Here is a 244,610-nt window from a genome sequence, read left to right as displayed (position 1 = left end):
CCTTTTTTGCGCCACAGACCGGTTTATGCCCGACAATATTTTTATGGACCGGCCTTTAAGGTGTCGTGGATAAATACAACAAAATAAAACTCGTACCGGTACCGAAAAAAATAAAATTTATTCATAACATACGTGAAAAGACCCAGGAAAACCGAGTAAACGATAAAAACAATAACAAAATAACGCTGAAAACCAATAAAAACCCTGAAAACTATACATTTCACACCTGAGCCTCAACTCTTGCGGCCCGGTACCAAACGACTCATGGACCGGTACTGGTCCGAGGCCTGGGGGTTGGGGACCGCTGCCTTATACAATGAAAGTAAGACAACCTGCTGAATACACATTTATTTTTCACCCCGTCAGCACTTTGCATTTTCACATTTTGTCTGAGCTTTGAAACACTGACATTATACGACTCTTTGGTTCTCAGTGAAAATGACCCACTTTGCAGGGGACAAACAGATCCGACAAAATTTATCAACATTAAATGACTCCTGAAAACCGACAAAGGAATGTGCTCCTAAATGATCAGATAACACCTACAACACTGTAACCATAACACTGGTTCCCAGTTGTAGGTCTCCCAGAAGTGGGTTTGCAATCTTCTGTTATTGCCTCTTGTCAATAACGTCATCCTTATTTAACAATCCTTGCAGAATTTTTAGAACTGGGACATAAACAGTTCTAAATATATTCAACTGGGTCTACAACACCAAATGTGTCTCTGAAATAAGACAACCTTTTCTGTTCTGATCCTGGACATCCACTCTCTAAAATGCAGCAAAGTTAGTGTTGTGGGTGATATCTGAAACCTGCAGCACACTGGCCCTTGAGGCCTGGAGTTGGACACCCCAGAGCTAAGGCAACTGTCTCATTAAAATTACCCAACAAGCATTTTAGTTTAAAGCCAGCAAGTCCGTTACCTACTCCTTCTGTGACCCTGTGATCCCCCAAATTGATCTGCAGAGCTTTTTTAGATCTGAAACACTGCTCAGAGTCTGTGTAAATGCAGGGTAGTGGACAGTTTCCTCCCTAATGTCTGTGACAGTTAATCTAATGTTCAACGACTTAACACCTCATTCAAAAAACAAAACAGATGTGATCATCTAGACATGTGAAGATAAATTAATGAAAAATATTTAGTTATGGATGCTATTACAACCACAATGTCATAAACAGTCTGCTCTGTTGCTTTTCTAAATGAACAATTTGTTGGTGGCATAATTGAATATTTAATTTATATCACCTGCCTGTGATCATCAATATATTACCTCTTAAGAAGTAGTTTGATGAGATAATCTTTACATCATTTGTTAAATTTAATTACAATATAATCTGTGTTGTTTCCACCAATATGAAAAATACAAAAAAAACCAAACAAACCCAAAAACAAACTTAGAATTTCACTCCATTGGAAAAAAATCCCCCACAACACCAAGTTTTCCAACATAAACTATAAAACCAGAAGGAAAATATATCAGCTATAATTATGTATTATTACACCATACAGGTGTGTGTGCACATAGTTTTCTGACCCACACAAACAATGTTATTTTTGTTACAGCACAGGGGATGCAGTAAGCCAAATAACACAACAAATCAGAGAAACACACCCTGATGCAGTTTAGCATGCCAAAAGTCATTGCTGTAGCACTGTAGCAATACTAATGCTTTATTGCTACAGGTCTTTTATTATGAAAGAATTTGTTTATACTGACCACAAGAGTTTAAAAAAAAAAAAAAAAAAAGTTAAAGTGGACCTGTTATTCATCAACTATTTCAGGCAGAGATATAATTCCCAAGTTTTATTATAGCAAGAAATCCAAACTGGAGGATTTCTTTCCCAGAGGATCCAATTTTAAAACCTGGCCTAAATAACACGTACGCATATTACCTGATTATTGCAACTTTGAAGAAAAACGCCCACTTGTGACTATTAAAAGGAAAGTTACACCAACATAACCCAAAGGGAGAACATACATCAATTATTTGGGCGAAAATGAAGGAAAATATTTATTAAAAACTTTTCCACATTATTTCTGAAACATAGGAGAGCCAGACACGAGGGAAATGAGTGGGTAACATGAGCTGGTTAGTGGCAGACCACACAGTTTATCTCATAAAAAGTAATTTAATGCTGGTCTGTAGACCACATAGGCTATGCCCACACATACACGAGTATTTTTGAAAACGGAGATTTTCCGTTTTCGTTTTAAAAAATAATCCCGTCCACACGTAAAGGCAGAAATGAAGGAAAACGCTGCTAGGAACATGCCAAAGCAGCAGGTGGCGCTATATTCCTAACCGTGCAGAAATGTTGGCCAATCAGAAGTCTAGAAGCCTCGGCGGGAAATAGTAAACAAAGCTGGGGCATAGAAGCAGAACCGAGTAGTATGTGTGGAGGGACAGTAACTGTGTGTGTATATGTAAGCATTTAAACACTGCAGAGACTACAGTTAACAGTAACAGTATTGTAGAAATTCATTTCACCGAAACAATAACGTGGCGCACAGTGTGACCTCAAAAAAGGCGCAAACCTTCGAAGCTGCGTTTTCTGCGTTTTTCTGTCCACACATAAATGCAAAAACGGAGTTTTAGAAAATATCCACCCTGGCCGGAGTTTTTAGAAATCTCCGTTTTCAGTGACCTAAACGCCGTTTATGTGTGGACGAAAGGTGCAAACGCATAGAAAAATCTGCGTTTTCAAAAACACCCGGGTACGTGTGGACATAGCCATAGTCTTACTCCTCAATGCACTCTGGTAGAGGCAGTAAATAACAGAAGTGATTGGATAAGGGTGAAAAAGGGGACAACAAGAATAGCAGTCCTACCAGGAAAGATATTTTAGGACCGAGTCAGTTATTAGATAAGTTGCTGAAATGAACGTCCACCAAATTATAACAGCCTGTGAACTTAAAAGACATTTTAAGAACACAGACGATATGAAAGTTATTATTAGTTAGTTAGTTAGCCGAGTTAGCCTGTTAATATCGTATTAATTTCTTTATAAAGGCAAAGAAAAAGGTTGCACGGATAATAGCCCTACCATAAGTACGAGAAAAGTTGCGCAGAGTAAAATAGAAGCTGTCCTTCGAAAATGTAGTTGTAGATCTGTGTCCTAATCCGGACTGCACTCCACCTGTTGGTGACCTGGGATCTGGGCTGAAAAGTGCTATCTGTAATTACAACCCTGCATCCCTGTTAGCACTGTCCTGTTGACTCACCAGCTAAAACAGTTATATTTTCCTCATCTTCATTTTTCAATTGCGAAGGGACTTCATCAAAAAAAGAGTGAAAGTTAGATGTGCCATTTTTGGTAGTTATATCCATCTCTAAAAGATTTTGAATATGAAGTTATCTGTTTTACAGTGAAGTTCAGTTGTAAAAATAATCACTAGGTGTTGATAAAAAGAGCCACAGTCTGGCTTGGAATAACAGGTGAGTATTTCAGACTTGGCACAAGGATTATCAGTGAAAATGAGCAAGAGAGAAATTGCGTACAGCCTCTGCAGTGAAGCAGGGAGGAGATGATGGAGTTGCATCAGCGAACTCATGAAAATACTGAAAATGCTGGCTGTCATGAATGAAGCTCAGTGTCAGAAGTTTATTCCAGTTTATTCCAATCCTGGGATTGACACTGTTTTCTAAAGAGAGGTGATCATTCACACCTGTGCTGTTATTAGAAACATGAGCTGACCCAATATGCACTCTGTCGCTCCTGTGTTATCCCTATTATATAAAATTTAATTTTTGATGTTCTGTAAAGTCTTGAGGTTTAATAAAAATGTTCTTATTTTGGAGGAAACGTCTCACACAGAATAACCATTGCGTGTGTCCCTCCTGTGTCCACTGGATGGCAGTAAACGTTGACGTGTCTTCACAAAAGAGCACAAAAAGAATTCTTTTTTATTCTTTTTATCGTAACTTTGGAGGTTTATTCTTTAAACGGGTAAGTATGACGAAAGCTATTAAAATACCTCTGCATGTATATATATAAATATATGTTCCGTTTTTATATTTTATTTCTGTTTTATGTCATTGATGGCTGATTTCCTTTTCGATGCTTCAGGTTCAGGGAGTTATTATCTCCTGTGTCTGCTGCTTGTATAAGGTGAAGCTTGAGAAAGTGTTTGTTTGTTTGTTGTTTTTTTTTTGGCAGATAAACAGTTTTGATCTTAACCATTACCCCGGGAATTCGGCTATAATACCTCACGTTGAGCCTGAAAAACTACAAACTTGGAGGTATTCTTTTTAATCCGATCATTTTAAGATTTTCAAATTAAAGACGAAAACAAATACCCGGAGATGGTCCGTGTGTGTGTTGAGGAGATGCTCTGAAGACTAAGGCCGAACGTATAAGGATCCTATGAAATATTCATCGGTGTTCGGACAAGTAGCTCGCTCCTGAGCTTATTCTGGTTTCCAGTTCCTACATCGGTTTAGTTTGGGCGCTTTACCACACGCAGTATTACGCAGGTTATTTTGTTATGAATTTATTTTCTATTGAAATGTGTTACATAAACAAATAAACAAACCAACAATAAACAAAAATGAATAGTTTGATGAACTATTCAATTCTGGTCTTCGATTCTGGGGGGTGGATTACGCAAAATTGACTAAACTGATTCTTCTGTTCGTAATCCCGGTTTGCAAATGTTGCTAAAAGGGGCGGGGGGGGGGGCAGGTAATTATAACAGTAAAGTGGTAAAGTTAGATTAGTTAGTTCAGGGTAATCTGAGCAGCAGGGGGAGAAGGAGAAGGAGGAGATGCTGCTGACCGGCTGGGCATCCTTCATAATGTATGGAGAGGACAAAGGGCGCACGGGTGGATTTCAGCCTCAACTTTGACAGAGCCGTAACCGAAACCTGTCTTATCCCACTCCAGTGGACTCACGTCAGCTGAAAGGATGATGACACTTTTTCCACTTGCAATCTGTCTAATAATCACCGACAGCAGGTAAATGAGCTCTGGAGGGACATCTGCGTGCTGGTATAAAACAAGGAGTAGGGGAGGCCTAGGTTAGGAGACACTTTCGGACCTGTGCAGGGATGAGAGCGCGGAACTTGAGGCCTGGCTGCGGCGGTGAGCCACACCCGCTGGATGCTGGTAGGTCTGATTGCAGATATTACGACGGTTGGAGTTTTATCGGACACTAGAAGGTAAATAAGAGCCAAAAAATACTCGTTTTTCTTGTTTGCTTTATATATTAATTACACAACGAAGCTTTTGTTCCTTTGTGGTGTGTTTTTTAACCACAACACATATTTTGTTAAAGTAAATATGGGCAGTGTTGGATTACTAGTCCTGCTTAACCTCATCATTCCCACTGCAGTGCGCGTCCAGTGCGTAAAAGGCGCAGGGGAAATTTTCCGTAGACCTGCGTGTGAAGGCGGCAGAAGGAAAGGGAGGAGGGCATAATGGATTACTATACTGCTACTGAGTTAAGATGCTTACCAACTAATTACCTGTCCACTAGAAAATCCTCTGCTGCCCCAAACCAGCGAGTATCCGCGAGGGAGGGAGACGTGGAGCCCAGCAGAATAATCTGATTCTGTTTGGACTCTGAAGGCTGAAGAAGTACAAAAAAAGTCCATCACATGCTGCCCAGTCGGGAAATTTTGTCACCTTCATTGCAGTTTAAAAATATTTTGAAAATATTTTATTCCTGGATTGCTTTGAAGGATGGGTTCAGCGAAGAAGCTTCTTCAGTTTTTCTAACTGATGGGGTTTTGAGCGCTATAAGGATACTACATGATCAAGGTAAGGAGCAATGTCCGGCGCCGGACTTTAATAGGCAGAGTGAAATTTAAAAACAAAACAAAACGGGGAACTACGGTCGTCTGTAGTCAAGTTGAAAATGACAACTTAATGATTTTTTCCCTCCAGATTACTGCAAATTTCATGATGTAAAGATGTGAGGATTTTGCATAAAGACAGTTATAACACAAGGCTCAGTGGACTTAGCTCAGGCTCAGTCTGATTATAAAAACATGAATGCATTTTATTCAATTTATGGAATTTTTGGAAATGTGTGACCTAATAATTATTATTGTTCAGTTGTGAGATCCAAACTAAAAACAACCAGCTAAACAGAGTAACTTCGGATGTTTTGATCTCTCTCTCTCTCTCTCTCTCTCTCTCTCTCTCACTCAAGCTTTTTACAGTATCGATCTCTCCCGGAAACGGGAATATGAGCCCTGCTTTGGGACCCATTGAAAGCATCTCAAAAATCACTTAGCACATCATTCCCTACAGCCAGAATCAATTCGAGCAGCAGACCTTCAGACCGTGTTCAGGAAGGCTCTCATAGAGGCCATAAATGCAGTGCCAACCCCCCCCCCCCCCCCTCCCCCTTCAGCTACCCAGTGCTAACATTTAGAGCTGAAAGACAGTGGGTGAACTGGGATAAACAGTCCGATCCAGTAGCCCAGCAGCAGATGGCATAGCTGGATTTACTCACTATCCTGTGAGCTATAAACAAAACAGAGATGAGGGAAGGACACTACTGATTCTGATACAGACTCTGCACGTGACTGCAAAACCACTGGCACCAAAACACAAAACTTCAAAAGGTTAGTGGTAGCTTCGCAGAAAAGACACGGAGGTCCAGTCAGGGTTTTACAATTGTGCTGTTGCTCTATTGCAGAATAGTCAGACTTCACTTCCTTCTCCTCCTGTTCTGTGTATGGCACTGGTAGAATTCACTGTCACAGCACACTATCAGTGAATTACCATAGGGCCATAAACAGAGTAGAGACAGAACCACACAGCCTACGTTGGTGTCCTCATTCTGATTCTGAAGTTTGTGATTGATGGATCTACTCTCGACCTCACGCCAAGTCTTCTTTGCCCATTTTGGCACTAGCACATTTTTGCTTTGTTTCTCCTCTTTTGAGCAATCATGTGTGGTGCCAATATAGGATGAGACAGACGTGCAGCTTTTCAGATTAAAGGAATCCAAACTTTTTTTTTAAATGCCTCCTGTGTACTATCTTTGTGCAACAGTGAGAACCACAGAGAGAGGAGAGGGAGGGATGGGGAGGTTGAACTGTGGATCTCATCGATTGGGTCGTCTATCTCAGATGTCGCTGGTTGCCATGGAGGTTTTATCTCTGAGATGCTGCTCCATGTAACAGATCTGGTGGTGGTTACCAGTGCACTCTCCCACAGTGTTTGGCAATGGTAGAACTCACTCTGGTGAGTTGGAAGGATCCGGTGGTTCTAGACTTGCCAACAACTGACTGAGAGCTTTTGCCCATTCACCCTCCACAAGGGGACTCACTGCAGGACAAGGTTCTTGGAAAAGGGCCATAACCTTTTTTTTAATCCTGGTGTCAAAAAAGGTCAGCAGGTTCAGGTGTCACTTGTGTGAGTGACTGCAGGCGGAGCAGCATGGGGTTAAAACTGATGATCCCCCCCTGAGCGTTCTTGCAGTCTCAGAACACTTTAGAAATCTGCAAGGATGGAGAAAATTTCCAATATTTGGAAGGAACAAGACACAAGGACAAACACTTCTGAAGTCCACCCAGTCTGTCTCTAAACCTCCTGGAGCTGCGATGCCTCTCAGAGTTTTCTTGAACACAGTTTGTCGATCACAATATCTAACTCTTCTGTAATCTCAGGCTTTAAACACTCAAAGTACGAACCAAAGGACACTTTGATTATCAGGCCATGACACAATAATCCATGTGCAGACCATTAAGCTTTGAACTGGCTATCATTTGCCCTGATTAAGAAATCAGTAGTGCTCGTTTGTCTGAAAGGAGCAGCTGTAAATAGCTGTAGCTGCAAATCTACTAACAGCAGCAGCAGATACAGAAGCTGTGCTGATGGTGCAACCTGATCTTTTTCAGTCAGGAAAGAACTGAAGTGAAGCGGTGCAAAATGATGTTAAACTGAGGTTAGATGCATTTGTTACATCCACAGGGTTGTAACTATCTTTGAGGGCTTGCAGTAAAATCCTCAGTTCTACCTTTGGGAAGCTAAAGAGACAAAAGGTGATGCAGTTTAACATACAGTGCACATAGTGATAGTGACGTTTGATATGTACACTTTTTGAGACCTCTACATGTTAAAATAAAGAGTTTATATTTCTGACATTATGATTTTTTTGGAGACTTTCAAGTAATAATCGAACCTTTATGTAGAGATAGTGTGTTTAAACAGTTAAATAAATGTGCAAAACATAAAACAGGTGTTTTACAGCTTGGAAAATTCCAATAAAATGTATCTAAAATCTGTTCCGAAATGAAATTTGTCTTTAAATGTTTCCATCATTAAATGTATTATGTAGATTTCAGTGTTTCTATAATGTAAGTATGCAGATGTACAAAAATGATTAAGCTAAACACCTGAATTTGAATAAAAATGAAGTCAAAACCAGGAAGCACACATGGTTTAAGAATGATGTGGAGAAAAGTGAAAAATCTGTGTTCTTAATTTAACACGTCCATAAAGTAGCTTAAGGTTACACTGAAGTACAGCGCATTCATAAAAGGACAAAACATATAGCTGGCAGGGCTTCATCTGTGCAGCACCGCCGGAGCAATGAGCGGCTGATGTATGTTCATCATGTTTCAGTCCGAATGCCGTGAGAGTCCATTATGGCCGACTGCAGAGGAGCTGAGGTTAAGTGGTGCCAGAAGAGAGAGGAAAGAGGAAGGCCGACACGCTGACAGCTGGTACGAGTGATTAGACCGTGCAGTGATGCAGGGAAGGCATCAAAGCTCTTTAGGGAGAATCCCTTAGTGGGAGGAGACAATGATACACACACACACACACACACACACACACACACACACACACACACACACACACACACACACACACACACACACACACACACACACACAGAGGAATGAAATCCTGATACACAACTTCCTGGTTGCTAAAACTGCTTACAAACTGAGCTTACCACATCCAACAGCATAGGCTGCACTGACCATCTGTCTTCTGCAGATGCATCACCAACCAATGGATTATCAGCAGCTCTGCCCTAGGACACACACCCCTCTTTCACACACATACTAACCCCCCTCTGATTTCGAGAGTCTGGTAATACAACAGAATGAGTGGTATCATTAGATTAGATTGGGTGTGGAAGTTATGGAAGGATCTCCTCATTAATCACACACCCTAATGGCAGTTTAATAGCTGTTGTCTCAACTGCTTCTTTCCGTTGTACATCACTGTGCAGCTCCTCTGTTACAATAAAAGCGTTTTAATCTCAACAGGATTGTAAGTGTTGATTCATTTGAGATTATCTCACAATGCAAACGACCAAAAAATGCTTGAGGAAGTCAAAGAAAAACTGGGATTTGGAAGCAAAACTTGTTTTCGGGTTAATTTTATTGTTACGTTATCAGAGTATTAGATGTTTGAGGTTAATGTGTAAAATGATTTGTTTTGATAATCAGAAATAAAGGAGCAAACGCAGCATTGTGAACTTTAGTCTGCTGCCATGAAGAATCGTATTATATAGTTAAAGAAGTATAGAGGCCATGCACTGCTATAAACACACACGCGTACAAAGAGGGAGACTGGATTACAATAATCCAGGGACTGGGGGGTATTTTTAGGACTCCATGACCAGAGGCAGACACTTGAGGAAAACAGATAATCACTGTCATATGACCAGCTGGATTTTCTTCATATACAGTTAATTACGTAGCGTCTGCGAGGAACACATGTAGAGCGAATGATGTCAGTACAAAATTATTTTGACTGCCTCAAATTATCTCAGGGAAAGAGGTTGTTAACCCATCTAACTCCCCAGAACTTTAAGAACAGAACCAAATAGTGTATTTATTGGTTTTCTGATTGAGCCGATTAATTTAAATTTAAATTCATGCGACCTCATATTGTATTAGTTTACGCCTAACACAGGGGTGTCAGATATTTTACCGGTGCTTTTATAAATTTTATTTTCACTCTGAAAAAGGCCTCCCCCGTGGCAATAATAATAAACAATAAACAATAAAATAACAGAAAAGGTTTTGTTTTTTCACAATCTGTTAAAGAAATTTGTATTTTTTACAATGAATCCACATTAAAAAAAAAATCTGCAAATCAACAAAATTTTTATGTGTTATAATTACAGGACAGACTGAGCAACAAACTACATATAGTTTATTTATAGTTAAATATGCTATTTAAGAACAAGTCCATTTACCATTGACCTTTCCAGCCATGCTTCTAATCTTGCTGGAAAGCAACATAACCCAACTTTAAGGCAGTCTACAGTAAATATTTGCATTTTATCTTCCAACAAAGGCTTTTGTAAATGGCAGTGCAAATGTTTACATCTCCCATTTGTTATTTCCTCTAGGTCTACACCTGTGGGAATGGGAGGCAGAGCCTTCAACTTTCAGGCCCCTCTTCTGTGAAAACCAGCTTCCAATTTGGATTTTGGAGAAATACACCCTCTCTACTTTTAAGATTAATCTTAAAACTTTCCTTTTTAATAAAGCATATAGTTAGGGTGACACTGAATCCTCCCTTAGTTATGTTGCAATAAGTAAGGGCTGCTGGGGGCTTTATATTAGCAAGCCAAAGTGCTCATATGGGGTCTAATTGTTTCTATGTTTCCCATGTTTCCCAAGTACTAAGTAAATTGTTACACTACTCACTACAGTACTTTCTCATTACTCCATAAAATGACCTCAAATGCATTGTCTCATAACTATCACGTAACAATATAAAACTTTAGGCTACAGTCCCACACACTGATACCAACATGAATCCCTATCCTAATGAAGACACACGTACAATCTTTCTTTTAGTATTTACATATGAACATGAAGGTGTGACAACAAAAGTAAAGATTAAAAAAATCTTTACTTTTGTTTGACCTTATTGTGATTGTTTCTGTCCTGGCAACAGTTTGCCCGTTACTATCACACTTTTGTCCTTTTTCTGGAATAAAAATAAAAGTGCTGTCTATATTTCTGCTCCTGAAAAGCTGTGTCTCTGTACTGCTCCACAATTTTCCTCCTCCAGCACACAAAATGAAAGCATCTGAGTGCAGTGCAACCGTGCAGGAAAAAAAAAAGCATGTTTGCTTTATGATTTTTTTTCTATCGACCTGGCATGCAGATATCTGAAGAATCTTTGTGGCACAAGTAACAAGATAAATACAACTTTAAGGTAATTACTGAATTTAGTATAGTAATACATTCCATCAAGTTACAGTACTGCACTCTTACCCTAACCTTTAGAAAAGCCTTCAACTTAAAATTTGGTGATATATGTTATGGGGACTTATTGACCTCACAATGGAGGTAGCCCACATACTGTGACTGTGTGGCTTCATGTCCCCAAAGCCCAGTATTAGCAAAACAAGTACATGCACGTGCGTGTGGACAATCACACACACACACACACACACACACACACACACACACACACACACACACACACACACACACACACACACACACACAGGTTTCAGATACTACTACAAGGATAGCAGCACTGAAGGCTTTGACAGTGACACGTGCAAGCAATAAGGACCATAGCTTACCAAACGATAATGTTACTATTCCTCCTCCTAGTGGGTGAAACTCACAGTGCACAGTCTTTGTCAAGCTCTGGCTAAATTGTTAAGCTGGTAGTGCAATCCCTGGCAACTAAAGTTTGAACCCCAAGTTGCTCTCAGATGCATTTTTTTGGTGTGTGAATGTTAACTGTGGTACCACGGTTGTGGAATTCTCTCCCACTGTCTCTTCGCTGCACGGACTCCATTGATTCTTTTAAGAAACAGCTGAAGACATTTTTATTTAGAAAAGCATTTGATTAATTTCTTCTTATGCTGTTTTTATAGTTTTATTGTTTTACATTGTTTTATTTACTGTTATATTGTTTTTATATTCCCATTTCCTGTGTTGTAAAGCACTTTGTGATTTTTATCTGTGAAAAGCGCTATATAAATAAATTTTACTTACTTTTACTTACTTACTTTTTACTTAAATAGAAAGCACTAGCGTGAAGGGGAAACATGGCTTTTGTGAATGAGGCAGAACCAGCCCATTTACTATATATTTTAATTCTTGGAAACCAGAAATAAACCTAATATACAAGGTTGTACACAACTGCAACCGTATCTATCAATACAAATAAGTCAAATAGTGTTCATTAAGTTGTTCTATGGTTTATAAGTTAGAAAGTTCATTGGTGGTTTTGGTGTTTTCAAGTTATAAAGCAGAAATGCAGAAAGAGTAAAATGTATTTTTTATTATAATAATTCTTTTATATTTATATGTACAAAAGTCTAACAACTTGCCTGTTAGTTAAAATTAATTTATCTAAATGTTAGAAAAGGATGATGTGGTGATGTGACAAGAGTACATTTTCAGGTACTCCATTCAGCTGATAGAAAAGTAACTCCGCCCCATTCAGAACAGTTTTTCGTTTCCTCCCTTTCAAATTAAGACATCATACTGATTAAATTCTGGTTACTGTGGACAATGTGAAAATCTGGAACAGTGTACAATACATAGGAATACAGAAAAGTCAGTCTTAATATGCTGTTGCTTCAGATACACTCTGTAAAGCTTCAGACTGTAGAGGGCGTCAGCGCTCCTGTTTTCACAGCAGCTTTTCTGAAGAGCGTCTGTCCGTCAATTTTGTGAGCAAAACATCAATACCTGTTACAACAAAAAACAAAAAAAGATCAGAAACATTAAACGTTAAAATGTGTGGTAGTATTTGTCTACGTGAGAGAGAAAAGTTTGCTTGCCTGTAATAGTTTGGTTTGAAGGGTCCGTGTTTGCTGATGCCCATGTACTTGGCCTGATCATCTGACAACTCTGTGAGGTGTGCGTCAAATATCGGCAGGTGAAGGCTGGCCACGTATTCATCTGAAAATATGGAGACACGAAGATTATCACACCTTAATTTCCTTCTTGGCGATACTGATAAAACAGGAAAAAGAATAATTAATGACAAATAAAATTATAATGTTCTATAAAACATTTGATATGATTTTCAGGCTTACGTGCAGCCCTGAGACCCATTACAAATGTATTATGTGAATGTTTTCAAGCTTGAATTTCAGCTTGATTTTGTGTTGGATAGTTGTTTTGCAAAGTGCAAAAAAGTATTTAGACTTTTTTTTTTAACTTAAATTAAATTAAATCCCATTTAAGTAGCTTAATAGTGCTCATGCTATATAATATAAAAAACATATTTAAAGTATCTAGTAACACTAAAGTAAATGTAGTCATTATGTAGAATGGCACTTTTCCACAATCAATACTTTATATTATTAGATCATAATTATTAATTCATTGATATGCATTTTAATTTAGTAACTTTTTAATGACTGTATTACAGGTATTGTCATGTTTCGGCTGTGTCCAGGCAGGAGAAGGACCCAAACGCAAAACTCACCACACCGGAATTAAACTCAAAAAGCTGCTTTATTGCAGAATGGCACAAAAAATATAACTAAACTAAACTAGGACATGGATAACTAACACACAGGGAAACACAGCCATGAGGGAGACTACGACACTGACAAAGAGAAACACAGGGCTTAAATACACAGAGGGAGAACGAGGGACTGAGACACAGAAGGAGAGCACAGCTGGGAGTAATCAGGCTGGACGAGACAAGGGAAGCAAAACTAGAAACATTCACATGAGACGTGGACCTTCGAAGTAAAACAGGAAACACACTGACTGAACTCAAAACATGTAAACTTAACAGCAACTGAGACAGAACATAGGGACCAGAAACATGGGACAGAAAGGCAAAGTAGACACAACATGAACATAACGACGCTCACAGGGAAAGAGCAAAACAGAGCACCGAAACACAGGACCTCTTTCAAAATAAAATAGGAAACAATGAAACACTGACATGACTACATGAACTTGACAACATAAGAAACAGACATGAAACACATGAAGGATAAAGGAGATTTAACACAAGGGTTGAAAACACAAGGGGAATATAATAAGCAAATGAACATAGAAATCTAATGAGCTTAAACATAAACTATATATCAAAATGAACTAAAACTCAAAATGCTGGGTCATAAGACCCAGGATCGTGACAGGTATATCACTTATATATTGTAGATTTTCAATACAAAATGGTAAGTAACTAAAGCTTAGTATCGAGTATAAGATACATTAACAGCTGTGGAATAGAAAGAGAAAGTAATTAAATTAAATTCAGTTTTAATTGTATAGCACCAAATACAACAACAGTCCTCAAGACACTTTATATTAAAAGGTAAAAACCCTACAACCAACATGTGCAAGCACTTGGCAACAGTGGGAGGGAAAAACTCCTTTTTAACATGAAGAATGCAGCAGCAGAACTCAGGGACTCTGCTGCAACCGGTTGGAAGTAATTGGCACAATGCAGATACGCTACACAGAAATACTAAAGTACAAGAAGATTAAACCTGTACTTGAGGAAAGCACTTGAGTTAATGTACTACACATTCCTGTTCATTCTATCTGTAGGGACATCATGCAGAAGCAAGAGTTGCCAAAACATCTTGAAACTGAGTATATAGAGCAGTCTAAACCTGAGCTTTTAAAAGTGAGCATCAAACTATTGTAACAGTGTATTGTAACTTGCCCATCTTCTTTGGCAGCAGGTAGACATCCTTGTTGTATCTTCCTTCTGGGGCATTGTACAGCTCTATGAGAGCCATGGCCTGAAACATAACAGCGAACGTTAACTAAAAGTGACTGCGAGCAGCCTAATGACCAACAGAGCTGCTGTGATGCATTTAGAAAAGAATAACCACTTTGTAAATCTGTTTTCTTACCTGGGTAGCAGCAGTGATGGAGAGGACAAATGAGGGCACGGTAGAGCAGCTCAGATTCAGCAAACGACCCTGAGAGGAAAGTCAATACTAAATGAAAACAAATCACGTAAGAGCGGCTATGATTACAACCATTTGAAATAATATTTCATCCCAATTGAGCTGTGGTTTGTATGTACTAAACAGGATAATGTTATGATTAGTGTAGTATGAGCCCCCAGTTTAAAGCACAGCGTACGTGAATGGTCTTCCTGTGCTGTCTGATGGTATTATTTAGTTTTGGAGGATACACACCTGGTCTTTATATCATAATTGCTGCTTTTCTTTTCCGAATTTTTCTCTATTTTAATCTCAAAATCTCTCACATTCATCCATCTGTTCCTTATAATACATTAAGAAAAGCGCATATTTCTCTTGCTAAATAAGCAGTGTACTTCAAGGTCACACAAGTCCTTACATGATTTGGGCCTCATTAGAAGAACAGAGTATCCTCACCTCTGCCAGCAAGACAATTCTCTTGCCATCAGGCCAGATGACGTGGTCCACCCGAGGTCTCACATGCACCCACTTCAGATCTAAAGACCGCAGACCAGCCTGAGACATAGGAATCTATAGTTTAACAGCAAATCATTCACATATAGAGGCCTATACACGCACACACAACATCTGTCTTTACCAAATCTATCTCACTGCTGGAGTGTCCCATGTTGCAGACTATGCAGCCATTCTTCATTTTGTCCAGATGTTCTCTCATCACAACATTTTTATTCCCTGCAGAGAAGCAGCAATAAAAAAAACAGATGAAAAAGAAATATTAATTAAAAATAATATTTCGATTGTTTTGTTTAAAAAAAAAAGTATTAATCATAGGATGACAGCAGTCACCTGTGCAGGTGATGACCATGTCTATATGTCTGACTATTTCACTCAGTTTAATTACTCTGAAGCCATCCATGCTGAGTGGAGTGGGGGATAAGAGGACAGGGTTAAAACAGTATTTCATCATGTTTTTTTTTCATGGTGTGGCGTAAGAGGAGGGAACACTTCACATCTTGGTTGATAAAAGCTTCTTCTATTCATACCAGGCCTGAAGGGCACAGATAGGATCCACTTCTGTGACATACACTATAGCACCCAGTGCTTTTAGGGCAGCGCAGCAGCCTTTTCCAACCTACGAGAAAAAGAAATTCAACACAGTCTGGCCGAGTGGCTTAAATGTGGGTTATTTCACGGGGCAAAACACTTTATATCCCACTAACCTCGCCATATCCACACACCACCACCTGCTTTCCTCCAAACATGATGTCAGTGGTCCGCTTCAGCCTGGAAGCAGAGTTGACCATGGTCAGTTTGCTGCTATGCTGGTGTTTTTATTTGTTTATTCACTAGCTGGGCCCATGACCTCATTTTAGGTTTGACAGACAGTTTGTCAACCTATATAGATGACAACCGGAAGGAGCGTGTTTGGAGGCGTGGTCCTGCTCCTGAAATTCCGATACATAATCTCCAATAGTCGCAACAGGATTAATTACCCTTCCAGTACAGACTCCTTGCAGAAGTACAGGTTGTCAAACTTCTGTTTGGTCACCGAATCGTTGACATTCATAGCAGGAACAGACAGTTTGCCTGCCTTTGACAGTTGGTACAACCTGAATCAGAGGCACGGAAACACCCACGTGAGCTGCAGATTGACTTTGTAACCTTAAAGTCATTCGAGCTTCGTGTTTACACTCACCGATAGATCCCTGTGATGCTTTCCTCCACAACACCTTTGAGATTCTTAAACAGTTCCGGATACTTCTTATAGATCCAGTCAGTCAAGTCACCACCGTCATCCAGGATCTGGGAATAATAAGAAAAACAAGCTTGAGGCACCTTCATGGAAGCATTTGTAGATAACACACTGAATTGTAGGTCAAATGGTTCTTGGCCCACATAAACATGAAGCAATAATTTTGATTAAAATGCATCCGAAATATATAAAATCAAAGGTTCATGTATTCAAATAATTATTTATTAAGATTCCAATAAAATCCAATAAATTACATTGAAAATTTGAGTGTAAAGGAACAGTTTACCAAGTATTAATTATATTTGAAATACTAACGGCGTTTAAGATCTGAGGCTGCAAAAAGTCTTCAAACACGAACAGTATCTTCTGAAATACCACAGAGGATGTGAGTACAAATACACTCCTCCTGAAATGTATGTTTAAATATTACATTAATCTCTCTTAAGAGAATCTGCACGTGAAGCTATCAGGTTAAAGCCAACATTTAGAAGAAAGTTAGCTCAAAGAAGTTTATTTTAAGACACCAGATGAGGCTGCAGGAAAACATAGCTAAGGATATAGAGCTGGAAATGTGCATAATAGACCTGCTTTGAAAAAACAGGACACATTATGCATACAGTGAGGGAAAATAATTATTCAACCTCTTGTTGAATTTGTAAGTTTGCTCACTTAGAAATAAACGAACAGTGTTTAATTTTCATGGTAATTTCATTTTACTGGAGAGAGACAGAATATCAATAAAAGATCAAGAAAAAATAACAAAAAACCCCACACTGAGTGAAATGATCCCCTAAACCCTGCCGTAATTCATGCTGGTTGTGAGTCCATATAGCACACAGATTATAATCAATCAATTCCAGATAATTCTGATCTTAAGAAGTATCTGCACAAGTCTGGAATGGCCTACAAGTCCATCAGCAAGAAGCGTGGTTCGAAGACAACAACTGCTGGCGTGATTATTCGAAAGTGGAAGAAATATAAAAGGATCACTAGTTGCTCTCGGTTTGGAGCTCCACGGGAGATCTTGCCTCATGAGGTGAGATAATCATGAAAAAGGTGGTGAATCATCCCAAAATTATATCGGAGGAACTTGTTAGTGATCTGAAGTTAGTAGGAACCACACTCACCAAAAACACCATTGGTAACACACTATGGGGTAATGGACTGAAATCTCGCAGTGCCTGCAAGGTCCTCGTGTTCAAGAAGCCACATGTGCAGGCCTGTCTTTATAAATGATACAGAAACGTGCTGTGGTGTGGTGGTGACCAGCTACAAGAAAAACTTTACCACTGTGTTTGCCAACAAAGGGTTCTCCACCATGTACCAAATCTCATCTTGGTTATGAAATACTTATTTCACTCAATGACATGCAAATCAGTTTATAACTTGTATGTATTGTGTTTTTTTCTGGTTTATTTTTGGTTGCTAGCCTGTCTCTCTCCATCAAAATGAGAACTGCCATAAGAACTGGAGACTGTGTACATCTAGGGGAAGCTATGTGACGTGTAAGCAGAGTCGATCATCATACCATGTTGGGCTGCCAGGTCTCAGTGCCGACACAATGGTCAATACACCACCAGAACTCATCCTCCGATTCTCCTCTCCACGCAAACACTGAGATGCCTGAGAAGGGAAGTGGCATGAAAAATGTGTGAAGGTCAAAAAAGTAAGAGGGAGGAAGAGTAAAACCAGGAGCTTGTGCAGAAGCTGTACCTGCTTTAACCAGAGCAGCCGCCACAGCATTCTGAGTCGAGAAAATGTTACAAGCCGCCCAGCGACACTGCGCCCCCAACGCAGCCAGAGTCTCAATCAGCACCTGCAGGACACCATAAACACACAGAGGCCGGTTCTAGACACTGAAGTGGTGTTAATGCAGAATTATATGATGCACTGTGGATAATATGCAATATAGAAATAAAATAAAATCTAAATAGTGATATTCTTCTCTTTATTTAAAGAAACAAACCAGATCTGTATTTGGCACTTAGTAAATTTCTGTCAGTGCTTGTTTCTTTATTTGACAGCAGTGTGTGTGTTGAACTGACCGCTGTCTGTGCAGTGATGTGTGTGCAGCCCACTACTTTGGCTCCAGTCAGCGGTTTCTCCCCACCTGCCCTTTTCCTCAGGTTCATCAGAGCTGGCATTTCTAAATATCACAGATGAGAATCAAGACACAAAAACCAGGACAGCCTTAGATCCTCCTCTTGTGCATTTCTCTACAGAGCCTCTTTAAATGGGCAGTAACATTCATTTTACCGTTATATTGTAACTTCTGCATAAACTGTGGTTTGAAGGCCGTTGGTATTGGCGTACCTTGCTCTGCCATTTCTATTTCTTTGCGTCCAAAATCAGCCTGACTGATGTTTTTGATGCAGAAGTCAGACGGGCCTTTGGTGGATTTCTGAAGCTTGTCTCGAGGAGAAGACTCATCATCAGAGGTGTCACTGTGCACTGCAACACACAATTTAGACTATGTGAGACAAATCATCTGGCTGACGCATGAAGGAGCATTACAGAAACACATGATTCTTTGGCTCAGGTTTTCCAGCCTTATCTTGTTGATAACTAGGTGATTCTTTTCTCTGATCTCTTTGAAGTCTGCACATACTCTGGCAGTGACTGACATGTTTGAGAAAGGCTCACGGAGCAGATTAGGACCAAATTAATGAGGCCTAATTCTGCAGAAGACTTTCCACTTTAATTAAGGTTTGGCCAACATGGTTAATCCTCGGTTTGCGATGCTGGGATCAAAAAAACAGCTCAGTTTATATATCAGAGACATGTGATTAGACTTAACAGCGTGTCTGTTTTCATGTTTCCATACCTGAAGCGAAGCTATCCGTAGATGACTGAGACATGGACCGAACAGTCCTTGTGGGAGGTCTGTTGAATTCTTGCTTCTGGCCAGTGAACGGTATTTGCTGAAGAATCATAAAAGGAAATCACAGACAGGCTCAAAAAGACAGATACCAAATATTTCAGTTTTACCTCTCAGCAGGTCACAAAAGTTTTTTCCTCTTTCTTTGAAGCAGATAGATGCGGCAGTGAAAGCAGATACATTTGCTCATAAAACACCAACTTTCTTTTAACTCTCTTCTCACAGCCTATCTGTGTCATTAATCTTTCTATTTCTCTCTGTATCTGTTGCAATCTCACCATCCAGTGTGGCTGTTTGAAGGCTGGGCTGCTGCCACAGGAATCCCACTTGGCCATGTCTGCTCCCTGGCTGCACGCGTAGACTTAAACCTACAGCTCAGCCTCACTGAAGGCTCACCACCTGTCTTCAGCTTTTCTGTGGATGGCAGATTTTCTTTCCTGCTTTTGTTCTTTCTCTTACATATGTGCACACCCACCAAGACCAACACGCCCACACGCTGACCTCAAGTGTTTGAAGCTTTGCATTTAAGATATCATTTGATTGCATTCTGGAAAATGTAACATATTTCTGTTTTTTGCAAACTTGATCCTTAATAAGCCTCAAATGGTAACATTAGCACCTTGTGAGATGCGTTACAGTAAAGGAGAGGGTGCTTATTTTTTCTAATGTAAAAAATACAGCAACATATAGCTCCTAAAGTAATTGCAGGGTTTGGCTAACTTGTTTCAATTCTGTTACTAGCTGTCATAACTTGTCAGCTGCTTTCAAACCCCACAGAAGGAGAAAACAACAACTGTGAGCAAAAAAGAAGAAAAAAGCAAGAAACTGCACTCATAGCTGAAACACAGCAGTCATGCAACTAAAAACAACAAGACAGAAGCGATTAACACATATGTTTGAGGCTTTTTTATGACACAAAGCAAAGCAATGAAAACGATATTATGCATGGAAAAGGTGTCTGCCTTCAGGAAAGCTTAGTGAAGCACGAGTTCAGGTTTCTAATCTCATCTCAGAACTCCTACAGTGTTATGCAGAATTGTTTTGGTTTGCCATGTATTTAATGATGGTAGCCTATGGTTTTTATATTGCACATTTAAAAAAGCATTGGTCTGGGTTTACGTTCTTGAAAAAAAATCTTTCTTTTCATTACATGTGATACAGTTTAATTCCAGGTATCTTTAAGTCCAGGCAGGGTAATATTTTTTAAATTCCCCAACGTAACCACACATTTAAACTAGACTGAGGGTGCAAGAAGAAATCTAGAATCCAAATAAATTTTATAATGGCAAAAATACTAAGTCAAGGCAGGCAGTCATGGAAAGAGACTGGACACCCTGAGGTCTATTAAACTAAAGTAAGTAAGACAGACAGACAGATTATCGATCTCACAAGGGAAATTACTGAGAAAACTACAGGAGCTGCTGTGACAGACTGTCCACTGTCACGATGCCACTCTTCTACACGTCAAATTCTTCAATGAATGAAATACAGTGCACATACATGAACATTTATTTCATAAACTTGCTGATTTAAAACAGCCCAGCATTGTCAAGTTCCTGGTCTGTTGACCCAGCGTTTTGAGTTTTAGTTTATTTGGATGTTATGTTTAAGTTCTTTAGGGTAGCTAAGTTCATTTGTTTATTAGATTCCCTTTGTGTTTTCTACCCCTGTATTTAAGTTTCCCTCTTGAACCCTTTATGAAACACATAAAGGGTTATGTGTTTCATGCTGCGTGTCTTATGTTGTCAAGTTTATATTGTCATGTCTGCGTCTCATGTCTCCGGTTTTATTTTGAAGGTCTGTGTCCTATGTCAGTGTAGTCAGCTTTGCTTCCTTTGTCTCGTTATGTCAGACTAGTGTCAGCTGTTTCCCCATGTGTGTATTTAGGCTACGTCCACACTACACGGTATTTTTGAAAACAGAGATTTTCCGTTTTTGTTTTAAAAAATAATCCCGCCCACATGTAAAGGCAGAAATGAAGGAAAACGCTGCTAGGAACATGCCAAAGCAACAGGTAGCGATATATTCCTAACTGTGTAGAAATGTTGGCCATTCAGAAGTCTAGAAGCCTCGGTGGGAAATAGTAAACAAAGCTGGGGCATAGAAGCAGAACCGAGTAGTATGTGTGGAGGGACAGTAACTGTGTGTGTATATGTAAGCATTTAAACACTGCAGAGAGTACAATTAACAGTAACAGTATTGTAGAAATTCATTTCACCGAAACAATAACGTGGCGCACAGTGTGACGTCAAAAAATGCGCACACCTTTGACGCTGCGTTTTCTCCGTTTTCTCCGTTTTTCTCGTACACACGTAAATGCAAAAACGGAGTTTTCAAAAATATCCACCCTGGCCGGAGTTTTTAAAAATCTCCGTTTTCAGTCCCCGAAAACGCTGTTTACGTGTGGAGAAAGGTGCAAACGCATAGAAAAATCTGCGTTTTCAAAAATACCCGGGTACGTGTGGACGTAGCCTTTCTGTTCATTCTTTGTCAGGTCGTCTGTTGTTCACGTCACGTTCTCCACACCATGTTTCCAAGTTTCATGTCCAGGTTTTTTGTTGTTGTTTGTTTTAGTTTGTTCACTCCATACAGTCTGCCTCCGCCAGACTGTGACAAGCATGCCTCATTTAAATACTTTGTTTGGCAAAGGTCTCTTGTCAACATTAGTAAACTTTGTTTATGATTATTTAAACCATAATCATAAACCACATGATTATGGTTTAAACCAGATCAGCAAAGTTTACTAATGTTGACAAGAGACCATAATCATGTGGTTTATGATTATGGTTTAAACCACAACCATAACACCATAATCACATGCAAATTTAAGTGTCCAGGTGCTCCTCCGGCATTGGTGCGTCCGGGTGGATGGCTGGCACCGATTGGCTGCGGACCGGGAGGCAGCAGATAAGAGGAGACCGCCGGCGACTGCTATTTGACTGCTATTTGATTCATCCTCGGCCCAACCCGACCGGCAGACCATTCACTATGTCACTGTAAATGGCCTGCATTTGTATAGCGCTTTTCTAGTCCTTAAGGACCCCAAAGCGCTTTACACTACATTCAGTCATTCACCCATTCACACACACATTCACACACTGGCGATGGCAAGCTACATTGTAGCCACAGCTGCCCTGGGGCGCACTGACAGAGGCGAGGCTGCCGGACACAGGCGCCACCGGGCCCTCTGACCACCACCAGTAGGCAAACATGGGGTTAGTATCTTGCCCAAGGATATTTGGCATGCAGCCAGGAGGCAGCCTGGGATCGAACCACCGACCTTCTGATTAGTGGCTGACCTGCTCTGCCACCTGAGCTACAGCCACCCCACTGTGTTATGTTACTCGATGTAAGAGCACTTAGGGGTGGACCGCCTTTTCGTTTAATCAGTTTTCTCCAGTTAGGCAGGGAGGGAAGTGAGTGTCGTTTGGTTTAGTTCTTTTTGGGTAGGTAAATTGGTTATTCTTGAGATAGGTTACCCTTTTGTTTGTTGTTTTGGCTTTGGGTTCACCCTGACGTTAAGATGTGCTCCCTTCCTTGGTTTAACGCACTTTGTAAATAAATCACTGTCACAAAAATATTAAGTGTGTGACGTGCTGCTTGGGGTTGGACGGGGATGGATCACCCTTTGTTTTGGTCTGGCCGCGCCTAGACGGGCCATAACATAATTGGGGGCTCGTTCCGTCTCTTTTCTCGCTTGTTGGTGTGTTGGGGTTGGCGTGTCTTGTTCTGGTTAGCAGTTTTGTTTTTTTGTGTGGGGGTGTGTGTGGGAATGGATTTTTCACTTGGGGATTTTGTGGAGGCACCTTCATGGGAAAAACTTGACAAATGTAAGAAAGCGGACCTGCTCAATGTGGCTAACTCTTATGATGTGGAAGTGTCTTACAGTGCTCGCAAGGCAGAGTTGAAGGAAACCCTGGCTGAAAAGCTAGTGGGAAAAGGTGTGCTACTACCGCGAGGGGATGCGGAAAGCAAGCCAGTGAAAGGGGCAGATGGCACTGCATCTGAAGCGGATGCTAACGCAGTTGATGCTTCTGCTGCTGGCACCGAGGCTGATCGGATTTCTGAATCCAGTGAAGGTACGTCCACTGAGGATCTGCGCCTCACGCTCCGCATAAGAGAGGTGGAGACCTGCAACAGGGAGCTGGAAGTGCAAGCTATGCATCTCCGTATCAGGGCCCTTGAGCTTGAAAAGGGCTCAGCTAATGTTTCCCCAACGTCATCAAGCACAAATGCTTCTTCTTCTGCTAGTTTTGATATAAGTAAGCACATCAAGTTGGTTCCCCCGTTTCGCGAGTCTGAGGTAGACTCCTATTTTAGTGCATTCGAGCGCATAGCCGCTGCTTTGAAGTGGCCGAAAGAGTTTTGGTCCCTCTTACTCCAATGTAAGCTTGTGGGAAAAGCCCAAGAAGTGTGTTCAAGCCTGTCTATTGAGCAGAGTCTAGAATATGAAATTCTTAAGAAAACTGTGCTGCAGGCGTATGAACTTGTCCCTGAAGCATATCGGCAGAAATTTAGGAATCTTAATAAAACTGCTAACCAGACTTTTGTTGAGTTTGCGCGAGAAAAGAATGTGTTGTTTGAGAAATGGTGTTGTTCATGTAAAGTTAAAACTGTGGAAGAGTTGAAAACTCTTATTTTGCTGGAGGAGTTTAAAAAGTGTTTGCCGGAACGCATCGTGACTTATTTAAACGAACAAAAGGTATCGTCTCTCACTAACGCGGCACTCCTGGCTGACGAGTTTGTTTTAACGCACAAAAGTGTGTTCTGTGCACAGAATTCGTTTCAGGAAAATTTCTCTGAACGAAAAAAGTCACCAAAAGCAGTGCGTAAAAATGTATCAGCAAACGGTCGAGAATGTTTTTATTGTCACGACTCAGGACATTTGATTGCTGCGTGTCCAGTATTAAGAAGAAAAGAAGCGAGGGGCACTAAATTCCCCGCAGGCGTGGGTTTGATTAAAACCGCTGAACAAAACCCGAAAACTGACATTGATCCGCAGTTCCTACCATTTGTGTCACGCGGCTTTGTTTCGTTGACGGGTGAAGAAAACGATAAAGTGCCAGTCACGATTCTTAGAGATACGGGTGCGTACCACTCATTCTTACTAGAGTCTGTGCTGCCTTTGTCTGAAAAAACAGCCTGTGGTTCCGACATACTAGTGTGGGGAATAAAAATGAGTGTCACCAAAGCCCCTCTGCATATGGTACACCTGCATTCGCCGTTAGTGTCGGGCTACGTTAAAGTCGCTGTGCGCCAGCGATTACCAATCGAAGGAGTTTCCTTCATTCTTGGTAATGATCTAGCTGGTGGGCATGTTTTTCCCCCGCCAGAAGTTGTTGTTCCTGCCCTTGCTGCTGACTCAGGCTCTCCTGCTTCAGAGGTGTTTCCTGCGTGCGCAATTACTCGTGCGCAGGCTCATAAAATGGGTGAGATTGTGGATTTGTCGGGTCGTTTATGGCTACGCTTGATGAAGACGACTCTTTTGTGTCACCCATTGATTCCATAAAAATCTCCACATGTGACGTTCCTGAAATGATACCTGAGGACATTCATCAGAGCTTGAATATGACCAGAGAAATGTTGATCACAGCACAGCAGGGTGATCCTTCACTGGTGCCTTGTTTTACCTCTGTTGTGGACAGAGAGGGATCTAAAGCTCCAGTAAAATATTTCCTTGAGAACGGTGTGCTGTTGCGATCTTGGTCTCCTGACTCAACTGATTTACATAGAGTAAGTCAGGTTCTGGTGCCAAAGGAATATAGACTCCAGATTCTCAGTCTGGCGCATGATGCCAGCTTAGCTGGACATCTTGGGGTCAAAAAGACGTATCACCGTGTACTCCGTAACTTCTTTTGGCCTGGACTAAAATCAGATGTGGTGAAATATTGTCGCTCATGTCATACATGCCAGGTAGTGGGAAAGCCAAATAAACAGATTCCGCCAGCGCCTCTTCACCCGATTCCAGCGCTGGGTGAGCCGTTTGAGAGAGTTCTGTTGGACTGTGTGGGCCCGTTGCCAAAAACAAAATCAGGCCACCAGTACATGTTAACAGTAATGTGCGCCGCCACTCGTTTTCCAGAGGCAATTCCATTACGTACATTAAAGGCAGAGACCGTTGTGAAAGCCCTCACAAAATTCTTTTCAACTTTTGGGTTACCCAGAGTTGTTCAAACTGATCAGGGAACAAACTTTATGTCAAAGGTGTTTGCCCAGGTTTTGAAGGAGTTAAAAATTAAACATCAAACGTCCAGCCCTTATCACCCAGAGAGTCAAGGTGCACTGGAACGATTTCATCAAACCCTAAAAACCATGTTGCGCAAATACTGCCTTGAGTCAGGTAAAGACTGGGATGAGGGACTTCCACTTTTGCTTTTTGCTGTTAGAGAAACCACTCAGGAATCCCTTGGATTTAGTCCGGCTGACTTAGTTTTTGGACACACTGTGCGCGGTCCCCTGCGACTACTTAAAGAAAAGTGGTTATCTGAGTCGCATCAAGCCGAACACAATGTGTTAGATTATGTTTGCAGTTTTAGAGAGCGTCTTTTCCGTGCATGTCAGCTGGCCCGTGAAAATTTGGAACAAACTCAAGGCAACATGAAAGCCCGGTATGACAAAAAGACGGTGGTCCGACATTTTGCTCCTGGTGAAAAGGTTCTGGTGTTGCTTCCTTTAGTTGGGTCTAGCCTCCATGCTCGGTTTTCCGGACCCTATGAGGTGGACAAACAGATAAGTGACACTAGCTATGTAGTAAAAACTCCTGATCGAAAGAGAAAACTGAGGGTTTGCCACGTTAACATGCTTAAACGCTATGTTTCCAGAGAGGACGCGGCAGCTGAAAAAACCTCTCCCATAGCGCCTGTCTCTGTGTGTTCGGCACCACCATTGTATGTTTTGCAAGATGATGACTTGATTGACAAGAGCAGTTGTATGCCTGTGGCCCGTTTGCGAAACTCAGAAGTGTTAGAGGATGTGGATTCCTTTCTGTCGCATTTGTCAGATTCCGCCCGCAAAGATATCCTTGATCTGATTGAAGCTAATTTGCTGCTTTTCTCTGACCATCCGCGGCAGACGTCTGTGCTGTTTCATGATATCGTTGTGGAAGTTGATAAGCTGATAAAACAACATGCTTAGACTAAATCCAACCAAGCGGATTTTAATGCAACAGGAAGTTGAATACCTGGTTAAACATGGGTTAGCTGAGCCCAGTAACAGTGCGTGGAGTTCACCCTGTATTTTGGTGCCTAAACCAGATAACACCCCACATTTCTGTACCGATTTCAGAAAGGTTAATGCAGTCACAAAACCGGATTCTTTTCCTCTCCCCAGAATGGAGGACTGCATTGATCGTGTCGGCTCAGCTACGTTTGTCACGAAATTAGACCTGTTAAAAGGGTATTGGCAAGTCCCGTTAACCCCGAGAGCTTCTGAAGTCTCTGCTTTTGTAACTCCAGATCATTTCCTCCAATACACTGTAATGCCCCTCGGGTTGCGAAACGCACCTGCAACGTTTCAACGTCTGATGCAGAAGGTATTGTTTGGAGTGAAAAACTGTGAGGCATACTTGGATGACATTGTCATTTATTCTCCAACGTGGTCAGAACATCTGGAAACGCTTTCTGAGGTGTTCAGACGTTTTTGTGAATCTTCTCTCACATTAAACCTCTCAAAGTGTGAGTTTGGTAAAGCCACCATTACTTATTTGGGGGAACAGGTCGGACAGGGGCAAGTGCGCCCTGTGGCTGCGAAAGTACAGGCCATTGTAGATTTTCCTGTCCCGCAGACAAAAGAGCTCTGCGTCGTTTTTTAGGAATGGCCGGTTTTTATCGAGGGTTTTGCAGAAATTTTTCTGATGTGGTTAGTCCCCTGACTGATCTTGTTAGCCCTTTAAAGCCTTTTATTTGGTCTCCAGTGTGTCAGGTGGCATTCGAGTCCGCCAAAGCATTGTTGTGCAGTGCACCAGTGCTAGCAGCGCCGAATTTTGAGCGCCCTTTTAAATTAGAAGTTGATGCCAGCTCGTGTGGCGCAGGCGCTGTTCTGTTACAGGAAGATGGTCACGGTGTAGATCATCCCGTCTGCTACTTTTCAAAAAGGTTTAACAGACACCAGACCCATTATAGCACCATTGAAAAAGAGGCTCTTGCCCTACTCCTTGCCTTACAGCATTTTGAGGTCTATGTCGGGTCAAGTGTGCTGCCTGTGCAGGTGTTTACCGATCACAACCCACTAGTGTTTCTTTCCCAAATGCGCAACTCCAATCAAAGACTTATGCGCTGGTCCTTGTTATTGCAAGATTTTAACTTGGAGATCCATTACAAGAAAGGGAAAGAGAATGTGTTGGCTGATACTCTGTCTAGAGCACTTTCTCCTTGAATTAAACATTCTGGGGGTAATGTTAATTCTTGGGAAAGGGGGTGTTACGACTGATCTTAATCACATGCAAATTTAAGTGTCCAGGTGCTCCTCCGGGATTGGTGCGTCCGGGTGGATGGCTGGCACCGATTGGCTGCGGACCGGGAGGCAGCAGATAAGAGGAGACCGCCGGCGACTGCTATTTGATTCATCCTCGGCCCAACCCGACCGGCAGACCATTCACTATGTCACTGTGTTATGTTACTCGATGTAAGAGCACGTAGGGGTGGACCGCCTTTTCGTTTAATCAGTTTTCTCCTGTTTTTGTTAGGCAGGGAGGGAAGTGAGTGTCGTTTGGTTTAGTTCTTTTTGGGTAGGTAAGTTGGTTATTCTTGAGATAGGTTACCCTTTTGTTTGTTGTTTTGGCTTTGGGTTCACCCTGACGTTAAGATGTGCTCCCTTCCTTGGTTTAACGCACTTTGTAAATAAATCACTGTCACAAAAATATTAAGTGTGTGACGTGCTGCTTGGGGTTGGACGGGGATGGATCACCCTTTGTTTTGGTCTGGCCGCGCCTAGACGGGCCATAACAATGGGCAACAGTACTGGGTCACACCTCATAATCTCTGAGATTAGGTATATAAAATCCAGGACCTAGCCGTGCGCTCTCCCTGTGCAAACATTTATAAAAGCATGAATTGTTCTTAAGAGCTTGCTAAATTAGGGTGTGGTACTGTAACAGGATGCCACCATTGCAACAAGTCAGTTTGTGAAATTTCCTCCCTCTGAGATATCCCACAAATGGTATTATTGCAAAGTGGAAGTGTTTAGAGACCACAGCAACTGAGCCATAAAGTGCCATGAAGTGCCAGACCAAGTAAAGACACTCTAATGAATGGTGTGAAAGAGAAACCAAACACAGGTCTCTGAAGCGGACAACAAAAGAAAAACAAAGGACGAGCTTTGTTACGTAAGGGGCAGCAAGCCCAACCAAGTGGCAACCAGAGATCCACCCAGGGAACACAAGTAGGACACAGGAAGAGTATGCAGATGCTAAAACACTGATTCAGAACTGTGGGTTTTGTGGTTTTTAACTTTGAATTAACCCTTTGAGGTCCACACCAAGAAAAAACAATGGAATTTTTTTTGTTTGCATTCCTTATTGATTTGGGTGAGTAATAACCACAATCAATATATATTTTTTCAATAGACCCTGTAGTTTTTAAAATATTGATCTCTACCAAATGGTCGAGATGTCACTTAATGGTAAAAGTATGAAATGTCATACAAATACAAGTACATTAGATAATACAATTTAAAAAAGGCCAAATTATAATTAAATTAATAACAAAAACTATCCAGGGCATTGGATACAGTTTATTTCTAGTAGCATGCCAGTGAACATTGCTGTTTTCATTCCATCAATGAAAAGTATTATATCAAACAACAAAATACATCGTTTTTTTTAGTCTGCAAATGTGAAAAAATGTGCTACAGCACAAAATACTCACACTCAGGCCACTTCTGATTGAAAGCTACTGTGCAAAATCAAAATCAAATAAAAACAGTGCAAATCAAGCACATCTGCTTGTGGTTTTGGTTGTCGGGGTCTTAGGGTGTAGCATTGATTCTCTGGTCTTGGAGAGCTGAATCATGGTCGTCCAACTCTAGATGCTGGCTTGTTAACGTGGTTCAGACACAGCCAGGTGGAAACCTTTTGAGAGCCAACGGTTTCTGGTCCAGTAGGGCACAGTCCGTCTTGTAGACCAGGTATTCAAGTCAAGGATGTATCCGAACAGTGGAATATGCCATCTCCTTAACTTGTAACTTATAACTTGTCTTATACAGGTGTAATAGCATATCAGAAAGCTGAATTCCTACCATATGCTAATTATATACAGGGATGAGTGATGGGCATTGGTCTTTGCATTGGGCTCTTTGCTCCACCGTTTGACCGATGAAAGAGGCATGAACCCACAGGCATTGTTTAGAAGGTTAACACATTTCTTGTCAAACCATTTTATTGCAATCATGGTAAAATGGTAAATGGCCTGCATTTATATAGCGCTTTACTAGTCCCTAAGGACCCCAAAGCGCTTTATACAACCAGTCATCCACCCGTTCACACACACATTCACACACTGGTGATGGCAAGCTACATTGTAGCCACAGCCACCCTGGGGCGCACTGACAGAGGCGAGGCTGCCGGACACTGGCGCCACCGGGCCCTCTGACCACCACCACCACAATCAGACCTTCATCAGACCTGTAATAACAGGCTCCATGGCCCTTCTTCAACGGGTCTTTGTCTGCCATCAGGGGAGCTCCACCGGTGCAGTTTGGTCATACATGACCAAAACTGAGTATACATGAGTATCATGCCACAGGACTATGTGATTTTTAGCCATATAATTGTTTAGCGTCCATATAGTACTTAAACATGAAATTATAATTTTGAGAACTTAGTAATATTAATTTACCAGCTACTGTAATTTGGTTAAAAGTTGTGATATTTGTGATTTCCACATGTTATTCTTGATTTTTACAATATTTAATAATATTAACTCAGAAAGTTACAAAAATGACTTACTGAGGAAATTATTTCAGCATATTCTTGCTGTGCTAACACTTAATGTGATTTATCAATAGCAATGGATAAAGAAAATGGGTCTAGTGGTCTGATTTTATGGCAAATAATAAGTTTTAATAACATTTAGGTTATGTTAGAAGTAGCACCATAAAGGGACAAATCAACCGTTTGGTTGACCACTTTTTAAAAAAATTATTAAAGATTTAATTTCACTTTTTTAATGCTGTCAAGTGAAATACATATGTTTAGTAAGTCCTCTACCACTGTCATATAAGAAAAAATTATATCTTCCTATCTTAGTTTCATCAAAAACACTCAAAATATGTTGGATGTTTTTTTGTTTCTGACTTCCTGGTTGGGAGGGGTATAAGAAGAGCCAACAATTTCCATTCACAGTGCCTTCTGGTGGACTTTTTTTGGCATTACAGATGTAAACCAATTGGTAGAAAAGACTCAACAAGGTAGGTCAATTTCAGCGAAAGCCTCAGTTAGATAGGGCCTTAAAATGTGCTCTACCAATTGGTTGAGCAGAACGCTAAAGGGTTTGATATTAAGTATCTTCTGTTTGGTTACAGTTTTAGTAACACTGTTAAAGTTAAATTTAGTTTAAGGTTGTTTTTGGTTTAGAATTTTTAGTGGGTGGTTCAAGTTTTCATTTCTGTGATGAATTTCTTGCGATGTTCATATTTTCTTTTGCCTTGGCCTCTTTTTAATTTTTTTTGTTTCTAGTCTTGTGTTTAGAGTGATATGTGTTACTTTGTGTTTTACTTTTTAATTCTCCTATAGTCTCTCGTATCTTGTTAAGCATTTGTAAAGTAAAAAAGTAAAGTAAAATCTTATTTATATAGCACTTTTCAACATAAAAATCACAAAGTGCTTCACAGAAGCTAAAACATAAACATAAAAATCAACCAAAAGCAAGTTTAAAAACATGAGAGTTAGGTGTTAGGAGTTTCTCTGTCATGTTACCTCCTGTTGTATTTTGATAGTCATTTGTCTCTTGTGGCCTGTTTTCAGTTTGGCTCCTGGTCTAGTTCAGCTGTGTTTTGCTACCCAGGTGTCTCCACTCTGCCGCACTTACCTACTATGTATATAACTGCAAGATAATAATTGCACTGCAAGCCACTACATGTCTTGGAGTATGGGAGAAGCTGGAGTACTCAGAGAGAGTCACACAAGGAGAACATGTTAATGCCACATGGAAAGCTCCTGACCCAGGACCTTGCTTTGAGGCAACAGTGCAAACCACCACACCATTGTGCTGTTGCAATAGCTCCCTCAGTATAAGTGAATGTGTATATGCACTGATACGTCATTAAATTCACAGTAAAAACTAACACAACTGTGCACTTGTGTCTTCAAGACAGCTGTGGTGGACGATGGGCAGTAAGGGCGGATTTGATGACAACATTATTGTATGTTGCTGTTTGCCAGGCACTGCAGGGTATAACAAGGCCTTCAGTCTGTTCAACTTGTCTTAAAATGTGCCTCTGGAGCTCAGGAAGATCTTGAACTTTGCTATGAATTCTTTGGATTTTTATCCTTCACCTAAATGAAGGTTTTGTTGTTTCTTGAAGTTTGCCTTGAGATTCCAGCATTTGGGTCCTTCTGCCTTAATCAAAACAGACACTTAACTAAAGAATGATAGCACTCTGTCTCTCTGTCTCTCTCTCTCTTTATATATATATATTTACTCACATATGTGACTGGGAGAAAACCAGACACAATCAACTCAATCGCAGGGGGCAAAGTAAAATTAAAGACAAGACATAGGAGACAATTAACTAGCAAAATAAAACAGGCAGTGAACATCGATAAGAAACTTGAACAAACTTTACAAGAAAAGACACATGAGGATGAGATGGAAGTAAACTCTATAACAGACTGGGATTAAAGCATAATCAGAGCTGAATTGTCTAAAACACGAGTAACTAAACTCTACAACTCCTAACCTTGACCTAAAATATGACATGCTGAAATAAACATGAAATTAAGAGGAATCAAAAAGCAGCCTAGCAGTAAAAGGCATAAAGGAAACTAGAATTTAAGACACAACACAGATAACGGAAATCCACAGCAAATCCCACAGACCGTGACAGTCACAGAGCAGGATCACTGCTCTGCTGAGGCGCATAGTGTGTCAACAACTGCAGAGTTCAAACCTCCCCAGGCATTAACATCACCATAAAAACTGACCAAGCACTTCCTGTAAGTGGCCCAGGGCTTTTGTACATGGGGTATAGTAATACCAGGTACAAACAAAAATAAATTATATTAAAAAGTCACCAATAAATATAAATAGAGCTGAATTTTAAAGTCTGGGGGCTTTTTTTTTAAACACATGGTTATAAGAAAACATTGTGTTTCGTAAAATCACTTAAATACCGCCTTCCAAAAATAGCTGCCACTTACACAAGCCACCAATCATTAACACAAAAGCTATTAACCTTTGACTTGGAGCAGTGTGAAAGTTAACTTAATGAGGGACAGGTGGACATTCAAATTCAAACCAGCTACTGCACAGATACTCTTCAAATAAATCTCAGAATTACATCTTAATGTGTAAAATATCTCTTTGTGTCCAACCACAAATTTCCTCTATGCCAGTGCAATCGACAAAGACCAACATAACCAATGTAATGTTGCTTAAACCCTCTAATCTTAAAAAAGCTTGAAGCTTGTAATTACACATCAAGTCCTCAACTCGCTGCCCTCTGTAAAAGAAAGAAAAGCTGTGATACCTTGATACAGATGGACTGCACCGCCTCCTCATTCTTGGCCTTAGATATATTCACTAGATTATACGCTTTCTTCATGCTGGCACAGTGACTCTCAGGAACCCTGCAGAGCTGCAAGCCGATGCTGTTCAAGTGACGCTTGATGCCACTCCCTCACCAAACAGGTGACAAAAGAAGGTGGAAGTGAGTAATGTGACCTCTGTGAGACTTTCTGTGTGTGATTCTGAGAAAATACAGACAGCAGGAACTACAAAGATGAAGAGCGAGATTTAAGGAAAGAAAATCTCAGTTGAGTGCTTTTTGAGGCCACAGATGAAAATAGTTTAAAATAAACGGACAGCAGGGAGGTGGCAGTTATTGCAACATAAAGAAAAACGACAGAAGAACTGGTCAAGAGGAAAGAACATTATTCTTAACAAAAGGGTTACAGAGGTAAGCATGAGAGGCCATGTGACAATAGAGCATGAATTCATTGTTTTCCGTCCACAGAATGACCAAGCAGCACTGCAGTGTTACTGAAGTCTCTTAGAGTGGCATTTGACTGATTTAAACCGTGATGGAAAAGACAAGAGCCTGCAGAAACAGTTAGTTATTGTTTTCTGTGGCTACAGGGCAGCTCTATAAAGTCACAGGACCTAAAACAAAACTGAGGCCATGATAGGAACTTTGGGCTTCAATATTTTTGGAGCTTGATTGGCAGCAAGAACAGGATATATTGCCCATTTCTGATTGTACATAGGTGTATCTCTGATACGCCCAGTTTTGTGGCGACGCAAGAATAAAATTTGTGTGTGTGTGTGTGTGTGTGTGTGTGTGTGTGTGTGTGTGTGTGTGTGTGTGTGTGTGTACATAAAAAAAAAAAATTAAAAAAAAAACACCCAGCACGCCCCTGCGGGCGGTTTATCCTTCAAGCTCGGGTCCTCTACCAGAGGCCTGGGAGCTTGAGGGTCCTGCGCAGTATCTTAGCTGTTCCCAGGACTGCGCTCTTCTGGACAGAGATCTCCGATGTTAGTCCCGGGATCTGCTGGAGCCACTCGCCTAGCTTGGGAGTCACCGCACCTAGTGCTCCGATTACCACGGGGACCACCGTTACCTTCACCCTCCACATCCTCTCGAGCTCTTCTCTGAGCCCTTGGTATTTCTCCAGCTTCTCGTGTTCCTTCTTCCTGATATTGCTGTCATTCGGAACCGCTACATCGATCACTACGGCCGTCTTCTTCTGTTTGTCTACCACCACTATGTCCGGTTGGTTAGCCACCACCATTTTGTCCGTCTGTATCTGGAAGTCCCACAGGATCTTAGCTCGGTCATTCTCCACCACCCTTGGGGGCATTTCCCATTTTGACCTCGGGACTTCCAGGTTATACTCGGCACAGATGTTCCTGTACACTATGCCAGCCACTTGGTTATGGCGTTCCATGTATGCCTTGCCTGCTAGCATCTTGCACCCTGCTGTTATGTGCTGGATTGTCTCTGGGGCATCTTTACACAGCCTGCACCTGGGGTCTTGCCTGGTGTGATAGACCCCAGCCTCTATGGATCTTGTACTCAGAGCTTGTTCTTGTGCTGCCATGATTAGTGCCTCTGTGCTATCTTTCAGTCCAGCTTTGTCCAGCCACTGGTAGGATTTCTGGATATCAGCCACCTCCTCTATCTGCCGGTGGTACATACCGTGCAGGGGCCTGTCCTTCCATGATGGTTCCTTGTCTCCCTCCTCTTTCTTGGGTTTCTGCTGCCTGAGGTATTCACTGAGCACGCTGTCAGTTGGGGCCATCTTCGTGATGTAATTCTTGGATGTTCGTTGTCTCATCCTGGACTGTGGTGCTGACACTCACCAGTCCCCGGCCTCCTTCCTTCTGCTTAGCGTACAGCCTCAGGGTGCTGGGCTTGGGGTGAAACCCTCCATGCATGGTAAGGAGCTTTCTTGTCTTTATGTTATGTGAAGGCTGTGTGCACGCCGGGGTGGTGACATGAAGGACCCAAAATGCAGACTCAGGAAACCAAAGGTGAACTTAAATACAGCTTTAATGTTAAACTAAAAAAAACAACAAAACTGAGTATCCAAAAATAAACTTACACGAACAGACTGAAAAAAACACACAGCTAAATAAACGGTAGATCGCGACAATGACAAAGTGAAACACAGGGCTTAAATACATAGAAGGAGCAATCAGGGAATGGACAACAGGAGGGAAACACAGCTGGGGCAAATCAGAACTGACGAGACAAGGAAGCGTAAACTGAACACACTGAGATAAGACAGAGACCTTCAAAGTAAAACAGGAAACGCATAACACAGACTGAACAAAAGACACAGACTCACATGCAGGCACTACAACAGAGGGAACAGAGATGTGGGACCAGGGCAGACACAGACACTGACTGGACACAGGGATATAGCAGACAGGGGAGACAGCAACTAAGGATTACACAGAGACAAACCGTAAGACATGACTCTAACGAAAACCCAAAGACTAGAAATTATAAATAATATAATAAACTCAAAAACCCTGGGTCAACGACCCAGGCATCCTAACAGTATCCCCCCCTAAAGGGCTGGCTCCCAGACAGCCCAACCCGAAACACCAAAACAAAAAACAACCCAACCAGGGTGGGCGGCGGGGGACCAGGACGGAGGGACCGAAATGAAACAAACACACGGAGCCAGTGACAAAAAATACAGGGAGCAAAAGCCCAAAACAACAGCACCGCGGCCCAGCAACAGTCCAAAAGAAAAACAGACAAAAAGCCCATGAAAGGCGCAGAGGCCCAGGCAACAGTCTCGAAAATTTCAGGAGGCCGGCCCGGAGGCTGACGGCACAACAGTCCAAACCCGGGTAGTTCAGGGGGGCGGCCAGGAGGCAGGCGGCCCAAGAGCCAAGAGGACAGTTCAGGGGGCCGGGCAAGCGGGAGGCACCGGCGGTGACGGAGCAGGTCAGGAGGCCGGCCAGGCGGGAGGCACCGGCGGCGACGCGGGTCAGGGGGCCGTCCGTGACGGCAATGATGTCCAGTCATCGGCCCGGAAAGTGGCCGAACAGGCCGGACAAGACGTGCAGGACGAGCAGGCCGGGCAGGCCGGACAGGACGTGCAGGACGTGCAGGACGAGCAGGCCGGGCAGGACGAGCAGGACGGGCAGGACGAGCAGGACGAGCAGGACGAGCAGGACGAGCAGGCCGGACAGGACGTGCAGGCCGGACAGGACGTGCAGGCCGGGCAGGACGAGCAGGACGGGCAGGACGGGCAGGCCGAGCAGGACGGGCAGGCCGAGCAGGACGGGCAGGACGAGCAGGACGAGCAGGACGAGCAGGACGTGCAGGCCGGACAGGCCGGACAGGCCCAGACGGCATGGGGACCTCAGGCGCAGACGAAGATAGATGGAGCGAGGCAGGACCAGGCGACGCCGAAGGCGAAGACACGGAGGCCGGACCAGGCGACGCCGAAGGCGAAGACACGGAGGCCGGACCAGGCGACGCAGAGGCTGAAGCTGAACCTGGACCAGACGAGGGCGAAGACACGAAGGCCGGACCAGGCGACGCAGAGGCTGAAGCTGAACCTGGACCAGGCGAGGGCGAAGACTCGGAGGCTGGACCAGGCGAGGGCGGCGCTGCAGGGAACGGCGTGGGAGCCGCAGGTGGTGGCGCTGCAGGCGACGCAGGTCGCTGGACGGGCCCCTCGGACCCTCCAGCGGAAACAGGCGGCTGAAGCGGCCCTTCGGACCCTCCAGCGGAAACAGGCGGCTGAAGCGGCCCTTCGGACCCTCCAGCGGAAACAGGCGGCTGAAGCGGTCCCTCGGACCCTCCAGCGGAAACAGGCGGCTGAAGCGGTCCCTCGGACCCTCCAGCGGAAACAGGCGGCTGAAGCGGTCCCTCGGACCCTCCAGCGGAAACAGGCGGCTGGACGGGCCCTTCGGACCCTCCAGCGGAAACAGGCGGCTGAAGCGGTCCCTCGGACCCTCCAGCGGAAACAGGCGGCTGGACGGGCCCCTCGGACCCTCCAGCGAGAACAGGCGGCTTAAGCGGTCCCTCCAGCGGGAACAGGCGGCTGGAGCGGTCCCTCGGACCCTCCAGCGGGAACAGGCGGCTGGAGCGGTCCCTCGGACCCTCCAGCGGAGGCAGGAGGCTGGACGGGCCCCTCGGACCCTCCAGCGAGAACAGGCGGCTGAAGCGGTCCCTCGGACCCTCCAGCCGGAACAGGCGGCTGAAGCGGTCCCTTGGACCCTCCAGCGGAGACAGAAAGCTGAACGGGCCACTCAGCCCCTCCAGTGGAGACTGAAGACGGCTGGAGCGGTTCTCCAGAACCCCCAGCGGGACCAACAGATGAAGTGGGTGTGATGTCAGAATGTCCAGAGTCAGAATGCTCAAATGGAGCATACAATAAACAGTCACCGTCTCCCCCGAGAGGAGTTTGCTCAACCGTCCTGGAGTGGCGGCGGCCTGAACGCCGTTTCCTTCGGGATGAGGAAACAGGAACCGGTGGAGAAAAGGAGACCTCCTCCTCATCCTCTGACCACATAGCCGCCAGGAAAAAGGCAGGCGAACGAGGACCCGGCTGGTGTGGGGAGGGAGAGGAAGTCCGTGGCAGTGTTGAGACAGGTGGAGAGTGTGTGTTGTCCTGGGGCAGCGGTTGGGAAAATGTAGTGAGTGAGAGAGCAAGCTCACCAGCCTTGACTTGCTCTCTCCAGGCAGTAATGGTGTCATCCAACTTAGTGTCCTTAGCAAACTGAGAGAGCTGAGGGTTATGATGAATGATGGCATCTACTGCACTTAGCCCGACTGCCATAGTCCGTAAATCCTGTGACTGGGCAATGCGGTCGAGCAGACTCACCATCCGCATCATCTCGCCGTTGAACTCCGAGGAAAAAGAGTCTGCGGGGTCCATGTTCTGGTCGCGATCTTCTGTTATGTGAAGGCTGTGTGCACGCCGGGGTGGTGACATGAAGGACCCAAAATGCAGACTCAGGAAACCAAAGGTGAACTTAAATACAGCTTTAATGTTAAACTAAAAAAACAACAAAACTGAGTATCCAAAAATAAACTTACACGAACAGACTGAAAAAACACACAGCTAAATAAACGGTAGATCGCGACAATGACAAAGTGAAACACAGGGCTTAAATACATAGAGGGAGCAATCAGGGAATGGACAACAGGAGGGAAACACAGCTGGGGCAAATCAGAACTGACGAGACAAGGAAGCGTAAACTGAACACACTGAGATAAGACAGAGACCTTCAAAGTAAAACAGGAAACGCATAACACAGACTGAACAAAAGACACAGACTCACATGCAGGCACTACAACAGAGGGAACAGAGATGTGGGACCAGGGCAGACACAGACACTGACTGGACACAGGGATATAGCAGACAGGGGAGACAGCAACTAAGGATTACACAGAGACAAACCGTAAGACATGACTCTAACGAAAACCCAAAGACTAGAAATTATAAATAATATAATAAACTCAAAAACCCTGGGCTAACACTTTATGTCAGTGGCTTCTATCTCCTCCTTTGGCCAGCCTATTACCCCAGCAGGGTACCTGATCACGGGCAGGGCGTACGTGTTGATGGCCCGGATCTTGTTCATATATATATATATATATATATATATATATATATATATATGCTTTTTAAAAGAGACATTTGGATATGTCAGAGCAGGGAAGGGCCAAATGTACTAAGTAATTGAAAAAGATCTGCCCTTTTTATTTGCCTACACTTCCCACGAGTAGTTCCCATAAACGTTAAGATGTTTTATCCTTCTTTCACAAACATTTATTCAGAGGTCCTGCTTTTGATGCTGCAATCATCAGACATGACACGAGTCAGTTCGTTAGCTCTCTCATTTTACATTTTCAGAAAGGGAAAGCAAGGGCAGTATTTGCGTGAGCGTACTGGTCAAACATTCATGGCGACTAAAAATCTTTAACATCTTGAGTGGATGCACATTCACGCTCCCCGTGGTGTAGTCACAGGTGCATGTGTGATGTTATGTGGGCCTGGCACTTTTATAGAGATAGTGAAAGCGCCGTCTCTGCTCACCATGGTAGTCTTCAGCGCTTCAGTAACCGGTTCTTTCGCCACAACCTTGGATACCTCTAACCTGTCTCTGTCCCGACTTTGCTGCGCCCTCCTCCTCTCTGACGCTTTTAGCATCTGCAGCAGGTTCGGACTGCCTTTGCTTTCCCTTGTTCCACCATTAGCACTCTCCATATCCTCCCCATTAGGTTCAGCTCTGTACTCCTCTTGTGGTTTCAGATACCCATCAGCTAATCCCAGGATCTGGTTCTTTTCCATGTTTCCTCTGATAGTAATGTGTTGAATTAGCTTCTTTCTTCTTCTTCTCTACCCACATATATCTGATATTTCCTCCTCCATAGAGTGTATTTACTCTAAACAGTAGCAGTTCTTGGTTACTTTGACTAAATGTAAAGCAGATAATTGATTTTGGATGCAGTGTGTACAGTGAAAACAGAGATATGAGCACTGCCGCTCGACACGAGGCAAACGTAACCTGGAAATGCAGGAATGTAACTCACTTCCATCAATAAGTAGATGTCAGTTTGTGCCGTCATACAGTCTTTCATGCTAAAAGGACACAAGGAAGCCCTTGCATTCAAGATCTGAGTCATCTGGACTTGCATTTCTTGTTTTTGTGTTGCCTTTGATAACACTGACTCAAATCCCATTAAGGCACATGTGTAACTCGAACAGAGGGTTACATTATAAACAACCAGGCATGATGTCATGTTTACATTAAATGCCACCAGCATCAACAGAGGCCCCGCGGTTCCTGATCACCTGCTCCAATGCCAGGCTGAAAGACACGAGGTGGGATTTTGTATGTAGGTATGGGCAGAAGTGCCTGGGTTTCTCAGATAGGCTGATGTTTGTGTATATAAGGGGTTTGAAACAGTTATCAATCACACTTGGTGTTCCCCTGATGAACTGCACTTACAGAAAGAAAAAACTTTGCAGCAAAGCAGCAGAAACTTTGGATGATAGCCAGTGTATGGCAAGGTAATACATAATGGCCACTGTGAACCAGACTAATAAATATAGCAAGAAAGACAAGTCTTAATGTTCATACAGGGGCACCTGACTGGTGTTTGAAGACAGATTTTACTAACCTTTGTTTTTTTAAAAAAAGGTCCTTTAAGTTTAGTCTGTACAATAGTTTTGTTATGTCTGGTTAAATAGATCGCAGTAGGAAGGTTCCTACAAACAGAATAAAAGGTTCTTCTGTGCAGTATCCAGTGAACTGGACAGAGTTGGTCTTTTCAGGTTTTGACCTTTTAGCCTCCAGGTACATGTTTTTTTTATCCACTAGAGGGTGTAACAGCTCTGCAGGCGTTGGGAGGTGTTTTCCCATCAGCTAAGACAGAAAAACCCTCTGAGAGAGAAGACTTTAAGATGATGTTCAGGACATGTTTGCAGTGCCATGATCGGAGACGAAGCGCCTGGATCTTTCTCTATTTTGAATGATAATGTTATCAGATTTGTAATCTTTTTTTTTTAATTGTACACTAAATACAGATGGAAATATTTAAATTCTCATCTATAAAATGGTGTACTGTTTAAACATTTTATTTATAATACTGAGTATTGTCAAATATAACTTAAATACTCATTTGGATATCAGCTTTCAAACAAAGTATTACCAAATAAAATATGTCTGTCCTGAAACCTGTGAAACTCAAATAGGTTTTAATCAGTTTTGGATCACTGAAAACTCTCTCACCACCTGCAACAGTCCCAGGCAGTGTACAAAATATAAACAGGATAGGTTATAATTATAATGTATTATTATAACAAAATAAATAAGTCTGTAGAATAAAAACATGTCTCCCAAACCTCTTACCGCTGCTGCTCGGCATCAGCTAGGAGCGCGTGCATCTGGACCAAACCAAATCAGGAAATTAGGAGGGGTGAGGCGGTCAGAGGCCACGTTGTTGCCAAAACCAAAATAAAAGCAACGCTAGGAAACAAACATTATTTTATGGAGACAGGTTAATAATGTTTTTTCTGCTGTTTTCTAGGGCCCCCGTCAGTCATGGGCTCTTAGCCAAAATGATCGTCATCATTTTGATTATACAATTTGAACAATATTAACCTACTAAGCTTCTACCTAAGTAGGATTATAGTCTTTGTTCAAGTAGAAAGTCTATTTACTTCTTATTTTTATGTCTAAACTCTTTTGTGGGAGCACTTTTTGAGTGATAAGTCTGTCACAGGACAGATGACTGCACACATGCTAATGCTTACAGCAAATAACTCTTCTCGTTAAAAATGTGAAGTAAATTGTTTTTGGCTGGTAAACTGGATTACAACCTTTCAAACACTTATCTGTATGTGACTTAAGCAACCTCAGCTTGCTGTCTAAGGCCGTGTTCGCACTAATATGTTTTTGTTTGAAAAAGCATCTTTTTCTCTCCGTTTTGGCCTTCCGTCCACACTGAGACGTTGTTTTTGGTCAAGGAAAACAGACCTTTTTGAAAACGCTCTCCAAAGTGGATAAATTTGAAGACACCGTTTTGGCGTTGCAGTGTGAAGGGACGCTTTTGAAAATTATGACGCATTTTAGTCATATGATGCAGTCATGTGATCAATTCAACTAAGATGGCGGACGGCATTGTACAGCAGTTGTTTTGTTTGCTCTCAATTTTGACAGCCTTTTTAAAGATTAATATCAGTTTGTACATGCTCCAGAAAGCTCCAGATAAAACTCAGCACTTTTCCTTGACTTTTCAAAGAACCAGAAAGTAAATAAATGGCAGACAGAAATGACCCAGCTCAATCGTCTTACTTTTCACGCATGCACAGTATCCGGTCGTTAAGTGATGACGTGACGAATCCTACTTCCGGGCCTAAAGTAGTCTGTGTTTAATATGGCTTTTGTGTTGTTAACATGTTTAATGTTATGTATTTTCTTCTATTTAATCTCAAAAAGTTCCTTAAACAGTCAGTGATCACTGGTGACCTCCCTCAACTTTTATTACCGCTAATCATTTATTTAAGCTCAGTTTTTAAAACCTTGGGATGTAACTACAGCCCAGCCCATGCAGCAGTATATGAATGACTAACCTCATATTGTGGATGGATTGTCTCATTTGTTCTCCTGGCTGAAGTTTGGTCCTTTTACAGCATCCTGCCATGCAATTACATTTGTTCCTGACCACCGAGAACACTCACGTTAACTTTTATCGAGTGGAAAAAAAAGTTAGCTTGTTTATATTATGCTAACATAGCTGTGTCGCTAGCGGTCACATAGCACATCATTATATACCAGCTAGCCAAACTTCAATAACCCTACAAACGTCACTGCTGTTTAGTTTTCTGTCTTCATTTATGTTGGAAGTGATAACAGAGCTGTATGTTTTAATTTGTTTCCAAAACCCCACAGTCAGGACATGCTATATTGTATTTAGATAGAAGCTAGCGAGCTAACTTCCTGCTAACTTCTAACTCCGTTAAATGTATAAATTCCGTTTTCATGGATGCCTGGATGTTAAACTCATTTATTACACCTGGTAGAGCAGAACGCTGATCATTTTATTAAAGATGAAAGACTTTAGACAGTTTTTCAACTCTCAGTAATGCCATAGTGATCGTTTGATATATGGACCTGCAGCGGAGTTTAGGCCCAGACACGGCTAGTGACGTCAGACTTAACGACCGGATAGGAACGTAGCGTTTTCAGTGTGGAAGAAAACAACTGAAAAAGATAGTGTGGACGCGGAGCGTTATTAGACCAAAATGCAGTTTTCCAATTTATCTGGATTAGTGTAGATGTAGCCTAGGACTCCTGCAACTGGAGTGTTGTTTTTGGTGGAAAAGCCTGGTATTCAGACCCAAAACCTACAGTTCTTCTAGTGAGTCTGGCTCTAAAAACAAATTAGTCCCTAAAGACTCCCAGCATAAAAAACATGACTATGTTATTTACAGCATCTAAAACAAAACAAACAAACAAAAACAAATGGGTGACATCATCATGGGTGATGGCTACCTCTTTCTTTCGTATACAGCCTGTAATCTTGTGGCAGTAATTTGGTTGGTTTTTTCATATCGGATGATAGCCAATGGGAAACAATTAATATTAGCAAAAATCAAGGAAAAAAAGAGGACACACAGGTTATGACAAATAACTCTGATTCCAAACTGTCATCCTTTTTATTTACACAAATCAGAGAAAAAGAGGGAAGACACAGGCACGTTTAATAATCGCACACGTCTCACATCACAGATTACAGGTTCCATTAATGTGAAATGTAAGTTTAGCACGACACACAGGACACGCATCACTTCACAGCTGCTAATTCTCTTTTCTCCCGTGGATTTAGTATAAAGACATGCTTCATTTTTAGAGCTCAGCTCTAATGCTCTCATTATAGTATAATTTTCAATCACATCTTTTTTAAACTACCTTCACAAAACCATCACAACAAGCACATTTTAAACAACAAACTGCACAAGTTTGTGTAGAAGTAGCAAAAAGAGGAAATAAACAAAGAAATAAAACTCCAAGTGACTGTTATGCAAAAGTATTTTTCAGAGAGTCAGTAAAGCTCATTGAAATTAGTTCCATTTAAGTCTTTGAAAGTTTGACTTTATAGTATGATTATGAGTTAAATCACAGTTTTATTTTCAGTGGAAGAAGGGGGCTGGGGGGATTCTACCACCGAAAAGCAACATGAAGTAATTGCACAACAAGACCACACTTTATCTATGTATCTATGTTTCGAACTTTCGAAATCATTCTTTAAAAGATTTGTCACATTATTCAGACTCCACCACAAACACAGTAAAGCATTTGCACCCCCCGCTCATCGTGCGGTGCGTATGTTCTTGTACTGGCACAGAAGCAGCTGCTTGAAGGTGTTCTTGAAGGTGGCATTGCAGAGGGCATAGCAGGCTGGGTTGATGGTGCTGTTGATGTAGCACAGCCAGTAGCCAATGGTCCACAGCGTGTTGGGGATGCAGGTGGAGCAGAATGTGTTGATAAGCACCATCACGTTGTACGGCGTCCACGTGACGACAAACGCAACCAGGATGGCCATGATGGTGCGTGTGACCTTTTTCTCCCTGGAAGAAATTCCCCTCTTTTTCCACTTTGCCACAGCGTTTTCACTCATAGCGCGCATTGTTACCTGAAAAATGACAGAAGAAGAAGAAAAGAGTTCTATTGCTTCTTTTTAGCGTGTTTGTGTGTGTGTGTGTGTGTGTGTGTGTGTGTCACTCCTGTGTAAGTCCAACATAACCTTCCACACCTGTGTTGGTACCAAATGAGCTGTTCTGAGTATTTCACAAACTGCTGGGATTTTCCAAAACAACAACATGGAAGTTTCAACCACACAAAAATGCTTCATAGAGCTGAATGAATGCAGTCATGCTAGCAACTCTGTGAGGCTGCCATCAGGCACAAAGATCACTTAAATTAAATCTAATATCATTTTATTCCCTTTTTTTTCTTCACCACAGTTACCATCTTCATTTTTATGGTTACCAGTTTACTTGAATAAGATGAGTGGTATTTGGTTAGCTGCTACCTATCTGCTAAGTTACATCAACGGACAGAACATATCGACTATGTTTGTGGTGTTTAGTAATTCAATTTTACTAAAGTTATCTGACTAATAATATGTCCTGTTGTGCTGTTAATTACACCACCTAACTACCCTGTGCTTATTTGAGTTAAATTCAGTTATTTTGTTAAATTTATGTTTGATGCACCCTCAGCACCTCTTTGTGTGTACATTAGCTAGCATTAGCTTACAACTCAGCACTGGACTCTCTTGTCCTAATACTTAATCCAAAAAAAAAACAAACTAAAAAGATTGTGAACTTCTAGATATTTTCTTTATGGTCCAGATTATAAACTGTTCCAGATGTATTCTTTAACCTACAGACACCAAACTTATGATGTCTCTAAAATAAAGACAACTTCTGCTGAGCTAATAAATACGGTGATAAAAAAACCTTTTAATTAACAACAAACTAATTGACATGACCAAACCCATGACTGCTTTAAATTGTAATAAATCTGGCCAATTAAGGATGAATATCTTTTGAGTACCTTAAACAGAGTTTTCGTGACTAGCATTTGAGCGTCAGCTGCTGAGTTTTTCCGAGAAGATGGTTGGGCTTCATTTTTCCCAATATTTGAGTTTTTCCGTGACGAAGGTGGAATGTCAGCATCCTTGGATGTCGAAGCCTGAATGCTATCTGATGTGGAGTCCACCTGGTTGGTTTGGTCTTCCTTGCACGGACCGATTCCGTTCTGTTGCTGTTTCTGCTGGAGCATTTCCTTCTCCTTGCCATCTGCAGCCTCCTCCTGAACCTTTTTTGTTGCAGTGGTGTTCTCACCTCCTTCCTCCTGGCTGTTAGAAGGAGCTTCTCCCAGACTAGTGCCTGAGGTCTTCCTGCTGTCTTTCCTCATGCGGCTGCGACTGGCCTTGGAGATGCGCCAGTAAAGGTAGATCATGATGGCCACAGGTAGGTAGAAAGCCGCGATAGCCGTCCCGAAGGTCACCGCTGGGTTGGAGAAGAACTGGATGTAGCACTCATTGGGTTTCACAGTCCTTCCCCCAACTATGAACTGCCAGAACAAAATTGCAGGAGCCCACAGGATGAAGGACAAGACCCATGCTGCTGCAATCATCAGCCCTGCTATTTTGGTGCTGCGCCGCACTGGGTAGCTAAGCGGTTTGGTGACACAAAAGTAACGGTCAAAACTGATGATGAGCAAGTTCATGACTGAGGCGTTGCTCACAACATAGTCGACAGCCAGCCATAGGTCACACACCACTGCTCCTAGGGGCCAGAACCCAATCACAATGTAGACGGTGTAGAGGTTCATGGAGCAGACACCAATAATCAGGTCTGCGCAAGCCAGGCTGAACAGGAAGTAGTTGTTGATGGTCTGCAGGTTCCTGTTTACCTTTAGAGGAACAACATAGAGGAGGCTGTCAGATGCTAATCTTTTTTGTGCAATGTGATGTGTGTTTTCTCGTTTCTATTAAATTACCACTCTGTGCTGGGTTGCACATGTTCAAGTCTTATCTGTAAGTCTGGCTGTGCTGTTCAAGGTGTCCAGAGATGGATGTTTGAATCACACTCATTAATCATGAAGGATCAAAACAGGAAAACCCCAAACCTTTATAGAGAGCATGACCAGGATGTTTCCGATGACAGTGATCAGACTCAGAGATCCTGCAACGAGAATGATGAGCGCTATCTCCAAAGTCGTGTACGGGCTTCGAGAGAAGAGGCCAGTGCCATTGCTGACACTGATGTTGCTAGTGTGGGATGAATTGAGAATCTCCATGCTGTCCAGCATCCCTTGCATGCTTCAAGCTTCGTTCACATATGTGCAAAACCTGAAAAGAAGAGAGATTATAAAACACAAGTTTTTAGCACTATAGGTTTGCTTTTGTTTTTTTTGTTTTTTGTTTTTTTTTTTGGGGGGGGGGGATTATTCAGCATCTTTCTATGTGTAGATGCAAAATCATGCAAAATTGTGCATAACTTGCAGCATGTAAATGAGTCGCAGGTGTTTTTGTGCTAACAGCTTGCTCCCGGTGAAAAGAACGGACAGGTGTGCAAATAAAGGTCACAGCAGCTTTGTTTACAAAGTCACAGCCACATCTCACAAACAGGAATAACATCTTTGATGCTAATGGAGATGCTGACATGTTGATTCTGAAAAGTGAACAGTTTCAGTAGAATTATTGTGTTAATTAATTTTTTTAAGAACTCTTTCAAATGGATATGCTGCAGTCTTTCCCAGCCCTCACTGGCTTGTCTTTGGGCTGTAGGAAAAATCTGGACCACACTGATAAAACACACACTGTCAGCAGGTTTGAAGCCAGAATCCAGATGACAGACCACTGTAACAGCTGTAAAGCACTGCAGCACCACGGAACAATATCAAATCTTTCATGTTGGTTAAACCTTGCTACATTTTATCCTTTGCTAATATTTATTTTATTTTTCTCTTGTATGTTTAAGCTATGTAAATCTCAAAGGATCTAAAAATAGTGTGTGTGCCCACAAAACAACTTTCAAATGCCACAAAAAGAATGCATATGCAACTGTGCGTGAATCTCCAGCTTTGAGCTTTGTGTGTCTGGCTCCCAGAAATCTTAACCAATCCACTCTTTCCTGGGAGGCTGAACAAGGACATCTACAGTTTACAATTTTCAAAAATGCCCTGAGAGAGTGTCTAATCTTGGCAGGAGAGTTATTTCACAAAGATCAAATTGGTCGCTTCATGCTGCAGGCATCATTTTCTGCTCCTGGATATGTAAAAGGGACTGCCTGGCATATTTGGGTAACATCAAACGTGTGTGTCCACATGAGCTTGTGTGTTTGGCTCTTTCAGACAGATGTCCAAGTAAGTTTTAATAGAAGCTGCGGTTTTTATGTTAAGACAGGACAGATTCTCTGAGGCTAAAGAAGTGTTATCCACAGACTTGTGTCTGCAGTGAGAAAAAAGGGAGGATGGGGGTCTTTTCTTTGGCACTGGAACTGCTTGTTCTGCGAGTTATGAAAGCCTGTTTGGGTGAGCGTACAAACAGTTTCCACTGGGGCCACCCACGCTCGAGATTCAGGCGCTCGTGGTGCTGTCAGGTGATTTAGATAAAAGCATTCAGTAAATAACAGATGATATGCATATGGGGATACCGCTTCTTTTAAATTACTACCGAGCCGTGTATTTAAAATTACCCCGGGCAGGCAAAACATACCAATTGTGTATCTCAATTGTTAAGCATCATTACTGTTACTATTATATTAAAAATGAAGAAACATCAGAAATAGTGGCAAAACAACGTGATTAACTAGTCTGTTCTGATCAGAGAATCAATAAAAAGATACTTAGTTGAGACCACGAGGGTTGGTGCATACTGCTAAAACCCTGTAAGTGACTCCATTAGGCCACATGATAACATCATACTGTACCTGAAAGATGTTTCCTTCCTGCTCTTACAGCCAGATTAAACTTTATTACAGCATCTTAAGCTCCATCGCTTACTCATTAAAGACCCATTCCGGGTCTTTTTGGTCACAGATACAAAAAGAGCGTGTGTGTGTGTGTGTGTGTGTGTGTGTGTTTGTGTGTCTGTGTGTGTGTGTGTTTGTGTGTCTGTGTGTTTGTGTGTTTGTGAGAGAGAGTTCAGAGCCTAACGGTGATGATTTGTAAAGTCAGAAAAATGTAAAATTGATGCACATCAAAGGGAGGACAACAAAAGGTAGGATGTTACATTTGAGTGTTAAGGACTGACTTTGGCTCAAGGTCAAATTTATGATCATATCATTCATCAATCACTTCTCATTAATGAATTGAGAGCAATGAACTGACAGTGGCACTTTTAAGTAAAAATACTTGTACTACGGTACATAAATATTATCATAAAAATACAGTTAGCTTTATGGACATGCTGATGGGAGCCTGTTCTTACTTTGTTGTTAAGTCAGTTATATTCATAACAGCACACTGCATTTTAAAAGCAGTTCACGTGTTTTTTTTCTTTAAAGAGTTTTTAAAGAAAAATATGAAGTCTCTTATATTTACAGAAAAAGTGCACGAAATGTGATATTTGAAAGTGAAAAAAGAAATGACTGCTTATCTTAAAAAGAAGCTGCAAGCAGCCTGCCCTGACTTAATACTCATTTCTTTATGGGCCTCCATGATAAAGGAGCCCATAAAATTTTTAATAGGTCAGCTGTATTCTATGAACAATAAAGATATCTCTATCTATAAAAAGGTATTTTTGGTTACTGCTTCATTTTCTAAGAATAATAAATTCACATGTTTGATTTGGCACATGCCCTTCCGGATGTGACCCTCTCCTTTGTCCGGGTTTGGGAGCAGCATTAGGACACACTAGCTTGTAACACCCCGAGGCTGATTTTGTGCCTCGTCCCTGTCAAACTGGGGATCTGTTGCTGTAAAGCAGTTGTGTCAACCACTACACCTCGTAGCCACAACAAATGTCTTGTATCTATAGAAGAGCAATAACACAATTCTTGGAGAAGAAACTCTCTCGACATGCCAAGCAACTGGTTGTACAAAGGTTCACAATAGTTAAAATAACTGGATGCATTATTTTAAGTAGGTAGGTTTTTACATTAGGTATTCTCTTGCAGTTGTACTTGAATGCAGCACTTATGTGTCAGTCAGATGTGTTTAACTTTATGTAGCTGTTCTAGTGACTTTACTGATTAGCCGAGTAAATTAGCTTAATTATCAAGTTGCTCAGTGGGCTTAGCCAGAGATTTTCCACCGTGATGTAGAGTTCGCTAAGGAGATTGTTGCCTCCTCTCAAGGCCATCCTCACTTCTTCTCTCTTCACACTAATAAGACCTACATTACTGGATCTCCCTAATTGGTATGCAGGGCTACTGGAAAGAGTCACAGAGGCAAACCATATTTCTTTGACAGGCACAGAAACATAGTAATTAGATCCAGCAGATGCTGCCTGCAACAGCTGCACCGGTAATATGGTTCTAGGATACAGTCCTCTGACTGGGCGAGCTCGGTTTAAAAAAGTCTTTGATACCATGAACGATACACCGGGCGGCTGCAGACTTACTGCCGGATGAGGAGTGGAAACAGCAGGTTTGTTTGCAGAGAAAAGAGCAGGTATGGAAACACGTCTGCAACTGCAGATGTTTCACAGCGCTTACGGGATTTAATGGCTACAGGGATCAAAGTGTGGTAGCTCCGTTTTATATTGATCTGTGCCATAAAATGCAACACCACACTGAATGTTTAAACAGGATTTTAAATGAAATAAATACGTATAGCACAAACAGTTTCAGTTAGTTTAATTTGTAAGGTCAACATTTCATGAATTTAAAAAGTGTTTTTTTTTTTGTCACCGTCACGTTTCGCAGCAAATGTTCCTTATGTTATGGCACTAATTCATACTTGTTTTTTTCATCTCAGAGAACTGTGTCTTGAATGTGAAAAGTGGGAAATTTCACATCAGCCTGAGTTTCGGCTTCACAGAGCAGTGCAACTGAGAGAAGAGAAAACCACTGAAAGCCCAGTGTAGCACTGAGAGTGAGCCTGGTAGCACTGGTGGGAGAAAACACAAAAATACCACAGCAACTAGAGAGTGAAGGTTTATAAAAATAAAACTGAGAAGTTTCAAGTTGGTGAGTTAGAGGAAATTTCCCATTTAAACAATTTGTTTTTTTGTTGTTTTTTTTGTAATAAGGGGATTCCTCGGGAGCGCGGAAACCGGGGAATCCAGAGTCTGAATCTGATGCTGAGTGAAGCCTTTTGTGTCAGGAGAGAAATTAAGATTAAACATCTCCTAAAAGGTCTCAGGGGAACAATAGACGCCAGGTTTACTTTGCTCTCAATCCAATCTTTATCAGGAAACTGAACTGAACAACAAGTCACGGATAAAATGTCAATCAATATATTGATGTATCATTATAATGCTTTAACATTTCATGTGAGACTGTTTCTTTAAAGAATATCCTCAGCTGACTTTGTTTCCTTTGAATCAAAGTGGTTATAAAAAATTTTTAACATCCCAGTAAAGTTCCCGTGGGAATAAAAATTTAGGAAAACATTTCCCATCTATTGACTCTACCGCTGCCTCAGCGAGCAGACATTAAATCTGTTCCATGGAAGTTTTTCCAAGTTTGCATAATTTTTCTAAAAGAGTGTTCTTACCTGCAGCAGTTTGGTAGAAATCTGCAGAAAAATCTTATCTTACCTCATCTGCAGAGAACGACACAGGTGAGCTGTTTTGAAGTCGTCCATGTTACTCTCTCTTCTCCCGACACACTGGAGCGGAGAGCAAAGAAGAAAGTAACCTGACATTCATGACGCTCCTCCTCTGACAAGAACCAGTGTGTGTGTGTCTGTGTGAGAGAGACAGAGACAGAGTTTGTTTGTGTGTTAGAAATATAGACGGATAGAGTAGGGAGGGGTTTGTGGGAGCTATTAGTGACTGTGGTGCTGAATCCCTCAAGCTAGGGTTGCAAGTTTCAGTAAGCAGGAGATGGAGACGGACGGAGAGAGAAAGAGAGATGTTTGTTTCAGGACCGTGGAGAGCACTTGCCTCTGTGGTACAAACACATCATATTCTCCAGAGCTGTAGGCAATCAAGTGGAGAGAAGTATGAATGGATCTGGGATGAGATAAAATGGTAAAGCACTATTAAAAAAAGAGGACAAAGAGAGAGGTTCGCTCTGTTACTCTGTTGCTGCAGGACGCTAACCTTTCAGACTGTTGTTTTGACCTTTTAACCAAACTGGTGACGCAGACTGCCCCAGTTGGTAGATGACCTTACTTTGATGGAATTACCACTGAGGATAATGGTCCCTGTCCACAAAACAATACAGTAAATGAAACAAGGACCGTGCTATCAAATAAACCAGAGTCCTGCATGTAACATAATTGCTATGAGAAAATATCAGATGATTTATTGTGGTTGTCCCATCCAGACTTCGAGCCCAACCACAGAACATTTGAAATTCTGAGTATCATCACAGATGTATTTTTGTTTGTTTGTTTGTTTGTTGTTATTTTTACAGTTATATCTTTGAAAACTGCATTGATAAGGACATAAGCGCCACCTCTACTATTTCTTCATTTGTCAAGAACACAAATCAATATCATTGTCTGTCTGTCTGTCTGTCTGCAGTTGGGTGTGTTTGTTTCCTGTCTCCTATAAGCCAATTTCTCCGGTTTCCAAGAAACTCTGGCATGTTTTATTATCTTGAGTAATTATAAATATTAAAAAATATATATATATATATGGTGGTAGGTATGGATCATTTCATCTTTCATCTTTTACAGCAATAACAAATTTCCACAAAAAGCTGATCTTAAAGAGGATGTGTAGGCTAATGCTAATTTTCAGCATCATAATTTTATCCTTGGCCTCAACTAGAGCAGCTATGCATGAGTTACAGATCAAAATAATCCTTCTTGCTTGTACAGTGGAGTTTAGTGCACCTGAAACAAGTCATTTGAGTTCCCATCTCATTCCCTTTAAGCTAGCTTGTTTCTAATTAGCTGCCACTGAGAAACAGAAGGTTTGAACAGCAGGTAGGTGAGACTTTGGTTGAGTGGAGTTGTGTGGCTGAGATGACCATACTAGGGATATCTTCACTCTGAATGAGTAAATTATAGTTAAGATAGAAAAAAATGGTGAAACAAAGCCTTTAGAGCTCTCTGATAAATGTTTGGCTCATATGGATAGAAAAAGACACAAGTAAAAGCATGAAATATAAACATTTATCCATTTTTATTATTTTTATTAATTTTTGACAATATTTAATCTTTATTTTAAAAAAATGTTATTTTTTCAGTATGACCTGAATACAAGCAGAGACATTATAATAATGATACTTACAGGAAATTATTATTTGTAACTATAGCTGCATATTTTTAAACAGTGCATTGATTTTTCTGATTTGAAAAAAACTGATGAAGACTCAAACATTCAATTCAATTTTATTTATATAGCATCACAAGAACAGTTGCCTCAAGGCACTTTAATTTTGTAAGTAAAAGCCCTGGAACAATACAGTGAAAACAGAGAATCATTTAGAAGGAAAAACTCCCTTTTAACAGGAAGAAATCTCCAGCAGAACCAGTCTTAGGGAGGACAGCCATCTGCTGCGACCGTTTGGGGTTAGGTGAGGTAGACAGGACAAAGACATGTTGTGGAAGAGAGACAGAAGTTAAAAATAACTAATAATCAAAAGCAGAGCAGTGTATAAACACAGTGAGTGAAAAAGGTGGCATTTAATGTCATTTACATTGAAAGGATTTTGAGCTATCATCAAATGCTAACTTGATAATATCAACTAATAATTAGAAACTACATGTAATTGAAAACAGCTGATAGACATTTATTGAAAAGCTGGACTTGGAGAACAATACATAAGAAGACAACACTTTCACACATGTGCAGTAAACACACTGCTCAAAAACGTAAACGAACACACCAGATCTCAACAGGGAAAAAAATAATGCTCTATACTGATATGGAGTGGTTGATGTGAATGTGTTTGTAAAGACTTGGCACATTCACATACGCTTGGAACATTGTTCTGTTGGGGCATCTTGGACTAAAACTGGGCTACCTTTAGCTACGTGTTCATGTGTTTTTAACTAAGAGGATCTAACGTTCAGTCCTGTGAAAAACTAAGCACACCCAAGTACATGGTAGAACTGCCTTAAGCACTAATGACTTGAATTAGTGGTTTTCTGGATGACTTTATTAGCCTCTCCAATCACAGTGGACGAATTTTGGTCCACTCTTCTTTGCACTTCAGTTCACTGAGGTTTATGCACAGCGCATCGTTCCAATGAGGTGAATTTATTGTGACGTCAACTCATGGAGCAGTTGTGTCACTTTATTAAAATACGCATGGAGACAATAGGGAGGTATTGATCTTTTCCCCTAACACTGGCCAAAACTATTCTAGTGTGTGGTTAATTTGGACCTGAAACACAGACTTGAAATTAACCTTAATAAACAGGAAATGAACCTTTATTTGGGTGCAGCAGAAAATCCAACAGGCAGCTTAAAACGTATTCCATATATTTTTTTAAAAAGTGGGAAGGGGGTTTAAACAGAGCACAAAGAAAACAGCAACAATATGACACAATAAGTAATTGATACAAACTGAAGCCTTAAATACATGCATGAGGTAATCAAGGGAAGCAGACACAGGTGGGAAAGAAGACACAGATGAAACTAATTAACACATCAATGAAGTAAAACCTTACATGGCTGTACATACACATTAAATAAAAATAAATTAATAAATAGAAATATTGGTGTATTTTTCTGTATATAGTAACCATTTGTACATAGTCCAGTATTCTTGCTTGTCTGTCTTCATTCAAAAGCCCAAAATTCTTTCATGAAGTATACATGTATGAAAGGAGGACAGAAAGAAACCATAGTGGATCTGCTGCTTTAGGGTATATGATATTACACACATCACACATGCTGTTATTATGTAACAGCATGTGTGATAAAAAGCTACATACATTGTCCTCTCGCTCTCCCCTCTCTTGCCAGTTCCCAAACTTCTAAAAATGTGAATCTTGCTATGAACCGCTCATGCATGCAGTGAAAGAACAGAAAACAATGAGGCTCCTCTCTCTCCTCGCCTCCTCACAATATGAAGAAAAGCTCTGAGACAGCAGGAAAACGAGGTCATCTACTTGGAGCCCCAGCAGCTATTTGAATGGAGAAGGGTCACACACAATACCATGCATTTTCTACTGCATTCTGCTCATAGCAAAGATGCAGAATGTATGTTTTAAAAGTCAAACGGACTCGTGATCTCTGGTTAATTGCATGCTGCCTCGTGTGCTAATAGCATAATGTTCATCATGATCGGCGGACATTTACTGTAAGTCTTCACCAAGCCCCGAGCAAATCGTGACTTTCTAATCTCCTCTGCTGATTCATTAAAGAAAGGCTATAATTCATCAGTGCGTTTGAGCACAGTTGAGATTTGGGCCACTTGGATTATTGTCAAGCGCTGGCACTGATATGACCTGTACATAAATTAGTGCTGGATTGCATATCTTGTTCTTTACCATTAGCGCCAATCACACAAGCTACATCTTGTGTAATTGGCGCTAATGGGACAGACAAACAGCTACACACAAGATGTTCTAAAACAAACAAATGCTTCATGAATTTAGGAGCTCTTCCCTGTCTCCTCAAAGTACGATCAGATCCCTCAAACACGTGCCCATGATCATTTTGTGTGAGACTAGAAAAGAAACAAAATAACAGCAATATGTAATATTTAGAATCACACGTGTCATTCGGTTTTACCGCAGAGATTTCTCTTCTGGCTATAGAATTTTTTGGGGGTCACGATGGAGGAGCGTGTGACTCTTATTGTACAAAAGCCTTTTATCGTTTCTTGTGTTTGAGAATTCTGGAAATATCTTCTGAAGGCTTTGCACTGTGACGCTGTTATTGTAGCAAGAGAAGCAGAAACTTCTCAGATAAATATCAGTTCAGAACTTCCAACGTGTCAGCAGCATGTAAACACAGAATATATCAAATGAAAGATGGGAATATTCTGGCTCCATGCTCACAGCTGCTGTTGACTTATTCCAACATTAAAGTCTGTCACTGTCCTGTTGTTGAGTTTTGGTTTCTGCTTTGATTTTATTCTTGTATTCTTGTGTTCCCTGTGGTTTGCTTCCCTCTATCTTGTCATCATGTGCTTTTGTCCTCCATTTTCCCGTGTCTTTGTCAACTTGTGTCAGTGTTGGTTAAGGTTTGCCTCATGTGTCTTGTTCTTGTTTTACTCCCGTCATCATATCCGCTGGCCTCCTTAAACCTTTGTTATTTCTCAAATTTCTCAAATTTGTGCCTCCCATGTCTACTTTGGCCTCCTGCCTGTGAACTGGAAAGGAAACTTTCATATTTGAGGATGTGTCAGTTCCTAAAATGCATCAGGAGGACAGAGGAGTGACGAGGCTTGCCAGAGGAGCTGTAATTGAGGATGCATAGGTGTATCCTTTGTAGAAGTGTTTTTACCTTCAACATGTAGAAGAGGTCCTGTACAAATCCCATATTTTATTCACATTAGAAAATACGAAACATACCAAATGTTTAAAAGGAGAAAATGAACAATTTTAAGAAAAATGTGAATTTGATGGTGTAAACACGACTCAAAGCTGTTGGGACAGGGCCACTGTGTATGTGCATCCCCTCTTCTTTTAGCCTGTAAACATCTGAGAACTGAGGAGACCAGCTGCTGGACTTCTGGGAGAGGAATGCGGTCCTATTTTTGTGTGATGTAGGATAATAACTGTCAACAGTCCTGGATCTTCTTTGTCGTGTTTTTTTATTTCAAGATGGCCCAAGTGTTATCAGTTGGTAAAAGGTCTTGACTCCAGGCAGGTCAGGTTCTAATAGCTCCAGTAGGAGGCAGTTTAGCATTTTCTTGCTGAAATATGCAAGGCCTGAAAAAGACACTGTCTGGATGAGACCGTAATTTGATCCAAAACCTGTATATACCTTTCAGGCACCAATGGTGCCTTTCCAGGTGTGTAAATTGCCAGTTCCATGGGCACTAATACACCCCCATGTCATCAGAGATGCAGGCTTTGAGCTGAGCACTGATAAAAGGTGGATGGTCTCTCTACTCTTTAGTTTAGAGGACACAGCATCCACATTTTCTAAAAAAGATTATTTAAAATTATGATTCATATGACCAAAGAACAATTTCCACATTGCCTCAGTCCATTATAAATGAACTTTGGCCCAAAGAAGACAGCAGTGTTTCTGGATCATGTTCACATATTGCTTCTTCATTATATGACAGAGGCTTAAACTGTATTTGTAGATGGCACGGTGAACTTTGTTCAAATACAGTGATTTCTGGAACAATCACAGGCATCCAATATTGATTTTGGGTTTTGACCTTTGCACACGCATTTTCTGAAATGTTTGACATTAGTATGTACTGCAGATAATGAGATAATTCATTATGGAGCATTATTCGGAAATTCTTTGAGGGTTGGTGAACATCTGCCCATCTTTTCTTCTGAAAAACTCTTTCTCTCTAACAGAAACTCTTTCTATAACCAGTCATGTTACTGACCTGTTGCCATTATAACATAATTAGCTGCAAAATCTTCCTCCAATTGTTTCTTTTTTGTATCACCTACTTGTCCAGTCTTTTGTTGCCACTCCTCAACTTTTGTTTTGTTGCTGTCATCAAATATCAAAATGAGCTGATATTTTTCATTGGGTCGTAAAGAAAATCTCAGTTTAAACATTTGATGTTTCCTTTGTTCTACTGTGAATAAAATGGATTTATGAGACTTGTAAATCATTGTATTATTTCCATTTTAAACAGTGTTCTAATGTTTTTGCAAGTGGTGTTGTGGATGCTCAACTTCATCATCAAACGTTCTCCCATTTGTTGTGTGTGTATGTGTGCCAAACAACTTTCTAAATGATCCTGAGTAATCTTCATAAAAACACAGATGAAAGTTTTTCTTTCTATTTAAACATCCCTATCTCCCTCACCAGTTCTGAGCTCCTGCTGATTAGTTGTTTCTTGACTCTGGTGCCACCTGGAGGGCTGATTGTGGAGGGCCAGCAACTCCTGGTCCTGCCCCCTCTGCCTTCTTGATCTGCAGATGACTATCATGTAGAAGTGGGTGAACCATGCTTCACCTTTTAATAATAATAATAATAATAATAATGGATTGCATTTATATAGTGCTTTTCGAGACCCTTAAAGCACTTTACAATTACACTATTCATTCACTCTCACACACTGGTGGAGGCAAGCTACAGTTGTAGCCACAGCTGCCCTGGGGCAGACTGACAGAAGCAAGGCTGCCATATTGCGCTATCGGCCCCTCTGTCCATGACCAGTAGGCGGTAGGTGAAGTGTCTTGCCCAAGGACACAACGACCGAGACTGTCCGAGCCGGGGCTCGAGCTGGCAACCTTCCAATTACAAGATAAACTGCCAACTCTTGAGCCACGATCACCCCAAATTGCCAGCAAAGTCATAACACACAAAGCAAAACCAGAAATATTTGAACATTTAAGTGTGTTATGGTGTCTTGGGTTTGTGAATTAAACTTTCACAAAACTAATTCATGACTTCCTCCTATTCTGTGGCACAAATAATGTGGTTAGCAAGAGGTGAGGGTCTTTCTTTGGTTGTGTGTGTGTGTGTGTGTGTGTGGGGGGGGGGGGGTTGTACCACCACATGCAGATTTATGACTGCCAATGAAAAGCTTGTGGTGTTTACATAATACCAATGCAATCCGATGTTGTCACCAGTACATTAGGTAGTTGCTGATTATTTTGCCATTTATTCTTGATATTTAAGGCTCTTTGTGCAAAAACACAGAAACCTGTTTAACACATATACGCATGCAAACACAATAATAGTCTCCCTCAGAGCCCCTGATCTCTGTGGAGCAAAGTGAACGTGCTGACACGCTCACTTTGCACTCAGTTTAAAAAGTTCAAAGACTTCCTGTTCCTCGCGAGTTACACTGACAGGAAGAAAAAAAACATGCCACACCCTCCTCTGAGAGCCTGACATATGTTTTCTGACAATTATTAAAACAGGGGGGTTTTCCTGTTGATTTTTGCACATTGTACATGCAAAAGGGGAATCTTTCCATGATTACTTAGTGTAGACTGGAAAAATGATGGTTCTAGTTTGCATGACATAGCCATCTCCCAAGGAAATCACATGTAAATTGAGGATATGAATTCTAACCACATCTGTACCCTGTCCCATCCTGTGTATAAACAAAATGATTACGCGTACAATGGTTCACGAAAGGTCGAGCTGACATTAGGAGAGCAGGATTTTGATTTCATCGCCCTCCGTATTCACAGGTCTATGCGTGTTTCAAATTATTAAATTCAAAATAATGGCCCATAAAATAAACTCCTAAACACGACTAAAATCCTGTTTTCATACTCTACTTTTTTCCTTTTTTTTTTTTTAGCTGCACAGATTTCAGGTGCTTTGGTCACAACACTCATTTGAATTCTTGGATGTGGTCATTGGGAGAGGTCAACCACAGGGTGTAGCCCTCATTTGTGGACCTAAGCTTATCCGTCCACCACCTGACAGCCGCACAAGAGGCCTGACGGTGTCCCAATGATTGTCCCATTGTCCCAATAATTTCTAACTTATTTATGGCAAAATCAAATCGCATTCACAATTCAAATGCTGGTTATTGAGAAATACTTCAGACTGTCATTGACTGTCTCCTCCTTTATCACCTGTAAGACCTATAGAAACTAGTAGGAGGAATTCATATATTGTGTTTTTAGGTTTTTGAAATGTTGTTTTTATGTTGGAAGAAAAGACTGTAGTCTTTATAAAAAGATTTGACATTTTTCACTGTAGACCTTTTACATTTTGACATGCAGAGTAGGGAAGGCTCAAGTGTGATAATTCAATTTGATTAAGCGTCCTAAAGAGCCATGACCATAAACCACGATGCACAAATCCAGGACCTACCCACGAGTAATATCCCTGTGGGTTCCCTATCATGACCAGTCAAAATATTCGTGGTGAAAATGATCTCTAAGGAATACAACTGATAATAGAAATTATATGGACAAAAGTTTATGAAAGGCAAAAATCTATATGTGAAATACTCAAAATGAGCAAACTTTTCTACATTAAAAGCATGTCACAGCTTTTTTTCCCCACAAGCTTCATATGCAAACATGTTACTGAATGTCCAGAACTCACGACAGAGGCTTGCAATGCAAAACAGCCCCGACATCACAGGCAAAGTGTGAATTATTCTGCGCTCTCTCACACACAAACACTTCTACGTTGCACAGTTCCACAAAACAAACAAGTGCCACCTAATTGCAGCTGATTTGCCTAAATTATCATGTGATTTTCAGACACTACAAATGTTTGCAACACACCAGAAAAACTCTCCAGCTTCTCTTTTTTAAGACCTGACATGAAATCAAGAGCTTTTCTGTCAGCAGTGTAAATGCATGAATTCATTTCTAAGAACATATTTCACTTCATAATACAACGTGAAGTTCTTTGTGTTAGTAAATTAGTATTTGCTAGTTTCATTTGATAGTAATTCAAATTAAGAAATGTTACTGTAAGCATGCTATCAAATTCGTGCAAAGATATTGTGGATGTCACAATCAGAGGACGTTTATTTATAAGTTGTTTATCCTTGCTCGTGAAAAATGCACAAGGTCATGGGAGAGTCTGTCATCAACAGTCAGGTCACAGATAAGTGTGACCTCACTAAGAGTGCATCCAAATGTCTGCAAACTCTACATTGCACCTACTCTGGACCGCAGCAAAATGACCAACATGCCTCAAGAAGACTGCATGAATGAAGAGCAGCTGCTTGAACATTACCGAGATGCTCTTCATACAGAGTCCTCGTGGCATACAATATGCAGAAATGTTAAGATTTATCTAATAAAACATGTTTCCTAACCAAATTGTAGTCGTTATTTTGACATTTTGTTAATTGAAATATTTGCACTCTATTTGCAATAAAAATGGTTGAGCTACAGCTGGTATAAAAAAGTTTACATACACTCATCATAGGCATGAATTTCATGGTAATTTGGAGCTATTTGTGATCTTTAAACAGTTCTTTTTCCAGCGTGGAATGATTGTACAGGAGACATCTTTAATGACTTCAAAAAAACAAGAAGTGAAATTTGAGTTTTCCCTAATCCACATGGTCAAAAATACACAAACAGGCTAATATAATTCCATACACTTTAGATCTGGATGAATGTTCCTTAGCGTTTGCATCTTGCACCAAACACTATCACCAAGCTTCTGCCATAATCCTGGATGGCTATTTGATCACTCCTCTGCTACCAGAATTGGTAGAATTCATTTAAACTGGTTTGTTTCTTTGCACATACCACACTTTTGAAATGTAGTCTACAAATTACCAATAAGATTGAGGTTGAGTTTTTCCGTCTATTTCGTCTTTGTGTGACAGATGCAAAGCAATGGATGGAACCCTTGGTCACCTTTTCTGGTCTTGCCCCACACTCAGGAGTTTCTGGGCAGAGATATTTAATATGTATAACCGGATTTATGACTTAAAATTAGAGCTGGATGGTGTACTTGCAGTGCTAGGCTGCTCCCTAACCTCATTGGCGCTCAGACGTCTTCTTCAGAAAGCCTTAATGTTTGGCATGATTGTAGCTAAAAGACTTATTCTTAGAGCCTGGAAATCACCATCTCCTCCACTGTTCAGGGCTTGGCTACGTGAGATGATTGCTTGTTTGTATATTGAAGAGGTTCGTTATCATTTGGCTGACACCCATTTTAAGTTTGTTGAAATCTGGGGCCCTTTTCTCAATTATATTAATGGGAATTTAACATAAACTTTAACCCATTTGACTGCACTTTGTGTTTGTGTGAAACTGCACCTCTGCCGGACCCTGATTCCTTCCTGGACATGTTTCCACATCTTCTGGTCTTGGTGAACTCTCTGTTGCCCTGTCTAAACTCACACAGGAGATCATCTTTTTTGGACAATGGTGTTTCTTTTGAACTTTTGATTCACGTGTGACGTTATGTAACTTTGAACTTAAAATCTTATAAATAAACATTTAAAGAAAAAAAGAGAGAGATTGAGGTTGAGGCTTTGAAGTAGTAGTAGTAGAAACTTAATGTTAGCCTACCAGTTTTTTGTGTGCGTTTGGGACAGGGGCGTAATTTCCAGGGGGGTTATGACCATTTAAGTGGAATGTACTAGTACCACTGGCAGCAAAACAACCCCAGAATACAATGCTACCACCATCATGCTTGAAAGATGCCACAGTGTTCTTAGGTTTGCAAAGCTCACCTTTACTTCTCTGAACATGCATCATTGTGGCCAAATAGCTCAATACTTGTCTAACTAACCATAGTACTTTTGCCCAGAAGGAATTTGGCTTGTCCGTGTGGGCAACTGCAAATGTTAGTTAAACTTTAAGGTTCTGATTTTGGAGCAGGAGTTTCTCTCAGTTCACAGTGATGTAAAACTTGCTTTGCTGTGACCAGTGACCCTGGTTTTTCAGCAGTCTCCAGTTCATGGCAGGCTTGAGACATGGTGGTTCCTAAGTTGTACTTGAACATCCTAACCCATTTCCTCTCATCTGAGGGTGACAGATTGTCTTTTTCCAGACTTTGGCAAAGTGGTAACACATCTGAACATCTTGTACTTATGTACAGTTGTTTGAACTGATGATGTTAGGATCTGCAGTTGTCTGGAAATGGCTCCTAGAGACTTTTGTGACTTGTTTAAATCTGCTATTGTGTCCAATTAGTGTTGTCAAGCAAATCCTTTTTATGCTGCAATAGAAAATAACAGCTGTAGTCAGTCATAAGCACAAATAAGACACCTTTGAACCTTTAGCCCCACTTATTGAAAGATTTAAGTGAGTGTATAAGCATTTATTTGAGCCTCTATGTATAATTTTGACCCTGTATGGATTAGAACATTTTTTTAAGTCTTTAAAAATGTCTGCTGTACAATCAATTTACCCTGGAAAAAGAACAATTCAAAGAAATCCCGAAATTGCCATGACATGCATAACCATGATAAGTGTAGACAGATCAGTGGTACATTGACCACAAATGTACCACTGTAATTTATATTTCTACTTTTCTAATTCTAAATAAACGTTTTTTGTTTTCTTTATCTAAATAAAAATTAAGTAAATTACCAATAAAATCTGTAAATTCACATTTTGCCTCAGTACATGTTGAATTAATTGTGTGTAATCTGAATTTAAACTCACTTAGGAAACGTTTAAAAATTGTTAAGCAATAAAGCGTGAATGCTTTCGAGTTTTGACTTTGTCTCGTGGTTTTCTTTCTTTTCCACAGTGGTCACTTCCCAAAAATAAGCTTTCTGCTTTTTAAAAGAAGAAGCTTGTTGCGTTTCGCGCATGCGTAGTTTGCAGGTATGTGAGCGGAACACAGGAAGCGAACGTTTTTCGGACTGCTCCGCAGATGGTGCCGTCTGTTTTGCTTTAATGTGACTGACTCCACCTGCTTGACCAGTCGACTAATTTAAACCCAAGACGAAGATATCAGAAACGCGACACTTTGCTTTTTAACTGATATCTGAGAAGCCTCGGCTGATAAATCCGGAGCTTGAGTGCGAGGTTAGGGCGTGTTTGACTCTTAACTGTTAGACAGACTGCCCCCTCCTCCTCCTTCTTCTTCTCCTCCTCCCCACTGGATGCTAACTCGGTAGCCTTTGCATGTCGTTGCAGTCGTAGTCAAAAGTTGTGTTTTCGTGTGCGTTTATTGTATTTATTCGGAGGTCCGTTGAGGAGCAGACAAAGATGGGGTGTACGCTGAGCACGGACGACAAGGCGGCGCAGGAGCGGAGCAAGATGATCGACAGGAATCTGCGAGACGACGGCGAAAAGGCTGCCCGGGAGGTCAAGCTGCTCCTGCTTGGTGAGAGAAAGATGGACGGACCGAGGGAGGGACGGGGACTGGGTCTGTGTGTTTCTGTGGGACTCTCGTTGCCCAGGCGTAAAAACAACCCGATGAAGGTTTAAACAAGTTTTTGTAGCTGCTAAAATTCAAGTTTTACCCAGCCCATGAAGCAACAGAGGCAAAGGTGGGGAAATGTCGGGGCTTTATTTGAATGGTACGGTGGTGTTAGCTAAAAAAAAGTTTGAGCCAGTGGAGTTCCTATCTTTTATCCCTTGTTGAATTAACTCTAATTGTAACTGTGCTGTTAACTAACACTAGATAAGAGCACACTGATTAGTTGCTTCCACAGAAGCAAACCGCTAATACCCAGCGGTAAGTCGGTAAGCTAATTTAACTAAGCAATTAGCTGCTTGGCTAGTGTAACGCCTCGGTGCTAGCTTGGATTTGTTAGCCGTCAGAAAGCATCAATAACTTTCTGTAAACAAGTGTCTGTGTTGCTATCTTTCGTGACTCCGACTAATAGCACATCTTTTAATATGGCTTAAAGTGCAATAGCTAGCTAGCTCCCTTCCTGTTTCTTCATGACGTAAATCAAAAAGAAAGTAGACGTGCCCTAGATCGGTTATCTCTACAATCCAGCAAATATTTGAAACTAACACTTGTGAGCAGTGTTAAAGTTGTTATCTGTTGGAACAGCATTAAAGTATGTGCGAGCTTCACTATTCAACAGGTCTCGAATAATACGCCCCCCCCCCCTCCTGCGAGACATGTTTGCTCTGCTGAAGCGTTGTACACACAATTTAAACCCTCTGTATCTATACTTGTTTGTTTATCTCTGTATGACTTGCTCTTATGTCATCCAAAACTGCATTACCCAAATGCTGTGTGTGTGTGGGGGGGGGGCATTAGTGCTGCCATTTGAATATGTTGGCCTACCATGCAAATATGTTCAGAAAATTGCATACTTAAACTACTAATGCTGCTTAAAAAAATGTTATGGCCCAGCTTTCAAATTATGGGATGTAAACCATAGATAAGCTTCCAGTTAACATAACCGCATGTCACATTTCTCCAGGATTATTTCACAGTTTTAAGGAAAGCTGCCACACCTCTCCATTCTTCCCATTACATGACCACTCTCGCCTATCTCAGCATGGATAGATGGGGTAGAGGTTGCATAGCAACCTATGTGCAGCCGGGCTGACAGTAATGCACGCACGACAGAAACGGTTAGTGCGTGCTAATGGGATGCCTGCCACAGCCATGCAGTCTGCAAGCTGTTTTTGAAAATGCAGTCTTATTCTGCGTCTCGCAGCTAATCTCTGCTCAAACAGGGCTGTGGCACCAGCTATTCTCCAGCATGGCTTCACAACCCCATACGTCCCATTGTCAAGCTTGTGCGTCATTTGAGATGAAACCTTATTTGAATTTTCATGGTGCTTTTACCTGTCACGATTCCCACAACCACCTGCATGAGATGCAAGTTTGGTTTGTGGATTCATCATCTAATGGTCTGGCTAATCTGTTTAAACACAAAGATGTTTTACATCCACATTTGTGACGTTGAATATCTGGTATAATGTTCATGTCTCTGAGGGAGACTGATATGTTCTCACTGCAGTTTGCTGCTCTGTAATGCTTCCCCGCTGGGGATGTATGTAATAATACAGTAATCAGCAAATGACAGGCTCTTGCAATCACTGCTTTGAGTGGGAGGACTGTCTTAATTGTAGAGTTTTTGCAAGCAGCTTAAATGCAAATGTGAGACAGATTTTTATTTTTGTCTAGCATTATTTTTGCAAACAAATGACAGAGAAAGCAACATAGGTGCAAAAACTGCAGAGATATCTGCATTTTATAAGTGTGTATTTTGTTTTCCCTGTCATCCCGTCTCTGTGGCAAAACATTAACCATTTTACTCCACCAGTTTTTGTCATAATTGGTTTCTATTATCCCTTCAATTTCAGCAGCTCAGTCAGGCGCACGCGTGTTTGCAAATTAAATTTAAGTGATGTTTTCAGTACTGGTAGCTCTATTGTGTGTTGCTGTTTTCATATGGGATGATGAAGTGGCAAATCGCTCCAGCCACTGGGGAACTAAAAGTCCCGGGAGGGGTAAGCTAATTAAAATGTTGTGTGCTCATCTTAAAACATGCCTTAATCTCAGATGGAGTTGTTGAGCTTTATGTGAAATGAAACAGCATTGTATTTTTCTTATATTTTGATATGTGTCACCTAAAAGGCAGCAGTGGTATCACACTGCCTTATATACCGTAGTGTTGTAGTCATACATAAATCATTGGAGATGCAGAGTTCTGCCAAGCTGGTATGGGATGAATTTCTAACACAAGGAAGTTTAAGCTGTCTATAATCTCATTGACGAGACGATCCAGTTAATTAATCCAATTGCGCTTTGTGACTCAACTAAATCTGACCTCAGACACCGCTGTGGGTGTTCATACACCACAGGCAGAACTCACTTAAAACTTGAAAAAAGTGCATTTAACAGAAGCTAGTCTGGCACCATTAACTTATCTTAGTGTTTTAAATGTAGGGCTGCACAGATACTTGAAATGAATCGTGCAGTTTGGTGTTTAAAGGTAAATTATGTGTGTTTATTTCACACTGGTTGGCATTTAATGTAATTTTGTAGGTTTGCACCGTACCTGCTTCTGTTTTGAAATAATTAACACGATTGCTGTAATTTTCTCAAACTTCTGTTCTGTGTTTCAGGTGCTGGGGAGTCTGGGAAGAGTACCATTGTTAAACAGATGAAGTAAGTACGAATGAATCAGTAATACAGTTTAGAATACATCAAGCACACTAAGATACTTGATGTATTTTTTTTTATTAAAAAGGGTAATCACAGTATACCAGTGCCAATCTCAGTGAATTCCCTTATGATGCATTAAGAGTATGGATTATCTAACGCAACTGTGATAATTAGAAATTATCACATGACACTCAGTTTAATGTTTGTGATGGAAATATTTGTTCTTTTTAATGTTAAACATACAGTATAAAATACACCATGTGGTGAATAGGCAATATGTGGAGCACAACCATTTCCTTCCTGCACAGGCAACAAAAAATGTTCAATTTTAATGGGCGTGTCATCCTCATTCTACAACAGGGGTGGGCAATCTCAGTCCACAAGGGCCGGTGTCCCTGCAGGTTTTAGATGTGTCCTCGAACCAACACAGCTGATTTAAATGGCTAAATTAGCTCCTCAACATGTCCTGAAGTTCTCCAGAGACCTGGTAACGAACTAATCATGTGATTCAGGTGTGTTGACCCAAGATGAGATCTAAAACCTGCAGGACATCGGCCCTCGTGGACTGAGATTGCCCACCCCTGTTTGACCATAAACTTAAACATAAAACCTTAAAAAAATACATAAAAAGCAGCAAGTCATTAACCAGACTGTCCCATAGTTAATTATTTTTAATTCCCCCAAAAACATCCAGTAAAAACTAATTGAGTAGAGGCTTATTCAAAAAACAATTTAAAGTTGTTCTGTTATTATTTTACCTAATATCTGTCATATATGCTGCCAGAAGCTCAGGCTTCAGACTGCTCCAGACACACAGTTTAAGATATTTTTTCTGCTCTTGGCTCTGTATGATGTCAGAGTGGGTATTCCTAATATTGTCATCTCAAGCACACCACTCTGGCTGTGAATACATAAGCCCCACATACCTGTCGTTTAGACCTTCAGTTTGTGAGGAGCAGCCAATCAGAGATAAATGTCCTCAAAGGGGGGGGAGCTACAATGCTTAAGATGATCTGAGAACCTGCATCATAGCTCATCGAAAAATAAATATGATTATTTTCAACTGGAAATGATGCGGTACTATAAAAATAGTCTAAGAATAAACACTAAAGAAAATAGAGGCATACGAGCTTGAATTAGAATGTGATTTTAATAAGTACAGTTAATCATTCAAATTATACAAGTGATCAGTAAAAGTATAACTCTCTCTATATTTTTAAGTCTCAGTTTGACAGAGCTTTGGTACCAACTTTCAGCCCATTGTTTAACTGAGAAGGCTGCTCCACTAGGTTAGTTCACACATTGTGTCATTTTTATTAAAATAAAAAAGCAGCCACCAGGCTCACTTAGCTGGTGAGTATTAGGCAACTAATGAGCCAGACATTTCCCTCGGGAGCTGAGGGAGACCTAAAACAGAGCTAGAACAAACGTGACTCCAGATGAGCAGCAGCATTTACTTTTATCTCCTGGTTTTCTAAAGCAGTTGATTGCTTGTTTGGCCTTGTTGCAGATTTTAATAGCAATCTCGAACATGAAATGGACCATTATTTATACCTTTTATAATCTATTTTGTTATGTTAACTATCAACCAGTTTACCAGCATTTAAAGAACAGATTGAATCCCATTGTTTGTACTTATTGTATGAAATTAGAATTAACTGTGGCACGCCTGCTAATGTTCTCTCTGTGTTTCAGGATTATCCACGAAGCAGGCTACTCAGAGGAGGAGTGTAAGCAGTACAAGGCTGTGGTCTACAGCAACACCATCCAGTCCATTATTGCCATCATCAGAGCCATGGGACGCCTCAAGATTGACTTTGCTGATCAAGCCAGAGCAGTAAGTGACAGAAAACACAGCATCCAGACAACCTCACAGGTTGTCTGTGGTAACAGCGACTTAGTCATTTGCCTTATGGGCAGGGTTCTTTGCATTGCAACCTTCTAGGGGGAAAAAGGATAAAAAACTGGTCTGTGCTTAATATCACATTTAAAAGTCTTCTTAAAGCTAAAGCTCACTGTGATGAGGACTGTCGTTGTGTTGTCCAGATAGCTCATTACCTCAGTCCTCATAATGAAGTGAAATGCTGCCTGTCAAAAGTTTCAAATGAGAAATCTGTCCTCATATGATGATGCACAAAAAAACCAAAACTGTGGTACAGAAATGGAATATATAATATTTACAGTATGTATAATGTATACATTCCTATATAAATTCACAAAATAAGAATATATCCCAACTATCTACAGAAATTAAGAAGTATTTAAAGATTATGACCAAGACAGTGGGGTGGGAGTTTAGGAAATTTAAGTAGAAGATGTGCAAAGTGTATGTAATAAATCCAGTGTGCAAAGTTATTATAGCCTCATTTATAATAAACAGGCAACATTTCTGTTTTTCTTTCTCACTGGAGACGTCGTGGCCATTGTTTTATTTCTGTTTTCACAAGTCTAGTTTATTAATATCCTGTTTGGCAGATTTTTTTTTAAACAGACTCCTGTTTCTTTTTGCAAATCTGTTTCTCCTTTTTCTTTTTCTTTTTTTCCCCTCTTGGCATAACAAAAGAGCTAGTCATTGTGTCTGCATGACTGGCCTGGCTCTCTCATCGTGACCAAGTTTAATCCTGAAGCCTTTCTTTTCTGATTTTATGCTCTCTCAAATATCAAGGTTTTTGCCTCTGGCGTTTAGACACTGTGCCCCTTTTGAAATCTAATTTTATGTAAAGTATAACAGGTGAAAGGACTGGGGAAAACACAGTTAATTAATTATTAATTTATCACTTTAGTTTGCACGGCCCATTCGGGTAAGGACTAACGACCATAGATGAATTGTGATCTTTCTAAATATAGAAAAAAATTAGCAAAACAAATCTAGTAAATCTTTGTTTCTATTTGATAATGAGTTAACCTTCTTTAGGCTGTTTTCAGTTAAGTGTCTTTGCCTTTAGGATGACGCGCGGCAGCTGTTCGTCCTGGCGGGCTCAGCAGAAGAGGGCTTCATGACCAGTGAACTGGCTGGGGTCATCCAGCGGCTGTGGAAAGATGGAGGAGTTCAAGCCTGCTTCAGCCGCTCCCGAGAGTACCAGCTCAACGACTCTGCAGCATAGTGAGTAGGATGCACGGACACGCATACTTCAAACAGCAGGGGACTGTCCTTGGAAGAATAACTCCCGCTCTTACGTCAGTGCTTTAGCTTGTTGCCAATCTTTCTTTCTCTTGTTGATTTTTCTCTTTCCAAAGTTACCTAAATGACCTGGACAGGATATCCAACAGTGCTTACGTTCCAACCCAGCAGGATGTGCTGAGGACCAGAGTCAAAACTACCGGTATTGTGGAAACACACTTCACTTTCAAGGACCTGCACTTCAAGTGAGTATAGCCACCATCATTGTTTTAGTTTTGTTTAAACACAGCAGTGTCTCGTGGTGCTCCATGTAAAGTCTACACTGACTCACATATGCCTGCCTTTATTTTTCATTTATGACTGTTAACCTTTAGAAGCCAAAACGGCTCATAGCTTTAAAAAAAGATAGAAAAAAACTTCAGATGCACTAATACTAAACAATTTAGACCAAACACTGTGACAGGAGTGCCTCCAAGAACCAAAATGTGACATGTAGTAGGTAATGGTTTATGGCTTTCTTATAGCCATCAATTCTTTCCTCATTTTCATAACTCATAAAATCATTTGGTGTCAAAGGTCTCTCATTTGCATTGTTATAGTTTCGGATAGTATAGGATCAGAATCAGCAAATTCAGGAGTTTGCATTTTGATAGACGATGCCCTGCTGTTCCTATGTGAGGCAACCACTAGTAGTTGACGCCTTGTTCATGAAAAATGAAAAGCTACGAGTGGTCGGCCAGCGTGTAGTCTCGTCACCTAATATCACACTGAATGCAAGAACACAGTAGCTTCATACTCTTGAAAACTAACTGAAAAAATGGCTTTTAAAAGCTCTGACAGCTGTCCACAGTATTTTACACATTCTGAAAGACTTGCGTGTGTTTGTGTGAAAATGTCATCACCCAGACCATGTGAGTGTGTGAGAGTTGCACTTATTTAACAATATCTTTCTGTGATCTCAGAATGTTTGATGTTGGTGGACAGAGATCAGAGAGGAAGAAGTGGATTCATTGTTTTGAGGGCGTCACTGCCATCATCTTCTGCGTCGCTTTGAGTGACTACGACTTAGTGCTGGCTGAGGACGAGGAAATGGTAAGAGCTGTCTGAGCCTGGCACACTCTGCCCACTAGTACGTCTCTGATCGGTAATCACTGTGCACTTCTCCTCCCGCTCAGAATCGAATGCACGAGAGCATGAAGCTGTTTGACTCGATCTGCAACAACAAGTGGTTTACAGAGACCTCCATCATCCTTTTCCTCAACAAAAAGGACTTGTTTGAGGAGAAGATCAAAAAGAGCCCCCTTACAATCTGCTTCCCTGAGTACGCAGGTGAGTCATATAAACAAACACTGACATGCAGAGCTGGTACTTTATACATGCAAATAATGTCCTTTGTGTGTTGGCGGGGTATATAAATCATTAAGCCCAACTATGTATGCAGGATTTGGGCTTTTAATCGTGGATTTGTAATGATGTGTAGAAAAATTTAACCTACTTATTTAAACTGTTGTTGTTTTTGTGTAACATGACTAAGTCATATTTGGATTCCTTTATACTGTCAGAATCCTGTGATTATTGCTTTTAGAGCCTAACTTGTTTTGTAGCTACACAAAGGTGTGGCAGGCCCTGTAGATGACACAGATGTTTTATCCCACTGCTGTGCTCTGGAGCTGTGTGGGCTGCTTCATGTTTAAACAATGCATTTTTGTCAGGTTCACAGATACAGATTAAATAGCCATGATTTTGATATGAATCTACACTAGAACACCACATCTGTAACATCATGTCATCATCTATTTATATCGATGTGATGTAAGGATCCAGAGATTCAGTAGAAGATAAGTTTTAACCTTTTCGTCCCTAGGAGGCTCGTCGGGTCACGTTGTATTTATTGTGAAAGGACATTTTATGGTTTCCAAATATGGTACACTCACTCAAGGGACCATTTCTGTGCCTAAAATAGATGTGGGGTTTGTCATGTTTTATTTCTGGTGGTAAAGGTTGAATTTTTAGAACCAGTTCAGTAATATTGGTGTCACACTTCTCATTACTTTGTGGTGGCCGTTTACTTCCTTATTTTACACACTGATAACTCACGTTAACTTGAAAAAAAACAAAAAAACCACACTCAGCTGTGATACTAAGCGAAGGTTTTTCAATTCATAAAGCCAGATGTTGTTCATTTTGACCTCAGTATTGACTTTTAAGTAAGACATTTTAAGTAATAACCATAAGCTTAAAGTAGAACTTCATTTTTTAAAAGGGGGCTGTGTAAAATATGAATGAAAACAGAATGCAGCGATTTTCAAATCTCTTGAACTTCTAAAACTGAGAATAGTTATTATTTGAGGAAATATGCTGGCTTATTTTGAATTTGAAGGCACATCTCAAAAAAGCTGGGACAAGGCCATGTTTACTACTGTGTGGCATCACCTCTTCTTCTAACAGTGTGTAAATGTCTGGGTACTGAGGAGACCAGATGTCTGTACTGTGAAGCGGGACTTTGGCTTATCCAGTTAAATTGAGTGTTAACGCTGAGTTTCCTGTATTTCAATCAGTTTCCTTATTGCATGTAGTGTATGACATTTCAAGCACACGATGCTCTTCATCAGACCACTGTACTGGGTGCATTGCCATGGTAACTGATGCTGTGAACCATATTAGAGATGGATATGTATGAAATCGCCACCTACTGACCAGTCAGTCCTCCGAATAATTGTGTTGTCATTTCTGGAAGATTCCTTAGATGCCTGTGTACTGAGACTATGAGGGACTAAAGTCTTTATAAATTCTGCAAATAATTTATTTAATGTTAATAATATTATTGTTCCGTAAACATAAATATTTGTAGGCTGCCTTTTGTACTTTAAATCAAATTGTTCACCTATTGTAGCTTTAAGCCCACGTTTGGATTCTGTTTTTAATATTTGCATGTTACACTCAGAATGTTAAACACCACAGAGGCTGCAGCTGAAAGAATAAAAACTAAAACAAACACCCAGTTAAACATTAATCTGATTGAGCACTCGATTATAATCCGTCAGGTTCTCCTGTGTTTTATTGATAGAGCGGTGTGTTAACTCACAGTTTGCCTTCCTCCCTTTCTTCAAATATGCAAGACTTTTATTAAAATATAACAGATTTCCCATTTTACCGACCAAAACAGCTAAAGCCCTCACACATACAGTGCTGTTAATACTAAACTAGTGTCCAGCGTCTTTCCTCTCACGCACGTAATCGCTGATTTGCCTGCAGCAACTGTGCCACTTTCACTTCCAGTTAAACACATCATACTTCCAGTATTGTCTTACCTGTTGGTATTTTACTTGCTGTATAGTTTTATCTGCCTTTGTGAAGTCAGCCACACTGTTGCCAGTCCACTTATCTGTAATTGTGACTTGTGAGACACTGCCAGTGCCAGGGAACTCCAGGGAACTCCCGGGATCCCCCGGATTAACTGCTTAAGCAGGACTTGCGGTCCAACAGAGGTAGCGCGTATGCTGTCCTCTCCAGGCTAAGGATGACCTGTCTGCCTGCAGGGAGCTCTGCTGTCAGATGGAGGCATTGTACAGCTTATCTGTGGGACACTCTTGCTTGTAAAGTTGTCAGGACTTTTAGAAGACCTCTAAGACTACCTTTTTTTTTAAAATATATATACCCAATCACCAAAGTGATTGACTTTTTAGCAAAATTGTAATACACATGTTTGGTTTTTGGGTTTGGTTTTTTTTTTTTTATTTGTTTGTTTGTTTGTTTGTTTTCCCCCGCATTTTGTTACCCTGTCCTAACTTATTCAAGACATGTTGCTGCAATCAAACTCAGAGTGATCCTAGTCTTATCTCATTTGTTTCTATGTTTTGAACAAAATTAAATGTGGGTTTGTGAGATCTGCACTTCCTTTTGGAATTAGTGCTATAGTAAAACATGCTGTTGCCCTTCTGTTATTCTCCTGTCAGGTGAAACCCTTGCTTGAATAAATGTCAAATTATAAACAAAGTCAGCCGAGAAGTAAATATTCTGCAGCCAGGTTAGAGAAAAACGAGGGCAACAATAAATCCGAATTGACACTGGAGCAGCATTTTTGGAAAGCATAATTAAATTGCAGCTTGACACCAGGCTGGAACTGCTATTTAAAGGCCTTCACGGCCGGGTAGTGCATCCTGTTTATTTGAGACTGAGCTCAGGACAGGTGCCTGTTGAACATTGAACCACACAACACTGACACTCAACCTGTACGTCACTGCAGAGTGAAACGACTGGAGGTCAGCAAAGGAACAACTTTCACAGGGCGTTAAGTTTTATAGTTTTAAGTAGAACTCTAACAGTGTGCACAGTCATATTCAGTTGATGAGAAACTGAAAAATAAGTGCATCTATGCATTTTTTTTTTTTTTTTAAACTTATATGATGGCAGTGAAAAAACGGAACAGCTTTAGATTTCATTTCTCCCTCTATTTCCATTTCCTCTTTATCCCCACCCACTTCACAGGCGCCAACACCTACGAGGAGGCCGCAGCATACGTCCAGTGTCAGTTTGAGGACCTAAACAAGAGAAAGGACACCAAGGAGATCTACACCCATTTCACCTGCGCCACCGACACCAAGAACGTGCAGTTTGTGTTTGATGCCGTCACTGACGTTATCATCAAGAACAACCTGAAGGACTGTGGTCTTTTCTAAAAGGTGACGTGTCATGTTTTGTCTGTGAACAGGCCTCCATATTTTCTGCCACATTTTCTCCTCTAACCAGGTTTTGGTTTGTTTGTTTTTCCCCCTGTTCAGGCAGCTTGGTGTCCGGTTTAATGAGTGACTTTATTCAAGAGGAGTGGAGGAAGCTTGGACTGATTTCACTTTTAACCCCTTATTAACTTATGTTCATCTCTAAAAGTTTAAAAATGGTATGTAGAGAAAACATTTTGTGTAAAATATTTGTACAACTGTCTATGGCCAGGGATTTTTTTCCTCTATTTTTAAAATGTGCTTCTTTTACCTTATTTTTATTTGTATGTAAAAAGTGGGGCCTTTGCTTTTTCCTTTTTTTTTTTTCTGTGCATCACATTTTCTTTTCTTTTTTGTAGTTGCTCGTGCCTTGCATGCCTTAGTTGCAGTGTTTTTTCTTTATTGTTCGCTTGTTTATTTAGATGCCACCATTTAACTCTTCTCGAGTCCCTTCAATTCATACTATATTTGTTTTTTAATAATTCTGGCCACTTCACTGTTATATATACATATTTTTGCCTCCTTGTATAAAACAAGCAAGACCAATTCACTCTGATGCTGACATACTGTGAGAGCTGTGTGGAAACTGATGTGTGGTTTGCATGGGTGATACGAGCGAGGGCAAATGCACATGTGAGCGATGGAGTTTGCGCGTGTGCGTTTGCGCGCGCGTGTGTGCGTGCGTGTGTGTGTGTGTGTGTGTGTGTGTGTGCGCGCACAATATAAAACAAAGGGACTTTATTCCTCTACTTGTCATCCTCTTTCAAAGTTTTATTTTTCTAAGAGACCAAAAAGGAGCTCCTCTCACGAATCAAAAAGTGCACCTTGTCGATGCGCTGCTACAAACATTCCCGATTGAACCATGAAGGAAAGGGAAGCTTTGAAAAGAGGATGCCAATGGTGGCCTTGTAGCAGACAGTAGGACCATATGTAGATCTGTGTTCAGTGCATAGACACAGTTGATTTGGTTACAAGTGCACTGTTACTCATTATGATCTGTGAAGGTTTAAAGTTACATGCCCCGCCCCCTCCTTCTCCTCAGCTCTGTTTCCATGAGATGGGGACTTTAGTGGACTAATCTCCATGATTTTGCTAATAAAAGGGTTGCTATGTTGAAACCATGGCAACTTATGCAAAAAAACATGTTTGCCTCCTGTTTTTGTTTTGGTGTGTGTGTGTGTGTGTGTATTATTATTTTATGAAAAGTAAGAAGCATTTTTAAATGCTTTTGAGAAATGTAGACCTTAAAAACCCATAACAGATGTTTTATCTCAAACTGTTTTGATCATTGTTTAAGGTTTTAAACCCAAGGGGGAACATACACAAAACACACTCTGGCTGTGTTTTTTTTTTTTTTTTTTTTTTTTTTTTTTCCCTCATTTACATTGTAAATTACATGTGTAAGAGTTTTAAACCGTTGACCGTAGTTTTCCAGAATGGGGGGGAGCACATGCAGTTAAATAAGGCATGAGTGTATTATGAAGCTTCAGCTTATCTGAAATCAATTTGAAAACTGAAGAAAAGGACTCCGGAGCAGAGCTGATTTTCTTAGAGGGAACAAGCTGTGTGGTTTTACACAGGGCAACACTCAGCCCAGGCGTTCACAATCTCTGAGAACATGACCACACCCACCGAGCACCTGCAACACAAAACAGAAGAACAACCTGTCAGCCCAGCAGCCAAAAGATGAGGTTGTCACACTTTCTCACCCTGCCAGTAGAGATGAGGACACTAACAAAAAGAAAAATTAGCCAGGATAAGATGAGCAGGGGTGTGTCCAGGATTTTTAAAATGGGGTGGACCAGGCAGGGAGGGTACATGAAATCAGAATATTTACCATAAGTATTTAATTGTACAATTTAAGTTTAAAGAGCTAGTGTACAAACCACAATTTTCAAGCTCATATGCATCCCTGCGTCCTATTGCACATTTATTATGTGAAAAGTTGGGAAAGAATTAAACAACAGCCTGTGATAGTTTTGTTTTTTGTTTTTTTTGTAAGTATTTAGACTTTTTACATAAGTCAAAGTTAGAATCCTGCTAAAGTAGCTTAATAGCACCCAGGTTGTATATTGAAATATATTTAGAAAACCTTGTTTGAAATTGCATATCAAATTTCAGGGGGGCTGGTGGCACCCCATGCCCCCCCCCCCCCCCTTTCTAGGCATGCCCCTGTATGGAGAGAAATTTGCCCCAAAAGGGTTGCAAATGCATTCAATATTATACACAAGCGTAAACTAAGATTTACAAGTGTCTACAATGATTTGTGTATAACTTCTGAGGGCTCACGAGGACCTGCTTCAATCCAGACACAAATACAAAGTAATTTGACCGCATAAAACTATTTTACAAATGCGCACATCCAAACCCGAACAGACACTACACAGTAGCCTATAAAAGGTTACTATATGGTTTAAATAATCTTATGGACTTCTGCTGGGAAACGTGAGCACTCTGCTGCAGATGGGGGGACACCATTACTGTACATTACTGCAGATCATCCTCTGGAGTGAGTATGCTTACTAATCTCTGTATATTTTGAAGATATATTTCAGGTCAAGTGGAATATCACTTTGATGTTAATCTTACCATCCTCTAATGAAAGCAGTCTAACATGTTAGCTTAATGAATAATCCTGAACATTTCAGGATGTTGCAGGCTACTGTGTAGTTTCTGTAATTGGTAAATCTGTGTTTTCTAGTAAAAGGGTTTATTTAGAAAGGGAAAAGAACGTATGTAGTGGAAACCCAGATTTCCAAGCTTTACACTGGGACATGAATGCATCTTACATTTGTGAGTCTGGGTGAAACTTGCAGCGATAAATTTACCCCACGTGATCTGTGCGTGTCAGGCGATTCGTGCACACGTATTTAAGGTTTTAAAGCGAGGGGGAGATGCTACGTGTAGTTTTAGACGTTTGTACGCACAGAAAGGTTTTCGAAAGTCAAAATGATCGGATTCGTGAGCTGAACGTAATAAATTATGCGTAAATAATCAGTATTTATTCAGGTTTGAATGTACGCATTTGTAAAATAGTTTTACGTGGAGAAACTGCTTTGCATAGCGTGTGGATTAACGCACACACAAATCATTGTACACATTTGTAAATTTTTGTTTACCCTTGTGGATCATATCCTATACATTTGCAACCCTTTCGAGGCCCATTTCTCTCCATATCCCTGAAGTAGAGAGAAATGAGTACCTCGTCATCTGCTGAGCCACTTCCTTTTTGAGGGTTGTCTTGTTTTTGCTTCTGCAATGTACCTGTCGGTGGTTTCTTCTCAACTGGATAGACTGAAGTTTAACTGACTTTGTGTTGCTGTCAGGGTGATTAGGATCCAAATGCAGACAGGATGTGGCTGATGGAAAAACCAAATTCTAAAACAACTGTGAACCGGGAACAAAGCTAAATATATCAAAGAATACACAATGTAAGTATAAACATTAAACAAACCAGGGATCACAAAGAATATTACAATAAACTGAACTAGAAAGTCCAAGACTCAGAACAGAAAGATAGATAGATGGATGGATTCCTCCGGGAAATTCAGTTTCCAGTAGCAATAAATAATAATAATAACAATTAAAATAAAAAAATAAAGGGGTAAAAATAAAATATGAATATATGTATAAATATAGCATATATAGAAATATATAAAAACAGCATATAAGCAAATTATACTGTGAATTTTTAAGCTGTGTATGTTCCCAAAATCACTAAGAATCCATAAAAAGGGGACAATTTAAATTTAAATGTATTTCTTTAAAAGGAACAATGCAGTTTAACATAGTTTCAACATGGAGCATGAAACTGATGTGCTGCGCATATAGTTTATAGATATTTCTAATTTCCAAATCTTGAACCTTGCCGGGCCTTTCACATTCACAATGCATAAACAAAACTACAATATTTAATTAAATTACTAATGGCTTTTATTGCCTTAAAAACATACAGAATATACTACAGAAAACAGCTTCCTTTACAAATATACTAGGCTATCTTTGGCACAGTGATCAGTGAGTCTGTGATAGTAGTTAATCTGTCAGAGATGTGTCTGTTTTATTAAAGAAACGACTACATAAATAATATATCCTAATATTAACAGCTCAGCATAGGAAAATAAAAGCAACAACTAGCCCCATCTAGTGTACACTGTTAGTAACAGCATGTAACTAATAGACTGATGGCTGCTTGATGGTTATAAAGGAGACAAGGGGGAAAATTTAATCAGCAGTTTGGATATAATTAACAAAGATTGCTTGTGACAAAGATGCATTGGGCCTTCATATAAAATCTCCACTGGAAAGCCCCCGTGATTAGGGCTAATTAATCTTGAACTAGAGCGAGAAAGTGATTTTCTATCAAGCTGTGGTAATTTAAAGCAAGAACTGAAGCCCAAAATTATTTCCAGCATTCACTAGCTGATCAAAGGAATTAGTTTAGAGATAGTGAACGGATTATCAGAACAACTGTCACATTCCAGTCTCTCTCCATATTTATATATTTAATAGACAGCTAGATGATGGCAAGGAACATCCCACAAATGGGTGGCAGCAGCAGCAGTGCCAAGGCTGTCTCCTATCTTGCAGACTTAGCTAAGCCATCGCCACTCAAGCACAATGATAGGACATTAGCTGAGAGGAAACTATTTTTGGGGAGGCATTGTGTGATTTAAAAGCTAATTGCAGGGTCATTTAGCTAATCCCTAAAGTCCTCCCGGGGAGATCAAACGGTGTGAATAACTTACTCAAAAACAAGGTATGTGTTTAAGGAAAAAGAGAAGGAAGGAACAGGGTGCCGGAGCAGACCACGAAGGGATCAAAAACCAGATGAGTGCAATAACCCGCACATTTTATATAAAGTTTGGGAGACTTGGACGTATCAGTATGAGATTCGTAAAGAAAAAACTTGCATTTAATGTAAAATATTAAGCCCACTAAAGCCAAGGAGAGGTTGTTTGCAGGACCACCTAATCTAAAATCTGTCTGTCTCTAAAACCTAATCTGGTGCAGTTTCAAATCTCTGCTTTTGAGTAACATTTCTGCACCGAGCCGACACTGACACCACCACAGATCCACAGAAGCTAATATGATCTTAATCCTGCTGAATTTCCAGCCTCCTTTGTCTGGTTTGGTTTGGATTCAGTCTGGATTTTTTATTTTTTTTTAACAGGTGTACTCTGGCGTCGCAAGTTTCCCTTCATAATTAAATCTCATTGTGAGCTCGAAGAAAAAGCAAATGTGATTCAGTTGCCAATTCCCTAAAGCCATTCAGTCTAATTAACTTATTCTGTGTGTGTGTGTCTTGCGTTTGACTGTGAGTATGTGTGAAACAGACTTTTAGCTCCACTACTGTTCCTCATAGATGCGATCGTGTCATGTTCATGTGTAATTTTTAAAGTGTAAAATGCATATCCCCAATATTGTTACAGTCTCATGTTTGCAGATGCATGCAGACACCCCTGGTCCCTTTTTTCCTTAATCTGTGGATTGAATAAAGGTGATAAATAGTGGAGGAGACTGTGTGCGAGTGCCTGTGTGAAGGTGACCCCTCTCCCCCTCTGTCCTCGCTGAGCAATAAAAAACAACTTAGTGTGCATTTTTTTTTCTTTCCCCCGAATAGCAAATGCACAAAGCAGAGTCAATGAGGGAGGCGGTGAACTAAATCCATATAAGCTCTATTGAAATTCCCCCTCTGAGTGCGCAGGCTGCCTCGTGTTATTGTATTTTTGCCTTCTGTTGTTGGCAGTCTGCTTTAGGATGCTCATTACTTTCTGTCTATAATGATGATATAAAGTAATATCCGCATCTTTCTTCTTCCTCCCCCGCCCAGCATGCACAAACACGGCCACAAACGTGTTTACAGGCCGCCTGAGATGGCCTGTGTGGATGCCTTCAGGGTGCAGATTCACTGCTAATTCGACTGTTTTCTTCTGTTATTTGGACAATTCGGAGCAAACATCAGCATCAAAGTGACACTCAAGAAAAAAAAAAGGAGTATGTGTTCCTCCTCTTCAACCTCCTCCTAACACTGAAGCTGTGTCATTGTTCTCGAGTGGCCATACAGACACAGAGAGCTCCTGCTCTACTTTAGCATCCTGTCAGTACAAAAAAAAAAATCTTGAAGTGCCAACGAGCTGCCGAAAGTGACTCCAAATTTAGCTGCTCGAGCTCAAAGCTTCGACAGCTGATGGCTTTTCTCTTTGTTCTTCTATCGCACTTCTGTTCACAAAGAGAAGGTCCAAAATAGTGAAAAACTCTGATCCAGATATAGATATATGAGCACAGGGGAAAAATTTAGTGTATGATTTATCCTGCCTGCACAAATATACAAGTTATGTAACAAAGAGAGCGCCAGAGCAAGAGACTGCTCCACATTTGTATTCTCTTTGAAGGCAGCGTGAGCTGGTTTCATAATTTAGTGCAACCAGACCCAATAAATGAGCTGGTGTTGGAGTGAAAATGAAGAGTTTCAGTCCAGGCCAGAGGCCTCATGATGCTGCAATTCTGACGTCCACCAGTAGAGCAGAGCAAAAGCAAAACTGGGATTCATTTCCCCCATGGGTGTCTAGTCTACTAATCCAGCCAGTTTTCTGGATTATTCAGTAATATTTCTCTACTGCGATGGAGAAAATGAATCTAGTCTCCATCATCTGCTTAGAATTAGTGTCAGAGGCCATTTGAACATCTGTGTGACCTAAATGCTAAAAGAAACCCAAGTATGTAAAGATAGAGTCCACTGCTTCTTGTGTTTTATTCACTGGCTGCTTTCTGTGTACAGTAATGTTGTTTTGTAGGGAGATTGCTCACATTACACACACACACACACACACACACACACACACACACACACACACACCACACGTCCAGAGTGGTAAGAGGGACCATCCTCCTCAGTAGATTCAGACCAGCAGCTCTTGACTCATGCATTAAATATTGAACGCAACTTTACTTCACCCACTTTCAGAAAGTCATGCAAGCCATGAAAAAGTAATGGCAACAAACGGATTTGTCGTTTTGTGTTGAACTTGGATTTATGTCATCATAGTAATGTAACTGTGACCAACACAGAGATGGCGAACTTTTAACAAAACACAAGTCAGGATGCGACGTTTTTTTCTTCGCATTATAACATTTAAACAAACAAAAAACAAAAAAACATAAAAAAACAAAAAAACAAAAAAACAAAAAAACAAAAAAACAAAAACAAAAACAAAATTTTGTTTCTGCTCAACCACCCATGCAATAAATCTTTTATGTGCTGTGTGGATGAATTACAAAATTCCAACAATGAATCCACGAGGGATGAAAAGCGCTTTTTGAAGCGCAATATTTAGGAATGTATATTCATGTAATGGACAATCCTGCATGTCAGAACCAGGTATTGATGCACGAAGGAGGGTGTCTGTATGGATGTGTGAGGGAGGCGGTTACTGACCAACTACAGCAGTTTTACTTTAAACTGCATATTAGTTTAACCATAGTTTGGCACACCTCTGTGCAGGTTTCCCCGCGTACTGTGTAGATATTATATTTATATTTATTTAGCAGAATAAAATCGGCATTAATAAAGCCTTTTGTTACCCCAAGTCTTATATAAATAAAGCCTTTTATTAATTCGCTCTATTTTTTTTTTTTACTTAGTGTTAATAAACAACCATTAATCTCGAAGTCACCACATCCCGGTGAACCTGCTGTCCCTGGTGTTGTCCCGCGTGGTAATGCAGCCTTTGGGTAGTCTTTACAAGCTTGTTGCATATGTTTTTAGAAAGGGAATATTCTGGCAAAGTCCACAGATATATAAATTTTGCAGCGCGAAACCTGCTGTTTCTCACACTCCCCAAACGCACTTGCGTGTAAATTGCGCGTGAGCAAGTTTATACAGGCTATCACGCAGCGTACCATATTTCGTCCTACATGTGTGCGATCACAGTGAGCCCGAGGAAGCGCCCCTGGCAGTGTAGTAAGAGTGAAGCGCCTCCTGTGCTATTTCCCCTCCTCTCCATCCCTTTACGCCGAACCAGAACCATTCATCTCTCCCCTCCTTCAGGCTTCACATCCGGGTCATCCGCCAGGATCTGTCTCTTGCGTCTGTGTGTCTGACAGAGTGATAATTATTTCAGTCCGCTGCCGTGCTGTACTGCAGCTCTCTGCCCGACTGCGCGGCTCGCAGAGCGGACACTGCGCCAGCGTGCACCGGTGATGATGGAGCCACGAGCGCCGTGAAGCTGCAGCCGCTCGCACAAAAGGCAGAGATGAGACGGTAGGAGGCTTTTGCAGGGGCTAGCCCGCGGTGATTAACTCGCCCTAACGATGTCGAAGAGCCTCAAGAAGAAAAACCACTGGACCAACAAAGTCCACGAAGCGGTGATAACCCGGGGGAAAGAAGGCGAGCTGGGGTTCGAGCTGAAGGGGGGCGCGGAGAACGGCCAGTTCCCCTACTTCGGCGAGGTGAAGCAGGGGAAAGGGCTGATCCAGAGCGGCAAACTGGCCCAGGATGAACTGCTGCTGGAGGTCAACGACATGCCAGTAGCCGGGCTCACTACCCGGGACGTGCTGGCCGTGATCAAACACTGCAAAGACCCGGTCCGCTTCAAATGTGTCAAGCAAGGTGAGATATGCGCGGGACGGGAGAGGGGCCAGGAGCGCGGATCCGCGGAGAGGCGTGCGTGTGTGGCGTGTGTGTGTAAATGAGTGTTGCTGGTTTGATTAAGATGTCATTCGTGCAGTCATCTGTCAGTCTGCATTAAAGCGAGAAGCCGGTGTAAACACGGACCTTTGCTAGGCTGCGGGCCTGTTTTGTTGCTGAAATACAATTACGAGCCGTAATGAAGGGCTCAGTCCACCAGGATCAGCAACTATAATGATTACATCGCAGCCAGGAGCAGCCGCGGTCTGTTTATCGCTGGTTCGATGCCTCCAGGCTGGAGGGGGTGTGTCCGTTTAGGCTTGATGCCACAGCCTGCGGTTTTCTCCTTATTTTGGTCGAGGACGCGAGGCCTTCGCTGTGGATCAAATGTTTTTTCTTCTTCTTCTTCTTCTTCTCTCTCTTCTCTTTGCTGGCTGCTGTACAGTCTGAGCAGACAGACACGCTTCACACAAACAACTGCTGCATGCCAGCCCAGATCAGTGCTGTTATTCCACGATACCTGCACTCCCATGAAGCTTTCATATTGATCACCCCCTTTAAAATTTCACTGGCATGTGCACATGTGGTGCTCATGAAATACTCAATAATTGTGCAGGTCATGCTTAGGGTAGCTTTGAGGGTGTTTTGATTAAAAAAACAAAATCAAAACCAAACTGTAGCCTCTGAAGATGGAGGGTTGTTGTGATGTTCCAGTGGATTTCTGGCAGCAGACTTGACTGAGTGACCTGCTTCTGTCAGCCAGTGTAAGAGCAGTCAGGGTGTCTGCGCAGAGAGAACATTGGATAGAAGTTAAAAGTGGAGGAGATGCTTATCATCGCACCCTCTGTTCAGTTAAGCCCCAGTAAGTGGCTAAAAAGGGCTGCGTTCCCAGCTGCGAAATAAGCCTCAGTGTAGCTTGAAATCCAGCAGTTTTTTAATTTTATTTTTGGACATTGCCGAGCATGTTTACAGAGGATTCGCCTGCTCTGTCTCAGTCCCTGTGTTTCCATGGGTTGCATCAATGTGATTGATTACTGAGTTAGAGCTGCTGACAGAGTGGGAGTGTGGTGTTGTGATGTGTGAGGGGTTAAAATGCTAATGTGCCTCTAACAGACAGGTCTATTCTCTTCCTCCCTCACTTATGCATTTAAACATGAGTCTATGCGTGTATTGAACTTCCCACCTCGCTGCTCTCCAGATGAACGTCGTCTTTGCCGAGAACGTCCTTGAGCCCTCTGCTGTTTGTGCACAGCTTGTTGTCCCCTTCACTACATATATTTTTTCGCTCCCTCTCCCTCTTTCTCCCACTGTCATATTAGTATTTGACTTCCGTCCAGTGGAGAGCGGAGTATATTTATGGCAGACAGTTGCTGACACACTCACGGCCCGCCGAGGAATCATCTAGAAGGAGTCCAGCCGCTCGACTCAGAGGCCACACACAGCCAAAAGAAAAGAAAAAAAAAAATCAGAGATATGGATGTCCCGTCTGAGTGCACAATCACGTCTGCCCGACCGTGCAGACATGCACGCACTTACACGTTTTAACAGGCTATTTCCAGTCAGGTACACTGTAGAAAGCCCCGCTACAGTCCCAGAGGGAGCACTGCACTGGCAGAGAGGCCTGATGGACCTCCACGTTGAGGTGACTCTGCCGTCATCTCCTTCATGTGCCTACATCACAGTTTTTTAGGAACTATGGCATTCAGACATGTTTTCACTGTGCTCTCATTTAAATCGATGGGACGGGGGAAGCCAGTCATGCAGATTTTACTGGAACAAACATGCATATTTGTTTCCCCCAAAAAATATCTGTGTTGGCAAGTTTTTTTGTGTGCATTGCACCACGCAGGTGTGAGTTGTCATTTAGGACGTATCACTTTCTAAAAGTGTCCATAAACAACATGTGCCAATCAGTCAAACTGCTTTCTTTTATACAGAAATTATTTAAGTGTGATAGCTGGATTGCCAACAAAGAAACAATTTCAAGTGCACATCTCAGGGGAGTTGTTATTTATTCCCCGTCTATGTTTGTGTGTGTGTGTTTAGCTGCTTCAAGATTCTCACCCCTCTGTCTTGTAAATGAATGTGCTGTAAATAAATCTCACCATCAAAGCAACAAACTGCACCACAAAATACCAACAAAGCATAACAATTTCTACATTTTTTTTAAGCAATACTCTGGAACTTCCTGGCTGAACGGATAGCCGAGTGGTTAGGTCAGTCACTGCGTGGGTTCAAATCCTTTGTGTCATCTTCCGCTCTCTCCTAATTCCACCCACCACCCCCCTAAAAAACCAAAAGCTTAAAACAAATGGCCTTTTCACTGATGACACTGTGTCGTGTCATAGCTGGAGAGTCACGGATGTTATAAGAAAACGAGTGAGTCCACGCTGGTTCACTGTTGGCGTGACACGAAACGAGGCCTGTTATGACCACTAGTGTGTTGTTGTTGAGCTTAAACTGCTCGTTTGTACATTAGATGTTGCTTGTGCCCGTTTGCACCTAATGATTTTGATGTAGAGCTCTCCTCCATGTTCATCACCTCATCCGGAGCGAGCGTGAGTGAGGTGCAAACGGCTGCTCGACTCAGTGAGGCAGATTTATAGAAGTGCCATGAAGATCACAACCACAGAGGTGTTAGAACAGTATGGAGTGGAGAGAAGTGTGAATAAGTGTGTGCGTGTGTGTGTGTGTTAGTGTTGTGTGTGTGTGTGTGTGTGTGTGACAAAGTGAGAAAGACAAAGGTGGAGTTTTAAGAGAAGAGTGCGGTGGAGATGTGAGAAAAGACACTTGGCAAAATGGACTCTGTTCCCTCTTGTTGTTATTATTCAACAAGAGGTTCTTCATTCTTAGGCTACGTACACGGGTATTTTTGAAAACGGAGATTTTCCGTTTTCGTTTTAAAAAATAATCCCGTCCACACGTAATTAACAGTACAATTAACAGTAACAGTATTATAGAAATTCATTTCACCGAAACAATAACGTGGCGCACAGTGTGACGTCAAAAAATGCGCACACCTTTGACGCTGCGTTTTCTGCGTTTTCTGCGTTTTCTGCGTTTTTCTCGTTTTCAAGTTTTCAAAAATATCCACCCTGGCCGGAGTCTTTAAAAATCTCCGTTTTCAGTGACCGAAAACGCCGTTTATGTGTGGACGAAAGGTGCAAACGCATAGAAAAATCGTGTTTTCAAAAATACCCGGGTAATGCGTTTTCATTTGAAAACGCATCGTTTTCTCTCCGTTTTGGCCTCCCGTCCACACTCAGGCGGCGTTTTCCTCAAGGTAAAACGCAGCGTTTTGAAAACGCTCTCGAAAACGCATACATTTCAAAACGGAGCTGTCCCGTGGCAGTGTGGACACTCCAAAACGCAGACTTTCTAAAACGTTGATGCATGTTATTCATGTGATGCAGTCATGTGACAAATTAAACAAAGATAGCGGAGTGCATTATACAGCAGTTGTGTTGATTGCTCTCAATTTTGACAGCCCTAAAAAAAGATGAATATCACTTTGTACATGCTCCAGATAGCTTTTCTTCAAATTCTTTAATTCTCACTCGCTTTTGCGCATGCGCAGGACTGGAACGTAAGGCGTTTTGGGCCGTTTCAATGTGGACACTGAAAACGCTAGTGTGGACACCGAGCGTTTTCAGAAGAAAACGCAGTTTTCAAATCTATCCGGGCTAGTGTGGACGTAGCCTTAAAAGCAAAATAATGTGTTTAAGTCTATACCTGTGATGTTATCTTTCTCCCCTCACCCCAAATCAGTCGCAACAGATGGCTGCCCCTCCCTGAGCTTGTTTCCTGTTAAAAGGGAGTTTTTCCTCCCCACTGTCACAAGTGCATTGCTCAAAGGGGTCATTTGATTGTTGGGGTTTTCTGTATTACTGCAGAGCCTTTACCTTACATCTTGAGGCGACTGCTGTTCTGATTTAGTAGAAATAAAAATTGACAGCATGCTGAAAATGTTCAGTAATGTTTGGAATCTCATTAATTTTCACTGCTGTTATCAGTTTTTGGGGAAAAAAAGCCCCTGAAAAGTTATATGACTAAAACTTAATATGATAAACTTAGAAACAAACAGGACAAGTGGTAATATCAGCTGTTTTGGGTGCCTTTATTCTCTTATTCAGATTCAGGCTGAATCTACAACAAGTCCTGATATAATTTACATACCAATAAGCAGAATATCAGAAATGCCCTTTTCCCTACCTGAAGATTCCTCCATATAAGAAAAGAAGCCAACGCTGTCACTGCTTGTCTCTCTGAAATGTAATTTTCTCCCCTCCAAATGCAGTATATGTTTTTGGCTCGCGGAGAAAAGTGTGGAGGTGGAAGACCCCGGGATGTTTTATGCAGTTGGGTTTGTGAGCACAATATGTGTTCCTTCTGAGGGAAAACAACATGAATTCAAAATGTTAACATGGCCTTTAACATCTAAGTGGAGCACAGTCAGCCTCCGTCACACTGTGCAGCACTCGCCCACAGCTTATACGGGGCAGGCCAGCAAGCTCGCGGTTCCTTAATGAAACTGTTAACTGGGATTCTGCAGACAGCAGTAAAAACATATGTTCGTCCTACTGATTGCATAAATTTGATGATCTGCTTTGTGAAGTTGACTGTTTCAAATCTGTAGTTTACAACAAGAACGCGGGCTCATTTGATCCCGATTTTGCTTCGAATTCGTTAAACATCACATCTTCAGTTTGACACAAAGGTTTTCTTTTAGATGTTTGGTTGAGATGAGCGAACATTCAAGAAGTCTTAAATGTGCACCTGTTAACTGCGTATGCATAGGTGGAGTGATTATATGGTGCCTAAACGACCTATCAGCAAATAAAAATGATACTTATTGAAGTTTCTGTGTTGTGTTAACATGAATTTTGCACTGCTCAAGTTCAGACATGGTGTGATGAAGACCAAACAATTGACCCATTTCTTAGAATGAAGACTTCTTTGTTTCATAAGAATAACAGGGGAATAAATAACACCAAAATAAAGTAAAATATAGTAGTGTTAGCCTTAAAAATCTTTGTATTAGTAAAAATGATTTTTTAAAAACGATGAACCTTAATTTCTTTTAATCCTTGAAAAAGAAAAACATGCAAAAAGCTGAGACTGTGAGGAAATATCTTTGTTTATCAAAAAAGCGATATTTTCAGGTTTTACAGCTGTGTGCAGACAGGGAGCTAGGCAAACCTTCGATTTGGTGGGTGTACTGGAATTTAGACTTTCCTTGAATAAATGAAGTGCGTAACAAATATTTTATTTTACCCCTAAAATCTTTTATAATAGTATGTTTGTTTTTGTGTAGCGCTATCCATTTCTCCACAAACAAATGCAACAGGCTGTTGAGCTATTAAGGATATTGTTGTATGCGCTAAGCTTTTTAAGCATGTTTTCCAGTTTATTTCAGAGCAGAAAAAAACACACATTTGAATATTTTCATGAGTCTTTTCTGATGTCTTATTGCAATTTTTTTAAGACTCTAAAAAAGATATATTGATCCCAACACAGCACGTGGGAGAAATTGGAAAGCTTGACAGGCTTTCCAGGCATGGTTATGGTTGCTAAGCTCAGACTGAATAATCACTCTTTGGAGGCGTCGATGGTCACAAAGCACAAATCTCAAAGCAACTGTCCAAGCAAGGCCATTTAAAACTGCTTATATAAAAAAAAACTAAACAAAATAGAAAATACAGCCACAGCAGTGTTGCAGCACAAAAAAGCTTAATGGTTGTTCAGTTAGCTTTTAATCTCTCTAAAATCTACACTTTGGGTCATTTTCTGATGTTGTCAAGTTTTCTGACTTGGCTGTCCAAGTGCTGCCAGTCCTCTTAATGATGTAAAGTACAGTATTGGGGGACAGATGGAGCAGAGGGAGAGAAGGCGACCTTCTTCTGCTCTCATGTCGCTTTGTTGATGAGAAGCTTGAAGAATCAGTGCATAACATCCTGTCTGCTCCGTTGGTATTAATAACTCACCAAGAGATGAGTTCTGTCAGAGGCGGAGGATGATTTTATTGAGGCTAGAAGCTGCTGGAGCTCAGCTCAGAGGATCAAACCCGAGCTCAGCCAGCCAATGACCAAATATCTAACTGGTCCAGTTAAGTGAATTAGGTCAATGTAATTCTCCTTAGCGTGGACACGCTGCATGGGACTGCACTGGGACTGTGCTGCAGCGTGTGTTTGTGAGGTGCAGATAGAAGCGGTGTCTTTGTGTGAAAGACGTGACTGAAAGAAGGTTTTTTGTCAAGTCATTTTCCCTAAATGTCATTCGAGTCATGATGTGATCTGAGTTTTTAAGAACCGTGACGCCAGTTCGCCCGCCGTTCGGTTATTCTAATGTCAGGATGTGACTGGTTATGATGCCAGTTTTAGCATTTTTGCAGAATCTGTGACAGCACAGAGATTTTAGTGATGGATCGGTGTGGCAATGCGACCATATGATGCTGTGTGAGGCTGCATTTCATACTGGCTGAGATAAACATCAAATTCTTATGATTATTCAGGATGAGTGCGTCTGAGTGCTGGGGGGGGGGGGGGGGGGGGGGTTGGGTGAAATATGCTGAGAAAGGAATTAAGTGCGAGTATGTAAAATGTATGCATGCACATATTCATTTTGGGAACAATAGAAAGTTATCTTTGTGTGCAAGATTTCAGCAATGAATCATCTCTTTTGATGAAATAACGTGGACACAAAATACAAAGACGAAGCTGATTTTGGGGCATATTTGCTCTGACGGTTGTTTTCCTTGTTTGTTTTGTTTATATGACATATTACTTGACATTATGTTCATTGTTTATTTTACACTAAACTCTGAAAATTGGTTTTAAAAGCATGGCTGTATAAATAAATCTTAATTTGTGGGTGTTTATGTTTTACACCTTACACCGCTGGCCACCTAGTGGAGCTTCTTTATCTTGTGACAACCGCAGTGAAAGTAATGTAATCAGGCTGAGGCGATTTTGCTTCGTAAGAGAAAAATGTTGTGCCTGTGTGAGATTTTTTTTGTTTCCTTTTTGGTCTTTTACTGAATCAGCAACACGCTGCAAAATCCTCAGTAAAAGTAAAAGTTATGAATTACAAATATTGCCTAAATGCAAGTATATTAGGATATAACACCTACAAAACCTAATAATACAAGAAAATATTCTGCTGATTGAATGAACATTATTGCGCAAAGCTTCTAAATAATCCCTCATTTCTTTATATTTTGCTTCCAAGGAGACAGACTTTCTTCTATATCTTCTAAAGAGGCCCTGAGCAATACTTCTCCAGGCTTTCTCAATATCTTTCAAAGTTTTTGAATATTTATTACTAGCAGTATGTGACAAAAATGAATTAAAAGATTATTCTATTCTATTCTAGCCTGTGACAAAAAATCATAATTTGTTCCCATTTCTTTAGTTGAATCTATGAAGAATGACAAAAAGAAAACTTGGCATATTTTGGCATGGTGTGCAGTGCGTTCTTAAAGAATTAAAGGAAATTGGACAAGTGGAGGACAAAAGAAGTGGAAAAGCTAAAATCTATCTACAGCAGAAAAAGAAAAGAAAAGAAATGATACCGGATCTGAGAGATGCATCTGAATCTTTGGTTGATCGATCTACTAGCAAAGCTTTATCAGAAAAGATGTAAAGATGCCATTCTTATGCCATTCACAAGGAACTGGGCTGAAAATCACTGGTAACAGATCTCTTTTGTTAAAGAATCGAAACAATTTTACATTTTGGCTTCACATTGTCATCAGTATGTACTGAGAAACTCAGGAGAGTAGATACAACAGTGAGTGTTTACAGCCATCTGTAAAACATCATCGAGCCTCTGCCATGTTTTGGGGCTGCATTTCAGGCAGTAGTGTTGGAGAGGTCAAAATTGATGGAATTATGAATGAAGAAAAGTGCAATCAGATCTGCAATTCTGGCGGGCGCTTGTGTATGTGTATCTGATCCATATTGGTAACCACTGGTTTAAGCTGTATGATCCGATCCATATGTTTTTCATATGAAGCTTTAGTTGGCTCTCAAATGTTTTGTGGTCTAAAAAGTACACAGAAATACAAAGTGGCATAAAATGGAAGTCCTCGAGTGTTTACATTTGTACTTAGACATGTGTATTCACTACACTCTCCTACTGACATTCACGTGCAACCCCTGTCACTTTACTCTTTTTCTCCCACTGTCTCAGTCAGCCGGGAGGTCTGAGGGTTTAATGAGGCGACTGTACAGCTGAGAGACACCACCACCTCTCACCTCCAGAGGTGGAGGCAGACAGCTCATCACAGCTGCCGCATGTATTTAGAGTCACTCGGTTTGTCTGGCTTTGCGCGTACAATACCCCTCTGTGTGTTTTATAAGTCAGCAGGTCTGCTTTGAAAATGATATCTACTGTATTTAGAAAACCTTCTCAGGGAGTCAGGTCTGTGGTGAAACAACAGCTTCCCTCCTACTTTCACTGAATCATATCTTATTCAGTCAGGCATGGCAGCACAGAAGGCAGCGCATGGTTTTCATTCATTGACATAGTGTGTATTAGCCAGCAGCGCTAATCTGATAGCTTCACTGTGGGCTTCAGATCTGAATGAGAAGGATTATAAAAGCTGGCGTCAGGAGCTGCTCCGGCTGCTGCACTGAAACTGGTGGATGGCTACCAACAATGGCGTGTGATTTTCTGACTTTCTAAAGAGGCTCACTTTCATTCCCGAGTTGAATAGCTTGAAGTGGAGCCAACTCATACGCAGAGTACTGTGACACGCTTCATGCACTATATATATAATATGTGTAAACGTGTTAAAGCCTGTTTTTCATAACCACACCTCAGCTGTTTTGAAAACCCTCAAATTTTTCTGCTCTGCATCGGTTTATGCACATGATCATGAGTTCGTTTCACTGTTGTACCTCCATACAATAAATTAATGGGGGAAAAATCCCTTTGTGTAAGGCTGCTCTGCTTAAATATGAATTTAAATTCCACCGCTGACTCAATCATGCTCATTGCAGCAGCAGGCAGCTTCCTGTTCTACTGGAAGAAATCTCGGCTGACATGTTAAAGTGCTTCATTTACATTCTGGATCGTTTCATAACTGTAGCTAATGCTTCCTACCAGTAGAGGACAGCAGCTGTCTAATCAGTTTTCAAAGGAGCAGCTCTCTATCTGCTCTGACACTCTCACAGGAAGTCTAGTTCACTTCATGGTAAAGTTTAATAGTAGCAGACTGAACTCCACTGAGTTCAAAAGTGTTTGAGATGTCAGCTGTTTGAGATGAATGTGCAAGTTTCTGTGTATAAAGGTGAGCCTGTCACTGACTAATTCAACATAAAGAGCATCAAAGATAGCTAGAACTGTAAGTTGTGTCCAGTGTTGGTCAAGTTACTTGAAAAAAGTAATCAGTAACTGATTACTGATTACTTCCCCCAAAAAGTAATCCCATGACTTTACTGATTACTTATTTTCAAAAGTAATTAGTTACTTAGTTACTTAGTTACTTTTTAAAAACACGATTTACAACCTGACTAGGTGATAAAGCGATAGATCTTTCAGCCCAATTCTACTTTTTCTGCATAATCCATCATACAAAATGTAATCAAATGGAAAAGTCTCTTTTTTTTAACTTGTTTTATCAGTTTTAATCTTTTAACTTTATGCATCAAGTAAAAATTTAATTATATGCACCATTCTCTGACTTGAAGAAATTAGTTTAACATTTAAACCTATTTTCTGCACATTCCAGCACATAAAATAAAATATTTTTTGTGTTTACACTCAGTCTTTCAAATAGATGCAAGTAAAACACAGCAGAAAATAAAGTCAAAGACAAGTGGTCCTTTTGCTCTATTTTCACCTGTAAAGCAGGAGTGGGGTAGGCGGAGGTTTACCCTGGTGCAGGTGTGCCGCAGCGGTCAGTGGAAGAATCCGCAAGTTTCTCTGTGCATTTCCCATTACGTTGTTGCACACTCTTGCTTGTTTAGGGGTTTTTTTTCGCTGTAAAAATTAGTTTTCTTCCCACGCACAATGGACACTAATGTTTTTGTCACTTTTTATGGAATCAAACTCAAAGTAAGGTCAGTACTTTCACGCTTTAAACGCTGCAAGCTCATACTCTCTCGTACTCGATATATTATCCATTGTTGATCTGCACACAGCTGTTGTCACGAACGTTGCACTGGTTTAGGTCACTGTCATGAGACATTCTTGCAAAAAAATCACGGTTTTAGTAACGCAGTAACGCAGCGTTCCTACAGGAAAGTAACGGTAATCTAATTACCGTTTTTCGATAGTAATCCCTTACTTTACTCGTTACTTTAAAAAGTAATCAGATTACTGCCCATCTCTGGTTGTGTCTATTAAATTGTAAAAAAGGACCAAAATCATGTTCTTATAGGGTTCAGAGACACAGGTTTCCCACCTGAACTTATTTAGTCTTCTAGTTATGAAAGTTAAATCCTTCTCTGAGCTCAGGGGCCAAGATCCGATCAAACTCATACAGTGCCTTCTGATATCTAGCCACTAGACACAAACCTTTTCCCAGAAGAGACATTCTTTTGGTTACCCTGAATGATCCACAACACCCAGCAGAGACAGACATCTGTCTCTTTGTGGGGGATTATTAAGGAAAATGGTTCACATTGAATTCACTGAAGCAGAAACCTAGCCTGCTAAAAAAAATTCTAATAATATCTATTGTGACAGGGCTGAAACCTTATTTGAGAAGATCTTTGAGAATAACTCAAACCTTTGCAAAAAAAAAAAAATTACCTTGGATGACTCAACCTGTCAGTCCTTTACTTTGTTATGTGCTTTGTCATTTTCTAATTTTGACTCTTAAAATTGTGCTTATGGGAGAGACTAACAAGGATGCTGTTTATACATGGTGTTTGTAAAGGTTTGATCAATCAGAAGGGAAGATGCACTTTATTGGCTAAAGTATTAGCTCGTCTGCCTTCTGATGCATATAATCTAAAATGACATCTCATTGTTAATCCATAGGGTTTAATACGATGCCAGCTCAACCTATGAGAGCTTCAACTCTTATGGGAAGGCTTTCCACAAGGTTTTGGTGTGTTTACGGGAATTTTTTGACAATTCTTCCAGAAGAGTGTTTGTGAGGTTTGGATGTGAAGGCCCGGCTCACAGTCTCTGCTCTAATTCATCCCAAAGGTGTTCTGTTGTGTTGAAGCCAGACTCACTCATCCATGTCTTTATGGACTTTGCTTTGTGCACCGGTGAGCAGTCATGTTGGAACGTGAAGGGGTCATCCCCGAAACCTTCCCACGAAGTTGGGAGCATGAAATTGTCCAAAATGTCTTGGTGTGCTAAGCATCAAGAGTTCCTTTCACTGGAACTAAGGGGCTGAGCCCATCTCTTAAAATATAACCCCACACCATGCTCCCCCTCCACCAAACTTTACACTTGGCACAATGCAGTCAGACAAGTACCGTTCTCCTGGCACCCACAAACCCAGACGATCAGATTGCCAGGCTGAAAAGTGTGACTTGTCACTCCAGAGAACACACCACCACTGCTCTAGATCCAGTGGTGGTGTGCTTTGCATCAGTGGATCCAATGCTTTGCATTGGTGCTTGGTGATGTAAGGCTTGGATGCAGCTGCTCGGTCACTGAAACCCATTTCATGAAGCTCTCCACACACTCATCTTGAGCTCAGCTGAAGGCCACATGAAGTTTGGAGGTTTGTAGCAACCGACTCTGCAGAAAGTTGTTGACCATTAGCATCTTCTGACCCTGCTCTGTGCTTTTAGGTGACTGAGTTGCTGTTGTTTCCGAAAGTGAGGAAACTTCACAACTGGACTTGTTGCAGAGGTGACATCCTATCACCGTACCACGCTGGAATTTACTGAGCTCCTGAGAGGGTCCAATTCTTTCAAAAATGTTTGTAGAAGCTGTTTTCATGCCTAGGTGATTGAGTTTATTCACCTGTTGACATGGAAGCGACTGGAACACCTGAATTCAATGATCTGGATGAGTGAGTGAGTACTTTTGTCAATATAGTGTATGTTGCTGTCATTTAACATTAGCATTGACAAATGTTCAGTGTAGCCTGGTCAGACCAAGATATTAAGTGTATTATACTTAGCTATTTACTGGTCCAATTGTGGAATTTATTAAACTTCTGGACTTTTACTGCCAATAATTTGGAGTTGATCCTAACAAAATGGTAATCACCTTGATGATGAGTCAGTGGAGCATGCCTGAGCTTAAAAGTATTTTCCACCTGACTTGTTAGGGTCAGAGTTATGCCCATTTCTCGAAGACTTTATGAGCATGGTGTCTATTACATTCTGGTTCGTATAGTTCATCCTTGCAAGCTGTAATGGAGAAAAGAAAGGAGCAATCAGGTCAGTACAGTGGAGTTGAATTCAATTCATTTTAGTTTGGATTTAGCAGCATGAAGGGCCCCTTAATCACTACAGACAGGGTTTATTAGACTATCAGACCATAGCAGCCAAGTGATGCGTTGGAGAGCAGAATCATTATGATGCTCAGAAGGTGGCCTTCTCTCAGCCACAGTCGCAATTATTAATTTTTTGTATTGACAGGGAACACACCCATGCTGGTTTTAACCCCTCAGGGAATCGACTGCTGCACCCCAAACTGATGAGTTTCTTATTACTCTCCACCGCCTCTGGGGTTTCTTCATATCTCACTCTCTCTGTTTTCTACCCATTATTGTTACTCAACTTTCCCACATCTGCGAACCAGCGGATGAACGCTTGAGCCGTGCACATTTTACCCTGTTTTTGTCTTTTAATTGGTCTTTCTTTACTTTCCATTAAGAGGCATGCTGCTTGTTTCCGACTGAGTCTTTGGAGCGCTGCTTGAATACAATGAGGAGTGACGGGAGAAAGAAAGCAGTACAAGTCTGACAGAGTTTTTTTTTTATAGTATACGAATCCAATTGCCATAATTACCACAAATATGATAGATGTGTATCTGTGGAGTTGTATTAGCTCAACGTCGGCAAGCAAAGAACTGTGAGAATATATTGCGTATTAATGTGTCCACCAAAGAGCTACAGGTGGGTTTGCTGCACCTTTTAAGTGTTGACCGCTATGCATTCTGTTCTTATGCAGATAATAAACCCCAGCACAAATAGATAAACAATCCTTCAGACATAATTTTCAACACAGCGCAGAGTGGAGGGCTGTTTGAGCTAACTGCTAACAGTGAGGTGTAACTGAGCATGGCTACATGAGGAATTAGGAATGGCAATTCCGTTAGCTCTACCTCTTTTAGTCCTGAAATTTCATTTGTAGTGTGAGCTTGTTTCCCTTTACAGTGACTCAGAGGTTGTGTCTGGCCTTGATTATGGCACCGTAGAGAAAGACATAGAGGAACATCATCATTAAGACTAGTCTGAGGATGGGGGGAATCAATATTAAGACCTTTAGGAGAGACGCTCTGTCATTTACTATTAATAATGGGCCCTGCAGCCTGCTGTAATAACGCCATTAGGAGTACTGGAAACTGATGCTTTATCCACAGCTAAATGGCCTTTTTACAATACACCCACATGTGGCGACTATAAATGCATACAGTATCCAGTATCATACTCACACACACGCACACACTGTATCGCCACCTTTTTCTCACACAGCCCTTCCTGTGCCTAATTGGGAGGGTTAGACAAGAAAAAGTGGGCCAAGTCCGATCTTAGTATTCTTTAACTGGACCACAGGAGATGTGGACGAAGACACCGTGAAAGTAAAATGTCAGATATGACAAGGAGATAAAAAGAGGTAGAAAAACAGAATGATAAAAATGAATGTAAAGAGGGAAAGAAAAAAAGGTACTGTATGTTCTTTAAAGAGACAGTAACACACATTTTGGCTGTTATAAAATTTAGTGTTCACAATGTAATGGACTTACGTTATATGTAGCAAATGAAAAATATACTATAAACAGCCCCAAAATAAAAGAGCAATTATTACTAGACCTTAATTGGTTCTTTCTTCTTTCTTTTTTTAATCTGAAGTGTGTAGAATTTGTCATACTAACCCCTTTTTCCGTATATTATTTGGGGGTCTTATTCTGAAAGGAAACGTAAAAACGGAAATTGACGGTATCAAAAGTAAAGACTGTAACTGAAGATCAAAGCTCAACCTTCAGGTCTCTAAAGGTTTGGAAACCATGTATTTGAGTTAATTTCAGTTCCTGCAGTCGAAAGTAAGAGAAAGGTAATAGCATGCTGTGCTAAGCGTGGCCTATGCAGTAGTTGATATTTTACAGGTCAAAGTTTAGGACATTTTGAATGTGATGCAAATAATTGTGGTGGCCTTTTTCAGAAATATACAAATGCACTGTAGCATTTTATGTTATCGCCTTTGTTGCTGTTACTGTCCTTAAAGTTCATCATCTGCTAAATAAAAGCCAGCATCTTCAGTTTAACTTCACATTTAATGCCGTTCAATTCAAGTTTATTTATATAGTAAAAACACTTTATATTGTAAGATAAAGACCCTACAATAATAGAGAGAAAACCTCAACAATCAGACGACCCTCTATAAGGAAGAACAAGACAAGATGTTTTGAGCATTCAGTTAGCAAACAAACATGAATAACTTAGGTTTGCTGTTAGCCAAACCTAACTTTATAATATATTTATTACATTGTATTAATTAATAAAGAAAACACTGGACATGTTGTTTGACATATGATCTTTATAAATGGACAACTACACAGGGCTGTTCGATATAACGATATATATCGGATGACGATCTATTGTTTCATTTTATGCTATCGTTTGTTTCGTGGTGTCGCAAAAGAAACTGTTTACGGCAATATTTTCTCATCGGTTTGATGGTCACTGTAGTGGCTATATTAATTTCTTAAAGTTCTCTCTTTTTCTTATATTTAATATAACCACACTACAGACGGACAAGCGCCTGTTTTTATGCGTTGTCGTTAGCAACAACGACGGTAAAACCATGTATGTCCGCTTGTTTATTTTCCACATAAACCTTTCACAATAAAGCTCAAGATCCTGTTGAGACTTTTCAAAATAAATGGAATCACGTGAAAAAGTATGCAGAGTGTTTAGGATGAGAAGCAAAAAGGAGCCATCAGGTGCTAAAAAAAACCAAAAACCTTAGACTCAAACGTTAGAACAGGCTTTCCCCCGCAGCACACTGTGTAATAAATACTCACAAAGGAAACAGCAGCGATATGTCTAAAAATGTGTAGTTTCATGCATCGGTTAATACTCGACTCCAGGTACAAGACGCCCAGCTGGAAACACTTCAGCAACCCGAGATTCACAGAATTTACAGAAAATGTTAAATTTTTGGGATTTATAACGTTATCGGATGATAGATGTTTTATATCGGGATATGAGATTTTGGTCATATCGCAGAGCCCTACCCACACATGAATATTTAGAATCTGTAGGCAAGCAACAAGACTTCTGATACTAGGAGTTTTCTAGTTTTCATATATAGTCTGTAGTATTGACTAGTCAAATTTAAGCAAGCTTTGGCTGCTTTCAGCATGTGTGCAGAGCAAAAGACAAAACGCACTGACCCAAAAGCAGTCTCAAATCTCAAGATTTTTCATCTCTTTTAAAAAAGTATAGTTAGGAAGTCTCGGACCAGATATCCCCTGGCCACACGGAAAGCTCCAAAACATTAGCTGTTAGAGTTTAGCTCATTAGATGATAGCTGATGGATTGTCTGGCTTTGATTTTCCTCTTCCATTTTTAAAAAATTTGGTTCCTGACTAGAGCTTCATCTGTGCTGTCCCCCCTAAAAAACATTATATGACTACCTTGACTTTACCCTTAATGACAGATTTTGACACCTTGGTATATATCAATGAAGATGTAAATTGATGACCATTAGAACACGTTCTGGGTTTTTCCAAGGGTATATGGGAAGCTGTATAGGCAGAGATGACCTTCACTAACCTTTATGCACATCTGGCCATTTTTGTTCTGTAAGCAGGCCTGAAATATGACAGAAATTGCTCAGGTCAGAAATAAGAAATAAAGGTTACCTAAAGCAGGCGTCCAAGGGGGAGTGAGTTAAAAGAAACACCTGCAGTGTTTAGTCCGTTTAAGTTGAACTCTGGTTTGTTTTCCACTTTGGTGCGGTTTAGATGTGAACACAGTAATCAAACTCAGGTCCAATTGGAGGAGGTTTCGGTCTAGTTTCAAATGAACTCCATAGCAGTATGTTTATGGGGTGAACATAATCTGACCCAGCTCCCAGGTGTACGTTGCAAGTTTAAGCTAAACTCAGGATACCATAGATACCATAGATCAAGAAGGTCAGTATGAGTTAGCTGTGGAAGATGTCCAGAGCACACCATATTTATTCTTCAACACAGCCTGAACTCTCTTAGCTTTCTTTGCATTTCTTTATGCAGTCTTCAGGAATAGTTCTCCAGGCTTCTTGAAGGACATTCAAAGCTCTTCTCTGGATGTTGGCTGCCTTTTTTTTTTTTTTTACTGTACTCCCTCAAGATGATCCCAAACTGCTTCAATAATGTTAAGGTGTTGGCTCTGGTTACTTGAAAGTCAGGGTCCAACTGAGGTCTCTGTTGACGAACCTTGCATGGTTTTTCTTATAATACTCCTGTCAAGGCGGTGCAAGCTGCAGCGCTCAGCTGTTTGGTCAAAGGTTGGATGTGGAAACAGATGTTCTTTTTTCTCTCTTTTTATTTATGCATGTTTATGAATGTTCATGTCTCAGAGGTGCAGCCGAATATGCGATTCCTCCTGCCTTACAGTTTTTTACTCCTCTGTAACCTGTATGACCTCTTGTGAGAATAAGGAAGCATTATCGATCAGCACGTCTCTTTTTGGGTTTCGTTCTCCATGACAACCTCTCTGGTGCAGCAGCACCACTTCACCTCAGCTCTCCTTACATTCCTCTGACCATCACAACAGATTTTACCCATTTTACTCAGTGTACTAGTGTGTGTGTCTGTGTGTGTGTGTGTGTCTTTGCCAGTAGGATTTAATCAGGTGTGGTTTGTCCTTAGCATGAAATATGAGAAATTTCTGTGTTTAAATGTAAACATGTCTCCTTGCATTTGTGTGTGTGTGTGTGTGTGTGTGTGTGTGTGTGTGTGTGGATATACAGTAAGAGTCCGAGTGTGCACGCAGGTGTGAGCTCCTGAAGCATAACTGTAGGGTTGTTTGCAGTTAAGAGTTTAGCAGTTAAACTTTGTGAGGAGAGAAACTCAGAGAATCAATGTGGCAGGACTGTGCCTGCCTCCTCTCTCAGCCTCCCAGGAAAGTGGGCATGTCGGGTCTAATTATGCCTTCCCAAATCAAACAAAATGGCTCCCATTGGTGTCTGCATCAATATGCTCCCTTCTCCAAGCTCATATTCATACAAACAGTGCAACACATTAGCTATGCCACGTAAACAAAAGTGGTGCTCAGCAATTTGTGTTGTGCATAACAAAGTCTGAATAAAAATCTTTTTATTATCTGGCCATTTCTTTTAGGCTTTAAAAAATATTTTAATTCCAGCATGCTGATGTTTAACTGATCCTGACTCACACTATAAGCTTAGACCCGAAACAGTTAGTTGATTAAGAAAATTGCTGCTTTTATAATCAGTTTACAATTCATTTTTCAAACAAAAATACCAATAAAAAATACATTTTTAAGCTTTATTCACAGAGGTCTTTGGACTCTAGATTGAACACATGTTGACATTATCAATAAGCAACCTTTGACTTTGGGAGGTGATGATAGATGTTTAAATTTAAAAAAAAAAAGAAGCTCAGAGATACTGAAATTATTTAAGTTATGCTGATTTTTTTTTTTTTACATCTGAGATACGTAACACAAACTATGGAAGAGGATTTTTTCTCAGAATTCTGAGAAAAAAGTCAGAAGTCTGAGATTAAAGTCAGAATTCTGACTTTTTTCTCAGAAAAAGACAGAACAGAGAGTATTGATAATACCATGTATGGTTTATTCACGTGTGCAGTGGTGCAAAGTCCAAAGACTTTCAACAAATAAAGAAATGATGGGTAACTGTTACCATTAGGGGTGCAACGATACACAAAATTCACGGTTCGGTTCGGTTCAATACTTTGGTGTCACGGTTCGATATTTTTTCGATACAAAAAAAAAATGTTCATGCTGTTTAATTTGTAATTTATTAAATTTTCACGGCACATTCTGCACCACATCTCTGTGCATTCATCATTTGTTTGAAGCCAGCTCACCTCCTGCAACTACTTTTCCGAGAATACGCTTCTTTTGTGGTTCAGACTCCTTCTGACATTTCTTTGGAGGTGGAGGAACACCAAAGTAATTGCTTAAAGGAGCTTCTTCGACATCTTTAAGAGTTCTAAACAAATGTCTGTCCTCCTCCAGAAAATCCTATGTTTGCAAACATGCATTGCAACTTCTTATCTTGTGCGCATTTTTTATTTTGACAGCGAATGCGCACCTGCGGACCACTTATGTCCAGCCCTGGTTATTTAGCTCGTCATATTGCAGCCACAGAAATTCTTTTGTCCATGAAACCATAAAGCTGCACTTTCTTTTTGCCTTATAGTCTAATTTGTCATAACTTTTCCGTTTTGTGGTAAGCTTTTCTTTGGCTGTCACTTCTTCACCCTGACCTGTCTTATTTGGCTCAGCAGAACTAAAATATATATCCTGCTGCTTTTACACACGCACTCACATAACGCTCAGCGATCAACCTCTCACATGTTTAAGCTGCGGGAGATTTCACTTGCCATGTTTGCATAGTAAGCTAACGATTGATAAGATGATGTCAGAGGAATTGGTGCGCAAATTATCATCACTCACCACTCAGTGCTGTCGCTCTCTATACACAGTTCGCGCGATTGCAAAGTGAAAGCAAAAAACAAGCGCAAATTCAAACGCGATTTCAATATGTCACATATTGACAGTGGCTCACCAATGCCAATGACATAATTACCCAGCTACATTTCCGAAAGAATGCAAAAGCATTGACATAAACTTTTCCTTCCTACGATAGGCCGACGGGCAGGCCAGAGATAGATTTGGCAAAATCGCTAGCTGGGCCCTGTATCTGATTGAGGAATCCCTCATCTTTGGAAAGAGAGTTTATTACAGAGAAATGTCTCTTTCCAAAATAAAAGCTATACTATACGCTTCTTCTGGGCTATATTCTCAGCAGCATATTAAACATATCAGGTCCCCATAAGGAGAATCATGTGCTAACGGCTGTCTAAATGACTCGGGTAAAGTTTGTAGCATGCTGCTTGTTGTTTTTGTCTTCTTCCACTTGTCTTTGCACTAGGATGATGTCGGCGTAAATGTGCAGTCATATTCGTTGTGTTCCCACTAGTGCTGTCAGCGTTAATCTGAAATGAGGTTAACGCCACAACACGGCAAATCTCTGTTAACGAGCTACCGCGGATCGCCCCGTGCGTGGGGCTGGACGGCCAACACGTTAACGAGCTAACTGCGCTAACACACTAGTTCCCACCCATGTAATTGAGCATTGCTGGCACATCCAACATACTGTTTTACTTTAGTCCATGACGCGCTTACCTTCAGGGTCATACGTCACATGAAAACCAAAATATTTCCAAACGCCAGATCTGAATGAGGGTGGGGGAGGTTCAATTTGCCATGTTGCAACGAGAGCTTAGCTTCTGTCTGCTAGCTTGCGCTGGGCTCAGTGAATCTGCTTTCGACTACTCCGCCTAGGCTGCATGTCGAGCACAGATCCACTGAGCGCTCAACACAGACAGCATCGTCAGAAGGAAAGTTGATAAAATAAATTAAAAATGTTGTATTGTTCGATACATATGCGTACCGAACCGAAAGCACTGTATCGAACGGTTCAATATCGATACGAGTATCGTTGCACCCCTAGTTAACATGTATGGGAAGCTAACAGTGGGTATAACTATATATATTACATGTATTACATAACTGTTTACTAATATATCAGTATATAGATATGTAATGTTAATATTAGTGGGTGTATACACATGGACCAGTCTTTTTTTCACAATTACATTAATACATTAATGTAGAAATGCATCTTCTGCAGCATTATAAGGGACACATACAATAATACATCATAGTAATGATTAAACTGTGTTTAATCTGAAATTCTGAGCAAACCTGAAGCTACCTGAATAGTTTAACTTGAACTTGAGGTTGCATTAATATATTAGCTTATGTCAAGTAAGTCCACATCTCTTTAAAAAGCATTTAGCAAAAAGAGGTATTGTTCATGCAAAATATCAAATTTACATCCAGCTATGAAAGAAAGTAATCTCTGTGACCTGTGGTACGCTCTACGTTACAGTATGAGGTAAATCTGAGTCTTTTTCTGGTTTGACTAAAGAATATCTGCCTTCTGATTTTTCTGTAAGCTTGTGGTTTGCATACTTCACTAAAAAGTAGCTGTTGCCTGGAGGAAGACTGCTTATAAAAATGAATAAATGTTGTTTAAGTGTGACCTTAAGGTGCTGAGGGAATCGTGGGCAGGGTTTGCAGTTCATCTATAAGCCTCCGTGACAGAAGTTGTAGTACTCTCAGTTCCACAAAGCCAGAAAGACGAACACACAGAAAGGTTTTTTTGCTTTGTTTTTTTAGTAACTAGAATAAGAGAGATTGGATGGACATTTTGACTAGTGTTGACAAACATCACTAAGTGTATATATGCAGCGACATGAATGTGTGGGTACAGAGCTAAGCTATATATAATTAGGAAAATCTTACTCATGAATAAATTGCACTTTTAAAGATTTTAGACTGTGAGAGAAAATGTTCCATCTCACAAGGTCTATCAGGAAAAATGTGACCTTCCTCAGAGAGAGACTAAAAACCTCAGCAGCTGTCCGTAGCACTGGTGAGGTGATGTCAGGCATCCTTGTGTCCGTGAACTGCCGGAATTGAAATCACAACGAGCCTGTGACCTCTGGAATTGGTTGTTCCAGTGTTTACGTCAGTAATTAGTGGAGGAACAGAGCCTTAGGTTTTGCTGTAGCCTGCTGAGCGTTTATTGATCCCCAATTAAATCTTTTTAAGCTTTCATCATATATAAACAACGGCATAAATCACTACAAATGAAATACTGTTACTACAGAGGTTGGTACAAGTTTAATAAATCATTAATGTCAGTGAACTTAGTTTAATTAACTGTTGTTCCAACTTGGAAATGAGATGAGCAGAGGATATACATTCTTCAATATAAAATATTAGTGAAATAACAATAACAATTTTTATTTTTTATTTTTAATTTTGAGGCTTGGGAAGAGCACATTCAACAGCATGCTAAGGTGCTGACTGATACACTTTTAGACCTTTATATGTGTGGGCACTCATAGAACAGTTAATATTTTAGCTGTGTACTAAGACATTCACCTTATAGTCACACGATGAATACACTAAAGAAAAATGATGCAACAACTATCGAGCCATTATAGTTATTTAGTTATTTATAGTCCCAATCCTCTGTACTCGGGGCCTCGCGTGTTATCACGCAGGCTATCACGACAGGTAAACGGTTAAGAGCTGTTTCCAAGTATGTTGTGTACATTTGGTATCACTGCGCTCAAAGGAGCTGTCAGTACAAATGAAAAAAGAGCATCCTGAGGCAGCAAAAACAAAGAAAATCTTCAAAGGGATAACAGAAATATTAGGAAGGGCAAAATCAACAGTTTTGATACAAGAACGCTTGTGAGCTTAGAAACATGGGGGAAAAAAAGCTTGGACTTAAAGTAAAGAGCATTGTGAGTGGTCATAATCATGACAGGAAACTTAGTGTTATCAGAACAGGCAGCCAATTTAGGAACACTCCATTAGGAAGGCTTATAATTATCCAAATCTATGATGAAGACATAGAAATACAGAGGGATCACCACAAGATGCAAACATGTTCAAAGAAGAAAAGGATAAGATTAGAAATTGCCAAAAACAAAAAAAACAGCCAGTAAGATAACTGTGGAGAAGAAAGTGTGGAGAAGGCTTTGACAGGTTCTGATCCTGAAGCGTACTACATTTAAAAAAGTACAGCAGAGGCAGTATGATGCAGTATGACGCATGGATCAACATCGCTTCTTTGGCACTGGGTCACGACTCACATTTACACAAGTACATTTTTTGAAGTGAACAGAGTGTCACTTTGTGCAAAGTTCGAGCAAATGCAGCAAACTTCACTGGAGGACACTTGAGAGTACAGAAAGGCAATGACCTGAAACATAATGTGAATGCAGCTCAGGAGTTTTTGAAGGTCTGAAAGTGGAATATCCTGCAGTGACCAGGTCAGTGACCTTATCTCAACCTGAGCTTGCTGCATTTCACTTGCTTAAAAAAAAGAAAAAAGATCCACAAACAACTAAAGACAGCTGCAGCAGTGACCTGGCAAACCCATTTTTTTGCTGCTGTCTGTGGATTACAGACATCAGATAGTCAAGTTTTAACATTTCTGCCTTTATTTATTACGATGTAAAACTTTCAAGTTACATTTTAGACCCTGAAAATAGTTTTTCCTTCCCACTTCCTTAATAGGGGGGTCATCTGATTGTTTAGACCCTCTTTACCTTACACTATTAAGCACCTTGAGGTGACTGCTGTTGTGATGTGGCACTATATAAATCAAATTGAATTGAATTAATGTTACAAACTGTCTTCCTGGTTCAGTATTTTGACAGTTGCATAGTCCTCTTGTTGTCAGATTTGATATTCATATCCTTAACGTATAGCTGTTGACAGATTTGTTTACTTTTTTAAAATGCATTTGCAGTGGCAGCCTTGCTTTGATCAGTAAAGACGTTGTATTGTAGGACAGAACATTTGATGGTCTTTCATTTGAACACAGATATGTGAAGGTGGTGTTTTTTTTTCATGTGAAGACACTTATTTAGGCATGTAGAATTAGAAATATTGACGTTTAAACACTGAACAAGCTCTCTAATTTGGGTGTGTGGCGTTAGGTAAATCAACAGCTGTGCGGACAGATCTGGTTCTTTTGTGTTGCTAAGCAACAAAGACATTAGATTATCTGATGTATGTGACCAACTATCTATACGTCTCTGTGTGTAAAACTGAATTCTGCTCGATTTTCAGGGTTTCTTTAGTAAAACGTGAAGCTGTCTGCATGGTTAAACATGCAGTTGATTCATAGCCATTTAGCTCACCCAGCAGTAGCAGAAGAGACATGTTTTAACGAGATATTGAGCACAGGAATTAAGCAGACAAGCCCATGTGGAATATTTAAGGGCACTAGTGATTATGAATAAAATGGACAGTAAATTTAGTGCTCTGTACGGTAAACTGGGAGTGATTTTGGACTCGTCTAATCACATAATGAGGCGAAGGCTGCTGTGGTGGAGGTAGTGCCAGCAGCTCCACCAGTAATGACAGATGTGGGCAGAAGGGAAGAATTTGTTTAAATGAACCTTTGTGTTTAAATGTTTGTGCATGATTTTGGGGATCATGTAAAAGAGAATCAATGGGCAGCGTGAGTCTGTGTAGTCCTGCGCTGATTTCTGTCTGCTTTGATTGATGGTGTTGATTGATTGTGCCGTCGTCCTTTCTACCCCGCTTTCATGCTGCAGTTTTTGGAAATCTATAAAAACTGCCTTTCCCAGAATTATTTTCTGCTTTGTTGAAGCAGTCAGGCACCAAACGAGTTCACTGGGATGTTTACAGCATCAAGTTTAACTCTGAGACTGGTAAATTTGTTCTGTTTGAACAGTCACACCAATAAAGCTTCTTCAAATACACCCCTCCTCCACAGTCAGCTGTGCCTCGAGCCAAGCGCTCATATCACGAGCGTGTGTTTCTGTGTTGGTGTTTGTTTACGTCTCGTGTTTTGACCAAACCTTGCTCAAGACGGCGCTCGAGGCATCTTCTGCAGCTGTGAGCTCATCAGCTCTCCGTGTGCGGATGAGTGAATGTAACCTCGCTGTGACATATGCTGCTGCTGCTGCGTGTCACAGTATTTCTCTCTAGTCTAGGCTACTTTGACACAAGGTCAAACAGAGAGAGCATCTGGTGGACGGGAGATGGAGAGTATTTGAGGAACGTCGGGGAGCATCTGGGTGTGCTCATACATGGAAAAAAATACCAACACACACTCTACAAATGCTTTCACATGCATAAACATTTATCTGATGCTACCACGTACTGTCTCTCTCAGTCTTTTGGAGACACACACACAACACACACACACACCAGTGCAGTAATAGCAGCAGCAGATAGGGGCTGCTGCAGGACTGTGGAAGTCATCCGGCCAATCCGCTGGTAGGTTTTTGTGGAGCCCGGCTTCACACTGGTACATCTTTTCCTCTTTTTTTCCTCCCGACGGTCGTCGTCTCTCGCCATCTATCCGTGTCATTTTACATCTCCCATCCCCCCCGTCCTTATCTTCTTCCCTGGGATTAAAATTGGCTGTAGCTGGTTACTGCTGTGTGCTGGAGCAGCAGTGGAGAAGCAGAGGCAGGAGGCGAGTGAGTGTGGTTTCACCAAGGCGGCAGAAGATGTGCGGTGGATGGTTGCAAGGCTAGAGGACGCCTGGGAGGACAGGCTGTCTTTGGATATATACCTGTAGAGAAAGGACCGCATCTGGGCCAGGTACTGATGAGGTGCCCGGCTTGCACAGCTCTTTCTCTCGGATGTCTTTCTCTCTCTGAGCATGTATCGGTGTGTATGTAAAGATATATGTATGCTGGTGTCTGTGCATGTCAGAGATATGGCCTATGCATGAATGCATAGCTGCGTGACATCATGGTAAACCCATCTAGAACAATCACTGTCTAGTAGTAATGCCAATCAAGATTTCATCCTGTCTTCCATCTATTCCTTTGTTTTCCTCTCCTCTCCTCATTTCCCTTCCTTTCCTATCCTCTCCTCCTCTCCTCTCTCCTCTCCTCTCCTCTCACCTCGCTCTTTTCTATTTGTGAAGCATTTCATGGTGCTTCGTGGCCTTGCTAAAATGGTGTCAGTTTACATAAGATGTTAGACTAAAAGGGTTGATCATTTGAGAATTACAGTGTCACCTGTGTCAGGACGGTGTATGCACAGTTCCAATGTAAAGAGTTTCCTATGAAAGGCAGACACTGCCTGAATCTTAACTGGTATCCTGAACGCTGTCAACTCCATTTGGCAGGAGGTCACTAGAGTATGCATGAGTGAGGAGGGATTTTTGTCATTTGTAAATGCATGGCATGTAACCTCATCCCTCCCGCTGTCGGATGTGATGGTTTTGCATATCGAATGCTGTGTGGAAAATAAGTTCCCCTCCTCTCATCCTCCTGGGCTTCTTTGGTTTCAGATGAAGGGAGGAGAAACTATTCATGGACATTATCACACACACACACACTATATGCCGCATAGATATGTTGGCCTGCTCCTTAGCCTTTTGCCCTTATTTTGTTTGTCATTTACTTTTCTTTGTTTCAGCTCAGTGACATAATGAAAAGGATGAAAGCTCAAACAGCACGTAATCATCAGAGACAGAGAAGGAGAAATGAGGATGTTTGAGCTTCTGTCCTCTGTAGCCTTTGTCACCCAACCTGCTGACACCGCACATTTAGACCCAAGGGGATCACTGGTTTACACAATTGCTCTAGTAGCCTTTGCTGTTTTGCTTTGTTGTGAAAATCATTGCAAGCCATTTTTTTCTCATGACACTACAAAATTGTGTTTTGTTCTTTTCCCCCCCCTTTAACATGCCGTTTTCTCTTTTATTGCTCCTCAAGGAAGTTTTATACTGTTAAAATATTCCTCAGTGTTTCTCTTTGTTAACAGCTTTGGCAGTCTGTGCATTCTGTATTGGTGCGCTTCGGCTTTTTGTTGGAAAATATTAAAGAAATTTACTCAAACTTGAAGATGAAGAGCTTCTGAAGTAGCTGATATTCATGCATTGATGCTTTGTGTCATTTTAAACTTTCAGTTTTCCATAACGGGTTTAAAGTTGTGTGTTCTTTTTTGTTTAATAACTGGTGCTTGTTCTTCCGCTGCAGTGGAAATCCTTTTGGTGGTTTTTGAAACAGTCTGACTTGGATCAAGAGAAAAATGTCCTTTGCCAGTTTGTGTGTGTTGTCATCAAGCTCTAACCTCTCTCTCTCTCTCTCTCTCTCTCTCTCTCTCTCTCTCTCTTGCTCGTTTTGTGTTTTAGGGGGGGTGGTTGACAAGGATTTGCGGCACTACCTCAACCTGCGCTTCTCCAAGGGCTCAGTGGACCACGACCACCAGCAAATCATCAGAGACAACCTCTACCTCCGCACTGTTCCCTGTGAGTCCACATCACCCTTTATCGCTCCTCTCTTCCACCCTCTGGCCTCCATCACTGCTGCACTCCTCTTCTTTTTCTTTTTTTACTCTTCTTTGATCTCATCCTCTCTGCTGCCTCACTGTATGTCTGTAATTGTCTCTTTCATTCTCTAGCACCATTTCTTGGATATCATTGTCAACCCTCCTCCACCAGCTAACACACCTTGTCTTTCTCTCCGCTTGCCCTCGAGATGTTACCCTCTTATTTTACACACACACACACTCATTCTCTCTGTCTCTCGCCGTCTATCGCTCCTTCTCTTCCCTCAGTCGTCCGGCTGCCGAGCTTTCAGCCTGAGGTTTCCACGGCAACCACCCTCTTGTCTTGAGGCTTGCGTTGTGGTGATGCCCTGCCCCCCCTTTAGCACATGCTAGACATGCACAACATACACAGATTTCTTTCTGTGTGTGATGAATTTTACACGGTGACCAAATGAGATGTTACATGTGAATGTTTTTGTTTTTTTTTTGTCTGGGTTTTTTTTTTGTTTCTTTTGTGGGTTGTTGTCTTTTTTGTTTCCCCGGCACGTATGCCTTTGGCCTGTTGGGCGGCGATGTCATTGTGTGATTAATATTGAGGGGATGCAGGGCCCAGCAGGATCTTCCCGTGTCAATACAGGCAGCAGCTCATGAATCAGGCCTGATGCTTGAGTCTGCAGACTGCATGCAGCGTGTGGATCAGCTCGCTTTGCATGCAAGTTTGGTGAAGGGTTTTGCTCTCATCTGACATGTTTCATTATCTTCTGTTAATAGGCCAATTCATATTGCAGATTCTGGTACAGACGCATGAGGAAACAGAGCTCGGCTTGACGTCAGCGATGGGTGTTTTTGTACTGGCTGCTTCTACTATACTAGATGTCCTCTCTGCCGGTGTGTTGAGCTGCTGACACAGAAGTGATTGTTTAATACGGTCCCACAGCTGCACAGTTCCTGAGCCCCTCTCTCTCACTATCACTCTATCGCTCTCTTTTTTTTCTCCTCTTTTTCCCGCCGTCTTCATCTTCTGCTTTCGCTCTCTCTCATGTTCCCCCTGCTCCCCTCCCACCCTCCTCTGCCTCTTTGATTTCTTTTGGTCACCACCTCACTTCATCACATTTTCTCTCCCTTTCAATTTTAACTCCAGGCGGCCTTCTCCTTCTCCTTCTCCTTCCTTCTGCCTCTCCGTTCCTCTTTCTTTCTCAGACTGTTGGCTGTGTAATAGTGCAGTGAAGGCAGACTGACAGGGTGACGACAGAGGTGGTGTGGACTGGCTAAGCTTCAACACTTCTGCCCTGTTGAGGCTGAAGGGCAGCACGTGTCTGTTTTGGTGGTTTTGTCGCCACATTGCAATTATAGTCCCCTTCCAGGGCTTTATGGGAACAGAAAGATGCTCATTCTGCGTGATGTGTTTGAGCAGTAATGACATCCCCATAATTAACTGCCTATCACTTAACAAAGCTGATACAGTGTAATGAAGATTATAGAAATTCCAACTCATAGACCTCCTGCACTGCGGCTTTGAATTATCATATGCTGATTATTTAAATGTCATTAAAATGCAGTTGTAATACTGCAGGAATCCCCCAAATTTATTTTAATGGTGAGCACTTTGTACTACTTACGCTGTCTCATATACACTAATCAGCCACAACGCTGAAACCAGTGACGGGTGAAGTGAATAACATTGGCTTTAATATCAGTGGCAGCTGTCAAAGAGCAGGCTGTGCTTCACTTTGTGAAGTTGGTGCGCTGGAAGCAGGAGAAATGGTCGGGCATTAGGATTGGAGTGACTTTGAAAGTTTCCAAAGTATGATGGTTAGAGGAGCAGGTCAGAGCACCTCAGTAGGGAAGTGTTGTGTGGTGTTCCCTGTATGCAGGTGTTAGTACCTGCAGAAGTGGTCCAACATAGGACAGGCAGTGAACCGGTGAGAGGGTCATGGGCTCACAAATTGCTGATTGAAGGGCATCAGAGGGGCACTTCTGTAGCCGGTGCAGCATGCATGCCATGTCCTGAAAGCTGAAATCCTTACTGCAGCAGCCTCGGTTCGCCTCAGGTCATTTGCTGCGTGACATTCACCCCCTCTCCCCCCTTACTTTTTACTGTCTTATCGAATTAAGGCATATTTTCTCCACTATATCTCTTTTTTTTGAAAATAGGGGAACACAAAATTTAGAGGGAGCTGTGTGCTTATTCCTATCTTTCCAAGTTGTGATCAGAACCGGACAGCAGAGCAGTTAAGGAAGGTGTTCTGATGGTCTGATGATGTGTTTGAGCACAAGCTGGCAGAGACAGTTTGATGCTCTAGGTAGCAATTTGCTGGGTAATCTTGGGTCCTGTCATTCATGTGGAATCTTTTGTACCTAGGTAAACATTTTTTGTTTTGTTTAGTTTTTTTTCCTGATGGCAGCGGCCATCTCTTTCAACAGGATAAAGCCACACTGCTGTGCTCCTCAAATCCCTGCTGTAATTTCTGGAATGCATTCAACCTTCTGTTGACCTGGCCTTGAGGCCCCTCTCTTCACCTGCGCAGGACTTAAATGACCTGCTGCTTATGTCATAAACCTCAGAGGGTTTTTTTGGAGTTCATGCCTCAGAGCTGTTCAAGGAGACCTACAAAATATTTGAAAGGTGGTATTAGTGTGGCTGATCAGTGTATAGTCAACGCACGATTTCCTGGCAGTCTGAGACTCGCATAAGCAGGCGTTGCTCAACCGTCAGTGACACACCATCAGAAGGGCCAAAAACAAGGTTGATGGTCCTGAGTGCTGCACTGCTCGTACCCTGTGGGCTGTTTGTTGTTGTGGTTTGGAGCGTTATAAAATCAGTGTTTTTTCTCCCTTGTCTGCAGCGCTCTGACCACGCTGTCAGTGCCGGTCTGTCAGCTTGACGAGCAGACGCCACTCTGCATCACAACACGCTGTCAAAGACGTGGGAGGAGGTGTGTCTGTCTGTGTGTGCGTGTGTGTTTGCGTGCGTGTGTTCATACAGCTAGAAGACTCACATGCTGACATCGACTACTGCATCCTGTTACATCATTCAGCTCAAGGATTGTCCATTCTTTCAGCAAAAATAATGAAATGAACATACTCGTTTACTCTCGGTCATTAATAACCGTATACAGATGCTGTATTGTGGCCTGCAGCCTATTGTGTGTGTGTCTGTGAGTCTTGCTCTGTTTGCTTGTGGATTTTTACTTATTTCAGGTTTATTTTGCACATGCGTTCACGCTTCAGCAGGCACACAAATGGTAGCAGGACGAGCACTTCAAGGACATGTGCATATTTGTTACTAGGACAGGCGATAACAGTCACTGAAGACTGAGAAAGATTAAAAAAATAAGAGTAAACAAATTTTTAAGTGACACAGGAACTGGTAAAAGTGTCAGGCAGTAGAAACAATATTGGCAGAAAAGGAGATTTTTGGACGTGAAGGTAGTAAAACTTGAGAGAGGTATCCCACATTTCAGGTTGAACCATTTGATGAGATTGCTGCTGTTTTACAGTCTAACTTCTCAAGCCTTTTGAGCTTTTGAAAATTTCCAGTGCTATTTTATTTGATTTTGCAGGGCTACGTTGACCTCTTCAGAGCCTGAGCTCTTGTCGGAGCGCCTGCTGTTAGGAATTTAGAGAAGAGTTTAAAATGGTTTTGCTCTCTGCATATTAGCAATGTGAGTGCCTCTTTGATACAACTGCAGGTGAGAGCGTAAGACGGGGAAAAATTTCTAAAGGAGTGAAAACATCTGGAAAATACAAGAGGAGAGGAAGGAGAGAGGTGTGGGTACAGTAAATTGAGGGAGCGAGGGGGGGTGAAGGTGATGGATGTGGACACGAGCAAAGAGGCTCTGCGAGAAGATGGAAAATGGGGAGAAGAGGAGGTAAAGAGGAGGAGATCAGCAGGGGAGAGAGGGGAGGGGAGAAGGCAGCGGCAAAAGATGGAAAGTGAGAAAGAAGAGTCGATGCAAGTGGATGTTAAGAGGATGGAGGGTAGAGATGTGGGGAGAAGGTCGGACGTGCAAGGAATGAGGGTAGAGGGAGATATGAGGGAGCCTCGTAAGTAATACCCGGGAGGACCATCTCCTTTCCTCCACTCTACTCAGAGGCATCAGTAAAAGGCTCTATAAATAGCTTGAACAGTGAGCAGCACATTCCTCTACTCAGATAGCCTATAAATACATGCAGCTTCTGTCACTTTACATCCACTGTTCTGGACACATGCTCCCCTGCAGCTTCCGACAGGGAATCCTCCTCAGACTGCAGAGGAGGAGCAGATAAAGATGTTGAGCTGAACGGGGCCAAGATGCTTCAGATGGTGATGGTGATAGGGGTGACGGATGTCTGATAATGATCACGGTGATGTGGGAAATTTGTGGAAGATGAAAGACACTTTCTCACCCTAATGCATGCAGCAGATCTTAATACACACTCGTGGTAATGCACACCATTCAGTGTTTGGTCATAGTACGCAGGAAGTGATATAGCACATGAAATAAAAATGCAGTAGTGTGCAAAAGAGCCATCGCTCATTTCTTTAGATTTTGCTGGGAGGATTGGAAATGGGTGCAGTGATTTAAACATTTTAAGAAACAACATGGAAATACAGCATTTAAAGCAAGCAGCTTAAAAGTCAGTATTTGATATGACCATCTTTATTCTCCCTCAAAGCCTCTTATAAACTCTCTTAGACAAGATTTTTGTAATTTCATTAAGTAGGAATATTTCTCCAGTTGTCTGTTAAGGATGCTGCTTTAATAATGTTAAGGTCCAGGTTCTGGGAATGTGTTTTCTATCCAGGTATGGGATCGTTGTCATGATATGGTGGACGCTCCCTCGTGACCTTCCTTTTCATTTTGGTGACAGTTTGACCCCAAATTTTTAAGTGTAAATTAATCACCCCATAAGACCTGTTGTAACAGATTTTTGGTCCAGTTCTTGTTTAATTTAGAATGTCTCAGCATTTTCTCCCTGTTTCTTTGGCCTCCGCTTTTCCAGTGAGAGCATTTCTAATGAGTCTTCAGTGAATGAACTGAAGGTGTCTTCATTTCTTAAAGACATGAAGACACTGCCCACCGGCTGTAGTTTCCTCAGATTTTAGGAGGACAAAGTGCACACCATGGTAAGATATGTTTTCATATATATGCTTTGTCCCTAGCACAAATGTGTGCTAGGGACAAAGCCAATGGCTAAAATGAGTTAAATAAGAACTCTAAATGAGCACTCAAAGCACTTTTTAACACAACCTCCATTTACCAAATAGCACACACATTCATAAAAGCACTTTTTCTATACCTGGTCTTCTCCACACATGCAGTGACACCACGATGGGGGCGAATCAGGGTTCAGTATCTTGCCCAAGATTTCTTCAACATGTTGACAGGAGGATCCGTGAAGCGAACCACTGACCTTTCGATCAGTAGACAGCCGCTCTACCTCCTGAGGCGCCCGAAAGAAAATCTTTGGAAAGACCTTCATAAAGCCTGGAAAGCTATTCCTCAAGACCATGTTAAAAAATAATTACAAACGCATCTGACCTCTTGGAAGCAAAATATATATATATAAGCAATTAGGGAGTGAATCAAGACTTTTGCACAGTGCTGTAGTTAAATACAGCTGTTTTAAGAAAAGCTGTTTAAAACTACTGCTCTCCTTTTGTGTTACGTAGCTCCAGCCCTGTCCTTCATTTTACTTTTTCCCCTTTTTAACTGTTTGCACACTACTGAGTGTATTTGCAGTGAAGGCACTGAAGAAAGCTAGAGTGCTTTAGTGCTAAGAAGAGCCTCAGAAAAGCTTGGCAACACTTACAAGGATGGTTAAAAATTAAAATCGGTCACCAGTGTGTGTACGACTGGACAGTGTGCGTCTACCAGCTGAAGCCTCATATTGTAGTTTTCTCTGCTTTCCTCACAGTCATTGGTACACTCACACTTCCGCAACCTTTTGGCTCAGACAGCATGCTTTCCAATGTGGCGATGTGTCGAAGTTGGATTTGAATTCATTATCCTGTTGATAATGTGCAGTCAGATGAACAGCACCTATAAATACACAGGAACAAATTCTGCACCTCTAAATGAACACTCAGTCCATTCATCTGAAACGATTTGCTCGGAAAGGGGAGCTGTCGCTGCCGTTATCTACCAAATTCTCCCACTTCCATCTGCGTTTGATTTTTGATTTTTTTTTTAATTTCCCTCATTTAATTTGAACGACTGAAGAGAAATCTGTGATTTCTGCATCCAGAAATTTGTTCTAAAATTTAATCACGAAGAGGTTTGCAGTTGGAACGCATTCGTTTTACTTACCAAGAGTTAAATCCTGCTTATAGATTGCTGATTAAATTACACTCATATTTACAAATATGAATGTGAATGGGCCTCAGTTCTAATTTAGCACTGCGGCTGATGATGAGGCAGAGGGGGAGGAAGAGGAGTGATGACAGTTATTTCAGGATGTTTGTCATGATGATAATGGCAAAGTTCAGCGAAGTGATAAAGATAAAATTAATTTCTCGTGTGTCGATCTGCGGGAGAATGATTTGCTCATATGTGCACAAAACGCACTGTACTTACGCATGAGTGTGCATTTGTGGGGTTTCTTTGTACACTGTTGCATTGATTATTCTGTTTGTGTCTTGAGATTTAATAGGCTGGTTTAATAAATGAATCATGGGAGTTTTACATGCCATTCTATGTTAAGGTTTTGTGTGTTTTTTGACTCTTTATATATATATGTGTGTGTGTGTGTGTGTGCGTATGTGAGAGAGAGAGAAAGGGGGGGAGAATACATCATCCCTCAGGGACTCGCTCCTTAAAGGGGTGATTTGCCTGCTGGCTTGCTCCTGTTAAAGAGCTGGCTGACATGCTTTGATGTGGTTCTGTGCTCCCTGCAGTGTGATTGGCACACTGGATTAATGTTGTTCCACAGATGAAAGAAACTGCGAGTGAACGATATGAATTTTATGAAATGAAAATGGTAAATATTGAAGATGATTAATGAATTGGTTATGTTTGCAAAGTGTTTTCCATGTTAAGCTCTGGACAGGTGTCGTCTTACCTCCTTTTTTTCCTCTCCTCAGTGTGATCTTCTCACTCAGCAGCTAATCACAAAATGAGTTTTCCTGTTTGTTGGTTTGTTTCTTTGTTTTTTTGGAAGCGTTTTATATTTACAGTGGGGCAAAAAAGTATTTAGTCAGCCACCGATTGTGCAAGTTCCCCCACTTAAAATGATGACAGAGGTCAGTAATTTGCACCAGAGGTACACTTCAACTGTGAGAGACAGAATGTGAAAAAAAAATCCATGAATTCACATGGTAGGATTTGTAAAGAATTTATTCGTAAATCAGGGTGGAAAATAAGTATTTGGTCACCTCAAACAAGGAAAATCCCTGGCTCTCACAGACCTGTAACGTCTTCTGTAAGAAGCTTTTCTGTCCCCCACTCGTTACCTGTATGAATGGCACCTGTTTGACCTCATCATCTGTATAAAAGACACCTGTCCACAGCCTCAACCAGTCAGACTCCAAACTCCGCCATGGCCAAGACCAAAGAGCTTTCGAAGGACACCAGGAAAAGAATTGTAGACCTGCACCAGACTGGGAAGAGTGAATCTACAATAGGCAAGCAGCTTGGTGTGAAAAAATCAACTGTGGGAGCAATCATCAGAAAATGGAAGACATACAAGACCACTGATAATCTCCCTCGATCTGGGGCTCCACGCAAGATCTCATCCCGTGGGGTCAAAATGATCATGAGAACGGTGAGCAAAGATCCCAGAACCACACGGGGGGACCTGGTGAATGACCTGCAGAGAGCTGGGACCAAAGTAACAAAGGTCACCATCAGTAACACACTACAACGGCAGGGAATCAAATCCCGCAGTGCCAGACGTGTTCCGCTGCTGAAGCCAGTGCATGTCCTGGCCTGTCTGAAGTTTTCCAGAGAGCACATGGATGATACAGCAGAGGATTGGGAGAATGTCATGTGGTCAGATGAAACCAAAGTAGAACTTTTTGGTATAAACTCAACTCGTCGTGTTTGGAGGAAGAAGAATACTGAGTTGCATCCCAAGAACACCATACCTACTGTGAAGCATGGGGGTGGAAACATCATGCTATGGGGCTGTTTTTCTGCCAAGGGGACAGGACGACTGATCCGTGTTAAGGACAGAATGAATGAGGCCAAGTATCGTGAGATTTTGAGCCAAAACCTCCTTCCATCAGTGAGAACTTTGAAGATGAAACGAGGCTGGGTCTTCCAACATGACAATGATCCAAAACACACCGCCCGGGCAACAAAGGAGTGGCTCCGTAAGAAGCATTTGAAAGTCCTGGAGTGGCCTAGCCAGTCTCCAGACCTCAACCCCATAGAAAATCTGTGGCGGGAGTTGAAAGTCCGTGTTGCTCGGCGACAGCCCCAAAACATCACTGCTCTTGAGAAGATCTGCATGGAGGAATGGGCCAAAATACCAGCTACTGTGTGTGCAAACCTGGTAAAGACCTATAGTAAACGTTTGACCTCTGTTATTGCCAACAAAGGTTATGTTACAAAGTATTGAGTTGTATTTTTGTTATTGACCAAATACTTATTTTCCACCCTGATTTACGAATAAATTCTTTACAAATCCTACCATGTGAATTCATGGATTTTTTTTTCACATTCTGTCTCTCACAGTTGAAGTGTACCTCTGGTACAAATTACTGACCTCTGTCATCATTTTAAGTGGGGGAACTTGCACAATCGGTGGCTGACTAAATACTTTTTTGCCCCACTGTACGTTCCCGTCTCCACTCCACCACTGTTGCTTTCTGTCTGTGGTAGTTTAAAGATGTGCGTGATAAGCTCGGCTCATTCTGTGATGGTCATCGCACACTTACACCTCAGTGATTTCACGTGTTTTACACTGGTTAACCTTTACTTTTTGCCATAAGCATACTCACTGGCCACTTTATTAGGTGCATCTTGCTGGTACATTTGCTTTGAGAGTTTAATTCTTTGAGGCACTGAATCAGCAAGGCGTTTGAAACTTTCCTCCTTTAGTCCATATTTACATGACAGGATCACACAGTTCCTGCAGATTTGTTGGCTGCTCATCCATCATTTGAATCTCTTGTCCTACCAAATCCCAAAGGTGCTCTAATGGATTGGAATCTGTTGACTGTGGAAGCCATTTGAGTACAATGAGCTCATTGTCATGCTAGAGAAATCAGATGGCCTGAAGTTTGTGACACGGTGCCTTTTCCTGCTGGGTGCAGGCATCAGAAGGGATGTGGTCAGCAACAGTTCAGTTAGGCGGTGGCATTAAAACGATGCTAAGTTAATACTAAGTGCACCAACAAGATATACTCCACACCATTGCACCACCAGTGTTGGGAAGGTTACTTTTAAAATGAATTCCATTACAGAATACAGAATACATGCCCCAAAATGTATTCTGTAAAGTATTCCGCTACGTTACTCAATGAGAGTAACGTATTCTGAATACTTTGGATTACTTAATATATTATCATGCTGTTTACAACTACATGAATGTACTATTGCTGTGATTTATTAGTGTTACTGAAGGTCCGCGGCTCCGAACTGTAGTAAAGGGACCTCTGACTAATACGGTGGGTTCTGTGTCGGGCTCGTAGCTGAAAACTAGCTTTACTTTGTTGTCTGGGTCAACTTTGCTAGCAGAGACAGAGAGAGGCGTTGAAAGGCTGCTCCCACGGAACTTATTGTTTTTGGAGGAAAACACGAACACGGTGTACAGTCGAGTCTTAATAGCTTACTTACAGCTGGGCTCGTCAGGCACTCTTCTTGGCTGCAGTGGTTATTATTATATTTACATGCTTCCAGCTCCCGTTTCTGCTCGATGACAGCTCGTACTTTTCCTTTTTCTCACTCCCTCACTCACAGACACATAACGTGTATGGCAGTCCATTCTCCCTGCAGCACGGACTACACTGCCTATGATGCTACATTCTTTAGAGCTATACCTGTAGCATTCTGCCTATTAGCTTAGCACAACACAACAAAAAGGCCTCTTTCACCCAGGAAACACGCAGAGAGAGAGCGTCACCCTGTAACCATGGCAACCGTAACGCTGCCACCTGGAACAACAGAACGTAGCTGTCAAACAAAACCCAAACAGTCCTGACCCGCGATAATATAAAACAGGAAAGTACCGCCGTGTAATCCATTTATTTCAACAAAGTAACTGTACTCTAAATACCACCTTTTTAAACGGTAACTGTAACGGAATACAGTTACTCATATTTTGTATTTTAAATACGTAACGGCGGTACATGTATTCCGTTACTCCCCAACACTGTGCACCACCAGCACCCTATATAGCTAATTGATAGCTAATTCTGACCCTAACATCAAAATGTCACAGCAGAAATTGAGAATAAACAATTTTCTTTTCTGTTGGTCAGTTTTGGTGAGATTGTGCAGTTTCCTTTGTCTTAGTTAACACGAGTGACACCCGGCGTGATCTCCTGCTGCTGTAGCCCATTTGCATGAGGTAGGATGTGTGTTCAGAGATGCTCTTCTGCATACCTTGGTTGTCATAAGTGTCATTCTGATGCTCAGTTTGAACTTCAGCAGATCATCTTGATCATGTCTGCCTGATTTGCTGCCATGTGATTAGCCGATTACATATTCCTATTAACACACAGTTGAACAGGTGTACCTAACAAAGTGGCCAGTGAGTATACCACACACCGCCTCTGTGTGAGGATTATGCTACCCCCCGCTTTCATCCTTCGTCATTCAGATCCGCAGACTAATAAAGGTGCTTTTCAGCCTGTCGCGGTTGATTTCCATCACCGCAGGAAATTCCTCGGTGCAAGGGTAATTTCTCAATGTCACGCAGACACCGACTCCGCCAGACGCTGATACATCTAGCAAGCAGTTGTCTTTGCAGCAGCCTCTGGATCTGACAGACAGACTTATGGAAGGAGCTCCACACCTGCTGCAGTGTTTAATCTGAATGCACACTACCAGGTATCATTTAAAGAAGGGATTGACTGCCTGCTTTAGTTTACAGAGGAATTTTGAATTCCCTAGAAAACCATATTTTGTCATCTGCTCTTTCTGATGGAGTAACTGACAGATGCATTGTGATAGTCTTGGGTTTTAATGACAAGCTAAAAACACACAGAATCTCATTTCATTTTTATGTCCAAACACAGAAAATATGTCAAGCTGAAGGAAAAAAAACACATAGAAAAATACTTTAAGGTGTGTTTTGGTGGTATGCAGAGAGTTGCTGAGATTAGAGCTGATTTGAGTTTAACTTATTTGTTTGGCGTCAATATAAGAGCATATTTGTGTTCAGTACATTACCAGATCCCTTTAATAGGAAAGTTTTGCCCCATGGCATAGTCTCCAGGATCTTATTTTAAAACCCCTTCTAAATGAACACACGCGAGCAATCCAAAGATACGGAGTTTGAACCTGCTGTGGCTTTTTTTCTGCGTGGAGTTTATCTTCTGCCTGTTTATCTGTTAAGGTTATTGGTGACTCTGAACTGGCCGTTAATGTGAGTGTGAATGGTTGGCTGTCTCTCTGTGCTAGCCCTGCAAGAGACTGGTGGCCTGTCTGGGGTGTATCCAACCTCTCGCCCTATCACAGCCTGGAAAGGCTCCAGCCACTCCCACCCAATGCTGAATAAGATAAGCGACGGTGACCACTGAGCAATAGCCACATTAAACAATCAAATATTGTTAAAAAAACAAGCTTTAATATCTTTGCAAGTATTACTATATACAATGAAAGGTCTCTGAAAATGTTCTTCTTATTGATGCTGATGTCTTTGCTGCACAACAGTGAGTAGAGTAAGTAGACATGTCTGCCAACAAGCAGTTAAAACTGCCATGGTCCTGCACCGCCGGCAGCTGTCAGTGCAGCATTTGCTTGTGGGACCAGGGACAAGACAATCGAATCGTTGGTGTTTCCCTCCTATAACGTCTCTGGCATTATTCTGATTGCAAAGACACTTTCCTCCAGTAGGAAAAAAAATTACATAGAAAATTATCTAATCTACTCAGAAATGACATGTCATTTAACCCGGACTGCTTTAAAAGGGAAAGAACACGCATAAAATATTATTTTGATAACTCTAAATGTGAATGATTATTGACAGCATGAACACACTGACATTTTTTCCAATACATTAGCAAATAACTACACCAATTATTCAGATGGTTGATAAGTCAAGGCTGCAAAAATGGCAGACATTAGCTGGTTTTAGAGCATTTGTTTTTATGTGCCGTTAACAATAAAAACAATCTTCATAAGAAAAAATGCAAAATAGTCAATCATATAAAAAATGAGCAACACAGTCTCCAAGTGACGCGGCGAGTTTATAATTTGTGCATCCAAATGTTAAAAAGTCAACACGTACAGATAAATAATCACATAAAAAAAAAACTGGAATAAGTCAGTTAACCAGCTAACGTCCCATCGTTTGATTAAAGATGCTGTTAAGGCTCTTTGACATTTTCAGTACTTGGTGCAAGAGACAGGATTAATTTTTTTATTGATAAACGATTTATTTAATACGCTGCTCGACATCAGTAATGATGCAGCCTTCCTGAAACTGCCAGGTAACGGAATAGTTCACCATTTTAAAGAATTACTGTTAATCACTTTCCAGCACCAAACGGGTCGACATGACTGATGCAGCTTCATGAGCAAGTCAGTGTAATTTAGAATACGTCAAGCCAATTTATCACTGTGTTTGGTCAACATCTGCCTTCTTCAATCTGCTGTACAGCTGAGAGAATCAGATAATAATAACATAAAAAAATATTAAAAGAATACAAGTAAGAAAACAAATGTCAGGTTTAAAAGCTCCAGAATAAATAGTTTTTCTGGGAGTTTTAAAAATATCTGGAGAAATCCAGACGTGAAAAGCAATTTTTTTCTGTTATTTAGGAGCAAATACAGTAAAGGTCTGATATCCAGATGTTGGTTCTGCACCTCAGAGCAACTCAGAGCATCTGCTTAGCAGACCTCGGAGATCTAGTGGAAAGAGATATGGGGCCACTATCCCGTGTAATGACTTAAAAAAACAATATCAAATCTTAAACTGATTGGGAGTTGATGTAGGAGACTGTGGACCCGAGCAGCTGCGGTCGACAAAGAAAGACAGACTGACACCTGAATGAAAAAAATCTTTTACAATAGTCAAGCTGAGACGAAATGAAAGCATCTCTAACCTTTTCAAAGTCTCTAAAGGAAGAGAAATGGCTTCAACTTCACAAGTACCAAAGCTGAACTAAGTTAGCTTTGACAGCAATATTTGTTCATAAAAAGTGAGCCTTGTCAAAAGATCACTCCCAGGTTCTTGGTATCCCAGAAGTCTGGAACAATATAACTTCAGTTTTCTCAGTCTATCTATTTCCCCTGTTTTCCTGGGCCTGTAACCTATCCTAGCTGTCACAGGGTGAGAAGCAGGGTACACCTCGCACAGGTCACCAGTCTGTTCGCGCTCATATTCACACCTACTGCACGGTCACTTTTATAACCAATTAACCTTTGGGAGGAAGTCAGAATTCACAAAGACAATGAAGGACCCCAGGTGGGGTTTCAACCCAGTACCTTCTTGCTGTAAGGCACCAGTGCTAACCACCACACCACTGTGCCATTCCTGTTTTGTGGTGGTTTGAAATGTCTTTTCGTTTCTCCCTATGTCTTCGGTAAGGAAATAAGGAAAAATCAAGGATAAACAGCCAGCCTAACAACAGATCCACCTACTGCACATCCAAAGCTCAATAATTCTGCTTGTTTTAACCTTTATACAGCCTTAAATGTGAAGTGAGATGTCCATATTATGGAGATCCTCTCTTTTTAAGAGCCAAGAATGGAGCAGAATCTGTTTGAAACTGAGCGTTTGGAGCTGTGTGAAGCCGGAGCTTCTGGATCACAGGGATCATGTATAAATGCACAGCCCTCATTATTTGAAGCTTTCTCCACTGCAACAGTATATATGTGACAGGAAATAAGGAAAAGCTTAGAAAGTCCACCTTAAATTTGGTTTGTCTGTAGCAGAATGAGCAGTGAGTCTCACACCTGTCTCTCTCGCTGTCTCACTGCTGATTGCAGCTAGACTGAAATGTGGAGCAGAGCCTTCTGCCCTGAGAGAGATTTACACTGAGACATGACATCCAAGTCTCCTAGTCCTCCCAGCCTGCAGTTCCCTTCAGAGTAAAACCTGTCTGCTCAAACAACAGGTAAATTACTCCGAGGTAACCAGGTGTGAGCTCTGGGTAGCCATGCTGCAAAAGTAATTGATTGATGAAGTAAGAGTTGGCAACGAGCACACACCTGCAGCAGTGCAGAGCAGAAAAGGATCAAACTGAAGACCTCTGACACTGTGACTAGTAAAACGGCTCCACATGCAAAGCGGTGTGTCATACCTGACATAAATATTATTTATGAACAGCTCGTGTAGATATTGCTGCTTGTTACCATGGTGAGTCTGTGTTGCCAAGTACTGATGTGTTGTCGTGAGAGCATACGCTCCTGTCAGAGTGTTGCCATGTTGTGTCGCTGCATCTGTAGCCCAGGCTTTGTAGTGTAAATAAGGATGCTTGTGTGTGTGTGTGTGTGCTCGATCATACTTCTTCTATAGCCCTGCTGTCACACTTCACATCTGTCAACTGGGAAGAAGAAGAAGGAAGGAGGAGAGTGAATGAAAGAGAAGACCAAAGTGTTAGACAGAGCCTGAAGAAGAGACGAGAGGAGTGGAGAATAATCAAGGGAAAGAGGAGCGGATTAAAAAAGACAGGGAGGGAGTAATGGGGACAGAGATCAGCTATAGTGGAACGAAGAGCGACGAGGTAAATTGGAACAAGAATCAGGAGAAAGGATGGACGGATGGATGGATGTGTAACTGAGACAGTCTGTTGTGGTGCTCTGCTTGCTCTCTGCTAGAACCGACTGTGGGTAAACGGGTTCAGGGTTTTGAGGACAGTGCATTGTCTCTCTATTTTTTCATTACACTGTAACAAGATTGTGTCTTCTGACCTCACCTTCTAATAGATGTCGTTTTTTTTAGCATACAGAATTTTGAATATTATATTAATATATACCCACCAAAGGATGTAGCAGGGTTAAACAGATAAGCAGAAAGCACCACGTGCTAATTCAGTTGAAAAGATGTGCAGCATAATAAGGTGAGAATGGACCTACATTTAGTGTGCTATCACTTCTGTACATGCACGTATAAACCTCCTTGTTTAGCCCACTAGAGGATTATCGTGAAAGAGTGTCACAGCTATTCACCTTTTCAGGGAGTATTTTTAGTTACAGTTAGATTTGGTGTTAATTCAGTCTATGTAACAAATTCACTCAGCTCAGAAACGAATATGAGGTCTGTGAGACAAACAGCTGCGCTTTAGTACAGCACAACTGTGGATTTTAAATTAAACAATCAAGACGTGGCTGAAGTACAGACGTTCAGCTCTTCAGCTTTTTTAAAATAAATATTAAATTAACTGTTTAGTATTTCTGTTTTTTTCCACATTTATATTGACGCACTCCTGTTTTCAGATGCTTCAAGTTATTTGGACAAAATAATTTTGTCATAATTTTACACATAAGGATTGTTTTTAATACTTGGATGAAAATCTTTTGCAGGCAAAGACAAATGTCTGAAGTCTAGAAACCACCGAATGCTGTTTCATTTCCTCTGAGATGCTCTGCTAGGCCTTTACTACAGCTTTGTCTTCGATAACGATAAAAGCACGCTCTGCTGTGTTAACATCAGGTGACTGACTAGGCCGGTTTCTTTGTCTTGGGATTCCGTTTTGCAGCGTTTGGCTGAATCTTAGCAGATGATACGGTGCCGTGCGCTTCACTTTCATCCTGTTACTTCTGTCAGCAGCCGCATCGTCGATAAACACAAGTGAAACGTTTGCACCTGCATCCATACGTGCCCATGCCATGACATTGCCTCCAACATGTTTGACCTTTAATGTGATAATGTGTTTCTTTCCTTCTCCATACTTTTCTCTTCTCCATCATTCTGCTAGAAGTTATGCCTGGTTTCATCTGTCCAAAGACTTTTTAAAATGGCACGCTGACCTCGTCTTGACTTGATTGGATGTTGTAAAGGGTTTTTCTTAGCTGGGGAAAACAGTCTGTCACCCTGTACTTTGTCTCTGTGGTCCCTCGGGCCGTTTGGTGTTGCTGAGCTCGTTGGTGTGTTCGCTCTTTTTAAGAATATACCAAATCGTTGATTCCAACACTCCTAAAGTTTTTGCTTTATCTCTGCTTTGTTTTCGTTTCCAGCCTAATGATGGCCTCCTTCAGTCACACCAACATCTCTTTGGACATCATACTGTGTAATACAGTCCAGATGTTCTCTGCTTAATTTTAATGAGGAAACTGGCCTCACCTGGCCATGAAACTGCTTGTCAGCCAATTGCCTAATTACTTTTTTTTTCCTCTGTAAAAGGGGGCCGTGTATAAAAATTATTTAAATTCCAAAACGGTTAATGCAGTGCTTTTGTAAAAACCCCTTGAATTAAAGCTGAAAGTCTGCACTTTAATCACATCTTGATAGCTTTATTTAAAATCCACTGTGCTGGTGTGTAGAGGCAAAATTTACAGTCCAAATACTTATGAGCCTGACTGTGTGCACACAGAGACTCAGAGATGATTCTGTGGAACTATGCACATCCAGCTTTACTAGTCTGGGTTTGCTGCTCAGTCCTATTATCATATAAATGTTCTTTGCATTATAACCACAAATTTATTAAAATTACAATGGAGGATAATGAGTATAAGAACTCTGGAGAAAATAATGACATCCCGTGCTGTGTGTCTATAGATTCCAGTATTAACTATTAATAAGAGAGACTCGCTTGACACCCCCACTCCACACACACCTTCTTGCTCCCACACATTCTCGCGCAGAGACCGTATCGTTTGCCTGCCTTTCCCCAACCTTTATTATGTTAATCAGTCCATCGATAGTCTATTTTTAGCCCTGAATCTCCACCACTCTGCTTCTCCCTCTTGGTGACTTCCTGTCTAATTATATAAATATGCGAATGAACACAGTTCACATTCTCAAACACACTTGCAAGCTGCTGTGGATGCACTGCGAGGTTAACCAATCAGCCTTTTACCCCCCTCTCTCAGTCTCCTTCTCTGTTGCTGCCTCTCTCTGTGTTTCTCTGCTTGCCACTCTTCCCTCCACTCTATAATTTAGCAAAGGTCTTTGTCCTCTTATCATCTCACACCCAGCTGAGTTATTTCAGTATATCATCTATTTTAGCTTTTGCTCTAAATGGACTTTCCTTGTTGTGTTTCTACATCGTCTCTCTCTGTTCTCTCCCCCCACACACATCCACAGAAAATATTCTGTAGTTCTTCGCTGTCAGGGTTTGAGGCAGACAGTGTTTTTCCCTCCCAGAGTGGCAGCTCCAAGGTTTTCTGTTTTATTGTGGATTTAAGTCATTTAAGCCATAAATCTCGGTGGTGCTTGTATTCCTGCAGCGTCACCTCTGAGAGGGTTGGATACACTGGCTGATTGTGATGCAAAGACCATTTTTGGCTCACAGCCGATTTTAACCTTTTATTAGCAAAAGCATGAAACCCAATCAATAGTCAACCGCAGCAGTGTATTTGGCTGTGTGAGAGCATCACTGCCTCCACTTTGTGGAGTCTGCTGCTATTTTTGGTTTTAATTTGAGCACCTGTGCAGTTGCGTCATTTATTAACTCTTTCCCCCATAAAGATGACATTTGATGACCCCTCTGCACTCTTAATGACAACGTTTGACACCCGTGTGTGGATATCAGTAAAGATGTAGTTTGATGATCATTAAAATAGTTTCCGGGTTTTTCCAAGGGTAGCTGCACAGGCGGAGACAGCCCTTACTAACTGGAAATATGATAGAAAAGATTTCAAGCGGTAAATATTTAAAGCATTGTTTAGGTCTTTGTGTCTTCACATGAAAAAATACGAAGAGAAAATTGCCAAAACCAAACTGAAGGAATTTCAGGGAAAGAAAAGAGACTGGTCGCTTTTCTTTACATGCTCCTTAGGTTACCATGTCCTGGATGAATGAGAACCTACACAGACAGTTACGGATTAAATTGTTTCTGCCTTCACTTTTAAAGTTTTCCCAGATACGAAAACTAAAGTTGGTAAGGTTAAGTGAAGATGAAGACAGGTGAAATATGGTAACAGAGGCAGAAGGAACAATGCTTTGATTTTTCTGGAAACAATGTTCTTTGTAATAAAAACTTCATAGGTATTTACTGGGAGGGAGGAGGAAGAGCACAGGAAAATGGGTAACGCACTCTGAGCAGAAATGTGTAAGGATAAAGGAGAAACGAGGAAAAGTCGGCCTATCTCAAACCCAGATATTCGATCAATATTTCCAGCTCAGATCCAACAAGACGTACTCCCTCCCTCTCTCCCACTCTGCCTCTCTCAGCTCAGTTGGTGTGTCCACTGAAGGAAGCTGTGGGAGAAGGCTATCAGCAGGTCATCAGTATGCCAGCAGGCTCTGCCTACTCTGGTGTGGGCAGAAGAATAATTTCAATCTGATCTTACAGATCAATAGCTGTACTCCGTGGAAGGCGACCAGCACCACCTGGCCAGCTGGGGATATTCAGCGTCGCACTGCACATGCCGTGGTGGTCCTCCTTTTTCTTCTTCTTCTTCTTCTTCTTCTTCTTCTTCTTTGCAATTGTTCTTTTAAAGCGTGTCTTTGCACCCAAGCGTGCTGCAGCTATTTGACTGTTTAAACTCGGCTCCACGAAAAAATATAAACACTCTGGTGTATGCATGGTTGCACATCATTTTGACATCAGTCCATGGCTACATGCCTCAACAGCTGAAGGTACCTGTAGTGAAAGAGGTTTATCTTCAGGGGACATGAGGTGGTAGAAAGAGTGTACGTGGAGAGGATTGCGGTAGATAAATACATCAGACACATGATTTTTGCTCAGGAGACTGGGATTTGTGTCCTCAGTCAAGCCAAGAATCACTATTGAGTCATTATTTTGTAGACCTCTTGCACGTCTTCTTTTCAGTTTGCTTTAGTATAGCAAAATATTTTTTTAAAGGAGTAACCACATTAACGCTAAAGACAGCCTCTCTGGTAATCTGCGTCTGTGTGCCTATGGCATTGTTGACATTGGTGTTAATATCATCTGCGCATGTGAGGCTGCGTTAGGGGGTGTTTGTGTTTTTGAAATTGTATCTAAAATGGTCACCTGACACTATGATGCAATCTTGTAAAATAACCCTCAAAAATACGTCATGTTTGTGGAGATTATGATGATAAATGTTTGTACAGACTGAGTCAGAGGAGTGATGAGTCAGCCAATGGAGGTGGGGAAGATTTTTATTATACCATATGAAATAATGCAATCCAGTATGAAAACATAAAAACTACAGCCTGAAATAAATTCCCATAAATTCCCATCAATACTTCTGAAGTTGGTGGAATATATAATATAATAGCCGAAGCAGATTTTCCCTTTCCCAAATGCAGAAATACAGAAGCAAATATGCACATTTGCCAAGAATGAGCATATTTGGACCTCTGCTTTTATTTCTTTTTTCTTCTATGTAAGTGTAGCTTAACTGTGGTTTTGGAAGCATCTCAGACGTTCACTGTTTTGAAGATAACAAGGATTATATATACATATATATTATTTACAGTTTTCCTCTTAAGTACAACCAAAAAATTGGACATGTGCTCAGTTTTATTGTTACTGCTAGCAGAATGGTGCTAGTTCATTAATATTTATGAGCAGACATGATCTATTTTTCAGGAAAAAAAAGCTTAAATTGTGTGTTGTTTAAAAGCAAAGCCTCTGCCAAAGTTTACATTTCTGTTCAAGCTTAATTATGCAGAAAAACTCAATTTTTGTAAGTTAAATAAACAAATTAACTGAATGTTTATTTTATGGATCTTAGAGCTCTTTATAAGTCTTAGTGCCCTTCACATCATTGTCAACTAATTCAATATTGATCTGAGTCCATCAAGTGATGGGAAGGGTGATACATACTCACAGCGACGCACACTGCACTCTCATTCCAGTGGGGTTGTGGACTCACGGTGTCCGACTGAGCTGTGATCAGCTTGGAGATGGGATTATTATGGGCACACTGGGCACTTTGCTAACATTCACAGTCAAAAACGCAAGTACACAGTATAATTCACACATTTAGACACACACAGAGAGAGAAAAGTACAAAAAAGACACCACAGTCTGTGCGCAGTGTGGCCATGTTTTAAAGTTTAATAGATGTCTGCCAGATATCTGATGTTCTTGGTGTTGCTTCCTCACTCATTAGGTGTTGCCAGGCTGCCATCTTTTGCTCCCAGTAGTGAAGTAAATACAGCTGAGAATGTTCAGTGGATGCAGTACAGGAATAAAGCAGTGACAGACGATCAATAGACATCTAATGATTAGTGGGAGAGTTAGAGGATGCTGCAGCCACCCCTCTCTCTCTGCATGCATGAGTGTGTCGTGTATGAGCCCACAGCACCTCATCTACCTGCTGTTTTAATCTCCCACAGCTCACACTTCTGCTGTGGTGCCTGTAAGCATTTTATACCCTCTGTTCATACCTGAGGACATGTACCCAATTTTAGCTTTCCAAAAACGTGCTTTTCAGACCTGTACACTTGTACGTGGCACAAATCGTACACTTTCTGGTAACCCACACAGCCAGATCAATCCGACTTAGCTGTTACACTGTGGACCCGAGTCCTGGGAACAGCTCAGAGCGGTCTCCCTGTCCGCTCCATACCAATGATTGTTTTCAGGCGTGATCGATAGAGAGCAGGCTTCAACGGCAGCATACTTTACTGAGCCCGAACTGTAAGTCCACTTGGCAGAGACACAAACACAGCACCTCATTAAACTCAAAACTCCCATTGCTGCCATCACAGAGCCGAGCCTCGACGCCGCCGCGCTGATGGAGATCTCCAGAGCACTGATGCAGGAAGGCTCTAATTGCTGCATGGTAATGTGGTGCGTCTGCATTCCTGCCGTTTCTACAATAATCCAATCGGCGCTGTATTGTGTGCTGTGTAAGGAGGTTTGAGTTATGCTTCCTAAAACTGCCATATTGATTCACTCATTACTAAAGAAGCATTGGATTGGCTCGTAGGAACTGAATAATGGTGGTTTGCTGTTGGTGTTTTGCTCTCCCTGCTCTTCTCTCGCTGTCTCTCACTGTCACTCACACACACAATTGTGTGAATGGATTTGGCTATCACAAGTGATGACTCCTCAGTCACCCACTTCTGTTCCATTTCCCTTCCCCTCCCACTTCCTCTCGTACACTTTGTAGCCTCAAATCTGCCGTCTTTTCCCATCCAGCCCTTTTTCTGAGCGCTTTCTCTGCCTTCCTGCCTTTTCTTCTCAAGTGCCCCATTTGGTTCTAATGACCTCTCCCTCCCTCCTCTCCCTTCCTCTTCCTCCTCGCCCTCTCTCTCTCTGTCTCTGCAGGTACCACCAGGCAACCTAAGGAGGGGGAGGTGCCAGGGGTGGACTACAACTTTGTGAGTGTGGAGCGTTTTATGGAATTGGAGCAAAGTGGAGCCCTGCTAGAGAGTGGAACCTATGAAGGTGAGCTCTGGGAATGCTGCTGTGCACAAAATAGGCTTCATCTGCAGGACAGGTACAGGTGCACGGGGAGGAAAAATGGGAACGTATGTTTCGGTAGTACCAGTTTTCTATTTTTAAAATGTTTATGTATATACATACACTGCTCAACAACATGCGTATATTTATTTGATTAATTCGATGCGTCAGGTGATGCTCAAATAAACAAAATGAGTCTTGTGCACTGATTTTATTCAGTATCATAGTTTCCTCCTGTGGTTGTTCAACAGTTTGTGTGTATGTGTGTGCGTGAGCTGGACGAAAGCCATTTCCAAGTCATGTCAAGTCTGTGCATCTCTGCTTTGCTACACTGTCAGGGATATGTCTACAGATGGGGGATTTGCTGGTTCAGTTGCCCAGAAGCAGTTTTATTTTTCTCCTCTGTGTGTGCAACTGAACACATGCACACAAATTGTGTGTGTGTGTGAATGTAGGGGATATGGGTGCATGTATGGTTATATGTGTGTTCCTGTCTTCATGTTCATGTCACAAGTGTGTGTCTGCAGTGTCCATTTCCCTTGACACCGAGCTTAGTTATACCCACTGGGGGGAACTGTCTCTTTCTGGGTGGCTGCACTAGAGGTGCTGCAACTCATTTTGTAATGCATAATAAAATAAGAGAGTGGAGATGGAAGAATCAGAGACTGGATGTATGCCGGGTAATATATCGGTGTAATTTGATTATGGAATAATTTATAATTTCATTAACTCAAATTACTGTTTTTTCACAATGTGAAAAAAAGCCTAAATTGCATAACTGAGAGATGGGCTTCATTTCTGTCTTATAAATTAAAGCAAGGATAGCAGTGAGTCTGGGTGTTTTGACAGCAGCATACGCTTTCACTGTTTCCTTGGAGACGCACTCACCTGTGACGTTTGTTAGCGTTACACACTGAAATGGTCTGGTTTTCCAAAGCACATCTCTGAACTGACCACCATGCAGTTTAAGGTTACTAAAGCATGATAAAGTCTTCTAACACCTGAGATAGAAGAATGCAGTAGACTGTGAGATTTAGATTCAGATAGCTCCTGTCCCAGTTTCTAACCACAGCTAAAAAGCAGCACTGGCTGCTTCACTTTCCAGGGTTACCGCGTATGACATGGTCCCCTTTTACAAAGCCAAATCTTGCTAAATTGCTAAATGTGGAGAACAATTCAAAAACCCCATTGCATATATTTTGTCAAATTATTTTGTTGTCGTTGTTGTTGTGTAGCTGCTCCGATTGTTTTTCCTTTCATTGTTTACACTATGTAAAAGGACAGCTTTCTTAATTCTGTGCTTTTCATGTGCAATTGTCTTCTCTTTGTGTAGAGAGAGAAACGAAGACTTTAAAAAAAGCAGACTACCAAAACAAACTCAGTGCCTTTAAGAGAAAAAAAATTAAATGCAGGCAGTGAGGGAGACTAAAATCAGACGCGGTCTGGACACTGTATTCCATGTGGGTGTACATGTGAATGCAAGAATTGGTGCACATAGGAGCTTACGTATGTGATCATGTGAGATGAGTCACAGCTGAAGGTGGATATTGAACTGTACAAAAACCACGATGCCTTCAGGCGTCTCAAGCATTCAAGATCAAGGGAAGAGTTTATTTTTAAAACTAACGTGGGGCATGAGGAGGGAATCTGGCCTAAACTTACCCCAGAATGCCTTAAGTTCTGTCAAGGATCTCTTCTTTAACCTTTCACAGGTGGGTGCTTGCTGCCTATGGGGCTTTATACTTGTGTCTTTGTCTACATGTGCCAGCGGGCGCAGATTTATATTTTTCACAGATTGTGGAGGAAGTGGTGGCTGTAATGCCTGTGCTCCTCCTGCTGCTCGTGTTGTCCTTTATTGCTGCCTCCTTCTCCCGTTCTTTGGTTTATGCTCGGTAGACTGGCGCTCATCTGTGATTAGTTTTTATGTAGTTAGCCATGTCAGTCCAAACAGTCAGCTGACTGTCTGGGCAGATGGAGGCAAACTAGATCCACAAAAGTCATAAAAAGCCATGCTGAATAAATTTGCTCAGCTTATAAATCAAAGTTTAGACAACCTGCATTCTTTCACGTTGCCTAATTCTGACTTTTTACCATAAAATATACTTGCAGTGTCGTATATTATTATAAAATAAAAAGCTCCAGTTCTTTAGAGCTGTTCTTTAGTTGCTTTTCCTTTATGTAATTTTAATTCAATTCAATTCAATTCAATTCAATTCAATTTTATTTATATAGCGCCAAATCACAACAAATGTCGCCTCAAGGCGCTTCATAGATACAGAGAAAAGCCCAACAATCATATGACCCCCTATGAGCAAGCACTTTGGCGACAGTGGGAAGGAAAAACTCCCTTTTAACAGGAAGAAACCTCCGGCAGAACCAGGCTCAGGGAGGGGCGGCCATCTGCTGCGACCGGTTGGGGTGAGAGAAGGAAGACAGGATAAAGACATGCTGTGGAAGAGAGACAGAGATTAATAACAGATATGATTCAATACAGAGAGGTCTGTTAATACATAGTGAGTGAGAAAGGTGACTGGAAAGGAAAAACTCAATGCATCATGGGAATCCCCCGGCAGCCTACATCTATTGCAGCATAACTAAGGGAGGATTCAGGGTCACCTGGTCCAGCCCTAACTATATGCTTTAGCAAAAAGGAAGGTTTTAAGCCTAATCTTAAAAGTAGAGATAGTGTCTGTCTCCTGAATCCAAACTGGAAGCTGGTTCCACAGAAGAGGGGCCTGAAAACTGAAGGCTCTCCCTCCCATTCTACTTTTAAATACTCTAGGAACAACAAGTAGGCCTGCAGAGCGGGAGCGAAGTGCTCTAATAGGGTGATATGGTACTACAAGGTCATTAAGATAAGATGGGGCCTGATTATTTAAGACCTTGTATGTGAGGAGCAGGATTTTGAATTCAATTCTGGATTTAACAGGAAGCCAATGAAGGGAAGCCAAAACAGGAGAAATATGCTCTCTCTTTCTAGTCCCTGTCAGTACTCTTGCTGCAGCATTTTGGATTAAATTTTAATCATTTAGAGGTTTAATTAGAGAAAGTACAAGATTTCTTTTATCATATAAAAGGACATGATCTATCCCAGAGGACTTACTTATATCTACATTTGAGGAGAAACTAAAATCTCCCCCCAATTCATTAAGTGCCGGCCTGCTGCTGCAGATGCCGATGACTATTATTGAAACCCAGCCCAACTTTAACTAATCTGTTATTCCTCCCACTTACACTCTGATAATGATTCTCCAAACATACTTCCACATTTCTGTCCAACATTACAGTTGTAGCTCAGGAAGAATCAGCTTAATTAGTGAGAACAAACAGCTGGTTTGGGCTTTAGGAGCCAGCAAACTAGTGAGTCAAGTAATCTAGTACAGAAGCAATGCAGACGTGTAATTTAACCCTAGGATGCTGTGCCTGAAAATGGATCTATCTTTTGAAACCAAATCCAGGTTTCTCCTTGCAGAAGAATATCTGTGTCTAGGTTTCTCTGCTTTTATTCAATGAAAGGTAATTAAATGCTTCTGCTAACTTGCTGCTGCTGTTCTGTATAAATCTTTCATAGGGGTTGTGTGTTGAGGTTACACAGAGTAACAAAGAAAGTAAAAAAAGAAAAAAGGCTGAGACAGACTAGGAAGTCTAAGCCCTGGAAATAAACTCATCAGCCACTTTCAAGTGCTCGTTAACACAAATATCTAATCAGACAACACGGCAACAACTGAATGCATTTAGGCTTGCAGACCTGGTTTAGACAAACTGCTGAGTGTGGCATGGTTGTTGGTGCCACATCTCTTTGGCTTAACCAAAAGAGTCTAAAAACAAAATAAGCCTTTTCTTGATTTCTGCTGAAATTTTAAATGGCAAGGTCAGAAATGAGCACTGTTTAAACACCACCACCTACCCGAGTATTGTTGCAGATCATGTGCACCCATCTATGACCACAGTGTGCTAGTCTTCTAGCTGGATAACACACCTGATCACAAAGCTCATCTCATCTCAAACTGGTTTCTTGAACACGACATAGAGTGCACTGTACTCTCATGGCCTCCACACTCACCTGATCTCAGACAAATCTGCAGCAGCTTTCGACGCCATCACGTCAATGTGGACCAAAATCTACTTTGAATCTGTGCGACAAAGAATTAGGCCAGTTCTGAATGGAAAAGGAGGTGCACGCTGTGAAAGATTGTGTAGTCGGGTCACAAAACAAAGTGACAGTTTAGGATGAACCTCTCTCGCAGTTTTTCTCCTGTATAAAATGTGACGTTGTAGAAGTCTGTAGGGCGTTTCCTCTGCCTTTGAGCGATGAAAAAGGGCGCGACAATGATTGGATGATAAATTTAGTGGACGATGCCGGGGGTGCCTCCTTTTCAGGAGATATGTCAGAGTTAGGAAACGCCGCCAATAGTAAAGAAATGTCATCATGGGGCAGAAAATAATTTTGCAAGTTAAATGATAAGGACATCGATGACACTGACTTCTATGTGTGGGGCATTATTTCCTGTCGTCTTAGTATTGTTGTTGTTTGTTTAGTCATTTTGTGGTGTCCAATTTTCTTTCTAAGCTGGTGTTTTTGTGGAATGGAATGGGAAATTGAGGGAGTTAGAAAATAGACAGCTTGTTGTTTTTTTTTCCCTGGGTTATTGTTTTGGGATCCTTGTTATGTTCTCTGTGATTAAAAAGCCTGTGTTCTGACTCCAGTCATGTTTTCAGACTAACGTCTATCAGAAGGCCTCTATTAAATGGAACTGCATATGCTTGTTCCTCGCTGAAACACCAGCCAGTGGGTAAATTGATTAGACTTAATAGAAATGATTTGTTACCAGGCAAAAACATGGCCTAAGTTATTTCTGCGGCACTGTTCAGACAGATGAATCTTTCATTTTGAAAGGCAGTCATCTGTTCAAAGCCACAGCTGTCTGCGAGCTGTGGACCTTCACTCCGCCTCCCAGACGGTGTGTTACATCACCTGGGATCCCACTTTGGTTGTGCATGTGGCCTCTAACACAAACGCTGCCTCTCTGCCCTCAGATAACTTCTACGGCACACCGAAACCTCCAGCCGAGCCGTCCCCGGCAGCCCCTCCTCTGAATGTGAGTGAGGCCCTGCTGCCCGGAGCCCGGCCAAGCGCCCAGGGCAAGAGAAAGAGGAACCAGTCAGTCAGCAACATGGAGCAGCGCGCCAGTCTGGAGCCGCCTGAGGAGGAGGAAGAGGAGAGCCCAGTTGTCAATGGCAACGGGGTGGCCATCACACCAGGTACTGTAGGATGAGTAAGAAAAATATGAATTTCCTGTTGATGCATGCCACATTTCTCTTTTACTCACAGCCAAAATTACATTCTGTTTCACAAGTGCCGTGGCCACAAAGACTTTATGTACTCATATTTCAGTGAGGAGAAAATAGAGTTTGAAGGCCTGGACTGTCCCCCGGGTTATTTGTTGCCGTCCTACTGGTATATTTGAGTCAAACCACTGACAAAGGCCAGTTGTCACAGCAGGTGATGCATAACCTGTATTGTCCCTTAAGTGGAAAATTAAGAGTGTCTTTTCCCTCTGAGTCCAGACTCATGGCTGCAATAGCCAAGCCAACTTTATTTATATAGCGCTTTAAACAACAAGTGCTGACCAAAGTAAGGACAGAATAAAAATAAAATAACAAAATACTAAAATTAATAAATAAATGATAATAAGTAAATAGTATATATATGTATATTTTTTAAAAAAGGAAAAAAATATGTACCTCCATCAGTTATTCCAACACTGCATGAACCAAAACTCTCAGGTTCTCAATAACCTTATGTTACACAACATGTATGCACAAGGGCACCTCTGTGTGCCCACCATTATCACTGTCCACAGTCCCATTTTTGGCATCAGCTCCAATCTCTCTTTCCTCAAGTTTCTTTGTCTCTCCTTCTGTCATCACGCTCCTGGCCTTTGTCCTTGCTTCTATTAATACCGTGACTTTTCTCTCTTCCCCTGCCACCCTCGTCCATCCTACCTCCAAATTGTTTATCTCTGTGGTCCTGTCCCTCCTGCCCTCTCTGCTTCCCTGTCTCTCTTTGTAGTCTTTGTCGTTATTGTATATATACACAGTACTTATTAAGCTCGTACTACAACCTGCTTACTGTTAAGTATAAGTTTGCTTTCCTGTCTAGTATGAATACTGAAAAAAAATTAACCAAAGACCAAGTGCACATGACAGATTAAACAAGACTTTAGCAGATAGTGTCATATATGGCTGATTTGGGCCCAAATACATGACTTGGGAGACAGGAAATTAATCCTGAACTACAACAAATTACAAAATAAAGGCTGTCGAAGAAGAAGGAATCCAAAAACTGGGTGGAAACAGTGCTAAGGACCACACAACCAATAGGAGCGAGGGAGGATGCGTCAAAGAGATGAGACAAATTGAGTCAATAAATACACAAGGTGATGTGAGCAAACAGGAAACACCTGTGAGGTCAGCTGAACTTAAGTGAGAAAACGAGACAAGGCATGTAAAACTAAATAGAAACCACAAGAAACAAAGATTAATAAAATAAAACAGGAAGTAACCGAACTGAACAGAAACACGGGCTTGACACAGAGAACTCAGGAGGGCAGGAACACAAACGGGAATGAAATCATGAGAAATGAGCTAAAGTATAAACAGACTACGCAGAAAGATAGAGAGGTGAAAATGTTAACCATACACAAAGAAATAAACTGAAGATATTTAGCAGACACAAGACCAAGGACCGTGACAGAGGATTGTGAAACACCATTGATTCTTCTTGAACTGTGAAGGTGATATAGTCAGATATTTTCATAATTTGACCTTCTAATATTTTAGCATTTTCATTGCACCTTCACAAAGTTACAACAGGAATACTTTAGATTTTGTATTTCTCACCTTGATCCTGTGCTTCTTATCGACTGCCTTAGTTGCCACCAGCTTTTCTTGTCACTCTAAAAATCGTCCCTTATTTCTGACTCAGTCTTTGACCCCTCAAGTCTCTGTCTTACCCTGTTTTTCAATTTCTGACATTTCTATGTTGTTGTTTTTTTCCTCGTTCTCATTGTCCTCAGACTCCATCCCCACCACCGCCCTCCCCCTCCTCTCCTGGGGCTTCATAGCTCTGCAGTGGCTTGGCTCTGACTCATGCTTGGCATGTGTAATGTGCATTCAGGTCTGCATGTGTGTACACGGTGTGTGAGAATAACTCTGTGTGTGTGTCTGTGGTCCACAGAGTCCAGTGAACATGAGGACAAGAGCACAGATGCCTCTGGGGAGGTTGCTGTTGAAGCGTCAATCCAGGCCCCAGCATCTGCTGAGCCTCCAACCGAAGGAGAGGAGGCCCCAAAATCTCCCTGCAAGTCCCCAACCAAAGTTCTAGATGCAGATGAGGAAGAGCTGGGTCCCCTGCCTGATAACTGGGAGATGGCCTACACTGAGAAGGGGGAAGTTTACTTCATAGAGTAAGCAATATCTTCTTATTAAATGAGGATATTTAATTTTTTGTGTGACATCTATACCATTCTAAGCATACAATGTAACTGTAACTGTTACAGGGATTTACTTATAAAATAAATAAATAAATAAAAGCTTAAAGCACATTCAATGTAAAGTACTTTGCAAAGTGCAGTTACTTTAAATTCATGGTTTATGTATGGCTGTGTGAAAACTTTATAGCTCTGACCTTGTGTTGAATAATTGATGAAACTCCAATGCTCCTAATCAGACAGGATACACACACACATAAATATATACACACACACACCACACACAAAAGTTTTGCCCTCTCATCACACCCTTCCTAATTAGTGTCTGAGGGCTAATTACCGGATTAATGACTGTTTAGTTTACCTTAGAAATCCCCTTGTTTCGCAGCGTCCCTGCACACGTACAAACACAGGTCATTACCGTTACTCTGCACTCCGCTCTTTCTCTTATCTCCTCTGTCTGTGTCTCGCTGACCTCGGTTTGCACCGTTCCTCCTTCCATTGCCATCGTCTACATCTGCCTCTTTCTTCTTCTCCAGCCACAACACCAAAACGACATCATGGCTCGATCCTCGGCTCGCAAAGAAAGCAAAGCCGCCAGAAGAATGCAGGGAAGACGGTGAGTGCGAACAACCTGATTTAGTTATTTTTTTCTCTCTTAAGCTTTAGTTTATCTGAAGTTCATCGCTTGGTGTTTGTGGAAGTGTGTTGTCTCTGCTGTTTGTGTACCACTGTTGTCTGCTCCAGACTCACAGTTGCAGCCTGTTTGCTCCTCTTGAGTAAAAAGAACACAAAAACACTCAAATTGAGATGTTTGTTAGTGTGCACTGCTCCCAGCTTTCTCCACAGGTTTTGTGGGGGTGTACTCGTACAGGAAGGTTGAAACCCAGACAGACTAAACTGGGCAAATAAACTCTCCCGGTTTAGATTTGTTGCTGAGAATGGATCATTAAGCATATGGTTGTCTTGCAAGATGTGCAGAGAGGAAGGTAGTTCTTTCATTAAATGTCCTTTTATTGCCTATCGGGCAAATGTTGAGAAAATAATGAACTTTAGAGCAAAACTGTATGTGCACTCAGCGAGGGGAAAATGTTTAAAGCTAGTTCAAATTCTAATTTAGAAAAAACGGAGATCTCTTCAGACTTTTTCAGCGTGTAGAAGTGAAAAGGTAAAGAATGTGAATATGAGAAAACTCTTTATAAACTGTAATAGGAGAAATATATTATTTGTAAAACTAAGAAAAAAAAAGTTTGGCTACTAAAGTAGAAATGATCAAACCAGGATGTGTTAAATGTTCTGTGTGTCCAAGAGCAGGTGGATGAGAGGTATATATGTGTGTCTGCATCTGTGGCTAGCAGCACATCTGCGTGATCACTGTGTGAAAGGAAAGCACCGCTTGCTTCACAAGGATGTAAACGTTATAATTATAGTTAGGACTGCACTGGTACACAGTGCTTAGCCAAAGGTATTTAGGCCACCCTAGTTGAATAGAGTTAGATCCACTAATTTGTTCAACAAAGTCAAAAGTTTGTAGTTTTCAAGTCAGAACTGAGTATTAAGCTGCTGACGGGTTTCGGATTTAAGATTTTCCAGCAACCTGTAGGGGCTGATTTATTATATTTGCATGAAAAAAACAAAAATTCCTGTCACAAGGATTTGATTGAATCTTGAAGCTGAAGAGCAAATGCACTTCAAGGAAAAACAGGCCTTTTGTCATGTGACGGGCTGTGTGGCAGGCAGGATTAGGAGCCCAGCACCAGACTCGTGAGAAAGGAACTGAATTTAAACACAACTTTATTGCTGTCATTTGACCGAGTTAACAAAATAATGATGGAGTGGCACACGGACACGAGACGTGTGACTTTCAAAATAAAACGGGAAGTAACACTGAGACCAGGACTAAGACACACAAACCACACAGACATGAGGACATTACTGGGGAAAGAGGAAGGGACCATTAAAGATAAACTAGAACACAGACTACAAACAGAGGGCAAGACTATGAGAAACTGGACACAGAAGACAGCTGGGATCATAAGAAAACACAATAAACTAAAGACCAGAAACAAATAGAGAACCAGAATCACAATCCACACATTCCAAAAGAGCAAATCATGAGACCACATTGAAGATCCAGGTCCACGATGCCTTTACATTGTGTGAGGACTAAAGCAGGGACAGATGGGAAAAATGAACTTCATACACGGAGCAGGGCAGGTTGTATTCAGACGGCCTGAGAATGAGTCGAAGGTGCCAAAGGGAAAGAAATGCTTCAGTTATTATTTTTTGTCATCATTAACTGAACAAAACAACTCAATAATTTAATAAAAAAAAAATTAAATTAAGACCTTGAATAAAAATGACTGGCCTGTAACCATAACTGCGTGCTTCAGAATGTATCACTCCAGTATAAAACACAGTTTATTGTGTTTTAAAGTCTGGAGAGTTCAGCTGCTCTAGTAAAGACATAAATCTTTTACAAACAAATTACCTATGGAGATTTATTGTTGGCGAAAGGGCCAATTTGTTACCTTAAAAAAGCTGGGCAGTGCAGTTTTTAGCAAACATTACTCAAACAGGAGCAAAAAGTGTATTTCTTTGGGATTATTTGCCACTGAGGATGAATACGTTTCGGCTGGTCCAGTGTAGCAGCTCCGAAACCTTTTGGTGTGTTTGATCCTCGTGATATGTTCACTGTCAGGGAGCATTGACCTGACCTGTCACTCTCTGTCTTGAATAAATGTTTCGAGGCCAAAGCAGTAACCTCTGTCCAGGAAGGAAGAAACAAAGGTCTCAAAAACGGTGTGTTATTAGTCCTCTCTAACCTGTTTACGATTTCGTGGCCCTCGTGTTTAGAGCACGAGAATGGTATGTGTGGACGAGAGAAGAATAAGGTACAGTTTATTAGCTGGTCAGATTAGGTAATTTATTGATTTACTGCCTTTTTTTTATACGTGTCAGCATCATTATCTTTGGGGTTTGTTTAGAAGCAGTTTTAATGAAGCAAAGCAAAAATCGACTCTGACAACACAGAAATTTTTAGGAAAGATTTGCATCCATTATTCTGCTACACATTGAAGCGCAGTGGTGATACAACGTGATGAGATGTATGACGATAAGGTGATCTAACGTCCCTGCTGCTGTCACAGCCGGCCACTGAATTAGTTTGTGATGTGATCCGCCAGAGCAAGCTCTAAATCGATAGCTTCTACCTCTCCTCTGTTCTTCATCCCTTCAGTCCTCTCCCTAACCTCACATCTCCCCCTCTCTCCCCTTTCAGTCTCTCTCTTCAGTTTCTCCTGTCTTTCCTTCACTCTCTGCCTCGCTATCGCTCTTCCTCTTCCCAGTAAAGGCCCAGACTGTGACAGGAATTCTAATAACGGCGCTCAGCTCTGCACAAACTGGCTCTTACTCTCTCTCACACACACACACAATAAGTTGTTGGTTCAGACTCTTTTCACGAACATGGCTGACAGTACTTTAGCTTTGCTGTGGAGGATGTCTGTAAAGTTTCTGTCAGATCCGATTACGACTTTATCTTTTAGAAAGGCATCAGGTCCCGTTGTGCTTAGCAGCTGCTACAATAGCTTATGGAGCTCCATGTAATCTCTTACTGAAAATTTGTTTCATGCTCTGTATGTAAAAGTGGACGTAGGCAAAGTGGCGCCTCCCAGTGGTTTGGGAGAAACTCTAATGAACCTTCAAGTCTAACATTTCGGTGTCGCCATCTTTTTTTTTTTTGTCTTTTTTAAAAACATTTACATACATTGCTGTGCAAAAATCTCGAGCCTGCCCCTCAGGGAAGAAGACTTTCTTTTAGTTTTTTTAAAGTCATGAACAATAGTTCTCCAGACTTGCAGGTCTTGCAAGTAGTTCTTTGGACATTGGTTGCTTTTTCACTCATTTTCAGTCCAGTCCTTGTACCTTACCATTTTCAGAGAAATGTTTTTTGTTTGTTAAGCCACTTAGCACTGACCTTTGACTCATTCAAGCGTAAAAAAGGCACTTAACTTAACAGACAGCTTAAAAAATGCAAAACATAACACAGTTTGTTTGACAGGCATAAAATTGTTTGGGTTTTTTGATTCCCCCCAAAAAACCTGTTAGCTGAAAACTTGGTATATCTCAGGATGGTGTGCAGTGTGTCTTTAAAAAAATTAGGAAACTGGACAAGTGGAGGACAAAAGAAGTGCCAGGGATATTAAAAAAGAGCAGAAGAACAGTATCTGAAAGTCATGTTCTTAAAAAATAGGAAAAAATATTGTGCGAAGACCTGACACAGATCTGACCTGCACCTGGACTTTTAGGTACAACAGTGAGTGTAAAACACGGTGCAGGCAATGCAACACTATCTGGAAGCCATTTGATTGGCAATAGCATCATTGTTAGCATGACAATGATCCCAAACATACATGGATAAACCCCACACCCCACACTCACAGAGTGTTTTTTTCTGGACACAAAATGGAACAAAAAGCAGCTGACATCCAAAGACTTCCCTTCAAGAAACCAGCAGAACTTAATTGAAGACACCCATTTTGGCTCAAGACTTTTGCACACTACTATTTTTCGAGAGGACTGACGCGCTAGTAGAGTCACCCTCTAGTGGCCATTTAAGAAACTGCAGTTTTTGACACTTTATTTTACTTTTCAGTTTCTTTCTTTTTGCCTTCACTGTGTGAAGTTGAGTTATCTTTTTTCTTTTTTAATCTTTTGCTGTGCCTGTTTCCGTCTTCGGAGGAAGCAGTTGTTAAAGGAATTTAATGCTTAAGTAATCACTACTGGCAGAGGAATTTGGATCAAAGACTGTTAGCAGAGCATTTGTGAAGGCCCTGGATGACACATCACGTCCTCTCACAGCACCTATGAATTAATGTCTTCCAGAAAACAGGTTTAGATGCCAGGAAATTTTCTTTTTTGGTATATAAACAGCTAAGCAAGCACATGGGATGACAGAAGGATATGTAGTAGTTTAATCCAGCATCCCCATCCTTACATTACTCGCACTGTTCTTTTTTTTTTTGTTATGGTCTCCTGTAGCTCTTGGTTATATACTGTTCTGCCAGATTTTTGATGTTTGTGCAATACCTTGGTGCTCCCGCTGTAAAACATGTGATAATTTAAAAGCATTTTTCCATTTTTGCCCACTTTAATGGACATGTAATTTTCAGATGATGAAATATGCATGAAAGCAAGGATATCAAATTATGCAAGGGGCGTGAATAAAACAATAAATGTGGGATGGGAACATCAAGAAGAGGTGGTGCTGTTTTTAACTGCCCCTCTGCCTGAAGGATTTCCCAGAGTCTCATAGCCTCAGGCAGGAAACAGAAAAATATTCAGACACACTTTCATCAGTGCTTTTTTTTTCTTCCTTCTTCCCTCTTGTTATTCCCTTTCTGTTGCTTCCACGTCTGGTCTTTTTGCTCCACTTTCCTTGAGCATTTCATATCCTCATTCGCTATTCCCTTTCCCTTCACTTAGCCTCTCTGTTCTTTTGCTCCCATGCTGCATTTTTGGCTGAGTTTGAGAAGATGCCTGTTTGTGCTGGATGTGTTTGCACAAATTTACAACCATTGTGTGCATTGTAATGTATGTATTTGCTGAGACTCAATCCAAGAGTTCAAAGGCTTGTCACCTCAGATCTGGTTCTCTTTGTCAGTGAGTCTTTTGTTGCATAACTCAAGCCCATATCCCTTCTCTCGCTCAGAGCAGGAAAAAACAGGACAAGCTTCAAGTCCCTCCAAGAGTTGTTTTCAATTCTGCCTTACATACGCACTCAATCCCTGCGTCATTTTCCAAGTAATCCCAGCGCTGTCGACAAAAACATACTGTTTATTGTCATTCAGAGGCGGGATTTCTCACTAAGGCCAACGTCACAGTGTCAAAACCATGTTTGCAGCTAGCAGCGATAGATGGAAATGGGTTCAGGCTTGCATACAAAGAGCGCTGAAGCACGCTCTCAGAGAGCGAAGCTAAAAATGTTACCTCAGAGTTTCATCACTGTTATTACACTGAGTCATGTCTGGACCACGACCATTTCTCTGTCTCGAGTTTTTCTCATCTTTTCACTCTCATTTTTCTGCAATCACTGTTTTATACATTTCTGTCTTGACAGCTCTTTTGTATTTTCTGTCTATGCTGTCTAGAGCTAGACTGTTTTTTTTTGAAGTTTTTTAGTTTCTGCAGTTGGTCAGATAATTAGTTTTAATATGCCAGGTTTTACTATTTTGCTGATGCTGCAAACCAAATGATTTATCTGTCATTACAATTATAATTTCTAGTTAAAATGATGTTGAAAATCCTTTTTTGCAGCCCTACATGGAAATCTTGTGGAATTTGTATTTCTTTGAGTTTATTCTTGAAGTCATTGTTGGCTTCTTTGCTGTCAGATGAGTCAGATGAGTTCATTGTATCTGCTCGTGGCTTCCTGTTGGTCAGAGAGACGTTTTGTGAGAGGGAAGATGAGTCATCTAATGCAGAGGAATCACAATTAGACTTTATGTCAAGAGAGACAGCAATACACATACACACTAATGAGCAAACACAAGTGAGCCCCCTCAATGCTCACGCTATATTCAGACACACGAGGAATTTGATTTAATGTCAGAGATGACGACACATTTCAGCCATTTTTAATACACGCACGCACTTCCCCCACATACACGCACGCACACACCGCAAATATAGACTCGATTGAATGCTTAAAAACACACATAAACACACACACACACACCCCTCGCTCTCTGTATTGCCGCGGCAGGAAATAGAGACAAGACAGAGCCCTCAGCTCGGGCGAGGGGGGGGTTTCCATGGAAACTGTCTCCCTTTCAGTTCAGGGGGAGGGAAAGCGACTAGTGGATGACTTGGGCTGACATTTAAGGTGGCTCGTGGACAGGGTGGTAAGGAATTTAAGGTGGTTTGAAGTATGAATCCATCAGGCTTTTTCACCTCGAGGATGAGAAGGGTCATTTAAGGTAATGGCGGTGCGGCACGGGCGGCTTGAGCAAACAGTAAAGCAGAGGAACGATAATTGAGGCGTGCAGCCCTTTCACCTTGGGCTGCACAGTCAGCATGCTCAGCAGCAGGACACACACACACAGACTGACACATTCACACATGGATTATTTATATCTACATCGCAGATCTGTTCATAATTTTATTACAACGCGGGGGGATGATGTCGCTGTATCAGTATCACACGGACCAAATAATTGTAAAAATAATAGGACTGATGGTGGGTGTGGGTGGGTGTGTGACTCTTTAAGTGGGTCAGGCTGTGTTTTGGATTTGTACTGTTTAAAAAATGTCTCTTTTAATACCTGAATTATGTGCTTTTATGTTGCTTTGAGGAAATCTAAATATGTTGTTTTATGTTCAGTGTTTTCACAACAGTTTCCACAAATTTCCTCCAAATTTAATGAAACGTTCTTCTGCTTAGAGGCAGAATCAATAAATGACCTCACATTATTAATTAATCTATAAAGCAGCATGTACACACATCGACTGATTGGTTTTTGTTCTAAAAACTATTGAGTGTGGAAACTCTTGTGCTTCACAGACGTTTTACTACATTACAAACTTCTTTACAGGATAAATAATCTGTAAAATCCTCAGAAAATTTTGATGTTTTGAACTAAGATATTTTATGTTAATACAATTATAACAATTATATTTTTACAGGGGGATTTTTAAAGTTGACCAAAGAACCTGATCACCAAACAAATAAAATTATTATCAGCCCAGGAACTCGTTTTAAACTTTTTGTGCTTTACAGATTTTAATAGTCAGTGCTAGAAATACATTTTGGTCAGTCCTAAAGTTAAAAACCAAGTCTTGAAACTGTTGTGCAAACGAGTGAGGTATAAAGCAAAACCGCTAACCCACACACACACCACAGCCACACACCTTTCCATTACAAATGCAACAGCGTTACACACACTAGGCCCATGTTTTTATTCGCCTCCCTCGGTGCTTCTCTTCTAGCCTCATCTGTAATCTGTGTGACAGTAGTTTTGTTCTTTGTTCATCACCTTTGCTTTATTAGTGGTGGAAAGTGACCGTCTACAGTCGTGTGAAAAATGCATTTTTTCACTAGACTCCATGCAGTCCTCTGAAAAACTAAGTACAACCTTGCTGCTAGAAATTAAGCAGGTAAGCACCAACCAAGCGCTGCTAATCAAATGCACTTGGTTAACTGATCATCAGTAAGTTTTGGCAGTTTGCTGGTTTGGAGCATTCAGGTGTGGACGTCCCAATAAATTTATCCCGAGGTCAGACCATGTAGTGATCAGGGAAACTCAAAATACCCAAGAGCTAAATCTCAGACTCTGCAGGCCTCAGTTAGCATGTTAGATGTTAAACTTCATGACAGCAGAATTAGGAAAAGAGTGAACAAGTATTTAAAATGTAGCCAAAATACAAACCCAAAAGACTTCTGGAACAGTTGTCAGCACGGTGCTGATGACTTGGGCTTGTTACACGGCAGCTGCACTTTGAGTCATTAAGTCCACCATTCTCATCGCATGTCAAAGTATTATAGAGTCAAATGTGGGACCATCTGGAAAAAAGCTTAAGCTTGGCTCAAAATCAGTTGTGCAACAGAACAGTGCTCACAAGCACAGCAGCAAGTCTACAACAGTGACTGAAAAAGGAAAGAATCAAGGTGTTGCAATGGTCCACTCAAAAGTCTGTGGTGGGACCTCAAGCGAATGCCTGCAAACCTCAATGAACTGAAGTGATGTTGTAAAGAAGAGTGAGCCAAAATTCCTCCACAATGATGTGAGAGACTGATGAAGTCGTCCAGAAAACGATTACTTAGAGTTATTGCTGCCAAAGCTGGTTGTATAAGCTACTGAATCATGGGGTGTACTTAGTTTTTCACAGATTTCAGCTATAAATTACACGAATGAGACTATTTAAGACCCGAAGATAAATAATACGAGAAATAGGATGAACACTTCAAGAGCACTAATGCTAATGAGACATGCTATATATCCGGTATATGTCTGAGTGGGAGGGAAACAGATGGACTGTTGCTGAGTAGGTGTGTGTGTTTTTCTATGTTAGCTCAATCTTATAGTGCAATTTAAACCCACCCTTGTGTTTCTTATAGCCTCCTGCAAGCTGAGTGCTAAACCAGAAAACCAAAACATCTTGAATTTTGCAAAAACCGGCAGAGGGAGCTCACAACAACATGTTGTACAAGGTGTGTTTGGCATGATTGTGCACCACAGTGGAAAGTTAGAAGTAAATTAGAAGAAAACGGCATTGAGTACAGGAGTTTGTGCAGCGCCTTGACCCAGTTCTTTTATAATAGAGAGAGGAGAGATAAATCAGTGAAGGGATGGATGAAGTGAGAAGGGAACAGAACCAGAGGAGGGAGAGGAGGAGACAATTAACACAACAGCCACGGAAGCTGTCCAAGGCGAAAACAAGTGGGTGGGTGAAGGAGACGAACATGAAGTAGTATGTTGTTGATATTTGGCCTTGAAGGATTTGTGCTCACGATAACAGGCGGAGAAAGAAAAAAGAAAGAAGGCAGGCCGAGGTGTCAGATGATTTTTAATGTTCTTTTCCTCCCACCCTGTTTTGGGCTGACGTCTTTGTTGTGATTCGCGTCTCCATGAAGAAGCCACCACTGCAGATCGAAGTGCTGTCTGTCTATTAAAGGAGCGCTTGGGAGCGTCTAGCTGTGAGCTCGGAGATTCATGCCGTCTCCCCTCAGTGGTTCAATTTAGAGTCTACCTTCCTTCCCTCAGCTCTCAGCATTGACTGACTTCATTTCCCTTATCTGGTTTTTCTTTCCCTCAGAGCTGCCCTACGGCTGGGAGAAGATAGATGACCCCATCTACGGCAGCTACTACGTAGAGTAAGTTTCCCCGTTGTCTTTGGATAAACCAGCCACTCTGGACTAAAACAGGAAATGCATTTCCATGCGCTACAACGCCTTGTTATGAATTATAAATGACTCAATTCCCATTTCTTTTTCATATATTACAGCTATTTTATTAAAGCTTTAAAGTAAAGCGCTTGTTTATGAGGGCTTTCCTGCAGGTTATATGACAAACACACTTTTTTGTTGCTCTTTTTATTCAGATACAGTTTTAAGAGGCTGCTGTTTTTGTTTTGTCATTAGCTTTACAAAATGTACTTATTTATATAATTTAATTGCACCTAAGAATTACTAAAGGAATTATATTTTACACCCAAGTCATAACCATAGTCATGAAATTTAATGCATTATTAAATTTTAACAAACTGTAGCTGCAGTTGCCAGTAACGCTGCATTGTGTTTTTACAGATTTGTATCAGAATTACAGACTAGATAAACTAGCTTTGTGTTGTTAAGCTGTTACAGTGATCATGGTTGCAAACACCTGCCAGACATTAGTTTTACATCCAGCAGAAACATGTCCCACAGATATTTTCTGGCAATTTATCTCCACCCTTCTGCTGTTTTTACTTGAGTAGAGTGCTAATATTTACTAGCAACAGCAGCTGAAAATTTGACTAAGAGCTGGGCTGTCAGCAAGACTAACAACCCTTTCCTTCAACAAGGAGTTATTTAACTCGGCAGATTTTTAAATGTTGGTGATTTAAAACGTGGAAAGCTGCTATTTTATTTTTTTATGAATGAGCACTCACTTTTGGCACTTGAATACCTCTGAATACAAGGTTCACAAAAATCTAAAAATAAAAGCACGATTGCTGTGAACACATTTCTAATAAAGCATTGCACTGTGGTATTTCTGTTGGCTTTCAGAGAGGCTTTAATCTGTCCTTGTTCATAATTTGTGACAATGCACTGTATTTACAGTCACATCAATAGAAGGACTCAGTTTGAGAACCCGGTCCTGGAAGCCAAGAGACGCCTGGAGCAGCAGAGGCAGATGCAGAGCCAGGGACTCTCTGCTCTACCGCTGCCTACTATTTACAGAGGTACAATTCCACACCGTGTGCAGTACTTACATGAAAACATGCTGACAGGCTCACGCAGTTGCACAAATATGAAAATGCCATGACTGCAGAAAGAATGTGTGTAGCACATAGCCTTGGTCTTGAGGCCATCTCACGCTAATGCATTTTTGAAATAATTACACATTTTCCCTCCAGTGCTGAAATTCTGGATTGAATACTTTGCATTTTCTTCCTCTTTTCACGGCTTATGTCATAGAGTGGGCTGTTTCACGAGTGTTTGATGGGGCAGATTAACAGTGTCACAGTGTACAGGGTCGAATGGAAATCACAGGCAGTGCGGGGGACAGAGAACATGCCAGCCTTAAGGCCCCTAGTGGTCTAAGCCAGGCATGCGTATGATGACATACTACAGCAGGACATTATTACTCCTTCATCTGAGTAAAAACTGCTTTTCTCCAGCAAGATTATCAGGATATTGTATCTTCAAGTTTCGGCATTAAGAAGAAAATTACAATAGATGCATCCAGTGTTGAATAAATCATGTAAAAGCAAAAAAAATGACTTAATAACACAATGTTCAAAATTTCTAGAAATGAAAATATGGTGTAAATTTGTCCCTCACAATTTTGTCCAAATGCAGAGAAGCCATTGTTTACGAGGGACCCAACCCAGCTGAAGGGCACCTTCCTATCGACAGCCCTGCAGAAGAGCAACATGGGATTTGGCTTTACAATTATAGGAGGCGACGAGCCCGACGAGTTCCTGCAAGTGAAGAGCGTAATACCAGATGGACCTGCTGCTCAGGATGGAAAAATGGACACAGGTAATTATATGTAGCGTGCAATTTTGACAACTGGTTTCGAAATAAATTGAGGTTTAAACAAACTGCAAGCTGTCACCGCTGTCACTGCTGATAGTGTAATTCTGTGTTTGTAGAAATGTTTAAGCACTCCCTCATTACTGTGACACCTCAGTGTTATGGACCTTTATCTTTTTTCTCATGGCAGATCAAATACAGAGAGCTTTTTGCTGCCAGGAGTTTGAATTTTTACCTTTCTGTTGGCAGGTTCTGTCAACATGTCTGGTTCCTAAAAAATCCACAGAAAACAGCAGTGTTAGTATTCAGTGCATTTTTGAGTTACTGTGTAACTTTTAGCAACAAAAGTCAGAACAAATCCAGAGATGTCATAGCATAAAGAGCAACCATTTAGATCCCGATAGCAGTGCGCTCAGAGATCTTGGACGATTGGGTGAATTACTTTACGTTCTTAAGTATTCAAGTCTTTTCAAAACTCTCTTCAAAAGTCAAAGTCAGTAGTTTTCTGTAACAAGTATTTCAACACCGTATAGCTTCTAAAGTGCGGTAGAGAGATCATTGTTCCTTAAGAAATATTAAAAGATAAAAAAATATTAAGGTTGTGCGTGTGTGCATCTTCATGTAGAAGATACAATACTGAATAAAATATATGTCAGCGTGCAGCTTAAATTCTACAGTCATTAAACTATAGATTAAGAAAATGTTACCATGGCATGAACTTTAAACCTCTACATTGTGTTAATTTCTCAATTTTTCTGTATAACTTTACAATATGTTACAAGGTGGTTGCACTTTTTCTCCTCGTTCTCTATTCCTGTTGCGATTCACACACAAAAGTTTTAAGTGTCACTGTTTCCATCTCAACAAAAATATAAGTGCCCCCTCCAGTTTGGTTAAGCCTGGTCTAAGTGGGTGATAAATGCATAAATCCATTTTGGCCACAAGTCCTTAAACTTATCTTGCTGTAGTTTTAAAGAAAAGGACAGTTGTTCCATTATGTAGGTGTCATAAATGATTTTTAACCAATTTTCAATTTGTGGGGCATCAGGCTGTGGCGGCTTCAGCGAGTAGTACTCTCATTAAGTATTTGTCTTCTTTAGTTTGAGTGTTCCCGTGTGAATCGAAACTTTATCACAGTGGAGCGGTTTGCGCATTCCAGTGATCCCAGGAGCTATGCTGTAGGGTGTCCCAGGGCAAATTGGTCCTGGATGAGAGAACAGAGAAAGATTGATTCTGAAAACCCCCATGATGACAAAAAAAAGGGTCCGGTTTACCTATCCTGGGGCCAGGCTTGGGTTAGGGGAATGACATGAACCCAGATAAGTAGTAGCTTCATGTAGTGGTAGCTACACTGTCTTGGCATCAAATGGAGTTGTGGTCCTAAATACTGATTCTAAATATTTGTGGATTTTTCTCCACAATGACTTCAGTTCTGGACATTTTCAAAACTAATGGTAATGGTTTGTTCCTCATGATCCACGTACACTTCAACAATTTGTTCCTCATGATCCACGTACAGTGCATAGAATAAAGCACTATATGAATATGAATGTATGGTGGAGTGGTCGTAAGAGCACAATAATATATGTAGTGGCAATTCCTTTTGTTTGACAAACCAAACATCCCACAATTAAAAGTCCAACAGCCACTGCTGCACTGAGATACTATTTTGTATGCAGGCAAAAGAAGTCCACTGTCCAAACTTGAAAGTTGCATTTTTATGGTTTATTTTATCCAGTTTGGCAAGCAATAACAAGATCCATTTTTTGTTACTACCTGCTGCTTCTCCTGCTCTGGTAAAAAAACATAGGCCCACCCCAGTGCATGCTGGTCCTATACCAGTCTCTTTATTTATAGAAACAAAAATGGCCCTACAGCTCTTACTGACTAATTTAACAAAGTAACATCAAACAAACATTGAAACAAAATATTAACCGACAAACAAACTTATAAATAAATCCCAAAATATAAGTAAACTAACAACAAACCTTAACTAATTTCAAAATAAGAAAAAATAAGAACAAATAGCTCCAACAATATAAATGTATTTAGTTGCGAGTTGATTCCATACAAAAAGTAGCGCAGGCTATTTTCTTTCCATCAACCATACCTGTAACATACCCACATCTAAAAGGACTTTTACAGTCATATACAAAATACCAATAGGAGGCACAGTTCGTCCTCTGTGGCAAAATATACAGCTCTCTGTCGTTTTCTTCCCGTGATTCCTGTTTTTCTTTATTAAAGTCTTCTTCAGTTTCTTTTAAAATTCAATTCAAGTCCAGTTATCATTTATTATAAGTCCCCTGTAATGTATAATAAATGGTATTAATATAGTGAAAAAAATTGGCTGTGTACCCCAAGATTCCTGGAAATTTAAAACCTATTGCTATCGTTTCCACATCCACACAAATAAGAATTCATGGGCATCATTTGTCCTTGTTGACATATTTGGGATGCCCTATATTTATGCCTGTGGCACTGTACGTCCCAGACAAGGACTCCAGTTCCCTCTCAGTACACCCTGTCCTCTGTCAGTGCACTGTAACATCTTCCTTTTAATAAGATGGAGAGAAAAAAGGTTTGATTGGCCATAACTGACATCAGCCCACACACCACCTACTTTATTAGGAGATTCAATCTGCCTTGATAGCCAAACAGCAGGAGCACAAACAGTCCAGGTAAAATAATTTGTACACAGGTGTACCTGTGTCAGACACCCCCAGACATGTGTTTGTGCTTTGATTCGTAAACACAAACGAGCAGCAATGCTGTCTCACGTGGCTCGCTTGGTGGCTGGAAAGAACCTGCATTGCTGTGTGTGGAGAGGTACAGATTGGATCCTCGCAGCAGCCAGTGTGTGTTTTCATTCCTGGTGTCCTTGAATAAAGTCCTAAATCCAGTTCATTACCAGTATGTTGTTGAGGATGAAAACGCAGATTCCATAGGTTATTTTAAACTTCACATGCAAAAGCCAGTTTTTAGATTTAAGATAAAATCCAATGTTAGAAAAAATCACAGTAAGCCACCGTCACAGGATCAGAGGAGGACAAGCTTCATGTGTGCTCTCTTCCGAACCTGCGAGCTGGCCTCATGCCTGGCACGGCCGGTGCCTAAACTGCTCATTTAGAGCTCATTTCAGAGCTGGGATGCCTCCTTCCTGCTTTCAGCTCCTGCTCTGTGCTTTTATGTCTCTCCCTCTGCCTATCAGTTTCTCTTTTATCTGGATTCTATCTCTTTCTGTTTTATCTCCATCTCTCTTTGTCTCTGCAGCTTACCCTTTATTATGCTTCCTTATCTAACCATGTCATCTGACACTTCTCCTCTGTTTTCAGCCTCAGTGTGTTTTCATCCATGTTCTCTTTCTACCTCTCTGGTTTTTCCTCTCTCCATCCCTCTCTCCTGGTCTGTCAGCCTCCCCCCTCCTCTCTCTCTCTCTCTCTCTGTTCTGATTTCTGTTCTCTCCAACTTGCTCCTCTACGCTCTGTGACATTGCCATAGCGCACACACATTCACATTCACACTCGCACACAGTTGCACGCAGACACTCCCTGGCTGAGATTAGCTGGCCTATTTGAGCTGTGCAGCATTGCTCTTAGGGATTGTGTACGATTGTGCATGCGACATGTATGGTGTATGTTTGTGTGTGCGCACATGCTCATGGGAATGTGTGCGTGTCTGCATGTGTGACAGAGAGCGCAGCTAGAAGTGTGAAATAGAGGATTTGAGGCAGCTGTATTTGTCATGGGGCTGTGGATTTAAAGCTGAAATCCATAACTTTCCGCACGTTCAAACTACAGCAGAGATGACGGAGTATCTAGTGTCGTATTTGTGAAGTTATTTCACCTCTTTGTTATTGGTGTGCAGGAAAAAAAATGTTATCAATCAACCAGGCAGAGCAATCTAAAGTTCTCATACTGAGGAGACACCACCAGCCAGGATGGGTGTGCTGAAGGAAACTGAACACACACATATACACACACAATCCTTTAAACAATAGTACTCATGCATTTTGGGTTTTCGACTGTGAGATGGAGTCGGAGGATTATAATGTGCAGTGCATGAGACTCTAGGTATTTACACATTTGAATTTTTGAGATTTTCTGTCAATTTGCACGAATCATACTCATCAAGACTCTCTGTCTCACACATACACTTTGGTCGCCTGCTGTGGCAGTGGACTGATACCGTGATACTTGTGTGGCACTTTTGAGAGGCGAACTTGTTCTGATGCCACAGAGAGATGAGGCCTTTATTTTTACTGCACACTATGTCATACATGAGCCGCTGACAACAGATCTTTTGGTTTTCTCTGCATCTACTGTGACATTCTGCCGTGTGACTGAGGCTGCTCCTGTCTCCTCCCTCAGGTGATGTCATCGTCTACATTAATGACATTTGCGTGCTCGGCACGACGCACGCCGATGTGGTCAAACTTTTCCAGTCTGTACCGATCGGTCAGAGCGTGACCCTCGTGCTCTGTCGAGGGTATCCCCTGCCCTTCGACCCCGAGGACCCGAGCGGTGCGGCCAGCGCTTCCCTGACGCCCATTGGACTGGAGCACCGCCCGCTGGTGGTGAATGGCCGCGGCAGCTATGACCCGTACCTGGAGTACCTGTCGCTGAGCTCCCAGCTTCCTGGTCAGGCTCTGGCCCAGGCCGGAGCTTCCCATCCCGGAGACACACATCTGGACGGCTCATCCCTGCCGCCCACCACGCCCGGCTCGGCATCGGCGCTCACACCTCACAATGACAACGTGTCAATGGCCTCTTCTGGGACTGGGGCTGTTGCCGGGGCAACAGCACAAGGGGCAGAGCTGCTAACAGTTACCATGGTGAAAGGAGCAGAAGGATTTGGGTTCACCATCGCCGACAGTCCTACCGGTCAGCGAGTTAAACAGGTGAAGTGTCCCAACGCCGCCTCCTCCATCAGTGACCGACTTCAGACCTGTTTAATATTTTAATTGTAATTTTTATTCAGCGTTTCAGGAATTAAATGTGTTCTTTCAAGTGCAAACTCTCCGCAGTCGGCTAAAATAGTCGAGCTGACTTACAAATTAAACTTGAAGTAGAGTTACGACAGCAGGTCAGAGAAAATTTAATTTGGTCAACGCAACGTGGTAGAAAGAGATCGAGATAAGAAGAACAAAGTGAGCTCACCCTGTGTTGGGTTTGCTATCTACTAATGTGGTACGAATCGAGTCTCCGGAAGGTGTGGAGCAAAAAGGGGGGGGGGGAAAATTCCCACCCTGCATACTTAAATACCTGGAAAGAAGAAACAGATATAAATTAGAGTTGCTGATTGGGAATGTGACAGATGCTAATCCTCATCCCAGTTGTATGTGTACAATAAAACATCTGCACCACAATATACATCTGTCTCCACCAACATGACAGCATCTGTGCTTTTCCCCTTTTGTTTTAAGAATTTCTTTGTCTTCTTGAATCGAAGTAGCTCAGATGGCTGTTCCTATAAATCTTTAAACAGTACAACATGTGCAGTGAAGATTTTAGAATTTAGGTCCCACTGTGGGCAATTGCAGCTTTCCACTGTAACCCATTTTTATTGATTTTGGTTTACAAAAGCAGTTTTATGTTTGAGATTGGAAGGTACCATGAAGCCAAGTGTAGTAACGGTGGATGATAATGTGGTGCAGGTGCTAGAGCCGGGCTCACAGGGAGCATCGGGGCTGGTAGAAGGAGACCTGATCCTGGAGGTAAACCAGCAGTCAGTGGCTGCAGCTGGACATGGACGAGTGGTGGAGATGCTCAAAGAGTGTCCTGTGGGAGCAGAAGCAACACTCCTCATACAGAGAGGAGGAACAGGTGAGAGAGACAACATTTACCTTGTTTCTTTTGACTGTTTCCCACTACAAACACACTCTTTCTGCAAAAACAAATCTAAATAAATATATAGAACAGAACAGTAAGTGAAAGTTAAACTCAGTTTGATTCATATAGTGTCAAATAACGATAGTAATTTCAAATGTTTTATTAGAAAATAATGTGAATATTGTTCAGAGTAAAATTAAAGTCACTCTTAGACTTTGCACAAAGGTTTTATTCTCAATTCAGGAAAGAAGTTGTAATGTCAGTGTAATGTAGGAGAAGCTACTATCAGGTAAATATTGGGAAAAGGTATTAAAGAAACCTTTTTGTTGTTGGGATGAAATAATGAACAACTCTGACATAATAATGAATATGTCAAATTCAGTTATGTCTTTCAAAAGAGATAATATACAAAACTATTTGGGTACATGGGTACAGGTGTAAATAACTTTTATGCTGTTTTTGTTCTTGTTTTATTTTTCCTTTTTCCTCCATTTTGGATACTAGGAAAGCTGTAATGAGTAATGTATTCCGGGCAGATTTCTCTGCCCAGTCTTAATAAAAAATAAACTTACTGAACTAACAAATCACTTAATATAATATTAGAGTATAATATAGTAAATTTTATAAAGATAACCCTTTTAACAGCCAGCACCAGGGTCAGGGAGGTGCAGCCATCTGCCACAATGGCTTGGATTTAAGGGAAAAAGAGGCAGCATACGGAGAGAACAACACAATAAAACATGAATTGCAGGGGAGAGAAGACACAACGTTAATGAAATGCAATAGTGCCATATAAATGCATAAGAGGCCACCCTGCTGCATTTAGCTAACAGATCCTCGCCGAACTATAAGCTGTAAATGAATGGGGAGTGGAAAAGAGGGGCGTGGACGAGCCTCTTCTTCTTCATGGGAGCTCCTCAAGCAGCCTGAGACTTGCACAACTGCTATGAGATTTATCAAAAGGATTTTTTAAAACTCTAATCTAAAATCTAGAGAAAGTGTCTGTCTCTTGAATTTACTCTGGACCGAATCAGTTGATGAGATTGTAAACTGGTAGTATTTTCCCTGTGATTTGGTCTCTTTTCACACAGAAGAAAATCCAGATGAACTTAAAGCGAGCCAAAATGCGTCATTACAAATCACGTGAGAAGGTTCAGTCCGCTCATTGGCCGGATGTGTCTGGGGGCAGAAGCAACAAAATAAATATATAAATAATATAGGAAGAAGGTGCTCTGTTTTGGACTATAGGAAAAAATGGAGAATTTATGTTGATTTCCCAGCTGGTTGCTTGCCCATACAGACCTTTGCACATCTATTGAACATTCCGCGTTGAGAATACAAAGCATAAGTGGCTACAGAAAGTTTTTTAGCTCAAACTTGCAATGTACCCCAGGTAGTTGGTTCTGATCACATTAGCACCATAAACAAACTGCACTGGAGTTCACCATCTTCTCCAAAGAGCCTCAGTGTGGCCGTCTATTATGTTCACACCTGAACAAACGAAGGGAAAAAATGAATGAGAGTTCAGTTTAAACGGAACAAACACTGCAGATGTGAAAGCACCCTTAAACTGGGAATTTTGCCACGGGAAATGTTCTACCTCTGATCCTGCTTTTGGAAACTTTGGGAACCACCTATCCATCAATTTTCTTAACCACCCGTCCATTTTAGGATTGCCAACAGCTGGCACCTGTTCCATCTGAACCCGAACCAGCTGGATTACAACCGGGTTAGGTCGCCAGTCCGTCATAAGGTGCAAACACAAAGTCCATGGATAGTTTTGACTCACATGCTTGTCTTTGGACTGTAGTAATAAAAACAGGAAGACTGAGCCAAGACTGACCAAAAACCATCGTTGTGTGAGGCAGTAGAGCTATCCACTGCACCACTGTGATTACTGGTTTTAACCAGAATAATTTAATGGTTATAGTGAAAGTCCAGCAAGTTTCTCCTCTTTTAATGCCCTCTTTGATCTGTTTGTCTGTGAAGTTTGCAGTGGTGACAAAAACGATCTCACTCCAATTAATGCAGAATCACATGTGATATTTTGTTACCGTTCATAACTTTATTAACTTAATTAAAGAAGAGTCCAGTGCAAGAGCGGCTTCCCGCTAAATATAAGCTGGTTTCTGGCTTTGACGTGCACAAACATCGTTTTGCTTTGCATCGTCACCTCCAGCTGCAGCTTTGCAATAGAGAAGTCAAGTAGAGTTGACAGTGAGCACTGAAAGAGCTAAAGAGATTTTGATTATGATCATTTTGAGACCTGTTCTATTTTTAAACTCGTTCAAGTAACACGGCCTATTTATTCGGATTTTATTCAGGTCTTAAGATGAGATTTTATTTTTGGAATAATAAATACTTCAGAAGCTGGAAGAATAATTTTGTCTGGTGCAAATTATCTGTTGGCAAGGGGGGGAAAAAATGTCATAAAAAGTGAAACAATTCAAATGTATTTCACATTGTGTCGGTTAAGAAAATGAAACTTTAATATCCACCGTGGGGAAATTTGATCAATGCAGGTACAAATGGCTGCAGGACAGATTATTAGAAATGATATAACCTAAGGATGCAATGAACAATATGTTGTTTAGTGTATTTCATATGCGGTGACTCATCCAGTGAATACACATCAATATTACAGATCAGGAAAAAAGTGTCAGCAGATGTCACACTAAGTGTTTTGTGCATCGCACCATGTGTTCTCAGCGATTTCCAAGTGCAGCTTTATCACCAACATGTCATCGATGTTTTCCAGTGAAACAGAACAGAGAGGCATGAGGGGGATTTGACATGGAGGGAATTTTAAGATACAGCACATCAAATGTAAAATGAAGTGGGAACTTGGGATGAGAGGTGGCGTTAAACTCACCGTCAGGTGTAGCGCGACTCTCTGGGCACAGATGGCACCGGCACTGTTGTGGGGAAAGCAGTTTCATTCCCACTGAGGCCACTCATCTTCAGAACAAATGCAGTTATTTTACTGCAATGTGCTTTGGACAGAAATTACTGGAGAGTGTCATCTAGCTGGCAAACAGGATGAACTGGATGGTGTGATGCTGTTTGGCTGAATATACTGACTCTGCTCGCACGGACTGCAAAACCACATTTTTACCGGTTTGCTGAATACAAATCTAGTTTTATGTTATGTTAGGTGAAGGAAAGTGGGGACAAGAAGAGAATATATGGAGTCTTATTACTGGCTGTGATCTGTTTTCCTGTCTATTGCTAAACTTCCATTGCTTTCTCACAATGGCGCAGGCTTTTATCCTATTAAACAAGTGTTTAAATTTGACTTATTTGACTGTTGGCTTTTTGTATTTTGACAAATTTCGGGGCTAGTGAGGTTCCACAATACCTGCAATGAGCTGCTGTTTTCCACGTATAATGCTCCTGCACATGTTCAGTGAAGGGAGAAGACAATCGCACACCCTTGGTGTGAGAAAATAAATCAAAATGGAGTTATAAAGGAGGCGAGAAAGGGGGCTGAGGAGAATTTCATGGTGTTGAAGCTTGAAGTGTAGATTCTTGCAGTTCTGCCAGGACCGCATGGAGTGTGGCTATTTTCCCACTTTTTGTAGTTCCTGTATGTTTAGCCACCTGCAAGGAAATAAAATTGCACAGTGGAAGCTGCATTTGTTGACACGTACTCTTGCTCTGATTCTCTCGGAGGTGTTCAGGTCACAGGTCAGCATTTGACTTGATAATTCCCCCCGGCTGCCTATACCATTTGACTGAAACACACACACTAAACTACACAGTTAAATATGGAGCATTGTTGCTCATGAAAGTGAAGAACAACAAAAGTCATCTTCTGTTGTTTAGCCGTTTAAAGAGAAAACCTCATGAGCTCATTGTGTTTTGAATGAGGCGTGCAGCATCTTCGAAGTTCACATTTTAATGCTTGTTTTTGTCATTATGTCTGTAGTTTCTCCAGAGATAATTTGCCAGGAGTTCAGAGTTAATATGCTTTGTTTCTGAGTTGATATCAAAACAATAAAGAGGAATTATGGCGATGCCCTCGTTTGCATTACCCTTTTTGCGAATTGTATTTAATTAGGAATGAAGTCAATCGGTCTCCTATGCATCTAAGGTTTAATTAATTGAAGTGTGGCACGAATTATGATTGCAGACCTGACAAGCCATCAAAGACATTAGTTCTTAGCGATCCTGATACATCAGACTGTGTGATGTAAGTGCTGCTGGGCAGTTTGCTGATTTTCATGCAGGTCCTGATTGCTTTGAATACATTATTGGCAATAATTGGAGATCTATGAGGATGATGTCTGTATGAAATGAGTACAAATGACTAAAGTGCTTTCAGCACGAACACAGAATACACCAGGGTATGCCGCTGCATGTGTGGATGTATATGTGAGCCACTCAGATCAAATGCTGCGATGCTCCCCGTGGCGGCCCAACCGTGCAGAGCCAACATCTGCCACCTGGAGGTCAGCCGTTGCAAAAACACTGCTTCAGATACAACATTTATGCACACGTTAATGCAGAGTCACATGTAGATACACAGTTGCAAAGTATATCCTTCTAAATAGATATCCTTCTAGATGCTAGGCTGAATGTGGCAGATTACCCCCCACCCCCACCCCCATATTCCCCCAAAGATGCCATCTCCTCACAAACTCACCAGTTTCTGTCAAACAACTCAAGACAACAACCCCACAGGGGCTATCAGCCTGACACACCAGGAAGCTCTCCGGCTCTCTCTGTGCCTCTCTCTTCTCTGCAGGGTGAAAGAGGGGACAAGGTCCTTTACAGTGACTCAGATGTGCAAAATGTCAGGAATGTTTAAACATGTTTGAGTTCTCAGATGAAGAATTTTTGGTCAGAGCATCAGTGAGATTTAGGCTGACCACATGATTTTAGATGTGTGACTGAGTGCATTAGAGCCCTCTGTAACGGAGACACAGTGCTAGACTTCCTCTGCATGTATGACTGTGTGTTGTGTGTGTTGTCTGACTGCTTGACTGTAGCGTGGGCACACTGCCAGAGTTGCACGGAGCTCTGGTCATGTTCACAGCTCCGTCCCCTGACATCCCAGTTTGAAGCAGAGCCAACCACAGACCAGAGACATGTTGCAGCACCAATGAGGACGCATACTGAGGCTGGAAAGAAAAAGGTGTCGGGCTGCACAAGCCAATCAGGCTAATCTGAAGGCCATCCAGAACTCAGCAGGCTAGTCTGTGATACTAGCCTGCCAGACTGTTTGACCACTGACTTGTGAGAGAGACCATGTGAAGCCTCCTAAAAGTCATTCATTTGTAATTCATCAGCATGCATACGAGTGCGCCACACATGCTGGTGAATTATATTAGCATTTAAATGTGCTTAAATGTGTCTGTAAGGATGATGGTTCTCTGTAATATGAGTGGACAATTGCCTTGTAGCTCATTTCCTTCAGTGGGTCATTAAGGAAAGTTTTCTGAAAAGGACTTATTAGAAGTTCTTAAAGGCTTCCCTTAAGGCCCGTATTCCCTGCAGAACGTGGTTATTAGTCCCAGCCTCCCAATTAGCCCTCCCTCCGCCGCCGCCACTGTGTAACACCATGGATAGCGCTCATCAGTGTTTATGGGAGCGTTTTAATTCTATTTCCCTCCTCGTTTTGCTCCCTCCTCCACACTCTCAGACACAGCTAGGATGGATGACATTTGGTTTTGAAATGGAAAATATTTCCAGGTTGCAAAGATGCTTTTAACTGGGCAAATGGGGGAGGCGGGATTCAAAGTGGGGGAAAAGTGAATGAATTTAAATTTTCATTTTCACTTCATACTGACATGCAGTGATTTATCGTATTTAGTTGTCCTCGACTCTCTCGCGCTCTCTGATTTATTTTTATTTTGTTTTTAATTGAAAGCTCTGCCGTTCTGTTTGTTGGTACATGTTCTGGGCTTCATCTCACAAATCTAAAAAGCAGACTGATGTAGTGAGACAGTAATTATTTATGGTTACATTTGACTGTTGTTATAGTGATATTGTCATTGCATCCTATTCCATTTGTTGTTAAGGAGCACGACCAGAATTATTGAAACCATGTGCGATGAATTTGAATTTTTTTTTTCCCCTCTTTATTTATAAAGTTTTGCACATGTAATTTGACATATCAGGCCCAATACAGCAAGTATATATATACCGATATAAAGACATATATCAAAACAAATTAGGCCATTAAAATTCGGATGATAACAATAAAACAGAAAAAAGAAAGAAAAAAAAAAAAGGAAAAAAGGAAGAAAAACAAAAAAACAACAACCCACGCAGAGAAAACAACAACAAAAAACAAACAAAATAATAATAATTTAAAAAATCAACTCCCTCCCAAAACCATAACAAAAGGGAACTGAATTTGAAATTTTGTTGCCTTTTTTAAACGGTCTCTTTGAGAATGAGGACCACGTCTGTGACTACTGGCAGTCGGTTGCTGGCTTTAAAGCGACTTAGGTGTGTCAAGATGTCGGCAATAAGAGTCAGTCTTTTATCACTTTGCAGTTTAATAGGGTTGAGTTGGAAATTACATGCAATCTGTTTGTGATAATAGGGTATTTTACTGCGATAAATCAATGAACAACTGCAAATCTCTGGCTGTCTACATGCGAAGAAATTCATATTAAAAAAAGAAACTCACATTAACTGCTTACATTCAGCATCGAGCCAGAGCCTCATGGATCTGAAACAGAAATTCAGAAACTCTTCCACAAATACTGACGTAGTTGCTGCAGGACTTCACTTTGGCACTTTGACGGTAATGCTTGATATATAAGCAGCCAGACTATATAAATATAACCAGAAACCAGCTGTTGCAGAGAGACATGTTGCAGACAAGTTGCGTTCTCTGGTGTAGACTGACTTAGATGTGTTGGCAATCTGTCTGCATTTATAAATGATGGCAATTATTTGCAAACCTTCACCAATCTTTGGAGACAGGTTGCTTCCCACCTGTGTAATCGCCTTGCGATTGACATGGTCACCACGACTGCTTGCAGCCGGTTGCTGAATGTGAAAAATATTCAGTGGAGTGACCATCAAACACCATTCCCTCCACACAAGGAGGCTGCTGTCCTATTTTTGCTCTGATGTGACTGAGCCATTACTGAAAAATGGCAGTGCCACCATATGGTGATGAATACTGCAAAATGTTTTGGCTCATATCTTGGGAATTGTGAGATGTGCAGGAAAAAAAACTTTTGTGTGTGTGGATTTAGTTTAATGCACTGAGGAGACTTGTTTATTGGCTACATTTCCGCCAACCATCATCAGACTCATCACGTCTAGGGGGCACTACAGTAGTGTAAACAGGTTTTTAGTGTTAATTGTTTTTTTGTTGTTGTTGTTGTTGTTTTTGTTTTTTTAAATCAGCCCCAGTGAAGTAGTCACATAATCAGGATCCCTTCACGTTCTCCTACGTGCTGTCAGATGCAAAAACACCTGTAATTCTCAGTTACCCAACAGGTTGAAAGCTGCTGCAAGCAAGCAAGCAAGCATAAATACAGCATATTCCACCCGGCGCTCCCTGACATTTCTCAGAAGATCTTAGAAACTGTCAGATATTAAGCACGCTTGGATTCTCGAAAGAATACTTTCCAAGCGCCCACATCAGATGGAAGATTTTTTGTTTATGCGTTTCTATCCTCAAGTGTAAAGATTCAGTCTAAATGTTTGTACAAGGCAGCTACTGTACATTTTCTCCATGTATAAATGTATGTATTTGGGTCTTAGCAGCATAAATGTTCTGTATGTCTTTGACTCAGAGGAGTCACAGGGGAGCTGTGGCGATGAGATTGTTGTTGTGATGTAGAGCTCGCCGTGCTTCCTGCGCGCGGATAATCCACAACTTTCACAGCAAATAGTGTGTGTTTGCGTGTTCGTGTGGAGGGGCGGGGGCCTGTGCTTTCGCCTGCAGCTAATGATGTAATTATGCTGAAAACAAACGCAACAACCAAACCCGTTTAAGAAGAGTTACACAAACAAAGTCAAAACAGAGAAATACGAAAACAGCAAACTGCGGATTTTTGTCACTCATTAAGGGAAGATTTCTGATTTTTATCTCATCAGTAGAAAGGCTTGTTCTCAGATCTTCGTTCTTTTGTTTTTTTCCGTGTAGTTGTTTTTGTCGATTCTTCTGTTTTTCCTTAAAAATGGAAGAGATTATTTGAGGAAAAGTCTGTGTTAACTTTGTTTTTCTTCCTCAGGCCACATCTCTCCATGGAAGGCCTCCAAACAGGTACGGTGATCGAACTAAATGTGTTTCTGGCTGTGTGTTAGGGGTCAGCACTGGTTGCAGAGACTGTGTTACTTCAAAGGTGTTTGGCTTTTACTTTATTGTAAAAAGAGACATCCTCCCCTGAGCTGCTTATTACTTTGATCACTTCAGAAGGTACATCGCACCAGCTGTGGGGAAAAAAAACCCTCTTCAGGTTGATTTTTAGACTACCTGTTGCTGGCCGAACAATCTGTTCTCCTTTACATTACACAGCACATTCGGGCGTGATAATTGTCACCGCATTTAAGTTTGATATATGATTGTTAATTTAAATTCATAATAGTTATTCTTCTTTACTGGATAATAACACGTGTTCCTTCTCAACATTATTTTGTACATATCTGCACACACACACTCACATCCTTCAGCGTTTAGAGAAGAACACAGATTTCCTAATTTTGCCTCTACAGTGAATTTGAAATGAGGCAATCAAGACGTGATTGAAGTGTAGACTTTCAGCTTTAATTCAAGGGCTTTAAAGAGTTACAGCCATTTTACGGTCACCCCATTTTCAAAGGCTCCAAAGTTAACTGGACAAACTAATCATAAATAGAAGATTTTTCTTTTTTTTTTTAACACCTAGATGCAAATTCAGAAATAAAAACACTGACTTCATAAAGGCTAAATGCTGCATTTCCTTCACAAAGGAGGACGATGCATTGCTATTCTGTACTGCAGCTGCTTGTTGGTCCATAGTCTGATCAGTTAATATCTTGTGACTGTCTCTGCCATTAAATAGCATTTTATTTCTTTATATTAATAGGTTTTTAACGTGAGTATATTTTGGGTCATTATTCATCTGTACTGTATTTATCTTCGTGTAACTTCAAATTAATTCTGCTATTTCAGTCAGCAGCCACATCATCAATAAACACTGACTGTGTGTCGATGCCATAGCAATGCCTCCACCATGTTGGATAGATTGAACGAAGGCCTTGGTTTACATTTCCACGCTTCTCTCTAATCTTTATAGTGTGCAAAGGTCTTGACTAATGTCTAATCTGATCTTCCTGTTGTTAAATGTAGCCAGTAGTTTGCAGCTTGTTGTAAACTCTGTTTACATGCATGAAGGCATGAACATTCACATATCTACAGCGAAGTAATCTGACTTGGTTACAATGTTTGGAATTCCCTCTGTGATCATGAACTTTAGTTGTCTTCTGTTATCTTTTATGCTTTTTGGCGTTGCTGAGCTGGCTGAGCTTTTAAAATGAACCAGATCGTAGAGTCAGCACTCGACCCCATGCTAGTGACGGCTTCCTTCACTTACTTTGACACCTTAGCATATTGTGAGTGACCGCGAACCATCAGAAAATCGAACCCTCATAAACAACATTGGACCTTTTATCTCCTTTAGTTATCATAAAATAACAAAGACTGACATTTAACTGTCTGATTACTTTTAAGCCTGTTAAAATAAGAAAACTGTCCCAACCATTTAATCTGTTATTTTTATTAAACCCTGTGAATTAAAGCTGAAAGTCTACACTTCAGTCACATCTTGAAATCTACTGATGAATATCTCCAAAGGCAAAATTTCAAAAATTGTGTCTGTTGTCTTTAATTCTGTTGCTTTGACATAGCATTCATTATTGTTTGAAAGATCATAATGCCCATGTTCAGCCTATTGTGTTTAGATATGGAAAGTTAAACCCGCAATGCAAAAACAGTCTTTTGTGTCCAGTACTTAAACATTTGATATGTTTAATCCTGAATACTTGGCAGAAGGAGTTTTGAAGTCTTCATAGCGACATATTTGAACTATTATTTATAGTGATAATTAATAATAAAATAATAATAATAAGTAATAATTAATTTAAGACAAACAATAGAAATGAATAGGCAAAACTGAGTTAAGTTAAACATCTGTTGTTGGTGCTTCCTTCTAGTTACCTGACCAATGGGATCCACACAGCAGCCCTCAAGCAAATCTGTCTGGTCCAGTATTGCCGCCTGGTACGCCCTTCCCAAACCAGCCACAGCACCGCACTTCTGTGCCTGACTCCACCGAAGGCTTCGACCTTAACAAACCCGACCCGTATGACCTTTATGAGAAGTCGAGGGCCATCTACGAGAGCAGACGTGAGTACAGAAAACTTTATTTTTTAGTTCAAGGCAGAAAATCGAGCATTGTTTTAACCGTAAGCTCCCGTGTGTCAGGCCCGGAGTACGAAGAGGTGGAGGTGCACCTGCTGAGGGAGAAGACTGGATTCGGCTTCCGCATCCTGGGGGGAGACGAGGCCGTGCAGGCTGTGAGTCCGGACGCCCGTGACAAGGCTCGTATGGGACGGGCTGGACCACACTCATATTTTAACCTCATACACACCAGCCTCATCTGACTTGCACTTAATCTTGTCTCACACTCTCCATCCAGTCCCAAACATCTGACCAAAACAGCCTCCAGACACACACACAGACTTGCACACAAGTGGCCTTCTCACACTTTGCTGACCCTCTAACTGCTCAGTGCCTCCCATACTGAAGTAACGCCTTGCTAACTTGTCCACGTTGTACAACAGCATGCAGTCTATGACAGAGAAAGAATGTGACATAAGGATATAAAGAAGGTGAAAAACTGTTACCATGACCCAAAGGTAGTTTACAAGCTAAGTAAAGCAACTGTTGTGTGTTTCCACTTGTCTTCGACTCATCTCCTTCACCCTAATCTATGCTGCTAATATTGATTGTCTTTGAACAGATTGTCATTGGCGCTATAATAGAGAACACTCCCGCTGAGCGCGACGGGCGGCTTCGACCCGGGGATGAGCTCATTTCTGTGGATAAAAATGTGGTTGCTGGGAAACCGCACAAATACGTAATAGACTTGATGCACGCAGCCGCTCGCAATGGTCAAGTCAGCTTGACTGTGAGAAGGAGAGTGCAAATGCCTGGTGAGGACTTGTTTTGTTTGTTGATTTTTTTTTCTGTTCTTTTTTGTTTTGTGTTTTTGTCTTTTTTTTTCACACTTAACCAAGATTGGAGAACAGGCTGCACATTTCACTGGCATCAAATTAAAAAAACACAGCTTGGACACAGCACACATGCTAACAGTCTGCGCGCAGGATCTCTGTGTACTTCTCACCCACACGTCCTTTCTGTGGTAGTAGATCATACATACATTTATCCTTTGTTCATTGTCAGCTCTGCAGCAGCAGGCTCTGTGGTTTGTGTCTTTCTGGGTGCGCTTCTCCCGCAGGGGGAAGCGGTTACAAAAGAGTCATAAATGACAAGCAGAGAAGCCAAGTTTGACTTTGACACAGAATCCCTGCTGGGATTGAAGAAGACCACTGTTGTTTTCATTTTTGTCAGTGGCTACATCTTTTCATCTTTAGCTGCTTTTGTCAGGAAACTGTGAAAACTCAATGACCGCCGTGAGCGGACTCATCTCGCCTGCTCTCGTCCTCTCCTTCAGGTGAACCGTGTCCCGTGAACGGCCGCAGCCCCGGCTCAGTGTCCACGCAGCACAGCTCTCCACGTAGCGACGCAGCTTCAGCTTCGGGCCCTCCGGTGGTCGCTGCCCCGGTGGCCACTTCGCCACCGGAGGGATCTTCCCTGCAAACCAGCGACGTGGTTATTAACCGCAAGGAGAACGAGGGTTTCGGCTTTGTCATCATCAGCTCCCTGAACAGACCGGAAAATGCCACCGTCATCAGTGAGTTACACAATGACTTGCATCTGTCAGGATCCCAGAAGGTCATTCCTAAAGATAAATGGTGATTTTTACATCCTGATGAGCAATAATCCTAAAGATGGTGGCTGTGCAGTCGCCTTTTTAGTTTTTGCTGCTGTATCTATTTCATGAGGAAAAATGCAAATGCATAATTTAATCTCAAACCAACACGGGGCTCCTGCTCGACCAGCATAAAAACTTTATGGTATAAAGTTCGAACATATATAATGACTCCTGTGCAAATTTAGCTTCATATCTCAAATATTTTTAGGATATATTTCTTATGATTTATATATATATGTATTTTTTAAATGAATTCATTTTTTTTAATTTCACAATGCCTGCTGTCTTTAAAATCGATGCCTGGTAAGAGATTAGGTCATTATCATAGAATCACTTCCACTAAAGTGCTGTTTCTTATCCCGTCCAGTAGCTTCAGAGCTTCCATTAGTCGGGGTCAAGAGAAATTAATTTGTCTTGTAAGACTATAATTTTTGTGGGGATTTTTTTTTCCTCTTGATTCAGCCTAAGTAGTATTAAAAGCATCTTTCTGTCTTAAATGAGGCTTTATTAAACATATGATTACGCTTTGCTACAGGGAGCTAATATCTTTCAGCAGACTGTGGGATTCTTCAGTCCGATTGGACTGATGGCACAGTAAAGATGTTTTGTTCTGAAGATTAATGGATTCTTCTCAAATGTCCTACACATTCTGGGAACATCCACTGCAATATTTCTGTACACACCTAAAAATAAACATACCCTCTAAGTGGGTCTGGCATACCCATTTTGGGCATACTGAACTAATTTTAAACATTAGTTCAGGATGTAATGGTGCTTGGTGAATAGTCCCTGAGGGGTTTTCTGTGCACAGAGTTCAGAGATATTTCATAATGAAGTGAAAATTTTCTGGTTTTTGTTAAGTGTATGTAAAAGCTTAAATTCAAAATTCCATGTGTTTAGTTGGCATACTGTCATCATGAAATTTTAAAACCTACACTTCTGTGTTGCAATTTCAAGGCAACAAAATATTTAAACCTGTCATTTTAAACAGTGGCTGCAGTCCTAACCTGTGAAGCTAAGGCTGTAATACAAACACCACCTTGCTGTTGTCCGTTTCCAGCTGTGCCCCATAAAATAGGACGCATCATCGAGGGCAGCCCGGCCGACAGATGTGGGAAGCTGAAGGTGGGCGACCGGATCCTGGCGGTGAACGGACAATCCATTATCAGCATGCCGCATGCAGACATCGTCAAGCTCATTAAAGATGCTGGACTAACAGTCACTCTGCACATCATACCAGAGGAGAGTAAGTGTTTTGGTGCGGCAAATAAAATCAGACGTTGTTCTGTGAATGTTTATTTGGCTCCTGTTTTACCTTTGCAGGAAACTCCCTGAATTCGGTGCCCTCTATCTCTATCTTTCTATCTGTGTAGAAAGTCTTACACACAAAAAATGTTGCATTTACTGATGTTAAAAAGTCAAAAGGCTTCTATAGTTAGTCATCTATAAAGGATACAGGGTTTGTGCTTGGTGATGCAGAAACATAAATGTTAGAAGGTTTTTTAGCAAATGGACCAAATAATTCAGAAGAGTTCTCTTCTGCAATCTTAAACATCCTGAGCATGTTTTATTTGTCAATCCATTCAATTCACTTTTTATTCAGAGCTGAATTTGCCAATCGGGTACAATCTTACCTAACCCTCTGTCTATCGCAGGCTCCCATTCTGGTCCTAGTTCAGAGAAGCAGAGCCCCATGACCCAGAAACACAGCCCGCAGACCCAGCCCAGTCCTGTAGCCCAGACAAGCCAAGGAGGCATGCAGTCTGGCCAAATGGCCCCTCAGCCAGGTCAAGCACCCGGACAGACACCAGTCCAACCCGGCCAGACACCAGCTCAGACAAACCAAGCGGTGACTGGTCCTCCTGCACCAGCAGGAACCCAGCAGAGCCCAGTCACGCAGCCATCTGGCCCCCATCCACAGCTCTACCTCCACGATGGCAGGTAAGGCTGGGTTAAGAGGGTGTTTGGTAAGATTTGTTAAAAAGCACACAGAATGACTGAAAGGAGGAGGGGCATGAAGTTCACAGGTGACAGATACCAAATTGTGCATGCTGAAGAGAGTGTCCCAGTCAGTGTAGCAGAAAACCTGTGACTGCAGACAACTGATGTCCCAGTCAGACACTCTGTCTCAGGCTGGTTTCTACCCAGTTGCATAACACCACTTAGCTTCAACCGTGTGCAGTGAATAATTTACTTTAAGGTATCACCTCTATAATGCAGGATCCTAGCAATTGGACCCTGCTCTGTGTCAAAACTATGAAAGCGTGAGTGTGCGCACACGCGAGTCTCAGATCGCGACACTGTGAGCAGCCCTCCCAGAGCTGTGGGTTGATGCCCATTTTGCAAGTGTGAACTTTCATAACAGAGGCTGATATTCCCACCTATCCATTTTGTGATGAGCTTTCTCATCTGCACACACCCAGTAATTGTCTGTTTTTTTCCTTCCTTACATCTCCAGTGTTACTTCTCCAGCAAATTTATTCCAACAGGGATGCTGTTTTCACCTCGCTGCTCAGATTTTTGTCAACTTTTCATTCTCATGGCAGGTCAGAGGTAAAAGCAAGACAGGATGTCAAACCTGACTTCCGCCATCCTCCATTCACTGACTACCGGCAACCGCCGGTAGATTACCGTCACCCACCAGTGACTGATTATCGACAGCCACCAACACTGGACTACAGACACCCACCTGGTCTGCTGGATTTTAGACAGCACCCTGCAGCTGCACAGTTCCCTCTAGCGATCCCAGCTGACTTCAGACCACAGGTAGAGCTTGACCAAGAGCTGTCCGCTTATGTTGACCGTACATCCTTCATTTGTATGCAGGTTTGTAACTTATTGCAATTATATTTTATCATAATCATTGCTTTTCACATAGAAATCACATATTTGATTTTTTTTTCTGTTGTAAATCGTCTACATTTTGTTCTGCAGGACTATGATTACTTTACAGTGGAGCTCGAGAAAAGCGCTAAAGGTTTTGGCTTCAGTATTCGAGGAGGCAGAGAGTACAAGATGGACCTGTTTGTGTTGCGCCTTGCAGAGGATGGTCCTGCTATACGAAATGGAAGGATGAGGGTGAGATAAGGAAAACCACGACAAGAGTGAAAGCACTCTTTGGCAGATGGTTGGGATTGCAGTTGGTGAATAGTAATGGCTCTGTTTTATTTTTGAAAATGGAAAAAGTAAGTCTGATTTATCCAAAGTAAGTCAAACACACACGCACGCATCCATCTAAATGGTCGTGTCACATAATATCACTCAGCGTCCTTGTTAAAATTTAGTAATGGTGTAAAGTTTAACAGAGCATGGATTTTTCCTTCTGCTCAAGTGAGTAAGTATGAATGCATTGAGTAAATTGAGTGAATTGAGCAAACCTTTTGCTCACTCTTAACCACTCGTGTTGAAATGTACTTGAACAAGGCTCTTAATGGCGCTCATTCCCAAGTTGTTCAGTGGAGGTTCCCCAAGAGAAGACTGGTGTGTGTGGAAAAATTACTCTGCTGTGAGTAAACCGAGGGTGGCAGAAACTGACCCGGTCCTGTGTGTGTCTCGTCCAGGTTGGAGATCAGATCATAGAGATTAACGGAGACAGCACCAGGGACATGACTCACGCCCGCGCCATTGAACTCATCAAAGCGGGAGGCAGGCGGGTCAGGCTGCTGCTAAAGAGAGGCACAGGACAGGTGCCAGAATATGGTGAGTTTTCCTTACAAAGAGACGGAGTCTCATTGTTTACACTCTTACTAAAGATTTACTGTTTGCTCTTCAACTTAACTCAAGAACACATTAACATGCATTCATATCTGTCCACTTTTTACTCCTCGACTAATATCTGAAAGCCTACTTTGATTAAACAGTAGATGGTAACGAGCGACTCTCAAGCCTTCGTGTGTTTTAACCCCTCTGCTTTAAGTCTAATGATTGGTATAGGCTTTTATTTGCCTTCCCTCAGGAATGGTACCTCCCAACCTCTCCATGTGCATGAAAGGTGACACACTAAGCTCCCCCTATTTCTTCCTAATGGGCCACTCTAAAGACACGGTTTGTGAAAACTGCATGTCTCTCTCTCTCCATACTGATTAATCTGTGTGCTATAACTGTGGTCACGAGTCTTTGCATGGGAAAGTAGCTGACATGTGTGCATCTGTGCTCGTGTGTGCTATAGTAAGAGTGGAAGATGGTTTGTAGTGACCCTTTGGGTCTAATTGTCCTGAAGAGGGCTTTGAAGTAGACTTTGTACTCGAGAGCTGCTCGGGATCAGTCCGTCACACACAGCTGCAAATATGTTAACTGTTTACAAGCACTGAATAAATCCTTACACGTAAGTCTGTTGCTGTGCTGCTTATACACATGTGCATGCAAGTTTGTCTGATATTATAAAAGAACGTGTTTATCTCTGGGGTGTTTTCCCTTTCTTTCTGTCTCTGTATGCATGTGCATGATCGTTTCCACCTCTTTCATATCAGTCCTCTTGAGCATATTGTTTTCCTCCCTGACAGACTGTGCCGGCCCCTGGGATTCCCTTTCTACAGCCCACTCTGCCCTGCAGGAAGTGACCCTGGAAGCTCACCTGAATCCATTGCTCTCATCCCATCCATCGTCAGCCCCAGATTCCCCTCATCAGCTCCCTCTAGAGGCCACAGTGTGCATGGCAGACAAAGCTCCAAAGCTGACAGACCACAGCTCCATTAGAGGGGCTGCAGGTGGCAGGTCCACCGAGCAAAAATGCATTATCAGGGGGCAGGGAACCCCTCAGGGGTCGGGAGAGATGGACTGTGGACCGGGCGACAGACAGCTTCGTGCTTTGCCTTCCAAAGCTATTGTGGGAAAGTGCACTGACAGAAGAGAGAGGCAAAGGGAGACTTGCTCCCCCTGCTGTAAGAGAAAGGATCTGCATACACAAGCGTTGAGCACTATCTGGCCCTGGGACCCATTTGCTGGTGTGAATTTGAACGGAGCCTCTCAGGGCAGTGGAGATGGACATATCAGCCTCCAGGAGAGGCTGGTGTCCCGAGGTCTGTTCTCCAGAGAAGATGAGCGGGCCGGTGGCCACATTGGGCTCTACTGCCCCTCCAAAAACGTGGAAGATCCTCCAACAAGGAGTGCTGCTGCCTCCCCGAGGCCCTGGAATGTCCCTGGGTCTGACAAACTGCCTGGCACCCTGAGGTCCTGGACCTCCACAGTAAGCAGGTAGAAGGGATCTTACTGGTTTGGGCCGAGTCACACTGTATGGCTCCTCATTCGGTTCACCACTGGACCTTTCAGAGAACCAGTAGATCTCCCTTGCCGCCTCTGTCTGCCCTGTTTTCATCGCCATCGACTTCTGAGATCATGTTTTATATTTCAGTTGTTGTTACAAGATGATTATTACACCCACCACCTTAAAGACAAAGAAACTTACACAGCTATTGTAACATATGGTCTAAACCTTTGGGGACCCTTTTATGCGACTTCTGATTTTCTGATCACAGATGGAGCAATGACGCCTGACTCTGAGTGGAGCTGTGCTTTCGATACGTACCTTTAAATGCTCGACTGTATCTGGTTCAGACTGTTTAGTGCAGCGTGGGCTCACACAAGGAAGAGAAACATGTAGAACCAGGAGATTTCTGTTTTCTTGCCCTGTTTTCTCTGCGCAGTGGGATGAACCAGACTACAGGTGTGTCAGATGGAAGCAGTGACACTGAAACTCCTGGAACACACGGCACTGACCCCAACCACAGCCCAGTTAACCTGACATATGTTAAATCGCACATGCCTACCAATATATCTCATACTATAAATGTAAAGATGTGAAAAATATGTACATTTGGTAAACTCAGAAACATACCTATTGGTGTTTTTGAGGCAGTGTTGTAGTTAGACACATTGTTTAAAAAAAAAACAAACAAACAAAAAAAGAAGCAGGACAGTATTTTAGGATCACTGTTTCCACGGCCTCGTCTATAAACTACATATCAAAGACTGCGCGAGTCACCACACCCGGACCGCCAAGGCAGGCGGCGTTTGTGTGCATGGATATACACCACCATGTCTTTAGACAGGGACTCACGTCTTTTAAAGGCAGAAAATCGAGATGTGGAGCAGACCGGTCGGCACTCATGAGACGAAAAGGATTTTTTTCCCCCACGAAATTGAACAAAATTGAACTTTTGTGTAACTGAAGACAGTTGGCTTAGTAAGAACTCATGATACTCTTCTGAGTTATGTACACAACTTGATCACAGTCAACCATGCAGTCATTGTGCAGAATTATAAGCTGTGTTGTATTCATTTTAATGATCAAAAGGAAAAATTTGTCCAGTCTCTATTTCCCATTTCTATGCCTTTTACTGTGCTAAGTGTACCACATCACTGTGGGAGAGCGGCATCGGTGCGGGGAAGAGGAGGCCGATGGTTATGAGGTGGGGCAGAGTGCCTTACTCGAACTAATGCAGAGCTGTTGCCGTTGTGAAGTATTTTGGGAACTGAATGCAAAACAGATATCAGCGACCATGCACACGCGTCAGCAAACCGCTGAGTTGAGAAATCCGACTTTCGTCGGACGCCAAGCAGTATATATCTTGATGCACTCGGCTGTATAGCTTATCAGTGTCAATGATTGCCCTTTGTCCCCTTGTGTTTTAAAGGGGATAACTTGTAGCCCGTAGCATCACATCCTCTTCTTAGAGTCGTCTGGGAGTGTAGAGCTGTGAACGTCTATGGAGACAGGGCTGTATCAAAGAGGACCACGGTTTCTGTGTTTCAGCTTAACGTTAAGTTTGTATTGTTGCCCGCAAATGTCACATCTGTGAAACATACATGCATTTAAATATGACGTCACTGTCCTCCTGCATTTCTCCATTTCGATGTCATCCATTTCTCTCAGCGGGATGTGTGCTCTTTATTAAAACTTTATCACTTAAGCTTTTGAGTACTGGAGGACCAGATTAATTAAAAAAAAAAAAGATTGCGACTGTTTGACTGAATGCAACATGATGGTACATCCAAGCTGTGCTCGTAAGCTGCTGGGAAAGCCAGGCACCTGCAGACTGGGATACTAGTAAGACTTTGTGCATTGAGCGTCATCGGGCCTGACTGAGCTGTGTTTTCTGTGATTAAAATGGTTGTGGAAAGACGCAGTAGGCTGTAGAAACGTGTTTGCCGTATGTACAAATGTCAAAGTTAGGAAACGCTGAAAGAATACGTCATCCAGCCCTCTGTCTCCATCCAGGCCGCCCCCACCCCCACCCCTTGCCTGCTGTGACCGATTTTTGTATGAAGAAACAAAAAAAAATCTGCTTATCAGAACCTGTGAAGGATGGCACGCTCATAAACCCCCACTGAGATCAAGTATAACTGTGTAGTGTTAATTGTGTACTATTCACCTTGTACAGCTGTATTCCTACAAATATGGTTTACTGTATCATTGATACTGTAGTTTCAAAGACGTGAACAACTATTTTTATGAAATGCGACAGTACTGATATATTACATTTTGCTAAAAAACAAAACTTGTTTACTGAAAGATATTCTGAAATACTGTCAAATAAACTCTTGACATGGTGTAAAATATTCTTTTCTACAGGTTCTTGCTTGTGAAATTGGGACGATGACAAATAATGGATCAGTTTATTCATCAATGTATAAATAATCGACAGTTTGGGTTACAAAGTAGTTGTTTACCCAAACAAAAAAGCAAATATTCACTGCAGTTAAGCATCGCTGTTGAGGAGTACTAGGTGAGGGCTAGTTCTTTTAGGTTCAGCAGATAACAAGATGGTGTATTGGTCAGGATACAGGAAGGAGGACAAGAGGCTTCCACTTTGCTGGATTGTCACCGCCAGCTGTTTTATTGCCACCTAGATGGTCAGTGTTGCCAGCAGTTTCCAGTCATGAACTTAACACTTGGAGCATCACCGTGAAGGATGGCAACCAGGAACACAGCTTGATGAGGTAAAACAGACCTAACACGGACCATCTCCCCTCCTGGAGTAGCAGCGCGGTACCCCAAACTTCTACATCTACCTATGTCATTTCCCGCAACTCCACCCCCCACAATATTGCAGAGCAAAGACAAAAAATCTCAGAGCCTTTTATACAATCGCTTTCACTTTCAGCCATTTTTTTTATTGCTAAATTGTGTGTGCCGTTTATTTAAAAGGGCAACCAGCAATCACAACACCGCTGGCTCTGAGACTTTCAGCACTTCCAGCCATAGACGGGCCAGATTGTAGCAGGATGTACAACACAGTTAAATGCAGACAGTGAACTTAAAACTTTTATTTTCCCCACATCAGTTTCCTATTTAACCAATGTCACCAACAAACACTCATACTTTTCATACAATTCCACTTTAAAAGGGACACACATCCATCCATCAACGCTTCTCTGGTGGAGCCAATCCCAGCTGCCATCGGGTTATAGGCGGGGTATGCCACAGACAGATCACCAGGCTATTGCAGGGCTAATAGTTACATCCATTCGCGCTCACATATACACCTACGGCCCATTTAGAATCACTGCTTAACCAAACCTGCATGTCCCTGGACACTGGGAGGAAATCACAGGGAAAAGATCCAGGCTCAGCTCAGTTAGCGGATGAATTTAAACCCAGAACCCCAATACCCGTGCACACGTTTCTCCCTTTTTGCATGTGATGAGATGCATTTTAGACCGGGGCACTGAGAAGTTGTTCCATGTCCCTGACAGGTTTAAGTATAACATTCACTTCTGTAAAAAGGCTGAAGTATGAGGAAGGAGCCCCACAGCAGAGGGAAGTGAAAATGTGTTGGCCTGCAGGTATCTTTGCAGTAAATCTAATCAATTCTACAACATTTATCTAAGAATGTCTGCTTTCTGTCTCTCCAGTGATGCTGACACGTGACAGTGGAGGTACTGACTACAGTCTTTCATAAGTAGATGAATCACTGCTTCTGGTTTGTGGAATTACACAGTTAAAACAGATACAAATACACATTTTTAACAAAAAAGGGAACATTTTATAATAAAACTTGTAAACATCTCCCCAGCATGTCATTGCTGTCTGTGGGTAAGGCCAAGATTGTGAGCATCTGCTGTTACTCTGTGTAGTTTTCAGCAGGAAGCTGAGTCTCACTGCTTTCCTGCGCTGTCAGGTCATCCTTCTGAGGAAGGAGAAAATAAGAAATTAGTACCACTAAAAAAAAAAATAAAAAAAAAAGAACTGAATTGCTCTTGTACTTGTTTTGTTTTGTTCGTTAACTTACAGGTTTGTAGATTCCCATTTGGAAACGACAGCAAACTACATCAACCAAGAATCCCACCAAGCCGTGGATCATACCTGCCGGGAGAGAAAAACTTTAAATACTGATGTTCGTGTTCAGGGTTTAGATGAGGTGAAAGCAGCTTGGTCTAAGTTGTTACCTGCTGCTTTTATGCAGTGGCTACATCTGTGAATAATGCATAAAGTTTTTCTCTTCATCCAGGTGGATTAACAGCATTGGTTTAAGAATGATGGTTCACAAACAGAGTCACAGGATTCTCCAGGATTTAGTCTTGGCAGAAACACCATGTTTGGGATTACAACATTCAGGTACTTCTGCTGTTAAGCTGAAGATTTCTATGAGAATACCTGGATCTACTTTGTTAAATTAAATGCAAAGGTTTCACATCCTGTTTTACTGGTTAAAGGGTCACTCTAAAGCTTTTTGTTATAATAGCCAAAGTATCAATGAGGTCAGCCTGTGTACAAATGACTCCTTCAGACTTTACTGAACTGTTTCTGTTCTGCTCTTGACCCTGTACGATATCAGTGAGATCTTAGACACAGAAACTCCACCCACCTGCTCTTTAATCTCTCTGGAGAGGCTGCGAGGTGCAGCCAATTAGAAAAAATGGCTCAAAACTGGATAAGGGAGCTAAAACCGCTTTAAAAAAATCGACAACATGAGAGGTTCCACAGAGAGGTTCCACTATAAGATAAATAAGTATTAATTTGTACTGTGAATCGTGCAAAGCTAAAGTATAAAAGTCTATACATGAGCACAATAACAGCACTTTATGATGGGAATTTGTTAGTATGGTTCTTGCATTATAGCATGATTTAATCAGTTAACTTGCAAGGAGCTGTTGTCATGAAATGCTTGTAAGCAGCTCTGACATTCAAAATCTATTTTCAAAGTTTTAAAGGTTAGTGTATCTTTTGACTTTCCCCCCATAAAGATGTGACGACCTCCCCTGTACCCTTGATGACGAGTTTTAACACGTCAGTATACGTCAATAATGTCGTGGTTTGACGATCATTAGAATAACTTCCAGATTTTTCCAAGGGTAGCTGCATAAACGGCACCGCAGTAACCTCTTATCCACATGCAGTGATTTTGTTCTATAAGCAGGCTGAAATATGACCAAAACAACTCAGGTCAGAAAAGAGCTTCAAGGGTTACTCCTAGTAGGCTTTCAAGGGGTAAAGGGTTAAAGCTGTTGCTGCTGCTTGATGCCTCCTTGTTCTGAACAAACAATCACTGTGACTTCCAAGTTGGTTTTCAGTCAGGAGAGCAATCTGAAAATATTACTGCAGCACACTCTTAATGCAGACGGCACTCAAACAGCATGAGCACGTTAGCTACCTGTGGTGGAGAAAATGCCTCCGATGATGCCGCAGAGTCTGACGAGAAACTGCCACAGAGGCATGTGCTGCTCAGTGACTTTGACCATTAGTGAGCTGATATCATATTTCATAAAGATCCCTGAGACTCCGTGGCTGCCTGCAGCATGGTTTATCACACGTTCCTGTGGACATCCAAAGGCATACAAATGCTTTCAGTACAATGATACACTATCTACTCCCCAGCTAAAACAGTACAAACCCAGACCTACCCGCTCAGTGACGGAGTACTGATGCGTGTCTGCAGACACTTTGTAGGTGTTCAGTTTGGTTGGCACGATGGTGATGAAGTACTGAAACATGTGGTTAGCTGGAAAGAAGCATCAAGAGCCATCAGTGGAAATAAAAGTTTCTCAGAGCACTTTAATAACAAGTAATTCAACAACATCTGAAACACCAACTTACAATCAATAGCAATTTTCTCTGTGCCGTCCAGAGGGCTGATAATTCCAGGAAGTGGCTCTCCGAAGGACAGGTGGTCAATCCGGTGAGAGAAGTTGTAAGCTGTAACAAACAGAAAACAACAAATAATCTTTATAACATATAAAACAGTTTACTTTCCATCTGCTGCTGCCATTTGGTGTCAGAAAGTCTGCAAACCTACAGTCATGGCTGACGAGGGCGGCTAAATGGGCGTGACCTCGAGGATGCGGGATGGACCTGTAAGTGGATGAAAAGGTCAGCGTTAACTTTATATGTAAATCAATGACATGAAAACAGCCAAAATATCCCATGCTAGTGATCTAATTTGCAAACAGAGCAGCACAGAGGTGAGCAGAGGTTAGAGCACAGGTATCAAGGCCCCGACTCCAGCCCTTGATAATAAGATGGGAGCAAAACCAACTTTTGTGGGGAAATTTGTATTTGATAATCAATGTGCAAAACTATAAGCTTGTAGAGAGCAATGTCTCCTTTCCATATAACGGTAGAAGCAAGTCATTTCAGTCTCTGTGTGATTCCCCTCCTCATAGCCACTGATGTGAATGCAACTTTCCGTCTCTCTTGATGGAAATGTGTTGAAATAGTTTTACAAAAGCGACTGGGATTCATCCCGCATCAGCATAAAGAAGTACTGAACAGCAGAGCTGTGCGATAATCAAATTTTAATTTTAGCTTTCAGATTATTAAACCAAGATAACAAAAATCATTACTGTTCCATATTCTATTCATTTATAAATACCACTCCACAAAAGGCCAGATCCATTGCCTACAATCAATTACTTCATTCAGTTAAATTATAATTAAAGTTCGTGGACATCCCCTTCACTGAAAAAACAAAACAAACTTCTACTGTTTTTCTGTCTTTGTTTTGTAATTGTGTTATAATTTGTGTTGATTTTTGCCAATCCTACTAGACGTGTCTTGCATGCAGCTCAATAATCCAAGTGAGGAACTCCCAGAAAGTTAATTCTGTTCATTTAGATTTTCATCAGGCGAAGAGACTTGGATAAGTGACGAAACTGCATCCAGATGAACAGAATCAACTTTTTGGCAGCCTTACTAGACAGTCCGGACTATGGTGACTGACACGTGGAGTCCAAAGACGATGCGCGCTCACATTAGGGCCATGCAGGAAGCAGTACCTGCTATGATTGTTTCTGTACAGCGGGAGGACGTTTACAGTCTATGGTTCAAAATAAAAAACTGTGTTAAAAAATACATTGTTTTGAGTGTTACCTACTTGCCAACAGTAATGTGGAAATTTCCTGCCACCTTGTTGACATAGAGATGTCCATGGATCCTGCAGGCACTCAGGGAAGCGGTGCTGTCCTCACTGCGGGGGGGAACTTAAGCAATCAGCATAATCGCACTTTCATTCACCTCCCAACAAAACACAGATAATCCTGAGGGTCCTTTACCTTTTCGTCTGAGCAGGAGGAGCTCCTTTTATTGCAGCCTTGAAGATGACATCCTGCAGAGCGTGCTCCACTCTCAGACGCTCCTGGACGTGCAGAAGAGTCCTGACAGGCAGGGACAGAAATATTATGACAATAAAGACTCACTTGGGATACAATTAACCTTTTTTTTTTTCAAATTACATCAACAAATGTGAGGATGCAAACTTTGTCTTAATTATTAGTATAGCTTCAGTGAGTTAAAGATCTATGCAGCCTAACATTCGCGTGATTTAGTGTTACTAGATTATAGATCATAATACCCAAGTACTGAATGTGAATAAATAACTTACATGTGCCATATTCTTTGCTGTGGTGGGAGCTCAAAGTTGACCTAAATTGTAAAAAAACAAAAACAACTGTTGGACATGCCAGAGATTACTTTTTTATTGTTTACTGCATGATAAAAATCACAAACCCACCGGTTCATATTGTAATCCATCAGAGGCCACCATGGTCTCTGCTAGATCGAGGACATCTGCTCCTATATCTGCATCCAATCAAACAGGGAAGTTAAAAACCTTTTCCTGCCCTAAACACACACACAAATACACCTGTATCTACTTACATTGGCATCTCATGGCCACCGTAATGTCCACATTTATCCTGAGTTTACTGTTGGTGAAGAACAGGTGCAGTTAGGACACAGCTGAGAGGTTTTTGAGGGCGGTGATGGCATGAACTTGTTCAGCTTTTACCTGCTGAAGTCTCTGTCCACCTCGTATTCGTACTTCATCCATGTGTGTCTGTACACAAAGAACTCCAACAAGGCGAGGACAGCCATGAAAGTGAATGCTATCAGAGACACTGGAGAGAGTTTGAAATGGGATTAGACTGAACCTCTCAGATTAGCTACAGCTAAAAATGTGCAGTCTGTACCTGTCCCACCGCTGGTTGTGGACTCCACGTAGCTTTCAGGAACTTTGGGAAAAGCGTCTAACTCCTTCATCAGAGTCAGAGCCTTCTTCTTCGTCAGCCTCCTCATCTTGGGACCTGCGGCGGAGCTTAAACTCCAGGTGACTCCCACATGAAGTGGATGTTTTCGGGTTTGATGTGTTTAAAGCGACGACAGCTGAGGTCTAAGTTAGGTTGCTGACGTTGGTCATGACAGCTACCGGGCTAGCGTATAGCATTAGCTAGCTAACTAGCCGAACAACTGGATTAATGCTAAATTAAATGCCCCCCAAAAAGGAATTATATACAGATGAAGAGCTTGTGTTTACGATGACACAGCAAGAAATATATAATTACAAAAGAAGCTACCCCGGTATAAGTGTGTTATGGAGTATCTGCATTGTCGATTGACCCGCATTGTCTGCACAGAAAAACTGCACTCTTTTGGCCCTAGCGCCCGCTAGTGGTTAAGAGGGGAGTCAGCCTGCATTTCTTCCTGTTTAGTCCTGGTATTTTGCTGCTGCCAGTCACAGGTGACACCATGTATTTATTTCTGCTCCGTGCAGCTTCACTGTTACACCTGCCTTTTTCTTGTATTTACTTTCATTCATCCACTGCAAACCTCCACCTCTTTTTCACCTGCTCACTACTCTCACAACTTAATTTGTCAGTGTGTTCATCTGCACTGCAAACAAGAAGGAGCTCAGAGACGTTATGAGACGGTTGCTGTGTGACATTTCATTTTTTGTGAGAATTATTTAGCAATAACTACTAAAGAGCAGCTCCTACACAGTGTTTAGGTGTTGTGCCACTCTAGTGCCAGGCTAATTATGTGATTATTACATGATTATTACAAGACCCCCAATTGTGGATTACATAGCATCAGTCCTTCTCACCATGGAGACTTTAAGAGTGAATGTCTAGATTATCTGCAGTTATTAAAAGGGTCTAACTGATCTTTTTTAATACTATTCATGTTGTGCTGTAGGAGCTTGCACCTAAAGTAGCCTTTTAACCTGCAGCTGCAGATTAGGAGGCCTCCAACTTTCTCCAGTGTTATTCACTTTTGTTGTATATTTTGAATTCAAATTTTTATTTTCTATTGACTTGAAAAATACATGAAATGATGATATGGCTTCATTTTTTAAAATAACAATAAAGTAAACAATTGTCACACACACACACATATATATATGTATATTTTTTTAACATGGACAAAGATCCGTTTAAAAAAACACAATTACAATTCTCAATGGTGAAATTAGCATCAAGAGATTCATTGTTATTAACATGTGAGAAGTTTAGTATACAAACAGAGTTTTGTTAATGAAGGCTCATACACTGTTCAGCAGAAAAATGCAATTTTATTCAAGTGTAAAATTGCAACAACTAGAACTCTCCAGCGCCTCCATAACCGTGTACCATTACCTATTTTAGCTTTAGCATCTTTGCTTTTCAAATTAATATTGTTATGTAGCAGTATAAAAAAATAAATATATTTAGTTTTACACTTTTAAACCAAATGATATCTGTAACTAGCAGTAGGACGCACTCATGAAGGTGCTGATAAACAGATTTCCTGGTTTTATGGGAAATAAATTATATAGGGTTAACAGGAGACTGCTGAATAACAATGCTGCAACAAGTGCAATAAACATTTGCAAAAACTAACTACCAATATTCAGAGTGAGACTAGATTTTGTATCTGTTATTTATGTTGACATGATGAGAACTTCTTTGTACACACAGGCTTTTGCTCAGGTTTGCTGTATAGTTATACACATACAGATATACAGTGGTGTATTATACAAGTTCAAGTATTTTCTGCATTATTGTGGTGCTATGCTAGCACAACACAATTATGTATGGCAAAAAAAAAAAAAAATCATGTTTCTCATTGACAGTGCAAAGCCACCTCAAAACATCAAACAAACAAATGACCGCAAACATTACAGTGGCAAGTGCACATGCAATTATACAACAAGTCTTCCTGAAAAAAAAAAGAAGTTTAAAGTGACCCATTAACTGTTCGCTATTCTGCAGGGACTGAGTCAGGACCCTCGTCCTGCAGGACAGCTGTCTCTAGGAAGTCAGAGGTGGGCGTGTCAGGAGGCTCCTGAGAGAGCTCTTCAGAGCATCTGCTCACAGTGGGCGAGATCACATCTGGACTTGTGTCACATGACTCTGTGCTCTGCTCTGAGGTGGCTGTGGTAGTAGTTGTGGCAATGCTTGGGGGAACTGGGTCAAATTCATCGTCATCTTCCTCAGAAATGGGCGACTCATGGATGTCTGTCAGGAAAAATACATTGTTTTAAAAATTCAATTTACAGTGCCGTGAAAACATATTTAGCTTCTTCCTGATTTCTTAGTTATTTGCATATTTGTTACACGTGTTTAAGATCATTAAGCAAATTTTAATATTAGACCAAGATAATCCGACTAAGTACAAAATGCATGTTTGCCATCTAAACCTCATCTAAACCTACCTGGTCCTGTGTGAATAAATAAACCTGATAAACATATAAACTGTCACCCTTGGCAGCAAGAACTACAGTCAAGTGCACTGTTAGTATAATACCAAATAAAAAGGGACTGCAACCTTTTAAGTTTAACTTAAGTCTCGTCAATCCTCAGATTATTTTCTTGATGTAAATATTTTTGTGAGAGAAGATGATTTGGTGTTTTCTTTTGGGTCAGCAGTGGTTTTAGCCTTAAATATCCACAGAGAGCCAGGTGAGATCGGATGGCTTTTTCCCCCCAATAAATGAAATCATCATTTAAAAACTGCATTTTGTATTTATTCTGATTCTATTTGTGTAATATTACCATTTCCTTGATAATCTGAAACATGCAAGTGTGAAATATGAAAAAAAGAAGAAGAAAGAAATCAAGTTGTGATGAATAGAAAGAAAACAACTCACTGCTGAAAGCTTCTGGATACTGCTTAGCTATCTTTCCCTTTAGTGTCCTGGAGAGGCAGAGAAAGCCTGTGATTAAAGGTGTATTTTTTGTTTTTGCACGTTTGCATGGTGGGAGTAGTAGACACTTACCTGATCCTTCTAAAGATGCTGTCCAGGTCTTTCTTCATCTCCACAAGAGTGCGAGTGTGAAGTAGGAAACGTTCGTTCATCTGCTGCAGGCGTACATTAGACAGCCCATTAAAGTTGATCAGCATTTCATTGGTTTTCTCAAAACGGTCGAGCCTGTTTTTACAACAGTTAACCAGAGAAACAGAAATCTTAATCTCAGACACAAATGAAACGATCCCAAACAGCAGACATAGTTTATATTTCATGGCACCACTGGGCTCAGTCTGGTACTCACATGTGTCTCTGAGCCTGGATGATGGCGTTAACATCCTCAGAGTTGACCATGCTCAGCATCCGATTGCAGAACACGTCAGAAGCCGTGTGCTCCACCATGATGACGAGCAAGCCGAAAAAACTGCAATTGGAAACATTTATTCATAACTGCATGAGCCAAAATATCCAGAAATGTAAACACAGGCATTTAATCAACGAGAAAGAAATAAGCTAGATTTGTAAACGCTAATTAAATCAGAGACAGTCAACTCCAGCTGTGAATTGTTTATTCACCGCATGCTGTGCCGGTGTTTAACTGCCCTCCAGCTCCCTGTTAGCACCCCAAACCAACCACCGCAAGGTTAGTACGCTAGCTACCGAGCCGTAATAATAATAAATGCAACTACAAAGTTTACATTACTTACCTGAGCTCGGACGATGGCTATCTGTAGAGTTTGGACGACTACGCAGCAGATTAAGACTATATTTGACACCTGGCTGTGAGACAAAAACAACCCACTTCCATATGTTTTTCAAGTTCCTGTCACGAGACCAACGCTTCCGGTCTAAGGTTTCGTTTGTTTGTTTGTTTGTTTGTTTTCGTTGTTTTTTCATTAGTTTTCGTTAATAAGCTATTTATATTCACTTATATATTTTTCAGTTAATTAAAATTAAATCGATATATTTAATTCTACTGAGCCACGCCATTGTGTTGTATTTCGTTTTTTACGTGCCATTCTTCCGCAATTTTATCTGTTTTTTCCCTACTGAGCTAATATGATTCCAGCCAATTTATTCTGTTTAACTGAGATAATTTTTGACTTTAGTGAAATGTCTTCTTTTGTCATTATAATATTATTTTATTGAGCTGCTGTTCTTTATTTAAGCTACTTTCTTACAGAGTGTGTTTTGTTTTCGTCGCTGCAGAAGAGAAACTTAATTGCATAATCATTTGCAAGTCATGGACGGAAGCTTCAGTGACAATGAAATACACGACATATTTTGAGACCTGTCCGGGATATATCCCGCCTCTCGCCCGGTGACAATTAGGATAGGCTGCAGCACAACTATGCGAGAAAAAATGGATGCATGCGTGGAATAAATATTGAGTGTATATGACCGTTTTTGTTTAAGCCTTACAGTGAACTTGAAGAGCAGCAACATAATTAGCCTTATGTACATTTGAACTGCTATGTTTCTCTCTCTTAAAAAAAAATAGTGTAATCTAGACCGCTTTCGCCTTCAGAACTGCTTTTGCTTCAGAACTGCTTCTTTGTGGCATAGATTCAGCAAGGTGCTTCAATCAATTCTGAGATGTTTTGGTTCAGATTGACATTATGACATCACACAATTTCTGCAGATTTGCCAGCTGCAGATCCATGATGTGAATTTCCTGTTCTACCACATCCCAAAAATTTACTAGATTGTGATCTGATGCATGTGGAGGTCATTTGAGTACAATGAACTCTTTGTCATACTCAAGAAACCAGTCAAAGATTATTTGAGTTTTGTGACTTGGTTTTGTGACATATCCTGTGGAAATCAGCCATTAGATGTGACACTGTGGTCATGAAGCAATGGACAGGTTTGGCAGCAATACCCGCGAAGGCTGTGGTATTTAAACAGTACTCAATTGGTGCCAAGTGGCTCAAAGTGTGTTAAGGAAATAGTCACCACAACACCAGCAGCCTGAATCTTTCATACAAGGCAGAATGGGTTCATGCTGTTTATGCCAAATTCTAACCTTACCACTCTCCACCATTACCACTGCAGCAAAACTAGAGCAACATTTTTTCAAACTTTTTACTGTCAGGTTTTGGTGAGCCTCTGCAAATAGGCTGTTCTTAGCTGACAGGAGTGGCACACGTTGAGGTCTTCTGCTGCTGTGGCCCATCTGCTTTGGTGGTCAACATGTTATGCGCTTAGAGATGCTCTACTGCGTACTTTAATAGCAACGATGAGTGGTTATTTGAGTCACTGTTGCCTTCCTATCAGCTCAAGGCAGTCTGACATTTTCACTCACTGGCTATTCTCTTTTTAAGATCATTATCTGTAAACCCTAGAGATGTTTGTGCGGGAAAATCCCAGCAGATCAGCTGAAATGTTCACACTGATACGTAACATGGTGGGAAATGTGCTACATTTGCAATCTGGCTTGCTGATTAGAGATTTGCCTCAGTTAGACAGGAGTATATGTATAATGTAATTATGACATGCACGCCCATATTTAGAAGATAACGTCCCTCTTTCTCTCCCTTTCCGGCTTACACCAATAAATTCAGTCACTCCATACATCCAGAAAGCTCACAAAATTACTTTTTATTAAGGGAAAAGTAAAAAAAAAAGTACATGATGTATAAAAAATACAAAACCATTTTGTCTAACTTGTAAGTTAAGTAAATGCATAGCAACAATACATGCAAGTCTAGAGTTATGTATCCTACTATTGTATCCTACTATTCTGTGACATTTTTAAGCTACAAGGTAAAAAGGGAGAAGTACAGTTTGGTTGCAATCTATCAGCTGTTTCAGTCTACATGATAAAAATCCAAAGTGATGATACAGAATAAGTTAGGTTGCACGCAACTCAACCGATGAGCAAATAAATATTTAACAACATTTCACAAATATTGACAACCAGTAATTGAATGCAATGTTAACCAAAGCCTGCGTGAGAAAAACATTCGACTTCTGATGAATAAAACCGTACTATGAGTAAGCTAAAGATGAAAAGAATTCACTTCTCTAAGTAGGGATACAAATAAATATGAAATAAATAAATAATGAAACCTATATAAAGAGCCATATGACTCATCCAACCCCTTATGTACATAACACACCCGCTGCTCCTGACTACAACATCACATGTATGAAATTTCATATTAGTGTTATTTTTAAAACATACATATAAATGACCTCGGACAAGCACAAGTGTCCATAGAAAACCTGCATTGATTTGACATTGGGTGAATTTCAATGTGCTTTGGCTTTCATTTGATAAATAAAGTAATATTAGGCAATATATCACAACACATTTGTGGTATATAAGAGGCAATGGCATAGAATTTTAGCTTGTATAAAGTCTTTTACCGTATACTGACCCGGGAATAATGGAAATCACTGATACTGATATTGCTAAAATGACTGATAGACCGATTTTTGTGTTTTGCTGTTGTATTGTGTGGTATTATTATGCAAAGACACTTTTATTTGTATTTTTTTTTACATATAAAAATAAGTTAAAACTTCAGAAAAATGGATCCAAAAAAATAAAAGTAGGATTTACAATTTTTTATAAGGCCATGCAATTTTTAGAAGACTCATACATCAGATCAGTCGGTCTTTTGGATGAGTGGGCTTGCCATTCATGCAAAAATGCACTGTGTGTGTTGCTGAGGCCACAATAAATATTTGTACTGTCCCTTTTTGTTCCTTAATACCAATGCAGATTTAACACTAGCGCTGTCTGTAACACATAATTAAGGCTGGTGTATTTGCTGTTGAAGCTGTGAATAGGCCTTATTAAATGGGACCCATACGTATTTACACACAGAAACGCTAATCCAGTCTAAAAACCACAAACTCTTTGTTAGGAGTGGATGTTGTCGTGAGCAGACAGAAAAACAGAGGGTTACTGTACAGGTCTGTGCTCCATCAGTGTAAAGTGTCATTCATTCCAAAACGGGAGATATCCACCATTAAAAAAAAAAAAAAACCCAAACAAACCCAGATATCAACTCTGAACAAAGAAACCAAAATTAATTAACCTCATTATATTAGTCATCTTAACATATATGTTTATAAAACATCTTCGCTGAGATGGGTTCGGCTGTGTTTGTGAGCTTTAAGTAGCACCTTTTTTTCTGTAAATAAGTGGATGTATTGCGTTTTGGAATAAAATCTGATAAAAATGTACCAGCAAAGTGGAGCTCCAGCATTTCAAAGTAGATCAATTACACCGAGTATGATGGTCCATCGTCGGGATGGCGAAAATATTAAATACAAAGTAAAGACAGACAACAGAGAAACACAACAGTCCATAAGTTATCATTTAAATGCAATCAACAATCCTCATTATGGAGAAAGGATTTTTCAGCTGCTTTGTAACTGAAGGCAATCTGAGGCCACTTTTTTCTATAAGTGCTTGAGAGAAAAAAAACAGCACCTCAAGATTTCTTCAGAGATGTGTGTGTGTGTGGGGGGGGGTGGCTTTACCACCCTTCCTCCCCCACCACCTCACTCCTGACTGGTGGCGATGCAACATGCAGCTGAGCAGACTCTGCACTTTCACCACAAGTTGCCATCTCCTTCACTTCCTCTCCCATCTGGGATTTTTCTACACACACCCGACCCTCCTCTGCCTCCACCTCTTCTTCCTCGTCCTCCTCCTCCTCTTCCTCCTCCTCCTGCTGCTGTTGTTGCTTCTGCTGCTGCTGCTGTTGTTGTTGTCGTTTGTTGCGGCAGCACGGTTTGAACAGGTGGGGGTCGATGAGCACCTCCCCGAAGCGCCCCTTGTAGATTATTCCACAGCACACCTTTTGCCTGCACAGAGCATGAAATGAGACAGAAACCATTATGGCTCTGTGTGTTTACTCTGTTATTTAATTGCATTAAAATGCATTCAGTGTTGAATCTGGGTTATCCTGGATTAGCATGGCACTTCATGTGTTAAAGGTGGTATTGAGTATTTGACAGAAATGAATGCATTTTCCTGTTGTTTCTCTGTCTGACAAAAAAAAAAAAGTGCATTAGGCTTAATAGATAAAACATCAGGCACCACAAAAAATGCTCTAAGGAAAAACTAAATTTTTAAAAATGTATTGAAAAACAAGTCAAAGATCAAAAGTCAGTTATTAAATCTATTTTAAAAAGGCAACATTTTAGGTTTTTTTGTAAAATATATTTTCATACTTTGATAGATTACTGGTCTCAAGCAAGTTTCAAAATCTCTACAAACTTTGCCAATAAAACATTACAGATTGTCTGGAAGGTAAAAGTAAACTCAAATCCTAAATACATTTATAACAAACCTGAAAAATTGTCACTAAAAATAAATGCAACTATTAGTTAATGACCCAAAACGAACAAACAAAAATTATTTACATACAGTAATAAGCAAGTAACAGTTAGTAATATTAAGCTAAATACATAAAGAAATCCCTTTAATGTCACTGTAATCCAGCAGGGTGGGGCATCGGTGGGAGCTTCACCTGTATATGTAAAGCAGGCGAAGGCTTGAAGGTTTATATACACAGTTAAACCACTTGTAGTAGATTATTCTAAAAATTAAGCCTGTAGATTAAAGATGTGCTTCACTGTCCGCCTTACCTCTTCCAGTACGTTAGGTCCAGAAATGAGAAAACGGGGGAGCGGCTGGATCCTGGGCTGAGCTCTGTGTCGGACCCCTCGTCTGACAGGTTGCTGTAGCTGGGAGACTGAGCAGGGGAGGCACTGGAGGTGGTGCTGTGGGCATCTGAGTCTAGAGGACAGAATAGGACAAATAATAAAAAAATAAAAAAAATAAAATATATATATATATATATATATATATATATATATATATATATATTTTTTTTAAACCTGAAAAACCCTGAATGAAGTAACAGGAGTGCTACTACAATCCATTAACCCAGTGCGCCTGGAAAGGAGAGGTAAAGTAAAACTGAAACGTTGTGGTACAAACAGATGTGTGCTGGTGTATTTTTAATGTCCCGATCCCACAGAAATAAACACCTTTCCAAACCGACCTTTTTTTAGCCATTATTTTGTCATGACTTTACCATTTTCCTCAAATACACATCATAATTACTCACTGTGTCTTTTCAGCTCTTTCTGAAGCCTGTTGATCTGGCTTGGCCGTGCTTTCTTGGAGATGGACTTTATTTTCTTGGGCCTGGAAGTTAACTTTAAGCTGGGACCTCCTCTGGCATCAACAACCTGGATGAGGGACAGGAAACCGGACGAATTAGTATCATTTGGGTTTTATCATCACCATAAAGTGATAGGCCGGTCATGCTGTCAGCACTGAAACTCACATGGTTCCAGTTCTTCTTGGTTCCCACAGGGAGTTTTTTCCACCGTTTCACAAGGAGCACGCAGGCATTACAGATTTCTCCAGACCGGCTTTCGCTCAGTCTGGAAGACAGTTTCAGTTTGTGATGAGGAGGAAAAAATGGAAAATCTTTAGCATCAATATGACGTGCACAGCCTAAAAACCATGACAGGTATGGTTTGCCTGCAGCACCACACATGCTCAGGTGTATCTCTTACCCAAAGCAACTCTTGAAGTCTTTCTCATAGCGCTTGCTGTCTGTGAAACGAGAGCTTGACGACTTTGCACGGCAGATGCAGCAGCCGTCCAAACTCCTGTACATTTTAGGCTTGTGAAAGCCAAACATCTGCATTCAGGGGAGAAAAAAAGGGGGGGTTAAATGTTTACATATGATCAGTGTGCACCGCTGCAGCAGCAGGAGGAGGTGGGGCGGAGGAGAATACTCCCTTCACCCCTACATTTGCAGTGCAGGTCAGAGGTGAGGCACAAATTTCAGTTAAGTCTGCAGTGAGCGGACAAAAATGTGTTTAATCGCCAACAATGTTCACGAAAAGCAGTTTTGCTGGAGCATCTCTCCGCTTTGACCCACATGGAAGGAGAGACAGAGTGGGGGAAGTAGGTCAACAGTCAGACAGCGTGTCAGACAGATAATGTCACCATGCTGCGCTCACAGGATTCACGCTTCGTTTTGGAAACCCAAAATAAGATTTACGCACGCAATCAGTGCGAGCCTCCGGGCCGGACAAGATGCGTTATTCGTCACGAGGTGGAAAGACAAACTGCAAAATGTGTACCGCGTTACTAGAGAAATGCCAGTAAAATATTATACATCACTGCGTCCGGGGGAAATTACTCGAAATGTAATAAGCGTGCACAGGAATTATGATTTATGTTGCTAGGCAAAATTTAAACTCCAAGGCACATGTAGACCTGAACTGCGGCAAAAACTGTGAGCCGCGCCCCCCAGACTGGGCTTTTTTTTCCTCTTGCCATCAGTCCTCGGGGTCTTCTGACAGTGCGGTGCCATAGAGAGTAAAAAAGAGCAGGAAAATGGCGAAGAACTCTCACTCTGCATGATTAAATCAGATACTAGATATTGGGCATTTCTGTGGAGAGGTCAGTTTAAAAAGCAACACAAGCCGACATGAAGGAAGTTGTATTGAGAAAGGAATACCAACTCTGGCACTTATTCTCTCCTGTGACACAGCTAATATATTAACTGTGGGACAAAATGGGCTATACCTTAATTTATAAACGATTTCACGTGGTATAGTTCCTATATAACAACAGAAGAGATTCAATAGCACTTTGCTGTTGCGCAGTTTTATTTGTAGTGAAGTGCAAACATTGTTTTTCTATACTAAAGTCCTTTTAAACAAGACGTGCACCTAACCTGCACTTAGAAAGCTAAGAAAGCAGCATTCATTCAAAAAAGAAAATGTAACCAAGCAATTTAAATAATAAAACTAAATAATAAAGGGTAGAAACTAATTTGTTTCTACCCTTCGCGTGCCTCATCTGTAAATTACAGACGATCTCTGCAGCAAAATACAGTACGTGACGCAACTCAACATGGCAACACACTTCAAAGGCGGAGGCAATGTGGCGAAGGGGGTGTGATGCGATTTTCCGCAAAAACTGCAACATTTAAAACAAACGCTAAAAAGAAAGAAAAATCACCGCGAAAAGCTGCCGAACTCGCACGAATAACACCCTCGCCTTTCAGAATAAAATAAGACACCGTGCAATGTCCTCTTTTTCATCGAGAGAAAAGTGCAAGTCGCCAATTTTTACCGCCCACTCCGCCAGCGAGGAAGCATGGCATGCCACACGACCTGCTTCATGCGCACCCATTTTATGATGACCATCCTCCGCTTCCACGATGCCGAGTTTATCCCTCAACTTTATGCTGAGGGATAAACTCGGACTAACGTGTTTCGAGAGCACAAAATATAACTAATAAAAGCGGCGGGCTTGGTGTTAAAGGGGAGCTGCTCTGAAATAAATGTGTAATTTGATCTTTACTCTTTGTTATTCCAGAGCCGCGTCACTGCAACAGTCCACAATCGGCTACATGTGCGGCAAGTTCAAAGCGGCGGCTCTCGGAAAGTCGCTTTTCTCTCCTGTTTCTCCCACAAACCACATTTTTTACCCAGCTTGGCTTTCCTGCTTTGGTTGGGGATTACTTTGCGCTTGCAGGAGCGGTTTTGTTGACAGCGGTGGCCGCGTGCTGAGACGCATCTCCGCTCCGGGTGGGCGTGAGAGGTTCAACTTGGCTTGTCTAGCAGGCAGAAAATGTGCGGCACACTGCATCCACGCTTGTCTCCTTCTGTACAAGAACACATTTGCAGCCCAGACGCTCACATTAACCCACTTTACCACGTTTACATTACCGATAAACTGTCGCCGAAATGCGCCGAGCCAACCCATAATAATAACAGCAGGAGCACGAGCACCAGCAGCCATCCCCCCTGCTCCTCTTCATGCCCGCACGTGAAAGCCCCTTCAAACGCATTTTAAACGCACATTTGCGCTTTTCCCGCTTTCCTCCCACTTTGCCCGGTTAGTTTCGTTGTTTCTAAGGTGACCTACAAATACCGCTGACCACCAAGTCGGGTCCGCGCAGCAGGCCTTAAAAATAAAAAAAGAGCAATTGTTCGTGAGACATCTCGAAGCTTGTTTCTGAATTACGGCCCTGAAAAGCGCGGCGAACACTTTTAAAAGGCTTTTTAAAGACGAGGCCAGACGAACACAGACAGTCGTTACCTTTCTGCGAGTTGTGTGGAGCTGATCCAAAGTAATAACAGTCCGAATATCGCGTCGTTACGCTGTGACTTATGAACATCTACCCTCATCGGTAACCCGCTCTCTTGTTGATGTCTGCGCTTGTGGACGGGACTAGAGTTGTGGACAATTGTGCGCATGCGTGGTATCCACACCTCCATTTCAGAGTAGAGAAGAGGTCTTTTTTTTTTTCTTTTTCTTCAATCAAACTATTTACATAAACGACGTATGACGTATGCGTGCGTCTGCATTCTACTGGCCTTATAAGGATGGGAACATTGCGCGGGAACAGGGGGCTCGGCCCCGGTTGCTATGGCACATTGGAGAATGTAAGCAAGGGGCGGCGCCTGTTGTTTTACTACAGGACGCCAGATGGCTTGTCTGGAGGCCTACGGTTTTTCGGGGAGCTTGGCGTCTTGCACGGCAATGGGGCTTTTTGTTGATTTGAACGGATCAGATTAGTAGTAAATAAAAGGTGAGTGAACGTTAGTCTCCATCCAGTGGTCAGTTTAAGGCTAACAGCAATGCAGAAATTAAAAAAATATATTAGCGCCTTGAGTATAAAAAAAACAAAAACAAAAAAATATCACATAGTTGTTTTTTTGTTTTTACATTTACCAAGTTTATAAGAGCAAGATTCTTCATCAGCATCAGTGTAATAGTAGTAAAGTCAACCTTTTAATAGCTGGCAATCATTTTAATCCAAGAGTCTCATCAGATATTTCAGATAAGCGTCACAAAAAACACCAACAAATGGCACTTATTTCAATTTTAACTTTAATCTTGACCACACACTTCATAAATAACAGTTCATTATTTATTGCTTTCTCTAATCAGTATTTAAAGGAGAAAAGAGGCTTGGTCATCATAGGTTACATAGTGCTTGCGGGATAGTGCAGGAGACAGCATTTTTCATAATTCCTCAACTGTTTAATTGGATGCAACATCAACATAATACCTAGCGGTTTTGAGAACATGTACTCTATTCATTGTCTGATTTTTTTCCCTGCTCTCCCTTTTTTTTTTGCAGACAATTGAAGAGCTTAAAAACAAAACAGCATGACTACTGTTCACATGAGAGAGTGTGTCTGGAGTGGGATCCATTGTTGTTACGCAGACACAAACAAGATGCCTTTGTAGAGGAAAAAAAATATGTCACAAATTCAGTACACCAACAACAAATAGGAACATGGGATGGAAGGATGAAACAATCCTATCAAAGATCTGATGAAGCAAAATATTTACAATCAGAGAGAGGTGAAGGGGAGGGGGGGGGGCTTTCCTACAAAATGACAAGGACTATTTAAACTGACACAACTAGGACACCAGTTTGGTTCCAGTGTTTTACCAACTGAGGATTTCGTGAGCACAACTCGGCATCACATGTGACCCCAAACTGAAATAAACAATGAGAAACAGGCCAGACATTACGCAGTATAATAATAGCATAATATATATCTATATATATATATAAATTTAACATTATAGAGGGGTAGAATAATTTGTTTTGACTATATTTGCTAAAATATCAAATGAAATCAAAAATAATTATGGTAATAATAGTAATAACAATAAGGCCTGAGAACTGACGTTTGAGAATACAACACCAAAAGACATAAAAAAACAAACAAACATATTGGCCATGCATGTGCTTAGTTTAAAATTCAAGTGCAAACAACACAGCAGTAGGACAGGTATGGTTATCCTAGTGTTAGGTACAGTATAAATGACGTGAGCAGGGAAAATATTGACTGTAGATGTGAGTTTATTAATGACCCTCCAGTTCTCCTCGAGGAAACAGAACTTCACAGTGTAAACAAGCACAGGACTATTTCCTGAAGCAATCAGAGTATATAAGACATTTACATCAGTGAACAAGGCAATATGTTTGGTGCTTGAGTTGCCAGCGGTTTTGTCTAGCTCACTGTCCATTTTGCTGATCGTGATGATATGACAGAGTCACATTTCGCCAAATGTCCGAATGTACCTCCCTTCCCCACTCTTGGGAAGATGAATATCTGAATCTGTCAGCGTAGCTGCTAAACTCAGAGGTCAGAGGTCAACTCCTTTAACCAGTGCTGTCTCCAGAGTGATGGCGAAATCATTTAGTGTGTGCAGCATGCGACAGAGGGAGTGTACAGCAGCACGGTCCCGCAGCAGAGCACCGTCCTCGTATGTCCGAGCTGTGAGGGGACAGTCTGCCAGCAGGGGGAGCCACAGAGAGAGAAGCCGGTCCCTGCCAAGACGAGAACACCGATGGTCAATAACGGGGTCATAAATAAAGTTTGTAGAACGTGATGAAGCTTTCAAGCACTGCAAGGTCAATTGTATTCAGGGCGTCAACTAGGATTTTTAAACCTTAATAATATTCTTGAGCTACTATACTGTTATCATTGCAACCTGCTATGATGTATGGTTTGACGGTGGTAGCACAAACGGGAAACAAATGGAGGTGGAGCTGAAGATACTAAGATCTTCAATGGGAGTGACTCAGACAGACAAGATTAAAAATGAGTGCATCTGAAGGACAGCTCAGTTTAAGCAGTTTGAACACAAAGTTAAGAGGCCAGATGATTTAGACATATCCACAGGAGGGACAGTGGATATGTGGAAGAAAGGACATTAAATTTGGAGATGCCAGGGAAGAAAAAAAAAAAAAGAGGAAGACCACAGAGAAGATTCATGTATGTAGTGAAGGAGGACATGCAGAGGGTTGGTGTGACAGAGGAGAATGCTAGGGACAGGGTGAGATGGATACAGATGATCTGGCCAAAAGCAGAAGAAGAAGAAGACGACGACAACGACGACCGCTTAAATTATTCTGCTTTATATGAAAGAATAGAAAAGAAAAAAAAAATAGAAAAGAATCAAGAAAGACAGTATGTTAGCTATCAACCAGACCTGACAGTGCATATTACTGTGTGTTAATCCACATAATCCAACTACGGTCTCATTTTAATAATAATAATAATAATAATAATAATAATAATAATAATAATAATAATAATAATAAAGTAATTATGCTGTCCAGTAAGGTCTTTCCTTTAAAAAAAAAAAAAAAAAAAAAAGAGAAGATGATGATTGAATCACATTCAAACATTTAAATCCATCTAATTTTGAATGTGTTTCTGCAAACAATGATATTTGTAGGAAGGGCGTTATTAAAATAAACTGCAAAAATTACAGTTCAATTTTTTTTAAGTGCATTTCACTTGCTTTGATTATTATATATAAAAAAAAAAACAACTCACTGACCAGAGCTTGTAATTGGTTCAAACACGTTTACTCACTTTATTCTTGCACTATGATAAAAATCAGATATCAATGAGTAAAATTAGGTCCCGATTTCTGCTTAACTATAGATCACAGATCCACATCTCATCTAGCATTGGCTAATTACGTTAGCATTGGACCAGTTATTGTTGGATGATAATCACTTTTATTCTTAATAACCTTCCTGCCTGTGATTGCTTTAACAACATCTTCCACCTGAGGAACGAGGGTGTCTTGCAAAATGTTTTCTTACAACATCAATGCAGATTTCAAAGGGAGTTTCAAAATCTGCTCACCTAATTCCCAGACAGACAAACAGCTGGAATTTGCCCTCTTTTCCAATATTTCTAGGAGAGGCGTTGATGGCACTGACGTAGTGGCACAGCAGGTCGCAGGGCGGGCCCTTTGTCAGTGTTGATCCGTGCAGGTCACCCATCTGATCAGCAGTCTCCATGGAAGCCACGGCCTTTTCTGTGGGAAAGCATTGGTGGCCCTTTCTAGTTTAGTTTGCAACTTGAGATGCAGATTAACTCCCCACTAGATGAAGACAGGAAATAGACGTCACCTCTTTGATTTACACTTACCCACAAAGTCCCAAACGAACACATTCCTCTGAAAAAGTCTGTTGGATTTGAGACCATGGAGGAGGAATTTCTCCAAGCAAAGCACCAGACCTCCTTCACCACACAGCAAGACTGTCAGGTTTCCCCTCTGGTATGATAGAAATGGGAGCAGAGAGTTAATAGACCTACTTCAAACAAAAGCTCATGTTACTGTTTATAACAGTCTCATATTTGTTCAAGTAAACAGAACAGAACGTATGCATGTACATTAAAGCTTGTGTACTAAAGACGTTATTAAAATGAATTAGAAGCCTTTTATAGCCAAACTCAAGTGATGCATCAGGTCTCTGCTGTGCTCTTAACGGAGATGAGAAAGGCTAGCCTGATACACAAGAGAAACAAATGAGGCCCGCGCTGGAGAGGCCGGGGTAATGAACCATGTTATAGATAAAAATAACACAGCGAGAGGCTGACAGTTGCTGCAAATATTCTCCTGTCTGCATTAACTATTTTGTCACCCTTTCAGCTTAGTGAGCCGGCAAGTAAAACGAATATAGCGCTTGTCTCACACACGCATACACACACCTCTTGTTCAGGTTTGTGGAAATGCTTCACAAGGTTATTTACCGCCTCCCTCATGTCCTCTTGTACTTCAACAAACAGCATCCCTGAGAAGATGAATGAAGTGCAGTTAGCAACAGGAACACGAGGATGAATAATGAAACTTAGAGGGGAACAGAAAGGTGATCCAGGAACAGAATCATCTGCTCGTTCAACAAGTAGGTCAACTATTGTGCTAAAGAATGTGTTCTTTGTCAGGACGTACTGCTACGGCTGCCAAGTGATCCGAGGACTGTCCGCACACTCTGAGAAGGAGAGGCCAGCTCCGGAGGAGGTGTCCCTGTCAACCTTCCAGCATCCTCCTCCGCACCAGGTGACACCAGCTGACCAATGAGGACTCTTTCCAAGCTGCCGTCCCCCACGCCTTTACCAAGCCATCGGCCGCAAGGGAACCTTCCAAGAAACAAAGGCGGAGCGTTACATTGTATTCAAGATTTTAAAAACGAATAAAGACTACATTAAAAAAAAAATAAAATGAAGGATTTGGCTGAAGGGAGAGCCTTCTATTATCTGCTACTGTTTTGTGTTTTAACTTGAGGCAGTCATTAGGGTCAAAACGAAGAAAAAAAAACATAGATAATGTAACTTAAGCTATCAAAGTGGTTTGAAAATTCAAATTCACAGTCTTTTTGCTCTGCATAAAACAGCTACATACTTTCTACATCAGCTTTTCTAAGCAACCTTTGGGTTAAAGTGTTTAGAGAGTTCAGACATCAGATTTTGAACAGCTGGATCATCTAGCCTTTATTATATGTTTAACACATTATCAGCCTGTGAGCTGATGTTCATAAACATAGTATCAAATGCTGTGCGAGGTCAAACGCAGCTTTCAACGACCGAAGAATATCAGAGGACGAATCTTACTTGTAGGTGTGCCCTGTAATCTCATTGTACACCATCACACAGTCAATGAGACACTTGGCCAGCAGGCCCGAGTTCTCCTGTCCCAGCTGCAGAGTGCTCAGCCTGCCCAGGTTCTTGCACTGAAATCAAAACCACAAATCACAGTAAGAGTAGCTCTCTGTGTTTGTGTCTCCATCGGCTGTGATGTTACAACAGAGGGATGAATACCAACCTGGAAAAATATTTCTTGTGTATTCTTTGGGATCTGTCTAACTCCAGAATCGCCCAACTCCCCTGACACACACACCCAAGGATCAACTGTTGCCATGGCAATGCTCAGCTTCTTCATGGGTATTATAACAACACGATATGGAATACCTAGAGAGAGACACGCAAAATCACGTTTTATGCATTTGTCCTTCTTTTTTTATCCAACTCTTCTTGCAATATATTTTCGCATTAAGTTTTATGTTTTCTCTTCGATGTCTGGAGGGAGGGTCTTTTTGCAAGAACACTTTTAATCCGTGTTAACGAGGAGGAAGTTAGTGTGGTTGTCCTAATAAACAGCACAAAAGAAAAAATTTTCTGCTGTTAAAGCTCGCACGACTTACAGACTGAGGTGAAGACGCGTGTAAAGCAGAGGTAGTCCACGGTGTTGAGAGAGAGCAGGTGGAACAAAAACTGCTCCCTTTCTTCCTCGCAGAGCAGGAATGCATGAGGTTTGTACAGCTGCCTGTCAGGGGCCCAAGAGAGAACAATATCAGTGATACTGCAAACTGAATTAATAAAAAAGCAATATTTCTGTTTATTTATCAACTGTGAACTCTTACCGGAGCAGCTCCTGATTTGTGAGCAGCTCTTTGAGGTATTGGGATAGCATTTTCTTCTCTAGAGCCAGGTGGATCCAGGCTCGGGCCTGACCCACATCAGACAGACCCTCACTCATGGTCTGGATAAACCTGGAAGAACAACAGACCGGCTAAAAGGAGCTGCAATATTCAACTTTTACACTAATAATATCCTCTGAGCTCATCTAGAAAACTAAGAGCCCCTTTCATCAACTGCCTCATTACCTCATATCCTGTATTAACGATCCTCTCAGGGGCAAAGCGCCATCATCAACTGTTCTCTGGTCTGAACAGTTAGATCCTGAAAAGGCAGACAAAGCACCAATTATGAGTCCATTCTTATTTCAGTGATTTCCAAAAGTAGCTCAGTACAGACGGGGGGCTGTGCTCTGACCTGGAGACTCAGCTGGTGCCTCCGTCTTACCCTGGGCAGCTTGGTAGTGAAGCAAATGGGACCAAAGAGCAGACTTCCCCTGTTCACAATAAGCAGTAGTTAATTTCCAGCATGCATGCAATCATCTGCCGTTCCAGACATTTTTCTAGGCAGTCTCTTTACATGGAGACATACAGCGCGGTCTTAGCATGCCACGTGAGCTGACCTGTTTCACCTGCAGACCGTGGCCCCACGTTCTCTCCAGCAGGCCACACAGGCCGTGGATGAGTGTGTTTTCCTGCAGGCCTGTGATGCTGGCCTCTCCCTGACCCAGTTCCACACTCTCCTTCCCCATCCTTTCCTTCAGCATCCGTTTGGTCTAAAAAGAAGAAGATTTTTTGCATTAACCTTGAGTAAAATAATTAGGAACATTCCTATTTTAAGCACCTAACGAGAGCACTTACCTTCAGACGACACTCGCTGAGCAGCCCATCGACAAACTCCCGGTGTGTCTGAGTGATAGCTTGAGGCGTCAGGTCAAGTAGTTTAGACTGGCGGAGATTCTTCCTCGCAAAGGTGTATTTCTGTTGAATAAACAGGTAACATATTAGACACACACCCCTTGAAGCTTGCATGCTAATCTGTGTGTGTGTTTTTTGACACACACACTGTAGGTACCTGTCTCTGCTCGTTGTCCACTCCTGACTGATCAGAAACTGTGGATCTCTTGGGTTCAGACCTACGAGAGGCTGTGACACGACTGGACCACCTGATGACACAGCAAAATAAAATCCATAATTTTACACAAGTCAGAGTAAACCAGTCACGCCTGGAAATAAAGTGTTGATTATTTTCATTACTCACTAGAAACAGATTTTAATTTAATCTTAATAACAGCAGGAAACGAATCTCACTTGTTGGTGTTCTGTGCCTGGGCAAGGACATCCGCCTGCAGCTTAGGGAAGTAGCCCGGGTGATGACGACCCTGGCCAATCCTCATGTCCAGCAGGTGGGGGTGTATGGCTGTGTGGTCAGCCTTCAGCAGCCTCCGCTCGATGGACTGACCTGCAGAAAAAAAAAAGTGAACAAAAAACATTTATTTATTTTTGTTTGTTTTCATTTGTATTAATGAATTAATTAATTTTTAAAGGGATTTCACATTTCAATTAAATTAGTTATTTCCATGAATGGCTTGTGCATAACACCCTAATACAGTATAAAAGAAAGTAACCATGTTATGTTATTCTGGAGTCTAACATATGGACTTTGTGAATTGTGAACAATGCCACAGACCAGCCACAGAGATGAAAGGCTGGCACCACTTCAAAGCTGCAGCTTTGCAGCAGTTTTCACAGGACACAGAGTCCCACTGTCCTCTGCTTATATAATGCTCACAGACCAGCATGTGCCTAATTCTTCTCTAATTTACTAGTTCTACCCATCTTTTCCCCCTTACATTTCATTCGATCCCGTTGCTTTTTGCGTTCCAATTATCCACCAGGTAATTTGGTTTTTATTTCATTTCAGTAATGTTGAATGAATTACAGTTTATATGGCTGCATAACCTGGTGCAAGAATCCCCCTAAGCACAGTTTATGCAAAATCCTCAGTGCTTATCACAAAAGGGAGAGAAAGGCCAAGCAGCATAATCACCATATAAACCCAAACAGACGGGCAGATGGTGTCAGATTTGCAGATTCCCTCTGCGAAATCTGGCATCCAGCTTCATTGCATAATTCTACTTAAAATACAACTAAAATTATGGATATTCATCCAAATCATGTGATCATGCTATTCTACTGAAACAAATGCATTCAGCTGGTTCTCTGAAAGGGTTCCAGATAAAACTCAGACAGTGCCCCCCTTTTATTCCACAGGGGTCCACTCCTGGTCTTCCTTACCTCCACATGCAATGCATAAACTATACAATTTGTGCTTGTTTTGAAGTCTAGTAAAACACAGTGTATGCAACTCACTCAGTCACCTGAAAGTATCCAGCCTACTTTCAACATCTAAACCCTTGATGTTTATAAAACTGGAACTGTGTTGAGTGTTATAAATACTTCTAAGACCCACCTGGAACGACTTTACATTTTTTTTTGCTTTTTTTTTGTCTGGACTTGATCAAGCTGACATTGTTTATATGCATGCATTTCCCACCTTCTTTGAAGCCTCGGTGCACTAGCACGTTTCACTCTCAGTTTGTCCTATAAGAAATACTACAGTGGTCCTTCCTTCACCCTCTGGGATCAATGTCTTAACCCTAATCCTACCCCACACTTTGGGAGAGCAGCACTAACCTTTGCTAGCAAATGGTGGTTTGTAATATCAAACTAAAACAAATACCTGAATCTCAAATATGTATTGAGATGATCTAATATAACACTAAATGTGATTCAGAACATTAATTGCTATTCCATCAGTTTACAAGTATCATTTTCATAAAATATCTATTAAAAAAAAAAAAAAAAAAAGTGTTTATTGTCAGAAAATATGCTGTATATTTATGCTTTATGTGTGTGTCCTTAAACTGTAGTGTTTTTTCTAATTTAATTTAAATTTTTTAATACGCAAGTCCCTCTTTGCAATGACAGTACCCATTTAAAGGAAAGATTTATTATTATTATTATTAATAATAATAATAATAATAATAATAATAATGAATATATGTTACCAGTGGCTTATCACAGGGTTTTAGTAGCATGTCCAGCTTATTTAAATTACTATATGTAATTATTAAAATGACGATGAGGCTCCTTTATTTGTGTATGCATATATATTAGCGCTTGTCAGAGCTCCACTAAACTTACAGGAGCTAATAACTTATCTCAGCATATAAACTTTACTGTCTAATTTGCATGAATATCTATGAAAATAAAGTCAGCTCTCATTAGGACACCAACATCTAAACTGGTGTTTGTATGTGCTCCTTGTTGGACAGTATTTATTATTATAATAATACTAATAATACTAATACTAATAATAATAATAATAATACTAATAATAATAATAATAATTATAAGAACATGTAAAATGTTTCATGGCACTTTTCCCCCCCATCCCTTTGTGATCCTGGGCACCTTCACAGTACCTGATTCAAAGAGGGTAGTGCATTTCCTATAAAGACAACTACAGGAATCCTCGCTCCCCGTGTCATACAGTCGTTCTCGCTCTAAACGGCTGTCGAACAGCTGCTGTAGTGGCTCCCTATCTGCCCAGCGAGATATAACCTTCCCATCCACAAAAGAAGAAAACATGGATGTCTCCAAGAACCGGGACAAGAAGTGCAAGTGGCTCGCTGGCTGAACGGAGAGAAAGGAACCCTAAAACATTGAAAAGCAGGAGTTTACTGAATGAAGATATAACAATAATATGACTTATTTCAGATAAATGCATTTTTTAAAAACCTATCAGTCAGTCATCCACTAAAGTACCTTATCAAAGTTGAACATCCCCTCTCGGTTGGTCAACCAAGAGTCCAAATCCAGAGCGCTGTGGATGACGAAGTCATCATATCTGCCAAACATTGCAGCAAAACGTCCTGCAAACACCTCCCTCAGCTGAATATTCAGCTTTGCAGCCTTCAGTTCTTCCTCCTCCTCCTCAAACACGTGTCCCAGTGTCTTCCCTCCATCTGACATCTTTCCTCCTCCACACCTCCTCGCCAGAGCCTGCAGCCTCTCCAGCACCGCCAACTCCTCGCCTCCGAGGTTCCCGTTCCTTCTGTCCTCCATCAGATCCTCCAGCACCAGGCTGCTTAGCCGAGGGGAGGAGGAAGAGGTGGTCGTGGGCTTAGCGATCACACCGCCCTGTGGAGGCAGCCCAAATTGCAACAACACCTCACTCAGTTCCTGAATGAGTTCAGTCTGATCCGGAAACTGGGGAAGGTCTTCAGGAGCTTCGACGCAGTGGTTGTCAATGTCCACGAAGCACAGGTTAGCCTGTGTTAGAATATGAGACAAACCAGACAGTTACAACACGACAAACAATTTTCAGTTTGCCCGTCAATCAGATAATCATAATAGGTTTATCCTGTCACAATGTACAGACAGTTATCTCATCCAGACAGAGTGAGCTGAGCTTTGCCCTCTAATTAAGCTCTGAGATGGAGATTTACACACAATTAATAGATTCTTAGCATTTCACTTTGATAAGGAGCGCAACAGGATATAAGGATTTGAAAGATTATCCGTTATCGTTGCAACAGGAGACAATGTGGAAAGTGCAATATCAGTTGGCGATAGCGATGTGAAACCTTTGCAAAAAAATAAAAAAACAACTGGACCCATAAAGTTGCCAAGCAACAAACCACAGAAAGATTATTTTTTTAAAACTGCCTCTGTAAGCAGCAGCGGAGCTCAGCAGTGCTCGACTGTCAGCAGCCACACGACCTTCAGCAGTGACCTCCGGCAGTGAGTTTTTAGCCTCAGGGGAGATGAACTGCAGAATGGACTGTTAACGTCGACTCTGTTCAGCTTCATCCTTCCTCCAAGTGCCATCACTTCCAAGTGTTTGGTTTTGTTTATTTAACACATCTTTAATCCAAACAAGACGAAGAGGAGAAAGAATAGTCTGGCAGGGTTGTTTCACATTCAGAGACTACACAAACATTTATTTCACCAGAATTAAGTTATGCTCTGTTTCCTGATTATTCTCCGGATCAGTGGACACACTGGATTTTTTTTAATGCATATCAAAATGAAGGACTACTAATTAACTGCAAACACTTAAATATGTATGATTAAGATGTTCCTCATTTTCTTCAAATTGCAGGGCCTTGGGGGAAATAAGTGGTGAGCTCTAATTCTGTTTAATAATTCATCCAACCCCATTATTCTGCATTTTTGGAGCTCTGCACTTTTGCTTTCATCCCCTTAGAGCTGTCTTACCGCTGCCTCTTTTCTGGGGCAGAGAGACTTCAAAGAAGCTTCAGAGGCAAGATATTCATGCAGCATAAAGTGATCTGGGATTGGATTTGAAAGGGGGAGGCAGCTCAGAGGAAATGCATCATCCCAGTTTGACATGCTGGAGGCAAAGGGTGCGCTCCACGAACCATGGAGCGGATAAGCAAAAGGCTGCAAGATCGTCTCAGTTTTACGGTATATTTTTAGATCCTTTTATTTTAGCGTCTATTAAAATGTCTGCATCCTGCAGTTTTGACTGGTACATTCACACGGGAAACGGCAAAGACATATACGCATAATCTTCCCTCTGAGTGATGTACCTCATGTGGCAGATTGAGGGAGGATCGCTGAGCTCCATCTCTGCGCTGGATACCCATCAGGAATGGCACAGGAGCATCGAGCAGGTGATGTAGTGGTGCAGAAATGATGGGCAGGTAGATGTGTTGCCACTGAAACGGGAACAGCAGTGTGTTGATGCCCTCTGCCACGGTCATCAAACGCTGGTAGTCTGTATACAGAGACATCAGAACAAAGCGTTAAGCCGTCTCTGAGCTCATTCATATTCCTGTTACACAGCACAGTTAATGACTACGGAGGTCTCATCACCATATCACTAAGCTGCACGGTCAGAGCTTCCAACATTTACCCACAAAAACCCATCTGTCAAACCCAGCACCTCCTCAATCCTAGAACTATGCACACTTAGGCTGAGCTTTCCCAGTACCTTTTGTTTTAGGACAAACCATTTGCAGGCTTCATGTCATATTATTGTGTTAAATACAAAGAACAGCTAATTTTCTGTATGTGCAGTCATTATTATTAGAGTTCAAAGGTGTCATTATATATGTTTTTCATATCCAGCATGTGTGCGCTTCAAAAGTTAAATCAATATTTTAACCGTCAACAAACAGACTTGATATGATCTCTGAGTAACATGTTAACTCTCCGCCCTCTTGCCCAAATATGGTCACTTCTGGTTCCTAAACACTAACATAATTGTGACCAAAGCACTAACACAGATGCTCCAAAAATCAAAATACAGAGTTTAGAAACCAGTGGGTGACATCACAGTGATGATGTCCATCTTTTATGTACAGTCTGTAGTCTATCCCTGCAGACACCTGTGTTAAAATGTCAAATTTACAGCAATAAAAGACTTTTTACAACCCGCTTTAGGATCTACAGCGAATTTATGTTGCAGTTATTTTTTTATTGAAATCATCCCTTTAAAAACTACTTAAGCTTGAAGTTACACATTATATTATTTACCTTGTCTGTTACTTACCATGGCAGGTATCTGTCCCCATACAGTCTATGGATGCGGTTATCTAACCAAATAAAATGGCATTAACTGATAAGCACTCCCTATTTAACCCTAACCCTCTTGTCCAAACTTGGCCACTAAGAAAAACCTAACATGGTGGCTGAGCCTCCAAATCACGACTCCTTAATGATGATTATGGTGGTCATAGTATGAAACAACACATTTTATAAACAAGGGCTTTGTTGATTTGACCCAATAAGTCAACACATGGACATAAAGCAAGCAGGCACAGCACCAGGAGCTTGAAACTGAAGCAGCTGCGTGGAACTCAGCTGTCATTTATTTTCCTAATTACAGCTTTTCTTTTCCTGTTACATGCCAAAATATCTTGCATGCATAAAATCTGTAATTTCAGTGCTTACCTGAAGAGTAAAGCAGGACTTGTGTCTCCAGAAGTGCACAGGTAAGTAGTTTCACCATGCTGTCCACACCCAGGAGGGAGAACGCATCTCCAAGAGGATACTCCCCCAAAGGAAGCTCACCTGGCCCGGGCCGCTGGCAAAGGATGGGCCCTTGCACGCCGTGGAACCTCAGCGACCTTCCAGGTGGAGGCAACGGCACCTCATACAAGATGTTATGGATGTAGCTCTCTAGAGGGAGTGGTGGGGCTGTCTGTGACGTCACGGCCTGGTGGAGCTGAACCAGAAACTGTCGTGAAGCTTGAAGAAAAGGGAGAGGCGTGACGAGGCAGAGGGCTTTGGACACATACAGGGTGTCTCGCGTTGGATCGAAGGAGCCTACACAGCCGAGGCAGCCAGACACCCCAGCCAGAGACTCGGCGTCTGACTCATCCAAGCTGCTCGCAAGTGAGTCCATACTGGAGGTGGAGGGTGAGGAGGCAGAGGAAGATGAGGACGAGGGAGAGGATGCCAATGAAGAGGAGTGGTGCTCCACATGGTGCATCTGACAGAGTGTCTGCATGGCAGTGATAATCTGAGGACTGGTCACCTCCTCGTAGAAGGTGTGAACAAAGCCGTAGGAACGTGTGCCATCGTCGAAAGAAATCGTAAACGAGTGAAACTGAGGATCGAGTCTGTCTGCTTGAGTGCGAAAGGACAGCCCTCTGGGCATGCAGAGCTGGAGGACAGAGGAGAGAAAACAAGAGATGTTTTAGTATAGAGTGACAATGTTCAATACCGACCTCAAAAAGTATATAAATGGAGGGTTAAACCAAAATATACAACAGCAAACATCAGCATGGAGGATGCTTGGAGGTAGACACATCTACCTGATAAAACTGAAGTTTGCCACCATCAAAAATGGCAATTATTTTAAATATTCTTGTGCTAGCATAGGCTTGATTTTGTCCTAAAAATGTAATCAGAGCAAAAATCGACCCATGGCCTGAGGAGTGGGGGGGAAAAAGTGTGGATTAGCTACATAAAATGACATGGCTTAAAAAGACCCCAAAAAGTAAAGCAAAGCCAGAGGAATATATGAAATGGTCTATTTAGAACAAACAATCACTGATTCCACTCCGTCTGATTACTCATGTAACTGTGAGGCTGATGCTGCTCTCATCATCCTGGCCTGTTTTGCATGTTTAGATGAAAACAAGACTCTGATAAAAAGGGGCAGAAAATAAGCCAGCACGTAACTCCTACTACTCTTCCCTCCAGCTGACTTTGCCTCTTCCATTATTCTCCTTCAATAGCTGGAAAAGCAACAAAATCATTTGGCCTTGTAACAGACACATCTTGTCCTTCAGCTGCAGATGTAACAGAAAATGACCAACACTGTGCAATCCAACATCTCACCATGTTGACAGCATCTTTATTGAAGGGGTTCCTGTCTGTATTTTCAGGGTAATGAGCCAAAACCTTCGATTTGAAGGACCGTCGAACAGGGCTGTGCTCAAAGCCCTCACCTGAAAGACAGACAGACAAATTGAGTTAAGAGGTTATTCTATTAATGCAGGATGACCTTGATCGGTGCTGAACCAGAATTCATAAGAAAGGCATCAGAACATGACAGCAGCTTTGATTAATGAAAAACAGCCAGGACAACCTTGACAGATACTAAAAAGAAGTTCATGTGCTGCAGCAAAGTGGGAAAAGCCCCTCCAAGAGTTATGTAACTCAACTCATTAGCATAAAGAAAAGCAATGCAACAATCCTCATCCCTGACACTGCAGGAGGGAACTCTTTAAACTGATAAGAGGTGCTGGATTCAAAGTGCATGCAAGAGAACTATATCCCACATAAATTGCTGCAGTGAACACATGCATTGCCTCGTGTGGTTAAAGTATCTCCTTTTTAAATCTCGGCACCATGTGTCAGCTTCTAGCTCGGGTTACATACAAAATGCTGTCTGTGCGAGTAGATGAAGCTGCAGCAAAAAAATAGCTAAATAAATAAAAAACGGGTGTATGATTCACAGAGGGTAATCACCGAGGTACTTTCATTATTTATCCTCTTTCTAAGGGGGAAGCCCTTGAATAGTATTCTTCTTTGTGTTCCCTGCTTTACTAGTACACCATCAACTCTCAGAGACATTCACTGGAATCGCTGCACAAGAACAAAATCATCTGTAAATGCCAAACCAGCTCTGCAGCACTCATTCGACCCTTCAGGAACATCCACATCACCTGCCCACGAAATGACGCACGCCACCTGAAGAAACTGCGCTGCAGGCAGAGCGAGGAGCGAGCCACTTCAAGTCAAACTGACTCAGACCGGTAGGTGGGAGACAGCTAATGGATGAGAGTGACGCGGGGCGGGAATGGCAGTGTTCTTTACTAAGAATACAAATTAGTGTCGGCGCTGAGAGGCACAGCTGAGCATCGCTGAAGGAGTTGCCATGGTTTCCATTTCCGCCGTGGCCTCGATGATCGCCATCAAGACGAAGCTTTTGTGCTCGTCGCAGGTTACGTCAGCCTGGGTTTTATCAGCTGACCTAATTAAACCGCCATCCCCCGGCTCTCCTCCTGACACGGGTTCCCACCAAACAGCTTTCACAGACGTAAATGCAGCCTGTGTGTGTTTCACGGAGTAACAGAGCAAGGGGAGGTGGAGTGGAGGGAGGTTTGTTTTAGTGTTCGAATGAAAGCTTAAAGGCCTGTAATTAGCACATTAACAGACTCACTAGATCCAAGAAATGTGCTTTACATCATCTGTAGGCGTGAGAATAACTGTCATTTTCACACCAATTTGTCACAAAAATAGTGACGAATGTCTCATCCAAGTACCCAAATTCATTACAACGGTCACTTTAATATCAGCCGTGTCTTGTTTTTAGTGTTTCATATTCATTCCACTATCCCTAAAACAGGCCAACTCCATCAGCCACCAGTGAGCAGCCAATAAAGACAGACATCCATCACTTTCACCAACTAAATTACCTTTGCTGTCCCATTCATCACACCATTACATGAGCACGCATAAAAAGTAGAGAGATATTAAAATGACAGGCGTGTCAGCTGTTACTGACTGATGACACTTTAAATCACTCCACCACTGATGCGCCTGACCACTGAAGGTGACTCGCACGACCAAAAAAAGAAAAGAAATTTTGGTTTTTATCTTAGACTTGAAGCTCAGGAACAAAGTAAGCACAGAGTGCCTAAAAATATGTTGAAAAAACAAATGAATCAAGCAGAATGTCTAATTATATGAGATATAGGCTTTACATCTCCCTGCACAATAAAGCTCGCTCTGTGCAATCAGGGACTACTCCACTGATGTCATATCTGTCCCCTATGTGACCATCATCGTGCCTGCACGGGCGCTGAAGCGTCGGCCATTCAGCATTCCAACAGGCAACGTCATGTGAAATCTGATTAGGCTGCAGAAACACAGTGGCATGTATTGAGAGGCTAACAAGGGCAGATTGTCTCTCGGTGGGCATTCACCAATTACACACTCTCACAGAAAAAGGAACTGTATATAGGACACATTTAGAGCACATAGTGGGCTATAACTTGTGGAATACTTGTGAGTAAAGGAGAAAAACCCTCACACAGGGAGAGAAATCCTTTAGAGGAGCAGAGCCCCCCTGCAGCGATGGGTCTGCGATGACCTGCTGTTACATAAGTACAATGGTGTAGCTCAGACACAGTAGCCAAGGAGGCAGCTTTCTAACCCAGTGGTTAATTAGAGCTTTAAAACAAAACATAACATGCATGTCTGCTAAAAGCCCTCCCATGTGGAGCTGTTTCACAACAGCTGCTCCAGAGATGAGGAGAATACAGGGTGTGACTGCTGCTCCAGATCTGGAAGTGACGCTCAAGGTATTCAGGACACCTGTGATGTGACCGTTTTTTCACAAACACCGCAGCGCACGTCACACGAGCCTCCTGGGCAGAGTTGTTCTCAGCTCAGTGTCAACAACTGGCTGCAAAAGGAGGTGACGCCACCTGATATTTCTCTATTTCTTAGAGTCCTGACAACCACAAATAAACCCCAATAAGCACCGGAGATAAGGAGACTTCACCGCAGCCCAAAATATGACATCACATCCCTTTCACCTTCTTGGTTAAAAGAGGAAAATAAGAATGATGGGTCACTTTCTGTTTGAGACCACCCCAAATCACGTGGATTAATCAGTGCTTTTTGATTCACAGAGCAGTGTATTCTGGGAGCAAACAGCCCTGCCTGGATGTTCCAGCTGTGTTCCAGCTTTAACGAGCAGAATTAGGACGCTGCTGTTTTCCCTCGATTCTGCCCTTTCTCTCCTGTGATCCCGAGGCAGGTGTAGCAGTAGATGACTTGCAGAAACCATAAAATAAAATCTAATGTGACACAATACTAGACTGACAATATGATGAAAACACAATGAACACAGCCGCCAAGTGATGTGTCCTAAACAGGGGTATAATATAAACAGACCGCACCTGGGATACAAAAGACAATATATCAGAAATATTCCTTTCAATGGCTTAAGACTGATTGGGAAATGATACAATGCACATCATTTGTCTTTGCTTTCCTGTCCAACTAATACTACATGCTCAGAGACATGTACAAATCCTGCCCATATATAACCTTATATTTATCACATTTTTTCATATATTTGAGGATATTCTGCACAGGCTGCTCACACATATTACTTAGAGGACTGACAGGGAGAAGAAAAATCATATTTAAATGGCTGTCACCCCTCCCCACACAAACAGAGACACAATTGGGCAACACAAATAGGCCTATATGAATTACTAAATGTATAACCTGGCTAATGCTGTCATCCAACATAACATGCTGCGTATCTGTGTATTGGCGGGTGCGTCTTTTTGTCCTTAAATATCATCTACCTGCTCCATCGTCCGGCTCCAGGCCCGTCTCCGTGTCCACTCCACACACAACAAAATAGTGGGCGAAACGGCAAGAAGCCGATCCTGTGGCGGCGGCGGTGTTCATCCTCGACGCGTTGTGTTGACGGTGTGACACAGCTCCGTTTACTTCTGCTTAATGCTGTAGGTGTTCATAGCTGGCGCTGGGTTTTAATCCGAAATGCTCGAAGCTCCCCGCTGCGCGTCCCGATCCGCACCCACTGAACCGCGCTGTGACTCTGATGGAGTCAGGGTGATCCGGGGATGGTCATCCAGTTTGTTCAGAGGGGGAGGAGGCTGTGTGGAGACAGGCAGGCAGGGAGGGAGGGAGACAAAGGCTTAAAAGCATCATCGTCCCCCGCTAAAGTCTGCGTCATTCTTACATAGATGTTTACGAAATTCATCTGTAGCGCAAAACAATCAGTCTCATAGATCATCAGGGTTCTCCTTTATAATTATTATTTTTGTCGGTGGAGACGATTACAATTATTTATTACACAAATGCAGATCACGGGCGGGAAAACTCTGAAGAAAGAAATTAAAACGACGTTTTCGACATTTTGGATAAAACTCCACTTACCGTTTACTAATTACCGTAATACTATGAAAACGGTCGTGCGCCCTACAGTTGGCTGTGGATTTGCAGGAGCCTTTTTAGACCTCAGCGTTTCATTGGAAGTTTTTATGGGAAGTTCGTGCTGCCAACTTTAGGCATGGAGTTTGGAAGTCACGAGCTTATTTTACCAGTCAGACCAGTCAGTCAGGGATGACTAATGACTAATGCATGATGGGAAGTTTTGTGGGAAATGTAGGATCAAATGGTTCTGGTGCTTGATCCCTGCTATACTAAGTCGAGATACTAACTAACTAACTAATAAATAAATAAATAAATAAATACATAGTTTTATTAAAAATCTGCAGTTGTGTTAGTTAGCAAGTAACACGAATTTAATGTCACAGCGCAAGAATAAATGACCTCAGCTTAATTTTAAGATTAATCAACTTGATGCGTTTTTGTTGATCATGTCCTAAAAATGTGATTTTATGAAAAGAAATATAAAAATCCCTTTTCACACAGATCTGTTTTGGTTGGATGGATGCCATCTGAGCCAGACAGTTACAGGAACACTTCTTAATTCATGTTTGATTAACAAATAAATACACTTGCCAAAAGTCATTAATCACTAACTGAGACCCACTGCTAGATAATACTTCACACTCTTCCCTGACACACAGGCACTAAAGACACCATCAGTCATCCACAACATTTAGAGCCTAACCATCAGCAGTCAAAGCTACTGAACTCCAACTCATTATCTCTTTTAGTCGCTATGCTTGCCAAATACCTCTCCAGTTATAAATGATTAAATAGAGTGCGGACTTTATCTTTTGTCTGTGGTGTTTATTTTATTCTGTTTTATTTTTTAACTTGTCTGTTGTGAGATCTCAAACTTTACACTCCATTTACTTTAAGTCAGAGTTGGTAGAGACCATAAAAGTCTTTAAACCTGTGCTGAAGTCAGGGCACACCCTGTGTGCGCCAGCTCTCTGGTGCATATTTACCTCTGTAAAAGATACTGCTATTTCTACATGTTTAGTCTGGAGACCATAAATAAAAAAAAGAAAAAGAAAATACGTATTTTGGTTCTTAGCCATTGACAGATTTACAGACAGCATCAATTTCAGCGTCTGGTCAGTGACGCACTAAAAGCCTGAGAAGCAGTGAGTGATGTGATGCATTCAGGTTTCTCCTCAGTGAAAGACTTTGGCAACAGCATTTTTCCTGCGATCTACCAAACCGATGAAAATGAAAACACTGTCAACCTTTGTGCCTGAATATGAACAATCTGATTTTTATATTCTTTATTCAAAATTTCATCCAAAACAACAACAAGAGGACAGAAAAAAAAAAGTTTTTACCATGTTGGGTATTTATTGAACCATTCAAACAGACAAACATGATCCATTTTATAGGCAAAACGCTTAAATAAATAATAATAATAATAATAATAATAATAATAATAATCCAGGTCACAAGTAAATCAACCTCCTACTCCACATGTCTGGTAAACCCTATTCGCCTGAGATATATTTAGTTTTGGGTTCAATAAAATCAGTGTCTAAACATAAAATAAAGTGCAGCATTTCAACACACCTGGACTGACCCATGCAGTAAAAATCTTGCATTTATCATCATCTTCTGGGACCACAGTTACATTTTTCATGCACGCTCAACCTCTCAGGTGAATCAGTCTTCTCAGTGCATAGCTTAACATAACAAGGCTTGTATTTAACATTCAATACCATGATTTTTTTGTAAATGAGAGAGCTTCCAGATGATCATTGTGACACTGCTTTGTCAGTCTGACAGCTATTTGTGATACTTGCGGCGTCTGTGGAACAATCGAAGCAGTCCAAACATCCTTTTCCTCTTCTAACTTCCTCCAGCTCCTCCCTCAGGGGGATTTGCAGGTATTTGGAGTCCAGTTCACAGAGTGAGAGAGACATTCAGTGACACCAACACAGCCTGGATCAAACCCTTTCAGGCAGCTGTGGTCAGCACATCATTAAAGATAAAAGTTTTCCTCAAATGGTGTAATTCATAGATGTTTCACATAACTCAGCTAGCACTTCTTAATACTGGCGGGTCAGTGTCTCATCTTGATACACTGAAAACCTCTAAGTTAAATTTACTTTGGCCTGTCTAAGAATCACAACACCCAGCTTCTTAAACTAAAAAACACAGCTAAAAGTCTCTCTGAACCACGGTGGGAGGGGGTGGGGGTGCAGTGCACAGGTTCATGCTGTAGGTCATACTAAAACGTTCTCTAGAAAACTTTTGGCAGTGGAGTTGGATTAAGAATTTTCACCTGGAAAGTAGCTTCAGAGATTATTTTTGTTTGCTTTTTTTTTATTCTTAGGGGAAAGTTCTCAGAAGAAAAAAAGGGCACTGTGGATATTTTAGAAGGAAAACAGTCTCTGGCAGCAGGAAAAACAGGAAGAGGTGGCCTGTTTGCACTCCACTGAATGAAAGGGTTCCTCCCGCTTCCTGCTCCCTTATTGCCCACCAATTAATTGTGGTGTTAGACGCTAGAATGAGGGAAGAGTGGCCAGTGAAGTAGAACAAATTATGTAGCTGTGTTTGAAAATACAGATTCAAGGAACGCTGCAGATATGGAAGGAGTGTAAGCAGTGCATCCACACGTACACGTGAATTATACTTCTGCGTCCGATCTACGTCATAACTGGAGCCCCATTTTAATCCTTTTTACATGTCGACGCTGCTACGCAAGTTGGGGGACAGATTTCCCAGAGATCTCCAAATCAAGCTTTAGGCTACACATAGCCTACTCTTCTAAAAGATTAATGGCAACTTACATACAAGTTAAGAGGGGAAATGCTGGTTGGTGGTTTTGGAAGCATAATGGGATGCAGGGAAGGAGGTCTATGTCAAGATACGGGCGACCTGGGCCTGGATCTCTCCATCCGGGTGTGAAAGCAGCTGAAGCAATCTGCCGTGTAGCTGGGAGGATTCATCTAGCATGACCCGGAAGAGGCAATCTTGTTTGCGCCTCAGTTCATCAGCCACTTGGGCTGATGGCCTCCAGGCCTTCAGGTTCCCTGCAAAGGTCAGCAGACGGAGAAGCACCGCAGGAGCTGTTCGTTCATCAAATAGCAGCACCACGGAAGCTGGCGCCTGGGGTAAGAAAGCAAAGAAAAAGATACAGAAATAGAATTTCTGCTAAAGTCTGCTAACTGCAATTCTGTTTCTTCTGATGGCCTCTTAACACTAAGCTGCACGGTGCTTGCTCAGTCCCTGTGTATGACAAAAACATGCAAACCTTTTCATGAAGACGGTCAGATAAAGGCTGGATTTTAATTTCCTTTTGGTCTTACCTGAGCTTGAACGATGTCATCCATCATATCTGGGTTCGATGACAAATTCACGAGGACTTTCAGAGTCTGAACCTGAAACAACCAGAGCAGCTTTTACATATGGCACACATTCATGTTAAGATTTAAAGATTATTTCATCCTTATAGCTTTTAACAATCTGCTTATGGGAAGTGAAAGAGTTCACGCCCTAAAGTTGCAAACCTGTAAGGCTTCATTGCTCACGACCAGCAAGGACAGTAAAAGAGTAACGGATTCCTTCAGCAAGTGTTGATGTTTGTCTGTTACTGAAAGGTTTGTGAGCAGCCGCAGAGCACCGAGCTGAAGGTCCGAGTTCACTGGTGACATCTCAATGAGTTCCAGCACTTGTGGAACATAAACCTGACAGACAGGATGAAGTTTTAAGTAAAATACATTTTCAAAAAACTCACAGCTATATAAACAAATGTAAACAAGAGAGCTGTCTGCCAACAGCTACAGCGAATAATGACTAAATGAAGCAAAATGAAAACAATACCTTGTGGATGTTAAACAGAGTGTAGTAATAATGGCTTTCTACTCTACATGAGCACTCGAAGCACTTTAAACAACATGTCTTATTCACACACACGCTTTTCTACATCAAAAGCCTCTTTTTTAGTTGTACCTACTGTGCTCGGCCATTTTCCATTACAATTGAGTACTGCTTATGTACAGCATCATGACCAAACGTTTTGTGACACGTTTTGTATGCAACACAAACAACACAACAATGAAAGAGATTTTTAAAGCTCTTGTTGCCAGGCTACAAAAATCGTGGTTTCGATTTTTGTGAAGGAGTCACTCTCATGACTCGTTGAATGATGCCATTGACTGGCCAATTGGTGGCATTCAGTCTTTTGATGCCACATTTTCAGACTGACTCAGCTGACTTGGAACTTCAGCTGAGCAGATGCTAACAAAGTACCTGGTACTATCACATAATGAAAAACCCTAAAAACTGCATTGAGTTTAACCAAGCCAAGCTGCAGAGGTACTAGTGGAAAAGAGCTATAAGTGTTGATGATTGAGCAACTCGGGGATCAGCATCTTGTCCAAGGATGCTGTGGTATGCAGACTGGAGCAGCCCCACACAACTCTGTTAGGGCAGCAGTTGTGTGGGGCTTCTGTGTTCACAATCAGCTGTGTGCTTAAGGTAGCTCTCTCTCAAAAAGTAAAAAATCCCCTACTCTTTGAAATCGATCCAAGAGTAGGAAAAAAAAATGTCTGGAGCCTTTAAAGCTGCCTGAAACCTAAATCTCCCTGTGATGTATTTAATTCTGTCCATCCTGGTCACTCCCAACCAGTGTGACTGCCTGTTCTCATTACTCACCTCACTTGTGTGCTGTCCTTTGCTTTTGATGTTTGACCCCAGGTATTTAAACACATCCACATTCACTACCTCTGCTCCCTGCATATTCATCCTTTCACCGGTCTCTCTCTTTCATTTACGTGCATGCATGGAAAAAACACATCTTAAGAGGAAATGAATATACAACAAACATACCTTTATTTGTTCCTGGTTCTGGATGTTCATACAGAGGTTATTTAAAGCATTCAGAGTCTGCACCCTAACTTCAGGTGCAGGATCAGAAAGGAACCCAGCTATGATATGAATCCCTTCAAATTCCCGTATTAGATTCTGAGGGATTAACAGAGAAAAAAAAGAACATTAAAGTCAACCAATAACTGCTCCAATCTATACATTTCTGATACAGTAAATTTACTGTACCTGATTCACAGTGAAGGCAGCACTGTTTCCTAATGTAAGAAGAATCCGACACCTGTCTGTGGGATTATTGCTGGTCTTCAAACAGGACAGGAGCATTTTCAAGTGCTGTGGCTCCAGATTGTCAGGGGACTGGTGGATAATGTCCCCTATAAAGCATAACAACATAAAGATGAGACTATGGATCAGTTGTAACCCTATTCTTTTTCATTTTGATTCAAAAGCTTATTTTAATTTATCCAAGTCCGAAGATGATGAAATATTCCCAAGTTAACAGCGAACAAAAATATTTGAAGATTTTTCTGGAATATTCAGATTTAAATAGCAGCTAGGATTACAGTTCAGCTTTAAGGGCTCTGGGGTCCTTACCTGATGCCGTATCTGCTGGTCGGGGACAGATAACATCCAGTCCGGACACTCTGGCCAGCAGACTCCCCGGTTGTATCTTCACTTCACTTTGCTGACTGCCTTTAACCCCAGGATTCTCACCTGTGGCATTTTTCTTGTTCCTCTTGAAACTAATAAGTTTGTATATGCCATAAGAGGCTCCAGCTCCGGCAACTAATCCTAACAAAGCCTTCATGTTGCCGAACCTGGGAGTTATATCGCCCATGCTGCTAGCTGCTATGTCTTTAGCTAAGCTCTGCTAGCTGGCTAGCGTTAAGCTACACGTTATGGATAAATCATTTACCTTACTTGCGAACAAGTCAGGTTTTTTAGTTAGCTAAAACTAATGACACTCCATCGAAACCACAATGAAGGCAACGCAAATCCGTTTCAACAGATTCATTATTCTAAAAAGTGGAGAAGTTTGCCGACAAGCCACAGTTGTCAACAATTATCCGAGTCGATATTGAGGCCAGCTTGGGGTGGCCAAACAAATCTTTCGCTGCGTGACTGATATGGCTTTGTATGTCATTAAAGAGTGTGGTATAATTTGTCTGAACATAGCGTTTTTATGAAGCTTTTAAAATAACCAGAAAGAAACTGAAAAACCGCGAGCAAACAGATCGCATCCGACTCTGAATATTACCGTTAAAAACTTCTGCTGCTCACTAGTTGTCCAACATTTAACCGGACTTAAGGTTTACTTGATCCGTTACTTGGCAACGGTGGATCGTCAAATGAGATTATACATTTAAAAGTCGTAAAGTAAAAGATATAAAAAATAAAATAAAAGGAGCACCAGTGTAGCTTTTCCTCAGATAAGATTTCCAAAGGAAAAAAATAAAAATCAGAATTATACCAAAAATAAATAATATTACCTTAAAAAGTATAACGTTTGTGCAAAGAGCACATCAGATTCAATGTTGATTTTGTAAGAAGCTCTCTACTTGTATCAGTTTAGCTTTTTACTTGCTGGTCTATTAGTCATTTTAATCTGAAATATCTCATTTGAGTTTTGGAAATTCAGATTACCCACCAACGAATTTATCAAAGTCATTGTTGCATATGCATATAATCCAGCCTTATAAAGTGAAACAATTCTACCAGCTTATCATCCTTCATATTTATGACTTTAGAATTTGAGAGACTGGGGCTTTTCAAGATTTTCCTTTGTGTCAGATGGCAGACATATGCTGGTGAAGAAAATTGATGCATTTTGATCATTTTACTTTCAAAAGGAAGCCATCCTTTCACTGCCAATGATAAACATTGGGCATATCACCCCCACCAACCCCCCGCTGAATGTAAAAGATAAGATCCCAATTTATTTTACTTTTACGGGCTTTAATGACAGCTTCATGTATGTCATGTTGAATCAGTACAGTTGATCATTTCCAGTCTGTGCACTGGCACGTAGACCCCCGGCTTTTCTTGAAACGAACACACGGTGGCTCACTTTCTCTTAATTTTAGCCCTTACTCCTAACCCCTGAAGACATGTTAGGCCACCAGAAGAGGTCCAGAGAAGATCAAGTTCATATTCCCCTGCCCCCTTTCACCCACACTTCAACATGTTTCAAACACATGCAAACAATGACTCATGCTTTGCTTGTTTGCATTCCCCACCAATGTTCTTTTCATGTGGCTTTAATTAGGTTGTCTTGATGCTTAAGTTACCATTAAAGTGACTTTCAAAAGCAAGACTTCAACTACAGCCTTGATGGGATCTGTTTTAGAAGCAGGTTCAACAAACTCCAAGTTGATTAATGCTGAGCTGCTGCTTGTGGTTCTAGAAAGTTCAATCAGCTGAATATGTTCAGCTCAAGTTAAGCCTGTGCGTAAGCAGTAAAAAATAGCCATCATCAGCAGAGCTCCAGTACCAGGATTCACCATGGCAACAGGTAAAGAGCAGAGCCTCCATGTATTCACTGGACTGAGTGAATGTATCTTAATGTAGAGGGAGACTTCTCTTTGAAAAAACAAACAAACAAACAAAACAATAACAACAAAAAAGAAAAACAGTCAGCACCATCCATTCATAAAGCATGAATCCTACCACATTTTAGTTTCGTTATTTACTTGCAGCCTGACGTGAAACAAATACAGATGCAAGCAAACAAACAAATCTGAACTAAAACAAACGAAAAACTGTAGTTCTCCTGTAAATCGGATTACCTTGATTGCTTTTTGAAAATAATCTCAACTTACACATTTCAGGACTCAATTTTTCGTTTAAACATGTCTGACTGTGAACCTATTGCAGTATAAATTACAAACAGAATATAATCAGCCTGGATTTAAAAACTCATTTTAAATATTTAATCCTGTTTTAGAACCATAAAGTCAATTCAGACTGATCTTCACACCAATATTTACATCATGTCCAACATGATGTCAACTCTAAAACAAATGCAGATGACCTATTAGACAGTTACAGCTGCTTTTCTGTCCACAAAGTTAAATGTATATAGACTGTAGAATTTATTCGGGACTGCTAATATATCCAGCAAACTGTTTTTATCCTTACACTGAAGATTTATACTAAGGACTCCCATCAAATGTGGCAATCAAGACAAGTCAAAATTGTAACACTTTCAGGTTCTTACTGAAATAGTCGATGTAGGTAAAAGAACAGGAAATTGATTTGCAGCTGAAGACCAATCCTATTATAATAAATCTATAAGTTTTTAGGTGTTAAAGAATGGCCATTAAGATTATGAATACTTCTATTTACATAGACCACTTGTCAGTAATGTTACCTGCAAATAAAATCCAGACATTGGAAGAAAAAAAAAAAAAAAAAAAAAAAAAATCTTAAAAGAGCTTCTGTGGACCTAAAAGCTTGATTTCATTATCAGAGTCACCTGCGCTACTTTAATGCATTTTACATGCAACGTCTTATATGCTAAAGCTGTACCAGCTCACATGATCCTGGAGAAACTTTGCAATATCCAGGAGAAAGTCTGCAACAGTAGTTTTAGTATTATAGGTCAATATGCTTATGAAATCAAGCCTTCAGGTAAATAAAAAGCTCCCTCATCTGTGGAGCCAGCTCTCAGTTTGTATTCAAGAGACAGACACGCCGTCTACTGTTAAGATTCGGATTAAGACTTCCCTTTTTCATAAAGCATATAGTTAGGGCCTGATCAGGTGACTCTGAATCCTCCCTTAGTTGCACTGCAACAGGCCTAGGCTGCTGGGGGCTTCCCATGATGCACTTCTTCACTCGCTGTGTTTATAGACCATTTTGCATTTAATTATTATTTATCCATCTCTGACTGTCTCCCACAGCGTGTCTTTTGTCCCGTCTTCCCTCTCTCACCCCCAGTTGGAGCAGATGGCCACCCCTCCCTGAAACCAGTTCTGCTGGAGGTTTCTTCCTATTTAAAGGGAGTTTTTCCTTCCCACTGTCTCCAAACGCTCGCTCAAAATGTGGTCGTCTGATTGTTTGGGTTTTCTCTGTATTATTGCAGGGTCTTAATGTTACCGTGTAAATCACCTCAAGGCAACTGTTGTTGTGGTGCTATATAAATAAAATTTAAATTAATTAAAAAAAAGAAAAAAACATTAGTTCAGAAACACAGGGGGAAACTGCCTACTGAATGCATTACACTTCCATACAAGACTGATACAGATGTTTTAAAGTTGAATAAGGTCAGTCCAGTTTCAGTGCTCAGTTTTACTATTTACTTAGTAATGCGATGCTCTGTTTTCTATTTAAAGGACAGATTTCCAGGACAGCAGATGTGTTCACAGACAAAAACACTACAACATTTTGGTTTTCATACCTTCAAAAATGTGTTCATCATTCTTCCCGGTCTTGCACATCGAGTTATCGTGTCCTTTCATTCATGCCATCTTCTGACCAGTCTCCACTGATTGTTATTACTCTTCCCTTGCACCGTACGGGGTGTGAAACAGACCTTTGACAGATATGCTACGGCCCGTGTGAAGCGGTTTTTGGATTTAACGTATGGCGACGATGGAGATGTATTACGGGACTCTTGAGGAAGAAGGCTTTTTGTGTTCCTCTTAATGACACACTTAGGCATCAAACCTGTAGGTTTAGGCTGCTGTTCAGATGGCCAGTTGGCCAAGTGTCTGGGCCGTCGCCTCACACTGACTCGAGGCATGTGCCTGTTTGAGTGCATGAAAGGCTGCAAACGTTCAGACATCACAGTTTGCCTTTGTGGTTTAGAAAATGAGCCCAGAGTGTTTCTTACTCCATAAGATGCGAGCCCTCTCAATCTATTGTAATGCGGTTTCTGAAAGGCAGAAAAGAGTTTTTGATTGTAGAGGTTTGAATTCTCATGTTTTGCATGGGCATTTAGGACGAAGGGAACAGCACTGACTTTCTGATATCCGGGAACGAAACTCAAGGGTTTGGCGGTAAACATCCAGCGAGCTCTGTCCATCTGTTTTTGCTTATAATGAGGAATTTGCGGGTATTGTGGGCTGCTTTGATAACCCATGTGACCTCTTCTCCATTGGGGTAAGGGGTCATTAAAGCTTAAAGAGACAGAACCACTTGATGGAGGCCAGTGGACGTTGGAAGCATATTTTACAGTCCTTAACTCTTTGCTGTCAGTGGGTTGACCTGCCTGGACTGAAGCACCTATTCTTGTCTTGTATTTGGGCCAATAATGCTGCATGGAGGGGTGATGCTTTTTGCCATAGGAATATACAGATGGTAGGTTTTTTGCAGGTGGGACATCAGTTTGACTTGCTCTGTGGAAGTCTTTAGTGAGTTCAAAGCCACCAGGTAGTCTCCAGTACCCCATTAAAGGATCTCTACTGTAAGAGGCATGTACTGGTTTTAGCATATCCTTCCAATAAGGTGTTAAATTTGAGGTCTCACTTGAATACTGGCTGAAATCTTGAGATGGGCTGTTTGCTGGGTTCACAGGGGGTGCAGTCACATGTTCACTATAGGAAGAACCGTGCCCGTGAAAGGAGCTGGAGGGAAATTGTGTTTTTTCTGGTGGTTTGTGTCGTTCTGACTCCACACTCACAGATAAGTCATTGTTTCCCCAGGGAAAACCGTGCGCCAAATTTCTTGAAGCAAGACCTGTGGCTGCTAAATGATCGTGTGGGTAGAAAGTGGTGCCCGGCCTAAATTTTTGGTTGTCGTAAACACTGGAAGAAATGAGACTTGCAGAGGAGTCGAAAGGATCAGGGAAAGAGAGGCGTTTATTTGGCGTTTGGTAGTTGGCACCTTCTTCAATCCGATTGTTATTTTTCCTGCTGTCACCAGAGGCAGTACCTCCTTTGTCAGGAGTTGGTCCATAGTCCATGGATGTTCCGAGAGTTTTCATTTTTTCCCGTGCAGTTTCAAAATGTCTACTCAAGTCACTTCCTGGTACTAAGAAGGAACGCTTCATGTTTTCTATAAACTCCTTTAAATGACTCATTGTGGGAAAAGCGACACCCTTCACAGGCTCCTGCGTGTGTCCCCTCACTAACAGGTCAAAGGGATGGTGATAACCAGACTGCTCATTTTGCCCTTTAAGAGGAGCAGAAGAGGCCCCGTGAAATTTATCAGGCTGGCTTTGCTTCATCTCAGCGTTAGCATCCTGTCCTTTATCGTAAATAAATGCTTCTGGCTGACGGGAAACAAAGCTTTGTCGTCCAACATTCTCATTGTTTGTATTCAAAGATTGTCCAGAATGAAATGTGCTAGAGGTTTGGGGGCTCTCATAGAGATAGTAGCCATGGGCAGTACTGTAACCTATCAGGAAATAAACATCGCATTAAACTCGTGGTCATTTATGCAAATGAAAGTACTGGAATTCATACCTTCTTGAGGAGGAAAGCACAAGCAGCTCCACAACAGAGTGCAAAGCCAGGAGAGCCTGGAAATAAAAATAAAAATAAAAATTGAAATACTAAAAATCTAAAAGAACCGAGAATAAAATGACATTTATATTTACCTGAATGAAAGAGCCATGAGGGTGAATTCAACCACAGACTCTACCTGCAGCAGAATAATGATTAAAGCTTCTAACCAGCAAAATAATCACTCATGCTCTGAGTGAAGCCACAGTGGCAGGAAAGGTACCAGAGGGGACACAAAACCTTCTCACATTCTGCTTCCACTGATTGCAATCGAAGTTATTGAAAGCAGCTGCTGAGTTAGTTCTTGCAGGTCCTCAGACTGGTGGTGCACAGTGAATTAGTTCTGGTTGCATTTTTACTGCGAAACAGTAACTCAACTTCAGAGAACCTAAAGACTTTCTCTCACTGTTAATAAGTAATAAGTAGGTAAAGTCATCAGGGTGTTCTGTTTCACTCGGCCAGTCTTTGTCAGTCCAGATTTGGCTGAAATTATAATCATAATAAACTGTTTTATAAATTGTGAATTATATAAATTATTATTTTTTTGTTACTTGATTCCCATCCTTTGTTAGTTAAGCCTGGCTCCTGACAGCCTGCCTCCCTGTTTGCTGAATTAATGATGAGCTGTTTCTTGTTGGGTGACAGGAAGTGGAAAAGGTTCATTGCAAAGAACAAGAGAGATACCCTGGAGCTGACTCTGCAGATGGACTTTACAAAAAAGCCTTTTGAGAGGAAATGCCGGCAGGTTGCACTTACCAAACTGTTGAGCTGGGTCAAATTACACAAGAAAGCTGGTAGGTCAACATTTTAGGGGTTTTTTCTGAAGAAATTATACTGAGGTCTGCTGACTGTTTTTTTTCTCGCTCCCTCATGTAAAAAGCCAGAGAAAACACTCACTGAGGTTAAGAAATTTGCCAGACTAAAAGTCATGTTCCCATGCTGTATCCTCCCACTGCCGTGACTCATTTTGTCCCTGTGAACCTTCTTACTTATATTCTTAACTCAGTTGTCATACTTTTGTGCAGAGATGTATATTTTCCTAAGTTAAAAATGAATGAACACTCCAGCTCTCACTGAGAAACTGGAGACCCCTGTAAAGGCTAGATGTCTCAGCCTTAAGTGTATCACTGCTCCATGGTGTAAAGATAGGACTTGAAAGGGACAGAAGACTACTTCAAAACTGAATGAACACTTTTTATCTTTTGTGTGTGTATGAATTTTCCTCTGATGTTACAAGTGGGATTTACTGAAATGGACAACAAGCATCAGCAGAGTGAAAAAGGATGTGATGCACTCTCTGTGCTCCCAAGCAGCTTCTTACTGAAGGTAGATTCTCTTACAGCGAGCAGCATTCTCGTCTCAGTTTTCTTTGTATTTAGCCTGGAGTTTGTACACAGAAAGATGATGGCAAGTCTGTTTTTTTTTTTAGGCTGCAACAGCCCCTTGTTCTCTGAGCAGTCAGCGATGAGCTCAGATTTCAGTTACATAACTCTTTAAATAGAATTCCACTGTAAACATACAGTCCGCTCTCTTTGAGGGTATTTGATTAAAGTCACTTGCAGATCATTTTCCTTTAATCTAAATACATTCCAGAGTGTGCGTGTGTATATACACTTACAGGCCACTTCATTAGGTACACCTGTTCAACTATCTTTTAATGCACATGGCAGCAACTCAGTGCATTTATACATGTAGACGTGCTCAGGGCTGAAATTCAAACCGAGCATCAGAATGGGGAAGAAAAGTGATTAAAATGACTTTGACTGTGGTGTGTTTATGGTGCCACACAGGATAGTCTGAGCATTTCAGGAACTGCTCATGCACTCCAATTTTCCCACACAATAATCTCTAAGGTTTACAGCGAAAGGTCCAAAAAAGAGAAAATATCCAGCATGCGGCAGTTCTCTGTGGGGGAAAAGAAAATGTTTTGTTCATGCCAGAGGTCAGAGGAGACTGGCCAGACTGTTTTGAGCTGATAGGAAGGCAGGAGTATCTCAAACAACCACTCATTACAACCAAGCAGAAAAACATCTCTGAATGCACAACACATGGATCCTTACAGCAGACGATCAGGTGCCACTCCTGTAAGTTGGCAACAGGGAGCCGAGGCTGCAATTTGCACAGCCATTGGCTTCTCTGAGTTTCAATTTCGTCTGCAACACTGACTGCTCGGGCTGCTGCTGCTGCTTGGTACACTCTCTGTACTAACACAGCACAGTTTAAACACCACAGCCTACCTGGGTATTGCTGCTCACTGTCCCTTTATGACCACAGTGTACCTATCTTCTGATGGCTGCTTCCAATAGGACAACACACAAAGTTCACATTATCATGTTCAGCTTGAGATGAGTCCACTATGCAGCGTCTTTTGGGATGTAACAGAATGAGACATTTCCAATATTAAGAACATCTTGAAGGCAAAAAGGGGTATAAGCAAGGTGTACCTAATAAACTGACCCATGAGTCCATGTATGCATATATATATATATATATATATATATATATATATATATATATATATATATATATATATGCATACATATACGCAATGCATGCATATATGCAATGCATATATATACATTGGAAATGTATATATATATATATATATATATATATGTATGTATATGTATATGTATATATATATATGTATATATATATATATATATATATATATACATATACATATATATATACATATATATATATATATATATATAGCCACTCGCCAACACTGACTCCACTCACCAGTTGTCATCTGTTTGTGTGGAATTTGTTTCTGTCCTCGGTTGATGAACAGTGTTTCAGCATGACTATGTTTGGCTTTGGGTGCTTGTTCACATCTGCAGCCATAAAAAAAATGGGCAGAGGTGCCAGCACACCCTGTCAGAGGGCCAATAACATCAAACAGAAAGCGAGAAAGTTGTATTTATACAAAAAATGGTGTCTACATCCTATGTCCACATTTGCGTTTTATAAAAAATATTGTTTTTATTTTAAGTATGCTTCAATGTTTGGTTAAACGTTTACAAACCTAACTGTAATATTTCATCACCTCATGGCAACAACATTATAAACCAGAGTTTTACTGTAACTCCCTTTAAGTATTCAGAGAAAAGTCAAGTGTCATTTGTCTGCTGTTTTTCCATGTGATTAAAAAAAAGATGATTTGTTATTTTAATCCTCAGATCTTTCAGTACTTAGAATTACAAGACCTGCTAAACTGTGCTGAAGTATGCTGCACATGGAAATCTATCATCCAGTCCGGCGTGTTGTGGAGTCAGGTCTGCACTCAGAGATTACTTCTTGTGTTTAATTTATGATGCTGTTAAAAAAAATTTTTTAGTTTAAATAGCAAGAGTCTGAATGTCCCCTAATTGTTGCTCTTACTAGATCAACCTATCTGTGGCCAAAGACTGGATAACAGACAGCACAGTGAAGAAAATTCTGCAGAGTTACCGTTTATTTGTGACCCATCTTAACCTGCGTGGCTGCACGTCCCTGCAGTGGCCCAGCCTGAGATTTGTCAGTAAGTGTTCAATGCTGGATTTAAGGTGGTTTATATGCAGGTGTGCAATGATCAATGCGATTTGCATTATGATTATGATTATGATTATTATAACCACAATAATGAGTCAAACTAATCAAAATGTCGATCTTTATATATTTGAATTACAAACACAACACCGATAACACATAAAAGCAACAAAAAAATAGTTTTTTCATCTGATGCAGACTTTTTGCTTTACAAATTACAGAACAGGTTAATGAAGGCAAAACAAACAGCCTTTAAGGTTCATATTTTAACTTGAGTCATGACAATCTGATGATCTGGTATTTCTGCGGCACCCTCAAGGCGCTCGGCTCCAGCTCCTCCTCCTCCAGCTCTGCCTGTGCTTCCATCAGTGTGTTCCAGAGCTCGGGGTCTGTCTGGTCTTGATCTGGCCTGCTTTGCTGCTTTGGACACTCTCTGTTGTAAGCTTTCACATACTCCTCCACGCTCTCCCCAGCGTATTCCAGAGGAGAGTAGCACACCAGGCCTGAAGGACTCACTCCTGGATGGAGGCTTAGCCAGTAAACCATGTATTGAATGCTGAAAAAAGGCAGGGAGTTTTTAGTTAACTTGTCAGCATTTAACATTGAAAAAAAAGATGCTTATAAAAAATTTGAGCAGAGGAACCCACCTGTAGTCACACATCCAGAGGTTTCCTTCCAGTTTTAAATGTAACAGGAAGTAGAGGTCTTCAAGAACCCCGTGCTGGACAAACGTCAGGTTGTTGTTTGACAAGTCCAGCTCCTGGAGATGCAAGAGCCCAGTCAGGGAGCCTGAGAGTGAGAGAGAGAAAGCAGAGGTTTATGGGCACAGCTTCCGTTAGCTTCTTGACTCTCTCAGTATAAATATATGAAGAGCAAAAGCAGTGCAGTCAGACTTTAATATAAATGCTCAGCCTGTCTTCAGTGTGTGTCTGAATAACTTCACCACACTGATCACTTTGTCTTTAACCCCCTAAGCTTTCCCCACCATAAATTAAATTATTACTGTATACAGAACGATGGCAGAACGCCCGCTGTCTCTGAAAACACAAAATGGGAAACAGAAGGCGGCAGGAGTTGTATAACTGTTCTTAACCTTTTGACTTTGCATATCCATATGGTATCCATCACATAAAGAAAGTGGCGTATACAAATTTGCAGTTGTGCATGTGGATACAAACCTACTGAGCGCCGTACATGCTGTTGTATTCCCTGATTATTATAAAATAGGTAATAATAGCACGCTTACCTTTGTCCAGGTGCTCCATGTTGTTATTGCTGAGATTAAGGGTTCGGAGACTCTTCGCGGCATGAAAGTCTCTAGCTTTGAGGTGACTGATCGAATTATGCGACAGGTCAATGTGGACAACGTTGTCGGGGATACCTGAGGGCACCTCAGTTAAACCTGAGCATAAATAAATGCAGAAAAAGCTTTATCTATATGTTCAGCTCAATTTTTTCATGCATTCAATTCAAATTGGTCAAACCCAAGAGTGCTCCAAGAAGTCAGCACAGGTTCCACTACTGGATGATTAGTAACTAAAATGTAGCGCAGAGACAAATTGGAGTTCTGTTTCTATCCAGAAAATGAGTTAAACACTAAAATCCAGGCTTCGGGCCAGCAGGATGATAGTAGTACATCTAATTTAGTCCTTTTTTGGACGCACTACAAATGGTTTTCGATTTTAATAGGACTGTTCTCATAAAAAAGCCAGATGTTGGCTTTCTTTTCAAATTTATAAGGTGACAAACTCCTATAAAGTGATAATATAAGAGTTTAAGTAAGCACACATTTGCAAACCCACACGTGCATGTTTGCTTGTTTTACGTTAGGCTGTGAAAAAAAAAAAAGTGAGTTGTTTACTCATCCCAGCCAAGCAACAGCAATATTTAATCATGAGCATACGCGCTCTCTGACAGTCGCAGGTATTTTTCCTAACCCCTCTCTTACATAACAAAAACACATCTGATAAACCTCTCAGGAAATGGCTCAGAGGAAAGGAGGGTAGAGAGAGCTTGCCTCGGTTACTGCAGTCCATCCGTATTTGGGGGTAATGGTAGGTGAAGCAGACTGTAGTAGCATCTGGTTTGCTTTGAATTGAACTGGGCTCTAAAACGCCTGTGTAACCCGTTTCATCACTCTGTTGGTTGTTGGCTGGGTCTGGTTCTTTACAGAGTAACTCAGGATCAATGTGCTTCAACTTCATGTTTTTTAACCAGATGGGCTTGGCACACCTAGCAGAGGGGACAATCGGACACTGAGTAATGACTTAAAAAGTGCACACTACATATTGAGTTTTGTTGGAATCACTTACCTGCCGTGGTTTCCTAGATTACGGTTGCTTGGCACCTGAAGAGTGCGTACAAGACTATCCATTGGGCAGAGACAGTTCCAGGGGTTATCATATAAACGCAAGTAGCCAAGGTTTGGCATGGGGATGAGAGCCTCCTCACTAAGTGTTTGGAGGCGGTTGTGCTGAAGCAGCAGGGTGGTAAGCTTAATCAGACCCTGGAAGGCCCCATCCTCCACTAGAGAGATCTGGTTCTGCTGCAGGTCCAGACTATCTAAATTCTCGTATCCGAGGAAGGCTCCATCATGAAGGACTTTAATTCGGTTGCGGGCTAGAAGGAGGTGCTTGGGTTTGTTGGACCATGTGTTTGCGGTGGGAATAAAAGAGAGACTCCGTTCTTGGCAGTCTACAAAGACATGCCCAGATTCTGTTGACTCTAAACAGTTGGGTGACACAAGACCAGATGGGCCTGACCTGCTGTGACTGCGAGGACCTCTTTCCCTGACGATTCAAACACAAGCAGCTGATTAATCTGTGAAAAATGGGCTGCAGAAATTAAATTAAATGTAGGAGTAATCCATACCTGTCCCGTGTGAGTTTGTGCCTTGCTCCTTTGAGGCCTCTGCCCTTTCCTGGTTTTTTCATCTCGATGGATGGGAGCAGCAGGAGGAAAAGGCAGAATAAGAGGAGAGGGGGGATTGCACGCATCCTGAACCCTGCAGGGGGGATTGTCTCTTCAGCAAGATGAACTGGAGTCAAATCAGCTTCCGATGAAAGTTTACAAACTGGGAAACGGAAATAACAGGTCAAAGGGCAAATTTGTTATTGTTGATTGTACACAGGAGCTGTCATCCCTGCAGAAGTGAGAGGTAACACACCAATCTGTTATAACATTATGACCAATCACAGGTGAAGTGAATAACACTTATCTCTGTGTTATCGAGTTAGTGAACATTTTGTCCTCAAAGTTGGTGTTAGAACCAGGAAAAACAAGCAAGCGTGAGTATCTGAGCGAGGTTGACAAGGGCCAAATTATGATGGCCAGAACATCTCCAAAACTGCAGCTTGTGGGGTGTTCCTGGTCTTCAGTGGTCAGTACCTATCAAAAGTGGTTCAAGGAATGAATATGGGAGGCCGAGACTCACTGATCCTTGTGGGGAGCGAAGGGTGGCTTGTGTGGTCCGATCCAGCAGATGAGCTACTTCAGCTTAAACTGCTGAAAAAGTTAGCGTAGGTCCTGATAGAAAGTCGTTAGAATACACAGTCCATCGCAGTTTGCTCAAAAATAAACTAACAAGGGGTACATGGGTATCAGAACTGGACCATGGAGCAATGGAAGAAGTGTTCTCGTCTGGTGAATCATGTTTTCTTATAAATCACATGGTTGGCTGGGTGCAGGTGTGTCGCTCACTTGGAGAACACCTGGCACCAGGACGCACTGTAGGAAGAAGGCAAGCTGGTGGAGGCAGTGTGATGCTTTGGGCAATGTTCTGCTGTGTTCTTTCAGCAGGATAATGCACCTTGTCTCAAAGCAAAAATGGTTCAGGAACATTTTGAAGAGCACAACGATGAGTTTAAGTTGTTGACTTGGTCTCCAAATTCCCCAAATCTCAATCTAATTGAACATCTGTGGGATGTGCTGAACAAACAAGTCAAATCCACGGATCCCCCAACACACAACTTAGAGGACTTAAAGGATTTGTTGCTAACATCTTGTCTGATACCACAGAAACACCTTCAGGGGTCTGGTAGAGTCCGTGCCTCGATGGTCAGGGCTGTTTTGACAGCAACCAACACAATATTAGGCAGGTGGTCAAAATGTTATTCCTGACTGGTGTATGTACAGCTTCAAAATACAGTGGATTACTATGACAATACTTGCTCATTCATTAAGATACAGACATAAAGTATTTGAAAAAATATTCAGCATAGTACAAGTAAACATGTATCTGTTCTATACTGCTCACTGTTTTATTGCAGGTGAATGCAGAAACCTGCAGGAGCTCAATGTGTCTGAGTGCTTTAATGTTACAGTAAGTGAACATGTTAACAATGAACATCTTAAAGCTACAGAAAAATGCATCTTGCTTTTGTATGAGCACATTTACAGTTTTCTAAAGTTTGACTTTGACTTTCTAAAGTTTGACTTTGACTTTCTAAACCTTGACAAAACCCTGATTCTAATTGCTTTCATCCACCGATAAATAAACAGGCGATGGTCAGTTTTCCAAATATAGATTCTAGTAACAGGTTCCTTCCTGGTTGGATGAGAAGTAACATTTCAATCTCTCCTTTTGAAGGATATGATGGTCCAGAGAATTTTGGAGGGCTGTCCCTGCCTGCTCTACTTGAACCTTTCTTGCACCCTCTTAACAAACAAAACTCTACAAGAGCTGTCCAGGTAGGTCTCCATTTGTGGTAAAACCATCAGTGATTTAGACTTTGTCACCAGAATAGATTTAATAGATGCTACAAACGGTGTATTGGTGTGCATAATGTTTCTTTCTGATGGCATCCCGCCCCTCAGGTTCCAGAATTATCTATGTGTCTGTTTGTCCAGTTGAAGCCCACAGCTGGCTTGTATTTCATGTCAGAAATGAATGCGGTCTGTGCCAGCAAAATGATTTAGAGAAACAGATGCTACACTGTATAACTGTATGACAGGTTGACCAATTTCCACATTTCCATGATGGTGTTGCTCTCTCACAGCTTGTAGTATTATGCAATGCTATCCGATTCACATTTTCCCACAGAATAATGTGAGGATGCTCACCTTTAATTGACAATGACATTTTCCTTTTTTATGGCAAGGCTTTCTTTTCAAATGTAACTTTTTTTGTGCTAAAAACTAACAACCAAACAACCAGCTATGATCTGTACAAGGCTCATTAACACAAATAATTTGCCTTCATAATTTCTTACATCTAACAGAAACTGCCTGAGCCTTCAGTATCTGAGTCTGGCCTACTGCGATAGATTCACAGACGAAGGTTTTCTGTACCTGGCCACAGGGAAGGGCTGCCACAATCTCATCCACCTCAACTTGTCCGGCTGCACCCAGGTCAGTTGATGCGTTTCTCTCAGCTGCTCCACTCAAATTCAGCTGAAAACAGCAAATGGCTTTTGACCTCCTCAGTCCGTCTTGAACAAATCCAGTCACTCGTCTGTTTGCACGTGTTCTCTCTTGTCCCTGGCGTTGCTGGGGTTTGCACTCGGGGAGAGCACCGAGCGAATGAGCAGATATATGAAGTTCAGGGAGAGGAAAAGGCAGCTGTGGCCAAGCAGAGGTTTGGGTTGGCCCACCCACTCAACATGTGTACACTCTGCAACGTAACCCACGTACTGCAACATGAAAGACACTCTTCTGGGAATGCGTATTAGTTTGCTTCCAGATGTATAGTTTTATGGGGCCCTGAAAATTCTGTGAATGAGGAAAAGTGCATCCAGGAGACTGATTAAGATGATGAAATAGACACAGATTTTCCCCTCTCCTCCTAGTTGACCGTGGCTGGGTTCAGATATATTTCTGCTGGATGTCCTGCACTTGAAGAGATTGTAATCAACGACATGCTCACGCTCTCAGATAGCTGTGTCCTGGTGAGTGTAAATCATGGCACATGAATGTGTCTTGCCTTGTGCATAATTCTTTGTACCCACACCCTTAACCCCATGTTGCTCTTCTCTAACAGGCCCTCCTTACCAGATGTCACTGCTTGTCTGTTATTTCTCTGCTGGATGCACCACATCTTTCCGATATCACTTTCAAAGCTGTTGCTGAAGCAGCCAAACTGAAGTCTTTCAGCATAGAGGGTGCGATCACATCCCACAGTCTTCATTTCAATACACGCACAGTGGGGGAAATAATTATTTGATCCCCTGCTGTATTTGTAAGTTTGCGGCTTATAAAGAAATGATCAGTCTCTAAATTTTATGGTAGTTTCATTTAAAAGGAGAGTCAGAATATCAAGGAAATATCCAGAAAAAACACATTATATCAAAGTTACAAATTGATTTAAGTGCCATTGAGTGAAACAAGTATTTGAATAATTCATGATTCCACAGATTGGTTGTGTGCCCAAGTTGCACACAGATTTCAGTCAGTCAAACAAAGATACTCCTGATCGCAACTCATTATATGTACAAAGCACACCTGTCCACATAATCAGTTTTGTCCATTCCAACCTCTCCACCATCATAGACATGACCAAAGAGCTGCCACAGGACATCAGGGGCAAGATGGTAGACCTGGGAAAGGTTGAAATGAGGTACAACAACATCAGCAAGAAGCTTGGTGAGAACTATTAGTGCAATTATTCAGAAATAGAAGAACTATAAAATGATCTTTGCTCGTCCTTCATTCTGGAGCTCCATACAAGACGATGCCTCATGGGGAGAAAATTGTGTGTCGATCAGCACAAAACTACACAGGAGGACCTTGTTAATCAGCTTGGCAATAGACTACGCCAAGAGTGGGCAATTCCAGGCCTTGAGGGCCGGTGTCCTGCAGGTTTTAGCTCTCACCTTGGGTCAACACACCTGAATCACATGATTAGTTCGTTACCACGCCTCTGTAGAACTGCAGGAGCTAATTTAGCCATTTAAATCAGCTGTGTTGGTTCAAGGACACATCTAAAACCTGCAGGGACACCGGCCCTTGAGGCCTGGAGTTGCCCACCCCTGGACTACGCCATAATGGATTGAACCCACATGGTCCCGCTGCTCAAGAAGCCACATGTAAGTTTGCCAGTGAACATCTAAATGATTTACAGAAAGCTTGGGAGAAAGTTCTGTGGTCAGATGAAACTATAATCAAGCTTTACAGTATTAACTCAACCCGTTATGTTTGAACGAAGAAAAGTACTGAGTATGACTCAAAAAATACCATCCCGATAGTGAAGCATGGACTTGGAAACATTATCCATTGGGACTGTTTTTTTCTGATACTGGTACAGGACAATTATACAGGACTTGAAGCTTTGCGTGCCCAAGCAGAGGCCAACAAACTGAGGAGGAGTTGGCCAAAGTCTCTCCTAAGATGTGTCCTAACCTGGTGACCTACCTGTGCCTGCCAACACAGGTTTCTCCCCCAAGTACTAAGTCATGTTTTGCTTGGGGTGGAAATACTCATTTCACTCAATGACATTCAAATCAATTTATAACTTGCATGTAATATGTTTTGGTTGATTTCTGTCTTTTTCCATTAAAATGGAACTACAATAAAAATTAGAGGCTGTTCATTTTTTTTCAAGCGAGCAAACTTAAAATTTCAGCAGGGGATCAAATAATTATTTCCCCATTGTGTGAAGAGTTTTAATACTGCTCCAGTTATCTTCCACTATGTTGTACACAATGCTTGTGCGTTAGGCAACTACCAGCTCACAGACCTGAGCTTGAACGCCCTGTTCAGAAGCTCACAAGGTCTCCGCAGGCTCCACGCTGCAGAATGCCCCGGGATGACTGACGCAAGCCTCAAATCTGTAGCCTCCCTCCAACATCTGCGATATCTTAACATCTCGTATTGCAACAGGTGTGTGCTTGTTTGTGATGACCGAAGTCTCACTTTTCATACCTTTTCTTTACATTTCTTTAAATAATGTGTTTCAGGGTGACTGATGTTGGGGTGCAGTATTTGACTAAAGGCTGCTCAGCGAATGAACTGCAAGAACTGAATGTCAGTCACTGCAGTCACATCACCAACATCTCTGTCATGAGGATTGCACAAAGGTACACACAGTTACGTCTCTGATTATATGACAGTTTTTTTCATGAGTATTTACCCAGAACCGAGCCTAAATACTATCATAAAGCAGCTTTTGTTTGCTGTTTTTCCAACTTGTTAGGTTGTGCAAACTTCTCCATCTCAATCTGAGTTACTGCGAGAGGCTGACGGACTCTGCTGTGGAGTGGCTGGGTGGGAGCTCTCTCTGCTCACTTGACCTCAGCAGCTGCAACATCCAGGATCAAGTACTATTACCATGTTTGCTCTTGTTTTCACGCATTCCTGAAGATTTGAATTTCGGGAATTTGAAGAACAGCCTCTAACTTGGGTATTTGCATTTTTAGGGACTGGCCACTCTTGAGGGAATTCCTTTGAGGAAATTGGTTATTGCCAAGTGCTTCTCTGTCACAGACGCTGGAATTAAGGTGCATATTTATCTGGAATTTCAGCCAAGTGTTCAGCGTCCAAGTTTTCTTCCTCTCACATTGTTTTGTAACATTGACAACTGATGGGAATTACATTTGTATCCAAACCTTTTCCTGGACTAATGGTTTTACAAAATGAAACCCTTCTCTTTATCCACAGCTATTTCAATGAATCTTTTGCTTTCAACAAGCCAACACCATTGAAGAAATGATTTCCAATTTCCTCCATGTTTAGTCCTCATTTATTTTCTAATCAGTAACACTTCATCACACATCTCATTTTCTTTGTTTCTCACAATGAGCAGAAGCTGTGCAAGAATGTGACAGACCTGGAACATGTCGATATCTCTCATTGTGTGGCTCTGTCTGACGCAGCCGTCAGAGCCTTTTCGTTTTACTGCACAGGCCTGGTCGCACTGCGGATGGTCGGCTGTTTTAAGGTATAAACGTGCACATTACTAAGGCATTTAATGTTATCCAGTTGAAGGAACTGCCTTTCTTCTTGTCATTTCATGCCTTTTTTTTTTTTTTCATTTTTCTCCCCCTGCCTCAGATGACTGATATGGCCATCCAGTATCTGACAAGTGGATCTCAGTACTTGCGAGAGCTTGATGTGAGTGGCTGTGTTCTTCTCACAGATGTCACACTTTGGTACTTGGAAAGAATTTGTCCTCCACTCAGTTCCATCACGATGGCCTGCTGCAGCGGCATCTCGAGGTACGGCATGCTCTTAAAAGTTCACAGCAAAGCTAAACTCCTGCCCAAAACTTTAACCAATCGATGAAGGTGTGTTTCCTCAGGGCAGCTGCCTCAAAACTTCAGCCACGTGTGACATACTGGGAGCACAGCAGGGACACCCCTCCATACTGGTTTGGATACAACATGGGGCATCTGGTCACAAGTGATGATCCATCAGAAGTAGCAAAGCAGTAATCAGTAATGACAACTGCAATAAGTTCATGGAGGACTTTTACCTGTGTGGGCTTTCTGGTCTGTACCTGTCGGGACAGAAGCCTACAACACAAAGTTTTACCTGCTTTGCTGACACATTTCATCAGTTTCCAACAGCACAGTTGAAGTGGTGTACTAGTTTACTTCAGGAGCCAGTTTGCAGCCCTATCTATTAATAATATAGCAACCTTTTCTCACTGGAAATCATATTTATATGCACAGTTTCTCATGGACTTGATGTTGCCGGCCATCATTGGTCTGCAATGACTGAATTCAAAGTTTGCTTCAAATTCTGAAATGTCTCAACATGATCTTTAGAACAGGGGTCTCAAACTTAAATGAGTCGTGGGCCACTGCTGGCACTGTCATCTCATTGGAGGACCACTTTAGTCTTCAAGTAGTACAAAATCAAACAAGAAAACACCCACAAATATTTCCAAAAATGTAGTGTTTTGTTTTTGTTTTAATTTCAAATATTGTATAACAAAACTGCAAACGTGAAGTAGGGGTGAGGTGGGCTGCAAGTGGGCCCCAGGCCGCAAGTTTGAGACCCCTGCTTTAGAAGTTTACTGTTCCAATTCTAGGTGATGTACATTGTATCCCATAGATGGTGAAGCTTTTTTCTACTGCTCCCTTATTCCCATCTGATTTATTTTAAATACCAGATGTCCTTCCTGACACAACTCCAAAGGGATTTGGATTTGGACCACACTATAGAGTCACAACTCAATTTGAATTTAATGGCAGAAAAGCATCTCATATTTGACAGAGTGCCATTTTTACCACTGTGTAGCATCTCCTCTTTTAACAACAGTCTGTTAATGACTCAGAACTGAGGAGACCAGCTGCTGGACGTCTGGGAGAGGAATGTTGTCTCATTCTTGACTGATATAGGATTCTGACTGCTCGGCACTGCTGGGTCTGACGATAATGATGCACCAAATGCTTTTAATAAGTAAAGTCTGGACTTTGGGTCAGTTCAGCACTTTTCTACTGTGAAGTCATGCTGTTCTAACAGATGCTGAACTTGCCTTACTGAAAGTTGTAGTTCTTCCTGAAAATGAATGGCGGTGCATGTTGTTCGCAAACCTATATGTATCTTTCAGCGTTGACGGTACTTTTCCGTGTGCGAGCTGCCATCAGTCACTAATGGACCCTTATACTGTTAAAGATGCAGGATTTTGAACTGAGCACTGACAACAAGCCAGATGGTTGATCCTCTCTTCAGTTCAGAAGTTACAGCAACCAAAAGTTTTTAAAAACAATTACAAATTTAAATTTGTCTGACCACAGAACAGTATTTCACTTTGCCTCAATCCATGTTTGATGGGCTTTAGTCCAAAGAAGACGGTGGGATTTTTGTATTATGTTCACGACAGAGCTTTAACCTGCATTTTTGGATGGCGCTGCAAACTATGACCTGTTTCTGGAAGGGCTCCCGAGCCCACGTCCTGATTTTCATGACAGAATCATGTCTGTTTTTAATGCGGTGCTATCCAAGAGCCCAAAGACCACGTGCAGCCAGTATCAATTTTTGGCCTTGTCCTTTGCGCAACAGAGATTTCTCCAGATTCTCTTTATAACATTCAAGATATTTACAATTTTATGTTCAGGAACATTATTCTAAAATCGTTCCACAGTTTGCAGATTGGTAAACCTCTGCACGTGTTTACTTCTGGGAAACTGCGTAAAATGTTGTACTTGAACCTAATCATGCTACTGACATGCTGCTAGCTGCAAAATTCAGTTTTAAAGTAATATTTCCAAATATGTGACTCTATAATTAATTAGAGGTGAACACAAGGGTAACAGTGGAGAGGTGCAAGGTATTCAATGGTGCTTTCATAGTTTGAGGTAGCTTCCAGTAACATTCGGTAAACTTGGACAAAAAAAGAAAAAAAAATATGAGCAAAACTTTTTTTTAAAAAACATCCAAAACACCAACAGTTTTGTGCACACATAATCTCACTGCAGACTGTATGTACAGTGGCTTCTTACACACATAGAACATTTCTAATATACTTCAGATTATAATGCAATATATCCTGTGTTAAATAAGCATTCAGTCTCTTACAGCTGCAGTAATGTTTGGCTCTTTCTTGTACATTTTTTAAGTCCCAGTTTAGCGATGCATCATGATTCTAGGAAAAAAACGGGACATTCAGCTGACTAGCCTCCGGGACTCAAACCAGCTTTGTACGGTCAGTCTGATGGAGCCTCTGTCTGCTTGAGCTTTAACCCACTGATTAGCCGGAGACTCTACATTCATGTAGCCTGTAAGAAACACAGAGTAGGAGGAAAACAAAGCAGAGGCGGATTACGGACAGAACATTGTGTATGTGATTACTTGTTTTAGGATATGGCATTTTAACTGTGCCAAAGGGAAGCGTTATAAAGAAGGTTACGAGCTTACCAATAACTGTGGTGTGGCCTTCAGACGTGTTGTTTTCTACTCCATGGAGAACAACCTCTGGGCTGATATCCACCGACGTCCCACAAAGCCTCACCCCAGCTCTTAATGAGGACGGCACACGCACGCTCACCGCTCCTACATAAGACACAGAACGAAGGAGAAAAACAATATGACTCAAAAGATGTAACAAAGAAAGTTGTGTCAAATAAAGTTGTTCTTGTAATGTGTGTTTACCTTGCTGACTGTGAAGCTCAGCACTGCCACCGTCTCCCACGTAGACATCGATGCCTCCGCTGTCAGAGGAAACCTTCAGGAAGCTATTTGAACCATCTGAAAAAGCAAAGCAAAGCCTCGGGTGTTTTGTTTTGCTTCCACTGATGGAGACCATATAAAAGGGCAATGTGCAGTCGGTCGACTTGCTCACCTATAACTGTATCTCCACACACGTTCTTCACAGTAGTCTCACCTTTAATTAATGAAAGCACATAATTAATGATAACACTTATAAGACTGTAGATATCACAAGCCTGCAGCTCTAAGTCAACAAGATAATTGTTTCCATGCATGTGTTGGAGTCTGAGGCTCATCATTATCAGGAAGAAAAGGAAACGTCTGCATCAATGGTGCATTTTTCTTACTACACATCACAAAGCTCTGATCTCATCTTGACTTTGAAGAATTAGTCTTCTTAAAACTACAATGTTTCTTAGATTTTCAGAAATGAGTAACAAGCTGGATAAGCAGATAAATTACAACCACATTGCAGTTAAATCACCTCTGGTCCAAGCCCGGGATTCCAGACATACCAAAGTCCTGCTTTACCAAGCAAGTAACATAAAACAGCTGAGCACAAAATGTACTGTAATGTAATATAGTGTACAAAAAATAGCAACCTCTTTGTGTAGATTTACCCATTTTGTGTTACTTTAGATTATTATTGCCTGTGTGTTAACCTGCCAACAGTATTTTAATACTCAGGTCGGTTGTATTTGTTCCAATTTCACACACTGTTGGGATCAATAGCTGTCAGTGAGATCTTCATTTGATATTTTTATCCACTGGCAAAAAATATATATATATATTTACTTAAAAACTAAACTATCATAATCTAAACAATCTAATGTGTAGTAGAGTCAAAGTATTTAATTGCTTATTGGCTCACTTTGCATTGGACTCTGGCTGTCGTAATAACCACACATGTAATTTCATTAAGATACAAGTTTTTATTAAAAATGAATGATGGACGCTCGCTTTTGCTCACCGTGCACATGCCCTAGGTTCACTCTCCCCGAACGGGATGAGATGCAGGTGGACTCCGCGTAGATGGCTTTGACCTTCAGAGGGCCGTGCTCTGTTGACACATTCATCTTGGTGCCCTGGAGCTTCTTGACATCCACTGCCTGTAAACGTACAACTGATCACTACACAGGGATGTACACGATGTATAATCGCAGCTTTTTTGATGTTGTTTGTTTTAAGTAATAGCCTCAAATCAAAAAAAAAAAGAAAGCATGAAACTCAACACTGCTAACGTGTATTTCAGGGTACTGCTGCCCCCTAATGACTGCTGAGTATAAGGACTAACACGTAGAAATAACAGTCATCCTTACACTGTCTCCGCCAGTGCTGATGACCACGTTGCCATTGATTGTGCCCACACCTGTAACATGCCCTTCGTGGGATTGCACCTCAACCTGATGAGCCTGAAATAAGACAGGAAAAGATGAGAAAGGGCGCTCTTTTCAGGATGCTCACAGTTTGCATAGAGAAGACAGATGATTTGAAATAACAGAAAAGGGACAACTGACACTGAACAAAGGTGGTGGCCTACAGCACAAACTGCCAGCCACCTGTGATCCAGTCTTGAGATGTCTTTCCAACAACTTGTACCTTGACCAGTGTGACCTTAATGACTCACAGGACAATTTTCAGGACTACCTCCAAAGGGTGTAACTTCCGGTATTTTAAAGTAAAAAAGACAAATTATACTGTGAGCCATTTCAAGTATTACATTAGTAATTTAAGTAGTGCATAATTTCCAGGATTGTTGAAAAAACAACAGTCCTCATCACATATTTTATATGTAAGGCAAGTTTATTTATATAGCAATTCAATTCAACAGCAAGGTGATTCAAAGTGCTTTACAGAGACATTAAAAAACAAAAACAAATAAAAAAGCATGTAATAAAAAGACGACAGCTGAATAGTGGAGCATGCATGATGCACATCAATATAATGGATCATACGAAATGTAAAAAGGCAAGGTGAAGCCACTACAGTATAAAGGTGCAGTGCATTTACAGTGTAAGATGGGAAAATTTTGTTTGTCTTTTCACTAAAATACCCAGAAACTACACATTACTTAAAATTGCTTGGAGTATAATTATTTCTTCGTTCCTGTAAAAACTTGAATTTTGAGCCAAGTCTTTGCAAGTAAATATAACTGCATCGTAAATTCAGGTAAAATACATGGAAATTCAGTTTAATTGCAGGGGAATTACAACCTGATTCACAGGCCAGTGAAGATGTCTACTTGCCTTCAGCTCAAGTGTTTAAGGATCAACAGTCACAGTCAGTAAATGTTTTGATAGATGAAGGTCAGGGCTGAGCTGTTTTAGTAAAAGAGTGTGTGGTTTGTCTTTGTCTTTGTAAAATAAGCAAGCCTGGGAAAGACATAGTGTGGGTAAATTGTTCCAACAAGTAGGACCGACTAATTGCAGGCCTGACATGTGTTGCCAATACCCACCTTGACAGAGTGCAGCAGGCAGTTCCCCTTTTCTGTTCGCACCTTGCAGATATCACACTCCATATTCTTAACTTGCACGCTTCCCTTTCCTTGAGTAGTAATGAAGAGATCTGACAAAAGTTCACATACAGAAATTATTCAAAGACGCAGAGCGCAGAATCACTTTAGTGCGGATCCCCTGTAATAAACTAGGGGTGGGTTTTAATAATCGATTCATCGATTAAAATCGGTTCTGGCTTGGATAACGTGATATCATTCATTAAAATCCTGAATCGATTTTTTTTTATATAAATGTATTTTGCCCAAAATTCCAGAATCTCAGGTGAAACGTCACAAGATTTTGACAACCACCAAACATTTAAAACAGTAAATGAGAGCAGGTACAGGGCTAATGCACAAAGACGTAAACACAAAGCGCGACCCGCGGATCAGTGAGATGTCGCCTTTCTCACCCAACGCCATGGACACGGTCGGGGCTGAAAGCCGTCAGCTCGCTGATTCTGATGTTTCGGCGGGTCTGCGCTTTGTGTTCACACCCTTTTTGCGCTGATTCTAAAGCTGTTAGTTTTATCTCTCTCCAAACAATATTGACCAAACCAGCAGCAAAAGAAGATCCAAACTAAGCTTCACATAAACATCGTCATGGACTCCCTCTGACTTTTGCTGTTTTGCTTCCAACACAATAAAATCAAACTTCATGCACAGCTCTCTCTGTCTCTGTACTTCAAGAACAGTTTCCCGTCTATCCCGGAAATCTGTTTTCTGCATTATTCGCTTGTTTGTTATGCACAAGACTGCCATTGTTTACAGCGCTGTCGGTTGATGTTTTTTTTTCCTTTTACTTACTTCTGAAAAGAAAACCTAATTTCCGTTCAATAGGCTTCTGAACAAATTTAAACTTTTTTAAATTATGCAAAATGCAAAACACTCAGCCGTGTCTTTAATAAAACCGCTGTAACTTCAGAGGTAATGTTCATAAGTTGATTAATGGTTTTCTTTCGTTTTTGATGTACTGCAGAATATTTTTATAAAATCCCAGGCCAGGAAAAATCACCTTCATGTTTTTCTGTGTTTTATCTTCAGCTACTTTGACACAAAGGCATCTGCTGTGATGCTCACACCTTTGATAAAGTCTGGAATGTGTCAGCTTCCTTTTTATAGATATAAAAATATGTAAATGTACTGATCTGAATTACAATACTTCTGACTGTCTGAGGCAAAATTTCCCAGATTCAAATCGAATTGAATCAAACCCATCGAATTGAATCGAATCCTGGATCGAATCGATTCAGGACCTTGTGAATCGGAATAGAATCTAGAAATCAGTGACGATACCCAGCTCTCACATAGACACACTCACTGCTTTTGATGGGTGCAGACATTTCGATGGACAAGTCGCTGCCCACCGTCTCAGCGGATATTAGGAGCTCTTTGCTCCGGTCATCATAGTGGACCTTTAACCGGTCCAGACTGACTTCCTGCTCCTTGTCTGGCCCGTGGACTGTTATGAAGGCTCGATCAGCTTCGGGGTAGGTGTGCGGGTCCAGCGGGTGGATGGATATGTTGCAACCTATCTGTGCGCGCACCGTGGTGAAGGGGCTCACTGACAGATCCCACCGCCTCAGAGGCTGCTTCACCTCTTCATGAGCAGGAGACTTTAGAGGGGCAGAGAACGAAAGCGAGCGTGGAGTGTGCAGAGGACACCGGGTGGGTGTGAGAGTATAGGGGCTGACAGTCAGGGACCAGCAGCGGAGAAGCCCGACAGACGCCCGCTGACCTGCTGATCCCCAAAACATCTCGGTAAATCAAATAATCCACGCCTGACTGTAGCCACAACACCCACTATAAACACGCGGCCATTCACTCAAGATCCGCGCAAGCACGGTTTCAAGACAAAACGTTTCCGGTATGACATTTCAGATTAAAAGCTTCATGAAAAATATGTGCGCAAGAGATCCTAAAAACTGTATATACTGTGTTTACAGCACCTCAGTAACAGCTCTTTCAACACTAAACTCTTATTCATTTACCTTTCTGTGCAATATGTTTATGTTTTAAGCAGAAACACTTGTCCTGAGGTTTGCAGTGAGAAAGTGTTTCCTTATGGGTTCAGAAAAAAAGATTTTATTTCAGGAAGACAGTTTTCTGGGCACATTCGCATTAAATCCTGACTCTGGCATCTGCCAGTCATTTATTGTATGCATTAATTAATCACAAAGATTTCATCACAGGATTGAACTAATTTTCTCGAGGTGGGCGGATCGATCTAAATAGCAGTATTATCGATACCAATGTTGGTATCATATCATTGTAGCACTGTAGGATCGATACATTGTTTCTATCATCTAAGTTCAGTGTATCCTCCACTGAACAGTGTGAAATTAATGATTTATTTGTTTTAATGAAAAATATACCTCAAACATCCACTATGAAAGGCATCTGAACCTTTTTTGTGTTTACTGTCATGTCTATTTTAGTTATAGTCTATAGCACATAATTAGCACGTTTTGTTAACTAATTATTAATCACAGGGATTTGGTGGTCATTAAAATTTTGGATCATACCAAAATCTACTAGTAATTTCTCAGGTGCTGACACAAAGTCAGCGTAACAGGACCTATTGCCAGGCATCGGCTGACAAACTTTATTGAATATTTCTAAACAATCTTTCAAACAAAACGTCATATTTGCTTTGAACTAAGCTCAAGCTAAATAAATACATTTATTTAAGTTTATGATTTTGGCGTGAAGGGAAAGTAATTGACTTCTGGTGTTGCTCCGTGTCACTCTCATACGCTTAACAAACCGGATGTAGAGTCTTGCGTAAACGGCGCAAACTTAGAACCTCCCCTCTACCGGTCCTGTCCAATCAGTAGGATTACGCTATCAGGTCGGAAGTGACGTTAGGTTCGTCGCAAAGGGTGTAGGAAAAAATGAGTTTGGACCATTGACTGTAGAAAACAGAAAACAGGAATTTTTTATTCTCATATTCCTAATTTTTCAGTAATTTTGGAGCATTTCTTTAGGGTCCCCTCATGACAATTTTTTGTTAGACATGTTGAAAATACCACAGTTGAAAACAAAAGAAGACCACTCTAATTGTAGTCATAATTTGATATATTTAGATGACAAGTAATCACCTGATGTTAGTGATGGTGTTACTCTTTATAGCGACAGTGTTCTAGGGTTAAACATGACAGTGAGTTCAGCACACTGTTATTGTATACCCATTAGTTTCTCCCATACTTGAAACATATTTTAATCAAGAAGCATTAAAATTTATAAAAGTGTGTAAGGGCTGGTGTGTTCTGTTACCTTCAGGAAGGTAACAACTTCCATTTTTCCAGTTAAAAAGGGAAAACAAACAAATAAACAACAAGTCCGTTTTTATTCATAAATCATGGAAAACTATTCGCACTGGGTGCATGTTTATGCACAGTCTCCAAATTGAACACTAGAAAAAACAATATGTCAGAAATGACAAACTGTATAGTATAGTGTATAGTATATATATATATATATATATATATATATATATATATATATATATACTGTATAGTTTTCAGGGTTTTTATCAGTTTTCAGCATTATTTTGTTATCGTTTTTATCGTTTACTCGGTTTTCTTTGGTCTTTTCACGTGTTTTATGAATAAATTTTCTTTTTTTCAGTACCGGTACGAGTTTTATTTTGTTGTATTTATCCACGACACCTTAAAGGCCGGTCCATGAAAATATTGTCGGGCATAAACCGGTCCGTGGCGCAAAAAAGGTTGGGGACCGCTGCCCTAATCAACTTACCTATGTCACTATACTTAAATATGTAGAATTCTAATACCTGGGAATACC

At 41.3% G+C, this 244,610-nt stretch overlaps 13 protein-coding genes and 2 long non-coding RNA genes across 25 annotated transcripts; 4 read left to right on the top strand and 11 right to left on the bottom strand.

Moving 5' to 3' along the window:
- The first annotated feature begins 4,018 nt into the window (after positions 1 to 4,018).
- Positions 4,019 to 11,961, top strand: LOC146515694 (uncharacterized). Its single transcript, XR_014875296.1, has 2 exons — positions 4,019 to 8,684; positions 10,331 to 11,961. It is a non-coding gene; the product is annotated as an uncharacterized LOC146515694 (long non-coding RNA).
- Positions 11,962 to 12,214: 253 nt separating this feature from the next.
- Positions 12,215 to 33,867, bottom strand: LOC146515692 (S-adenosylhomocysteine hydrolase-like protein 1). Of its 2 annotated transcripts, none has more exons than XM_085168021.1 (17): positions 33,139 to 33,867; positions 19,402 to 19,498; positions 18,891 to 19,028; positions 18,623 to 18,723; positions 18,291 to 18,393; positions 18,106 to 18,200; positions 16,521 to 16,627; positions 16,318 to 16,434; positions 16,045 to 16,108; positions 15,868 to 15,956; positions 15,671 to 15,741; positions 15,462 to 15,556; positions 15,281 to 15,379; positions 14,789 to 14,857; positions 14,596 to 14,674; positions 12,740 to 12,860; positions 12,215 to 12,647 (listed from the first exon to the last, which is right to left on the bottom strand). In XM_085168021.1, exons 1-17 carry the CDS (start codon positions 33,211 to 33,213, stop codon positions 12,641 to 12,643), a joined length of 1,527 nt encoding a protein of 508 aa, XP_085024147.1. In that variant the 5' UTR covers positions 33,214 to 33,867; the 3' UTR covers positions 12,215 to 12,640. The 2 variants fall into 2 exon arrangements, with proteins under 2 accessions (XP_085024147.1, XP_085024148.1); XM_085168022.1 differs by lacking the exon at positions 33,139 to 33,867 and adding an exon at positions 19,734 to 22,141.
- LOC146515693 (uncharacterized) lies at positions 25,233 to 30,305 on the bottom strand. Its single transcript, XR_014875299.1, has 2 exons — positions 27,757 to 30,305; positions 25,233 to 27,720 (listed from the first exon to the last, which is right to left on the bottom strand). It is a non-coding gene; the product is annotated as an uncharacterized LOC146515693 (long non-coding RNA).
- An 8,949-nt stretch (positions 33,868 to 42,816) lies between the features above and the next one.
- Positions 42,817 to 51,336, bottom strand: LOC146515691 (muscarinic acetylcholine receptor M2-like). Its single transcript, XM_085168025.1, has 4 exons — positions 50,869 to 51,336; positions 46,290 to 46,512; positions 45,210 to 46,073; positions 42,817 to 44,283 (listed from the first exon to the last, which is right to left on the bottom strand). Exons 2-4 carry the CDS (start codon positions 46,479 to 46,481, stop codon positions 43,960 to 43,962), a joined length of 1,380 nt encoding a protein of 459 aa, XP_085024151.1. The 5' UTR covers positions 46,482 to 46,512; positions 50,869 to 51,336; the 3' UTR covers positions 42,817 to 43,959.
- Positions 51,337 to 62,588: 11,252 nt separating this feature from the next.
- Positions 62,589 to 74,840, top strand: LOC146515690 (guanine nucleotide-binding protein G(i) subunit alpha-1). 2 transcript variants are annotated; one of them, XM_085168035.1, is made up of 10 exons: positions 62,589 to 62,807; positions 62,969 to 63,108; positions 65,823 to 65,865; positions 67,558 to 67,699; positions 68,808 to 68,965; positions 69,100 to 69,228; positions 69,946 to 70,075; positions 70,159 to 70,312; positions 73,472 to 73,665; positions 73,765 to 74,840. In XM_085168035.1, the coding sequence occupies exons 2-9, from the start codon at positions 62,991 to 62,993 to the stop codon at positions 73,660 to 73,662; spliced, it is 1,065 nt and encodes a 354-aa protein (XP_085024161.1). In that variant the 5' UTR covers positions 62,589 to 62,807; positions 62,969 to 62,990; the 3' UTR covers positions 73,663 to 73,665; positions 73,765 to 74,840. The 2 variants fall into 2 exon arrangements, with proteins under 2 accessions (XP_085024161.1, XP_085024160.1); XM_085168034.1 differs by having other exon boundaries at positions 62,589 to 63,108.
- A 6,755-nt stretch (positions 74,841 to 81,595) lies between these two features.
- On the top strand, positions 81,596 to 172,579 carry magi2b (membrane associated guanylate kinase, WW and PDZ domain containing 2b). Of its 5 annotated transcripts, none has more exons than XM_085167989.1 (23): positions 81,596 to 82,312; positions 108,445 to 108,561; positions 130,051 to 130,170; positions 135,223 to 135,447; positions 137,426 to 137,654; positions 138,218 to 138,297; positions 146,794 to 146,886; positions 147,492 to 147,549; positions 148,498 to 148,619; positions 149,239 to 149,421; positions 153,786 to 154,315; positions 155,072 to 155,240; positions 163,451 to 163,482; positions 165,411 to 165,797; positions 166,220 to 166,412; positions 166,934 to 167,173; positions 168,315 to 168,500; positions 168,910 to 169,195; positions 169,801 to 170,080; positions 170,189 to 170,332; positions 170,815 to 170,953; positions 171,210 to 171,298; positions 171,757 to 171,933. In XM_085167989.1, exons 1-23 carry the CDS (start codon positions 82,015 to 82,017, stop codon positions 171,811 to 171,813), a joined length of 4,257 nt encoding a protein of 1,418 aa, XP_085024115.1. In that variant the 5' UTR covers positions 81,596 to 82,014; the 3' UTR covers positions 171,814 to 171,933. The 5 variants fall into 5 exon arrangements, with proteins under 5 accessions (XP_085024115.1, XP_085024112.1, XP_085024113.1 ...); XM_085167990.1 differs by lacking the exon at positions 146,794 to 146,886 and having other exon boundaries at positions 81,600 to 82,312; positions 165,411 to 165,603; positions 165,682 to 165,773; XM_085167986.1 differs by lacking the exon at positions 171,210 to 171,298 and having other exon boundaries at positions 171,757 to 172,579.
- A 2,476-nt stretch (positions 172,580 to 175,055) lies between these two features.
- LOC146515688 (endoplasmic reticulum-Golgi intermediate compartment protein 2-like) lies at positions 175,056 to 181,156 on the bottom strand. Its single transcript, XM_085168033.1, has 13 exons — positions 180,659 to 181,156; positions 180,478 to 180,586; positions 180,348 to 180,394; positions 180,202 to 180,269; positions 180,073 to 180,113; positions 179,744 to 179,845; positions 179,566 to 179,658; positions 178,489 to 178,544; positions 178,290 to 178,388; positions 178,097 to 178,194; positions 177,847 to 178,009; positions 176,485 to 176,558; positions 175,056 to 176,382 (listed from the first exon to the last, which is right to left on the bottom strand). The coding sequence occupies exons 1-13, from the start codon at positions 180,762 to 180,764 to the stop codon at positions 176,317 to 176,319; spliced, it is 1,122 nt and encodes a 373-aa protein (XP_085024159.1). The 5' UTR covers positions 180,765 to 181,156; the 3' UTR covers positions 175,056 to 176,316.
- Positions 181,157 to 182,060: 904 nt separating this feature from the next.
- kxd1 (KxDL motif containing 1) lies at positions 182,061 to 184,537 on the bottom strand. The gene is made up of 5 exons (XM_085168040.1): positions 184,401 to 184,537; positions 183,998 to 184,117; positions 183,724 to 183,876; positions 183,595 to 183,641; positions 182,061 to 182,962 (listed from the first exon to the last, which is right to left on the bottom strand). Exons 2-5 carry the CDS (start codon positions 184,093 to 184,095, stop codon positions 182,706 to 182,708), a joined length of 555 nt encoding a protein of 184 aa, XP_085024166.1. The 5' UTR covers positions 184,096 to 184,117; positions 184,401 to 184,537; the 3' UTR covers positions 182,061 to 182,705.
- A 2,825-nt stretch (positions 184,538 to 187,362) lies between these two features.
- On the bottom strand, positions 187,363 to 192,984 carry sinhcaf (SIN3-HDAC complex associated factor). 2 transcript variants are annotated; one of them, XM_085168039.1, is made up of 6 exons: positions 192,794 to 192,984; positions 190,246 to 190,373; positions 190,011 to 190,110; positions 189,789 to 189,912; positions 189,304 to 189,454; positions 187,363 to 188,517 (listed from the first exon to the last, which is right to left on the bottom strand). In XM_085168039.1, the coding sequence occupies exons 2-6, from the start codon at positions 190,371 to 190,373 to the stop codon at positions 188,187 to 188,189; spliced, it is 834 nt and encodes a 277-aa protein (XP_085024165.1). In that variant the 5' UTR covers positions 192,794 to 192,984; the 3' UTR covers positions 187,363 to 188,186. The 2 variants fall into 2 exon arrangements, with proteins under 2 accessions (XP_085024165.1, XP_085024164.1); XM_085168038.1 differs by lacking the exon at positions 192,794 to 192,984 and having other exon boundaries at positions 190,246 to 190,379.
- Positions 192,985 to 193,571: 587 nt separating this feature from the next.
- On the bottom strand, positions 193,572 to 211,533 carry LOC146515685 (DENN domain-containing protein 5B-like). Its single transcript, XM_085167991.1, has 22 exons — positions 211,407 to 211,533; positions 210,809 to 211,123; positions 207,318 to 207,427; positions 205,923 to 206,637; positions 204,557 to 204,744; positions 202,767 to 203,273; positions 202,424 to 202,655; positions 200,247 to 200,397; positions 200,011 to 200,101; positions 199,797 to 199,916; positions 199,559 to 199,711; positions 199,354 to 199,432; positions 199,185 to 199,260; positions 198,942 to 199,070; positions 198,723 to 198,844; positions 198,344 to 198,489; positions 198,133 to 198,251; positions 197,474 to 197,661; positions 197,233 to 197,315; positions 196,669 to 196,795; positions 196,381 to 196,555; positions 193,572 to 195,047 (listed from the first exon to the last, which is right to left on the bottom strand). Exons 2-22 carry the CDS (start codon positions 210,912 to 210,914, stop codon positions 194,864 to 194,866), a joined length of 3,801 nt encoding a protein of 1,266 aa, XP_085024117.1. The 5' UTR covers positions 210,915 to 211,123; positions 211,407 to 211,533; the 3' UTR covers positions 193,572 to 194,863.
- A 1,206-nt stretch (positions 211,534 to 212,739) lies between these two features.
- Positions 212,740 to 217,565, bottom strand: armc10 (armadillo repeat containing 10). Its single transcript, XM_085168037.1, has 6 exons — positions 216,837 to 217,565; positions 216,471 to 216,616; positions 216,246 to 216,380; positions 214,925 to 215,101; positions 214,724 to 214,795; positions 212,740 to 214,523 (listed from the first exon to the last, which is right to left on the bottom strand). The coding sequence occupies exons 1-6, from the start codon at positions 217,078 to 217,080 to the stop codon at positions 214,272 to 214,274; spliced, it is 1,026 nt and encodes a 341-aa protein (XP_085024163.1). The 5' UTR covers positions 217,081 to 217,565; the 3' UTR covers positions 212,740 to 214,271.
- Positions 217,566 to 217,830: 265 nt separating this feature from the next.
- LOC146515683 (uncharacterized) lies at positions 217,831 to 222,938 on the bottom strand. Of its 3 annotated transcripts, none has more exons than XR_014875292.1 (4): positions 222,784 to 222,938; positions 222,650 to 222,705; positions 220,642 to 222,581; positions 217,831 to 218,822 (listed from the first exon to the last, which is right to left on the bottom strand). XR_014875292.1 is itself a non-coding variant. In XM_085168015.1 (3 exons), the coding sequence occupies exons 1-3, from the start codon at positions 222,798 to 222,800 to the stop codon at positions 220,699 to 220,701; spliced, it is 1,956 nt and encodes a 651-aa protein (XP_085024141.1). In that variant the 5' UTR covers positions 222,801 to 222,938; the 3' UTR covers positions 218,848 to 220,698. The 3 variants fall into 3 exon arrangements, 1 of the variants encoding a protein (XP_085024141.1); XR_014875293.1 differs by having other exon boundaries at positions 217,832 to 218,685; XM_085168015.1 differs by lacking the exon at positions 217,831 to 218,822 and having other exon boundaries at positions 218,848 to 222,581.
- Positions 222,939 to 223,024: 86 nt separating this feature from the next.
- Positions 223,025 to 236,989, top strand: fbxl13 (F-box and leucine-rich repeat protein 13). 2 transcript variants are annotated; one of them, XM_085168017.1, is made up of 17 exons: positions 223,025 to 223,110; positions 223,334 to 223,482; positions 223,926 to 224,014; positions 225,874 to 225,969; positions 226,079 to 226,214; positions 230,491 to 230,543; positions 230,811 to 230,911; positions 231,442 to 231,571; positions 232,009 to 232,107; positions 232,200 to 232,320; positions 233,875 to 234,037; positions 234,115 to 234,234; positions 234,351 to 234,474; positions 234,574 to 234,654; positions 234,960 to 235,094; positions 235,208 to 235,371; positions 235,455 to 236,989. In XM_085168017.1, the coding sequence occupies exons 2-17, from the start codon at positions 223,392 to 223,394 to the stop codon at positions 235,585 to 235,587; spliced, it is 1,836 nt and encodes a 611-aa protein (XP_085024143.1). In that variant the 5' UTR covers positions 223,025 to 223,110; positions 223,334 to 223,391; the 3' UTR covers positions 235,588 to 236,989. The 2 variants fall into 2 exon arrangements, with proteins under 2 accessions (XP_085024143.1, XP_085024142.1); XM_085168016.1 differs by lacking the exon at positions 223,025 to 223,110 and having other exon boundaries at positions 223,183 to 223,482.
- On the bottom strand, positions 226,330 to 231,825 carry LOC146515682 (leucine-rich repeat-containing protein 17-like). Its single transcript, XM_085168023.1, has 7 exons — positions 231,512 to 231,825; positions 229,094 to 229,295; positions 228,535 to 229,011; positions 228,240 to 228,454; positions 227,469 to 227,624; positions 226,870 to 227,011; positions 226,330 to 226,778 (listed from the first exon to the last, which is right to left on the bottom strand). Exons 2-7 carry the CDS (start codon positions 229,216 to 229,218, stop codon positions 226,499 to 226,501), a joined length of 1,395 nt encoding a protein of 464 aa, XP_085024149.1. The 5' UTR covers positions 229,219 to 229,295; positions 231,512 to 231,825; the 3' UTR covers positions 226,330 to 226,498.
- Positions 235,206 to 242,699, bottom strand: fam185a (family with sequence similarity 185 member A). The gene is made up of 8 exons (XM_085168032.1): positions 242,125 to 242,699; positions 240,765 to 240,874; positions 239,629 to 239,721; positions 239,280 to 239,418; positions 238,443 to 238,484; positions 238,253 to 238,348; positions 238,019 to 238,153; positions 235,206 to 237,879 (listed from the first exon to the last, which is right to left on the bottom strand). The coding sequence occupies exons 1-8, from the start codon at positions 242,558 to 242,560 to the stop codon at positions 237,767 to 237,769; spliced, it is 1,164 nt and encodes a 387-aa protein (XP_085024158.1). The 5' UTR covers positions 242,561 to 242,699; the 3' UTR covers positions 235,206 to 237,766.
- Positions 242,700 to 244,610: the final 1,911 nt, after the last annotated feature.

Source organism: Neolamprologus multifasciatus, chromosome 7 (assembly GCF_963576455.1).
Source record: "Neolamprologus multifasciatus chromosome 7, fNeoMul1.2, whole genome shotgun sequence".
Taxonomy (NCBI): domain Eukaryota; kingdom Metazoa; phylum Chordata; class Actinopteri; order Cichliformes; family Cichlidae; genus Neolamprologus; species Neolamprologus multifasciatus.
Note: the sequence above shows the minus strand (reverse complement) of the source record. Positions and strands in the feature narration are given on the sequence as shown.

Coding starts and splice junctions, on each gene's coding strand:
- LOC146515692 (XM_085168021.1), bottom strand. CDS start 33,213: ATGAAGAAAGCGTATAATCTAGTGAATATATCTAAGGCCAAGAATGAG. Junction 16,435..16,520: donor AGCATCACAGGGATCTATCG/GTGAGTGTAAAC, acceptor CCTCTGATTCAG/GTTGTACCAACTGTCAAAGG. Junction 12,861..14,595: donor CCTGCTGCCAAAGAAGATGG/GCAAGTTACAAT, acceptor CCATATTTTCAG/ATGAATACGTGGCCAGCCTT.
- LOC146515691 (XM_085168025.1), bottom strand. CDS start 46,481: ATGCAAGGGATGCTGGACAGCATGGAGATTCTCAATTCATCCCACACT. Junction 46,074..46,289: donor TGGTCATGCTCTCTATAAAG/GTTTGGGGTTTT, acceptor GTTCCTCTAAAG/GTAAACAGGAACCTGCAGAC. Junction 44,284..45,209: donor TCACGAAAACTCTGTTTAAG/GTACTCAAAAGA, acceptor GTCATTTTTCAG/GTAACAATGCGCGCTATGAG.
- LOC146515690 (XM_085168035.1), top strand. CDS start 62,991: ATGGGGTGTACGCTGAGCACGGACGACAAGGCGGCGCAGGAGCGGAGC. Junction 63,109..65,822: donor GGTCAAGCTGCTCCTGCTTG/GTGAGAGAAAGA, acceptor TCTGTGTTTCAG/GTGCTGGGGAGTCTGGGAAG. Junction 67,700..68,807: donor TTGCTGATCAAGCCAGAGCA/GTAAGTGACAGA, acceptor CTTTGCCTTTAG/GATGACGCGCGGCAGCTGTT.
- magi2b (XM_085167986.1), top strand. CDS start 82,015: ATGTCGAAGAGCCTCAAGAAGAAAAACCACTGGACCAACAAAGTCCAC. Junction 148,620..149,238: donor GCTGCCTACTATTTACAGAG/GTACAATTCCAC, acceptor GTCCAAATGCAG/AGAAGCCATTGTTTACGAGG. Junction 154,316..155,071: donor CCGGTCAGCGAGTTAAACAG/GTGAAGTGTCCC, acceptor AATGTGGTGCAG/GTGCTAGAGCCGGGCTCACA.
- LOC146515688 (XM_085168033.1), bottom strand. CDS start 180,764: ATGAGGAGGCTGACGAAGAAGAAGGCTCTGACTCTGATGAAGGAGTTA. Junction 180,114..180,201: donor ATGGATTACAATATGAACCG/GTGGGTTTGTGA, acceptor TTTACAATTTAG/GTCAACTTTGAGCTCCCACC. Junction 178,010..178,096: donor AGTACTCCGTCACTGAGCGG/GTAGGTCTGGGT, acceptor GGATGTCCACAG/GAACGTGTGATAAACCATGC.
- kxd1 (XM_085168040.1), bottom strand. CDS start 184,095: ATGGTGGAGCACACGGCTTCTGACGTGTTCTGCAATCGGATGCTGAGC. Junction 183,877..183,997: donor ATCCAGGCTCAGAGACACAT/GTGAGTACCAGA, acceptor TTGTAAAAACAG/GCTCGACCGTTTTGAGAAAA. Junction 182,963..183,594: donor GTATCCAGAAGCTTTCAGCA/GTGAGTTGTTTT, acceptor TTTTCCTGACAG/ACATCCATGAGTCGCCCATT.
- sinhcaf (XM_085168038.1), bottom strand. CDS start 190,379: ATGCAGATGTTTGGCTTTCACAAGCCTAAAATGTACAGGAGTTTGGAC. Junction 189,913..190,010: donor CCAAGAAGAACTGGAACCAT/GTGAGTTTCAGT, acceptor TCCCTCATCCAG/GTTGTTGATGCCAGAGGAGG. Junction 188,518..189,303: donor GACCTAACGTACTGGAAGAG/GTAAGGCGGACA, acceptor TGCTCTGTGCAG/GCAAAAGGTGTGCTGTGGAA.
- LOC146515685 (XM_085167991.1), bottom strand. CDS start 210,914: ATGAACACCGCCGCCGCCACAGGATCGGCTTCTTGCCGTTTCGCCCAC. Junction 204,745..205,922: donor AGTCCTGCTTTACTCTTCAG/GTAAGCACTGAA, acceptor CTCTGTATACAG/ACTACCAGCGTTTGATGACC. Junction 197,316..197,473: donor ATCACTTGGCAGCCGTAGCA/GTACGTCCTGAC, acceptor TCATCTTCTCAG/GGATGCTGTTTGTTGAAGTA.
- armc10 (XM_085168037.1), bottom strand. CDS start 217,080: ATGGGCGATATAACTCCCAGGTTCGGCAACATGAAGGCTTTGTTAGGA. Junction 214,796..214,924: donor TGAGCAATGAAGCCTTACAG/GTTTGCAACTTT, acceptor TGGTTGTTTCAG/GTTCAGACTCTGAAAGTCCT. Junction 214,524..214,723: donor ATGACATCGTTCAAGCTCAG/GTAAGACCAAAA, acceptor TTCTTACCCCAG/GCGCCAGCTTCCGTGGTGCT.
- LOC146515683 (XM_085168015.1), bottom strand. Junction 222,582..222,649: donor GTGCTTTCCTCCTCAAGAAG/GTATGAATTCCA, acceptor ATTTCCTGATAG/GTTACAGTACTGCCCATGGC.
- fbxl13 (XM_085168016.1), top strand. CDS start 223,305: ATGATGAGCTGTTTCTTGTTGGGTGACAGGAAGTGGAAAAGGTTCATT. Junction 232,321..233,874: donor GAAGTCTTTCAGCATAGAGG/GTGCGATCACAT, acceptor CTTGTGCGTTAG/GCAACTACCAGCTCACAGAC. Junction 234,655..234,959: donor TCACAGACGCTGGAATTAAG/GTGCATATTTAT, acceptor CACAATGAGCAG/AAGCTGTGCAAGAATGTGAC.
- LOC146515682 (XM_085168023.1), bottom strand. CDS start 229,218: ATGCGTGCAATCCCCCCTCTCCTCTTATTCTGCCTTTTCCTCCTGCTG. Junction 228,455..228,534: donor AATCTAGGAAACCACGGCAG/GTAAGTGATTCC, acceptor CCCCTCTGCTAG/GTGTGCCAAGCCCATCTGGT. Junction 227,625..228,239: donor GATGGACTGCAGTAACCGAG/GCAAGCTCTCTC, acceptor ATTTATGCTCAG/GTTTAACTGAGGTGCCCTCA.
- fam185a (XM_085168032.1), bottom strand. CDS start 242,560: ATGTTTTGGGGATCAGCAGGTCAGCGGGCGTCTGTCGGGCTTCTCCGC. Junction 240,875..242,124: donor GTCTGCACCCATCAAAAGCA/GTGAGTGTGTCT, acceptor AACTTTTGTCAG/ATCTCTTCATTACTACTCAA. Junction 238,154..238,252: donor TGAGCTTCACAGTCAGCAAG/GTAAACACACAT, acceptor TGTCTTATGTAG/GAGCGGTGAGCGTGCGTGTG.